The sequence below is a fragment of the Pongo pygmaeus genome, chromosome 4, assembly GCF_028885625.2.
Source record: "Pongo pygmaeus isolate AG05252 chromosome 4, NHGRI_mPonPyg2-v2.0_pri, whole genome shotgun sequence".
Lineage (NCBI taxonomy): Eukaryota > Metazoa > Chordata > Mammalia > Primates > Hominidae > Pongo > Pongo pygmaeus.
The window spans coordinates 83020880-83309237 of NC_072377.2; the positions used below are offsets into that span (position 1 = coordinate 83020880).

The 288358-nt window shown below is 39.1% G+C and overlaps 3 protein-coding genes and 1 pseudogene across 15 annotated transcripts in view; 3 read left to right on the forward strand and 1 right to left on the reverse strand.

Moving 5' to 3' along the window:
• Positions 1-28792: 28792 nt before the first annotated feature.
• HOMER1 (homer scaffold protein 1) lies at positions 28793-178953 on the reverse strand. 3 transcript variants are annotated; one of them, XM_054489741.2, is made up of 9 exons: positions 177582-178953; positions 114594-114750; positions 108729-108860; positions 104768-104860; positions 96631-96770; positions 59883-60039; positions 55524-55634; positions 54821-54901; positions 28793-34674 (listed from the first exon to the last, which is right to left on the reverse strand). In XM_054489741.2, exons 1-9 carry the CDS (start codon positions 177584-177586, stop codon positions 34486-34488), a joined length of 1065 nt encoding a protein of 354 aa, XP_054345716.1. In that variant the 5' UTR covers positions 177587-178953; the 3' UTR covers positions 28793-34485. The 3 variants fall into 3 exon arrangements, with proteins under 3 accessions (XP_054345716.1, XP_063521505.1, XP_063521504.1); XM_063665435.1 differs by having other exon boundaries at positions 32432-34674; positions 178701-178810; XM_063665434.1 differs by lacking the exon at positions 177582-178953 and adding an exon at positions 128793-129084 and having other exon boundaries at positions 32432-34674.
• LOC129037514 (large ribosomal subunit protein eL29-like) lies at positions 175221-175720 on the forward strand. The gene has a single exon (XM_054489742.1). The coding sequence runs from the start codon at positions 175253-175255 to the stop codon at positions 175718-175720; it is 468 nt and encodes a 155-aa protein (XP_054345717.1). The 5' UTR covers positions 175221-175252.
• Positions 178954-194195: 15242 nt separating the features above from the next.
• Positions 194196-194988, forward strand: LOC129037515 (large ribosomal subunit protein eL8-like; annotated as a pseudogene).
• Positions 194989-275175: 80187 nt separating this feature from the next.
• TENT2 (terminal nucleotidyltransferase 2) overlaps positions 275176-288358 on the forward strand; it is a 74071-nt gene continuing 60888 nt past the window's right edge. For 3 of the 11 annotated variants that reach the window (XM_063665437.1, XM_054489743.2, XM_054489746.2), the window contains exons 1-5: positions 275191-275538; positions 275773-275837; positions 282362-282535; positions 282745-282834; positions 285978-286215. In XM_063665437.1, the coding sequence (XP_063521507.1) occupies positions 282399-282535; positions 282745-282834; positions 285978-286215 (465 nt within the window). In that variant the 5' untranslated portion in view covers positions 275191-275538; positions 275773-275837; positions 282362-282398. Of the gene's footprint in view, positions 275539-275772; positions 275838-280212; positions 280346-282361; positions 282536-282744; positions 282835-285977; positions 286216-288358 lie in introns of those variants that run through there. The other 8 variants (XM_063665440.1, XM_054489748.2, XM_054489747.2 and 5 more) reach the window with 7 other exon arrangements.

Sequence of the window (288358 nt, forward strand, 5' to 3'; positions counted from 1 at the left end):
GCAGTGAACTATGATCATGCCACTGCACTCCAGCCTGGGTGACAGACCCTGTCTCTAAAAAAAGAAAGAAGAAAAGAAAAAGAAAATGGAAAAGAAAATGTCCAATTCAGAATTCTGGTGCCTAAGCACCTTTGACCTCAACGATGGGGAAGATTTAAATTCAAGGGATTATAAGAGATGAGGGAGGATATGACTTTTTTTCCCCCAAGTAACTGCCTCAGTTCTCCATAATTACACAGTACATATGAAAATAACCATAGATCTATTCTGGTACTAGTTTTCTAGAAAATGTTTCATTTCTTTTCCCACTGTACATTCAGTAGTTTCTTGCATCACTAGTGCAGTGTCCTGAATAGTTCACGTTCAAGGTTAGCAATTTTTGTTTATTTTATTTTTTGAGATAGAGTCTTGCTCTGTTGCCCAGGTTGGAGTGCAGTGGTACAATCTCGCCTCATTGCAACCTCTGCCTCCTGGGGTCAAGTGATTCTCCTGCCTCAGCTTCCTGAGTAACGGGGATTACAGGACACGCACCACCACACCTGGCTGATTTTTGTGTTTTTAGTAAAGGTGGGGTTTCACCATATAGGACAGGCTGGTCTCGAACTCCTGACCTCGTGATCCACCCGCCTCAGCCTCCCAAAGTGCTGGGATTACAGGCGTGAGCCACTGCACCTGGCCAGGTCAGTAACTTTATTATCCATTTGCTCAACAGGTAATTTAATCATTCAGCAGGATTCATTCATCCCCCACAATATGGCAGGGTACACACATCTACAACACTAGGTGATAGAGACAAGCTGCAAAGGCCAGGCTCTGCCCTCACCGTGCTCAGTAAGGTGGGAAGTTTTGGACACCTGTGTGAGACCCATGCAAGGCACCCACCATGGCTGAATCGCAAGAGGTATCTGCTGCAGCTACAACACAGCAGGGACATCAGGAGAGGACAATGTGGCATAGAAAGCAAAGAGGGATCCACTGGGAAGAGGGTGTGGCCTCAGCCCTGCAGCACCTGGGGAAGTGCTGTCCCTCAGGAACCTAGTAGTCCCCCCAGAGGGTGCCGCTCTTGTATGGGGGTTGACTCTCTTACAACCTGAAGTCTTCTGCCAAACTCTGCAACTGATTTCCGTGAAATCTCTGTGAAGAGCAAAACACGTTACCAGCACAGTAGGTCAACCCCAGGGCGGAGCCCACTGCTCACTTATACAACTGTCATTTCTGCCTCCCCTGGACCAGCGCCGGCAGGACGCGCTCGCTGTGTGCTTTCACTGGGAGAGAACATTGTGACCCGCCGGGGCGTGTCTCTGCCCTAGGAACTCGGCGCTCCTGCCCAGGTATTATAGAGCCGGGCTGAGAGGAAAGGGTTAGGAACACCACTAAGACAGCCCGCCAAACCGCAGTTTGAAAATTCAAGCCGTGTTGGACTGAGTGTTAGTACAGTTTCCAGAAAGGCCTAGTTTACTCCCTGGCGCTGGAAAAATCTGATTCAACGTCAACCCAGAATGTGCTGTGGTGAATGTTCTCTCTATATAAAGTATCTCCTATTTCAACAGCCATCATGGGAAAAAAAAGTCTATGAAAAGTAAAAGGAGCAGCAATGAGTGAGAAGCACCGCTCAGTCTCAGCAAATGTTTCCACCCAAGAAATAATTTTATTCTATTTTTGCAAATGCAAATAAGAATGGAAATTTAACATGGTCACTTCCACCGTGGAGCAGGCTTTTATAACTGCTGCCAAGTTCCGCAATAATCATAAATGCCTCTCATTCACTCACATGCTAAGCTTGACCCTCACGCGTCCTCGCAGCACATCCAAGACTTCGGTGTCTTTCTCTCAGCTAGAAGCCTGTCATTTTCCAGCTTCTGTTTTGCACAAATGCAGCAAGCTAAAGCAGCTTAGGTTTAGGATCTGGGTTTCGACAGTGAAAGATTTTGAGTTGCACTTTTTCAGCCTGTTGTGGAGAGAGCGTGGTGAAGGGGCAACTCCTGGAGAGCAGTGGCTTTTCGTGCTGTGTGCCCTGAGGCCAGTCACTTAGCTTCTCGGGGCCTCAGTTTCCTCCTTCAGGACATGAGGAGGTTGGACAGTAGACTCTCTGAGGTTTCTTCCAAAAACCACAACCTATGATTCTTTGAGCCACTCCAACTGAACTAGGTTAATCCAGTGGGCAATAAAACAAGAACACGCTCTCCAGCCTTCTAGTTTCTGAATATGGCATTGAAGAAGTAAAATGGAATCTACCCCCGAGGAAGCCACACCACTGCAGGGCAGGGTGCAGGAAGAAATAGGTCTCTAGGGGCCTGGCTTGCTAAACCCAGAGGCTGCCTGCCATCGGCAGCTGGCGCTCAGGGGTGCACAGGGGACTGGAGAAAGAGAAGGGCTTCACAAGCCCAAGACCCTGTTCAGTCCCCAGCTAGTTCTCTGCTCAGGGGCTTTACCCAAAACCATAAGATAAACTCTTTTTCTACCAATCCACATAGGCTTCCCAGAGACCAAAAGGCTTTCCACAATGTTTCACATGACTCTTAAACACTGGCTCAGGTTGGGCGCGGTGGCTCACGCCCGTAATCCCAGCACTTTGGGAGTCCGAGGCGGGCAGATCACAAGGTCAGGAGATTGAGACCATCCTGGCTAACATGGTGAAACCCCGTCTCTACTAAAAATACAAAAACACAATTAGCCAGGCGTGGCGGCGGGCGCCTGTAGTGCCAGCTACTCAGGAGGCTGAGGCAGAATGATGTGAACCCGGGAGGCAGAGCTTGCAGTGAGCCGAGATCGCGCCACTGCCCTCCAGCCTGGGCGACAGAGCGAGACTCCGTCTCAAAAAAACAAAACAAAACAAAACAAAAACCACTGACTTGTCAAGCAGAGGTTCATCAATGCTTTTTGGATGACGCGGTTCCACACTTCTCGGCTGCCCATGACACCTTTCTCCTAGCCCCAGATTCAACAGTCAGCAGCTTACAAAAAAGATCCCCCTAGTAACTTTATTGAGACATAAGTTACAAACAAGTTGTACTGACTTAAAGCATACAACTGGATGAGTCTGGACAGTTGTATATACCATGAAACTACCATCACCACCAAGATCACAATACTGCCATTGCCACCAAAAGATTCCTGGGCTCTTCTGCAGTCCTGTCTTCTATCCCCTGCTACAGGCAACCACAGACCTGCTTTTTGTCACTATATAGATCGGTTTGAATCTCTAGAATTTTAAATAAATAGAATCAAACAGTATGTCCTTTTGTGTCTGGCTTCTTCCACTCAGCATAATGAGATCTGTTCATGTTGCTTGTACCAACATGTGTTTCTTTTTATTGCTAAATAGTAACCCATTGTATAGATGTACTATGTTTTATTTATCCATTTACCCCTTGGAGGGTATTTGGGTTGTTTCCAGGGGCTATTAGGAATAAAGACTCATGTGTGAGTCTGAGTGTGGATGTGAATTTTTATTTTTATTTTTATTGAGTAAATAGGAGTAGAATGGCTGGATCATATGGTAGGTGTATGTTTAAAGAAAGTTCACAAAATCCTGAGGCAAACAATAAATGATTGCCAGGCACACCTTTGCCCTCAATGAAAAAAAAGGTTAGAGTTTCTTTGGAGGCATTGATTTTTAACGTTCTCTTTCTCTGAATGTTTTGAATATAACAGGGATGGAAGAAGAGGTTTTAACAAGTTATACATCATTTCCCTCATTTTCAGAGGAGGAAATTAGGGCCTAGTGAGATGAAGGTACCTGCCAAAAATGAAGTTATATACAGGCCTGGCACAGTGGTTCACGCCTATAATCCCAGCACTTTGGGAGGCTGAGGTCACTTGAGCCCAGGAGTTTGAGATCAGCCTGGCCAACATGGTGAAACCCTGTCTCTACAAAAAATACAAAAATGAGCTGGGCATGGTGGCACATACCTTTAGTCCCAGCTACTTGGAAGGCTGAGATGGGAGGATCACCTGATTCCAGGAAGTCGGGGCTGCAGTGAGCTGTGGTCATACCACCACACTCCAGCCTGGGTGATGGGAATGAGACCCTGTCTAAAAAAAAACCAAAAAGGCCGGCACGGTGGCTCATACCTGTAATCCCAGCACTTTGGGAGGCCAAGGTAGGTGGATCCCTTGAGGTCAGGAGTTCAAGACTAGCCTGGTCAACATGGTGAAACCCCGTCTTTACCAAAAGTACAAAAATTAGCTAGGTGTGGTGGCACATGCCTGTTATCCCAGCTACTCAGGTGGCTGCAGCAGGAGGATCACCTGAGCCTGGGAGGCAGATGTTGCAGTGAGCCAAGATCATGCCACTTCACTGCAGCCTGGGCAACAGAGTAAGACCCTGTCTAAAAAACAAAACAAAACAAAACAAAACAAAAAAACAAAACCAACAACAACAACAAAACAATCATGCTTGATTAAAAAATAAAAACAAAAATAACCCCCAAAACAATAACAACAAAGAGTTACAAGCTGTATGGAAGATTGTGGCAGGTCACGTGTGAAGAACACTGCGTGGTAAATGCATGTGTGCGGAGTTCTTCATGGAAGGAAATGTCAAGAAGAGCCCCAAGGCTCTGGGAGCTGGCTCACACTATTAGAGTTGTGCACTGTCACAGCTGAGAGTGGCCTTAGTCATCATTTATATTGGATGACACATCTTCTCAACTTAGAATCTTATGAGGAAAAGTCATTTTTAGCATGAGTTTCTGACAGAACCCCAGCCCTGAGACTCAACAGTCATGGGGACAGATCATCACTTTGCCCCAGGCCAGCACTGCCCACTCAAACAGCTAGGCCTTTGCAGTTCGAGTAGGTGAACACCTCTGCGGAAACACCTCACACCTTTGCCAAATGTGAAACTGCCAGTAGTGAACTTTGAATTCCTTCAAGTAGAATCCAGTGGAAATAGTTGTTCCTTTTTCATTCTCATTTGCAATAAAAATGGAATGAAATCTTTAATTGACCACATCTCTTTCCTAATCTGAAAATAAGCCTCATAAAATTCTAATTAAAAAAATCAATTCAGCCGGGCATGGTGGCTCACGCCTGTAATCCCAGCACTTTGGGAGGCCGAGGCGGGCGGATCACCTGAGGTCCTGGGAGTTTGAGACCAGCTTGACCAACATGAAGAAACCCGTCTCTACTAAAAATACAAAATTAGCCGGGTGTGGTGTCGCATGCCTTAATCCCAGCTACTCAGGAGGCTGAGGCAGAAAAATTGCTTGAACCCGGGAGGTTGGAGGTTGCGATGAGCCGAGATGGCACCACTGCACTCCAGCCTGGGCAACAAGAGTGAAACTCCATCTCAAAAAAAAAAAAAAAATCAATTCATGTTTGTGTGTATTGTCAATAGCATGCGTGATTCCTGGAGGGATATTGATAAGATCACTTTTAGCAATAAAATATCAAATCTTATTTTAGATGGGACGCTGCTTGATGCATAATATTTTAAGTGTTACAATCAGGTAGATAAAAAAAAATGCATATTTTGAGGAAGAAACATGTCACTTGGAAGTATTTGACCATAACCTCAACAGCAAATAAAATTACTTCATTCCTTCAGGAAAAACAACATTGAGAAGAGAATTCATTATATGAAAATAATATATTGGTTAGAATGGAATGACTTAGAGTTGGTTTCTTGGAATGACTATTTTTCTTCACAAAGTGAAAGGAATTGAAATGAAATGCAAAAATTATTTGACCCAAATAATAAAGAGGAAGAAATAACAACTTACAGAGAGATGTTATCTTTATCATGTTTTCAGATTTGTCGGTTTTCTCAAAGGCATCCTAGGCTGTGGTGAAAAAAGCCCCCATCATCATTGCAGTTGCTTTTATAACCTGAAGATTACGCTGAATCCCAAAGGCATTTTTGTATGTTGCTATTTTTTTTTTTTTTTTTTTGAGACGGAGTCTTGCTCTGTTGCCCAGGCTGGAGTGTAGTGGCGTGATCTCAGCTCACTGCAACCTCTGCCTCCCGGGTTCAAGTTATTCTTCTGCCTCAGCCCCCTGGGTAGCTGGGATTACAGGCACCTGCCACTGCACCGGGCTAATTTTTGTATTTTTAATAGAAACCAGGTTTCACCATGTTGGCCAGTCTGGTCTCCAGCTTCTGACCTCAAGTGATCCGCCCACCTTGGCCTCTCAAATTCCTGGGATTACAGGCATGAGCCATGGTGCCCGGCCATACTGCATGTTTTTAAGGAACCCATACATATTCTCACTCTGAAGGTAAACTGTTGGCTCCCAGTCTGCAACAAAAACTATTCCAGTATTCAGTCAAGGTGGAACCAAAATCTTCACATTGAAATCTAAGTTGAAGGGAGTTTTTTACTGAAGAAGGTGTATGGGAAGGCTAAGAAAGTTCTCTTGGTGAGGAATGGGGGTGTCACCCACTTTTTGTCATAATGACCCCCTTTATTTGATCCCAACTCGAATAACCCTGGGGCTCTTTCCAGAGGGCTGAGGAGACAGGAGACCTAAGCACTCTTAGTATGACTGACAGCATTTTAGCATCCGGAATGCCGGGGTCTGGTTTTCCAAAAACCTGTCCCCAAGGCTCTTTTGAGTCCATGTGAATTAATCTCTGGCACAAGAGGAAAATTATATTTGGAATGCAGTTTAATCATTGCATGCAACTTTCTTGCAAATATTTTCTCCATTATGTTTGAAGCAGGCGTCGTAGGAATCAGGTATTCAATGGGAGGTGTGAGCGCTTCATGGACTCTTAGCTCTCTTTTATCAACCCAAAACTTATAGCACAGTCTTGGGATCAAATAACAAACCACGCAAAAGAGGGAAGAGAATGAATTATGGTCAGCAATTCAGAAGACACACTAGAATCTTCCAGTAACTGTCCTAAAAAGTCCAGCAACAGCCTCGTAAGTGAGCAGTCAACTCCTTTTCTCTTATCTTTCTGTCTCTGTTACTCTCATCGCTGAGGATGGCAAAGAAAAGTATGCTTCCTGGAGAAAAAAAGCACACCTGAGTTCAAATCGGATTCCATCCTTCACTAGTTAGAGGGTGTTGGGTGACAACCGATTTCCTGGAGTGTCAGGGTGATTGTCTGTGAAGCAGAGCCACTGCTCACCTCCCCAGGGCTGTAGTAAGGGCCAAGTGACTTTACATGCTGAGTGCGCAACACATGCTGTGTGTTCCATGAAAGTTCTTATTCTCCTTCCCTACAGCTATTTCTCTTTCAAATAGAATGACATCTTTTCAGAAAACAAAACTAGAATTACAGGTTTGAGACATGTTGGTTTGATGAATAAATCATTAGCCAAGGGGAGAATTTGGACCTTTTCTCCTTATTGCGACTCAAGCTAATATTTGGCAGGCATTGGCTAAGGACCTAGGCCACACAATGCCCCGCAATGAAACTCAAAGCCGAGCTTCATCCAACTTTCAGTTCAGGCGGCTTCAGGCCATCTAAGTAGGAGGATTAAAGCAGATTGGTAACTGTATTCCAGCCTGCCTCATGTGGCTTATGATTCATTTAGCAGAGGATCTTTTGGTGTGTTCTTCACTCTCTGAAGGAGGCTGCATCCTGCCGAGGGAACAATCTATGACAGGGCTCTTAGGGAAAATTTGGTCTTGAAAAAATATCTGTCAATAGTTTCGTCTTCATCTTGGAAGAGGCCTTGTATCTTCCTGGCTGGTGATGACAAAAATAGATCCTGGCATCTAAAAAAAAGATGATAGACTAAGACATATGATGAATGAAAGCCCAAAGTTATGAATATAACACAGCACAGAGGAACATGTTTTATTATTTATTTTTGTTGAGTTTGTCATTCTAAAGAACAGAGGGAGGCTCTCAAAAACAAAAAATATATATTTATTTGGGAATACAGCATTGCAATGGGAATATGCATGCCACAGTAAACTGTGTGTGTGTACCCAGGGAGGTAAAAATGAAGACAAAAGATTTTAAAGGAGAGATGAGGGGGATTACATAATGATTTTGAAATTATTATCCTTGGCTACAAAGATCAATAACAAGGGTGAGGCCAATAACAAGGGTGAGGTTGGACAGGCAGTTGCTGTGTGGATGTCTGCACAGAAGTATTTTTCGTGTAAGGCTAAAATGGCCTTTGTGCAAGGCTGTTTTTTTGTAGTCTTTTGTGACAGCTTTTGTTATCAGACATATAAATGAGAAGCTTCTCTTCACAGCCTACCCTCACTCTATTTTTAGGCTTTATTTTTTTCCTTTTTAACACAAGTGACTCCATTTTGATTCTTTCACATTCCCTCTTTTGTTTTTTTTCTTTTTTTTGTATCTTTATTATACTTTATTGTTAGTTCCCACAAGCAAAACATTCCCCCTTTTGATCAAGATTTTTCTCCAAAAGTATCACTAGTCAATCACCCTGTAGTTGGGTTTTGGTGTCCTTTGGTGCTGGGAATAGACTTGTCCCAGGTTGCTGGTCTCATCCCACGATGGAGAAAGTGAATGGCAAGTAGGAGTCATTGTCAAAACTCTTTTAAACACCTTTGCACAAAAGGGAGTTTGGAAGGGACCAGCTCTCAGGCTAAGTCTGCCTGGACTCCATTATGAAGTTCAATTTTATCTGTTGTGTAGTTTTTTGCTGTCATCTCAAAGTGTTGGGTCAGCTGTTATTCCGAGTTTCTATATCCACAAAAATTTAATAAGTAACAAAAGTTGTTGTTGTTGTTGTTGTTGTTTCTGAGATGGAGTCTTGTTCTGTTGCCCAGACTGGAGTGCAGGGGCATGATCTTGGCTCACCACAACCTCCGCCTCCCAGGTTCAAACGATTCTCCTGCCTCAGTCTCCTGAGTAGCTGAGATTACAGGTGCACATGACCATTTAGCAGGGGAATACATGGCTCTTAGAAAAAGTAAAAGCATGTGAAGTTTCCTGGTTATATGAAACAATTCAGACACACGAAGAAAAGGTAGAACCTTTTGGTTGGGTGCAACGGCTCATGCCTGTAACCCCAGTACTTTGGGAGGCCAAGGTGGGAGGATCATTTGAGGCCAGGAGTTTGAGACTAGTCTGGGCAACATAGAGATATCCCATCTCTACAAAAAATAAAAAAGTAAGCTGGGCATGTGGCATTGCCTATAGTCCCACCTACTTGGGAGGCTGAAGTTGGAGGATCATTTGAGCCTGAGAGGTTGAGGCTTCGGTGAACTGCGATTGTGCCACTGCACTCCAACCTGGCAACAGAGCAAGACCCTGTCTCAAAGCAAAAAAAAGAAAAGAAAAGCTAAGAGTACAACATCAAGTTATACTAGAGGAAAACATTGCTTTTCTAGGTCTTAAAGAGAGTCATTTCAGCAGCAGGCAGTAACAGCAGAGTTAGAACTGGAAAAAGTCACAAGAGCTTACTAAAAAGCTGAAAAAGTTAATATCCTAGATGAGCCAAAAGATATGCCTTTTCAAGAGGGGAAAGGAGAGTTGAAGACAATGATACATGCCCTGCAAATCGTGTGCAGTGAGACACCGCCAAAGTTCAACTTCTGAGATATGAATCTGAGAAACTTCTAGCAGAAAACTCTACCTAAAGAAATGAAATTACCACTCTGAATAAAAAAGACAGAATTTCTAACCTAAAACTATGGAAATTAAATGAATCTCAGGACAAAATATGGCAGCAATATAAACTGCAATTTAGAAGATGGTGGTTATAAAGGAGATTTCAGATTTAAACATCAAAACCTCTTGCAATTTTACTAAGAGCAAATCAATATTTCAAGAAAATCGACTAGCCTGGGCAACATGGTGAGACCCCATCACTATAAAAAATTTAACAATTATCTCAGTGTGGTGGTGCATGCCTACGGTTCCAGCTACTAGGGAGGCTGAGGTGGGAGGATCACTTGAGCCTGGGAGGCTGAGGCTGCAGTAAGCTGTGATCAGGCCACTGAACTCCAGCCTGGATGACTGAGTGAGAGCCTTTCTCGAAAAATAAAAAATTAAAAAAGAAAACCTTGTTGTGGCCGGGCGTGGTGGCTCACGCCTGTAATCCCAGCACTTTGGGAGGCCAAGATGGGTGGTTCACGAGGTCAGGAGATCGAGACCATCCTGACTAACACAGTGAAATCCCGTCTCTACGAAAAATACAAAAAAATTAGCTGGGCGTAATGGCAGGCGCCTGTAGTCCCAGCTACTCAGGAGGCTGAGGCAGGAGAATGGCGTGAACCCGGGAGGAGCAGCTTGCAGTGAGCCGAGATCGCGCCACTGCACTCTAGCCTGGGCGACTGAGTGAGACTCTGTCTCAAAAAAAAAAAAAAAAAAAAAAAACCTTGTTGTTCTGGCATAAGAAACCACACTTTAATTTTGCATTTATGTTTTTTTTTTTTTTTTCCCGAGATGGAGTCTCACTCTGTCACCAGGCTGGAGTGCAGTGGCACGATCTCAGCTCACTGCAACCTCCACCTCCTGGGTTCAAGCAATTCTCCTGCCTCAGCCTCCTGAGTAGCTGGGACTACAGGCACACGCCACCATGCCCAGCTAATTTCTGTATTTTTTATAGAGATGGGGTTTCACCATGTTGGCCAGGATGGTCTTGATCTCTTGTCCTCTTGATCTGCCCTCCTCAGCCTCCCAAAATGCTAGGATTACAGGCATGAGCCACCGCGCCCAGCCGCATTAGTGTATTTTTAATATCAAAGATCACTTATAACATAGAAACGCTTTAGAAACACTTACAAATAATTCCCCTCTAATTATAGCCAACTGAATCACACACACAACTCCTTTCATAAAGTTCTTCTCCACAAACCTTTTTCATGACTTACTCATACCATTGACAACATGCTCAGACTTTCTGCTTTGTCCTATACTTCCTCTTAAACAACTAGTGGGGCAAAAATTTACCACATAAAGGCCAGGCACGGTGGGTCACCCCCGTAATCCTAACACTTTGGGAGGCCAAGGTTGGTGGACTGCTTGAAGCCAGGAGTGCAAGATCAACATGGCAAGACCCTGTCTTTCAAAAAATAAATAAATAAATAAATAAAAATAAGTAATTTACCACATAAGATTCTTTCTCATACCAATTTATTCTCTTTTGTTTTTAACCTTACCAAAAATACACCTTACTTTTTCTTCTGTTCTTTTCTTTTTCTTTTTCTTTTTTTTTTGAGATGGGGTCTTGCTCTGTCTCCCAGGCTAGAATGCAGTGGCACGATCTCTGCTCATTGCAACCTCCACCTCCTGGGCTCAAGCGATTCTCTTGCCTCAGCCTCTTGAGTAGCTGGGATTACAGGCACCCACCACCAAGCCTGGCTAAATTTTTGTATTTTTAGTAGAGACGGGGTTTCACCATGTTGGCCAGGCTGGTTTTGAACTCCTGACCTCAAATGATCCACCTGCCTCAGCCTCCCAAAATGCTGGGATTACAGGCATGAGCCACTGTGCCCAGCCATCTTTCTTTTCTTGAGACAGGGTTTTGCTCTGCTGCCTAGGCTGGAGTGCAGTGGCACATTCATAGCTCACTGCAGCCTAAAACTCCTAGGCTCACATGATCCTCCCACCCTCAGCCTCCAGAGTAGCTGGGACTACAGATACACGCCACCATACCCAGCTAAATTTTTTTAGTTTTTTGTGGAGACGAGGTCTTGCTATATTGCACAGGCTGGTCTCAAACTCCTGGCCTCAAGTGATCCTCCTACCTCAGCCTCCCAAAGTGCTGGGATTACAAGTGTAAGTCACTGCATGTGGCACATAACTTACTTTCTCTCTTTCCTACTTACTGGTTTCTTTCTGTCTTATTTCTATTTCCTTCCTAAAGTTATATTTTGAAATAATTTTAAAATAACCTCCAAATTAGACAAATGTATTCTTCTTATTCAATAAAGAACAGATTTTTATGTCTTTCTTATAATTTTTTCTTACAAAAAACACACACTTTGTGTGTATTAATAGACCCAAGTATATTTAGTCTTTGTATAAAATTTAAGAAACAACAAATAAACTTATATTCAGCAATTTGTTTCAGGTTTTTTTTTTTTTTTTTTTTTTTTTTGAGACAGAGTCTCACTCTGTTGCCCAGGCTGGAGTGCAGTGGCGTGATCTTGGCTCACTGCAACCTTCAACTCCTGGGTTCAAGTGATTCTCCTGCCTTAGCCTCCCAACTAGCTGGGATTACAGGCGCCTGTCACTGTACCAGGCTAATTTTTTGTATTTTTACTAGAGATGGGGTTTCGCCATCTTGGCCAGGCTAGTCTTGAACTCCTGACCTTGTGATCCACCTGCCTCAGCCTCCCAAAGTACTGGGATTACAGGCGTGAGCCACCACGCCTGGCCTGTTTCAGTTTTTTAAAAATCTTATTTGGAAATGACCCAGACATTTAATGAGTATCTATTACTTAATTTAACACAAAGATTTCAAATTAAATGAAAAGTTTCTTTATAAATATTTACACCATTTACATTTACACAATTTAATAATTTATCTCGATTACTTATAAAAACTGACATAATAGACAGAGCCTAGAACCCTTTCAAATTATTTTGCTATTAACCATTTTTTTTTTTTTTTTGAGACAGAGTCTGGCTCTATCACCCAGGCTGGAGTGCAGTGGGGCAATCTCGGCTCACTGCAAACTCCGCCTCCCGGGTTCATGCCATTCTCCTGCCTCAGCCTCCTAAGTAGCTGGGACTACAGGCACCCACCACTGCACCTGGCTGATTTTTTGTATTTTTAGTAGAGACAGGGTTTCACTGTGTTAGACAGGATGGTCTCGCTCTCCTGACCTCGTGATCTGCCCGCCTCGGCCTCCCAAAGTGCTGGGATTACAGGTGTGAGCCACCACGCCCGGCCGCTATTAACCATTTTTATAGCCTGTGAATATCAGGTGTTCACCTAAGTCAGAACTTTAAAGATAAACATGTAGGTATTTTGTCCATGACTCATAAATCTGTTTTCATTATGAGCAATATTAAATTAGTTTTACATATCAAAGAGTTACACAACATAATTCTGGTTTATGCTGGGTTTATAGTTACATAACTTCTGTGTCAAACCCAGACATCTTAAAACATCTAGTACAGACAAATATAAAACTGTCTCACAAGGAAACCCTGGGAAAAATGTATGTGGACACTTCTAAAGACATCTGTATTTTTATTTTACCAATAGTTTTAAAACCATCTTATTAACAATTTACTTAAGTCATATGAACTAAAAGGCACTTTAATTACCACATATTTTGTATGAGCACTCAGTTATATAAGCCAATCTGAAAATAATTTCTTTTTTTCTTTTTTTTTTTGAGATGGAGTCTCACTCTTTTGCCCAGGTTAGAGTACAGTGGCGTAATCTTGGCTAACTGCAACCTCCACCTCCCGGGTTCAAGCGATTCTCCCACCTCAGCCTCCCTAGTTAGCTGGGATTATAGGCATGTGCCACCATGCCCAGCTAATTTTTTTTTATTTTTAGTAGAGACGGGGTTTCGCCATGTTGGCTAGGCCAGTCTTGAACTCCTGACCTCAGGTGATCTGCCCGCCTCAGCCTCCCAAAGTGCTGGGATTACAGGCATGAGCCACTGCATTCAGCCCAACCAGAAAAGAATTTCTTAATGATTTCTGGCCAACTACAGCAGATTTGATCATGCAGACACAACATAATACATGTACATATGCACAAACATACCTAAACACACACACATGAAGATATTACAGCTTTCATTTTACAATTTTATTCATGATATAGTAATACAAACTCACCAGTTTATAAAACATACTTGGATTGCCGGGCACGGTGGCTCACGCCTGTAATACCAGCACTTTGGGAGGCCGAGGTGGATCACCTGAAGTTGAGAGTTCAAGACCAGGCTGATCAACATGGAGACACCCTGTCTCTACTGAAAATACAAAATTAGCCAGGTGTGGTGGCGCATGCCTGTAATCCCAGCTACTCAGGAGGCTGAGGCAGCAGAATCGCTTGAACCCGGGAGGCAGAGGTTGCGGTGAGCTGAGATCATGCCATTGCACTCCAGCCTGGGCAACAAGAGCAAAACTCTGTCTCAAAAAAAATAAAAATAAAAAATAAATAAAACATACTTGTATTCAATATATGACAAAATTTCAGACAAAACTGGGACCTATTTATACAACTAGACTGTATTTTCCCTAAAAAAGTAATCTAATGAAGGCTGTGGACCAAAATGTTCGGTAAAGCAGTTTCCATAGCAGTTTGATTTTTAAAAAACTCCTTCACCTTTTTTTTCTTTTTCTTAGTTTCGTATAAGTTTAGTTTTAAATTTTCAATGTTTATATTTTAGATAGGACTGGCCAAATTGTGTAAGAAAAACAAAATCTCTAAGTAGCTTTGTATTATTTTGTTTGGAGACAGAAACTTGCTTGGTTGCCCAGGCTGGAGTGCAGTGGTGTGATCTCAGTTCACTGCAGCCTCTGCTTCCTGGGTTCAAGCAACTTTCATGCCTCAGCCTCCCAAGTAGCTGGGATTACAGGCATGCACCACCACACCCAGCTAATTTCTTTTTTTTTTTTTTTTTTGTATTTTTAGTAGAGATAGGGTTTCACCATATTGGCCAGGCTGGTCTTGAACTCCTGACCTCAAGTGATCTGCCCGCCTCAGCCTTCCAAAATGCTGGGATTATAGGTGTGAGCCACCACGCCTGGCTGGCCTTATATTTTTAGTAATAATCTATCTTTTGCCGTCTGGTGTGTCTGACTAGTCAATGTGGACAGGGAAACATGTTAGAAGGCTTTGCTTTGTTTTTATTTTGACTTTCTCCTTTTGGCCCCTGCATGGCAGACAAAGCAAATTTTTTATGCTGGACAAAGATATCATATGATTGCTCCGAGATCAAGATTTTGATCTATTTGATCTGAGTGTGTAACTTTATAAACATTTATCTGGTTCTTTTTTTTTTTTTTTTTTTTTTTTTGAGATGGAGTCTCGCTCTGTCACCCAGGCTGGAATGCAGTGGCACAATCTCTGCTCACTTTAACCTCCGCCTCTCGATTTCAAGCGATTCTCCAGCCTCAGTCTCCTGAGTAGCTGGGATTACAGGCATGCGCTACCACACCGGGCTAATTTTTGTATTTTTAGTAAAGATGGGGTTTTACCATGTTGGTCAGGCTGGTCTCAAGCTCCTGACCTCATAATTTGCCCACCTCAGCCTCCCAAAGTGTTGGGATTACAGGTGTGAGCCACCACACCTGGCCTTATCTGGTTCTTTTTCTTTTATACTGTCAATCCTTCAATTATCCATTTCATCACAATATGCAATTATTAGTCAGGCAAACCTAAATTTACATTCCCAAAGATTTCTAGATTGTTACTTGCCATGGAGCTATTATAATGTGTAAAGCCAATAATTTGAAAGAGCTTTAAAATCATTTTTTTTTGAGACAGGATCTCAGTCTGTCACCCAGGCTGGAGTACAGTGGCACAATCATAGCTCATTGGAACTTCAAACTCCTGGGCTCAAGTGATCCTCCTGCTTCAGCCTCTCAAGTAGGTAGGACTACAGGCATGCACCACCATGCCCAGCTAGTGTAAAAAAAATTTTTTTTCTTTTTTTCTTTTCTTGGTAGAAATGAGGTCTTGCTGTTTTGCCCAGGCTGGTCTTGAACTCCTGGCTTCATGCCATTCTCTTGTCTCGGCCTTCCAAAGCACTAGGATTACGGGCATGGGCCACCACGCCCAGCCCAAGACCTTTTCTGGAATGCCATAACACCGATAGAAAAATCAGCAGATTCAAAGTAGGCAAAAGAAAAAAAAAAACAGAGCAGACAACTCAGAAGGCTCTATATGCTAACTCTATAGTTGCAAGGTTTTTAAAGAGAGTTTAAAATAATGACCATTTTGGCTCTGAATTTTCCATTATGTACTTTGCCTATCTGTTAAAAAATATGCACAAGAATTGGTCATAATATGTAGCTGGCTTCAGTCCCAGAAAACGTGGCATGCCTTAATGTTTGAGAATCTCATTTTGTTCTTAATATATTGAGAGCAAAGAAGATCCTATAAATTCTATCAGAGAGTGTCAGGACTTTGGACCAATGTTTAGATGGTGGTGGCTGCCCTAGTGGCTTTTAATTAGCCATTCTGTACTAATTAAATGTTTATTTTTGCTCTCAGAACATTTTCAGAAACAAGCAAGGGTCAAATACAGATGCCTGTAACCAAATGAAACCAGGGTGAGAGTGTTCACAAAAATTTTAAGCCAGGTTTGCAGATCAAACAAAATATTAAATTAAAAAGTAAGTTCACCAGAAAAAACATGCCTCAGAGACACAGTGTAAATTCTGTAGAATTCGGACTGCTCAACCCAGAAAGACACTTGTCTTTATACCAAAAAGAACTTGCCAGAAAAAACAAAAGTGTTTTATCATCCCAGGAGGGATCTGAGGTTCTTTTTTTTTTTTTTTTTTTTTCCTGAGACAGAGTCTCATTCTATTACCCAGGCTGGAGTACAGTGGCAGTGATCTCAGTTCACTGCAACCTCCACCTCCCAGGTTCCAGTGATTCTCCTGCCTCAGTGTTCTGAGTAGCTGGAATTACAGGCGCCCACCACCATGCCCAGCTAATTTTTGTATTTTTAGTAGAGACAGTGTTTCACCATGTTGACCAGGCTGGTCTGGAACTCCTGACCTCAGGTGATCCGCCTGACTCGGCCTCCCAGAGTGTTGGGATTACAGGCGTGAGCCACTGTGCTTGGCCAGGTCCTTTTTTTTTTTTTGACAGGGTCTCACTCTGTCACTCAGGTTGGAGCGCTGTGGTGCCACCTTGGCTCACTGCAACCTCTGCCTCCCGGGCTCAAGTAATCCTCCCACCTCAGCCTCCCAAGAAGCTGGGATTACAGGCACATGCCACCATGCCCGGCTGATTTTTGTCTTTTTTGTAGAGATGGGATTTTGCTATGTTGCTCAGGATGGTTTCGAACTCCTGAGCTCAAGGACCCACCTGCCTCCCAAAGTGCTGGGAATACAGGCATAAGCCACCATGCCCAGCCTATAAGGTCTTTTATTAAGGCAGGTTTACAACCAAAGTGATCCTAAAAAAATTTTTAAAGCCTCTACCAAAAAGAGGGAGGCTCAGCCTGAGAGAAGACTCACCAGGGCAGAAGAGGCGAGCCGTGAAAGTGGACAGCTCAAGGGCTCCTGTAAGTGCTGCATACTGGTACCAAGAATTGCCAGCTCTGTCCAAAACTGATCCTACTTCAGGTCCTGCTTCCAGACACTATTGATGTCACCCTAAATAACAAAGAGGCTCTCTCTAAAAAAAAAAAAAAAAAAAAAAAAAAACTATCTATCTATCTTATCTAATCTATCTATCTATCTATCTATCTATCTATCTATCTATCTATCTATCTATCTATCTATTCAGGAATAGGGCATTGCAATGGGAATATGAGTGCCATAGCAAACTATGTGTGTATTCAGGGAGGCAAAAGAAGACATAAGGTTTTAAAGGAAAAATGAGGAGGATTACATAATTGTTTTGAAATGATTATTCTAAACTACAAAGATCAACAACAGCAGTGATTGAGGTTGGACAGGTAGTTGCTGAGCAGATGCCCTCATAGAAATATTTTTTGTGTAAGGTCGTGATGGCCTTTGGGCAAGGCTGTGGGTTTTGCAGCCTTTTGTGATAATCAGGCATGCAAGTGAGAACCCTCTCTTCATAGCCCTCCCTGGATCTATTTGTCAGGGTTTTATTTTCCTATTTTTTATTATTTTTTTTGAGATGCAGTCTCACTCTGTCACCCAGGCTAGAGTGCAGTGGCGTGATCTTGGCTCACTGCAACCTCCGCCTCCCGGGTTCAAGTGATTCCCCTGCCTAAGCCTCCTGAGTGGCTGGGATTACAGGCACCCACCACCACGCCTGGCTAATTTTATATTTTTAGTAGTGGCAGGGTTTCACCATGTTGGCCAGGCTGATCTTGAACTCCTAACATTAAATGATCCACCCATCTCTGCCTCCCTAAGTGCTGGGATTACAGGCGTGAGCCACTGTGCCCAGCCAATTTTTTATTTTTTTTGAGACAGAGTCACAATTTTGCTCCATCACCAAGGCTGGAGTGCGATGGTGTGATCACAGCTCACTGCAGCCTCGACCTCCCAGGATCAAGTGATCCTTCCACCTCAACCTCCCAAGTAGCTGGGACTACAGGTGTGTACTACCACGCCTGGCTAATTCTTCAACTTTTTTGTAGATATGGGGTCTTACTATGTTGCCAAGGCTGGTCTCAAACCCTTGGCCTCAAGAAATCCTTCTACCTCAGCCTCCCAAAGTGCTGAGATTACAGGTGTAAGCCACTGTGCCCTGCCCTTTTTCTAATTTTTAACACAACTGACTCCATTTTGATTCTGATAACCTTCAACAGTGCTTGCTCATGACCGTTCAACAGTCAAAGCAGCAGCTTGTTATGAGCTTTGACACTGGATTTGGAGAAGGAAAAATTTACACTAATGACTTACAATATTAGTAGCCACACTTCTAACCAGAATGGTCATTAGAGATAAGCACAGATAATAGGCTAGAGAGGAAAGTTTCCTATCACTGGACTGGGTTACCTTTAATGCAGCCTTACTCACCTCCATAATGTTACTGCAAGGTAGACTGTAATTCACATAAACAAAGAACACCTCTGTATATTTTGTCAAGGTGCTATGAAGATTTTTTCACTGTATTACCCAATTCTCCTTTTAAGAAAAGATCTCTGTCTCAACTTATTGTGAGAGATTAGGACTAGATACATTTGTCCTTTTTGGTCTACATTCCTTCCAGGCAAAGAGAACTACATAAATCCATCATTCCCTTATCACTCTGGCTCTTTAAATGTCCTATAGCATCAAGCAATCAAATGTTACTTTTGCTATTGTTGATATATAGATGGACTATTGGGAAAAAGCTTCCCTGAATTATTCATCAGAATGAACTTTGTAACTAGTATATGAAGACAGCAGCTATATGTCAATGGTCAACCTTAAAGATGTAGTTTTTTAAAAAACTGTAAAATTATGATTTTTTTTTTTCCTTTTTTTGAGACAGGGTCTTGCTCTGTCACCCAGGCTGGAGTGTAGTGGTGCATTATAGCTGACTGCAGCCTTGACCTCTCAGGTTCAAGTGATCCTCTGGCCTCGGCCACTTGAGTAGCTGGGACCACAGGTGCATGCCTGGCTAATTTTTAGGTTTCTTTTTTGTAGAAATGAGGTTTCACTATGTTGCCCAGGTTTGTCTCGAACTCCTGGCCTCAAGTGATCCTCCTGCCTTGGCCTCCCAAAATGCTAGGATTACAGGTGTGAGTCACCACAGCCAGCTGACTTAGACTTTTTTTTTTCAATTAGCTATTCTGTATCTTTCCAAATGCACCAAAGATTTGAAGTAACTTTTGATGAAAACACAGGTACCATCAGACCAGTATAACAGGACCAAATGACTGATCAAGAAATAGGAGCAGGAACAAATAAATAAGGGCTAAGGGAAAGAAAAAACTAGAATTGTAGAAACTATCTGAGGAACATTATAGCAATTAAGCCCAAAATCTGGTCTTGAGCTTCCTAGCAGCCAGAGTGAAGAGGGAATCATGGATTTATGTAGTCTTCTTTGCCTAGAAGACACACAGGCCAAAGAAGACAAATTTATCTAGTCCTAATCTCTGACAATAATTTGAGAGAGAGATCTTTTCTTAAAAGGGGAATTGGGTAATACAGTGAAAAAAATCCTAATAGGATGTTGACAAAGCATGCAGAAGTGTTCTCTGTGTATGTGAACTATAATTCACCTTGCAGTAACATTATGACAAGTAAGGCTGCACTGCATTAGCACAAATTAGCCCCTGTAGTCAGACTCCTGGCATCCCTGGGCAATGAGAACATTGTCTTAAGTTCCAATGTGAGGCCAGTCATTTCCTAATCAGTAAGAAAAGCCTAAGGCTGGGCATGGTGGCTCACACCTGTAATCCCAGCACTTTGGGAGGCTGAGGCCGGCAGATCACCTGAAGTCAGGAGTTCAAGACCAGCCTGGCCAACGTGGCGAAAACCCGTCTCTACTAAAAAATACAAAAATTAGCCGGGTGTGGTGGTGGGTGCCTGTAATCCCAGCTACTTGGGAGGCTGAAGCAGGAGAATCGCTTGAATTCTAGAGGCAGAAGTTGCAGTGAAGCGAGATTGTGCCACTGTACTCCAGCCTGGGAGACAAAGCAAGACTCCGTCTCAAAAAAAAAAAAAAAAAGAAAAAGAAAAAAGAGCCATGATAGAGTTTGTGTGCAACCATGAACTATCCTTGGGCTGGATGCTACTGATTGTTTGATTATATGGCATCACTTACCAGTTCTTCTTCAGGTCATCTTGGATCTTTCTTTACAGGGTCCTTCCTAAGTCCCTTTCCCTGCATACTCTTTAACTGTCAGAGTTTGCTAGGGCTCCTGTTCTATTCATCCTCTATTTGATTTCATTTGCTCATGGCCTTTCCTGTTCTATTCATCCTCTATTTGATTTCATTTGCTCATGGCCTTACCCACTGCTAGTTTTCTGGTAACCCCCAAACTTATTTCCCCAGCTTATACTCCTCTCCCATGCTTCAGATCCATAAGACTTCTGGAGAAGCATCTCAAGTTCAAAATGTCCAAAGCATCTTTCTTCAACGAAATCCAGAAGCTTCAAAGTCCTCCAGAGTGGTATCACATCCTGCAATGTCTATTGGCGGCGGGGACATCTTCTCAGGTCATAACTAGGCAATACAAAGAATGTAATTTTGTTCTTCTTAATTTTGTTCCAAAATTCATTTTTCTGCCTGGCAGTAGAAACATTGTTTTTGTCAAGTCAATATAAACTCAGCGAGTTTAAGGTTTCTCCTCTGCCACCTTCTCCCTTGGGTTACATCTAAGTGATGTCAGTGTTCAAGCACTTCACGGCTGCGGTGTGGCAGGTTCTGTTTCTTTTTTTTTTTTTTTTTTTTTTTGAGACAGTTTCACTCTTGTCACCCAGGCTGGAGTGCAATGGCACAACCTCGGCTCACTGCAACCTTCCCCTCCCAGGTTCAAGTGATTCTCCTGCCTCAGCCTCCCAAGTAGCTGGGATTACAGGCGCCTGCCACCATGCCCAGCTAATTTTTGTACTTTTAGTAGAGACGGGGTTTCACCATGTTGGCCAGGCTGGTCTCAGACTCCTGACCTTAGGTGATCCACCTGCCTCGGTCTCCCAAAGTGCTGGGATTACAGGCATGAGCCACCGTGCCCGGCCAAGGTTTCTGTTTCTTGATCCACCCAATTTATGCTGGCATTTGCTCAGACAGTGGGCTCCCTCTGGCCCCTTTCTCTGCCAGCATCCACAGAGACGACCATCTTGTCTTTGGTCCCATATCCACCCAGGTGAATGTGTGTCCTCATATTTAACACAGTAGCTCTTTTGTCATACCTGCTGGAGCAGTGGGACACGGAAACATTTCAGATGCTTTCCTATGCCACACTGGGGCCCCAAGAAATGTGTTGGGCCCCTCTTAGCTTAAAAACACCATGTTGTCATTTCTACTCAGTGGCTGCTGCATCACACTGGCCCAGGGGAACTCTTCTGTAGGTCACACCCGGAACTTGAGGCATGGGCGTCCTCTGCTCTTCAATCGCCTATCCTGTCTGAAGATTCACTTTTTTACCCTCCCTGCTCCCATCTAAGGCTGATGTACTAGACAACCGGGGAGAGGAGGTTGTGCTCAGGGCCCCTCCATAGTGATATTTGCCACCCTCTCATTTCCTTCCATTCTCCTTCCTTGCTACGTGGGGAGTGTCATTAAAAAAAAATCTCATTTGAGGTGGGAAATTCCAAAGTAGAGAACTGACCCTTTCATTACTACAGTAATAACCCAAACCTGAGGGCCAAGTGAGAATACATTTGTTGAAAGGAAGAATAAATGCCAGGAAAGCAGCAGAAATCCAAATTTCAAAATACCATCCCATCACATACCTCTTGAACATCTGTCATATTCAGTTCAGCTGTTTTTGCATCGTTTACAGTTTTCTGTGTCTCTTACCTGGATTGCTACAATTAAAAAAAAAAGATCTTCCTGAATATGGTTTTCTATAAGCTTTCTTGTTTTAAGAAACTACTATTAATTTTTATAAAGATGAGGTCTCACAATGTTGCCCAGGCTGGTCTTGAACTCCTGGATTCAAGCAATCTTCCTACCTCAGCCTCCCAAAGTGCTGGGATTACAGGCATGAGCCATTGCACCTGGCCTTCCATAAGCTTTTTTTTTTTTTTTTTTCTTAGACGGAGTCTCACTCTGTCACCCAGGCTAGAGAGCAGTGGTGTGATTTTGGCTCACTGCAATCTCTACTCTACCTCCTGGGTTAAAGTGATTCTCATGTCTCAGCCTCCCGAGTAGCTGGAATTACAGGCAAGTGCCACCATGCCTGGCAAATTTTTGTATTTTTGGTAGACAAGGTTTCATCATGTTGGCCAGGCTGGTCTCAAACTCCTGAACTCAAGTGATTTGTCCACCTTGGCCTCCCAAAGTGCTGGGATTATATGTGTGAGCCGCCACGCCTGGCCCCATAAGCTTTCTTTAGGCCATTCTTGATACTGTAGCCAGAATGTTTTACTGTCTCTAAAATGTGCATCCAGTCACGCTATGTCTCCTCCTCAAAGGTTTCAGTGGCTTTCCACTGCCTTTGGGAAAAGTCAGAACTGCTGAGTACATGAAACAAAGTCCATAGTCTGGACTCTATGACTTGTTCTGATTCCCCAAGCTCAGCCATAGTGTATGTCAGGACTGTGAATTCAAATGTGTGGCTTGCTTTCCTCCATCACTCCAATCTTCAAAGTGAACATCTATTCGTCTTTTACACTTAGTTCCAATGTTACCTCCTCAGTGATATTGGCTAATTCTCTCCTGTGTATATACCTTTCATAACAGCATTGATGTATGATTGCTTCTTGGTTAACATGTATGCTTCCCCCATTAGATTATAAGCTTCTTGAGGATAGGGCTGTGTCTTCCCATCTTTGCATTCCAGTGCCTGGCAGAGTGCCTAATGACATTGTAGGTATTCACAAAATGTTTGACTGAACAGCCAACTGGCAGAGGATGCTATCAGAAGCAAAGCCACCAATCAGGAGACAAAAGGCTCTTGACATAAGAGAGAGAAATGTCTGGATATACTGGGGTTCAAACATTTCCCTATTCCTTTCCTTTTTAATCCTACCTTTTTCTTTCCCACTTTGAAGGCTACAAAGCACAGCCCTTTGGGTTTTAAACTTGGTGATCCCCAAGCATCTCCAGATGGTGACACTGTACAATAGTTGAAAGACCAAGTCACCAAGCAAACGTTAAAATTTACATGTGGTGGCCAGGCGTGGTGGCTCACACCTATAATCCCAGCACTTTGGGAGGCCAAGGCAGGTGGATCACTTGAGGTCAGGAATTCAAGACCAGCCTGGCCAACATGGCAAAACCCCATCTCTACTAAAAATACAAAAATAAGCTGGGTATGGTGGTGCACACTTGTAATCCCAGCTACTTGGGAGGCTGAGGCAGGAGAATCGCTTGAACCTGGGAGACAGAGGTTGCAGTGAGCTGAGATCTTGCCACTGCATTCCAGCCTGGGCAACAGAGTGAGACTCTATCTCAAAAAAATAAAATAAATATTAAAATAAAATAAAATAAAATAAAATTACATGTGGCGTCTTCTCTTTTCTAAGGCAGTAAACACGAACAGTCGTTTAACACATTTATTGTGCAATTACTATGTCCAAAGTATGTTGCTAGATGTTGTTTGAGTATAATTTGAGAAGATTTTCATCAAGGCTAGTAAAACTTATTTTTGAGTTTTAGTTTTCAGGAACATTTGTTCATCCACAGTTCATTCTCCTCAGTGAGAGAAGACATTAGAAGCACTGCAAGACATTTGGTGACTGGGTACTAATTATTCCTGAATATTGCTAACATTTAACAAGTAGCCTCAAGGTGGGGAAGAAGGGGGTAGGATGAAAATGAAAAGAAAAAATATTGAAATGTTTAAATAAATCATATATATCCATAAAATGAAATAATACTCTGAAGGAGTTAGGAGGAATAAGGTTGATCTGTATGTACCAACTTGGACAGATCATCTAATAAGATTAAGTTAAAAAGGCAAATTATAGAATAAAACATACCATATGATAAAATTTATGACTTTTGCCCTCCAGAACTACATGTTTCTATAAGTACATACATATTGTATACAAATGCATATAAAATGCTGAAAGGATAGACATTAAAGAGCTTATAGTAACAGTTTTTAGGGATAGAACTGAGAGGTCAAGGATGACTTTTGCTTTATCTGTATTATTAAAAACAATTACAAAAAGAAAGTATACATGAACCACTTATATAATTAAAATTAAACTTGTTTCTCCTAAAAGAGAAAAGTAGGGTGAAATTCGAATACATAATACTGTTGTGAAATGGAAAACCATTCGATCCTTCTCATTAAGTGATAGGTTGCTGAATATTGAAAATTGATCAACTTTTGTACCTGCCTTCTTAAAAAATACCCACAGGTCATGGTTCAGGCATGATGGAGAAAGGCACAGAGGAGGCAGAGGACCTGTGTTTTATTCCTGGTTCTGCCTCCTGTTTGGCTGATCACTTTATCTTGCTGAACCTCAGACTCCCCATCCCCATGGGGATAACAATAACACTGAGGTCATGAAATTGTATCAAAACTGTTGTGAGATGGAGTAGTTGGCCATGCACCATAGTCTAGGTAGTTCTATGCTTTATACTATTATGTATAACGCTGAGATTTTAATGCACAGATTGTAATTGTAAAATAAAGGCTCTGCTACAGGAGACCAAGATTAATCACTAAGTAGAAAAATATAAACAAAAGTTGTTTAAAAGTTAAACTTTATTAGACAATTTGCAAGTGATTTGCAAATTCTGTGGGTTATTTGGAGCCAATGTTGAGTACTGATTGCTCCTTTTTTCTTCCTGGACCGTCGAACATGCTCAATTTGTTGACCAAGTAGTGTAAGTCATGTCTACTCAAATTCAGACTAATTTTAATTGTAGCTTAAACTAGAAATAAAAATCAAGTATCATACAGTAGTCTAAAACCAAATACAAAGACTATAATTTGAGAGCACTTCTATCAGAGATAATTTGTATGCAGTTAAGTATATGAGTAAATATGAAAAAAAGAGGACCATTTAAGATAACAGAAATATTAACTCTCTAAACTTTCTATAGCAATGCAAACACAAAGTTACGTGGTCCTCGTGATATATTCAGTATCAAAATAATACATGTAAAAAGAAACACACAATACACATAAGCCTCTAAAACTTGACTTTGAAGAGAGGCAAATAAGCCACAGAAAGAAAGTGGTGTTCGTTAACTTCTTCTTGGCTACACCTCCTCATCCCTTAAAAACGACAACATCAAAGCCCCATATATTAACAGAAGGAATGGGATGTCACACTTAAGCAGTAAGTCATTCAATATAAAATTATTTTCTTAAACAAACATTTGAGACTAGGTTTACAGAAGACAGAAGTTATCTTATGTAGACCCTATTTCTGTATTTTGTTTCAGTGACAGAGCATTGAGAAAGCCCTGATTCACACTGAGAAATGGTACCAGTTCTTTCAACAGCTCACCTTGAAATACCAGGAAGCTCTTCAATTTACCAGAGATGGCCTTATTCTGGCATCTGCACAAAAAACAGTTAACCTGGCACTGCTGTTTGCTGGATTTCAGTTTTAAAATGTTAGAAACACCATATTTGAGTTTGTTAGTTTTAACTTCTGGTAAAATATATTTCAAAACCAAATATTAATGAAGGATCTCAATAGAACACAGTTTAAATACCATCACCTCGAGACGCGAAGTTGATTTGTTGATGTTTCTGTGTGAAATCTGGCTTTCTGAAACTCCACTTAAGGCTCCTGTGAGCTCCCACTCCTCTGGCTGTCCACCCATTCCTCTTGGCCATTCCTTTCACAAGCTCTTGTCCTGCATCTGCCCCAAGATGACATTTTCACCCTGCATTCTCTCCATTTCTTATGCTTTCAATTACCATTACATAAAGCAACAACTCCCAAATATTTATCTCCAGCTCATAGTTATCTCTCGAGCTCCATCTAGACCCACAGTTCCACTTGGATATTCGATAGGCATGTAAAATGCAAAACAGAACTCACAAAACTGAGTTTCTGCCCTCTTGAATTCACTCTCTGGGGAAATGAGATTATTCATCTGGTTGTCCACAAGATCTAGAAACATCCTGCATTCCTCTTTTCCTTGCCACCTAAATTAGTCAAGAAGTCCTACTGATTCTACCACCTATAGACTCTCTGAATCCATTCCCACCACTACTGCCATAATGCAGCCTCTCAACAGGGATTGTGATTTACATAGCTGCCTGATTTATAAACCATATTATTTTTTATAATTTTTTTTCTTTTGAGATGAAGTCTCACTGTGCCGCCCAGGCTGGAGTACGGTGGCATGATCTCGGCTCACTGCAACGTCTGCCTCCCATGTTCAAGCGCTCCTCCTCCTTCGGCCTCCCGAGTAGCTGGGATTACAGGGGCCCACGAGTAGCTGGGATTACAGGGGCCCACTACCATGCCCAGCTAATTTTTGTATTTTTCAGTAGAGACAGGGTTTCACCATGTTGGCCAGGCTGGCCTCAACTCCTGACCTCAAGTGATATGCCCACCTCAGCCTCCCAAAGTGCTGCAATTACAGGCGTGAGCCACTGTGCCCGGCCTATTTTTTATAATTTTTAATTTTTGTAGGTACATAATAGCTATATAAAATATATTTCTGATTACATCATTTCTTTGCAAAAAAAAAAAAAAATCCTCAACATTTCTCCATTACCTTCAGCATGAAACGGAAATCTTTAAAATGACTTACAAAGTCCTTCCTGCTCTGGCCTTTGGCTACTTCTCCATCCCCATCTTTTGCCATGTCCTTCCCTAACGTCCTATGCTTCGGGCTGTACTGATCCATTCTAACTTTCTGTATGTCCCAATATTTTCTTCACTCTTCTGAGCCTTTGCACAGCACACTCTCTGCAACTGTCTTTTACCTCTTCAACTAGCCAGCTCCTGCTCCTCCACCAAGCCTCAGGCAGATGTCACCTCCTTTGGGAAAGAGCCAAGCTCTCTTCCCTCTGGACTGCCCTGTGCTAGTGTTCTCCTTTGTCATATAACTTGTGCACTGCAAAGTAACTGTGTTCTGCAATGAACTGCGAGCTTCTCTCTATAGTTTGTATTCCAAAATGGGGCCTGTGACAAAGTAGGTGCTTAATAAATATTTTAGGAAAGAAATGATAAAAGCCATGACTCGGAGGCCGATTAATTACATACAGGTCTATTAACCAGACACTAACCCCAAGACTGATTTCCTAGTGAGCTACCACATTGTTCTACAACTCTTTTAGGTTTACCTCATTCAAACCCAATCCTTTTGCAGTTCCTCAAAAAGTTAAACATAGAATTCTCATATAATCCAGCAATTCTACTCCTAGGTATATATCCACAAGAATGCTAGAAAGCAAGAACTCAGATAAATTGTACACAAATGTTCATAACAGCAACAGTCACAAGAACCAAACAGGGGAATCGACCCAAGTACCCATCAACAGATGAATTAATAAAGTATCATATATCCACACAATGGAAAATTATTCAGCCTTGAAAAGTAATGAAATTCTGATATATGCCACAACATGGATGGATCTTGAAAGTATTATGCTAAGTGAAACAAGCCAGACACAAACAAAACAAATATTATATGATTCCACTTATATGAGGTACCTCGAATAGGCCAATTTATAGAGGGATAAAGTAGAGCAGAGGTTGCCACAGGCTGCAGGGGCAGGTGGGGAGGGTGGAGAGGGTAGAAGGAATAGGGAGCTATTATTAAATGGGTACAGAGTTTCTATTCGGGATGGTGAAAAGTTCTGGAAAGGGATATGTGGTGATGGTTACACAATGTTGTGAATGTGCTTAATGTCATTGAATCATATACTTAAAAACTGTGAAAACGGCAAATTTTGTTATGTACATTTTATTACAGTAAGAAAGGTTAACAACTCAACACTTGAGGCTGGGCACAGTGGCTCACCCCTGTAATCCCAGTACTTTGGGAGGCCGAGGTGGGTGGATCACCTGAGGTCAAGAGTTCAAGACCAGCCTGGCTAACATGGTGAAACCCCATCTCTACTAAAAATACAAAAATTAGCCAGGTGTGATGGCGCACACCTGTAATCCCAGCTACTCAGGAGGCTGGGGCATAAGAATCGCTTGGACTTTGGTGGCAGAGGTTGTAGCGAGCTGAGATCATGCCGCTGCACTCCAGCCTGGGCAACAAGGGCAAAACTCAGTGTCAAAACAAAAAACAAAAAACAAACCCCCCCCCAAAAAAACAAAACAAAACAAAACAAAACAAAAAACCAAAGTGTTTTCTCCCTGATCTTTGTTACCATCTGTCTGAATATCCTAGAGCCATGAGTTATTTCTGCAACTGATCTAATGGTTTCATCAACCTAGAAAGACATAAAGTTCTGGGCCAGGTGTGGTGGCTCACACTTGTAATCCCAGCACTTTGGGAGGTCAAGGCGGGCGGATCACGAGGTCAGGAGATCGAGACCATCCTGGCTAACACAGTGAAACCCCGTCTCTACTAAAAATACAAAAAAATTAGCCAGGCGTGGTGGCAGGTGCCTGTAGTCCCAGCTACTCAGGAGGCTGAGGCAGGAGAATGGTGTGAACCTGGGAGGCGGAGCTTGCAGTGAGCCAAGATCGCGCCACTGCACTCCAGCCTGGGGGACAGAGTGAGACTCCGCCTCAAAAAAAAAAAGACATTAAGTTCTGGCACAACCAGAATTGACCACAAAGTCACCCAGTACTGACAGCAAAACCCATATCCTGTTAAACTACTATATAGTGTCCGGGGATGAGTTTTATAGGTTTACAACTCATTTCATTAAAAACTTAAGAGATGAGCTGCTTTCCCAAGGCCAAATAGTTTGCTACTTAAATTTATAGATTAAAAGTATGCATATAAAGAATTACTTACTTTTGTTGGATTATTGGAAGTTTGTAAGTTTAAAAAAAAATTGAGTCCAAAACATATTGCATAAATGACACCTGCAAAGAAAGTAAAATTTATAACTTCATAAGAAGTACTGTAAACACCAAAGAAGACTGAAGACGTTCAGAAGACCAGATATGAAATATTTAGTTAACAAGTGCCCTAACAGAGATACTCTAGAGAGGCAAGACAGAAAAGCCAAAAAAATTGTACCACAAATATGAGCAAGACCTCCACCTTTTCACCAGTGTGCTGGATAACTAGACCAATAACCATGGGAACAGCAGGCAGAATCATTTGAGCCTCTTCCCTTCCTTATCCCCCTCCCCTCCCACAGGAATACCCCTGGAAAGGCCGCTATCCATAGAAATAAAATATCAATTAGTACAGTGCCTATCACACAGCAGATGTTTAATACATACTTCTTGATGTTCCATTTCAAACTGAAGTCAGAGAAAACATTCACTTCAACTACATCTGCTTTCTAGTCATGCTTCCTGAGATAGTCATTCCTTATAAATTAAGGTAGAATAATCAAGTAAGTCATATCCACAAGTCATATAGATGTGACTGACAATATATCTGTGTCTATAGTAAGGTAGTTACAATACACAGGTAACAAGAAAAATCATGAATGTTGATAAACACAAAAGATTTTTCTGTGCTACAGAAATGACCTTATATTTGCATTTATTAGGCACCCATTATCTTCACTTCGTGTTGTTAGAAGAAAACAGAGTAATACTTCTATCCCTGGGTATATCTGATATGAAAACAACCGGCAAAAGTAGGTCAGGGCCAGGCATGGTGGCCTGTAATCCCAGCACTTTGGGAGGCCGAGGCGAGTGGATCACTTGAGGTCAGGAGTTCAAGAGCAGCCTACGCAACATGGTGAAACCCCGACTCTAATTAAAATACAAAAATTGGCCAGGCGTGGTGGCAGGTGCCTGTAGTCCCAGCTACTCAGGAGGCTGAGGCAGAATTGCTTGAACCTGGGAGGCAGAGGTTGCAGTGAGCCAAGATCGCACCACTGCATTCCAACCTGGGCAATAGAGTGAGTGAGACTCCATCTCAAAAAAAAAAAAAAAAAAAAAGTAGGTCAGAATCCCACAAAATGGTGAGTTCTGAATGTCAGGTGTCTTATATTGGGTTACAAATCCTGACAAGACAAGTGACAGGGTTTTCTGAAAGTCTCTGAAACTCATTAGTGCCATCTCGATCTGTCTGGTTAAAAGCAGCAGCAAGGTAGGAAATAGTCGGTCTGTGTCTCTGGCTATCCTGATATGCCTCAGATAAAAACTGAAGGCAGCATGTTCCTGCTCTTTTTTCTGCATCTGCTTTCACAAAAAATATCCTCTTCCCACCCAGATATAATCTTGGTGTCTTCTGGAATATGTCCTTTAACCTACACCTGATCTTAGCCAAAAGGCCAAGAAGTGGTGTGTCCTTTAACCTAAAGGAGAGGTCCTTACAGAGACGAGAGACTTGACAAGAAGTCGACTAGGAGTTTGTGGCCTTCTGTCTATTCTAGTCCAGATGCAATTTCTCCCTAGTTCATGTTTTTGGTAAAAATCACTTAAAATGTTTTTTTTTTCTGTTTATTGTACTAAGCAGAAACCACTAGGCAGTGTAGTGCTGACTGAGTTTTTGCGTTTTCTGGGATATGATTTTTAGCTATTTTACTAGGTAATATATAAACAAAAAATGCTAAGTACCCACTACTTTAATTCAGTAACTTTGCTTGTATTTGTGTGACATCTATACAGCAGTTTCTCATGAAGAAAAACTATCATAAAATTTCAAGGTAAAATTTAACATGAATATTAGGAAAAAATACATTTTCACAATTTGGAGTAAGGTGAATGACACATCCTTTCCTTTTCTAGTAATTTCTAAATTTAGAAATTGAGAAATGTTCTAACAGTGTCAATCTCAACTACTTCTTACCTGAAAGGTTTCTTAAGATTTTGTATAAATTAATTTACTTCATGCTATACATTTAGGAGGCAAAAATTCAATGAAAATCATTTCATGACTTCAAGCACAGAATTTCAGGATGTCAAAATCATTTGATATCAAATAAATGCAATGGTTAAAACAACAATAAGAATCCACTGCCATCAAACAAACTTTCCCCGACCTGCCTCCCATTCCAGTACTGACAAAATCAGGACCACAAGGAGATAAGTGACTGAAGTGTATATGCTTCAGTTAAATAAAAACATGGGAGACTGTAGCCCACATGTTAAAGAATACATTTAATTTTAACAGGGCAAATAAACTAGTTTTTAAAGGTAGTGGTGGTGGTGGCTTAATTTTGAGTGTTCCTTTTATTTCCACCTGAAAAAAAAAGTGAGCTTTTCCTCTAACTGCTTCCCAACAGTTCAGTGACAGCAGAACATCAAATCTATGATGGTACTGGAGATCTTCTATAGAGACAAGGAGAGATGCAACTTCGTGAGCATGTTTTAGTCTGCAGAAAGAAAGTGGAAAAGAGAAAGAGAGAGAGAGGAGAACAAAAACTAATTTTCCAGGCAGGGGAATACTTATAAAACCTTTTATGTCAAAGTTAGGATTTCACAACATAACACACTAATGCAAAATCCAGTAGCACCTGAAAGATTTAAGTAAATGCTGTCATCATTTAAATGCTTTTAAATATCTGTAAAAGACTGGAGGAAAAAAAGATAAAGTACATTCTCCAGAGAACAAATGTATTTCAAAATAAAAACTGTATTTTTGCTTTTTTTTTTTTTCAATTTTTGTTTTTGTACAAGGTTCAATAGTTATCACATATTAACTTATACACAACGGGATCAACCTCCTCCTCCATGTCGCTTCAAGTCCACATGTTCAGGCTATAGTCCCCAACATTATTTTCTGAGAAATATATTACCACAGTTTGATTTAAATATAGATACAGTATATAATACTTGTCTCTGGGAAAAATCAAATTTCAATATGCAAATGTTTATATAATACAGAAATGGAAGAAACTACAGTAGGCACACAACCTAATTATGACTTGTGGATGATGATTTCTACATACTCTCCTACTGTAAATGAATAGTTAAAAGTCTTAAGAAGATTTTATTTATATGTGCACTTGTGTCCACCTTATCCCATATACTGTACATGTCTATTGACAATCTGGGAATTTAAAGGTGCAGCCCTCAAGAGATTGTTAAATCACTAAAAAAGGAAACAATCAGGCTCTATTGGACAAGAAAAACACTCACAAAATTTCCAATTTTAAATTTCATACCAGTAGGAAAGTATTAAAAATAATTTTCTGTATATACATATGGGTATATGTATATATTGAATTACACATATGTCCCACATTATCAATACAATTCAAATGGAGACATTTTGGTGAGTTTTTTCATTAAATGATCACTATGTCAAAATTTAAAAATATTTTATTACATAATTAAATTCACTTGCCATTTCAATAGCTTACACTGTTTTTTAAATTTTTTTAACTCTTCATAACTAAACTCCCTGATCCCTAGTGTTAAATCCCCTATTTAAATTAAAACTTGGTGCTCTTTGTTACTCAGAAACTGATGGATAAAATCACATTTACTTCAAAATTCCATCAATCAAATACATTTTGTTACCTGATTTATCAGAGAAATATCTCAGCTCTGAGCATGTGTATCTAAATTATTCTCCCTATAATATATAGGTGAGGAAAATGTCCTAAAATAGATGGAGGTAACGTACATGATGTTACAGCACATATAATACATGATGATTGTTATAAATTTTTCAGAGACACCTGAAAACTCACTTTAGAAACTAACTTCAGAAACAAACCATTTATTTTTCACTCTAATGTAAATTAATATGTATGTATTTACGTACATACACATACATAAAAAACAAAATTATCTAGTATTGAGTAGCTGTTTATGAGTGAAAAAATGGTTACAAATTGGTTAATTAGCTTAATTTTGTACTTAACAATTCAATCATTTTGGGGTACAAACAAGAAGTCAGTGCATTTGTAGACTCCATAGAGTCAGATACTCAAGCACACACTTTAAAAAAGAACCCTCCTCAACATCACAGGCATTGTACAGCAAGAATATATGTACTCTGATGCAATTCCTACTTTATAAGCAGACTAGACAGCACTTGGCTTACTTTTAAAATAGCTTCATAAAATAAATATATAAAGAAATGCATATTTGCTAAAAGTCTTTTAAAATTACATCAAAACAACATTAAAACCCTGTTCACTGAGAAGAGCCTATTGAATTTAATTCCTGTTTTGAAATACCTAGTTAACAGTTCAGAATATTGCCTTGTGAGGTTTGAATCAAGATGTGATTGGTGTGTAGAGCCAGATAGAGTACATGACTTCATCTCTATCTGCCACGATCACAATTTAGATAGAGTCCTCTGATCGGCTGTTTGATGTAAATGGACCCCCTTTAAAATAGCTATACACCTTAAAATTATCTATAATAAACAGTTCCCCAATAACCATTATTATTCGTAAATTGAAATGCATTGATCATTCAGAAAAGATTTCTTGCAAAATATATAAATAAATGTAACTGCATATTCTGTAAATATACTTAACATTGCTAGACCAGACCGCCAATGACGGGCTGCTGTATTTCAGTACTGTGTGTCAAATTTATTAGAAATTTAAAAAGAAAAATTTCTGAGGGACTCAGCTGCCTTCGTTAGTTGGCTTTAAAATGTGTAATAAAATGGGAGACAATATCTTCTCATAAATACATGGAATCAATATGGAAAAGTAAGCTATACAACAGACAAGATTAGAGAACACCAGAGTGTACCAGAGTAGTCACCAGAGTGAAATATCTTCCAGCACAAAAAAGGGAAGAACTCTATACACCCAGTTATAGTATATTTCAATTAAAGATACAGCTCTCTCTCACTCCTGGCAAGAATTAATTGGTAATGGCACTGCTTCTCAGCAGTGCAAAAATATCCTGAGAAATTATTCAGATTACAACAAAAGACAGGCTTTCATCACTAAGTTTTTGCACAAAACACAGCTCTAGATATCGTAAATAAATTAATTTAAAAAGCAGATAATCTTCACTGTGTTGAACACAAAAAGGGGATGTGACCTAGACATTGTTAATTCTCCCATTGGCTAATATCAGGAAAAAAGATTGCATTAAGTGTCTATTTATAACTTTCTAGTTAACTATGGCCAATAATATACATGGAGGTAATTTGTAGTTCAAGTTTTTCATCTCTTTTTTCCCCAACTAGCTACAAGCTGGATTCTAAAATTTACAGTGAAATATACAATTCCAATTTTCAAAAGATTCTCCTCCTGGAGGAGTGATATTCAAATTTTTTTTTTTTTTTTTTTTTTTTTTTGTGCAATCTTGATGCAGAGCCTAAACAGTCCTATGAAGAGAGACAGTGTATCTTTTAATTAATTGGCACTGAAATTTCACTTTCCTTAGCTGCATTCTAGTAGCTTGGCCAAGTTATCTCGTAATTCTGTTAGTTCAAATATCTTTCCATCCAGAATTTCTAAGAGTGTCTTCAGGTTACTGCGAAAAGCTTCTTGTTCATTCTGACTTTTCTCCAGACGTTGCTCTAAGTCAGACAGTTGTCCCTCCAGGTCTTTGTTCCGAATTTCTACTTCCTTCAGAAACAAAAGTGTAACATGTATACATGTCAATTCATCACTTAGAAAACAATACAAAACTCTCTGTTATTACCAATATTGTGGTAATCAATGCAGTTTGACCGTCAGGATGAGCTTCAGAATCTTAATTTAGCACAATTTAAGGAGATTTTAGACTTGGCCACCCCAGAGAGCAATACGATTTTAATGACTGGCTTAGTTATCAATCTATCTAACCACTCAACGAAAATCTACTGACTCATTACTTTGTGCCAGGCAACACTCTAGGTACTTCAAATACCAAGACAGGCTTGAAGACCTATTTATGGATCACTTAGATCTCATTTTTATTGCTGTCCACCTATTTCTCCTAACGCATAATTATTAGCAATCACAGGTGAAAGCAGGCAGAGAAAGAGAGAGAAATTAACTTTTTCTGCTTACTGGCAACTCTAGAGAAAGATTTAGACAAGAAAGTAACTCTCTAAAATGTGATTTTAGGATCCTCTGAATATTATTCTTTGCTTTGCCTCAATATCAAATAAATGTATATGTAGAGAGTATCATTCAATTGCTAGAAACTGTAGTGAAGATACATAATAACTGTACATATTAGAGAATTATAAGTTAACAGTTCCAATATATTGCAAACCAAGGGAAAAAAATGACAAAAGGAAATCAAATGTTCATGACAACAAAAAAAACACTAAACGATTTGTTTTTGACAGAATAAACTCTGGCACACTTAAAAATTATTTAGAAGTTATTACTGCTTTTGTTTTTTTGTTGTTGTTTCTTTTTTTTTGAGACGCAGTCTCACTCTGTCCCCCAGGATGGAGTGCAATGGTGCAATCTTGGCTCACTGCAACCTCCGCCTCCCAGGTTCAAGCCATTCTCCTGCCTCAGCCTCCCAAGTAGCTGGGATTACAGGCACACACCACCACACCTGGCTAATTTTTATATTTTTAGTAGAGACGGGGTTTCACCATATTGGCCAGGCCGGTCTTGAACTCTTGACCTCCAGTGATCCACCTGCCTCGGCCTCCAAAAGTGTTAGGCCTGGCCTATTATTGCCTTTAAAATTGTCTCTAAATGTGACAAATATAATAAAGTGAGTCTAAAAAAATAAAATGACATAAATCAAGCTAATGATTTCATTTTGGTTAAAAAATCAGATTGAGAAAAATGGGAGAAAGCCAACTATTACACTTCAAATAAGCAATTCAGATAAGCAATGAATTGAAAGTTATATATCCTTTCTGGAAAGCTCACTTTTACATTTGAGAGAAACTAAGTGACTGACACAAATTACATTAAGATATATAAACTATATGGGACAACGAAAATATCTTGATGTTAGTTACACAACATGATAGCCTCGGAAAATAAGATGTTTCAAAATGTTAATACATCATTTAAATGTTAATCTCTAAAGGGATTCTATCAAGTCTAAAGGACAGTGGAAATTTTAAAAAAATTAGATCACTGAAAGACAATCTGGTAAATGTTAAATGAAAAGAACAGAATATAAAGTAGCTCACTGAAACTGACAAAAATTCATATGCATGAGGACAAACACTAGGAATTAATGTAGAAATAGGAAATAAAAAATAGTTCTGGTGTTGAAATTAAGGACACTTTTTTCCAAAAATTTATTTTTCTCTCAAGTTGGATAAAGAATGAAAAAAAATTAAAAACTAAATTTTTCTCACAATGTAAAAATTAAACTTTCAAGAAAAATAATTGGGGCAGGGCTCACGCCTGTAATCCCAGAACTCTGGGAGGCCGAATCACCTGAGGTCAGGAGGTCGAGACCAGCCTGGCCAACATGGTGAATCCCTTCGTCTCTACTAAAAATATAAAAATTAGCCAGGCGTGGTGGCAGGCGCCTGTAATCTCAGCTACTCGGGAGGCTGAGGCAGGAGAATGGCTTGAACTGGAAGGCAGAGGTTGTGGTGAGCCGAAATTACATCACTGCACTCCAGCCGCCTGGGGTGACAGAGTAAGACTCTGTCTCAAAAAAAAAAAAAAAAAAAAAAAAGGAAATTGGCTCGAATACATTTAAAAAGTAATAACTCTGGGTTATCTTTGTCAGTGGTTTGACAAGGCTCAAGGATGCTACAGATGAGTTGCAAGAGCCTGGGAAAATATAAGAAAGGAATCAAGCAGCTATAATGATTTTTAAAGGAGGAATTTAAGGAATCGAATCTCAAACTATTGACTGTTAGATGTTAGCCAGGTATGTTTCCAATCTCTTCACTTTGGTTAATCTGCAAGGTCAAGATAAGTAAATTGAGAGGAGAATCTGAAACTAATAAAATATTTATAAATTCAGAAGCCAAACACACGGAGGTTTTAACTATGAGGGAGGACACAGATCCTGAGATCAAATGTAAAAATTCCACTCATAACTGCACAGCATGCTCTCTTGCCTGCTTAAACAATAAGCTCAAGGGTAGAATGTTTCCAACTATAAAAATAGACCAAATGTCATTCACTAGCAGACACTCACTTCACCAGGCACCACCCAGTTTGCCCTCTAAAGCCTTCCTAAAAATGAAAGGCTCCCTTGTTTCCTTGCCAATCAATGAAACAGCCAAACATTCTCAATGGAAGCAAGCAAAACACAAAATTCCCTCAGCTAATAAAATTGTGTTATTCTCTCTAGAATGAATCCCCTACTCTAAGCATCTCTCTGTTTGCAGGAGTTTTACTAGTTAGATAACAAAAAGGACCTAATAACACTGCTTGATGGTGCTTGTCTATTTTTAGGCAAAGAGAATATGTTCCTAGAGCAAGACAACTTAGAGCACAGGGGCCAAGATGTAACAGAAGCCATGGTGAGTGGCACTTCTTAGGTGTCTACCTTTTGTCCATATATATATATATATATTTATATTACAGACAGAGAGAATTTTATATGCATATATTCTGACAACAATAACTTCAGCACCTTTTGTCCATATTTTCCAACCAACCTTTCCCTTCTTGCCTTTCTATTTGTTATTTTTTTGTACAGACGGGGTCTCACTATGTTGCCTAGGCTGGTCTCAAACTCCTGGGCTCAAGTGATCGTCCTGCCGCGGCCTCCCAAAGTGCTGGGACTACAGATGTGAGCCACCATGCCCGGCCTTGCCTTTCATTCTCCTTCTAAACTCATTCTTCTGCTCATTATCATTTTGGCTCTGTTATTTCCCTCTTTTCCTTTACCGATGTAAGGCACACACCAGGGGCAACTAGAGAGAGGCATTGTTCAGCCCTGATAAAGCACAGTAGACCAGAATCATCAACTCCCTTCTGAGTGCTTTAAAAGGTGGGAGAGGATTCAAGATGGCTGACTAGAAGCAATTTGTACTTGCCTCCTCTACTAAGAAGAACCGAAATAGTGACTAATCATACTTCAAATGGATCATCCAAGACAGGACACTGGAACTCAACAGAAAAAGTGACAAGAAATACCTAAAGCAAGGAAGAAGGAAGTCGGATTGGCCAGGACTGGTGGGGAGCTGAGATTCCCCAATATGGATAAAGGGTAAGAGAACCTCAGTGGTCCATATTTCCACCATGAATCCTGCAATCCTAGTCATGGGAAAATCTCTTGGCCCTCACAGGCACTGGAAACTAACACTGCTGGGAGACCGTGTGACAGCACTGCTCTCGGGAGAGCGCTAGCGCTGGGTGCCACACAACTCGAGACCTAAGCTGCAGCAAGGCACCATTTTAGAGCCCCACCTCAAATAAACTGCAGTGTCCTAGAGCCCAGCAGTGCTGTAGCTAAGGCTCAAGAGAAACATGGGCTGTTACACCCAGTGCTTAGGTGCAAGTGACTGCAGGCTACTGCACCCAGGCTGAGTGCCATCGAGGCACAGGCTACCACCGTCAGGGCTGAGGCATGAGGGGCGTGCACATTTCCCACACATCAGCCAAGGCTGCTACCAATGAAGGTGGCCTTGTCCTCCTGAGCAGCAGGACAACAATGTGAGCATTCCTGGGGATTGCCCCGCCCCTACCTACCATGGCTGGCACCTGCACATACCATCAGGGGGACTGAAAACTAGCCTAATTGGCCTGGCTTTGATGCCCTCCATGGCACAGCATATAATCGGGGGGTAGGGGGAGTGAAGGGATTGCCCAGCCCAGTCCACCAATGTTGGCACCTAAACACTCCTCCCAGGGGAATAAGGTTGGGCTTACCTTCCTGGCTGCTACCACCACAGCTGGCACCTACCTGCACATGCCACCTGCAGGCCTGGAGAATGGCCTGTCCAGCCCTTTGCAGCCACTGCCAACACCAGCATGCACTGCACGGGACACAGAGGATTGTCCCACCACTGCCATCGCCCATACTACACCAGTTGCCCAGGGGTCGGAGAACCCACCCACCCTTGCACTGCTGCCACTACTGGCCTCCAATACACCAGGAGACCCAAAAATCAGCTTGCCTGGAACTGCTAACACTGGTGCAAGCAAACACAGCCCTGGAGCCTAAGGACAGGCATACTTGGCCCGCTGGTGCCACCATCAGGGTCCAAAGACTGGCCCACCTGGTGTCCCAGTCCCCAGCAAAACTTCACCACAGCCTCCACTAACTGCACCCTAAGCCACTAAGAAAATCACAGGTACTATTGATGCTATTTACAGCCAAAGAAATCATACAGAGACCATGCTACTGAACACATTCAGAATCAAAGCCAAAGTGCCCTGCGCATCCAATAGCATAGATACATCTACAGGAAAGAATCTTCCCCTATGAAAGCAAATTTTAAAAGTTGGCAGAAGTGACTGTTACACCAGATGTGTAGATACCAGTGTAAGAATACATGAAACATGACAACGCAATGAAATGTAACACCCTCCAAGGAAAAGAATAATTCTCCAGCAACACATCCCAATCAAAACGAAATTCATAAAGTCCCCCCAAAAGAATTCAAATTATTGATTCTAAAGAAGCTTAGTGAGATACAAGAGAATTGTAAAAAACACACAAAGAGGCCAGGTGCAGTGGCTCACGCCTGTAATCCCAGAACTTTGGGAGGCTCAGGCAGGCAGATTGCTTGAGGTTAGGAGTTTGAGACCAGCCTGGTCAACATGGTGAAACCCTGTCTCTCCTAAAAATGCAAAAATTTAGCTGGCTATGGTAGTATGCACCTGTAATTCCAGCTACTCTGAAGGCTGAGGCAGGAGAATCACATGAACCTCGGAGGCAGAGATTGCAATAAGCCAAGATCATGCCACTGCGCTCCAGCCTGGGCCACAAAAAAAGACTCCATCTCCAAAAAAAAAAAAAAAAAGTACAAAGAAATCTGAAAAATAATTCAGGCTATGAATGAGAAATTTACCAAAGAGATATACACTATAAAAAAGAATCAAACAAATTCTGGAAATGAAGAATTCATTGAATGAAATAAAAAATACATTCAAAAGATTCAACAATAGGCCAGATCAAACAGAAAGAATAATTTCAGAACTCAAAGACAAGTCTTTTGAAACAATATAGACAAAAATAAAGAAAAAGTAATAAAAAGGAATAAGCAAAGCCTTTGTGACATACGGGACACCATAAAGTGGCCATAAAATATGCAAATTATCAGGGTTCCAGGAGGTAAAGAGAGAGCAAAAGGGTAGAAAACCTATTTAATGAAATACCAGATGAAAACGCCCCAAATCTAGCGAGATATTTAGACATCCAGATACAGGAAGCTCTGAGATCCCCAAACAGATAAAATGAAAGAAGGACTTCTCCATGGCACATTATAGTCAAATTGTCTAAAGTCAAAATTCTAAAAAGAGCAAGAGATAAGCATCTTGTCACCTAAAAAGGACCCCCTTCAGACCAACAGGGCATTTCTCAGCAGAAACCTCACAGGCCAGGAAAGAATGGGGTGATATAGTCAGTGTTGAAAGAAAAAACAAAAAAACAAAACTGCTATCCAAGCATACTACATCCAACGAAATTATCCTTTGTAAATGAAGGAGAAATAAAGTCTTTCCCAGAAAAGCAAAAGCTGAAAGAATTCATCACCACTATACCAGCCCTACAAGAAATGCTCAAGGGAGATCTAAGTCTGGAAATGAAAGGATGACATTTTCCATCCTGAGAACACATGAAAGTATAAAATATTGTTAAAGCAAACACACAAATAAGAAAGAGAAAGGATTCAAATGGTATCACTACACCAAACTACCAAATCACAATGAGGAACAATAGGAGAAAAAGGAAGGAACAAAGAACAAAACAACCAGAAAGCAATTAGCAACGTGACAGGAACAAAACCTCAAATATCAATAGTAACCTAGAATGAAAATGGATTACATTCTCCACTTAAAAGACACAGACTGGCTGAATGGATTACAGTTATGACCAACTGGATGCTGCTTACAAGAAACATACTTTACTTGTAAAAAGGCTTACAGATCAAAAGTAAATGTATGGAAAAAGATATTCCCTGAAAATGGAAACCAAAAGTGCACAGGAGTAGCTATACCTATATCAGATAAAATATACCTTAATCCAAAAACAGTAGAAAACATGAAGTCACTATATAATGATAGAAAGATCAATCCAGCAAGAGGATGTATATGTTCTCAACACTGGCACACCTAAATTCATCAAGTAAATATTACTAGATGGAAAGACAGATAGATTCCAATAAATAATTTGTGTGGTACTTCAACACCCCACTCTCAGCATTAGACAGACCATCTAGACAGAAAATCAACAAAGAATCATTGGATTTAAACTGGACCTTGGACAGACTGTACTTAAGAGACATTTACAGAACATCTTTTTTTTTTTTTTTTTTGAGACAGACTCTAGCTCTGTCGCCTAGGCTAGAGTGCAGTGGTGTGATCTCAGCTCACTGCAACCTCTGCCTCCCGGGTTCAAGCGATTCTCCTGCCTCAGCCTCCCAAGTAGCTGGTACTACAGGTGCCCACCACCATTTCCAGCTAATTTTTGTATTTTTAGTAGAGACGGAGTTTCACCATGTTGGCCAGGCTGGTCTCAAACTCTTGACCTTGTGATCTGCCCACCTTGGCCTCTCAAAGTGCTGGGATTACAGGCATGAGCCACCTCGCCTGGCCTACAGAACATCTTATACAACAATTCTTCTCATTACCACATGGAACATTCTCAAAGACAGATCATATGTTAAGCCACAAAACAAGTCTCAAAAAATTTTTAAAAATCGAAATCGTATTAATTATCTTCTCAGACCACAATGAAATAAAACCAGGAATCAATACCAAGAAAAACTTTGGAAACTATACAAATATATGAAAATTAAACTACATGCTCCTGAGCAACCATTGGGTCAACGAGGAAATTAAGATGAAAATTAAAAAATATTTTGAAACAAATGAATACAGAAATACAACATACCAAAACCCATGTGACACAGCAAAAGCAAAAGCAGTACTAAGAGGCAAGTTTATAGCAATAAATGCCTACATCAAAAAAGTAGAAAGATTTCAAATAGCAATCTAACAATGTGCCTCAAGAAACTAGAAAAGCAAAAAAAAAAAACAAAAAAAACCAAAAAAACAAAACCAAACCCCAAAATAGCAGAAGGAAATAATAAAGATCAGAGGAGAACAAAACAAAGACCAAAAAATAAAACAAAAAAATAAAGGATAAGTGAAACAAAAATTTGGTTCTTTGAAAAGATAAACAAAATTGATAAATCACTAGCTAGACCAAGAAGAGGAAAAACCCAAATAAACAAAATCAGAAATGGAAAAGGAAGCATTACGACTCACACTACAGAAATACAAAAGATTACGAGAGACTATTATGAGGTATACATGAACAAACTGGAAAACCTGGAGGATATGGATGAATTCCTGGAAACTTACAACTTATCAAGATTTGAATCAGAAATAGAAAACCTGAACAGATCAATAATGAGTAGCGAGACTGAATCAGTAGTAAGAAGTCTTCCAACAAAGAAAAGTACGAGACCAGAGGGCTTCACTGCCAAATTCTACAAAACAATAAAGAACTAATACCAATCCTCTTCAAACTATTCCATAAAAATTGAAGAGGAGGGAACTTTTCCTAACTTATTCTATGAGGCCAGCATTACTCTGATACCAAAAACCAGACAAAGACACAACAAAAAAAGAAAACAATAGGCCAATATCCCTGATAAACACAGATGTAAAAATCCTCAACAAAATACCAGCCAACTGAATTCAACACTGTATCAAAAAGATGATACACCATAATCAAATGGGATTTATACCAAGGAAACAAGGATGGTTTAACACAGAGGAATTAATAAAGGATACATCACATCAACAGAATGAAGGAAAAAAATATGATCATCAATAGATGCAGAAAAAACATTTGATAAGATTCAACATCGCTTCATGATAAAAATGCTCAAAAAACTAGGCACAGAAGGAACATGTTTCAAGATAATAAAAACCTAAGTGACAAACCCACAACTAACATCATAGTGAATGAGGAAAAGCTTTTCCCTCAGAGATAGGGTGAGACCCCTATCTCTCACCATATATAAAAATCAATTCAAGATGGATTAAAGACTTAAATGTAAGACCTAAAACTATAAAATTACTAGAAGAAAACATTTAAAAAAACACTTCTGGACATTGGTGTAGGCAGACTTTATGTCTATGACTTCAAAAACACAGACAACTAAAACAGAAATAGACAAATGGGACTATATTAAACTAAAAAGCTTCTAAACAGCAAAGGAAACAATCAACAAAGAGACAACTTGTTGAATGGGAGAAACTACTTGCAAACTATTCATCTGACAAGCGACTAATATCCAGAATATATAAGAAATGCAAACAACTCAACAAAAAACCACAAATAACTCCACTAAAAAATAAGCAAAGGACATAAATAGAGAATTCTCAAAAGAAGACATATTATGGCTAACAGGTATATTAAAAAATGCTCAATATCACTAATCATCAAGGAAATACAAATCAAAACCAAATAAGATATCATCTTATGGCGAGGTGCGATGGCTCATGCCTATGGTCCTAGCACTTTGGGAGACTGAGGCAGGTAGATCACCTAAGGTCAAAAGTTCCAGACCAGCCTGACCAACATGGTGTAAACCCCATCTCTACCAAAAATACAAAAATTAGCTAGGCATGTTGGTGGGCATCTGTAATCCCAGCTACTCAGGAAGCTGAGGCAGGAGAATGGCATGAACCTGGGAAGTGGAGCTTGCAGTCAGCCAAGATCACGCCACTACACTCTAGCCTGGGTGACAGAGCGAGACTCTGTCTCAAAAAAAAAAAAAAAAAAAAAAAGCTATCATCTTACTGCAATTATAATGGCTATTATCATTACTTTCAGATAACATCAGAATTGAATGGATAGAATGACTATCATTAAAAAGACAAAAAAGAACAGATGCTGGTGAGGATATAGCGAAAAGGGCACTCTTTTACATAATGATTCATGTAAATTAGTACAACTGCTAAAAACTATTGGAGATTTTTTTTAAAAAACTAAAAATAAAAAAACTAACATACAATCAGGTAATCCCAATACTGGATATATGTCCAAGGGAAAATAAATCAGTGCATCAAAGGGATACACACACTAGGATGTTTATCACAGCACTATTCACAATACCAAAGACATGGAATCAACCTAAGTGTCAATTAGCAGATAAATGGATACAGAAAATGTGGTATATACACAATGGAATATTATTCAGCCTTAAAAAGGAGGAAAATCATGTCATTTGGTGCAACATGGATAGAACTGGAGGCCATCATGTTAAGTGAAATAAGCCAGGCACAGAAAGACAAATACTGAATCTTCTCACTGATATATGGGACCTGAAGAACTTGATCTCATGAACATAGAGTATAGAATGATGGTTACCAGAAGCTGGGAAAGGTGTGATGGTGGGAGGAGAAAATGAAAAAAGATCGGTGAATGGGTATATATTTACAGTTAGACAGAAGAAATAAGTTCTAATGTTTGATAGCAGACTAGGGTTCCTATAGTTAGCAACAATATATTGTGTATTTCAAAGGAGTTATAAGAGAGGGATTGAAATATTACCAACACACAGATAAGTACTCAAGGAGCTGAATACCTCAAACACCCTGACTTGATCATTACACAGTCTACACATGTAAAAATTATCACATGTATCCCATAAATATGTAAAATATTGTCTATCAATAAAAGGAAACAAAGGCAAAAACAAAGTATAAAATCCTACTGGGCAGGAGGTTATGCTCTCTATTTGTTAAAGAGCCTAAAATACTACAATGATTAAAAGAAAATTAAATAACAATTATGAATACCACCAATGGCACCAGATCAGTTTAATTTCCTTCCTTCCTCCCTCCCTCCTCCCCTCCCTTCCTTCCTTCCTTTCCTTTCTTCCTTCCCTTCCCTCCCTCTCTGAACCTCCCCCTCCCCCTTCCCCCTCTTCCTTCTTTCTCCCTCCCTCCCTCCCTTCCTTCCTTCCTCTTTCCTTTCTTTCTCTCTCTTTCTTTCTTTCACAGGGTCTCCTTCTGTCACCCAGGTGTACACGTTTCTTTCTTTCACAAGGTCTCTTTCTTCACCCAGACGTGCAGTGGTGCAATCATGGCTCCCTGCAGCCTCAACCTTCTGGGCTCACATGATCTTCCTGCCTCAGCCTCTTGAGTAACTAGGACTATAGGTGCATACCACCATGCCCAGCTAATTTTTAAAATATTTTTGTGGAGACAGGGTCCTACTATGTTGCCCAGGCTATTTGGAAACTCCTAGTCTCAAGCAATCCTTCTGCCTCAGCCTCCTAAAGTACTGGGATTACAGTACTAAACCCAGCTTTAATTTTCTATAAATTTAAATCTTGCATCATTTAATCTAAATAAAAGCTGTAGAAAAATTGACATCTGATATACATCTTAAGCTCTTATGAATAAGATGTATTATTGCCCTATAAGACTGTTAACCTTCTATATAATAGGAACTATAAATAAGACAAGTATGAATAATTTAATAGAAAAATGGGTAAAACATACACACATTTTGAAGCAGTTATTCAACAATTACATCTTCTATGTACTAGGCATTGGGGATAAAGTAGTAAATAAAACAAAGATGGTTCTTGTTTTAATAGAACATACACTCTAAAAGGAAGACGCTGGCAATAAAGAGGTAAACAGAATAGATCTTTGGGCAGCCAAGGTAATAGTGACTGTGTACACCGCAATCACAGTCCTCTATCCTCCCCAAACTATATAAACTATACAAAGGTATGCAAATTCCATGACTTCGACATAACTAGAAGATACAGAACAATACAAACATCAAATTGCCTTTAATTAGAAAATATAAGCACCAATTTCCAGCAGAGGTATTTCTCAAGCTCTCACTCTAACTCTTTGCAAAAGGGAAGGCAGAGTTGTGGGGGCAATGCCCAGAAGAGTAGAGAACAAAAGGGCTCAGACTAAACTACGGTAACCCCAAGAAAGAGAAAACCACTACCAGTGTGAATGCCAGAATACTGAAAAAAAAGTTCTAGAAAACCAGAGCAGACTATAAGAAAGGAGCTTAACAGTATAAATGAAACTTGAGGAGGTAGTCTTAGAAAGGCTGAAGACAGTTCCAAAGAGCAGAAGATAAAAGGAAGAGAAAGGAATCTTGTGGGGTAAAGGGAAAAATAAGCAAGAAAGGAAAATTTAAGACCAAAGAAAAACTATTAAAGGACATACAATCTTTCTTCTGATTGTCTATGCAAAAGAGGGTGTTTTTGAACTAACAATTTATAAACCACCCCAAACTGCTATTCTATCCACAAAATGCAAATGTGTAAGCAATCTTCATCTACACAAACTATTACAAAAGGAAATAGAAAATAGAAAATACTAAAAACACTTGAGTAGATGAATCTTCCCAAAACCAACTATGAAGCAGAAGAAAATTCTAACTCAATATTCCACTCTGAACTAAATATTCTCAAATAAGCATTTAAAAACAAGTTTGAATTAAATATTGAAAAACTTAGAATAGAAATAGGTAAAACAAACAAAACTCCAAAGAACAGAAAGGCTGATTGAACTCATGAGAGAAACAGAAGAAAAAGGCAAAATCCATCAGAAATGAAAACCGAGTTATAAGGACCCAAGGAAAACTAGATTTGAATAAAACTATTTTTAATTCAATTATTATTTTAAATAATCCTAGAGAATGAAAGTGAGATAAAGTAGAGAAAATAGAAAGAGGTTGCAAAAGACAAAATCAAATTACATAAATTAGATCTCCTGAAGAAGAAAAACAACACATTAGAACAGAACTAGTATTTAAAACTTTTATGCAAGAAAACTTCCTGGAAATAAAGAAAAACCTGGATATACAAATTAAAAAGGCCCACTGTGTACCTGGGAAAACATCCTTAACAATGAATTTTGTGAAATATTCTAGTATATCATTTAAACTTTATTTAAAAAATAAAGGAAAAATCCTCAGGGCACACAAGCAAAATAAGTCCAAAACTTATAAGGCAAGAGAATCAGACTGGAATCAGATTTCTCAAAAGAAATACAAAACAAGGCAATAACGGAGTGTCATTTTCAAGTAACTCAACGAAAGAAAATTATGAACTAATTAAATTATGAAATTAAATATCCTGCCAAGCTGTCGCCCCAATACTGAATATATAAGAAAAAAAAAGTTTAAATAAGCAAGATCTCAGAAAGTATGTATCCATGAGCTCTTTTGCAACCATCCACAAGAAGATAAGCTTTATCCAACCAAGAGATCACTGTGGAAACTTCAGAAAAAGGACTGATGGTGAGTGCTATGATTTGAATGTGTCCCCTCCAAAATTCAAGTGTTGAAATGTAGTGGCCAATGTGATGCTATTAAGAAGTGCAGCCTTTAAGAGACTATTAGGTCATGAGGGCTCCTCTCCTCATGAATGGGAGTAAGGTTTCCTCTGCAGTGTTGCTGGCTTGCTCTTCCATCTTCCCCGACGTGAGGAGGCCGCATTCATTCCCTCTGGAGGATGCGCAACAAGGCAACATCTTGGAAGGGGAAAGCAGTCCCACAACCAAACCTGCCCGTACCTTGACCTCAGCTTTCCAGCTGCCAGAAGTGTGAGAAGTTTCTGTTCTTTATAAATTACCCAGATTGTAGTTTTCTATTATAGCAGCACAAAAGGACTAAGACAGGAAACATTTAATATATTTAATGTATAAAGACTAAAACAAATGTAGATGACAGTTAAAAAATAATCTGTTTAGTATTCTGACGAGGCAGAAATAATGCAACCGAAAAATAGGAAGAGAAAGGGAAAAATGAGAGCAGAACAAGCACATTATTATTAAGTGTGTTAATAATTCAGAGTCAAAAGGTATCATTAAAAACTAACAAACCAGGCCAGGCGCGGTGGCTCATGCCTGTAATCCTGGCACTTTGGGAGGCCAAGGTGGGAGGACTGCTTGGGCCCAGGAGTTCGAGACCAGCCTAGGCAATAGAGTGAAACCCCATTTCTACAAAAAATTAAAAAATTAGCCAGGCTTGGTGGCACACACATGTAGTCCCAGCTCCTTGGGAGGCTGAGTAGGGAGAAATTCTTGAGCCCAGGAGGTCGAGACTGTAGGAATCTGTGATTGTGCCACTGGCCTCCAGCCTGGATAACAGAGTAAGACTCTGTCTCAAAAACAAAAAACAAACAAACAAACAAAAACCCCCAAAACACAAACCAGATAGTATATGTTTAAATATGAACACAGGTAACTAGGAGCATTTTAAAGGGGTGGAAGTTCAAAGGTAACCACTACAACAAAACTAAGACCATTTTAAATATCAAGAGATATTTAAAAATCAAGAGATAGTTAAAAAGAGCAAAGAACACATCATATAGAAAAATTATTAATATAATGCACACACAGAAATGATAACATAATAATGAGTTGAGACCAAACATAAAAATCATATCAATAAACATGAATGAGTTATCTACTAGAAAATATTTTCAGTTGGGTCACAAAGCACTATCCAAGTATATGAACACAAGACACACAAGGAGCATTCATAAAAACTGATAAAATATTATGTCACCGAAAAAGCAACAGTAAATTACGTAACACAGAAATTATACAAATAAAACCCTGTGACCCCAATGCAATAGAACTAGAAATTAATAACTAAATCAAAAGATTAAAAAAGACCCTTCCACCAGGAAATTAAGGGACTTTTTATACCTTTCATACAGCTGTTGTATGAAAAGGAAATAAAGCCAAAATCACAGAATTTCCAGAAATAATAATGAAAACATTAAATATCAGAATCTATGGGATACACTTAAAGCAATGATCAGAGGAAGATCTACAGCCTGAAACACATATATAAATAAAAGTGAAAGAATTAAAAAAAGGAATTAAATCCCCTTTCAAAATACTAAAAAATAAAAAACCAAACAAAGCACAAGGCAGGAATAAATAAGATAAAAACAGAAATTCACAAGGTAAATTCATAGGTGGCACTTACTAGTTAATCAAAATTTTGTGTGGTTTTTTTTTTTTTTTTTTTTGAGATAGGTCTTGTTCTGTCTCCAGTGCTGAAGTGCCATGGCACAATCACGGCTCACTGCAACCTCAACCTCCTGAGCTCAAACATTCTTCCCACCTCAGCCTCCCATGTAGCTGGGACCACAGGCATGTGCCACCGCATCCGGCTAATTTTTTGTAGAGACAAGGTCTCACCATGTTGTCCAGTCTGGTCTCAAACTGCTGGGCCCAAGCAATCTTTCTGCCATGGTCTCCCAAAGTGCTGGAATTACAGGTGTGAACCACCGCACCTGTCCAAAATCTTTTTTTTTTAATGTATGAAAAAAAAGGCCAGGCACAGTGGCTCATGCCTGTAATCCCAGCACTTTGGGAGGCCGAGGTGGGCAGATCATGAGGTCAGGAGACTGAGACCATCCTGGCTAATACGGTGAAACCCCGTCTCTGCTAAAAAAATGCAAAAAATTAGCCGGGCGTCGTGGCATGCCCCTGTAGTCCCAGCTACTCAGGAGGCTGAGGCAGAATAGCTTGAACCTGGGAGGCGGTGGTTGCAGTGAGCTGAGATCACGCCACTGCATTCCAGCCTGGGCAACAGAGCAAGACTCCGTCTCAAAAAAGAAAAAAAGAAAAAAGAACTTCACAAAGTAGACACATCACTACTAATTTTAGGTAATCAAAAAAGAAAATGAGAAAGAACAAGTATATCAAATAAGAAGTATAAGACTTCCCATTGAATACAGTCATGCACAGCATGACAATGTTTTGATCAACTGTGAACAGCATATGCAACAGTGGTCCCATAAGATTATACGGGAGCTGAAAAACTCCTATCACCCAGCAGCTGCCGTATCGTCACAGCACAATGCAGTACTCATGTGTTTGTGGTGATGCTGATATAAATAAATCTACCGTGCTGTCAGCTGTATAAATGCATAGCACATACAATTATGTATCGTACATAATACTTGATAAAAATAAATGGCCATGTCACTGGTTTATATATTTATTATACTATACTATTAAAGTTATTTTAGAGTGTACTCCTTCTACTTATTTAAAAAAACATTAATTATCTGACAGCCCCAGGCAGGTCCTTCAGGGAGTATTCCAGAAGAAGGCATTGTTATCATAGGAGATGACAGCTCCATGCCTGTTATTGCCCTTGAAGACCTTCTAGTGGGACAAGATGTGGAGGTAGAAGACAGTGATATTGATGATCCCAACCTTGTGTAGGCATCAGCTAACATGTGTGTTCATGTCTTCGTTTTTTAAAATAAGTTTAAAAAGTTTTAAAAACATTTTTTAATAGGAAGAAAGGTTACAGACTAAGGATATAAGGAAAATAGTTTTCTACAGCTGAATACATGTTTATGTTTGCAGCTATTACAAAAAAGTAAAAAGTTAAAAAAATTTTAAATGTTTATGAAGTTAAAATGTTACAGTAAGCTAAGGCTAATTTATTATTGAAGAAATAACATTTTAAAAAATAAATGTAGTATAGTCTAAGTGCAGTGTTGATAAAGTCTATAGCAGTGTATGGTAATATCTTAGGTCTTCAAATTCACTCACCACTCACTCACTAACCCACCCAGAGCAACTTCCAGTCCTACAGGTTCCATTCATGATAAGTGTCCTATTCAAGCGTACAATTTTTATCTTTTCTACTGTATTTTTACTGTACCTTTTCTATCGTTTCTACTGTATTTTTACTCTACCTTTTCTGTGTTTAGATGTGCTTAGATACAAATACATGAATACTTACCACTGTCTTACGAGGGAGGGAGGGAGGGAAAAGAAGGGAGACGGAGAGAGAGAGAGAGAGAGAGAAGAGAGCCATCCAGAATAAAACAAAGCAAATATAGCCAAAATGACATTTGGGGAATGTAAGTAAAGGGTATATAAAAAATTTCTGTATTATTCTTTCAACTTTTCTGTAAGATTGAAATTATTTCAAAATAAAAAGTTTAATTAAAGAACTTATTTATGTAACCAAACACTGCCTGTTCCCAAAAACCTATTGAAATAAAAATAAATAGTTTAAAAACAAAATAGAAGTAAAAAACAAGATCATTTCAGATAGTGATAAGTACTAAAAGGAAAATTAAAAATGGTAATACTACAAAAAATACCTGGGATGGAGTGTGGGGGACTGTAGCATAGTGCTTAAATTGGGAAGTCAGAGAAATTAACATCTGAACTAAGACCTAAACTAAAAATAGAAGCCAGCCATCTGAAGATTTGGGCAAAGAATTCCAGGCAAAGATATTCCACATGCTCTAAGGTGAAAATGCACTTGTGACTTCAAGATACAGGTAATGACCAAATGCATGTGAAAAATTGTTCAATGTTATTCATAATTTAAAAATTAATTAAACAGTTGAGTCACTTCATTTCTTAAGAGATGGCAAAGAACGTGTCCAGGGGGTACCAATATCCAGTGGGTACCCTGCTTTTCCAGATGTCAATTTCCCAGCATAAGAAATTTTAAAACATTGACACCAAGCAATTCTCATTTGAAAGTTTATCTTAAAGAATAATCAGAAAGCAAAGATTTATGAAAAAGGTTGTAATATTATTTATTTATAGCATAACATTGGAAACAACATAAACTGCCATTACTATAGGAATGCTGGAAGAAAACTATGATACCTCTATATGGGAGAATTCTATGCAGCCATTGGGCTTATGACATAAAGTTAGATAAAAATGTATATAAACAAAAAGTGGTATCTATATCCATCTCTTGTAAAGAAAATATTATCTAAACCAACACTGGGACAAGAAAATGCCAGTTACTTTGCCTTAAGATAACAGGATTATGATTTTTTAATATTATGGAATTATGATTTTATACTAACCTTGCTAAGTATATTTTTTGAAATTTTTCTAATTTTTTTACAATGGGCATGTTTTTCATAGTATTTATAATAGAAATATCCAAATATTGCCAAATATCAAAAACTCATAAATTAGAAAAACTGTATCACGGTATCCTTAATTTACCAATAACTATACATTTTCTATCCACATTCATACCTCTAATCCAACTCTAAATACTGCAATTTCAGGATTCTTTTCCAAGGAATTTAATGATCCCAATTTTCTGTACTGAACTTATGAATGGAGGTTCAAGGGTGCTGGGACTTTTGATAAACAGGAGATGTTTCTGTGGGAGGGAGAAGGCTGCAGAAGAGGAAATTTCTTTGAATTGGAAAAAATATGTTATTTTCTGTAGCTTGTTCTTTTAGAATTCATCCTCAGGTTTTCTAAAAGCTTCCCTGTCCTGTTCTAGGTAGGTTGTTTTGATAATATTTTTGATATTCAGTGAAAGGATGGGTAAGAATTATATTCACAATTTCAAGTGCCAGCTATAAAATTCAATTACTGCTCTATCAGTGATGAAATCCATTCATTCACACATTTATTGAGAAAGGGTCTCATTCTGTCACCCAGGCTGGAGTGCAGTGGTATGATCATAGCTCACCGCAACTCCCAACTCAAGCGAGGCTCAAGTGATCCAAGCAGCTGGGACTACAGGTGCACACCACCACTCCCAGCTAATTCTACTGTTTCATTTTTTTGTAGATGCAGCATTTCGCTATGTTACCCAGGTTGGCCTTGAACTCCTGGCCTCAAGAGATCTTCCTGCCTCAATCTCCCAAAGCACTGGGATTATAGGCATAAGCAACTATGCCTGGCTTCAAATACATTTAGAATTATCAACATTAGAAATTTGATATAAATATATCATCTCTTTGTTTCTCTTCATAAGTGAGACAATGTAAATGTGTATATAACTGAAAATATTTTTTAAAAGAATCATTACGGATGACTTGACTGTTTGTTGCTTGAAGAAGTGTGGTAATGCAGAAAGAACAGACTTTGGAATAAAATAAATCTAGGCCTCATTACTTTCTAGCTAAGTGCTTTAATTAAACTTGCTAACACCTTTGAACTGCTGTCTTCTCTTTGAAAATGGGGATACCTCACCTGTTAATGTGAGAATTAGAGCTAATGTAAGTTAAGTGCTTAACATATGCCTGAATCATCGCAAGTACTCAAAAACCAAAACAAATCAAAGACAAAACTCGACTGAATTTACCCCTTTCTTCCAGCCCTGATTCCATGCTTCATATTTAAGTTCTACATCAGGATCTCTCAACCTTGGCATTATTGACATTTTGGGTTGGATAATCCGATGCTTAGCAGCATCTCTGGCTTTGTCTACTAAATATCAGTGGTGCTCCACTAATTGTGAAAATAAAAAATGTTTGCACACATTGCTAAATGTCCCCTGGGCTTCAAAAGTGCCCCAAGTTGATGACCACTAATCTATATAGATGATTAAAATATACAAACAGCATTTAATAGGGCCAACCAAAACAAGTGATCTCATTTTTCCCAGACTACTGAAAGCCAGTGATGGGAAGGGGAGAGGTAAATATTCCATTTTATATAAGGAATCTGTTTATTTCATGAAGGATTATTATGAAGGGGTTTAAAGCCCATGTCTTTGACTACTAAAATAATGTATTTTGACCATTATCTTAGTGGTCAAAGATTTGGATTTTAAAATTTGACTGTCTCCATTTAAATATAGGTTGGACAAGTTAACCTCTCCAAGCTTCAGTTTCTTCATCTGGGTTATTATGACTGTTACATAGATTAAATGCATAATACGGGTAAAGTGCTAAGGCCAGTGTCTGATATGTAGCAAGCACTCAATAAATGTTGGCTGTTCTTATTATAATCTAGGTCCTCTTTCCAATCCTGGGCTTTCAGTCCCTCTTATTATGCCTTATCTCAAATTCCTCACTCTATACATATACTTATTTCTACTCCAAAGTCATCCTAACCCTTCTTTATTGAGGCACCTAACCCTGAGGGTGTAAGAAAACTGCCTGAGCTGGCAAGAGAAGACTTTGGTAATAAATTCTGAGAAATCTTCCCTTACCATGTCTGACTACCACTGACACATGATGTTTTTTGTACACTGGAATCAGGAAGCATGCTATTTATGCAGAAAAAAGTGAGTAAAATTAATTACACTGAAGAACGAAGAGTACTAACTTGTGTTCCATTTGGGCACAACTATTGGTATAATTCATACATTAGTAAATTGTAAAAAAAAAAAAGAATAATGTTCCCAAATTGAATGAAATCAATTTGCAAATTTTTCTTTAAATTCAGGGTTTTCTTTCTTTCTTTTCTTTCTTTCTCTCTCTCTCTTTTTCTTTTTATTAAGACATGATCCCACTCTGTTCCAGGCTGGAGTACAGTGGTGTGATTATGACTCACTGCAGCCTCAACCTCCTCGGCTCAAGTGATCCTCCTCCTCAGCCTCCCAAAGTGCTGAAATTACAAGCATGAGCCACCATGCCCAACCCCAGAGTATTTTTTTTTAAATTAAAAGTAGAAATTTCCAAAAGAATTTACTAAATAATTTACAATTTCTAAATGACCATCTATGATAATTATAAGCTACATAGATGAAGTTATCAAGTAACTTTTTAAAAATCAAAGATTAGGCATGAATCAGAAGTCCTGGAAAAGAAAAGTGACCAAAACCTACAAAATGGAGTCTCAGAAAAAAAGTCAGTGCTATGTGAAAAAATGATGCCTTTCTATGCAGAAGTGAATAACAATTTTTACTACAGCTCACCTGTAGTTTCTGAGTCAGAGAATCCCTCTGTTCTTGTAGTTCTCTGGCGTTATCAATTTCTTGTTTTAACCTTTCTATTTCCTAGAAAAGACAGAGCAATGTCTTAACATTCAAACTATATCAAGGCAAGGGAAGGTCTTGTTTTTCCTTGAAATTATTGTTCTAGTTCTTAGAAAAAGATGATTTTAAAAACATTCCTTCATATTGACTTTTAGAGGGATGAATTCATCTTTATATGTACGTTGTCTAGAACAGAATAATCTTAAGCAACAGCAACAAGTCTAACTTGGTGATTCTGGTACAGCACTGCTTAGAAATAACAATCTGAACATTTTAATGTTGCTTCAAGCTTTGTGGATATAATTCTTTCCTAAGAATTAAAGTTTTGACTGGAACCCAGAGAAAGCAACAGCTTTTAAAATCCATTTAACCCCTAATGATTTTCTGTTGACTGTATAAATGCAACTCTCATCTGGAAGGCAACAGGTGGTATCTCGGTCTGACTGCCTCACCACAGTTCATAATAACAGAAATAAGGATAGGGAAAATATGAGCAAGCTTAATACCACTCAAGAAAAATTTCATCCTAAAAAAAAGGTCACAACCTGACTTTATTCCATAAAATATTTTTAAATTTGACATGGAATCTAATACTTTGTACACACGTTAGCTAGATTACAGATGAGTAAAAAGCAGCAAATACCTCTTCCTTCACTTTCAGTGTCTCTTCCAGTTCTTGTATTGTCTGATTTAATTCTGTCTTATGAGTATGTACTGCATTTGCTTGGCTACTAACACATTCAAGTTCAGTCACCTAAAATTAAATGAGAACACAGATTAACTTAAATTTCAACTTTAAAGAGTTTCTTGTTAAATACATAGCCCCAAATAAGTAAATAGTATATTCTGAATAAATATATAAAAATTAATTTTGAGAAATATTAAGACACTCAAGGTAGAGTGAATAGATTCTTCAAAGATATAAAACTAGGAAAAGGGAAAAATAATTATTTACATGGCTTGGTCACGAAAAGGTTAGGATAACTTAAATTAAGTGATTAATGACAGTAGAGAATCCCTATAATGAAAGTCTTCTTTAAAAATTTCTTCCAAAAACATATTCAAGATCAGATATGACCATCTGTCCTTCATCTGTAGCCTTCAAATTCTATGGGTTCTGAAAACTGGCTTTGCAGAAGTGAGAATTTTTTCAAATACATTTCCAACATGTAAGAGAATCTGGAAGAGAAAATAGGCTTAAAATACAACTTAAATTATTAGATACTGGAATGACTTTACATCAATAGTGTCTCTTACGGGTAAGATAAAATTTTGTTAGACAATAAGAATTTACTGAGGGCCCAAAGAGTAATATAACTTTTAATAAGCACTTGGTATTTTTTGAGAGAACAGAGAGGAGCACTGTCCTTCAAGTTATACCATCTAAAACTAGAATCAGTAATAGACAGAAGTCAACATAAATACACACACACACACACGCATGCACACACCCTATCACAGTTCTTTACATATATCATGTACTCATAAAATTTTGGTTTACTAGAAGATAGTAAATTCTAGACTATTAAGGAAACAGAGTAAATCCCTCTCCCTGGCATTTTACAAATATCAAATTACCCTCTACATTCTGTGATTCTCTCTCTTATATAATTTTCTTCCTTTCTTCTCATATACTACTAGCCTCGTTACAAACCCTTATCACCCAGACCTGAACAAAACCAACAGCCTCCCAGTGGACTTAATTATAACCTTTTCATATTTTTGTCTATTCTGCAAATTGCTAAGATTCATCTTTCATTCCTGTGATTCCACCATTCAAAGACTTTCAGCTCATCTTTTTTACGATATCAGATCTAAACCCTCAGATCCTCTGTATATTGGCCCCAACCTTCTCAACCATCCACACTGCCCAAGATATTCAGTGAGTACTTCCAACTAAAAGCAGGCAAATCTTCTTGTCCTAAGAACAAGTGATATTCATTCCCAACTTGTTGATTTAACTAGGATGTCCTCTCTTGCCTCTGAAAACCATTCGGACCTAACCAAACCCTTAACTCTTAGCTCAGCATGTACTTTCTCCAGAAAGCCATTCCTATCTGCTCAAGTCTTCAAGGCTCTCCTCTGGTTCACAAAACCAAGCATCTGTTCAAAAATCTTGGGAATTACTTCACTTATTTTTTAATGTGTATTTGTTTTGTCTCATTATATAATAAATTCCTTAAGGGGAGTTCCAATTCTGATAATGATGAAATAGTTTTTATTGGAGTAACTTTCCTATAGATAACAATTGCAAATTGTGGGCAAAATGTAAAAGTCAACTGTTTGAAGGACCTGGTGAGTAATCAAATTGGGCAAAAGACTGCAAGAAAGCAGTCACTTTGGGTGATTTCCACATATTTTTGCCTGAAGGTACTCTGCAGTCTGGCTGCATTGCTTGACTGAACTCAAGCAGAAATCCATAGTCATTTCTCTGAGAAGCCTGAGAATTTTAGGACTCTGCAGAACACCTGGAACAACTAGGAGTAGGAAAAGAGCTGGAAGACTTAAAGAACTAAACTGCGATGGTGCTCAACACAGAGATGACAGTTTGAAGTTCTGCTAGTCCCTGCTAAATTAGAGGGCCTTGGTAAATACCTGACGCCGTCAGTGAAACCTTGGAAGGGTTATGTTTTAGAGATAAAGATTTCCTAGGACAACGTGATTTACCCTAGAGTTACAGCAAAATTGAAATACATGAATTCTAACAAAGCATAAGTACACAACTCCACAAATTCAAGATAATCTCCAAATAATTTAACTGCCTGTTGAAACAAAAACTCAACATTATTCAAAAATAACAAAATCTGTGGTCTCTAGAACATCTCATTTGCAATGTCCAATACACAATTAAAAATGACTAGTCATTTTTGTGAAAAAAAACGGTAAAATGTAACTTATAATCAAGACAAAATCTATCTAAATAAAAGTGGAGATAATTGGTTGGCAGTACACTTGGAGTACAAAAACTGCTCAAGGAGGTTATTCAGGCTGAAGGGAAACAATACCTGATAGAAATTCAGATCTACAGGAAAGAAGCACAATGGAAACTGAAAATATGTGAGTAAATAAATATATTATGCTTCTTAAGTTCTTTAATATTCAATTGACTATTTAAAGAGAAAATTTCTTAAGGGCAGAGATTACACAATAAGGAGACATGATAGCTCCTTAATATTTTCTGGCTATGACAATTGTCATAAATTTTTTTTTATTGTGGTAAAAAACATATATCATAAAATTTATCATCTTAGTCATTTTAAGTGTATAGTTCAATAGTGTTAAGTATTTATATTCACATTGCTGTGAAACAGATCTCCAGAACTTTTTTAACTTGCAAAACTGAAAGCCTATACCCATTAAACAACTCTCCTTTCCCCCACCTCTCATAAGTTAATTTTTATACATAGGATAGAATAACGTTTACTCAAGTTTCTAACATTTCTGCTCTGTCTCAACTCCATTTCCTCTTCTTTTTTTTTTTTCCCCCCCCCGAGACAAGGCCTTGCTCTGTTACCTAAGCTGGAGTACACAGTGGCGTGATCTCAGCTCACTTCAGCCTCTGCCTCCTAGGCTCAAGTGATGTTCCCACCTCAGCCTCCTAAGTACCTGGAACTATAGGGACATGCCATCACACCTAGCTAATTTTTGTATTTTTAGTGGAGATGGGGTTTCACCATATTGTCCAGGCTGGTCTTGAACTCCTGGGCTCAAGCAATCCACCCTCCTTAGCCTCCCAAAGTGCTGGGATTATAGGTGTGAGCCAATGTGCCCAGCTTGGAATTCTTTTTAAAAGGAGAAATTAAAGGCATCTGTTGGGTGAAGCACTTCTATGCCTTGAATTTTAAACAAAAATCTTCTTCTTTTTTTTTTGTTTTTTAGAGACAGAGTCTTGTTCTGTCACCCAAGCTAGAGTGCAGTAGAGCCATCATAATTCACTGCAGCCTCCAATTCCTGGGCTCAACCAATCCTTCCCACTCAGCATTCCAAGTAGCTAGGACTACAGGCATGTGTCCCCATGCTTGGTTAATTTAAAAAAAAAAAAAAAAAAAAAGATTTTTTTTTTTTTTAAATGGAGATGGGGTCTTGCCAGGTTGCCTGGGCTAATCTCAAACTCTTGGCCTGAGAGCATTAAAACACTTTACAAGTAATTATCTGGGCTTCTGATATTAATGGTACTGAAATTTCTGATTTTCTTTTTCTGCACCAAATCTCTAATATTACCAAAGTTAATAATTTTCTACTTGTATTTTTCAAACTGTTCCTTCTTTAAAAAGAAAATAATAAAAGCAGCTCATTGACTCACTGCGACAGTGCAATTACATGGCACTTAAGTGTCTCAAAAATTTTCATAGGAATTGTACAGAATACATATTTTTGACTCGGTGCAACTACATGCCAATTAAGTATTCAATTAATCTTCACAGGAATTGTACAGAGTACTTATTATTCCTATTTTACAGATGAGAATACTGAGCTGGAAGAAGGAAATAACTTATCAAAGATCATACAGATAATAACCGGCAGAACTGGAATTCACACTCTGGAATACTCTGGTCTTGTAAACCAGAAATGGAGAATCCCCTCCCCAGGACAACTCAGGAAAAAAGCATTTCCGCTTCACCATCAACACCCAAAGCTCAAATTCTAATTAAACTACTCCTTGAATTTTTTCTCAGCATAAACTTTAACTACCATGTCAGTACTGATCAACTAGCACTAATACATTAGTGCTTTTACGTACTTTGTGCATTACTGCTAGTCCCCATAGATAATATGGGGAATCAACATGGTTTGTTGACTTCAAAAGGCGTATATTCTTCATTCTCATTAAACTATGGAAAATATTTTTCTTAATCAAACAAACGCATATAATACAACCCATATCTATGTTCTGACATCCTAGAACTAGAAGATATCCCTGTGCTGAATCTACATGCAAATTTCTTCTGATCAAGAAAACCTGTTAGCCCTAAATCCCTATAGACATCAGCCCTGAAATTACCCGCTTGTGCAGACGTTCTGCTTCCTCTTGATAGGCAGCAAGTTGCTGTTTCCATTGTTTCACATTGGCAGTGGACTCCAGCAGGGCTGCAGTGAGTTTGGCATTATTTCCTTTGAGGGTAGCCAGTTCAGCCTCCCAATGTTTGCTGATTGCTGAACTAAAATAAAACAAAAAGAAAATTCTATCCATTACACCAACTACTGTTACCTTGAAGGGACAGTAAGACTCAGTTCTATTGTAGGGTTTATAATCTAAGAATGTTTTCTTTTCTTTTCTTTTTTGAGATGGAGTCTCGCTCTGTCGCCCAGGCTGGAGTGTAGTGGCGCAATCTTGGCTTACTGCAGCCTCCGCCTCCTGGGTTCAAGCAATTCTCCTGCCTCAGCCTCCCGAGTAGCTGGGACTACAAGCGCACGCCACCATGCCCAGTTAATATTTCTGTATTTTTTTTAGTACAGACGGGGTTTCGCCATGTTGGCCAGGCTGGTCTTGAACTCCTGACCTCAGGTGATCCACCTGCCTCAGCCTCCCAAAGTACTGGGATTACAGGCGTGAGCCACTGCGACCAGCCCTAAGAGTGTTTTCAAAGACAACCCCAAAATACTAAAAAACACAAATACTTCACCAAAATATTCCTAGTAAAGAAAACCTGGAAAGTGAAGAAATACAAAAAGTACCCAAGTACCAGGTTTAACGTGGAATGTTTCCCACTTTCATTATGACAGATACAGTTATCTACAGAAGAGTTTCCACCCATTCTCTTTTAAGGAATAAACATTATAGCCTGAAAAACATCTATTAAAAAAACCTAACAATGTATTATATTTTTTACGTGTGTCAGACCCTAAAGTACAATGCTATTCCTTAATGAAAACATATGAGGATGCTTAAATGTCATAAGGTTTGGGATATGTAATGTAGTATTTCTTTTGAAATTGTTATTATTTCATCTTATTCGGGAACTTAAAATGTCAAAAATACAAACATTTGTTACAATAAACTGATTTCATAGGAAAGGCTATGCCTAGAAACTGGTTCTAAAGACTTGACTTCTGATATAATTCCAGTGTCATAAATAGAAGAAGACTAAAGCAATCACCTTTTTTCCTCATTTAATATTCTACTTGATAAGTTACTACAGTTAAGTATCTCAACTAAAACAATTTTCTACCACAAGACAATTCTTTTAGTTGGAAAGACTCCTCTTGAAAATTCCTTTCTTAACTTCCCAATAAAGAAAGAATTGCCTCATTAGAAAAAGGTTGTTTCTCTTTCTCATTACTGAAGTTTATTTCTATTAGTAAAATTCTACTAACCTCATCCCATTAACTAACTAGTGAGGCTTATAGCTTTCTTCAATCACCATTTTTTGGGGGTTTGATAAGTCATTTGTATTCTAGGGTAAATTTGATGGATTGATATTTTATAGTAATGTTAGTATATATTTTATTTAAAAAGCATAGTTTTCGTCACCAAGATTTCTAAAGCTTATCACCAGAAATATGACATATCAGCATCACAAACCCCCGATATGATGTACAGAGAACGACACAAGATTGTGTCTGTAGTATTCTTGCAATAAATGCGTAACTTCAGTCAAATAATGAGAAAATATCATATAAACCCAAACTGAGGGACAATCTGTAAAATAACTGTAACTCTTCAAACATGTGAAGAAAATGAAGGAAACAGGAAATAACAGTTAAATGCAAGGTGGGATCTTAGGTAGGTTCCTAGAACAGAAAGGGAACATTGGTGAAAACTGAGGGTTAGTTAGTAGTATTTTATCAATGCTACTGTCCTGGATTTGATCATTGTATTATGGTTATACAAGATGTTAACATTAAGGGAAGCTGGGTGAAGTGTATACGGGCACTCTGTACAGTTTTTGTGATTTTTCTGTAAGTCTAAAATTAGTTTAAAATGAAAAGTTAAAAATATTCCTAAAATTTACTAAGTGAGAAAATATCATCAAGACATGAAAGGATAGAATCAAGCAACAAACTAAGCTATTAATTTAACAATCCATTTCTATCCTGAAAAAGAAAGCTCTTTTCTTATTCTTCCTTTGTGAAATGATTTTTCAGATTCATGTCTTCTGAGCAAAGCATGCATGGATTCACCTGCTCTAACTGAATTATAGATTTTTCTTTAAATCACCTACCAGTTTTTCCCCTACAGAGATGCGTTTTATTTAAATGGAAACTTCAATCTGACAATTGAAATCTTAGTGAACTAATTTAAACACTTGTTATATGTCAATAGCAAACCCCTTTAAAAATTAACTAGAAGAAAAAACGATTATTTACTCCTAAATCCATTTGTCAAAATCACACAATTATAAAGTAAAATGGATTACCACATATTTATAGCAGGAGAAATAATTTTAAAATGAGGGTGTTTTTCTATTCTATTTATCTGGGTTTCATTTTATAGTCACTAGACAGTAAAATCCATCAAGCATTTTATAACCTGCTTACATCACAAGTATTCAGTAATTATCTGTGTAACCTCAGACCCAACACTCAAGCACTTTGGTTCTCAGTTTTTTATATGTCAAATAAACAGATCAGTCAAGATCTGTATTATCCAAATATTAGCATGTGGCTATTTAAATGTAATAGTTCAAAATTAAAGTAAAAAATTCAGCTTTGAATTTGAGACACATTTCATGCACTCAACAGCCACACACGACTGGTGGCTACCACCCTGGACAGCAAAGATACAGAACATTTCATCATGACAAAAAGTTCTGCTGAACAGTACTGTTCAAGAGGATCCCTACATTCTGCCTTTTCTTTCTTTCTTTGAGATGGAGTTTTGCTCTTGTTGGCCAGGCTGGAGCGCAATGGCACAATCTCAGCTCATGCAACCTCCGCCTTCCAGGTTCAAGCGATTCTCCTGCCTCAGCCTCCCAAGTAGCTGGGATTACAGGCACCTGCCACCATGCCCAGCTATTTTTTTTTTTTTTTTTTTTTTTTTTGTATTTTTAGTAGAGATAGGGTTTCACCATGTTGGCCAGGCTGGTCGCTAACTCCTGACCTCAGGTGATCCACCCGCCTTGGCCTTCCAAAGTGCTGGGATTACAGGCGTGAGCCATCGTGCCCGGCCCTGATTGCCTCTTCGATTCCGTGCATGAGGCCGAACTGTGTCCCTCCAAAACTCATATATCGAAATTCTAACTCCCAGGATCTCACAGTATGACTGTATTTGGAGATAGAGTCTTTAAAGAGGTAATTAAGGTTTAATGTGGTCATTAGGGTGGGCCATAATCCAGTATAAATGATGTCCTTACAAGAGGAGGAGATTAGGACACAGACACATGAACATAAAAAGAGATGACAGCCATCTACAAGACGAGGAGAGAGGCCTCAGAAGAAATGACCCTGCAGACGCCTTGATCTCAGACTTCTAGCCTCCAGAACTATGAGAAAATAGATTTCTATAGTTTAAGCCATGCAGTCTACAGCATTTTTTAGGACAACTCAAGCAAACTAATAAACATAATTTTTTAAACCCACACTATGTAGCCTATCAATTTGCCCCATCTTCCTGAATTGAAGTACGTGGATTACATTTCCTGTTCTAATCAAGCTGGCTTTTCTGTGATGAGCTCTTCTTCTCAATCAGATTCTCATTTTTTTCTATGAATTTTTGTCCAATTTTTTCTATATTCAGAATCCGTTTACTAGATTGCATTTTTTCCTTTCATTGATTCAAGTTTTCTCCAACGAGTATTTTCCAGTTATTACACCCATCCTTTCACTTACCAGCAAAACCTGGTGCTTGCCAATCTGTGCATGCTTAGCCAATGCGCTGACTAAATGAAAAGTAAAGGTATTCACTATGAAATAAGTGCAAGGCTAACCTCAGATCAAATCAATTAATGAGTAGTAAATTTTATAACACTAATTTTAATAAAATTTTCAACATTAATAAAACCCACAAATATAAATATTTTAGCTCTGACATCAGGGATGGAATTTCACACTAGTTTTGGGTAGTAGAATCATATGGAGTTTCTTGACTCCCATTTTAAACTTATCAGGCATGCATATACGATAACAGGGATTTCATCTATAAAACACTGTAGACCTGGAACATGGAGAATCTACAACAAACCTGTTTAAGAAAAGGTTGGTATTCCTGAACAAGTTGCCTTGTTTTGGTGTAATTTACAAGTTAATACTGATTGGCAGAAGTACTTTTTATATGAGTAGTCTAGGTAGTTATAACACCACATCAATTATTTTAAAACCCTTGATTGTTGAAGTATATGTTTAAAGTAGGTTAGTAGATTCTTCAAATTCATCCTAGCATTTTCCAGTACTTTCATATTTGGTTGGTATTTAGACCCAAGGAAGCTCAAGTTTAAGATACAACTCTGGTAAAATCTTGAAATATACCATACGTTAATGATAAAATCTAGGTAAGTGTAATCATTTTATTTTCTACCTGTATCAAGAAGATAACTTCACAATTTCATGTTTGGAGTGGTACTTATGAGCAAGATGGCTACCACAAGCATTTCTAAGGCTCTTGGGAGCCAGAGATACAAAAGGGAATTTGTACCCTTTTGCAGGCACTTTACCACAGACTTCTATCAGGTTCTCAGGAGAAAGATTGGAGAGGCAGAGAGAGAGACTAGAGAAAGGATCCTGGATGAGGAGAGAGACTTCCATTTGGGAAATTCACAAAGTCTAGCCAAGACCCTTCTTCTCCACAGGACCAAAATCTTAAACCAATGGGAGAAGGATATCCCTAAATCCTGTCATTCTCCCACTTAACCTGGATTCAGGCAAAGACCTGTTATGGCTGGGGGCAAAGAGAATAAAACACTGTAACTCTGTGAGAGGAACAGAAAATAGTCCTGGATTCAGAGGTCTCTAACCTGTGGGACAGAGGCAGGAAACTCCTACACAAGACTCTCAACTATCACAAGGCTGAACTTACCTGCTACTGGGAGAGGGGCAGGATCACTGAGAAAGCCTCATTTCTGAGATCCTGGGACAAAGGGTCTACCCAAGACTGAGGCTGGACAAAAACAACAGAGAACACCATTCTGTCCTCTATTATAGCAGCCTTCCATTGCAGGAAGGTCAAGACTGTAGAGACAGAACTTCTTTGAGGTGTGCACACACACACAAAAAAAACAAAAGATGAGTGTCGAGCAGTTAGTAGAACCCTCTAGCAACCCTAAGCACAAGGTAATGCTAGAGGTGTTTAAAGGCTATAGCATACTCATAGTAACCATACCAACAACAAAATCAAAATCCATTTCAACCCCCAAATGCACTAACTTTCATATTAACAGCCTAGCAGAAGAGTCATACCCATTTCTAGGAGGAGATAGTGTTCATCATTACTGTCCTCCACACAATGTTTGGCATTCAATGAAAAAAAAAATTACAAGATGTATCAAAAAGCAAGGGAAAAAACACTTTTCACTGTCAAGAGAGAAAGCAATCAACAGAATCATACTCAGAGATTAATCTGATCTTGATCTTGAATAAATCAAAGAAGGAAGTAAGATAGCCATGTTAAAGGTGTTAGTGGAAAGAAGGACATCACGTTCACTCAGATTGTGAATTTTAGCAGAGCAATGAAAACTATGGGAAAGAATTCAATAGAAATGTTAGAAATACAGAACATAACAACAGAGGTGAAGAATGCCTTTGACAGGCTCAGTAAACTTGACATAGCTGCATAAAGTCAGTGAACATGAAAACAGACCAAGAGAAATCAGCCAAACTGAAACACAAAGAGAAAAAAGAAAAAGAGTTTCTAAGATATGAAGGGCCATGTAAACTGTCTAACGAATGTTTAACTAGAATCATAGAAGGAGAAGAGGGAAGGGCAGAGGAAATATCTGAAGACATAAAGGCTGAGTATTTTCAAAAAATAAAAGGCATGAAACCACAGATGCAAAAAGTACAAAAACATATATAATTACAGTAGCTCCTTATTCATTGTTTCTCTTTCTGTGGTTCCAGTTCCACGTTGTCAACTGTAGTCTGAAAATATTACAGTATGATAAAATATTTTGAGAGAGGGAGAGACCACATTCACCTTTTATTACAGTATATTCCTATAATTGTCCTATTTTATTATTAGTTCATGTTGTTAATCTCTTACTGTGCCTACTGTAGAAATTAAACTTTATCACAGGTATGTATCTACAGAAAAAAACATAAACATAAACCCTACATATAGGGTTCAGTACTATCCATGGCTTCAGGCATCCACTGGGAGTATTGCAATATATCCCCTGTGGTTAAGGAGGGACTACTGTATAGTAATACTCCATCATAGACGATGCAATCCAGAAGACAGTGGAGTGACAGTGTTGAAAGAAAACAATTCTCATCCTAGAATTCTACACATAGGAAAAATATCTTTCAAAATGAAGGTGAAATAAAGAGTTTTTCAGGTAAACAAGAGCTCAGATAATTTATTACTAGAAGATGTGTCCTACAAGAAATATTAAAGAAAGTTCTTTAAGTGAGAGTATGATCCCAGAGAGAAATGTAGATCTACACAAAGAGATGAAAATATCTGAAAATTATTAAAATGAAGATAATTATAAAAGGTCCAAAGGTATGATAATTCAAAGGAGAAATAACAGTCTTTTAAATAAATGGTGCTGAAACAATTGGATAACCATATACAAACATAAATAAATCTCAACCCATATCTCATAATCTATACATAAATTAAAAATATAAAACTTCTATAAAATATAAAACTATAAAACTTGAAAAAATTCTTTGTGACCTTGGGTTAGGCAAAAATTTCTTAGATATTATACAATACCAAAAACATGGTCCATTAAAAAAACTGATCACAGGAACTTCATAAACTTAAAAACTTCTCTTTGAACAACACTATTTAAAAATTGAAGAGGCCAAGGGGGTGGCTCATGCCTGTAATCCCAGCATTTTGGGAGGCCAATGCGGGTGGATCACTTGAGGCCAGGAGTTTGAGAACAGACTGGCCAACATGGCAAAACCCCTGTCTCTACTAAAAATACAAAAATTAGCTGGATGTGGTGGTGGACGCCTGTAATCCCAGCTACTCAGAAGGCTGAGGCATGAGAACTGCTTAAACCCAGGAGGCAGAGGTTGTAGTGAGCCGAGATCATGCCACTGCACTCCAGCCTGGTTGATGAAGCAAGATTTTGTCTTGAGAAAAAAAAAAAAAAAAAATTGAAGAGATCCTGGAATGCAAAGATGGTTCAACACACAAAAATCAATGTAATGACCAGGCATGGTGGCTCATGCCTATAATCCCAGCACTTTGGGAGGCCAAGGTGGGCAGATCACTTGAGGCCAGGAGTTTGAGACCAGCCTGGTCAACATGGCAAAACCCCATCTCTACTAAAAATACAAAATTAGCCAGGCATGGTGGTGCATACCTGCAGTCCAGCTACTCCAGAGGCTAAGACAGGAAAACCACTTGAACCAGGGAGGCGGAGGTTGTGGTGAGCCAAGACTGCTCCATTGCACCCCAGCCTAGGTGACAGGGTGAGACGTCTCAAAAAAAAAAGGAGAAAACCTTTGTGACATTGGATCTGCAATGATTTCTTGAATATGACAACAAAAAAGCACAGGTAACAAAAGAAAAAACAGATTAGGTGGACTACATAAAAATGAAAAACTTCCATGTGCCAAAGGACACAATCAACAGAGTGAAAAGGCAATCCATGGAACAGGAGAAAATATTTGCAAATCATCTATCTGATAAGGGATTAATATCTAGAATATATAAATAACTCCTATAACTCAACAATAACAATTTAAAAATGAGCAAAGTACTTGAATAGACATTTTCCCAAAGAAGAGAAACAAACAGGCGCTAAGCACTTGAAAAGATGTTTAACATCATTATCATCAAGGAAATGCAAACCAAAACCACAGTGAGACACCACCTCACATCCACTAGGATGGCACTATCGAAAAACAAAATCAGTGTTGGGTTGGTGAGGATGTGGAGAAAGTGGAACCCTAGTACACTGTTGGTAGGAATGTAAAATGGTGTAGCTGCTGTGGAAAACAGTACGGCTGTTCCTCAAAAATTTAGAATTATACGATCCAGCAATTCTACTTCTAGGTATATGCCCAAAAGCAGTGAAGCAGGGTCTCGAATAATTTTCTTTTTACAATTTTCTTTTTTCTTAGATACCAAAAATAAATTTTTATAATAAAACATAAGTATTATAAATTTGAATCTGAGAACATTCTTGCTTCTTCTATTTTATGAGCTGCTCCTTTAATAATCTGTCTTTCTAGAGCAGTATGAAATACAACTTAGGGCCAGGCACGGTGGCTCGCGCCTGTAATCCCAGCACTTTGGGAGGCTGAGGCAGGTGGACCACCTGAGGCTGGGAGTTTGAGACCAGCCTGACCAACATGGAGAAACCATGTCTCTACTAAAAATACAAAATTAGCTAGGCGTGGTGGCACATGCCTGTAATCCCAGCTACTAGGGAGGCTGAGGCATGAGAATCGCTTGAACCCAGGAGGCAGAGGCTGCAGTGAGCTGACATCACACCACTGCATTCCAGCCTGGGTAACAAGAGTGAAACTCTGTCTCAAAAAAAAAAGAAAAAAAGAAATACAACTTAGGAAGTAAAATGTTTTTGATTTTTGTCAATCTTCCCTGTTCTCTTTGTAGCTTCTTCATATACTCCTTTCATCAAGTGTAATAAATGCTCCTATTAGAATACCCTACACAACTTCAACTTATAATAAATTCCAAATACCCATACCTCTCAATACTTTGCACATTAATTTTGAAAAAAAAAAGTTCCTTTCTTTAATCTTCAAATCTAAGATATCACATTTCTCCTCCATTAGACTTAACATTTAGCAACAATTAATACCTTAGGATTAATTCTGACACCAAAATTTTCAGTTAGCATCTCACATTTCAGGAATACTTCTTTAGAACTGTTGGGGTTCTCTGTTAATTTGGTTTCTTTTTTATAGGTACAGTTTTGGTAGTTTTACCTTAAGAAAGCTGTTCACAAAGAAATCACTAAATTGCTTAGTTGGAGAGACCAGTGATTCAGAAAATATACTGAAACACCATTATGATCTCACGTCTGAACACTGGAATAAGGGCAAACCAATTCTTTATTCTTGTGGCTGTTCAGTAAAGTTTCCCTTCAAAATGGACCAGCTGGTTTCCTGTTGGCTTCAAATCTAGAGAGAGTTTAAAACATTTCAAAAACACAATTTGAAAGGTTCCTTAAACTGGAATTTTACAGTTTTTCCCTTATCTAAAGTCAAAGTTCTGGCCAGGCACAGTGGCTGATGCCTATAATCCTAGCACTTTGGGAGGCAGAGGTGGGCAGATCGTTTGAGCTCACGAGTTCGAGGCCAGCCTGGGCAACATGGTGAAACTCAACTTCTACCAAAAATAGAAAAATTAGCCAGGTGTGGTGGCACATGCTTATAGTCCCAGCTATTTGTGGGACTGAGGCAAGAGGATTGCTTGAACCCAAGAGGTCACGGCTGCAGTGAACCGAGATGGCACCACTGCACTCCAGCCTGGGTGACAAAGGGAGACCCTGACTCAAAAATAAAATAAAAATAAAGTCAAAGTTGTTCTATGAGAAGATATTAAACTTCATTAAATTAGCTACGTAAAATCAAGAAGAAAAAGTACTTCAAAAGGCTCTATTTTCAAAATAAGAGCTTAATGTATGAGCAATATACTTATCTAACCTGCAGAGTGAATGCTACATGTGAATGGTCACTTGCAGAGTCTAAGAAAGCTGCCTCTCTCCCATTCCTCCAGGGCCTAGGACCCATTATTAGAGTCTCTATAATGGTAACGCCTTGCATGTACTTTTTAGGCATGTTAATTATGTAGAACTGAGAAAAATATTCCAATACTCTTTCAAAAAAACAATTTAACAACAGGGTGCAGCTGGGTGCGGTGGCTCATACCTGTAATCCCAGCACTTTGGGAGGCCAAGGCGGGTGGATCACTTGAGGTCAGGAGTTCAAGACCAGCCTGGCCAACATGGTGAAACCCCATCGCTACTAAAAATACAAAAATTAGCTGGGTGTGGTGGCAGACGCCTGTGATCTCAGCTACTTGAGAGGCTGAGGCACAAGAATTGCTTGAACCTGGGAGGTGGAGGTTGCAATGAGTGGAGATCACGCCACAGCACTCCAGCCTGGGTGACAGAGCATGACTCCATCTCAAAAAATTAAATTAAATTAAAATAAATAGGTTGCAGTAGGTTTTTTTCTTAACATTATTCTCTGTATCAGTAGCGGGGTCAATCCGTAACTATGAAAGCACTCCGCAGCACTGCTTGCCTCAGGATCTGCCTGCTGGGTTATCTCCTCACTTCCCATTCCAGAACTGTGAACACAGAAGCAACCAATATTGACTTAAAACTACTTGTGTCCAGCCTACTAAAAAATACTTGGAACATTGCAGAGTGAGATAAGCTCAGGAAAGCAACCTCTTAAAGTTATTTGTGTTTATAAGCTTATTCCTGAGCTGTGCATTTGAGGATCTGCTCTTAACAGTCTACATACTTTGAGAACTTAACAGTGGCATATTCCATTACCCAAGTCTCAGACTGGTTAATGTGTAGTGCACACATGGGACAGATGCAAATAGCCCTGCAAGAAGACTTGAAAACTGAACTGGTATCAGAACTGCAGCTCACAGAAGGCTCATGGAAACTTGCAACTGTTGAACCTAACTAACTATGGTCCCCTAAAACAACAATGTCAACATTCTCCATAGGATATAAACAAGACCCAGTGTCTCATAACATAATAGACAAAATATCTGGAATACAATTCAAAATTAGTTGACACATAAAGAATGAGGAAAATCTGAAGTTGTGTGGACAATGATCGTTCAATGGACGTCAGTGACGAGATGACACAGATGTTGGAATTATCTCACAAAGACATTAAAGCAGTTATGAAAATGCTATAACAACTATGGGCAAATACGATACGAGGGACTGGAAAGGGAGAAAGTTTCAGCCATTAAATAGAAGATATAAGGAGGAATCAAATGGAAAATTCAGAACTAAAGAATATAATAACTGAAATTTAAAAATACACTGAATGGACCCAATAGCAGTATGGTAATGAGAAAGGAAAGGGTCAGTGAACTTAAAGATTAATCAATACAAATTTTCCAGTTTGAACATCAGAGAGAAAAATGGGAGAAAAATTTGATAGAGCCCCAGGAACCTGTGAGAAAATACTAGAAAGTCTAACATTTATGCAATCTGACTTTGAGAAAAATAAGAGAAAGAGTACAGTTCAGGAGGACTACTTAAGGAAATAATCACAGGAAACTAGATTATTGGCAAAGTCAGCAAAAGACAGAAACGCCAATTCAAGAAGCCCAAGAGAAATACAAGTGCAAACATATCCTGTATCACATGTATTAGTCATACATCATAATTCCCCATAGCCTAGTTATATAGATCTCAGGACTCCTTATCTATTAAAGTATATAACCCAAGGAAATTGTATCTTTAAACATTAAAAATATATATATTTAGGGAGTATAAATGCAGATTTCTTACATGCATATATTGCATAGTAGTGAAGTCTGGGCTTTTAGTGTATTCATCACCCAAATACTGAACACTATGCCCAACAGGTAAATTTTCAACCCTCACGCCCCCACCCCCTACCCCCACACCTTCCCTGTATCTTCCTCTTTTTAGCTTCTTCTTTCAGCGCCTGGAACACTAAATAAATATTTGTGCAATGAATGAATACATTTTAACGTAAAAAAAAAAAAAAAACTACTTGTATGCCGCCTTCTGGGCTAGGTGTTTCATATCAGCCTGTTGGCCCCAAGCTATAGTAGGTCATCTTAGAAACTAATGACATCTTCAACAGTTTAGGGTCTGAATTTTTCTTTATAAAAGTTAACCTTTTCAAGGAAAGAAATGAAAGCAGAGTAATCTTGCATTATTTATAAATAATACTTATTGTCAAAAGGACCTAAATGAGTAGCGATTTCAGGTCCTGCTAGGCAAATAGCCTAGTATATGAAGGAAGTTTTCCATTAGATATAACTGAAAGTCTCCATTTGTTGGCAAGTCATTAACTTACTAAACACAGTACTTCTTGGGATCCTCTTATCAGATGTTTGCATTGTTCCGTTCTTTTTTTTAAAAAAAAGGTTATTATTTTGAGATAGGGTCTGGCTTTGTCACCCAGGCTGGAGTGCAGTGATGTGATCACTGCAACCTCTGCCTCCCTCAGGCTCAGGCAATCTATCCACCTCAGCCTCCTGAGTAGCTGGGACTACAGGCATGCAACCGTATCTGGCTAATTTTTGCTTTTGTTTTTGTTTTTTTTGTACAGATGCAGTTTTGCAATGTTGTCCAGGCTGGTCTCTAACTCCTGGACTCAAGCGATCCACCCTCCTCAGCCTCTCAACAGTGCACCTGGCCTGTTATTCGCCTGGCCTGTTATTTTTAGAGACAGGATCTCCCTCTGTTGCCCAGGCTGGAGTGCAGTGGTGTAATCATAGCTCACTGCAACCTTGAACTCCTGGGCTCAAGCAATCCTCCTGCCTCAGCCTCCGGAGTAGCTGGGACAACAGGTACATACCACCACACTTGACTAATTTTACATTTTTTGTAGCGAGGGGGTCTTGTTATGTTGCCCAGGCTGGTCTTGAACTCCTGGACTCAAATGATCCTCCTGCTTCTGCCTCTCAAAGTGCTGGGAATACACACATGAGCCTCTGTGCCTGGCCCTGTTCTATTCTTTATACTCCTGCTGGCACCTGCTTCTAAATGCCGCCTCCTCTGGCCCTTGTTTTTTTCTTAATGTATGCCTTGATAATCCCCCAGGTTTTACTTTCCATCTCAAATTCCTTCTCTGCCTAACAATCCACCACCTTTGCAACATAGACTGGCATGTCTGGATCAACATACAATATAGTTGGCTCTAGGTAAACAGATTGAGATATATGTTGACTGATAAAGTTTTACAGGAAGTTCCTATAGTGAACTAGAAATCACTTGGTCATATTTCTAGGAAACAGTGTTTAGAAGTGAAATAGAATTTAAGTACTAACACTTTTAATAAACATTGGAAGAAAATCTCAGAAATAAAAGTAGAATAGTTTTTTGGGTTTTGGTTTTTTGAGACATGGTCTCACTCTGTCACTCAAGCAGGAGTGCAGTGGTGCAATCATAGCTCACTGCAGGCTCAACCTCCTGGGCTCAAGTGATCTTTCCACCTCAGTCCCCCAAGCAGCTGGGAATATAGACAAGTGCCACCACTCCTGGCTGTTTTTTGTATTTTTTTTTTTTTTATAGAGACGGGTTTTCTCTATGTTGCTTAGGGTGGTCTCAAACTCCTGGGCCCAGGCAATCTACCTGCCTCAGCCTCCCGAAGTGCTGGCATTACTGTGCCTGGCCAAGAATAGTTTTTAAAGAACGATGTATCACTGATGTTACTGATAGCACAAAAAAATGATATTGGGGTGAAAAACATGGACATAAATTGTAGTCATAAAGTGAATCAGAAGAGCTGGACCCTGCATATGATGAAGTTATAAGAACACCTTAAGCCATTTATTTTACATATATTACATGTGTACAAAAGAGGCTGATATTAAAATCTATGTCCACATAAACCTAAAAGAGTTGTCACAGTCATAGTTTAACTGACGATATTTTTTCTTGGTGTATCTTAGATCAGATAAAATACAGAATTTTACTCAGCTCTGGTAAAGAAAGTGAAACACTATTGACATTTCTGAGGAAAATTAATCTGAAACAAACTACTTCAAAATGTATAATGTATGCCTTTATTACTCTATAAATATTTCTGAGTTTTGAAGAATTTTGTTAAACATCTGTATTAAGAATCAATTGCTGTAACAGCTGGTTAAAAGTTCAGGCTCGAATCTGATGACTTGCTTCAAACTATGGCTGTAGTCATTTAATAGTTATGGGCCTTGCGCAAGTTACCTAACCTCATCAGGTCTCAGTTTTCTCATCTATAAAATTAGGGTTAATAACAACTATCTTTATAGGGTGATTTTGAGGAGTAAGTAGCCTATGTAAATGTACTCTTGAAGACAAAAAATGGGACACTCAAATGGTGGTACCTTCTGTATATGCAGTCAATAAAGAATCTTCAAAGAATCTTCTGCAAGCTGCTAAAAAGCCGAAAAGATTTAACATTAAATATTTTAAAGTGGCTCTTTTTGATTAGTGATGTAAAGAACAGAAATAGATATAAATCAAACCCAGTCAATGATTTATATTGTATGCACTCAATGATTTATATTGTCATTGTTAGTACAGATGTATTATTTATAGCAAGTTTAAGCCTTTTATGTAACCTCAGAATAAATTTAGCAAGTTAATGAAGCAATGAGAAAATAAGTAAACAGAAATGATTCTAAGAAGTGGTATGGTTAATTTCTGATTGTGAGAGGGGAGAAGGAAATCTATGTTATGTGTACTCCATGAAAACACTGTACTTTAGTGCATAGTTTCCCATCTGATTTGAGAGAGCACAGCAAAAGTCTAGCTCTACTTTCATTTTTATTTGCTACAATGGAGAGTCCCATAAGGGGCCCCAAGAAATGTCCTGGTTCCTGTAACTGTGCTTCTAGCAGTAAGAGCAACATTTCTATGTGCTGATGGGCAGCTCCCATTGGAGATGGCTCCACACTGTAACATCTGCTAACATCTGTGTACTGCTTGCCTGGCACAGTACCTTCTGTGGTCTTTGCCACATGCCCTAATGTAGCTGTGGCTGAGGAAAGGAAATACAAGGATGAAGAGCCACAGGAGGTCCCAGTTTCACTTTGTATCCTCACTACTGGTTCCTACCCATGATACTCTAAAGCCTCTTAAGAAATGCTCTTTGAAAATTTTAAGCAGCTTATCCCCTTTTAGGAAGGAGATGTGGATACTAACTTCTTGCTCAGGGATATTTGTGAAAGGTTCAAAGTGCCTTACAGGTGTTTTACGTACTTTAACGTAAATCATAGTTTCCCTACATCAGTGAATTTGGAAGGTTGAGAGCCAGATCTAAGGGAAGGGAATAAAAAGCTATTCAGTGGACGTACTGCTAGTTCCTAAGTGAGAAGAAAAACGAATTGACCCAAGGTGATACTGTGAATTATGTATCTACTAGATTCACAAAAGTCAGTATTTTTGTTGATTTCCCTATTTCCCCCCAATGCCCCCCCACTTTTTTTTTTTTTTTTTTTTTTTGAGACGAAGTCTCGCTCTGTTGCCGAGGCTGGAGTGCAGTGGCACAATCTCGGCTCACTGAAAGCTCTGCCTCCCGGGTTCACGCCATTCTCCTGCCTCAGCCTCCTGAGTAGCTGGGACTACAGGGGCCTGCCACCACGTCCGGCTAATTTTTTGTATTTTTAGTAGAGACAGGGTTTCACCGTGTTAGCCAGGATGGTCTCGATCTCCTGACCTCGTGATCTGCCTACCTCGGCCTCCCAAAGTGCTGAGATTATAGGCATGAGCCACCGCACCCAGCCAATTTCCCTTTTTAAAAAACTGACCACTGATTAAAAGCTTTCTTTGGAAATTTATTCAGGAAATGATGTTAGACCATTCCACAGTGGGATGTCTTCAGGAAACCAGTCTTACATACTAAATAAAAAATTATGTTTCTTTCAACTCTTATGAATATACATCTATCTCTTGTCAAAAGTGAGATCAATTAATTTCAATCCCATTCTCTTATTTACAGGGTAATAGCATTATAATCATTATAATCTATTAAAGATAGAAATGAATGTTTTTATCTAGCCTTCTATAATTTGATTTAACTTTGGAGACAAAAATGCCACTATTTCCTTGCAGAGTAGGTCACTTAAGGAAAATTCACCCTAAAAATTGTACAATATGTAGTGTTGTTGGGAAATAATGATTTAAATGATAAAAATCTCTCCTGGTACTGGCAGAATTGAAACGATGCTTATTAACAGATTTTACCAAAGCTAAAATTGTGTGAAAAGATATGGATAATTTTACAGTAAAATCTGTTCCCAAATTTCCATCTTTTAGAAACCAGTAGTAACCAACAATTTCATTAGCCATGATTTGAATCAGAAAACTTTTGCATTCAGTTTAAATTTGTTTTTGAAGAGGAGGCCAGAATCAAAGGATATAACATCGAATTATTTAAATGTTTGTTAATAGCATGTTACTTGTGGCAGAATCATCCCTACCAACTTCATTTATTTAATGCACATATAAGCTATGTAAATAATATGCAAAGGTAAGGGCCCTGATGAAAAGTATTATGCAAATGAATTCTAAGCAAAGGGAGATGATAATAAGTGAATACAGCCCAGAATCAATAATAGCTTAGTCCACTACTGATTGCGCAGCTATTATCAAAAGAGGCTTTTTTTGGTTTTCCTTCTAAAGCCTTCCTGATCAGCCTCGATGGAAGCAAAAGTCTCCCAACTTTACTGGCCAATGTGATGAAGTCTGGCTGTATTCCAACTCCAGATTAGTTCAGCAAGAGTCACCACTTTAGCTACAGAAAAACAACACAACAGAAATCCCTTTCAGCAGGACATTTGCTTTGCTGTTTTTCCAGTACAGTGACAGTCTTGAGCATATTCCTCACAAAAACTCAGCTTCCCTTGATCTAATACCCTCTTTTGTAATCTGAGACTTTGAAAGAATTTTTCTTTGTATGACATTGTCATGTATGATATCTGGACCAGTGACTTGGGTTTCCTTTAACCTAAGTATGAATTAACTAACACAAGCTATTAAATTCAAATGCTGTAATGGATAGGTACTTTGTCTTCCATACCACAGCAATATTAAGACGCCCACCCGTAAGGTTTTTCAAACTGAACTACAATGTCTTTTTTCACATGTGCTATTCCTTTGCTCTGTTACCTTAGGGGCAATTTACAATTGGCTGTATGCAGTTATATATAAGGGTGTTGAGAATGCCACACAGAGATCACTGAAAAATAGGTGACTACTTTTAAACTAGTTTAGAATATGCTGTAATCAAAAGGAAAATTTGGGATCAAATTATTTAATAGTCTGGTAAAGTATGGATTAAACAGATTTAAGTTATTATTCCAAGGGCCTTAAATATCATAGCAAAATTTGCAAAACATATTTCAAAATGCAGAATAGTTACAAATATGGATGGACAAATAAAGTAAAAAGGATGTCTATATTTCTTTTTAAGGATATAGAAATAATAGACATCTATCATTAATACTTGAAAGACTTCACATTGTAGAGATGGATGACTGCATGCTTTGCCTATATTTATATGAAAAGTAAATAATTTTACAATGGTATATAAACATGGATATCTGTGGAACTACTTCAGGCCTTACTATTAACATTTGCTAGACCGCTTTCTATGGATGAATGCAGATTCTACTAAAACTAGACTCTAAGTACTAAAATGTGCTTCTATAGGTTTACTTAGCTTATTAACAGCTTTCAGAAAACCATCCCAAATGACTACATATTCCCAAGCTTGAGAGGGGCTTTTATCATATACATTATGGTCACCCATATTAGTGAACTGCTTATGTAAAAGTTTTATGAGCTTGTGGTAAGTGGTATTTTCCCTATCTTTCAACCAGTTAAATTATATCTCTAACTATTACTTATTTACAGAAAACAAACTAAAGCCTTAGGAGACATTCTATATAGATCTGGAAGCATATCTGCTATGCTGAGTATTCTTCAAGAATAATATTAAAATGACTTGTGGCAACAAACTTCATACACAAGCTAAAAAATGTTAATCTTTTCAGAGTAATCACTCTTTCAAATGCATTTTTGTAAAAGTGAATAAATTCAAGAAGAAAAACACTTATTCTAGATTCCATTTACTAATACTACTTAACATGATATTCACAGAGGATCTTAACAAACAGTGCTAAATGACTTCTGGATTCTAACATGAAAGTACCTCTTCCTTAAAATTTTTAGCAATTGAGAACTATATGACAAATTTCTGTACAATTTGGGCATTTATATATCTTGACTCATGGGTTTCATTTGGGGAAGATGTAAAATGATTAAAGAAGCATTCTTTTTTTTATCTGCATTACGATTTGCATTTCTAATTTATTTAGACATGTGATGCTAGTATTGTGACGGTCATGTACAACGAAATAGGCTATCAGTTTGTGTAACTTCTGAACTTAAGCAATCAATGTATTAAATGTAATAAATCAACATCTATTGTCTTTTATGTATCTGATATTTTGGAGGATACAGATGTTATTGGCTAGTGAACTAGAAATATCTTTATTTCTTCCTATTTCCTTACTCTCAAAGCTAAATAGTGAACAATTCTCTCATTTCTTCCATCCCAGTTTTTACAGATTCTTTCCAGTTGTCAGTACCACGACCTCAGATGAGGGCACTAAAACACCTAACTGCTTCAAGGGCCAAAGCAGATGCCCCTCCCTCTGCTGGGAGCGCTCCTTCCCCACTTTACAGGCCAACTTCTACCCACTGGAAGGATGTATGACTCCACAAGGAGCCTACTTTCATGATCCAGCCATACCACCGCCTGCCCTCTTCCCTCAATTTGATCTCTTCTTTTGTGGCACTTTCCATAACAGTAATTATATAGTTATACAATTATTTCTCTTATTCCCCCACTGAAGTTTAAACACTATAAAAACAGAGACTGTTTACTTGTTCACTAATGTTGGCCTGGCACTCAAATATTTGTTAAAACTGTAAAGGAAGTATAACATCAGAGAATGCTGGAGTAATCATGGAGAGAGCTTGGGGACTGTTCTTAGAGTTTCCAGAGCACCCCATGGATCACTACCTCCACATCATCCATACTGGTTATATATTCTGCTGCCTCATGAAGCTCCTTGAGGGCAATCTTATTCACCTTTCACCTGGCACAAAGACATGCTCCATACATGATTTTGAACTAAGTAGTATTAAAATGGACCTGTGCCAAAGAGTTGCTCATGCTCAGTCTGGACACTAACTGCTTACATGTGTGTGCTCATGGTGATTTTAGATGCATAACTTGCTAGTTAAATGATTTCTAATTCATATGATTATATATGTATATAACATGCCTACAAAATACTCCACAAAGATAACTGTGCTTTCCAGGTACTCCCAGACTCTTGATACGTTTCAGTCACTGGTTTACAACAGAACTACTTTCGAGCTCTTTATTTTCAAATAAAATTTAGAAACTATTTTTGAACTATTAGGGCAATATTTTGCAGAATACCTTTGAAGCTATGTTACAAGTTTCAACTTTCTACTTCCAAGAAATGACTTTTGTTACAAAGTGCCCCCAGATGCTGTAAGGTTGCTATACCCTTACATGCAAATCCGAAAACTTGTAGGACAAGTGTTCCAAATGTTTGGTTATGCTACGCTGGTTTCAGAAACATAAGCTTAACTCTCAGTGGAACTGAAACCTTTAACCAGCTACTTGGTAAACATGCAGACTGGATTCTTAACTATATTACTAAATAAACAGACAAAAGAGCAAAAAAATAATATAACATATAAGGAAAGTTTACTATGGCCTATAATCATGTAAATTATCTTAATCTAAGATTCTCTAATACTTTTGCTTTGTAAATATAAACTACCAGTTACATAATCAAGAATACTATGAGGACACACACACACACAAGCACACACACTAAACCCTGTTAAGATATTTTTCTTTTTTTTTTTGAGAAGGGGCCTTGCTCTTGTCGCCCAGGCTGGAGTGCAATGGCGCAATCTTGGCTCACTGCAACCTCAATCTCCGGGTTCCAGTGATTCTCCTGCCTCAGCCTCCCGAGTAGCTGGGATTACAGGCACCCGCCACCATGCCCGGCTATTTTTTAGTAGAGACGGGGTTTCTCCATGTTGGCCACACTGGTCTCAAACTCCTGACCTCAGGTGATCAACCTGGCTCAGGCTCCCATAGCGCTGAATTACAGGCATGAACCATTGGGCCTGGCCAATATTTTTCAATGTAAATAGTTATAAAAATCAACATAGGCCGGATGCAGTGGCTCACACCTCTAATCCCAGCCCTTTGGGAGGCCGAGGAGGGTGGATCATTTGAGGTCAGGAATTCGAGACCAGCCTGACCAACATGGTGAAACCCTATCTCTAAGAAACATACAAAAATTAGCTAGGCGTGGTGGTGCACGTCTGTAATCCCAGCTACTCAGGAGGCTGAGGTGGGAGAATCACTTGAACATGGGGGACAGAGGTTGCAGTGAGCCAAGATCGTGCCACTGCACTCCAGCCTGGGTGACAGAGGGAGGCTCCATCTCAAAAAAATTTAAAAAAAAAAAAAAAAATCAACATGACCATGCTGACTTAACTGAAACACACAGTTATTTTCTTAAATAAATTAAATGCCTACAGACTCAATACTCATTGAATTTCAACTACACATTTTAAAGATTCATAACTTATTTTTACATCAAATAGTGAATCAATATTGTTAATTATCATCTTTTTGATATTTGGTCTCCATATGGTGACTTAAAATTTCTTCAAGACAGGTTAAGGAAAGACTGAAGTACAGAAGCAAGGGATTGAAGTTCTAATTCTGGTACCTATCTATAGATTTTAGAAAAATTCCCTAACCATATGCTTTGGATTTTTCTTCCTGAAAAAGCAGAAATTGTATCCATTCTACTTCTCATGAGACAATTGTAAAAAAAAAAAAAGAGTAGAGATAAAACTATAAAAAATAAAAATTATGAAAACACAGGATTAAATATAAACCCAAGCAGGCCCTTTAATGAATAGGCTTCTATACACTATACCGTCTAATTTTTGGAAGTACTAAGGATAGTGTTCACTACCTAGCATTTAAAGTTTTATACTGATATTGCTGAATAAATGGACTCTTAAAAGATGATCTCTTTTTTTTTTTTTTTTTTTTTTTTTGGCTAGTCAAGTAAAGCAGTGGGAGTGGAGACAAGATGATCTCTTAAGGAAGAAACATGAAGAACAACAAAGATGATCTTTCTCTCATTTGTTATCACTAACTTTACTGAATTAAAAACAAGTGATAGTCTTCTCTGGCCCTTTTGGGTATAACATTTTAAGTTAGTCTAGAACTTATATCAAGGACTGTAAGGTATGACTCACAGGTGAGATATCAAACACTATTTGAAGCACTAAATGTCTACAATATTTCCAAGTATAGCAGTATGTAAAAGTTATTAAATGCTTACATCTTGCTTTCCCAAAAATGCCATAACTGACTTCGCTATTTTCCATTGATTGATACCATGTCTCAAAGAGAGCCACTAGACAGCACAAGTTGCATTCTGGTTTCTTTTTGCTGGTTATGATTTAATACTGCTAAAATCCATCCCCAAGTATAGAAGATTTAATTCAATCTATAAGTTTGAATCTATAAGCCTAGCTATTAGCATTGTAGTTCAGAAATTTATCCCATTATAATAATCTATTCCAGGATACTATGAAGCTATGCGGTCTCTTGTGCTAATTTTACATTATTGTTGAAAAGTAGTAACTGATGGATCACACATTTTTAATCCATGGTGCCATCTGGAAGGAATTTCAGTAATTTTAATTATGTGTGTACATAATGCAAAAGCATAGGACACTACTTTTTTTCTAATGTTCTATTTAAAGACAGAAATGGCTAATCTGCCTTATGTAATGGGTTCTTTTATATAGCACAAAATATTATCAGTGTTTTAGTGATTATAAAGGCAGTACTAAATCTCACGCTCAGCCATGGAAGGCCGTAAGTGGACATCTTATTCATTTCCTAGACTAAAGGCAGGATCACTTTAAGATAATCAAGATAAGGAGATTCAGAAATCATTACCCACCTGACCACTCCTTTTACTTAATATATGAGGAAACTGTAGCTCAAAGAGATAAAGTCTTTTGTTTAAGACTGCGAACACGACTGGTGGCACAGCTAAAAGAACCTAAGTACAATCCCTTCATTTTTGAGACAGAGATGATGGTAGGAATGTCATATTTTTAGAGACCAACATGACAACAATGACAGAACATTGTATTATTCACATTTTCTCCCAGGAAATTATTTTCTCTTGAATTTTATCAGGTTCAGAACACATTCTATAAACTATTCCCATAATAAAATGGGAACTCATACAAGAAGCCCTTCTAAGTTTTAAATACCAGAAAAGCAATACTGTTAAGGTAATGACTAATCCTGTTGTATTTCTTCCTTATTTCTAAAGTACGTCTTCACCAACTTTAATATTTGCTTTCTATAATAGAAGAACACACATATTGTATTAGTATCATATTTTGGGGAGGAAGTACCCTTTCTCTAAGTATTTTAATCAAAAAATAACTTCTTGGTGTTAGATTCCAGAAGAGGTATGAATAATTAAATCTCAACTAAATAAAGGGGGAAACCAGACATTTTTACTTTAGCTTTTCTTTAATTGTATAAAAGCTCTTGGTTAAAAAAAATGCAACATTTCATGCAAATTATTCTTTATACAAGGATAAGCATCGATAAATCAAGTACAACTGCATTATCTTCCATTTAAAAATGTTACCTAATGTCTACTCATAACTATGGGAAAGCATTTGTAAATTCTAAAATAAACAAAAACTTATGATTATAGAAACTACCCACAAGAGTTATTATTTCTAAACTTTTCTTAGGAACATTTAAAATTTGCCTCACAACATCCCTGTGAGGTAGGGAGGTAAGTGTTCTCATACGACAACAAACCAAATTGATCAAAATATTAGTATCTGGTTACATGTAGAAAACTGGCTATATTTTTAAATCTTAAAAAGAAATGGCATCTATGAGTCAGTTCTACAAAGAAGTCCAGGAAGATCAGGTTGCTAATTTTTCACTATATTTATCAGAAATAACAGCTATTTTGATTTTCAACCAACAGAAATCTTTCTCCATCAAAGGCTTTTAAATCTTCTAAAAATTAGCAGAGCAAGTATAATGGCATTTTGCCAAAGAAACAAAACACGGGATGCCACGCCAAGTCATTCTCTTCTTCCTCTACATGGAGATAGCTTAAATGCTATCTAGGCATACACAGGAATCCAAGCAGTTAAGTGTCTTCTTTAAAGATACTACTTCTTTTGACTCTTCCAAGTTAAAGCTGTGATGATTGGGTCTTTTTAAATTTTCATGTTTCTTCCATGGTAGTTTCTCTCAGTCAGGGACTGTTTGCATCTTGTCAATTAGGAAAAATTGTAGATCCTCTTCTTCCATGAGAAATGGTGACTCCACTAAGTTCCAAAACTAAAGATGATCAGAGAAATCATCCACCAAGGGAAACTGGCTGTCTCCGGAGTAGGAAAAAAAAAAATCTAACTTGGAGAACTGATCTTTTCTGTCTCTCAAAAATATATCCAGTAGATATCAGGATGTAAGAGAATAAAGAGCCCAGCTTTTCCATAAAAAGACAAAATGTTCAAGCAGAAAATTTTTAAAAAGCGGTAACAGGGGAAAGGGAGGAGAAACTATTAGGTGTGTTATGCTTTTTCTTTATTACTTACTGTTCAAGATAATTCTCTCTCTGCAAAAAACCCAGATGTGATAATATGTCTAGTATTAGTTCAAGGCTGAACATCTAGTAGATCACATGGGTTCAAAGATAAAGTACAGCTAAATATCAGCTTCCTTCCTTGCTATGGAACCTAAGACTTTCTGACCATACGTAATAATGACAGAACAGTTTATCTGTTTTAAAAAAGTGAAAAGATATAACTACTAATAGTAGCAGTGTTCTTGGACTCAGGTAACACTCCATGACATGGTTCTTCACACAACAAATTACTAGTATCCATTCTCTGTAACTCTAGAGAAAAAAAAATCTATTATTTCGTAGAGTCAAAGAGACCTTAGATGGTCTCTTTAGCAGTAACTTAGATTGTGAGTAAAGCATACCCTAAAATGATCCAATTAGAAAAAGCAATTAAGCCATAAGATCAAATATGCTTTCTGAAAACACTTTTGCTAATATAAAGTTCCAATAGCCTCATGTTACAGACATCGATGCAGCCATGAAGGGAACCTTTCTCCATTAACTATGTCACATTAAATGTCATGGAGAACCTTAATTGATGAAAATTGAAAAAAAAAAAATCCTTTAGTGTGTCAGGTAAATGAGACTTGAAAGATTTGGATTTATTATCAAAGGGACAGAAAATAGCAAATGCTGGTGAGGATAGAAAGAGGAAAGTTTGCACCCTGTTGGTGGGAAAGGTGTATTAGTACAGCCACTATGAAGAACTGTGGATGTTCCTTAAAAGACTAAAAATAGAACTACCATATGATCCAGCAATCCCACTGCTGGGTACATATCTAAGAGAAAGGAAATCCGTATATCAAAAAGATATCCGCACTCCCATGTTTACTGCAGCACTATTCATAACAGCCAAGACATAGAATCAACCTAAGTGTCCACCAATGAATGGATATCTACCAATAGTACCACACTGTGTATATGTGGTACTATATGTGTTACATATACACAATGGAGTACTATTCTGCCATAAAAATGAATGAGATCCTGTCATTTGCAACAACATGAATGGAACTAGAGAACATTATGTTAAATGAAATAAGCCATGCACAGAAAGATAAATGTTGCATATTCTCATTCATATGTAGAAGCTAAAAAAATTGATGCCATGGAGGTAGAGAATAGAATGGCTACCAGAAGCTGGGAAGGGTAGTGGGGAGTGGGAGATAAAAAGGGGTTGGTTAATGGGAATAAAAATAGTTAGACAGAATAAGTAAGATCTAGAGTTTTGTAGCACAGTAAGGCAACTATATTTAACAATAATTTATTATATTATCTCAAAATGACTAGACTAGAATATATGGGGAATGTTCCTAGCACAAAGAAATGATAAATGTTTGAGGTAACAGATATTCGACTACCCAGATTTGATTGGTATACATTATATGTTTGTATCAAAATATCACATGTACCCCAATAAATATGTACAACTATAATGTATCCATAAAAATAAAAATTAAAAAAAAATTTGGGTTAATTTAGTGACTTAATTCTGCACTTTGTACATACAGCAGCCTTTAAAATGTCCTTTGACATAATTATGGCATTGATATACTGCTTGAAGGTTAATATACAAGTACGCTGAATACTCAAAACTACATGTATCCAGAAAAACAAATCTTCTATAATAAAAACTAGGTAGAACACTGTCTATGTAAAACAAGTATTGACCATATAATTGGTCCTTTAAAATTATCATCAGCCGACATTTATATAATGCAATAAGGAAAAACACAAGCTAAGTCTTTTTCTAGAGTAATAATTACACTAGAAATTAGAGTTATTTGAAATGAATAATTTTTAGAATGTGTATTTTTATTCATATTTAATAAGAACATGTTTTATATTCATCGGAATAATCCTATAATTTATCCAGTTTTTTTTGTATTTGTTTGTTTTTTAGTTGTTTTTGGGGCAGAGTCTCGCTCTGTCACCCAGGCTGGAGTACACTGGCACGATCTTAGCTCACCACAACCTTCGCCTCCCAGGTTCAAGCGATTCTCATGCCTCAGCCACTTGAGTAGCTGGGATCACAGGTGTGCACTACCACACTCAGATAATTTTTGTATTTTTGATAGAGATGGGGTTTTGCCATGTTGGCCATGGAATGTTACAACCTTCCTTCCTTCATTTCCTTCCCTTCCTTCCTTCCTTTCCTTTCCTTCTCTTCCTTCCTTTCCTTCCTTCCTTTTCCTTCCTTCCTTCCCTTCCTTCTTTTCCTTCTTTCCTTACTGTCTTTTTTCTTCCTTTCTTCCTTTCCTTTCCTTCCTTCTTTCCTTTCCTTCCTTCCTTTCCTTCCTTCCCTTCCCCTTTCCTTCCTTCCTTCCTTCAAGGTTTTTTAATATTATTTTCTTTCAATTAAAAAAATTAAAGGAAAAAATCAACTAAACCTCTTTAAAAATCAGACAGCAAATGTACCTCCATTCCCACACTCTATAAGAGCTACCTCACCTATTTTGGAGAGATAAAATGCTAGACAGGAAGGTTTCATATTTTTACATAGGAAATCTGATACACAGTGAAGAGCTCTTAAAAACAGTGATATTTTAGTAAGAATTCTTCCTCTTTAGTCCAGTTCATTTTTCCTTTAAAATAAACCATCAATTAGCTTTTAAGAAATAAACATAAGAAAGCATATTGCTCTATTTGTCAATGAATAAATTCCTAAAGCCATCAAGTTCTGAGGGTATAAGAGGAAATCATTAATCAACAGGAATAAACATTAATAGAAAAAAACAAACACTGAAAAACTAGGAATATAGGGGAACTTCCTCATCCTGATAAAGAGCATCCATGAAAAACATACAGCTAACATCATACTTAATGGTAAAAGACTCAATGCTCTCCTTCTATCAGGAACAAGATTAAGATGTCCACTCTTGTCACTTCTATTCAACACTGTACTACAGGTTCCAGCTAGAGCAATGAGTTTAAAAAAAAGAAAAGATATCCTGATAGGAAAGGAGGAAGTAAACTATCTTTATTTACAGATGATATAATTTTATATATAGAAAATCCTAAGGAACCCACTAAAAAATGATTAAGACTAATAAATGAGTTCGGTAAGTTTGTAGGATACAAGATCACTATACAACAATCAATTATCCTTCTATATACTAACAATGAACAATTCAAAAGTGAAATTAACAAAACAATTTCATTTATAATAGCACCAAAAAGAATAAAATCTGAATAAATTTAACAAAAGAAGAAAATCTATACTCTGAAAACCAAACAACATCATTGAAATTAATTAAAGAAGCTCCAAATAAATGGGAAAACAGCTCACGTTCGTGGATCACAAAAGTTAACATTAAGAGGAACATTTTGGCCATGAGCTCCAAACTGATCTACATATTCAATACAATACAACGCTTATCAGAATCCCAATTGGTTTCACCGAAGAAACACACAAGGAAATTCATATACAATTTCTAGGCACTAAAATTCATAGGGAAATTCTAGGTACTGAGGAGTCAAAACAATCTTGAAAATAATACCGAAGGGATCATACTTCCCAATTTCAAACTTAACTACAAAGATACATTAATTAAGACAGTGTAGGCCAGGCACAGTGGCTCACACCTGTAATTTGGGAAGCCAAGGCTGGAGGATCACTTGAGGTCAGGAGTTCAAGACTGGCCTGGCCAACATGGTGAAATCCCGTCTCTAATAAAAATACAAAAATTAGCTGGGGGTGGTGGCACATGCCTGTAATCCCAGCTACTCAGGAGGCTGAGACATGAGAATCACTTTGAGGCATGAAAATCGCTTGAACCCAGGAGGCGGAGGTTGCAGTGAGCCGAGATAGCCCCACTGCACTCCAGTTTGGGTGACAAAGCAAGACTCTGTCTGAAAAAAAGAAAGTGTAGTACTGGCATAAACACTGAGACCAATGGGACATAATTAAGACTCCAGAAATAAACTCTCATATTTACCATCAGCTGATTTTTGACAAGGGTGCCAAGGTTCAGTGTATAAAAAGCAGTCTTTTCAACAAATGATGCTGGAACAACTGGATAGATGTGGACCTCTATCTCACATCATATATAAAAATGAATGGACCAAAGACCTAAATCTAAGAGCCAAAACTATAAAACTCTCAGAAGAAAACATATGTGTTAATCACTGTAGCCTTAGATTAGGCAGTGATTTCTTAGATATGATACCAAAAGTGTAAGCAAGAAAAAAATGAATTAGACTTATTTAAAAATTTAAAACATTGGCTGGGCGCGGTGGCTAATGCCTGTAATCCCAGCACTTTGGGAGGCCGAGGCAGGCGGATCACGAGGTCAGGAGATGAAGACCATCCTGGCTAACATGGTGAAACCCCGTCTCTACTAAAAATATAAAAAATTAGCTGGGCATGGCGGCGGGCACCTGTAGTCCCAGCTACTCGGGAGGCTGAGGTAGGGGAATGGCGTGAACCCAGGCCGCAGAGCTTGCAGTGAGCCAAGATTGAGCCACTGCACTCCAGCCTGGGGGACAGAGCAAGACTCTGTCTCAAACAAACAAACAAAAAAAAATGAAAACATTTGTGCCGCAAAGCAACAAGAAAAAAAAAAATAGTGAAAACACAACTAATAGAACTGAAGAAAATATTTAAAAATCAATTATCTGGTAGGAGGTTAATAACTAGAAATTACAAAGAACTACAACTCAACAACAAAGAGACAAACAGTCTAATTAAAAATGAGCAAAGGATCTGAACAGCCATTTTTCCAAAGAATACCCACAAGTCACTAATAAGGCACATGGGAACATGCTCAATATCATTAGCCATCAAAGAAATACAAATGAAAACCACAATGAGATACCACTTCACACTTAAACCAGGATGGCTATAATAAAAAAGACAGACAATAACAAGTGCTGATGACACGGAGAAATCAGAAACCTTATATATCTGCTGGTGGGAATGCGAAATGGCACAGCTGCTTTGCAGTTCCTCCAAAGGCTAAACATAGAATTACCACATAACCTAGTGACTCTACTTCTAGGTATATACTCAAGAGAATTGAAAACATATGTCTGCACAAAAACTCATACACAAATGTTTATAATAGCATTATTCGTAATATTGGAACTTTCAAAAAGTGGAAACAACCAAAATGTCTATCAACTGATGGATGGATAAATAAAACATGGTGCCGGGCGCGGTGGTTCATGCCTGTAATCCTAGCACTTTGGGAGGCCGAGGCGGGTGGATCACGAGGTCAAGAGATCGAGACCATCCTGGCCAACATGGTGAAACCCTGTTTCTACTAAAAATACAAAAATTAGCTGAGCATGGTGGCGTGCGCCTGTAGTCCCAGCTACTCGGGAAGCTGAGGCAGGAGAATTGCTTGAACCCGGGAGGCGGAGGTTGCAGTGAGCCGAGATCCAGCCTGGCAACAGAGCAAGACTCTGTCTCAAAAAAATAAAAATAAAAAAATAAAAATAAATAAAACATGGTATATCCATAGAGCAAGAATATCAGACAAGAAAAGGAAATGAAATACCGATATATTCTATAACATGGATCAACCTTAAAAACACATGCTGGCCTGGCGCAGTGGCTCACACCTGTAATCCCAGCACTTTGGGAGGTCGAGGCAGGCGGATCACTTGAGGTCAGGAGTTCGAGACCAGCCTGCCAACATGGTGAAACCCCATCTCTACAAAAAATATTAGCTGGCATAGTGGCGTGCTCCTGTAATCCCAGCTACTTGGGAGGCTGAGGAAGGAGAATTGCTTGAAACCGGGAAACGGAGGTTGCAGTGAGCCGAGATCGCACCACTGCACTCCAGCCTGGGTGACAGAGCAAGATTCAAAACAAACAAACAAACACATGCTAAGTGAAAGGAGCCAGTCACAAAAGACCACATATTATGATTCCATTTATACACAATGTTCAGAATAGGCAAATCTATAAAGACAGAAAGTTGATTAGTGGTTGCGTAGGGTAGGTGGAGGGAGAGTGTGGGTGTGTAGGTAGAATGACCACTAATGAGTACAGGGTTTTTTGGGGGTGGGGAGTAACGAAAATGTTCTAAAATTCACTGTGGTGATGGTTATACAACTCTGTGAATATACTAAAAACCACTGAACTGTATACCTGAGGTAGTTAAGTTATTTAGTATTTGAATTATATCTCAATAAAGCTGAGATATAATAAAACAAGGTCCCCAAAATTAACAATTTTGTCAACAGTGAATACACGGCCAAGCTAAACTCTAAATGGAAAATGGCAGACAGAAAATAAAAGTACAATGTACATTTATTTAAACTGTTCAGTCATATCTACATTTGACACATTCTACAAGGAAGGCAGTCCCTGGAGAATGTCCACTTTCAATATCAGTGATTGTGACCTTATTTCCACATGAAGTATGAATCTTATGTATTATCCCCACGAAGCAAGAACTGGGTCCAATCTTTACAGAGATTCCTTTTAAAGATGTAGACTAGAAACTATATGGGTTACCTAAGTCTCCAACCTCTTTTGGCTTCATTTTAAACAGCTTCAATATGTTTAGGTGAACCCTGCACACTCCATTTTACCAAAGGCCTTACCACTATTTACTGTCACATATATCACAAATGTCACGCATTTTGTGGCTTGCCTGGCCTCTGCCTAGGTTTATACCTTGATCTTGGCCCTATTTTGGTAAGAGGAAAGATGGCCAAATCCAAAGGAAAAAAACATTCTTCCCTACGTCCTAGAGCAAAACCGTCCATATCACCTACTTCCCTTCCAATGAAATCCCCATGTAGCAGGCTAAGAACAGAAATGGAGGCGAAAAAGGAATTTTTAAAAGCCCTCCACAAGAAAAAGATCATAATTAATCTAGGATCAATCTGTTCCATGGCAAATGACCACACCTGTAATTCCAGCTAGTCTTCTTGAAAAGAGAAACTGACAATCACTAGGAATGGACTGGTGAACATTCTTTCCCATTAATTATAACAGTAAGGCAGAGGTAGAGAAGAGGAAGGGTCTAATTGCCATTGGAGGTGGGTTAGTAATGTCTTTATCTCACAGGAAGAATAGTTTTTTTCTTGTAAATAATTTTTACCAAGTGACAGTGCTTGACAAAATGTTTTAGCAAATTCTAACATTTTCCTCAAAATTTTTAGAGAATGAAGGTTAGTTCTTAAAAAAAATCAAGACATGAAAGTGTATCTATTCAGAAAGCTAATAAACACTCTTAGTCACTAAATTATATTTATTTCATCTTATTTTAAAATATATAAATTGCTTCTCAGTTTCCAGAGAATGCAGAACAACGTACATGACCAAACTATTACCGTACTTCTTATAAAATACTATTGTTCACAATTATAGTAAAAAAATTGACATCTCTAAATTGTTGAGTTATGATCTCTCACAAATGTTCCTTGCCTTCAAATTAATCTAGAAAAACTTAATCTAGTTTTTGAGGTTTGATGGTGGAGGAATAATGATATTTAAGTCAATTATTAAGGAGAATCCTACAACTTAAATTTTTCACCTACAATTATATCAATGATAAAGTCACTTCTTTGAAATCAAGTCCCAGCTTTACATACAGTCCACAGTCTTATCCAAACAAAAGTTATCCCCAGAAATTATTTCTATTTTAGTTTATTACTATAATCTAAGATTTGCTTACTACCCATTAAAAAGGGAAACATGTCACAGTGAGGAGAATATAGTACCTGAGAGCTCTTAACAGCCATTCACTTTTTTCCTGTTTTTATCATCTTAAAAGTACAGTAAATCCAAACTATATTTAAGATCAGGGCCGGGCATGGTGGCTCACACCTGTAATCTCCTTTGGGAGGCCGAGGCAGGTGGATAATTTAAGGTCAGGAGTTCGACCTCAGTCACCAGCCCGGCTTACATGGTGAAATCCTGTCTCTACTAAAAATACAAAAATTAGCCGGTCGTGGTGATGTAAGCCTGTAATCCCAGCTACCTGGGAGGCTGAGACAGGAGAATGGCTTGAACCCGGGAGGTAGAGGTCGCAGTGGGCCAAGATCACACCACTGCACTCCAGCCTGGGCAATAGAGTCAGACTCCATCTCAAGAAAAACAAACAAAAAAAAAGATTAAGCACTTCCTTTTGTATTTTAGTTTGCATTTATTCTGTTAAATATAAAAATTTTGTACTTATTTTGGTGTTTTTGTATTTAACTAGCATTTAGTTAAAATGCTATGTAAAATTTCCAGTGAAATTTAGTTTTTGAAATTGCACAAAAATTCCTAGTCATAGTTTTAAAGTAAAGTGTTTCTAAAACTCTGATGATAAATACACATGGAGTAAACCCATACAGATGTCATACATTGTGATAAAACTGTAGTTATACTGATATAAAGCAAGACTAATATGCTAGAAAATAATATTTCTGCATACATCCTTTAATGATTATCTGTTGGAAACACATAATGTGGCAGAAAACAATCTCTTTAACAGAATAGAAGGTACATGCAATATCCCCAAAAATACATAAATTCTAGAAGCACCATGAGAACACATTATCTAAACATCAGAAGAATCTAAATAAACCAGTGTTTAAAAGAGCCCATTTTCTATCAAGGTAATCAAACTGTTATTAAAATTTATCCATACAAAAATAGCTTCACAAACTGCTAATGTATATGTCTTTTCTGAACTCTCGAAAATATGACAACAATTATTTATCTATATTGTACCATATTTGAGGATCAAAAAATTGTAATGAACAAAATGAAAACTTTTAGTTTTCAGTATTACATTGTGACAGCACTGGAATACTATAAAATCAACTATTTCCAAGATAATTTTCGGTGGCTTTAAATCTTTTTTTAAAAATCTATTATTATTTATTTTTTAAAAAAGGTAAATTCTAGAATTCTAGACAGCTGATGCTATGAAGCAAACAAGAATTCCCTGGAAAGAGAACAAAACCTTCCCTCTTACATATATGCCAGCCTATTAGTATATAGCGACTTTACTTGATATATAGTTAATCTAAGATTGGTTTCAAAGGATGTTCAAGTGTATACCTGCTCAATCTCAAAAGACATTATCATTTAGGTTAAAAAAATGTTTTTTGAAAGAAATAGCAATTTAGATAAAATTTAATAACATTTCCCCCCAAAAAATCAGTAAACATTTCATCCTCATGATCTCCCTTTTTTACACATCTCTAAACTTTAAAAAAATTTAGTGTACTTACACTAAAACAGTATTAATTCACTGAAGCTTATTCAATAAAAATGTTTTTGCATAGTTTATGACAAGGATATAATACAGTACTATAGCACTTGACTAAGGAGTATTGAGCAGCTCATACATTTAAAATTTAGTTCAGCTGTATAGCTAAAAATCAAAGAAAGTAGTAAATGATTCAAGGTAATCTATAATGCCACTGAATCAGGTATGATATAAAAAGTTGTAATAGCTTAGTAAATAAGTTTTTCAAAAGTTCAAAAGTAATTTTAGAAAAGTATTTGTGAATTTGCTTCAAGAATAACACAGTGGAGGAGGAGTAGATGAGGGCAGAGATGAAACAAGACTGGCCATTTTTTCATAACTGTTGAAGGCAGGTGACATGTTTATAGGAGTTCATTATAGTATTTTCTCTCGACGTATGCTTGAAAATTTTTATAATAAAAAGTTATAAATATTAAAAATGTTTTAAATCTTGCTTATTTCTCTAAAGCTAAGTAACTTTTTAAGAAAGACTTAAAGAACAAACTAACCACATTACTAAAACTTTCAGTGCTAAATGAAAAGCAGGACCTTCTCTTGACATGTTAATTAACAAATTCATGAGGTTTAGTCATAAAATTTGAATTTTAAGAAAAGAACAAATGGCTTGCTAAGTAGCTATTACTACAGTCAACTCTTAATTAATTTGACTGACTAGATCACTGTTCCCTATATCCCCCCATTTTTTTTTTTAGCACATAGACATTCTAGTGATTTTGCTCCTTATTTAGCAGTAAAATGGAATCAACTAAAACCCCAGAAATACCGGCAAAAATTTTTTTTGCTATTCATTGTTTTCTGCTAAAACACATACTGGAGAAGGAAGACAATATAGTCTAAATAAGCATTAAAAACTTAAGATTTTATAGCACTTTGGGAGGCCAAGGTGGGTGGATCATGAGGTCAGGAGATTGAGACCATCCTGGCTAACAGGGTGAAACCCCGTCCCTACTAAAAATACAAAAAATTAGCCGGGCGTGGTGGCGGGCGCCTGTAGTCCCACCTACTCGCGAGGCTGAGGCAGGAGAATGGCGTGAACCCAGGAGGCAGAGCTTGCAGTGAGCCAAGATTGAGCCACTGCACTCCAGCCTGGGCAACAGAGTGAGACTCTGTCTCTAAATAAATAAGATTTTAATTGTGTTCCTTCGTGATGGGAAAAAATAATACTGTACCCAGTTTAAAAACTTGTGAGTTTTAGATTTCAATAAAATTTATTTCAATATTCTGTTTCTAATCATGAAACACGGATCTTATTTCCATATAGGTCTCCTAGGATAGGAACAGTTACTAACTTCCTGACACAACAATGTGCTTGTGTTAGGTATTTGCCTAATGTACTGTAACTGACAGTGCATACCAGAATCAAAGAGCTGAGTTGTAGACTCACAGTTGTTACTAATGAACTATGTGACTTACGCAACTCACCTAACCTCTGGGATTTAGTCTTCCACATGCCAAAGGCACACACTTTCAAACTTTGACATTTTACAATATAATCAGCACACACACATATATGTACACTACTGAAACAGTTTCTACTCTCAATATGAGTTTTACTCTAATGTTTTCTCTTTGGTTTCATTATATTTCATTTTTCAGAAAGCCACAAATGGCCTATTAAATTGATATCAAACTACCACAGTTTGGAAAATCATGGATTATATCATCTCTGAGGTTTTTTCTAGCTCTGATATTCTGGGATCCTAGCATTAACTTAAAATACTCAATGTTCTATACCTCAGGTGGAAATCTTGTTTTCAGTCAAGTAACTAGTTGAATACTGATTAATACTGATGAATGTAAAATCAAAACAAGTTCAGAGAATGTCTTAAAAAATCCTGTGAAGTATTTTTCAATAAGAACTACAAGATTATGTAATACCTTTCACATAATTAAAAACTTAAATTGACCTGTTAAATTTTATATTCAGAACTCTGTCAAGTATCTCCATGACTCATCTATAAATTCCAGTAGTCAAAGCAGCTATGTACTTCAAGTCAAAGTAACTCTTATTAGACTCTTGAGAACAGAGAAAAATCATAGAGAAGACCAATTCCAGGTAGTAACTCCAAATACTAAGGATTAACAAAATCGTAGACATTTAGAAAATTTTAGGTGCATAAAGTAAAATAACAATAGCTTTTACAAATGTTAAATACAAAATTTCTTATTTCTAAATGCTACAGTATTCAACACAGATGGCTCAATTTAAGTGTTAGCCAAAGAAATCAAGTATATAATTATGTTCAGTGAAGTTTTAAGTCTGTTTATTAAATGGATATGTTAAATATAATTTAATAGGAAGAAAATTTTTCCTTTCCTCAACATAGTAAAATATTTTTTAAAATTGCATACTAATATGATTATTTAATTGTAACTGCATATTTTAAAAGACTATGTAATGTAAACATATTATTCAGATAGAAAGAACTAAAATTTTTCATGTGTTCAGTCATCTTTATCACTATAAACAGAAAATATCGTTATACCACAATAAAACAATAAATCTATAACTCCACAATATATCTACTGTTTTATGTAAAATTATTAGCACTGTTAGCAACAAATTAGAATAGCCTCACAGTCAGTTTTCCTCTGTTCATTCCTAAACAAGGCTTTTTTGTTTTTTATAGACAAGGTCTTACTCTGTCACTCAGGCTGCAACACAGTGGCACAATCATAGCTCACTGTAGCCTTGGATTCCCAGGCTCAAGTGATCCTCCTGCCTCAGCTTCCCAAGTAGCTAAGACTACAGGTGTGTGCACCAACATGCCTGGCCTAAGTTTTTACATTTTTTTAGAGACAGGGGTCTCACTATGTTGCCCAAGCTGATCTTGAACTCCTGTCCTCAAGTGATCCTCCTACCTCAGCTTCCCAAAGTGCTGGGATTACAGGCATGTGCCACTGCACCTGGCCATTCCTTAAAAAACCTTAACTAATTTTTTCTTCTTCCTCAGCCTGACAGTGAGGTCTCTCAATGTTAGCCTCTACTATATTTAATCCTATGCCCTTAATATTCAACAAATTTCAATCGAAATAAAAATTCTCATGAGAAAGAGGGTTGAAGAATATCTCACTTCACTTCAGTTTTGCTTAATATGCCAAAGGATTTTTTAAAAATTGGTCTCCAAAAGAAATGTTCAATGAAGGAAAATTGTTTTCCTAATTTTGACTAAAACTAACCTAGTGAAAAGTTTCCAAAGAAGGATAAAAAATTAACTTTAAAACAGATGACTGATAGGTACTTGTTTTACATTTGCAAGATTGCAATTGCACAGACCTCCTTACATCCTAAATATAACAAGTACGGCCAATAATTAATGTAACTGGTTTGGAACACATTTAGGATAAATAGTATGTTTTCAGAGAAACAGATTCTTTCAAAATTCAAAAGCAAGTGAAGACTTATCTCCTGTTAGTTGGTGTGCAAAGATAAATCTGCCATTAACATTAACAAACCCATGCTAAAAGTTATCCCACTGTTTCCTTCTGTGAAATCATGTGGTGAGATCACCTCAAAGACTATGATAAAGCTTAATTTCAGAGTGGAAAGCCTACTTAAAAAAAAATTCCAATTTATAACCTTCAAGAACATACACAAAAATAGAAACCAGGTAAATAAAGGAGGCCTTTTAGAGGCTATGTTAAAAGACAGGTAGAAGCAACTTACAAGATTTTATTTCACTGAAAAACAATTTGTACTGTAATTAGCCTAGTGCTCCTTTTTCTACATAAAGGAAATGTTCACTGCAGTCCATCTATGCAACTATAAACTATAAATTAATTAAAAAGTTTGTGTATTTCATTTCTGAGGTTAACAGAAGCAGTAAAAAAAAAAAAAAAAAAAAAAAAAAGTCAAAGTCAACCTAGAATTTTCACTCTAAGCTTGTAACTACAAGGGTTCCTGAAACCAAACATTTCCATATTTACACATTTACTTAATCATAATTGCTGAATTGAATCTGTACCTATGTGAAAATGACAATGCATTCTGAGTTGGTTCAGCCCTTGGCTCTGAGTTCTGTGTCACATCAGGTGTTCTTTCATCATCTGTCCCGTTGATACTTTCTGGTGTTAAAGGAGACTGAAGATCCCCGCCTGCGGATTCCTTTAAAAAAAGGGGTGGGGGATAAAAAATAGTTACACTTTTGTTAAAGTACACAATATCATCTTGAGGTTAAAACTGCCTTTGATGTATGCTTACTGATGAACCAAATTTCAACTGAAATTTGAGTCAAAGACTTAAAAAAATAAAACGTGGAAATTTTTATTTTTTATTCATGGCAAGCTATGAGAAAAAGTTTTTTGAAGCTGGGCTACTCACAAGAAAACTCTCTGAAACATACAATTTAGAAATGGAAATATAACACAATTTAGAAACAGTTTCAAATAATTGAAAAATGTTTGGTTTATTTAACTAATTGGTCAGAATAAAAGATATTCAAAGAATTACTATACTTCAGAAGAAAAGATGCACAAAAATGCAAGAAGATGTGATTTTGGTGGAAGAAGTAGATAATGGAAAGGGTACAGGAGAAGAAGTGGATGAGGGGACGGGGAGGGCAAAGGGGTGAATGAAATTTGCAACACGTTTTATCTGCCCTACTTTTCAATCCCTATAGAGCTACTTAGAAAAGCAAGAAGAAATGCCTCTATAACCTATTATCTATAATGATGTTAGTGCATTTCAACTTATCTTGTCTGGTACTCATAATGGAATTACTTTTCTTCACAAAATTTCCTGTCTTATTTCTACTTTTCATTAAGATTTGCCTTTCAAAGTAAATTTATTTAAATAACATTAAAATTTATGTCATTTTAAATAAATTGAATTTAAAATGAAGCTCAAGCTGACACTTATGTCTGCCACCATCAGATTATCTAAATTTGATATTGGAAATCAGAATGAGGAGTAATTTGATAGACCTATTAACTAGTGGAGGTGCTAAAACCAGACTGTTAAAGAGCAGCTTGGTGGACCTCTTATGATGCCTGGGCAATAAAATGTCACAATTGAAATATCTGTCTATATTTGGGGGAAAAAATTAAGTGTCTAAGAGGGGAATGGTTAGGAATGATCATAATTTGTCAACTTAAAAAAATACAAGATTTCCTCTAATAAAAACAAGACAAATATGAGCAATGTAGCATATAATTTTTAAAAATCAGAATGTAAAACAGTAATTGGGTTATGATATTTATATCCTTCACATTTAGAATGTTACACATGAAGTGCTAGAAAACAATATGTAAATATTAACGTGGTGAGACTTTTGTTTTTTGGACTTCTGGTTTTATACTGCTGTATGAATTTCATTTCACATTTAAGTATTTTAACTAATGGTTCCATAATGCTATAAACTATACAAGCTGTTAAAGATCAAAAGGATACTTTCTTAATTCCACATTATCACTTAACCATTTTTCAATTTTCAGTAAAACTTCTAATTTTGACCTTTAATTTCATTTTTATTAAATCTTTCTCCTAAATCAGCTGTTTCCTTTAGCTGACAGTCAATGCATGAATAAAATCTATAGTATAATCTGCCAATATAAAAATGTTTTACAACAAAGTCAAATCCTATTAAGTGAATAATGGGAATAGCAATCACAAAGTGACTACTTCTAGGTCAGTTATGGACCATATTAATTAGTCAGAAAAAATTTACACAGCCAGTAAGATATCATAAAATAATCATCGCTGGTATTAACAAATCAGGCTTATGTCTCTCCAAGACAGGCCAAGCCAAACTAAAATAATGAAAGGTTGAATGTACAACCTGCTAAACAGTTAAATTGGTGAAGATTCAATTCAGTAGAAATGATAACAGAAACAAATTACCAGCCGGGACACAGTGGCTCACGCCTGTAATCCTTGGGAGGCCAAGGCAGGCGGATCACCCGAGGTCAGGAGTTCAAGACCAGCCTGGCTGACATGATGAAACCCAATCTCTACAAAAATACAAACAAAATTAGCTGGGCATGATGGCAGGTGCCTGTAGCCCCAGCTATTCGGGAGGCTGAGGTGGGAGAATCACTTGAACCTGGGAGGTGGAGGTTGCAGTGAGCCAAGATCGCTGCACTCCAGCCTGGGCAACAGAGTGAGACTCCATCTCAAAATAAAACATAAAAATAAAAATAAATTACCTTATTGAACTTAAAGGGTATAACTAAGGTTAGCAATTAAGGATTAACTCAGGGATTTGCTGGAACTGGGTGACAAGGGTGTGCAAAAGTACATTAGGATCAAAAGAGAGAGAGGAAGAGCAGTAGCAGTTTGACTCATGGTTGTTACCATCTTCTGGGATAAACGCTCCTGTCACTTTGAGGGTAATATAAGAGGGAGTAGGGTTTGAGGCATGGAACTTGGGGAGGCTACAAATGTTAATGCTACTAAAGTAGAAAGACTGTTCCCAGGGACAAGTTAAAAAGGGGAGAAAGAAAGGGATAGAGGTTGTAGCAATTCCAACATCTCAAAGCAGCAAGTTTTTCTTCAGAAAACTTGAATATTAGCTATATTTAAGTAAAGGCATAGTTATCCTAGGTCATTATACCTAAAATAAAAAATAAAAAGCCCACCCAAAGCATGGTATTTTTTTTTTAATTTAATTTTTTATTCTGAACCAATCGAGAACTTGGGTTTTTTTAGTCAGTTTTAAAAATATAAAATTAGTATTTACTGATGAGAAACAACAAAAAATTCCAACAGTACATGAGGGCACAAAAGGAAAATGAAACCCTCTTTCCCTCCAACTACCGCAGAGGTAGCCAACAGTATTCTGTAAAACCTTCCAGAAATTTTGCATATGCTAAAAATAGTACTTGAAACATGTTTTTTATTTAACATATTCTAAGCATCTATTTCTTTTTTAATCTAAATTGTATGTAATTTCCTAAACATCCTACTTCAGTTATTCTTTTCTGGGGGGTGTGTGTGTGTGTGTGTATACCCAAAGCTGATAAGAAAAATGAAAAAAAAAGCAAAAAATAAAATGAAATAAAAACAGATCAAATAATCTTTTCTATTGACTTTATATCCTTGCTTTGAGAAAATAAAACCACTTACATCTTATTTTGTTTCTGAGAAACTCTCCCTATAACTCCCACCAAAACAAATAATCTACAGTAAGAAAAAGGACAGTAACACTGAAGAAAAAATTTATTTTTGGAAGAACAAATCTGAGAGAATATCAATGAAATCAAAACTAACAGATGCAACCTATTATAAAAAAGGTACCTGAGCACAGATGTGAGATTCAGGAAATGTTTCTTAAGAATTCTCTCTTCCTACCCATTTGTGAAGTGGGTAACTTAAGTGAAAATTAAAATAAAACCCACAACTGAAATTCTGGCTATGGAAGCCAAAAAATGAGAAATATTGTAGAACACATGGAAAAAAACTGACCTTGACCCTCACTCTAGGACAAGCCTTTAGGGTGGTATCAACGACCTACTGTGTATGCAAGGGTGGGCTGGGCAGGTATGCAGCAGCACTGCCATGACCCACCATACCAAATACCACTACCACTTTCCATTTCATGCCAATAAAACCGGAAATTAAATTCCCATTACAGTTCCCACCTTGTTGGCTTAAGGAAAACAGGGCCCTCTCTTTACCATTTAACAAACATTCATGGAAGACCCAGTCCATTCCAGTGTTTTATACTTAAACAAAGATGAGAACACTACTGTTTTCTCAGCAGAGGGCCTGACAGAAAAACTGGGGAGGAGTTCATAGTCTTGAGATCCCATGGCAGTGAGAACGGAAAGAAAGAAGACAGCAAAAGGATACATAAAGGAAGATGAGGCTGAGCTCTCAAACAAGATCCTCATATCCTCAGTCATACATTTTTCCTATAGTTGGTCACCATCCAGAGCCACCATTTCTGAAATCCATTTTGTGACAACCACAGAAGTTCTTATAATCTGACTTTCTGGATTAATTTCTGCTCTTCCTTCGCTATGTAAAGTATATTGGCTGATTGATGCTTAGGGTTAGTGGGTTAATTGTTACTCTGCTTGAATATTTTGCAACCACCAGCTGCATCAAATGCTTACCAAGAGTCAGCTGTATGTGTCCCAAACCTGTTTATGCCAATTCTATTTATATAATTATAAAACTGAATTAAGTACTATGTAAACTACTGATTTTGAATGCAAAACTAGAGTGGTTATTTTAATGAAAGCCAGGCTAAATACTTTGAAATGACTAAAATGTAAATGGCTAAAAAATTAAAATAAAACTCACAACTGAATTAGGCATATATAATATTCTACAATATAATATAATATCTAACATAGGAATAGCTTCAGCATCTCCTAGAAACTTGTTAGAAATGCAAATCCTTGGGTCCCATCTTAGACCTACTAAATCAGAAACTCTGGGAGTGGAGCTCACCAATCTGAGTTTTAGCAAGTCTTTCAGGGAATTCTGATGCAGAATTCTGACGCATAGTATTTTTCAAATACATATTGTATAAATATACAATTAAGGCATCTGAATTTTTAAAGATAACTGTTAGTGCCAGACACTATGTTAAGGCCTTACATCATCATCCTCCCCATTACAACCACATCAGTTGTTAACATTTATTAGGCATTTACTACTACATGCTAAGTACTTTCTAATCCTCATTTAATTCTCACAATATTCCTATTAAGGACATATTGTTCTCATTCTCATTTTATAGATGAAGAAAAACAGAGACTTACCTAAGCTCAGAAAACTATTAAGGGTTGAGCCCAGTTTCAAATTCAGATTCTAGAACTCCCATTATTAACCATGACCTGACACGGTGTCATTACCATACTTATTGATGATGATCAATGATTCTATAAGTAATGTAATACTCATGTTATAAATGTATAAACACACTTGTGTTAAACAACCAAGTGTATTACATGGCAACAGAAAAGTAATTTATATCTAGGTTTGTCTGACTCAAACTTTTAACCAGTCTCTTACACCTCCCTCAAATAAAAACAAAAGCTGGGACCAATCAAGTTTCTACTACTAGCGATTTTCGTGTTTAACCTATTATCAATTATCCCACTTAACCATTCTTTTGCTAAATTCCAGAGTTACGTTACATTCTTCAGGCAGCATTAATTCAGCAGATTGGGTTAAACCACTGAGAATCAAGTAGGGTAGGCATGGCCAATGGTCATACAATTCAAACTAAAACAGACACATTAGATATTGTCACCCAGGCTGCAGTGCAGTGACATGATTGTAGCTCACTGCAGCCTCAAACCCCTGGGCTCAAGTAGTCCTGCCACCTTAGCCTCCTGAGTAGCTGGGACTACAGGTGCATACCACGCCTGGCTGATAAATGCGTTTTAAAAAACGATTCTCTCTGGCTTCTGTATATTAAATTGACAATTAGGCTTCAAATGTTTTGATAAGATAAATTAAGGTCCATATATTTTGGCTCTCAAATAGTGATGAACTTAAGATATTTCCTTATTCTTTATATTTCACAGTATTTTTCAAATATAAGCATCTTTTATATATTCCTTTAATCAAAGCAGAGGCTTAAAGTCATTCCTTCCACCAAAGAGGAACAAGGTCTTAGCAGCAACTTATAATGGTTCATGACCAATTCAACTAAAATGGAAGTTACGATTAGAGAAACAGGAACTAATTACAATGGCAAAGCTTAATCCATCACAATTTTATTAAAATCCTTTGAGTACTCTTTTACTGAATGTGCTGTCTGTTGGATCTTCTTATAACACTGGAATCACTCACCAGAGGAACTAGAGCTCCCAATATGTATTGCCACTTAATTTAAATGGGGTTTTATGTTTAAAAGTATCACTACACCTTCGCAGCACTTAGAGAAGACAGATTCAAGAGAAGTTTCAAATGATCATCAAAGTTATTCCAGGTCATTTCATGTACAGACGTATAATGGAGCTTTGGCTTCAATTCAGAGTACACCTTTAGTCTGAGGGAATATGTACTTAAAAGATCTCTTCTTTATTCTTTTTTTTTTTTTTTTTGGAGGAGTCAGAACACACACAACATTTATTGTCATCATTTGCCATCTTACATGGGTGCAGTTTGTGGCTTTCCAACTTTATTCTTATTAAAAAAAAAAAAAACAACTCTCTATACCAGTAGTTTTCCAAAGAGAGCTGGGTGATAGAAGTGGAGAGGGAGATAAAGAATAAATAATTTTCTAAACTGTTCCAATCATTTGGTTAGTTATTAAATTCCAAGGCAATTCCTATTTTCTTCAAGAAAGTTCCATGTAAATCTGCTACTACTGACATTATTCCAGAGAAACATTTGTAACATCTGATTCTTCCTTTCCATAAAAGCTACTGAGCACAGTTCAGAAACAATTACTACAGAGGAGAACAGCCAAGAGCTGAATCCTACTCGTAGGATACAATTAAAATAAAAATTAATTTTAGAAAAGCCTACTATTAAAAAGCTGAAAATAGTGGCATTCTATATTAATCATATAGTAAAACCATTGTATTGTAAAAGTACCAAAATGTAACTATTTAATCAACTTTACTTGGAGATATAACTTCCAACTTAAGGAAGATTACGATGGACAAGTAAAAGGTCCTTTGTTAAAAGAAAAAGTAATACTTTTGTAAAACCTATAACCATTGTCTCAGAGCTAAACATAAAGATGTTCCAACCGTCAGATTTAAGTATACTTTAAAAGTATGTAAAACAGGCAGGGGCAGTGGCTAACGCCTGTAATCAGCACTTTGGGAGGCCAAGGCAGGTGGATCACTTGAGGCCAGGGAGACCAGCCTGGCCAACATGATAAAACACCACCTCTAATAAAATGCAAAAATTAGCCAGGTGTGGTGGTGCACGCCTATAATCCCAGCTACTTGGGAGGCTGAGGCATGAGAATCACTTGAACCTGGGAGGCAGAAGTTGCAGCGACCGGAGATTGTGCCACTGCACTCCAGTCTGGGTGACAGAGCATGACTCTAGCTCAAAAAAAATAAATAAATAATAAAAGTATGTAAAACAAACCCTATTGTTTGTGCGTGTGTGCACCCCCATGCATGTATTTTAACTTTATGTATATTATGACATTCTGACATCTTTTAAAAAAATTTTCTGGCTGCAAAGAGACTGCTTCTCCCCTCTAGGGCTAGCTAATTCTTAAGGACAGCAAGAGCCCAGTCCAGACCATGCCTCTGATATGCAAACTAGCCAATCCAGAGCCATACCTCCTCTATCTGATCCATACATCTGATCCAGGAGACAATATTCCTCTAACTTAATCCATCCCAGGGCCAGTTACCAGACAATGAGGGACCACCCCTACAGTTAGAGCCCCCTGAAATTATTCAACCCAGCCAATCCTAAACTATTTCCCCTCCCCTGCTTTACCTTTCCAATGGAAATTCCAATAAAGCTCTACCTCAGCTTTCCCCTCACTCCTGCTTTCTGTCTCTTGACCATCTTAAGACTTTCCCTGTTTCTAGGACCAGCAAGTATAATAAACTTGTTTTCCTGAACTTTTCCTATGACTCCCCTTGTGGTTACATTTGACTATCACATGATCTTTATGTACTTTTGCTAAGTTACAAGCACATTAAATAATTTGAATTGAATTACTAAATTGAAATTTTGATTAAAAATATTCTTGTAGGCATTGGCATATAGAAAAACCTTTTTCCACCAGTACAAATTAAGTAAAGGGTGCATTTCTCTCTCTCTTTTTCTTTTTGAGACAAGGTCTTGCTGTTGCCCAGGCTGGAGCACAGTGGCACAATTATAGCTCACTGCAGCCTCGACCTCCCAGTCAAATGATCCTCCTACCTCAGCTTCCCAAGTAGCTAAGACCACAGGCTTGCACCACCACACTTGGCTAATTTTTTTTTTTTTTTTTTTTTTTTTAATTTGTAGAGATGAGGTCTCCCTATGTTGCTCAGGCTAGTCTTGAACTCCCGGGCTCAAGTAATCCTCCCACCTAAGCCTATCAAAAGTCCTGGGATTACAGGCGTGAGCCACCACACTAAAGGATGCATTTCTGTGTGTACTTTGGAGATTTAATTCTGGCATGAAGGATACTATCTGAAATGAACAAGGTTCATAATTAAGAATAGAAATGATATACCCACCTGTGAAGGTGTACTGGTAAGTTCCATCTTCTCTTGTGATTTTTCCTTTGCTAGTCGAGCAGCTTCTTTAAATTCCTGAAACTTTTCTGCAAACTGAATGTATAAAGACTACATACATTAACCAAATAAAAATAGGTCACAGTGCCCACTTTTACCTTAGTAAAGTTATTCATTTTCTGAATAACTGACTCTACACAAGCAATATAGCCTCCAAACCAATTATAGCTTCTAATATGAAAATGACAGGAAATGAAACCTAATTCCAAACATTTGTCTGTGCACTATGAAGTATTTTGACAAACCTTATTCAAAACATCATGATATATCTAAGTTAGACTTCAGAGTCAGCTAGCTTACCTAAAGGACTCCTGGTTGTTCAGAAATAATTTACTAAGACCAAGGTAGGGGAAAGAATCAGTAAACATAAGCATACTGTGCTATGTTTATCATTGAGAAAACTGAATTTCACAAGCAGCCACTTGTAAACATCACAGTATTTAGAAAATGCTTTTAAATTTTACTAAAATATAAACTCTCATAATACACAATGCATTTTATTTTCAGTAATACAAATAGTAATATTTACTATTTTCACTAACTGACATAACTAAAAATTTATTTCCAAAGATTCTTAAATAGCTCACGTACGGCAGCAGAAAGGAATAATACTCAATGGTCTTTAAGATGGATAACAATTTCAAAACAAAAATTATTGTACATGAAATGCTAATTCTTAGGAACTCATAGGAAACTATAAAACACCCTAGCCACAAAGAATATCTATTTATGTTTTGGAAGTGGAAGCTAGTCTATCACTATTATCAGTGAGAATAAGTTAAGACTACATAATAATTACATTTAAAAACCCCAAATCCCTATGCAACTTAAAATATCTGTTAGAGTTGGTAATTAAAACACGAAATTATAGTTCCTTTCTCAAACCCTCATAAACCAACTCTGATTTCATTTCCATCTTGGGAAGAAAAATTTTGGAAGGAAAGGCCTATGATACTCTAATCTTGGCGAGATGGAGGAGGGTCAAAATTAAAGCCGTCGTTATCACAACTTTTCCTTCTTACCTTAAACCTTGTCACTTCTACCTATAATATGTATCTTAGGAAAGTGAATTTGTGCTACTATACTTCTCTAATTGAACAGAGTATCTCCAAACAGTACAACATCTGAATACAAAGCTACAAGGGTCTCACTCACATTGGTGGAAATGAAATCAAAACAAAACTTCTCTTTATGTAATCTGAAATAGTATACAAGGTTTTTCTTACACTAATTTAACATTCCACAACAGTTAATCTTTAAAAGCCTTCTCAACTTCGTAAAAATCTACACTATTGCTAATTTGCATATCCTTAGTTTTCAGCAAAAGAAAAAAGTGATAGCTTAGATTTCCCGTGATAACAAAATACAACTTAGTAAGCACTCTAACAATCCAAGCATAGCTGGAATTTTGCTCATACCATTCAATCTTAAGAGACCACATATTTTTTTTTCAACGATGGTACTTTCCCTTATTTTGAGATGTCTTTGTCTAGAATTGCCTTCTCCGAACCCTTATAATGTTTTGACTTACTCATGGCTTTTAACTGATAAAACAAGCTAGAATATTTATGTACTTGCTTTGTTTATGTAAAATATTATCAACTCCTTTGAGCCTCCTACAGTCTGCAAAACACCAAAATTAATCTACAATGTAGCCTGAAAAATAAATTATGATTTTGTCATCTCTGTATCAAAACATTCTGAAGAGACTGATCTGAAGCTCTTGGAGCCAAGTTCTGTGAGTATATAAGCTAGAATTGGCTCCAAGAGCTTAAGAGCTGTTTCCCAATATTCAACCCACCCTCAAATACTAGGAGATTTACCACCAGTAAGGCTGGTCAAAAGCATATGCTAACTTTAAAGAAGAAAAAAATTAAATTAAAAAAAAAAAGCCATTCTCAGAGAAAAGTTCAAACAAGGGAAAAGAGTAGAACTGACAGAAGTTAATAAACTATTCCTTTACTACATTAGCTAGCTGCTCAGTAACCTGAAAGATGTAATGAAGAACTTGATTTACAGACAAAATTACTTAGCCCAAAAAGCATTTAAGGCAAGTTTATTTGAGAAAATAATCCATGATTTAGTTCTTGTATTGTCAAGTTAAGAAATTCAGCAAGATATATATATAGATTTTTTTTTTGCTATAGTCTTTAATAGGCAATAATAAAAAAAAAAACACAACACCAAGTTCTAAAAAGGTTCTGAATGATGGCAAAAGTATTAGAATAAACATATAATTTCTCAACAGAACTGTTTATGGAAGGGCAATGTTCAATGGAAACCTGTATCCTAGTTATGCTGAGATACTTTGAATGTAAAACTCTTATCTTTACCACAGTTCAAGAAATACATTTAAAGAATAAGATGTGTACAAGAGAAACCAAAATGATAATATTTGTTTGTTGTTGTTTTTTGAGACACAGTCTTGCTCTGTCACTCAGGCTAGAGTGCAGTGTCGCAATCTTGGCCTCTGCCTCCTGGGTTCAAATGACTCTCATGTCTCAGCCTCCCAAGTACCTGGGATTACAGGTGTGTGCCACCACACCCAGCTAATTTTTTTGTATTTTTAGTAGAAACGGGGTTTTGCCATGTTGACTAGGCTGGTCTCGAACTCCTGGCCTCAAGTGATCTGCTCTCCTTGGCCTCTCAAAGTGCTGAGATTAAAGGCATGAGCCACTGTGCCCGGCCTTAATATTTGTTTTAATCATCCTACAGAAAATGATTTATAATCACCAAGGCAAAAGTTAAAATAGCCTTAAAATTGAGATTTAAACTATAATTCATATCCAAAAGATAACAAAAACACTTGAAAACAGTGTTAAGAAATGTTTATAATTAGAAGAAAATAAAATAGATTCTATATATATTCACAAAAGTGTAAGATTTCTAAAAAGAACCCAGTTTAAGAATTTGAATACAGAATAATTTCTGTAAAGAAAAACAGCTTAAAATTTAATGTAAATATAAACAGTGTATATCTACAAGAGCCTGATTTCTCTGCACTTGAATAATTTCAACTCTCTAGCCTGAGTTTTAGTAACAGATCCTGCGTATACCAAATCACATGTAAAGTATTTAAAATATATGGCTATTCTTTTAACTGAATGCTTCAAACAGAGGTTTTAAGAATAAATCTTTAGGTCTGGCAGGCACAAACTCTGAAAAAAAAAAGTGAGTTTTACTTTTCTCTTTGATCACTTAGTATACTGAGATTGTTTTTTCTTATATATTCTTTTCTGTGTAACATCCACAAGAAGCCAAGGTGCTGCTGGTATAAACATTACATGGCTTTTGCTTATTGACAGGAAAACTGTCTTATTTCCAATATTTAGCCTGGTGATGCTTTGCATTTTACTGGCCTTTCTGGTCACATGGTGAGTATTACCTACAAATTCCTCATGATGTCTATAGTATCTCAGTCTGCACTGAATCAGAGCTTGGAGTATTCCACGTCCAGATAAAGCACAATTTCCCCTAAACACAGTAATTTATATGTACCTGCTGTCTCATCAAAATGCTGAAATCTGTATCACTGTCAGCTTGAGTTTCCACAATTCAAAAGAGCTTGGTATCTGCCTATCTTGTAGACCATCTCCAATTGAGGGTACTAATCTCTGACAAAAATCCATTCTGAAGTGATAATCCCCACCTTTTAATTCCTATCACACAGACAATTAACCACATAAATCCTTCTCAACCAATGGTGACTGTTTTTAATGTGTACATTTTCCAAGTGACAGTAGAATCTAATGATCTCTTGCTTCTTGCTCTGAAGTCACTACTGTTGTTTTGAGAATATTAAATAAATTTCTCCTATATTTTATACTCTCCATTTGGTATTATATATTTAAGATATATGACTTGAAGATGAAGATTTTCATTCAAATTTTATGATTTAACTCACTTTCGAAAGATGATGTTCAGAGGAGAATCCCAATCCATAAACAGTGTTTGCCCGGCTATCAGCCCACTGGCCAAACTTCTGAGATGTTTTAGTAAATGTCATGTTTGGGGTGATGGTACTATTTATTATTGCCTAAAAAATAAAGCAAGTATGAGTAACCAGCAAAAAATCAGCAAACAGGCATTTAAATACAAGACCATTCAGTTACATAAAAGCTTAAGATTATCAATAAGCCACAACATTAAATACATAAAGATAGTTACAGAAATAATTTCTGGCATTATAAGTGATGGTGTGGAAATATGTTAACTAAAATATAAATATGATGACACTCTATCAAAAATTGCAACATTTTACACTCAAATAAGTTTACCTATGATCCAAAAAATGTCAGAGTTTTTAATGTGGTCAGTTTTTTCCTTTTGAATGTTTAGAATCAGTATTTATTAATTTTGGATGATAATCACTAGAAGAAGGTAGGCCTTAATAGTGGTTTATTTAAAAGTAGGGTACCACCCTCCAAAGAATCTTTCAAAAAGTGAAAATATACATAGAAAATATGACACTGATTTTCTTCTTTTTTATTTTTTTTTTTAGACAGAGTCTTGCTTTGTCGCCCAGGCTGGAGTGCAGTGGCGCGATCTCGGCTAACTGCAAGCTCCAACTCCCAGGTTCATGCCATCCTCCTGCCTCAGCCTCCTGAGTAGCTGGGACTACAGGCGCCCACCACCACGCCCAACTAATTTTTTTGTATTTTTTTAGTAGAGACGGGGTTTCACCACGTTAGCCAGGATGGTCTCGATCTCCTGATCTCATGATCCACCCGCCTCGGCCTCCCAAAGTGTGGGATTACAGGCATGAGCCACTGCACTCAGCCAACACTGATTTTCTAAAATCCATAATTGAGTTTCCTTCAAGCTGATTTACCTGAAATACATTATGATACAGAAAAGACTTGCAATCGTTTAGTACTTTTTCCCTTTACTCAAGGAAAAAACAAACCTCTAAATATAGAGGTTCCTTGCTAGACTTGGGAGATTGGTTCCAGGACCCCTGTGTATACCAAAACCCATGCATACTCAAGTCCCATAGTCAGCACTGCAGAACCTGCATATACGAGGTCAACCCTCTAATACTTGTTTTTCACATCCTACAAATACTGTATTTTTCGATCCACGTATAAGTGAACCTGCATACTTCAAACCAGTGTCATGAGTCAACTGTATACTCATTTCTTTTCTCATAAAGTGGTATAGATTCATGATGCTGAGAATTGCTATCATTTGTTTCACACAATTTCTTAGAAAACTAGTATTTTAGCATGTTACTAAATATTAACTTTGGTAACCACCATAATAAATTTCAACTATCATAAAATATTAACTCATTCTCTCTGCTAATACCATAAAAGTGAGGAATCATTTTTTTAGTCTAATGCACTCCAAATTTAAGATTAGAAAGTGATTCCAATAGTAACAGATAGATGTTAACAAATCCATAAGCAGTCATCTGCTGAACTCTTAAATGTGGAATGATACATCAAGCATTTTCTGAACTAAATTTGCTTACCATGTGAGCGTTTTCTGAACAAAACTAAATTTGTTTACCATGTGAACAACAGTATAAAAATAAATATTTAAGAGCTATGCAGGTATTGGAGAAGTCATAAAAATGAATGCATGACACCTGTCCTACTAAAAAAAACAGTAAAACAGAGTGGTCCCTTCCTTTCTCTCAGACCGAAGATGTGTCCACTGTTATTATATGAGAGCCCTTATGCTCAATTAAGTGTTTTTACCTCAGACAAAATTTACATATTCATACTTATACAGTTTCCTTACCCTTCAGTTCAAAAACTGCTTTTCTTAGCATGTCATTTAGGATGTGTAAAATGTGGCTAATAACTGCTCTAACTTGAACGGCATCAAATGAAGTCATCAAATGAAAGACTAAATAGGAAAGAATTTATTAACAAATGGTAAGGAATCATTTGTTTATTCAACTTTAATTGAGTACCTTTTAAATGCCAAACACAGTTCTAAAAATTTGAGACACAACAACAAGAGGGGCAATATAATTGTAAATTAGTCAAGAATAAGAGGAGTCAGTAAACATACAAGTAAATAAATAGCTGACCAATGTAATTTCAGAGAGTAGTAAGTACTGTAAAGACCATGATGTGACAGAGTGAAAGGCAAGAAATCAAGACTGGTAGGTACTGCCTTAGATTTGCTGGTCCTGAGGAGGGCACATCTGAACTGGGATCTCTGTGTTTTCTAACAGACAAGGGCATTTTATATGTGACCCTAATAACTCAGAAGTGACTCGACAACAGGTTTTATAGGCATCTAAGAAAACTGACCAATGTGCTGGTAGTTGGTCACTAAGCCCCCTCATTTTAACTATTTCAAATTAACTTCCGCTTTTACGAGTTTTATTTTCATCTCCATTCTGAACCTTTCCTTGTCTCTGTATTACTTGATCTTTAATGAAGAAAACCTTAAAATGATAGATGATCCCACACTTTTAAAAAGCTTTATTTCTTAGCTTCTTTGAGTAGAATGCATTTAAAAGAAAAATTTTAATTTTGAAAATAAATATGTCTCTCAGCCCCGGAGTTCTAGTCCTTTTAACGAAAAGAGATAGAAATGCAGTGTCATTACTACCTCATGTACGGATCACACAGTGCCCTGATCCTGGCCCTTGACCATGCTGAGGTCTCTGTAGCATAATCAGAAAACCTTAAAGCAAACTTCATATGCACAGCAGAGGCACTAAGTGAGAACAAGTGCACATTTTCTAGGCAGGGCACCTAAGGGGTTTCCAACTCAATCATGAAGAGCAGAAGTGGGGGGTGAGATGGAGAAAACACTTGTTTAGCTGAGTCAAATAAACCACTACTGCTGACTTAAAAAACAACCACTCCTGTAGGAACTGCAGCAGTTAATAGCATCAGTTTAGAAAAGTAATTAGAAAATGGAAAATGTGATAGAAAATATAACTCTGCTACAGAAGATAGATTTTGTTAAAAAATACAAAAAGCTTTTCAAAAGACATTTATGATTCTAATAATTACAATCAGCAATGTATATTCAGAAATGGAAAAATGCAAGAGCAACATTTCATATTGCTTCAGTGGGAAGAACACATGAGGATTATGTGTTAATCACGAAAATTCCTTCCTTTAAAACAACTCAAAGTATTTTAATCTGGTGAAAGTTAAGTTAGCAAATGAAATCTATTTAATCACTTACATATGGTTTCTTTTCTTGGACATGGGACTATTCAGTTGACCTTTTTTTGTATACAACATTTAACCCTCCTTTCTAATAAAGGAGAATTTTTATCTTTTTCTGTTATCTCTGTTAACCCTCCTTTCTAATAAAGGAGGCATGTTATCTGTTGTTTGGGCCCCAAAACAAAACAGATTACAGAGAATTCAAGGTTCAAATAAGGGAAAAGAAAGAAACACTCTAGAGTCTCAGGTTATAATATCTAGTATCTGTCAAACTTCACTAAACCAGTTTCAAAATACGACAAAATTATTCTTCACTAAATAAAGCTTCACAGAAATGAACTATTTCTATTTCTCAAGTCCTTTAAATCTTCCAAGTAAAAATGAAAAAATCAATTATTCAAGTAAATACATATTAGTTACTTATGTACAAGACACAAAGTGCAAACAGCCCTTGGGGTCTTATAATCTAGTTAACCTAGTTAAGGAGATAAGGAATGAGTACACAGAAAAAACAGACAAAAAGTTTAGCATTAAATTATCTTTTATTCCCCACAAAACACTAGGCAATAATCGCCTGATAATAGTATTAACAATAATAGCAGTGAGGGTTTGTATAGTGATTACTATATACACTGTGCTTTTGCCTAAATTTACTTACTCTTCACAACAACCCTATAGTGTAATGATGTAGGTATTTTTATTCATTCCTTTTTACAGATGAGAAAACTGAGGCATACAGAAGATTTTTTTTTCCCCCTTAAGAGACAGGGTCTCGCTCTGGATATAATCATAGCTCACTGCAGCTTTGACCTCCTTAGCTCCAGCCCCAATCTCCTGAGTAGCTAGGACTACAGGCATGCACCAATACACCTGGCTAATTTTTTTTTTTTTGAGATGGGATCTCACTGTGTTACCCAGGCTGGTCCCAAACGATCCTCATGCCTCGGCCTCCCAAAGTGCTAGAATTACAGGCACAAACCTCAGTGCCCAGCCCTGCATGCAGAAGCTAAATACTTTGCTCAAGATCAGATGGTGATACGGTTTGGCTCTGTGTCCCCATCCGAATCTCACCTTGAATTGTAATCCCCATGTGTCAAGGGTGGAACCAGGTGGAGGTAATTGAATCATGGGGGGCAGTTTCCCCCATGCTGTTCTTGTGATCGTGAGTCTCAGGAGATCTGATGGTTTTATATGCATCTGGCATTTCCCCTGCTTGCTCTCATTCTCTCTCCTGCGGCCCTGTGAAGACGTACCTTCTGCCACGATTGTAAGTTTCCTGAGGCTTCCCCAGCCATGTGGAACCGTGAGTCAATTAAACCTCTTTCCTTTATAAATTACCCAGTCTCAGGTATTTCTTCATAGAAGTATGAGAATGGACTAATATAGATGGCAAGCAGGTGGCAGAAACAAAAATTCAAATCAGTCAGTCTGGCTCTACAGTGTGTGCGCTTAACCCATTCATTTAATTGCTAAAATTCCTGGAAGTGGAAAGGCCTCATGGCTTTAAGAAACTGAAGACCTCATCTTTCTATACACTTTAAATCTAGAATCTTAGAGTCTGATTTTCCTTTGGAATTTATTTCTCTAAGTGAGTTCCATGAAGTTCATTGATGATAAAATGATCACCTGTCCAGGCGCGGTGGCTCATGCCTGTAATCCCAGCACTTTGGGAGGCTGAGGCAGGCAGATCACGAGGTCAGGAGTTCAAGACCAGCCTGGCCAACATGGTGAAACCCTGTCTCTACTAAAAATACAAAAATTATCCAGGCATGGTGATGCACACCTGTAATCCCAGCTACTGGGGAGGCTGAGGCAGGAAAATCGCTTGAACCCGGGAGGCAGAGGTTGCAGTGAGCTGAGATCGTACTGCTGTACTCCAGGCTGGGTGACAGAGCAAGACTCCGTCTCAAAAAAAAAAAAAAGGGATCCCCCAACCAACTCTTCTGAAGGGCACACTGTCCTCTAAGCACTGATTTAAGTGCTTTGCAGATATTAACTCATTTAATCCTTACAACTACCAGTACTGAGTTGAGAACAATGAGGCTCAGAGAAATAATCTGCCCGAAGACAAAACACTCAGTAGATGGTGGAGTTGAGATCTGAACCCAGGCAGTCCTTGCTCCTATTACACTAATTGCCTCTCCTAAAAATAAAATAGGTTTTGCCCTTATACTTCTCTTGAGAGAAGAAATGTCAGCTTTAGTATTGACACTGACAAACTTCATAAGATATAGGGACTTTAAACTGCTACTAGTCTATAGCAGTATATTTGAAAAGAATTAGAGCTCCTAGAATTCTAGACCATGTCTATTCTGTCCACCACTATATTCCTAGTACCTGGCATAATGCCTGACACATAACAGATATGCAATGAACATTAAATAAATGGAATGACCTGAAATTTGTAGAATATTTTGGCACGTAACAATGTAATAAAGTGGTTAGTGAAAGTAATTTAGTGGACAAAACATGTTGCTACCTTAATAATCCGTTTTGTTTCTTAAAAGTTTTAAGAACTCAAAAGGAAACATTTTATATTAATGAAGATAAAATCTTCTGAATAAAACTAAAATGTCATACTGAAAAAAGCAAAAACAGCCAAATCATTCAAAGTAAACGTAGCTTACCTTTGAGCCATCTAAACTGATTATCCTATACACATTTCTTGTGCTGTCATAGAAATAAGACACAGTAACTGCATGCTTGCTGGTGGGTACCCAGTTCTTCTTTGTGTTTGGGTCAATCTGGAAGACATGAGCTCGAGTGCTGAAGATAGGTTGTTCCCTGCAGGGCAGAAAAGAAAATGATGGACTGAAAGCAGCCAGTTTTATTTCACTAGACAAGAGAACATGAAAACTGCAAGGATGATTCTGCTTAATCCACAATTTCCACATACCTGAAAGTAAGAGAAACTTTCAAATTTGCATATTCTAAGTATTCAGTCATAAGGTTTCTAAAAACAATTATAGTCAATCCTCATTATTTGAAGAGTCTGTACATGTGAATTCACCTACTCACTATAATTTATCTGTAACCGCCAAATCAATACTGTGACACATTCGTAGTCTTTCACAGATACACACAGGGCAGTGCAAAACCATGCATCACCTGACATGGCACATTTCCATCTGAAGCTGAACAAAGTGACATTGCCTTCTTGTTTCAGCTCGCATACTACATTTACAAGTGTCCTTTTTATGGTCTATTTAGCACCATGTTTTTCACATTTCACACTTTGTTGGTGCTTTTACTGTTTAAAATGGCCCATAAGCATCATGCTGAAGTGTTCCCAGATGCTAGCTGTTCCTAGGTGCAAGAAGGCTGTGATGTGGAGAAAATATGTGTTAGATAAGTTTCACTGAGGCATGAGTTACAGTGCTGTTGGCCATCAGTTCAATGTTAATGCGTTAACAATATATATTAAGCAAGGTGTCTTTAAGTAGAAACACACATAAAACATGGTTATGTACTGATTAGTTGACGAAAATGTCGTGAGCAGAGGCTTGTAGGAACGTGACACAGTATTTTTCCCTAAGAGCAATGGTTCAGTACAGTATTTGCTAACTTAGTGTTGCTGGCACCTTCATGGAAGATGTGAATAATGAGAATAAACTATGCTCTGCTAAAATACAAGTATCTTATATTTGACTCTTACAAGGTTAATATTTTTACCCACTTAAAACCACATTTAAAACCCATTTAAACACATTTTACCCATTTAAAACCCAGAATAATCTGAGAATAGGTAAAGAACTTACTGGAAAACATACATTCACTATAATCGCTACTATACTTAAAAGTCTATGGAAAACAAAGTTGCTGAAACCACAAATATCTCTTACTTAAATCAAGCAGGGCCTTAAAGATATAGATTTTTAAAATTACAAAGAACCAAAACTAATAAAAAATACTTATTTAAAATATCATTACAGAATTCTTCACAGTATGAACAACAAGCATAAGATGATCTATATATAATAGAAGCATTGTAATTCAAAAATTTCCAAGTTCTGAGTAAAAATTATCTTGGAAGCAGCATTTATCAAGCTTGTTTTTTTAAGAGCCCAAATAAAACTCATTTATTTCATTTCACTACACATCTTTCTTTTCTAAAGCAGTTCAAGGTCATAAAGAAAATTTTAATTGGTAATATTTAATATTAAGTAAATTAATTTTAAAATTATGAAGAATTTTAAAATTTCTAAAATTTTAAATTTGAAGAAAGGAAGGGTAAATATGGAGAGGAGAAAAATTAGAAAAACGGCAAGGCAAATCTGAGTCCACGGCAAAATGGCTCTTAAGGTTAATAAGCGGTTGGGTGACTCCTATATCCATTTCAACCCTTAGAGAGTTGGTATGAAAGGGAGGTACCTTCCCTGTAGGTAACCTGGCTCTTTCCTAGTTTTATTTCTGGAAACCTCCTATAAACTTTTCTTATTAAAGAATCTCTCTTAAAAGAAAGTGATATATTTTGTGCCACTCCCTAAAAAATGAAGTGGAGCCATTACTTCTTGTTTAACTGCCATTACATATGGATTCATTTAATAATTATTAACAATCTGGCAAAGCACTGTACCAGGATGATGAACTCTGAATTGGGAATACGTCTTATTCATTCCCTCTTTCCCCATCCTCAACCATTGACTTTCAGTGAGGCTGGTGCTATAAGCTTGGGTTATCTTCCAAAAACCCTGCAACCCCTATTTTTCTTTTTTCATCTTCTAATTAAAGTCTGAGGTGAAAGTATTGTTGGTCAGGCTGAGAGTGGCTAGTTACAAGTCACAGGGACATTTAATCATACACAACTCTATCAAGGCACATAAGGAAGGGAGGTAGGACACTATTCTTTACTAACTCGATTACTTGATTTTTTTGTTGTTTTCATTTGGTAGGAGTTAAATTTCCTAAATTCACCTAAATAACACAAGTTGGTGATTATAAGAATGTGTTCTAATAAACATATTTTCTAAAATAGTAAATTAGTTATTAAGATAATAATGTTGCTTTTGCAAGCTTTCTACAACCAATCAACAAATCCTTACTCAATGGAAACGCAATGTTTTCAGTATGGTAAAGACTTTCTACATCATATTTGAGTCATACATTTAATTAATCCACATAATTTAATTCCTTTCAGAATAAAAATCTTTAAGCTAGCTATCGTATAAGCAAATGCCATTTGAATATCAACTAAGTACACAGCTTTCTTTAATTGTCTTCTGAATAGCTGGTTTTTTTTAAAGAAAATTATAGTTTAAGATTTCTGTGGTCAAAAACCTGTACTTCAAAGTTATATGATAAAGACTAGAGAAATAATTTTCACTACAGATCCAGGGAACAGAATTCCTAGAAGTAATGAGGATGTTACTGCGTCTGACAGGGCATACTAATAAATGATTCAAACTTTTATTGAATATCTATTATATGCCAAGATGTAGGATCCAGATGGTCCCTGCCCTTGAAAAATTCAATTTGGTGAGAAAAGATGGATATGTTAAAAACAAAATGCTCTTCACTACGACAGATTCTCTAAAAATAAGTAACTGACAGCTATGATAGAAAACAGATGCCTAAATGAGTTTGAAACAAACTGTTGCACAGTGGGAGGAGGGCTAAGTACATTGTGTAGCAAGAACCTTAGTACAGTTAAGTTTGAGTGCCTTTGAAGAATGAGGCTAGAATGAAAAAACAGAGAATGAAAAAAGAGAGAAGACAGTTCATGAGGGTGTCTACTGAAAGCTATTGAGAGATTATAAACAGGAAATAGTTTTGCTTTTTTTTTTTTTCTTTCTTTTTTTTTTAACAGGTTCTCACTATATTGCCCAGGCTGGTCTTGAAGTCTTGGCCTCAAGCAATCCTCCCACCTCAGCTTCCCGAGTTGCTAGGATTACAGGAGTAAGCCACCTAGCTCGCTCCAGCTTTGCATTTTAGAAAGATAAAATCTGGGCCACGTGCGGTGGCTCACACCTGTAATCCCAGTGCTTTGGGAGGCCAAGCTGGGCTGATCACTTGAGCTCACAAGTTCGAGACCAGCTTAGGCAACATGAACAAAACCAAAATTAGTCTGGCGTGGTGGTGCAAACCTGTAGTCCCAGCTACTTGGGAGGCTGGGGTGGGAGGCAGAGGTTGCAGTGAGCCAAGATCATGCCACTGCACTCCAATTTGGGTGACAGAGCCAGACCTTCTCATATACATGCACAAAATTTGGCAGCAATAAAAAGGAGGTGGGTTGGAGAGAAACACTGGACACAGGGAGACTAGTCAGAACCTTACTAAAGAATCGCAAATATTAACAAATAAAGAGGATAGGAGTTTAGGGAACAGGATGAAGATGTGATAAGGGATTAAAGGTAAATTTAGGAAGTAGTATCAGTAGATAAGTAATAGATTGGATATAGGGCAGTGGTTCTCAAACTGGGGTGATTTGTTCCTCGGGACATTTCACAATGTCTGGATACATTTTTGGCTGTCACAATGAGGGAAACTGCTATTGCCATCTAGTGGGTAGCATCCAGGGATGCTGCTAAACATCTACAATGCACAAGACAGGTTTCCGCAACAAAAAATTTTCCAGCTCAAAATGTTAATTGTGCCAAGGTTGAGAACTCCTGATGTATAAGACAAAGAAGGAATCTGAGTCTCCTGGGTTTCTAGTTTGGGTAACTGAAAAGAAGACAGCGCCACTAGCAAGGATGGGACACAGAAAGTAAAGTCTAAGATTGGGGAAGTGGAAGGGGAAGATGAAGTCAGTTTTGAAGGAGTTCAGATGCCTACAGGGTTTGGATGTAGAACTCTTGGGCCAGGAACTTAAAAACACTCGTTTGGAGCTCAGAGAAAACCGGGCTGCCATGCAGAGTTTGGGGAATCACCAGATTTTATGATGGGTATGTTTCAATACTAAGCATGTCCATAAATTTCATTTAGAAAAAAGCTGTAGAAGCAGTAGAGAAGCTATATCTAAAATCTTTAAGAGATTTACATATAACTGAACTCTTAAAAAGCTATCTTAAAAATCTAGCTCTTAATCTCTTAAAAAGACCTGTAATACCTTTGAAATTGATTGTTCCAAGTGTCCAGGTATTAAAGTTAATATCTTTTCATAAACTGTATAGCACTCATAAATAAAGGTTAGACACTGCTTTCTTTACAATTCACACAAATACTAACTAGATCAAATATCAGCATTTCCCAAAGTGTGTTTATATTGAACAACAGTCTGAGAAATGAATGGTCCCTGTTTAAACAAGTTTCGCAAACACTGTGTTATATTCTAAAATATTTATAATGTACATTAGCATGTTAAAAGTTCTGATAAGTTCCGCAGTAAATAAACCAATCTAACCCCAAATAATCCAGCATCTGGAGAATTATTTGACCTCAGAACTCTTTCATGTAATATATTTACATCTCCTAGGATTTATATTTATGGCTATGAGAATCAAAAGACAAATTCTGAGGTAAATATCTCACTGAAACTTGGTCTGGATAGTTTACCATCTTTACTGATATGACTAATTATATTTATAATATAAAATTCAAGCCTTATTCAGTAATGACTACAGTATTATTTCTTAAACGGGTACTTGTTAAGAACACTCAAAGTAACTCTTCTAAAATTATTCTTAAAAAATTGCTCTAAAAATCAGTTTTAAAGACAAATAGATCCATGCCGGGCACAGTGGCTCACGCCTGTAATCCCAGCAATTTGGGAGGCCAAGGTGGGTTCATCACTTGACGTCAGGAGTTCGAGACCAGCCTGGGCAACATGGTAAAACCCCATCTCTACTAAAAATACAAAACTTTGCCAGGCATGGTGTCGCATGCCTGTAATCCCAGCTACTCGGGAGGCTGCGGCAGGAGAATCACTTGAACCCAGGAGACGGAGGTTGCAGCGAGCCAAGATCACGCCACTGCACCCCAGCCTGGGCGACAGAGCGAGACTCCATCTCAAAAACAAACAAACAAACAAACAAAAAAAACAGAAAACCACAACTGTTCTGAAATGCTTTAAACTAGCTTAGAGAAGCAAAACTACACACACACACACACACACTTTAATCATAGAGCACCATCTATTCGGTAACTTCTTACATTAATAACCAGAACAGTAAGTAATTCAAACTACTTTACTGACATAAGAAAAGCTTACTGGAGTATTTTTCTGTTGATTCATAAACGAATTCTAGGAAATTGGTGTAACAATAATTCTCAAGTTCTTCATCTTGAGCTACAATTCTGTAAAAGTACTACATACAGTGATGGATGCTAAAACTTACTATGGATGTGGAAAACTGGAAGAATGTTAAGATAACCCTGAGAAAAAAGTAATAAAATCAGAATTTTATTTTAAAAACAAGACTGACTCAAACTCACTAGAGCTGACATAAAGAATTACTACATTTAGCTCTCAGGCATCTGCGTAATAAGAAAGAAACGAGGACCATAAAAAACTAGAGCAAAACAAAAAACTTTTCCAGGAGATACATAAGTTTTGGTCTAAAGCAGACAGTTAACATTCATCACTTGGATGGCTCTGATTTTTAAAAATCAATGATGATGCTGTTTTAAAGTTACCAATGAAGTCTATACTTTCAAAAATATTGTATGATTAACCAGTAAATCTTCATCCCAAGAGAGTGCAAAGGCATAGGTCCAATAAATACAATCAAACTCAAGGAAAGGAAGAGAAACTGTACATTTCCTAGTCTACCTTTAATGCCTAGCTTACAAGTGTCCTTTTCAGATATGTAAGTGCAAATGGCTACTGCAGCAAAGGAGATTATAAAGAAGGTTATGGTTTCAAATAATTTCCTTTCTTTTTAATTTTCCAAAAGAAAGTAGCCTGAAAGTATTCTAAGTATTCTAAGAAGTATTAGAAATAAGGCTGGTAATATTTTCCACTGAGGATTTGACTCTGCTGCAGACCCTGTTCGCTGACTATCTACTAACTGTTCTTCCTTGTTGCTCCCCAACAAACCTCAGATACTCTACCCTCTTCCATATGACTGTGAGCTTCGCTAAGGATAAGCATGGCAATCCCATTCTTGCCAGAAGTTGGGTTAGGAATGGACCTCTGAAACAATTCCAAGAAATAACCAAGAAAAGTTTGCTAGAAACTTCTAGGTACACTCACAGAAAGTACATATGTAAGAAGGAATATTCTCTGAAACAATATGTTTGCATGTGACATCAGGACCTAAAGAAAACCTTACTGCTGTGAGGGGCGCATACCTGAGAACAAAGCCAACATTCTCTGTTGATAATAGCATATGGAAAAACAAAGACTCTGATTCCTTGATGATGTCACTGAACCAACAAATCACCTTATCTCCAGGTTTCTGTATGATAATAAGTTTGCTAATTGTTTCAAAGAGTTGTCATTTAAAAAACTATGCAAACGAAAACTGAGGAAAGAGGTTTACTTACAATAAACTCTGCAATAACATGCCCCCCAATACTATAATTGGTGGCAGTTCAGAACTATACAAGCTACACACTGGTCATTCATTCACTTCATAACACCACCCCACAGTATACACAATTTGATTTTGGGGTCCCCATTTAAAATTGTAGAACCAACAGAGCAATTTATAAGAATAACTGCATTGAGATGGGTGGGAAGAGGAAGAAATGGAAAGGTAAATGTGGAAATGGCAAAAATTCACTACTAGTTGACTTTCTGCAATAAGGATTTAAAATCCAAAGCTTTTAATTAAAAAAAAAGCAATATAAGAGCTTATTAGAGCTATGGAGGCAACCACTAAAAGAAATAAAAATTACATTTTTTAAAAGTAGTTGCCTCTGGGGAGGGGGCTCAATGAAGGAAGTGATAAGACAGGGGCAATTACTTCTCTTTCTTATCATTTAAGTATTGTTTAATTTTTCTTAACCTTGTATAGGTATTAAAATATCTTTCTAAAATGGCACTGTGACGAAATTACACTTACATAACAATTAATGATGGAAAATAATGTTTTAGGGGCCATTTTTGAAGACTGCCAAAGAATCAAAGAATGACAATTTTAATAGGTTGGAACTCAGCTGAGAGGAATAAGGGAAAGTAGGAGAGGAGCAGAAATCCAAACATGCCTAACTGTAGGACTACAGGTGCTGAAGGTACATCCAATTCCCGACAAAAACATCCTTCTTGATTTGAAGTAAACAAGAAAGTAAGACAAAAAACATTCTACCCTCAGCTTGCTTTTGGGTGACTGAAGTGGCAAGAGAAACTGAACAATATTTGTTCAGGCCAAAATGAGCATGACAAGGAAAGTCCAGGACTAGACGGACACTAATTACCATTTAACTTGATAGGTAATGGCTGCAGAATTTAGTTTCAGTGCCACTATGAAGTGGCATAGCATGACTTTGGATGCAGCAGCTCAAGCACTGGAATTTCCTAGAAAGAATTATCCTGTACAACTTAATAATATAAATTGAAACTCTACACAATTATCAGGGAGCTGGTTTAAATCTCACCACCCTCTCTCTTTCTCATACATATATCCTACCCTAAGAAAAATCTCATTAAGATACCTGTTTTGATGCTGCTCAGAGATTATGACTGCATAATCTAACATACTACCAACTGTACGTCCCTATACCATGATATGTGTAATAAGTTGATTGCTTATACATACAATGTTCTTTTTTAAAAACCATATACAAACTTTGAAGAATGCAAAGGTTTTTCTACTAATGGCTACCCAACACATAATTATACTGCAATAACTCCACCTAGTGATGTACCAAAAACATAGCAGGTGCATGTTTTTTAAAACCTGGAAGTTACTCTATAGCAAATACAAAATTGTAAAGTAACCTTGCTATAATAGAGGTATCGAGACTTCTGGAAGGATTTTTTTTTTTAATTGTATGATCTGGCCAGGCACAGTGGCTAACCTCTGTAGTCCTAGTGCTGTGGGAGGCCAAAGCGGGAAGATCGCTTGAGCCCATGAGTTCCAGACCAGGTTGGCCAACAGCAAGACCTCGCCTCTACAAAAAATTTAAAAATTAGCTGGCTGTGGTGGCACATGCCTATAGTCTCAGCTACTCAAGAGGATGAGGCAGGAGGATCATTTGAGCCCAGGAGTTGGAGGCTGCAGCGAGCTATGATTGTACACCACTGCATTCCAGGATGGGTGACAGAGCAAGACCCTGTCTCTTTAAAAAAGAAAAAAAAAAATGTATGATCTGAATTCCTTGATCTTTTAATCTGTTAGGTGAACACTGAAATTAAAGGTTTTAAAAAATAATTGTTTGCATTACAGTTGAGTATCAGAAATATTTTCATGACATTAAGTATTTAATTGGCGTATTTGAAGAAAATATCAAATCTAAAATTTCCATTTGGAAATTAAGATTCTTAAATTATATAAAAATACACTTAAAGAGTAACAGTACTGTTTACATTTCTTTTTCTTTTTTTTTTTTTTTTTTTTTTTTTTTTGAGACAGAGTCTCGCTGTGTCACCCAGGCTGGAGTGCAGTGGTGCAATCTCGGCTCACTGCAAGCTCCACCTGCCGGGTTCACACCATTCTTCTGCCTCAGCCCCCTGAGTAGCTGGGACTACAGGTGCCCGTCACCACACCCTGCTAATTTTTTCTTTTTTTTTTTTTTTGTATTTTTTGTATTTAGTAGAGATGGGGTTTCACCGTGTTAGCCAGGATGGTCTCGATCTCCTGTCCTCGTGATCCACCGGCCTCAGCCTCACAAAGTGCTGGGATTACAGGTGTGAGCTACTGTTTCCATTTCTTATATGTCACCTCTTACTTTAAGAGTAGTTTTTATAATCTATAGGCCATGGTATTAGTTATTAAGAGATTTTAGTACTTACTCTTGGACACTTTAATAAGTAGCTATAAAATATTAAGGAATATGCTGAAATTCAGAGTAAAAAGCAAGCAACCTCATTCAATGTACATTTAAGCAACGTCTTCAATGTTCAAAGAAGCTTGCTTGCTATGTATTAAATAACTGCCAAGTGACTTTGTCCTTACCACCCATTAAAAACCCTATCCATTTCAGGTAAAATTTCAGTGTTTAAAAATATATCAAGTATGCTTGATAGATCACATTTAAAATTACATTTTTAGGCTGGGTGTGGTGGCTCATACCTGTAATCCCAGCACTTTGAGAGGCTGAGACAGACAGATTGCCTGAGTCCAGGAGTTCAAGACCAGCTGGGCAATATGGGGAAACCCCATCTCTACAAAAAATTAGCCGGGCATGGTGGCGCACACCTGTGGTCCCAGCTACTTGACAAGCTAAAGCAGGAGAAATCACCTGAGCCAGGTAAGTCAAGGCTGCAGTGAGCTGAGATCGTGCCACTGCACTCCAGCCTGGCCAACAGAGGAGACCGTGTCTCAAAAAAAAAAAAATAAATAATAATAATAAATAAATTACATTTAGAATTGATATGGTACATTCCATTTTATTTGACTTTAAATATTCTCCTCTTCTCAAATGATTTCCACTAACTGAAGCTAAATTCTGAGAACTGACAGTATATGCCTGGGAAATCTAAAGAAAGTAATCTCTTGTTAATAACTAGAGTTTAATTATTGTTAATATAGGTAGTACTATTTGACCTATTGCCAAATAGGTTAAACTCCTGGCGTTTTTATTAAAAATCTAAGTGATTTCCCAATAGACATCCAGTTCTTAAAAACTTTTTTTTTTTTTTGAGACAGAGTCTCACTCTGTCACCAAGCTGGAGTGCAGTGGCACGATCTCGGCTCACTGCAACCTCTGCCCCCTGGGTTCAAGCAATTCTCCTGCCTCAGCCTCCCAAGTAGCTAGGATTACAGGTGAACACCACCACGCTTGGCTAATTTTTCTATTTTTAGTAGAGATGGGGTTTCACCATGTTGGCCAGGACGGTCTCGATCTCTTGATCTCGTGATCTGCCTGCCTCGGCCTCCCAACGTGCTGGGATTACAGGTGTGAGCCACTGTGACCGGCCTTAAAAACTTTAAAAACAAATGAATTAGGCTGGGCGCAGAGGATTAGGCCTATAATCCTAGCACTTTGGGAGGCTGAGGCAGGTGGATCACTTGAGGTCAAGATCAGCCTGGTCAACATGGTGAAACCACGTCTCTACTAAAAATAAAAAAATTAGCTGGGCATGCTGGCGGGGGCCTGTAATCCCAGCTACTCAGGAGGCTGAGGCAAGAGAATGGCTTGAACCTGGGAGGCTGAGGTTGCAGCGAGCCAAGATTGCACCATTGCATTCCAGCCTGCGCAACAAGAGTGAAACTCCATCTCAAAAAAAAAAAAAAACAAAACTAATGAAATGTTATAAAGGCCGTTTAAGTGCTAATATCACCTGCAATGAACAATCATAATACTCTAAGGTACACTTTTCTTTTATACTTGCTACAAACTAAATGAGTGGATGCTCAGTCCATATAATATCTAAACAAATAAATATTCTAATAAGTAAACTCAGGATTGAAGAGAAAGATCCAGAGATACTTCAGCAAAATGTTAACATTTGTGAAATTTGAAAAGTGGATATGTGTATAGTAGCCCCTGTATTATTGTGAATATTTTAAATGGCTCAAAACAAACAATAAAACGTCACAGCACTTCTCTAGGAGTTCTTATTGACAATGCAAAATTTGAATAATCGGCCACATTTTACTTTATATAATATAGGCTGGTGTTTTTTTTGAGACAGGGTTTTGCCCTGTTGCCCAGGCTGGAGTGCAGTGGTGCGATCACAGCTCACTTCAGCCTTGACCTCTCAGGCTCAAGCGATCCTCCTGCCTCAGCCTCCAGAGTAGCTGGGACTACAGATGCGCGTGCACCACCACATCCAGCTTTTCTTAGTTTCTAGAGATGGGGTTTCACTGTTACCCATGCTGGTCTCAAACTCCTGGGCTCATGCGATCCTCCCACTTTTCGGCCTCCTAAAGTGCTGCGATTAAAGGTATGAGCCACCATGCCCAGCCTAGGTCATTTAACTGCCACATAACAATACGTGGTATGATTAGAATTACACTATCCAATATGGTAGCCACTAGCCACCTGACCACTAAGCATTTGAAATTCAGCCGGTGCAACTGAGAAATTGAATTAATTTAAGCTTTATCTGATACTCAGTTCAGTGTCTGAAAAGCTTTTAAGTATACATGGAACAACCTGGGTATGTGAATCTACTTTTTCCAACAGAAATTTTATGAAATTTAAATTCAGATCGAGTATTTCCAATAAACATTTAACATTCAAATTGAGATGTGCTCTAAATGCAAAATACATAATGGATTTCAAAGACTTAGTATTTTTTTTAAAAATGTATCTCCATGACTTTTACATTAATCGCTTTTAAAAAGATAGCATTTTGGATAAACTGTGTCAAAATATATAAAAATTGATTTTGACTTCCTTTTTAGAACCTTAAAACTAAATTTCAAATAACATATGTTGTTCACATATTTCTAGTGGAGAATGTTGGACTAGAAAATATTTTCTGTAGCTATTTCCTTACCAACAGACATATAAGTAGTTCTCATTTTTGCAGTTACATAACAGCATTACAAACAATGTTCCTGTATGTTTTCTTGTGCATGCACACAAGAGATACACTAGAAGCAGAATTCCTAGTCATAGGGTATTGGCACAGGTCACAGCACCTGTACCAATTTACACTCATTAGTTTTATACTACACTCTCCTAACCTTTGGTAATGTCCACGTAACATCTTTAATTTGTGCCAATTTTGGACATGAAATGGTATTTCACTGTAGTTTCAATTTGCATATGCCTGATCACTAGAGAGCTTAAGCAGCTATTCATGTATTTCTGGGCCATTTGAGCCCAACAAATTACTATACTCATTTCTGAGCTTGTTTAAAACCTTATTTTAGCTCCAATAGTGAAAAAGACAGAATCTAAAATTCAGTACTCAAACCACGTCTCATATATCCAATTCTAACCACATAAAGGTAAATTATGGTCCTTTGGTATAAAATTTAGGTTCCATTTTTCCACACCGAAGTGTTTCTGATACTCTTCTAAATTATTCCATTGTGAAAGGGTGAGCTGGTGGAGGTAACGGAGGAGTAAGTAAATGCATGTTAGTCAAACTTTTAACTTAGAGCTGCTTAAAATGTTTTCCTGGCTCAGCATCAAAAAACAATTTACACAAAACATATTTAATGTTAAACTAGACATCAAAAATAACACAGTTCTGTTGCCAAATAAGTTAAACTCCTGAGTGTTTTTCAAACAGTAAATTCCCACTCTCTTTCTCTATGCATTTTTCTTTCCAACATCCCTCAGACTTGGAAGTGACTCTAACTTTCATTTGATCAAGTTTTGTCTAGTCACAGGTACTAATTACAGCTAAGTCTTTTCTGCATGGTCCTCAAGTCATCTAGCTATAAGCCTACCAATGAATAGCACATCTGTTATTTTATGTATGGTAGTCATACAGTCTCAATTTCCCGAGATTATCCAGGTTTCATATTATTTTATTTTTATCTGTTGAAAAGGGGCTATATTAAGTATAATTAAATGTTACTTATACTTTGCCTTTTTTTTTTTATTTTTAAGAGATGGGGTTATGTTGCCCAGGCCTAACTTGAACTCCTGGGCTCAAGTGATCCTCTCACCTCAGCCTACCGCTGGGACATTGGACACAAGCTACCTCACCCCACATTACTTTCAATTTTTGTCAGCTTTTCACGTAACAAAAACTATAGACAAAACTCTTTTGTCAGATAATGTCTCAATTTTGGGTTTTGCAAAGATAATCCCTGTAGTGATGTGGTGTTTGTGCTTAGATGCATTAGCTCTATTTCATAAAAGTAGTGTTAATACAACCCAGTCACCATGGCACCATAGAAACCCAAATACATTTTCTGACTGTGAAAAGCAATTAACATTTTTCACTGACCAAAAATATGATACAGGAATACAATAATCTAAGTGGGAGGCCTTTTCCCTATTTAGCTTTCCTGAAAGTGAATTTTATTAGAGGTAGAGGGAGACTGACTTCTGAGCTACGTGAGAGAGGGAATCCTATAGATAAACGGGCACCTTAACAAGACAAGCTTACTACAGTGTTTTTCAAACCCTAGGTCACAATCCAGGGAGTCATGATCAATCTACTGGTCAATGAGGGGTATTTTTAAAAGTGAATGAAAATGTAAAATATCAGAAGTGCATCATACCTGGTGAGGACATATACCTTGTTCCAAGAAACTTTCAGCCACATATTTATATATGCTTGTCACAATGTAAGATGCATTTTTTCCCCCCTGCAGATCATGGCCAAAAGGTTTAAAGACCTGGGCATACAAAATGCTTCTATTTAACCTTAATGAAAATTCTGTGAAGCAGATACACAACACCCATCTTAAAGTATGAAAACAGCGCTCCTGAGTGACTTGAAGTCACACAGCTAGCAAATGATATAAGCCTAGTTTTTAATGCAAATGAAAATAGAAATAAACCTAGTGGACATCAAAGAACTAAAATTAAAACCATGAGTTATCTTTTTTTACCTGTCAACATAGAAATTTTTTAATGACTAAATTCAATGTTAGTCATTAAATTCGATATTAGTGATGAGAGCTTAAGGAAACCTGACACTTTCCAAAGCAGCTGGTGGGAGTATAAATTAGTGAAGTCTTTCTGAAAAACACCTTGGCAATGCATATCAAAAGCCACTATATAGCCATGAGAAAACAAAGTTGTAGCATATCCAGTGACATAAAATGTCCTATATAATAAAGAAAATAGTTTATAAATAAGTGGATACTGTATAAAAACATGTCTATAAAGCCTAAGAAAAAAAAATACATGGAGGATACACTTACTTCAGCCCTTGCTCTGCCACTTCTTCTCTCAACACAGACACCAGAATGATCCTTCTAAAAACTCAACCTAGCATTGAAATACTCTAGGAAAAAAAAAGTGGGGTGGGGAGGCAGGATAAAGCAAGCACAACAAAATGCAGATGGCTGTTAAAGTGGGTTGGATGATGAGTCCTTTTCTGTATGTCTGGAACATTCAATAATATGTAATTTTAAAATAATAAAACATAAGGTAGGTCTTTCCTCAAAACTCTCCAATGGCTTCCCACCTCACTCACAGTAAAATACAAAGTCCTTAAAATGGCCTAAAGGAGGCCAGGAGCGGTGGCTCATGCCTATGCTATCCTAGCACTTTGGGAGGCCGAGGCAGGCAGATCACCTGACGTCAGGAGTTCAAGACAGCCTGACCAACATAGTGAAACCCCGTCTCTACTAAAAATACAAAAAATTAGCCGGGCATGGTGGCATGTGCCTATAATCCCAGCTACTCAGGAAGCTGAGGCAGGAGAATCGCTTGAACCTGGGAGGCAGAGGTTGCAGTGAGCCGAGATCACGCCATTTGCATCCCAGCCTGGGGAACAAGAGCAAAACTTCATCTCAAAAAAAAAAGAAAGAAAAAAAATGGCCTAAAGGCCTTGTGCCAGTGTTTCTCAACCCTGGCTGCACATTAGAAATCAGCTTCCATGGCCTGGGTGGGGAGCTCAGCATCAGTGGTTTTCAAGAGCCTCTAAGGTGATTCTCATGTGTAGCCAGGAGAGAGAGCAACTAGAGGACACAATCCCCTCCTCCCTGTCTAACTTCATTTGTCCCTTGCCCTATTTTGTTCCAGCCACAGTGGCCTTCCTGATGTTTCTCAAACATGCCAGGCACTGACCCATCAAGACCTTTGCCTGGAGTGCTCTTTTCCCTCAGGTCTGCCCAGCATGTTCTTTCGTCTCCAGGTCTTGGCTCAAATGTTACCTTCTCAGTAGAGCCATTCTTGGTCACTCTATGTAAAAATTACAGTCCCTTCCAGGACTCCCTCTTCCCTTTATTTCTTTTATTCTCCCCCATGGTACTTATCACCATCTGACACACAATATACTTTCTTATATATTGTCCTTTTCCCCCAAGTAAAGTATAATCTCCTCAAAGGCAAGGATTTTGACTGTTCTAATCATTGCTGCATCCTCAGCATCTCAAATTTCTGGCACATATTAGATATTCAGAAAATAATAATAAATGAATGAATGCTTATACACCAAAATGTTTAGAGTTCTTGATGGTGGAATTACAAGTGGCTTATTTTTTCTTATCTCTTTTTTTTTTTTTTTTTTTTTTTTTTGGTTTTTAAAATCAGAAAAATTTTTCACATTCTCAGAGTTTATTCTAACAAAAGTAAGAGCAGCTTATTAATTTATTTAACATTCAGATGACAAAATATATATATCCATGATATGACTCAAAATGTGAAGTTAGAAATAAATTTATAATTATGCAATATTTTATTTATTACATAAAAAGATTTTCTATGTAGGATTACGCATGATCAATTTGAATAATTCTTCAATTTTAGTAATCATCAGATTCTGAAATAGAACATAAGATGGAAAGATCAAATTATATTTTAGCTTCTTTAAATACTTCAGTGAATACTTTAGTGAACTGCTACACCCTGAAATGCAGCTAATTTACATTCAAAATTAGAAAATAAAGACTTTTGCATTTTTCTAGAACAAAACTTATGCATTAATAGTAATGAAAATATTTTCTCACCACACTGATTTACTCTATATCATCCAGCTTTGTTAATTTGCTGTAACATAGCTCAGAGTAGAAAGAAGATGTAAGTCAGTCCTGCGGTTTCAGAAGTTAGACCTTTTTTTTTTTTTTTTTTTTCAACCTTAACATTTTTTTTTAATTATTATTATTATTATTATTATACTTTAGGTTTTATGGTACATGTGCCCAATGTGCAGGTAAGTTACATATGTATACATGTGCCATGCTGGTGCACTGCACCCACCAACTCGTCATCTAGCATTAGGTATATCTCCCAATGTTATCCCTCCCCCCTCCCCCCAACCCACAACAGTCCCTGAAGTGTGATGTTCCCCTTCCTGTGTCCATGTGTTCTCATTGTTCAATTCCCACCTATGAGTGAGAATATGCGGTGTTTGGTTTTTTGTTCTTGTGATAGTTTACTGAGAATGATGATTTCCAATTTCATCCATGTCCCTACAAAGGACATGAACTCATCATTTCTTATGGCTGCATAGTATTCCATGGTGTATATGTGCCACATTTTCTTAATCCAGTCTATCATTGTTGGACATTTGGGTTGGTTCCAAGTCTTTGCTATTGTGAATAATGCGGCAATAAACATACGTGTGCATGTGTCTTTATAGCAGCATGATTTATAGTCCTTTGGGTATATACCCAGTAATGGGATGGCTGGGTCAAATGGAATTTCTAGTTCTAGATCCCTGAGGAATCGCCACACTGACTTCCACAAGGGTTGAACTAGTTTACAGTCCCACCAACAGTGTAAAAGTGTTCCTATTTCTCCACATCCTCTCCAGCACCTGTTGTTTCCTGACTTTTTAATGATCGCCATTCTAACTGGTGTGAGATGGTATCTCATTGTGGTTTTGATTTGCATTTCTCTGATGGCCAGTGATGGTGAGCATTTTTTCATGTGTCTTTTGGCTGCATAAATGTCTTCTTTTGAGAAGTGTCTGTTCATGTCCTTCGCCCACTTTTTGATGGGGTTGTTTGTTTTTTTCTTGTAAATTTGTTGGAGTTCATTGTAGATTCTGGATATTAGCCCTTTGTCAGATGAGTAGGTTGCGAAAATTTTCTCCCATTTTGTAGGTTGCCTGTTCACTCTGATGGTAGTTTCCTTTGCTGTGCAGAAGCTCTTGAGTTTAATTAGATCCCATTTGTCAATTTTGGCTTTTGTTGCCATTGCTTTTGGTGTTTTAGACATGAAGTCCTTGCCCATGCCTATGTCCTGAATGGTATTGCCTAGGTTTTCTTCTAGGGTTTTTATGGTTTTAGGTCTAACATTTAAGTCTTTAATCCATCTTGAATTGATTTTTGTATAAGGTGTAAGGAAGGGATCCAGTTTCAGCTTTCTACATATGGCTAGCCAGTTTTCCCAGCACCATTTATTAAATAGGGAATCCTTTCCCCATTTCTTGTTTTTCTCAGGTTTGTCAAAGATCAGATGGTTGTAGATATGTGGCATTATTTCTGACGGCTCTGTTCTGTTCCATTGATCTATATCTCTGTTTTGGTACCAGTACCATGCTGTTTTGGTTACTGTAGCCTTGTAGTATAGTTTGAAGTCAGGTAGCGTGATGCCTCCAGCTTTGTTCTTTTGGCTTAGGATTGACTTGGCGATGCGGGCTCTTTTTTGGTTCCATATGAACTTTAAAGTAGTTTTTTCCAATTCTGTGAAGAAAGTCATTGGTAGCTTGATGGGGATGGCATTGAATCTGTAAATTACCTTGGGAAGGATGGCCATTTTCATGATATTGATTCTTCCTACCCATGAGCATGGAATGTTCTTCCATTTGTTTGTATCCTCTTTTATTTCCTTGAGCAGTGGTTTGTAGTTCTCCTTGAAGAGGTCTTTCACATCCCTTGTAAGTTGGATTCCTAGGTATTTTATTCTCTTTGAAGCAATTGTGAATGGGAGTTCACTCATGATTTGGCTCTCTGTTTGTCTCTTATTGCTGTATAAGAATGCTTGTGATTTTTGCACATTGATTTTGTATCCTGAGACTTTGCTGAAGTTGCTTATCAGCTTAAGGAGATTTTGGGCTGAGACAATGGGGTTTTCTAGATATACTATCATGTCATCTGCAAACAGGGACAATTTGACTTCCTCTTTTCCTAATTGAATACCCTTGATTTCCTTCTCCTGCCTAATTGCCCTGGCCAGAACTTCCAACACTATGTTGAATAGAAGTGGCGAGAGAGGGCATCCCTGTCTTGTGCCAGTTTTCAAAGGGAATGCTTCCAGTTTTTGCCCATTCAGTATGATATTGGCTGTGGGTTTGTCATAAATAGCTCTTATTATTTTGAGATACGTCCCATCAATTCCTAATTTATTGAGAGTTTTTAGCATGAAGGGTTGTTGAATTTTGTCAAAGGCCTTTTCTGCATCTATTGAGATAATCATGTGGTTTTTGTCTTTGGTTCTGTTTATATGCTGGATTACATTTATTGATTTGCGTATATTGAACCAGCCTTGCATCCCAGGGATGAAGCCCACTTGATCATGGTGGATAAGCTTTTTGATGTGCTGCTGGATTCTGTTTGCCAGTATTTTATTGAGGATTTTTGCATCAATGTTCATCAAGGATATTGGTCTAAAATTCTCTTTTTTTGTTGTGTCTCTGCCAGGCTTTGGTATCAGGATGATGCTGGCCTCATAAAATGAGTTAGGGAGGATTCCCTCTTTTTCTATTGATTGGAATAGTTTCAGAAGGAATGGTACCAGCTCCTCCTTGTACCTCTGGTAGAATTCGGCTGTGAACCCATCTGGTCCTGGACTTTTTTTGGTTGGTAAGCTATTGATTATTGCCATAATTTCAGCTCCTGTTATTGGTCTATTCAGAGATTGAACTTCTTCTTGGTTTAGTCTTGGGAGGGTGTATGTGTTGAGGAATTTATCCATTTCTTCTAGATTTTCTAGTTTATTTGCATAGAGGTGTTTGTAATATTCTCTAATGGTAGTTTGTATTTCTGTGGGATCGGTGGTGATATCCCCTTTATCATTTTTTATTGCATCTATTTGATTCTTCTCTCTTTTTTTCTTTATTAATCTTGCTAGCGGTCTATCAATTTTGTTGATCCTTTCAAAAAACCAGCTCCTGGATTCATTTATTTTTTGAAGGGTTTTTTGTGTCTCTATTTCCTTCAGTTCTGCTCTGATTTTAGTTATTTCTTGCCTTCTGCTAGCTTTTGAATGTGTTTGCTCTTGCTTTTCTAGTTCTTTCAATTGTGATGTTAGGGTGTCAATTTTGGATCTTTCCTGCTTTCTCTTGTGGGCATTTAGTGCTATAAATTTCCCTCTACACACTGCTTTGAATGCATCCCAGAGATTCTGGTATGTTGTGTCTTGGTTCTCGTTGGTTTCAAAGAACATCTTTATTTCTGCCTTCATTTCGTTATGTACCCAGTAGTCATTCAGGAGCAGGTTGTTCAGTTTCCACGTAGTTGAGCGGTTTTGAGTGAGATTCTTAATCCTGAGTTCTAGCTTGATTGCACTGTGATCTGACAGACAGTTTGCTACAATTTCTGTTCTTTTACATTTATTGAGGAGAGCTTTACTTCCAAGGATATGGTCAATTTTGGAATAGGTGTGGTGTGGTGCTGAAAAAAATGTATATTCTGTTGATTTGGGGTGGAGAGTTCTGTAGATGTCTATTAGGTCTGCTTGGTGCAGAGCTGAGTTCAATTCCTGGGTATCCTTGTTGACTTTCTGTCTCGTTGATCTGTCTAATGTTGACAGTGGGGTGTTAAAGTCTCCCATTATTAATGTGTGGGAGTCTAAGTCTCTTTGTAGGTCACTCAGGACTTGCTTTATGAATCTGGGTGCTCCTGTATTGGGTGCATATATATTTAGGATAGTTAGCTCTTCTTGTTGAATTAATCCCTTTACCATTATGTAATGGCCTTCTTTGTCTCTTTTGATCTTTGTTCGTTTAAAGTCTGTTTTATCAGAGACTAGGATTGCAACCCCTGCCTTTTTTTGTTTTCCATTTGCTTGGTAGATCTTCCTCCATCCTTTTATTTTGAGCCTATGTGTGTCTCTGCACGTGAGATGGGTTTCCTGAATACAGCACACTGATGGGTCTTGAGTCTTTATCCAATTTGCCAGTCTGTGTCTTTTAATTGGAGCATTTAGTCCATTTACATTTAAAGTTAATATTGTTATGTGTGAATTTGATCCTGTCATTATGATGTTAGCTGGATATTTTGCTCGTTAGTTGATGCAGTCTCTTCCTAGTCTCAATGGTCTTTACATTTCGGTATGATTTTGCAGTGGCTGGTACCGGTTGTGCCTTTGCATGTTTAGCGCTTCCTTCAAGAGCTCTTTTAGGGCAGGCCTGGTGGTGACAAAATCTCTCAGCATTTGCTTGTCTGTAAAGTATTTTATTTCTCCTTCACTTATGAAGCTTAGTTTGGCAGGATATGAAATTCTGGGTTGAAAATTCTTTTCTTTAAGAATGTTGAATATTGGCCCCCACTCTCTTCTGGCTTGTAGGGTTTCTGCCGAGAGATCCGCTGTTAGTCTGATGGGCTTCCCTTTGATGGTAACCCGTCCTTTCTCTCTGGCTGCCCTTAACATTTTTTCCTTCATTTCAACTTTGGTGAATCTGACAATTATGTGTCTTGGAGTTGCTCTTCTCGAAGAGTATCTTTGTGGCGTTCTCTGTATTTCCTGAATCTGAATGTTGGCCTGCCTTGCTAGATTGGGGAAGTTCTCCTGGATAATATCCTGCAGAGTGTTTTCCAACTTGTTTCCATTCTCCCCATCACTTTCAGGTACACCAATCAGACGTAGATTTGGTCTTTTCACATAGTCCCACATTTCTTGGAGGCTTTGCTCGTTTCTTTTTATTCTTTTTTCTCTAAACTTCCCTTCTCGCTTCATTTCATTCATTTCATCTTCCAGGGCTGATACCCTTTCTTCCATTTGATCGCATCGGCTCCTGAGGCTTCTGCATTCTTCACGTAGTTCTCGAGCCTTGGTTTTCAGCTCCATCAGCTCCTTTAAGCACTTCTCTGTATTGGTTATTCTAGTTATACATTCTTCTAAATTTTTTTCAAAGTTTTCAACTTCTTTGCCTTTGGATTGAATATCCTCCCGTAGCTCGGAGTAATTTGATCGTCTGAAGCCTTCTTCTCTCAGCTCGTCAAAGTCATTCTCCGTCCAGCTTTGCTCCGTTGCTGGTGAGGAACTGCGTTCCTTTGGAGGAGGAGAGGTACTCTGGTTTTTAGAGTTTCCAGTTTTTCTGCTCTGTTTTTTCCCCATCTTTGTGGTTTTATCTACTTTTGGTCTTTGATGATGGTGATGTACAGATGGGTTTTTGGTGTGGATGTCCTTTCTGTTAGTTTTCCTTCTAACAGACAGAACCCTCAGCTGCAGGTCTGTTGGAGTACCTGGCCGGCCGTGTGAGGTGTCAGTCTGCCCCTGCTGGGGGGTGCCTCCCAGTTAGGCTGCTCGGGGGTCAGGGGTCAGGGACCCACTTGAGGAGGCAGTCAGCCCGTTCTCAGATCTCCAGCTGCGTGCTGGGAGAACCACTGCTCTCCTCACAGCTGTCAGACAGGGACATTTAAGTCTGCAGAGGTTACTGCTGTCTTTTTGTTTGTCTGTGCCCTGCCCCCAGAGGTGGAGCCTACAGAGGCAGGCAGGCCTCCTTGAGCTGTGGTGGGCTCCACCCAGTTCAAGCTTCCCGGCTGCTTTGTTTACCTAAGCGAGCCTGGGCAATGGCGGGCGCCCCTCCCCCAGCCTCGCTGCCGACTTGCTGTTTGATCTCAGACTGCTGTGCTAGCAATCAGCGAGACTCCGTGGGCGTAGGACCCTCTGAGCCAGGTGCGGGCTATACTCTCCTGGGGCACCGTTTCCTAAGCCCGTCGGAAAAGCACAGTATTCGGGTGGGAGTGGCCCGATTTTCCAGGTGCCGTCTGTCACCCCTGGAAGGGGAACTCCCTGACCCCTTGCGCTTCCCGAGTGAGGCAATGCCTCGCCCCTGCTTCGGCTGGCGCACGGTGCGCTCACCCACTGACCTGCGCCCACTGTCTGGCACTCCCTAGTGAGATGAACACGGTACCTCAGATGGAAATGCAGAAATCACCCGTCTTCTGCGCCGCTCGCGCTGGGAGCTGTAGACCGGAGCTGTTCCTATTCGGCCATCTTGGCTCCTCCCCCTCTTATCTCAATTTTCTATGTGAACATATATTTATAAGAAAAATGGTTTTTTTAAGCAAATAATTTTTTAATCCAACGTATTTGCTTGCTTTTAAATACACAGCTAGTGGAATATTGTCTTAAATAAATACATATGTAAACATTCATTGAGCTGCAGATTTGTGCACTTTACTGAATATGACATGGTTTAAATTTTTTAACAAAGTATATGCCAGTTAAAAATACTACAACCCTAGGCCGGGCATGGTGGCTCATGCTTGTATTCCCCAGGAATGGGAGGCTGAGGTAGGAGAATCACTTGAGCCCAGGAGTTTAAGACCAACCTGGACCACGTAGTGAGACTTTGTCTCTACTAAAAATAAAAAAAAAAAAAGTTAGCAGACATGATGGTGCATGCCTATGTCCCAGCTACTCAGGAGACCAAGGCAGGAGGATCACTTGAGCCCATAAGTTTGAGGTTATAATGAGCTATGTTTGTGCCACTATACTCCAGCCTGGGCAACAGAGTAAGAACCTGTCTCTAAAAAAAATGTTTTTAATTAAAAAAAAAAATTACAGCCCCAGTGATATTAGATTCACCTAGCAAACAGATTTGGGGATACTCTTGTCCAGAGAATGTTTCTTACAAAAGAAATCAGCCACAAATTTCCAACTGATCCAAGTTTTGCCATCAACTATGTCTGTTCAGAATTATCTCTGCAGTATAGTTATTCTACACAAGTTATCCTACACAAGTAATCTTTAACTACCAATATAGCTTTAATTGTGAACCAGCAAGCTTGCCCTGAGGGATCCCATAAATATCAACTTTAAGGAAGCCAATCATCTAAAGCTAGATAAAAATTCCCAACTGGTTCTCCAACTACCACAGCATAAAAGATGATGGTTTAACTAAACAAGTACAGATAAATAATAGCCAAATCAAATGATAAATAGAAAAAACAAGCAAATACTAAAGCAAGCTTGCCCAACTCACGGCCTGTGGACCACATGCAGCCCAGACAGCTTTGAATGTGGCCCAACACAAATTTGTAAACTTTCTTAAACATTATCAGACATTTGTGATTCTTTTTTTGTTTTTTTAAGCTCCTCAGTTATCGTTAGTGTTAGTGTATTTTACATGTGGCCCAACACAATTCTTCCTCTTCCAATATGGCCCAGGGAAGCCAAAAGATTGGACACCTTTGTACTAAAGACTGTATTTGGCAGACATTCCACAATAGTCAAATGGATTACATTAATATTAGAATTCCAATTTCAGTTGCCTCATCCAACCATTTAAGAACCAGTTATTTTCAGTTATTTTAAAATTCATGCCCTGGAGTCTGGACAAAGTGGTAATACCTACCCTTAAATCTTTCTTAATCAAAAACAGCCTCTCATTATGTGAAAGAGTTCTAGAATCTCAATCAAGGGCTCTTTTGAGACATTTGAGAAGAACAAGTTAGTCTTATTTCTTAAGAAAAGAGAGAAGAGTGGTAATAATAATTACAAAGGTACTACAAACAACAGCATGAGCACAGCATATCACCCTGCAACAATTTCACATCATGGCAATAATTTTAAAAACTTTATTCCAATACTAAGTATGGCTAGACTATGGTGAAAAATGCAAAGTTTATGTAAATTTCTAAGTTACATTATAACATTAAAAAAATTTGACACTGTCCTACCACCAGTATATCCTAAATGTATTTACTCTTTTCTGTTATTTAGGTACTTTGGCAGAAATAGCAAAGTATTTGTTTTGGAGCCTGTTAACTATTCTAAATTTTCTTTTTTAAAAAAGAAAAAAATAGAGAGGCTCTCAGTCTGTCTCCCAGGCTGGAGTGCAGTAGCATGCTCATAGCTTATAGCTCACTGCAGCCCCAAACACCTAGGCTAAGTGATCCTATCCAGTCAGCCTCCCAAGTAGCTGGGACTAAAGGTGTGCACCATCATGCCCAACCGAATTTTTTTTTTTTTTTTTTTTTTTTGTAGAGACAGGGTCTCACTTTGTTGCTCAGGCTGGTCTAGAACTCCTGGCTTCAAGGGATCATCCTGCCTTGGCCTCCCAAAAAGCTGAGATTACAGGCATGAGCCACTGCTCCTGGCCTTTCTAAACTTTCTAAGACTAAATTCTTTCCCCCTGTATTAGTAATATAGCGAGACAGCAAATTTCTGATTATCTCAATTCCCTAAAAGATACCTTCACTGAATTAAGATTTAAAGTTCTCCCTTGAATTGTTTAACAGATAAAAGAAACTCCCATTGGATCATCAACCCACTCAGTATCTTAATGACAGTGCTAGGCAAAAAAATCATGTTTGCTATTACACCCAAACAAGACTACAACTCAATATACTCCTCACTCATTTGCCAAGAAACTCAGTCAGGTTGTTTTCTACTCTCATAATGATCTCATCTCAGGTTCCTGCTACATCTATTCATCTTTTTCTTTTCAACAATGTGTCTTCAACTATCCTGTTTTACCTTGTTCCTGATTTTACAAAATATTAAAAATTCTCTGCAGAAACTGAATGGTTACAGATCTAGTATAATGAAAACTGAATAGCTTCAACATTGATAGAGTCAAAAAAGTAATAGTGACAGGAAAAAAAGCTGGTGACAGTTTCTCAACTTCTGCAGTTGGAATTATGTGATGTCTCAGCAATTTTCCTTTTATAAATTGAGCACACAAATTACAAATTACTCAACAACTTCCATCATTTGTCCCAAAGGAAGGAAGCCACAGGCTGCATAATTCAAACTCAGAAATTTAAATACGCTACTCCTAAATCTGAAGACAAAGGCCTAAACCTATAAAATGGATATGTGGTACATTCTTTGGCTATAATTAACATTTTAAAGAGCTTAACATGTGGTCAGACACTGTTCTAAGCACTGTGCCTGTGCTACTGAACTCTCAGCCTTTATGAAATGATTACTATCCCCCTTTTGAAGATGAGGAACCTGAAGAATAGAGACAGTATATAACTGCTCAAGATGACACATTATAGAGCCGGCATACTGTCTGCCTCTAGAGCCCGTATCTTTATCTTATACACGTCACTGGATGGGAGAATAATTATTTTATCATCTAAACCTGACAGTTCGTTGCTGTCACCAAACTCATGCCTGATCCATGCGAGGTGTTCAATAAATGCTGAAAAAATTAAATTCTTAGAGTTTTTTTTTGTTTTTTGTTTTTGCCTGCAAGAAACCAAATCCAGGTGAGAAGAACAGCAGGGGAAAAGCAGAAGGTATTTTTGAACCTCATACTTTATCAAAATATTCTATCATGTCATCCTTCTCAGAATACCACATGTGATAAAATCTAGCCAATGTCTAAAGCAAATATGAGATGCTTTGGAATGAATAACCAACTTATAGTCTCTAAGCCTCAACAGGCTAACACTATTATTATTTTGTAATCTGTTATAGAAGTGGGATCATTCTATCAAAATACAGATTATTTTCCCTTGCAGAAGGAAGACTCAAGAACTAGGATAATTGTAATGACTGAAAGTAAGTTTTCAGAGCCTTCCAAACCACACTATCACTCCAATCAAGTACTACAGCACAAACTGTCTTCAAAATACAGATAAAAGGTAAGTGTTATCAGTGCACATATATACACCTCATGAAAACACTCAGGTACCCTTAAAAGTGCTTAACAGCAATCATAATTATGTTGCTTGTACTATCCCACTGTCAATAAAATTCAGTAAAGAGACAATTATGAAGACATATCAATAACTTGTCACTTACTCTGGATGCTAGTACCATGCTCTTCACAGTTCTCTCACCGTTGTTATTGAAATATTATACCTGACAACAGTAATAGCACAAAGCCCCCAAATATTATATAAATAGGAATCCAGTCATCAACATTGCTAAGGAATCTACCATCTGCATTGATGGCATTGCTCATCTCTCCTCCTTTCCACATCTCTTCCAATTGAAATGATGAAAATGAAAGGGTTCTGAGAAAACAATTCTGAGTGGAAAAAACACGAACTCAAGCCATGTTTATTTTTTCCCTCACACCACAACAATGAACACAAACAGAAGACTTCTGTGACTAAACGTGGGGGATTTCTCCCCACCAACCAACAAGCAATCACTTTTGCAGTGGACACCAGCTGGGTGTCCTCTAATTTAATTTCGACACTCTACCTGGAGATAGTATAGTGTCAGATCGCACAGGCTGAGAGCTCAGTCCCCCAAAACTGCCCTCTCTTTAGACAACCATTGCCAGTCTGGGTCTCCAGAAATTCTGACCAACTGGCTTTGAGTTGAGGTTCTACAGCCCTCTCTTTGAGTTCGATTAATTTGCTGGAATAGCTCATAGAACTCAGGAAAACACTTAAGTTTACCGGTTTATTATAAAGGATATTAAAAAGAATATAGATGAAGAAATGTGTAGGGCAAAGTATGGGGGAAAGGGTGTGAAGCTTCCAGGCTCTCTCCAGGCATGCCGTCCTCCAGGAACCTCCACACACGTTTAGCTATCCAGAAGCTCCCCAAACCCTGTTATCTTGGGCCTTTTATAGAGACTTCACTGGATGGCCATGAATGAAGCATCGACAACCATGTCAAAATGTGATTGGACAAAAAAGGTATAATTTAATGCTAATAAACTGATTGAAAAAACCCAACGAGCCCTGTCTCTTCAGATTTTTCTGGCCTTTCTGTGCACATTCCTTCTCTAGAGTATGGGGCAGGACCCTCTCTGAAATGGGGATCTTATGACTCACAATCAGATCAGAGTCCTGCCTTGAGTAAGTAAAAGCAGGACAAAAAACAGGTCGGAGAGAAATTCTGTTTCCTGAGACCTGCTTCTGAGGCCTAAAGCACCCCAACATTATAACATTATAGAGTCTGTAACAAAGACTATGAAAGTTATGAGCCAGGAACTGTGGACAAAAAACAATAGATATATCATAGTATCACAGCAGTCTAGCCTCACCTGTAATTTTTTGTATTTCTAGGACTTCTTCCAAGCTGACGTTAAGAATTAGTTATAATCCAGAAACTATTTATTGGACAATTTGCTTTTACTGGGTAAAACACTTTTTATTATTATAACTTTTAAATTTAAGTGTCTTTAAGCTCATTGTTCAGATTTACCATTTATTTCCTACAAGAGGAAGAGATTTTTTTCTTTCCATGGTAATTTGGCCAGCATGGGCTAAGCTTTTCTCATTCACAAGTTCTATCTTCCTCCACTATCCCTTCTGTTGGCTGGATATGAGGCCACTGGATATGGATTTTTTTTAGATCACAAACTTGAAAGGCAGCAGCATTCTGCTACAAAACAATCTGTTCAAATTGAACAGGGAGGTTCTCAGATTATCCAACATTTAAAGAGTAATCGATACAACTAATCAATTGTCATTTTAAAATGTTCATGTTTGGACAAGAGTCTAGGGAAATTTCTGAAATGTCTAACAGTTTTTGAGAGCCAATACCTGAAATCTGAGAGAAGACAATGACATGGATGCTTCAGTACAACCACCTTTAAATTGTAATAAAAACTAAGAGGAGATAGAAAACAGGTCCATGATAAATTCTAAATCTAAGTTTAGCCAGGAGTTGTAAGTATGCTTCACAAGATTTTTTTTTTTAATCAATCTTTATCCTGGTTTTATTTTCTCCTTCCTTGGTAAGAAATGTCAGTAGAGAGAAGATGATGAAGGCATATCTAAAGGTATGCCACAGACTGAATAACACAATGCTAAAAATGTCTGCATTGGTACAATAAGCTATTATTTTCAGCTGTGCACGGACTATCAATTGTATTCATAATTAATCTTGGGAAGCAGAAATGGCATTTTAACAAGACCATTTTCATAGTTACAACAAGGCATTTAAAGAGTCAGGATTAGAAACCACATATTTTGGTTCCAAAACCAGAGTTCTTTCTATTACTGTTCTGTACTGATTTCAATATGCCTTTGCTGTAGAACTCCAATGCATCTTACATGCATTGAAACACTTATTGTACTCCGTTTCAGAAACTCTTGATAAGAAATAATACCTTTATGCATGGTGTTCAGATTATAGAAGGATAAAGGGACCTGTAACATGCCAAAACTTAAATTGGCCAATGAAAATTTTGCTGGATGGTTCAAAAGCAAGCTTTAGAATTTAGTTAGAAATATAAAATAATAGGCCGGGCGCAGTGACTCACGCCTGTAATCCTAGAACTTTGGGAGGCCGAGGCAGGCAGATTGCCTGAGCTCAGGAGTTCGAGACCAGCCCGGGCAACATGGTGAAACTTCGTCTCTACTAAAATACAAAAAAATAAATAAATAAAATAAAATACTAAAGTGTTTGTCAAACAACCTGGATATTTTAAACTCACACTTTGTGCAGTGACCTTAAGTTGCCTTAAGATGTCATTCAAAATAATTCCAATATGTCAAAAATCAACCATAGGCCAGGCACAAGGGCTCATGCCTGTAATCCCAGCACTCTGGGAGGCTAAGGCAGGCAGATCACCTGAGGTCAGGAGTTCGAGACCAGCCTGACCAACATGGTGAAACCCTATCTCTACTAAAAATACAAAAATTAGCTGGGTATGATGGTGGGTGCCTGTAATCCCAGCTACTTAGGAGGCTGAGGTTGGAGAATCACTTGAACCCAGGAGGCGGAGGTTGCAGTGAGCTGAGATTGTGCCACTGCACTCCAGCCTGGGCAACAGAGCAAGACTCCGTCAAAAAAAAAAAAAAAAGCTGGACTCCATAAAAATAAATTTTAATACGGCCTGTTTTAGAAAGTACTTATTATTAGTTCTTTGAAAATGATGCAACTTTTAAGGTAGGTTTTTCTTCTGAATCATCACACTAAATATTTGTGACACAGGCACGGAGGAAAACTTCACTGGGCGAAACCGTAAACAGAAGAGGGAAGATCAACAAAGACTTCAATAAACTGACAGACTTTTAAATGTAGGACTGCATAAAAAACACTAACATTTGAAAAATTGAATTGGTTGATAGGCCCTTCAAATGTATATAGAAGGCTGAATAATGGCCCCCAAAGAAACCTAGACCAAGAACCTGTGAATGTTGCCTTATTTGGCAAAAGGGATTTTGCAGATGTGATTAAGTTAAGGATCTTGAGATGGGGGAATTACCCTGGATTAGCCGAGTGGGCCCCAAATGTAATCATAACTATCCTCACAAGAGGGATGCAGAGGGACATTTAGCTACAGAAGGTGATATGATGAAGGGAGATACAGATTTGAAGATTCCATGTGCTGGCTCTAAAGATGAAGGGAGAGGCCATGAACCAGGAATGCAGTTCTAGAAGCTAGAAAAGTCAAGGTAACCACTGTCCCCTACAGCCTCCTGAAGGAGTGTGGGCTTCTCACACTTTGATTTCAGCCCAGTTAAACTGCTTTCATACTTCTGACCTCTAGAACCATACGAGAATGAACGTGTGTTGTTTTAAGCCACCAAGTTAGTGCAATTTCTTATAATAGATATAGAAAACTAATACAGTAATAGTGATAAAAACCATCATCCAGTTAAAATCTATCAACTCTCTACCACCTAGAATTATTCTAAATTCTATTATGTTTTTTCATTAAGAATGTTTAATAGTGATAGAATTACCGAAAACCAGCAAAAAATCTTAATAAAAGGAACTTTATATTTATTAAAGCAATTTTAGGCAATATGTTTGCCAACTGGGTATCTTCGACTGCAGTGTAATCTGATGAAAATTAAAGCTCAAGAATAACAAATTACTGTCATGGGACGAGTTATAGCAATTGTTCAAAAGTAATGAGCGTAGTTGAGTAGTAAGTCTATTTTTCTCATTTCACTAAACAGCAAACCAACATGTCATTTAGAAACAGCACTGTTTCAGAAGTAAAAAGAATAAAAAAAAGAAATTCAACAAGAGAATCAGAAACAAAAGGAAAAATTAAAAAAGAATAAAACAACAACAGAAGGAGAAGGAGCACTGTTACAAAAATAAAACACCCGAAAAGTAGGGGAAAAGGTGGAGAAAAACATTTTGTTGAATTCCTATTACATGTAAATACCTTATATATACAGTCTCATTTACATTTCAAACAACTCTAAGATATAAAAGTAGATTTAAAAAATAATAACAAGACTTGTTGGAGGAGGGGGCAGTTTAAATAACTGGTCAAAGGTCACAGCTAGTATTGGTATTTCTGGGATTAAAATCCACGACTAACTCCAAAGCCCATAACTTTTCACTACTTATAGAAACTAAACTTAAATTTCTTCTTTGCTTCTGAATAACTCAATGACCAACTCAAAATCTCATAAATTATAAATCTTTGTTAGTGTCATGCTGGCAAAATACATTCTATTTTCTCACTCCAAGACAGCCATATGCCCATGTAAGTTATTATACCTTTATGTAAATGTTAGAAAGTATTTTATTTCTTTGATTAGGCCAGGCCCTTCTAAAAACTGAGAATTTTAACTTTGCTCATGCAAACAAACTTTTCATAACTGAAAACCCTCAAGTATGAAACATGGCCTCATTATCTTATTCATTCCTTCAATATTTATTGACTGTCTACTCTTACGTCTTGTGTTAGATACAATGGCAAGTAAAGCAGATAGTTCCTAGGCTTGTCAAATTAATGGTCTAGTGGGGAGGGGAGGCAGACTACTAAATAATCAACTTATAATGTGTGATGTGTCATGAAAGAATGATGCAAAGAAACAGGAGTACAAAAAGATACTTTTCAACCATCACAATGCTTTATTTGCACCACATAAAGCAATAGTCTATATAAGGGATTACTAATCATTTATGACACAGATCTATCTAAAACACATTTACATTTCATACTTTCCATCTTCTTAATTGCTTTTTCTTTCATCACTTAGGTATGGGATGATTACTGGGCAGCACTTTCAGAGTCTCCAAATAAACACTCTCATAGCACCAGTTATCTCTCCTCACAATTACAACTTTATTTTTAACTATGATATTTTAAGAGTCTACCCCCAGACATTTATGGAGTACCAGATCTATCCTTCCACCTTAAATAACTAAAACACTAGACAAAATATACGAAACAAGTTTTCAGACACTGCACAATAAATAGTATGGCACCGTGATCTCTGAGAGGCAGGAAACAACCTTGCTCTACAAATATTCTCACTTACTCACTGGAGAGAGCTCCAGACCACAGCACAGGGAAGGGAGCCACAACAGAGCACTGAGTTTAAGACAAAGTTGAAAATTTTGAGAGGTAAGGCAGCTAGAATTTGCAGGACAGAGTATTAAAGAGGAGGGAGCTGAACACAGGTGAGCTGCACAGAAAAAGCACTTGAAATCTATAGAGGATTCCTCTCACGTTTTCAGCTAAGTAGTGATCAGTACATACCTTTGTCAAGACAGTCTAAGTCCAGAGAAGAGCCACTAGGAAGAGCAAGTAGAACAATCCCCAGGACTCACATAAAACCAGGAACAGTTCATGTTCATTCAGCCAGAAGGGAGAGGACATGGGACATTGGGTAAAGTTTCCATAAAGGCATCTCCTCAGTAATGAGCTAAAATTAGCTGTACAGTAAAAGGCTGCTCTGGTCCCACACAACACAGCTTAAAAGTAAGCTTTGAAAAGATCATACTGTTTCCAATCAACTTCACTGAGTCTCAGAACAAAGCTCAAGAATATTTAAAAGAATACAAATCTGGGCATGGTGGCTCACACCTGTAATCCCAGCATTTTGGGAGGCCAAGGCAGGCAGACCACTTGAGCCCAGGAATTCAAGACAAGCCTGGGCAACACGGTGAAACCCCATCTCTCCTAAAAATACACAAAATTAGCTGGGCATGGTGGTGTGTACATGCAGTCCCAGCTACTTGGGAGGCTGAGGTGGGAGGACCACTTGAGTCCAGGAAGTTGAGGCTGCAGTGAGCCATGGTAGCACCACTGCACTCCAGCCTGGGCAACAAGAGTGAAAGCCTGTCTCAAAAAAATAAAAAATAATAGAATACAAAAATAGCACCCAATAAGATAAAATCCTAAATATCTAACATTCAGTGGATAAGTAAAACATAACCCATAATGACCAGGAAATTCAATCAACAGAAACACACCCAGAAATGACATAGATGATAGAACAGGTAGACAAGAACATTAAGATAGTTATTAAAACTACAGTCTACATGTTCAATAAGGTAGACGAAGACATAAGCAGTTACACTTGAACGTATTAAAAAGCCCCAAATCAATTTTCTAGAGATGAAAATATGTCTGGATGAAATAAAAAGCAGATAAGGCATTACAGAAAAGAAAAGAAAACCAGTTAATTTGATAAGATAGAAATTAAAACTATCCAAAATGAAGCACAGAAAAAACCCCTCAAAAAAAAAAATATAGTACTAATGTGATTGATTACTGTGGGATAACTTCAAGCAGCCTAATATGCATGCAACTGAAGTCCTCAAAAGTGGGAAGGATTAAAAATAATTGGGCCAGGTGTGGTAGCTCATACCTGTAATCCCAGAACTTTTGGAAGCTGAGATAGGAGAATCTTGAGGCCAGGAGTTCAAGACCAGTCTGGGCAACATGGCAAGACCTTGTCTCTAAAAAAATATTAAAAAAAAAAAAAAATCTGGGCATGGTGGCTCACACCTGTGGTCCCAGCTACTCAAGAGGCCGAGGTGGAAGAACTGCTTGAGCTCAGGAGGTTGAGGCTGCAGTGAGCCGTGATCACGCCACTGCACTCCAGCTTCAACAACAGGTCAAGACCTGTTTCCAAAATAAATTATTTTAAGAATTTTGCTTGAAAAAATGTCCAAATCTGATACTACTATAAAGCCATAGACCTCGGAAGCTCAACAAACCACAAGCGCAAAAAAAAAATTAAGAAAACTATGCCAAGGGCAAAGGGACATCATAATTAAATTACTTAAAGCCAATGATAAAACCTTAAGCACAGTCTTGGGGTATGGAGCATATTACATACAATTGAAGCTAAGAATGGCAGTTGACTTCTCATTGGAAACAATGCAAACCAGAAGAAGACAGAATATCTATAAAGTATAGAAAGAAAAAAAACTTGTCAACCTAACGATTTTCTACCCAGCAAAAAACATCTTTCATCTTTCAGAATTTACCCAAGTGAATTTAGGGTAATGAAAATGTCTTAAAACTACATAGAGGTGATGGTTACATAACACTGTGAATGTACTAAATGCCACTGAATTGCACTTTTGAATGGTTAATGGTTTATGTTATGTGAATTTTACCTTAAAAAAAAAAACCCTTAAAAACAGGAGAGTGGAATAAAGATTTTCTCAGACACACAAAAGCTGAAAGAATCCATCATTAGTGGACCTGACTATGAGAAAATGTTAAAGAAAAGTTTTAGGAAGAAGAAAACGATTCCATATAGATATCTGGATATACTCAAAGGAATGAAGAGCACCAAAAGTGGTAAATATGTGAGTAAATACATATATATTTTAATTGCAAAAGTCTCTTTAAAAGATAATTGACCGTTTAAGTAAAAAAAAAAAAAAAGTGGCCGGGCGCGGTGGCTCACGCCGGTAATCCCAGCACTTTGGGAGGCCGAGGTGGGTGGATCACCTGAAGTCAGGAGTTCAAGACCAGAATGGCCAACATGGTAAAACCCCGTCTCTACTAAAAATACAAAATTAGCCGGGTGTGGTGGTGGCTGCATGTAATCTCGGGAGGCTGAAGCAGGAGAGTTGCTTGAACCTGGGAGGCAGAGGTTGCAATGAGCCAAGATCATGCCACTGCACTCCAGCCTGGGCGACAGAGCAAGACTCCGTCTCAAAAAAAAAAAAAAAAAAAAGTGGGGTTTATAACATTAGAATTAAATATATAACAATAACAAAGGCAGGGAGATAAAACTATATTATTGTAAGGTTCTTATTATATATGAAGTAGTAAAATGGATCACCTAAAGGTAGACTGTGATAAGTTAAAGATGTATACTATAAACCCTAAAGAATCATTTAAAAAGAAAAGGTATAGTTAGTAAGCTAACAAAAGAGATGAAATAAATCATAAAAGAACACTCAATCTAAAGTAGTGCAATAGAGAAAAGGAGAGGAATAAAGAACAGATGGAACAAACAGAACATACATAAGATGGTAGACTTAAACCCAATCATATCAATAATCATATTAAATGTACATGATCTAAACACCCACAATTAAAAGGCAGAGATTAGCTAGGTGCCATGGCATTTGCCTGTAGTCCCAGCTACCTGGGAGGCTGAGGTGAGCTCAGGAATTTGAAGTCCAGCCTAGGCAACACTGCAAGACCCTGTCTCTTAGAAAATAAAATTAAATTTAAAAAATAAAAAATAAAAGGCAGAAATTGTCAGATTGTATATAAAGCAACAACCTATATGATGCTTATAAGAAAACCATTTTGAAGACCACCTAAAAAATCATTTTAAATATAAAGACACCTATAGGTTAAAAGAGGATGAAAAAAGATATACCTCTCAAACATTAATCATAAGGTCTGCCCCATCCCCAGAATGAAATTTCCATGAAGGCAGGGGCCATGTGCATTTTGTTCACCTTGTGTCTCCAACAACCAGCAAGACTGCATACAATATCTGTTAAGTGAATGAAATTCTTTTAAAATGTATGGGACCTTCTACTCCACATTACTATGATTCCCAGGCTACAATGTCATCATTGCTCAAGGTTATGAAAAACTATTTCCTGAGGCCAAGAACAGCTGTTCTCTTTGCTATTATCTATACCTCACTTCCAAAAGTCTATTCTCTTTTCCCTGCCCAGTCTGCTGGGGGCTGAGAAACCTGATAACCAATCTTGTTAGAACTGTGCCAAAAGTAAAAAAAAAAAAACAAAAAAAAAACCACTAGTACTGAGTGAAGGTGTGTTTTGCTTTCCCTGAGTAAAGTAAATATATTTGGCTATTCCCTGAGAGTACTAAATATTTCTTAGTTATCATGCTTTCTTCTCAACAAAAATATTTTGAGGACCAGCTTCTTGCCATGAACAGGGTGATAGAGGAATAGAAAACAGATTTGTGGGTTTGGGTTTTTAAAGTATGGGGAGGGTAAGTAGAAATTCAGCTATTCCAACTGAGTTCTCCTCCCACCCCAACATTTTTACATATGTTTTTCTTCATTGCATCCTCACCCTAAGCTAAGGAGTAAGGCATGAACTTTAAGGAGTTAAAGGACTGACTCCTGGTGTTTCTGTGTATTTGTTCCATTTTTTTCCACAAAGTTTGGAACACGCTTTCCTTAGTGCAAATGTGATATATGATGTTTAGATTTGTAAGTAACAACACATTTTAACATTTCAACAGGTCCAATGCTAGGTACTTAGTATATGACAGGTCATAACACCCATGGACTTTAAAAAATTACAAACTGTGGTGTTACCAAGGAAAATGAAGAGCTATGAGAAAGAGAGCAAACAAAGGCAATGGAAAAAGAGGGACCTAATTGAAGTTGGTTAGTTTGCTAAAGAGTGGGAATCTGACAGATAATAGTGTTTCAGGTTCAGGCAACAGCATATGTATGGCAAAGTACATTCCCCAAAGATGGCTGCAACAGTATCTCCTGTCCCTCTTTTAGAAAACCTTGTTATTTCCCTATCAAGAGGGAGAGTCTATGTGCTCTCTCCCCTTAAGCCTGAGTGGGCCTTTATGACTGCCTGAACCAAAATAATGAGGCAAAAGTAACACTGTGTACTTCTTGAGTCTACATTGTATTAAGCCATTCAGCTTCTGCCTGCTTCTCTTAGGATACTCACTCTTAGAACCCATCCACCATGCTGTAAGGACAAGCAGCCTGTGGAGAGGAATCAAGAGGAATCAAGACCTCCACCCTAGTTGACTTCCTGGCCAAGAGTGAAGACTATCTTGCCAACCACATGAATGACCCGTTTAAAAGTAAACCCCACAGCCCTCAGTTAAGCCACCCCAGCCAATGCCATGTGGAACAGAGATGAGCTATCTCTCACAAACTCTGCCAAAATTGCAAATTTGTAAGCTAAATGATTGTTTTTTTAAGCCACTAAATTTTGGGATGGTTTGTCATGTTGCAAGAGACAATGAGAATAATGTGCAAAGATCTTGAGGCTGGCAAGAGCTTGGCAGGTCCAGAAACTGAAAAGTACAGTGTAGCTGAACACAGACAAAAAACAAAGCATCAATGCCAGCAGCAACCACAACAGCTAACATTAGGTATTTGTTATGTTATACAGGCATTGTTGTAGGTGATTGATATTCATTATTTAATCATCACAATATTGATATTGATATGTGTTATTTAATCATCACAATCCTATTGGCAAATACTATTAGAACATCAATTTTTGATATGAAAAAATGGAGGGACAGAGCAGTTTAGTGACCTACCCAAGATCACACCCCAACCCCAGTCTAGTACAAGAGCCCAAGCTATTAACAATAATGCCACATTGCCTCTCAAAGGACAGAATGGCATAAAATAAGGTTTAGAAAGCCAGACAAACTCCAGGTTATGCAGATTCCTATAGACTATGGTAGGAAGTTTAGATGTCAGTTTACAAGCAATGGAACACTATTGAGTTTTAAGCAAGGTAGGTAGTATGTAATCCGTTTTATATTTAAAAGATCATTCTCACTGCATACAGAGAATGTATTAGAAGGCAATAACATTTGACAGCAAAGTACCCTTTGAGAATAAAATTAGAAGACCCAAAATGTAATAGTTCATTGAAAGAATACATTTTGGCTGGGCGCAGTGGCTCATGCCTGTAATGCCAGCACTTTGGGAGGCTGAGGCGGGAGGATCACGAGGTCAAGAGATCAAAACCATCCTGGTCAACATGATGAAACCCCGTCTCTACTAAAAATACAAAAATTAGCCAAGCATGGTGGCGCACGCCTGTAGTCCCAGCTACTCAGGAGGCTGAGGCAGGAGAATCGCTTGAACCCGGGAGGCAGAGGTTGTAGTGAGCCGAGATAGCACCACTGCACCCCTGCCTGGTGACAGAGTGAAACTCCATCTCAAAAAAGAAAGAAAGAAAGAGGGAAAGAATACGTTTCATAATGGCTGATCAAGCCAATAACACTGACCTCCACGATCAACTTGAACATACAAAAAGAGAAATGGCAAGACAGACATTGCTATGTGCCTCCCTGTGTAACACAACAGGCAAGAAGCATACCACACCACCCATGACATATGTTTGGGAGGAAAAAAATTAAAACCTTAATCTCAGCATGCCCAGATCTAGCAACAAGTTTACCACAAACAGAACAGAGGAACATTTTAAAGGATACCATGAGTCTGCCAAATAAAGATTGTGAAAAATTCCACAGGACAAACTGGGTAAATAAACAGCAAGAAAAGGAGGGGAAGGAGGCTGTTATAGACTGAAAGAGATCCACAAACATAACAACCAAATATAATGTGTGGACCATGTTTGAAAGCTGATTTGAATAATCCACTAGTAAAAAAGATATTGATGAGGCAACTGGGGAACTGTGATCACTTATTAGATATTAAGGAATTATTAAGTGATTTTTCTGATATGATAATGGTACTGAAGATGTTTTTAAGAGTCCTTATTTCTTAGTAATACACAGTCATATATTTACAGGTAAAATTATATGACACCTGGAATTCACTTTAAAATAATCTAGAGAGGTGCAGGCAGTACAGGCAAAACAATATGAGCCACATGTTAATAATTGTTGAAGCCAGGTGATGAATGTATAGGGGTTGATTATATAATTCTCCTTAGGTTTTTGTACACTTAAAACTTTCTGTACACTTAATACAAAGTTTAAATTTAAAACATTTTTAGAAGTCTGTTTAAGCTCCCAAAATCCAACTAAGGTGAGGCTGTAAAACTCCAGCAGGAATGACAGGCTAATGACTAAGTATAAAACCTCCTCCAGTGTTTTGCTGTCTGCTTTAAGAACATGCAACCTGAAAGCAGACAACTATGTAAGTTAGAACACGGGATTTATGAGAGGTGATTAGGCAGTGCCTTTAGCACTCTCTAGAAGAGAAGGGGTCCTGACGTAGCCAAGTGGTATGTCACGATTGATGCAGGAGATTAATGCAGTACCAGATACCCAATCCACTATCCTTTTCCTCAAGCAAGCTTCTGATTACAATCTGGATTCCACTGTGGCATTTGTTTTCCTATGTGAGAATAATACATTTTTAATGACTTATTAATAAACTGCCATTCTAGTTTATACATCAGTCTCTTTGAGTTTTAGCATGGTAAACCAGTTCTTAAGAGCCCCAAATCAAACATCTTAAATAAGCAATTGGTAAGCTAAAAAGCCCAGACTGGGCAATCTGCTGACCATACCAAAATGCTGTCAGCTTTTCACCATGGACCTTTTTCTTACTGTACATCTTTCACATAGGTAACAGAGCTATTTAATGTTATTTTAAAATGCATTTATAATAAATAGAAAATAAATTTCTAACAATAATAGTTACCATTCATTGAGTAGCTATTAGTACATCAGGCACTAGACCCTTTGTATACATTTTACCTAAATCTTAAAGCTAGATGGGGCACATATTCTCATTTCACAGATAAGAAAAATGATGTTAAGTGACCTATTCAATATCACACAGCCAAGATGAGGATGGAGCCAGAATTCAAACCTAGATCTGATGGTAAGCCAAACAGCCTCTTAAAATGTTGTAGACTAAATAGATTCCTGTGGTTTCACATTGTTACCAAACCCAAAATATAATCTCTATGAGTACATGTTTAATAATTTGAGTACCTAGTGAATGCCAGGCATTCTGTTAAGAGCTGTGGGGAATACACAAAGAAGAAACATACACAGACTCTATTCTCAAAGACAGTTCATCTAAAAAAAAATCTTGTTAATAGAAGATGATTACAATATAAGTGGAAAGTAATAAATGTCATGGGGAGGTAATATAAAGCACTACGAGGATTCAGGAGAGAGAGAGATTTCAAAATACATTCAAGAAACAAACTCATAAAACAGCCAATTTTTAGTTTGACACTGTACCAATGGATTACTGTACTAAGTGGTGGACATTTCTATTTCTAAAGGAAAGAAGAATACACGGCCAAGCAACAGAAGGCTAGGCTCTACCATCAGCTAGCAATGAGACTTTGGGCAAAGTTCTCAGTTGCCTCATTTAAAAATAACACAGGCATCGCACCTGTAATCCCAGTTACTTGGGAGGCTGAGGCAGGAGAATTGCTTGAACCCAGGAGGCGGAGGTTGCAGTGAGCCGAGATTGCGCCACTGTACTCCAGCCTGGGCGACAGAACAAGACTCTATCTCAAAAATAAATAAATAAAAATAAAAATAAACAAACAACACAGGCACCAATTTACAAGAGGCCATTCTGTACTTGAAAACAAAAATAAAACATTAAAAAAATTTAAAGGGCAGAATCTCTAAGGTTCTTTCCTTCATCTACATGAAAAATCTACTTTAAAATGTTAATATACTATTATAGTAATTTTCTCTTCTGTTCAACTTAGACTACAACATTCAAAATTACTAAAAGAGAAAAACAGTCCCTCTGGTGTCAAATCAGTACACTTATTGCATAGATGCTACATTTTTTAGGTGAACTGAAATTTCATTCTGATGCTTAGAATCCTCCAGAGATTCCCAAGATCTATAAAGACTGACTCATAGAGGGGACATATGAAGTTCCCTAGCACAACTTGTAACCTCTAGCAACTTGTAACCTCTAGCAGAAACTGGCTAGGTAAGAGGTCTAGGTTGCATCCCTGTACTCAGCAGCTAAAGGTCAAGGTGATGTCAATCACTGCAAATATAACCTACGAGAAAATGCTATCTTACGAGGGCAGGGATTTTCTATTAAGTCCACTGCTGTCATACTTCCAACATTTAGAAGAGTGCCAGGCACACAGTAATTACTCAGTAGACATTTGTTAAATGAATTTATAGACAAGGCAATCCATGCCCTCATGACACTTATAGTCTAAACTAATGCTACCATAAGAATTTAGAGACATATTTTTAGGTAATATGAGCTTGTTTTATTTTTTAATTAACGTTTCATATCTTAAACCCGTCTGAATAAATTGACAATATCTGACCTTAAAGTTTCCCATAACTGGTAAACAGGTTTAATAAATAAGACCAAATCAGATATTTAAATACTTTTCTGTACTTTAACCAATAAGATGGCTTACCTATACAGAAGAGTTTTCATAAAAACAATATTACTTAACTGTATCTTATAAAATTTATAACAGTAGAATGATTACTCATAATAAATAATATTTAAAACTCAAATTGCTTACTGAGAAGTAATATTTTCATGGCTCCATCACAGCCCCTGAAATCAGCATAATATTTCAAAAGAATCGATGAAGTCAGAACATTAAATAGACAAGCTTGTTGAGCACAGTGGCTCATGTCTGTAATCCCAGCACTTTGGAAAGCCAAGGTGGAGGGATCGCTTGAGGCCAGGAGTTCGATTCCAGCCTGGCCAGTATAGCGAGACCCTATCTCTACCAAAAAAAAAAAAAAACCATAAAAAGATTAGCCAGGCATGGTGACACAAGCCTGTAGAACCAGCTACTTGGAAGGCTGAGGCAGAAGAATCCCTTGAGCCCAGGAGTTGAGGCTGCAGGCTGGGTGACAGAGCAAGACCCTGTCTCTAAAACAGCTAAGTAAATAAATAGATAAACAGATAAGTTTCTTGGAAATATAATACAAGGGAAAAAAAGGAAAAAAAATTTTAAGTGGATTTTGATTGGAAGGGAACAGATATATTCCATAAAATTATTTTTGGCCTTCAGTAGTACCAAAGCTAAAAAAAAAAAAAAAAGCTTTTCATGTTCTTTATTTAGAAGTTAAAGAATTACAGGTCAGGTGCCAGCGGCTCACGCCTGTAATTCCAGCACACTGGGAGGCTGAGGTGGGTGGATCACTTGAGTTCAGGAATTCAAGACCAGCCTGAGCAACATGACAAAACCCCATTTCTACAAAAAATAGCCAGGCACAGTGGGGTGTGCCCGTAGTCCCAGCTACTTGGTGGTGAGGCAAGAGGGGAGGTAGGAGGCAGAAGATTACTAAAGCCCCGGAGGTTGAGGGTGCAGTAAGCCAAGACTGTGCCACTACACTCCAGCCTGGATGACAGAGCGAGACCTTGTCTCAAAAAAAAAAAAGGAGTTAAAAAATACAATTCAGTTGAGTACTAGAAATGTTAACTGAATACTCACCCTTCTTGCTTGGGTTCTCTTTATGTTGAAAATCAGCCTGTGTCACATGTGTTGTTATGAGTTACTGTGATACTGGCAATATACGTTTGGGGAAGAAATGGAAGGTTTTCCTTCCGATCTCATTTTCTTCTTGACTACTGAACACTATCACAGCAGTTCTGGAACTGCTTAGTCAACTGGTTGTTTTCCTTATATATGAAATAAAGTAAAATGTAGCAAATAAACAAAAACCCATAGTAACAATAGCTACGAGTTGTTGAGAAGTTACTATGTGAAACAAACACTTTTAACAAACTTGTTTATTAAGCAAACTTGTTTATTTTAATCCTTTCATCTTCATAATTGTATCCCCATTTTACAGATGAGGAAACTGAGACACACAAAACATAAGTAACTTGCCCAAGATTATGGAGCTAATAAGAGGATCACTAATTTAAATGTAGCCACTACCTGGCTCTAGAGACCTCATTTGATTGCTAAGTTGTTCTGCCTGTACTGTATCATGCTACACTTTACCATAGTTACAGCTTTAGTGGCCTAAATCCCTATCCCAAGGTTAAAAAAGTCCTCTAAAGGATCCAGTCCAACAATATAGAGCTTGATAATGAAGTTATATCTTGGATAAAGTAAAATTTACTTCATGTTGAGGCCTCTTTTAACTACTTCTGTCATTTAACAAATATTGCTTAATTTAGTTAAATGCATTCCATCATCATGAAAGTGCCCATATAAAAAAAAATCCACATTGAGGCTGTAATAGAATTAGTACAGGGGTACAGTTACTTTGGGTGAAACTACTTTGACTGAAAAGTGTACCCTGTCTAGAAAGACTAAAAATATGTATCAAGAATAAGGAAGATAGGATAACTTCTGAAACTGTTTCCAAAATAATAATATACTGAATTCTCAGCAAGAATCAGAACAATGTTTAAGTGCTTATACCAATCAATTAACTTCTGTGACTTTCCTAACTATGAAAGAAGGAAAAAAAAAAACCCCACTGTATTAAAGAATCCCTATACACTTTGGTTCACACGAGCGCAAGTGGTTTGCATGTGGTATGTGTACTGAGCAGTAGCAGGAAATGGGAATATAAATATTAAATGCAGTCGCAGCCCTCAAAAGACCTCTAAGACTCTCCACAGGACTTGGTTTCAGGATGTTTTCCACAGAAAAGACATCAAATGTTTAAAAAATTGGTGATATTTTGGCAAACTTAATACTTATTAGGTTGGTCTTCCAAGATAAGAGATGTTCTTTATAGAAGGAAAAGGGCCGCTAAGGGGGAAAAAAGTGATACGTATATTAAAATAACAGAATAGAACACTACAAAAATGGGATATACCCACTTCTTGCTTCATTTTCAGCAGAATGAAGAAAACGAAAACTTTGTCTTTTTTTTTTTTTTTTTTTTTAAAGACAGAGTCTCACTCTGTTGCCCAGGCTGGAATGCAGTGGCACGATCCTGGCTCAATGCAACCTCTGCCTCCCAGGTTCAAGCAATTCTCGTGCCTCAGTCACCCAAGTAGCTGGAACTACAGGCATGCACCACCACACCTGGCTAATTTTTGTATTATTAGTAGAGACGGAGTTTCGCCATGTTGGCCAGGCTGGTCTTGAACTCCCGACCTCAGGTGATCGCCTGTCTCAGCCTCCCAAAGTGCCGGGATTACAGGACTGAGCCACCGCACCTGGCTTGAAAATGAAAACCCTTCTAACTCTACTGTGCTCTTCAGGTACAATAATAACTAGATTTAGACGGCTTCAAGAACACCAGAATGTGTGGCTTCTAATCTCAGCTGGGACCTTTAAGCTCCTCAGCACTGTCTCCCATTCTTCCCTCTATTCCCAAGGCTCTGACCAATCTTTATATCCCTACACTTAGCAGATGGCCCTGCCTTTTATCATTCACTGGAATGTAAGCTCCATGAAGGCAAGGCTCTTTGTTCACAGATCTCATATACTTAGAACACCGCCTGACACATAACAGGTAATCAATGAATGTTTGTTAAATCAATGAATGAATGGAGGAAACAGAGTCCATCAGCTAAGGAATTCCCTCAGTCTCCTTCTTTAACCTACAAACTATTCATATAATCTTTCCTTTGGTCTATGAGGATGATATTCCTCCTACTGAAGGTTAACTCCTCCACCTGTGCTCCATATTGTATTCTCACCCATCTCTTTCTCAATAATTATCCCTCTCTAATATTTTAAATACACCTTGCCACGGACTCCTTTGCCAGATCCTAAAAGGAATGCTTAATTCCATTCTGTAAACAAAACCAAAAGAATTTCCTGAACCCTAGAGCTTGCTGAGCTGCTATTTCAAAGATGCTTGGTCTTAAAGGAGAAGCAGACACATTTCTAGTGTCTGCTCCTCATCCTTCAACACCTTCACTTCATGGCAATTTGATTTCCACCCTACACTTCTCAAACTTCAAGGTAAGATTGTTAAAGGACCATTACTCATCCAATCTAATTATTTCTTGCCTCATTTCATGTTTCTGCTACATTTGATCCTGGCTACTACTCATTTCTTGAAACTCACTCCCTTTCTTGGCTCTTGTGACACTATTCTCACCTGACAGCTTTCTCAGCTGCCCCTTAAATGACTATTCCCAGAGATGCCTGATCTGCTCTTTTCTATAAATACCCTGCATGAGCTCATCCACATTGACAGCTCCAACCAAAAATTATACATTCTGATTCCCAAAACTCTATCCTCAGCCCAGTTCTCTTTTCCTGAATACCAGACCAATAATATCCAACTATAAAGCATTCCCACGTGGTTGACCACAAATATCTCAAGGTTCCTTCAATTTGTCATCTCACCTTGATACAAACTTGTTTCTCTCCTCTTGGTTCCCTTTATCAACTAATGGCTGACCAAGGCAATCTCTTTTACCTCATAATATCTATCTAGATCACTGTCAACTCCTATAGACATTATTACTTAAATCTCTTGAATTCAAGCCTTGTTCTACTCTGTTTCAATTCAAGCCATTACTCTTGACTAAATTGCTGCAATTAACCTATCTTGCAATTACATTTGAGTGTCTCAGCTGGGTGCGGTGGCGCATGCCTGTAATCCCAACACTTTGGGAGGCCAAGGCGGGTGGAACACTTGTGGTCAGGAGTTCAAGACCAGCCTGACCAACATGGTGAAACTCTATCCCTACTAAAAATAAAAAAATTAGCCGGGCATGGTGGCAGCTGCCTGTAATCCCAGCTACTCGGGAGGCTGAGGTGGAAGAATCGCTTGAACCCAGGAGAAGGAGGTTGCAGTGAGCCGAGATCGTGCCATTGCACTCCAGCCTGGGCAACGAGAGTGAAACTCAGTCTCAAAAAAAAAAAAAATTTTTTTTTTTGAGTGTCTCTAAGACCCTCAAGCATTTCTTTCTCTCTCTCTCTCTCTCTCTCACACACACACCTGCCTTCTCCAAGTCCAAAACTTCCTCCATATTGCAGCCTGAGTAGTTGATCTAAAATGCAAGCATGGTAATAACTACCAACTTAAAATTGTTCTATTGCTCACCATTACTTAACAGCTTCTAAAGTCATGTGCAGGAAGAAGTTACTATTCTCCTCTATCATTTCTATTTTTATATGTTTTATTATATACACATTAAATATCTATATTTATATATTAACACAGAGAATACATGTAACTTTATAAATATACACATACGAAGGAAGATGTTCAAAATCTTTGATATGGGTACTGCATCAAAAATATTTGAAAACCATTAATCTAGAGGAAGAGTACAATCCTCTTAACATGACATAGTCATGATCTGGCCTCTATCCTTCTAGTCACACCTCCCTTAACTACCTTAACTTTCTAATTAGCATACTTCACCTCTGAAGCTTTACCTATGCCACCTCTCTACCTAAAATACCCTAACAACCACTCATACATCTTCCCCTCCCCCAGCTCTTACTTGTTTGTTAAGGCTCAAAACAAACATGACTGGCTATGTGAAGCTTTCTCTGACCTTCCAAGGTGGAGGTGGGCACTTCGTTCTCTGTGCTACCAAACACAGCATACATCTCTATTATAGCACTTAAATCACAGTATTGTAATTTTTTGTTTACATGGCTATCTACTCATCTTTGTACTACCAGTGCCTGGCATGACTCACGACACAAATTAAGTGCTTAATGTTTTTTACACGTGCTCATGAGGCACAGTGTCAGGAGACTGTAGCAACACCTTAGTTACCTGACACAGCTGAGTCAGTGCTCTGTTTTCCTTAGGTTTGGGTTGATGATCAATTTTAAGTTTTTAATTTTAACATGTGCTTACATCATGCATTGAATTTTCAGGTGTTGGTTACAGGGAGAGATTTTTAGAAAGCCAACACTTTATCATCCACCAAATTCCAATCAATTAACTGTCAACAGTGTCAACACATTCTGAAAGATGCCTTATAGAAATTCAAAAGCTAAGGGCTCAGTGATTCTGGTCAAACATGGCAAATTAATTGTACTCATTTATCTTCCTTTTCCAAAATTCCACTAAAATGAAAGTTAAGGGGAGTGGAAAAAAAGGTATAAACCTATAACACCAAAGACTGTAAAAAAGCAGCAGCAGTTCTTAAGTAACTTTAATACAGTTTTCAAAATGTATTAAAGATGGAAAATAGAAGGAATGGTGCCTGGTTTGACAAAACCAAGGAAACTATAATAAAAGTGCCTGCAAAGAGGGAACTAAGTGAACAACCTGCTGGCTAGAATTTAGAGGCAAAGGGACTGCAGAGGAGGTGTGAAGTATGCAACTGAAATGGAGGAATTGACTGAAAGTTTAAATAACAGAGCAATGAAATTCTCACCCCTTCCCACAGTCAATCAACTACCTTTTCCAATAGCAGAAGACAGGAGTGGGGCGTAAAATAGGAGCACCAGGAGAAAGGCTGCAAACAGAACCTTGTCCCCGCAAAAACCTTCCCATTCCTGGATTTCAGACTACAGCAGATGATATGCTTTGTAGGTATATAACAGAAGAATATACTTACCTTGCTCTCAGAATGTCAAGATTAGAACCCTACATTGGAAGATTCTCCTCTAAAGAAAATGAAGTGTCATAGAAAAACTTACAATCTTAGACAATAGACCTCCCCAAACTTGGGGACCAGCCAAAAAAATTTTGGCCAGTTCACCACCTAAATATCTAAGATGAAGTCCACCAGTGACAGGCCTCACTGATTCACAAAAAGCTTTTAATCACCTTTTTAGTATCATACACAGCTGAGGCTCACCAGATATTCCAGAATAGTTTCCAAAATGAAATAAGAAACTAAACGAACAAGAAAGGAACACAAAAGAAAGAAAATTCGGCGAACAGAAAAATTTCAGGCCAGGCACGGTGGTTCATGCCTGTAATTCCAGCTCTTTGGGAGGCAGAGGTGGGTGGATCACTTGAGGCCAGGAGTTCGAGACCAGCCTGGCCAACATGGTGAAACCCCATCTCTACTAAAAAATACAAAAATTAGCCAGTTGTGGTGGCATGCACCTGTAGTCCCAGCTACTTGGGAGGCTGAGGCAGAAGAATTGCTGGAACCCAGGAGGCTGCAGTGAGCCGAGATCATACCACTGCACTCTAGCCTGGGTAACAGAGTGAGACTTTGCCTCAAAAAAAAAAAAAAAAAAGAAAGAAAGAAAGAAAGAAACATGTAGGCTTCAACAACACTGGACAAACTTAAGGATATCCAGACAGAATAAATAACAGAAGTAAGTAAGATGTCTTCTAAAAGCAGAAAACTTCAGAAGTCAAAGCAGTTTCTGGTAGTTTAAAACAATACATTCAGAAATATCAAAAAGCAGAACTCTGACCAAGAAATGGGCATAACTGGTAAGTACTGTTAAAAGTAATCAGGTTTAAAAAGATTAGAGACCAGTTTCAAGTTGTCTTGGGTATTTTCCCTATAAAAAATAGATAGGGCTGGGTGCAGTGGCTCATGCCTGTAATCCCAGCACTTTGGGAGGGTGAGGCAGGTGGATCACCTGAGGTCAGGATTTCGAGACTAGCCTGGCCAACATGGCAAAACCCCATCTCTACTAAAAAAAAAAAAAAAAAAAAAAATACAAAAATTAGCCAGGCATGGTGTACGCATTTGTAATCCCAGCTACTCAGGGGACTGAGGCAGGAGAATCATTTGAACCCAGGAGGCAGAGGTTGCAGTGAGCCAAGATCATGCACTGCAGCCCAGGAAACAGAGTAAGGCTCTGTCTCAAAAAAAAAAAGGCAGCTTAATCAAGTTTTCCCCCCTTAGTTCAAACTTCTAGTTTTTGCAACTTCAAAAGGAAGGGGCAGCAAGCAAGCAAGCATGCTTTAGGAGTCACTGAAGCTTTTGAATGGACAAAAGTCTCTCACGTTTGATTTGTAAGCTTCATTTATCAAATGCAGTCACTCTCAAAGAAGCTCCCTGGACCAGCAGCATCAGCATGCCCTGAGAATCTGTTAGAAGAGGAAATTCATGGACCCCATTCCTAGATCCACTGAATCAAAAACTCTGGCGGGAAAGGAAATCCAGCAATCTGTGTTTCAACAAGGTCTCGAGGTGATTCTGATGCAGGTTCAAAATTGAGAACCACTGATCTAATAAGCATTTCTGCCACTGTCATACTAGACTCTGATGCTCTGGTCTTCCTTCTTCAGTCAAGAGTTAAAGCATTTCCAGGCCAGGTGCAGTGGCTCACCCCTGTAATCCCTGCACTTTGGGAGGCTGAGGAGGGCGGATCACCTGAGGCCTGGAGTTCGAGACCAGCCTGACCAACATGGAGAAACATGTCTCTACTAAAAACACAAAATTAGCCGGGTGTGGTGGCACATGCCTGTAATCCCAGCTACTTGGGAGGCTGAGGCAGGAGAATCACTTGAACCCAGGAAGCAGAGGTTGCAGCGAGCTGAGATCACACCATTGCACTCCAGCCTGGGCAACAAGAGTGAAATTCTGTCTCAAAAAAAAAAAAAAGAGTTAAAGCATTTCCAAACTGACTGTATCCGACCTACATTAGAGTATCACAGTTGCTAGTAGGAACTCAAAAAATGTTTGCTGAATAAGGGATGAGGCTTCAGATGTCTTTCTTTGGCCAGAGGGTTTTAAGAATACACTGGATATGAATGTTTTTAGGCAGGATCTCTTCTCTTCACTTTCCTACAGTCCCCACCACTCCCTACTGTCTTCTACCTCATAGTATCACACATTTTTCTGCTCAGCTAATGGCAGCATAAGAGTTGGAAAGCTCTGGGAAAAATAATTCCAAAAAATAATTTTAAATCTGGATACAATATGGTCCAACCTTCTCTTACAAGTGAGGAAATCAAGTAACTTACAACTACCTCGGGATGATTCAGAAATTGTACAGTACGCTACAATTGGTCCTTCTACTTGCAGGTCTCCACTTTTTTTTTTTTTTTTTGAGACAGAGTCTCACTCTGTCGCCAGGCTGGAGTGCAAAGTGGCACGGTCTCGGCTCATTGCAACCTCCACCTCCCAAGTTCAAGCATTTCTCCTGCCTCAGCCTCCCGAGTAGCTGGGACTACAGGCGCGTACCACCTCGCCCAGCTAATTTTTGTATTTTTAGTAGAGATGGGGTTTCACCATGTTGGCCAGGATGGTCTAGATCTCCTGACCTTGTGATCTGCCCACCTCGGCCTCTCAAAGTGCTGGGATTACAGGCATGAGCCACCGTCCCCAGCCAAGTTGCCACTTTTAAGCCCCAGGAAAAATATTTCAAGATAGCGTCTCAAGCTTTCTTTTTCTGGTCTGAACTCTTTAGAAAACTAGAGCCTGCTTATGTATTATGTAAATAGATGCATAAGTATTCCAGAGGCTCATGTGTCCAATAACTACAAAGGTAGTTAACAAAGCTGACTGATGGAATTTACATTTTAATATCAACTTTGAAAACTCTATACCAAACACATGTAATAACAAATCATTTATGAGAAGTACTTTAATGTATTCAAAATACAGTTGACCCTTAAACATCGGTTTGAACTGCACCAGTATACTTACAATAATGTTTTACAATTGATTTTTTTCAATAAATGTATTAGAAAAATTTTTGGAGATTTGCTGTAATTTGAAAAAACTTACAGGTTAACTGCATAGCTTAGAAGTATTGAAAAAAATAGAAAAAGGCATTATGAGTGCATAAAATATATGTAGATTCTAGTCTATTTTTTCATTTACTACCATAAAATAACACGCAAATCTATTACAAAGAATTAAAATTTATCAAAACATAGGCAAAAACTTACAGACCATACATGGCACATCTAGAAAAATGCAAATACACGTAAAGATGCAGTATTACATCATAGCATAACATTAACTAGTACATACTGTTCTACTGTAATAATTTGTAGCTAACTCCTGTTGCTATTGCAGTGAGCTCAAGTGTTCTGTCTGCTTAAAATGCCACAGTAAACTGTGTATCACAACACTAAAATCACGGTTCTTGCATATTTTTCATCCTTTTTAGGGCAATACCAAAAACTCTGAATAACACCACGAGACCCATATGAAGTGCCACTAGTGATGCTGGAAGTGCTCCCAAGAAGCAAAGCTGAACTGCCTGATACGTGCTGCAGATTGAGGTCTGCAGCTGTGGTTGCCTACCATTTCAAGATAAATAAACCCAGAGTAAGGACCATTGCAAAAAAGAAAATTTGTGAAACCATCTCTGTAGCTATACCAGCAGGTGCAAAAACCTTGCACTTTTTGCAAAATACCTTTTTATCTCATATTGAAAATGCGGCTTCTATGTGGGTGAAGGATTACTATGAAAAAAAACCATAGCTATTTAATATGAATCGAGAAAAAGCAGTTTTATAACTTAAAGCAAAAAGAAGATGAAGGATCTAAAGCTAGAGAATTTAATGCCAGGAAAGGATGGTTTGATAACATTAGAAGAGCTTTGGCTTAAAAAATGTCCAGATAACAGGAAAACAGCTTCTGCCCACTAAAAGGTAGATGAGTTCCCAGATGCCATTAGGAAAATCACTGAGGAGAAAGGATATTTGTCTCAACAGGCTTTTAATGCAGATGCTTCTGCCACCACAGAAGGCAAAACCAATCCCTCCTCTTACTCAGCCTACTCAATGTGAAGACAATGAAGATGAAGACCTTTAAGATGATTCACTTCCATGTAATAAACAATAAATATATTTTCTCTCTTTTTTTTTTTTTTTTTTTTGAGACAGAGTTTCTCTGTCACCCAGGCTGGAGTGTAATGTTATGATCTCAGCTCACTGCAACCTGTCTCCCAGGATCAAGCGATTCTTATGCCTCAACTTCCTGAGGAGCTGGGACTACAGGCGTGCGCTACCATACCCAGGTAATTTTCACACTTTTAGTAGAGATGGGGTTTTGCCACGTTGGCCAGGCTGGTCTCAAACTCCTGGCCTCAAGTGATCCGCCTGCCTCAGCCTCCCAAAGTGCTGGGATTATAGGTGTGAGCCACTTCACCCAGCCATTTGTGTGTGTGTGTGTGTGTGTGTGTGTGTGTGTGTGAGAGAGAGAGAGAGAGACAGACAGACAGACAGACACACAAGGTCTGGCTCTATTACCCAGGCTGCAGTGCAGTGGCAGGATCTCAGCTCACTGCAACCTCTGCCTCCCAGGCTCAAGCCATCCTCCCACCTTGGCCTCCCCAGTAGCTGGGACTACAGATGTGTACCACCAAGCCTGGCTAATGTTTGTATTTTTTGTAAAGACTGGTTTTCACCATGTTGCCCAGGCTAGTCTCGAACTTGTAAGCTCAAGCCATCTGCCTGCCTGGGCCTCCCAAAGTGCTGGGATTACAGGCATGAGCCACCATGCCTGGCTCCTTATGATTTTCTTAATAACACTTTCTTTTCTTTAGCTTACTTTATTGTACGAATACAGCATATAAAACATATAACATACAAAATATGTGTTAATCAACTGTTTATGTTATTGATAAGGCTTCCAGTCAACTGTAGGCTATTAGTAATTAAGCTTTGGGAGAGTCAAAAGTTAAATGTGAGTTGGTGGGGCAATTAGTACCTCTAACCCCCACCATGTTCAAGGGACAATTGTATAATGCATTGTGCAAGACTTACTTACACTAAAATTAAAACGCAGCTTTTTTCAGTACCATCTATAAGGAAAACAAGATACATTTAATGAACTCACCTATAAGCAACTAAGTTTGCAATAAAATTAAGTCATTGTAAACTATTATAAGGAGTTAGAAACCCTTCTCCAAATGAACCTGTATCTATGCAAGCATTCACTGAGGAGCACCTGCTCTAAAGGTAAGAGCCGCAAGGAGCTGGGGGAATCCAGCACATGATCTGCCATGTCAAAGCTATATTACCTCCCATAGTCACAATTTCCCTTTGGGCTGCGTCTCCTTTCCCATAAAAAGTACAGTTTAGTGCTAATACTCTAATAACCGACAAGAGAAATACTCCTTACATTTAAACAAGTTTTGCTAGCACTAGAGTAACTACTTCTTTAGCCAATCTTGAAAAGAATAAGATAAAATTTGAGATAAAGCTAAAATTGATACAAATATATATAAGTATCTAGATGTAAGAACAGTAACTGGTCCTGATAATTTTTTTTTTTTTTTTTTTTTTGGGGACAGTCTCACTCTGTCACCAGGCTGGAGTTCAGTGGCGCGATCTTGGCTCACTGCAACCTCCACCTCCTGGGTTCAAGCAATTCTCCTGCCTCAGCCTCCCAAGTAGCTGGGATTACAAGTGCACACCGCCACGCCCAGCTAATTTTTTTATTTATTTATTTTTATTTATTTATTTTTTCTTTTCTTTTATTATTATTATTATACTTTAGGTTTTATGGTACATGTGCGCAATGTGCAGGTAAGTTACATATGTATACATGTGCCATGCTGGTGCGCTGCACCCACCAACTCGTCATCTAGCATTAGGTATATCTCCCAATGCTATCGCTCCCCCCTCCCCCCACCCCACAACAGTCCCCGAAGTGTGATGTTCCCCTTCCTGTGTCCATGTGTTAATTTTTTTATTTTTAGTAGAGATGGAGTTTCACTATGTTGGCCGGGATGGTCTCGATCTCCTGACCTGGTGATCCGCCCACCTTGGCCTCCCAAAGTGCTGGGATTACAGACTTGAGCCACCGCGCCCAGCCAGTCCTGATAACATTTTACTGTAATCAACATTTTTTTTTAAAACCCTCACCCTTAAAATCCAAGAGAAGTTCTCTTTTTAATACTCTCACCTTTAAAACCCAAGAGAAGTTCGAAAACTTGATATGTTCATTAGAGAGAAACTACAAGATTCAGAAAGACTAAAAAACAAAATTTTACAATCTTACCTCCCAGAAATAAACATGGTAGCACTTTTATGAGTCTCTTTCAAACGTTTTTATGCATATACAGAATTTTATATACTTGAGGTCATACAGAACATCTAATTTCGTATCCTGATTTCTAATTGACCATTGTACCATCTTTGAAAACATTCTTTGGGATAGCTTCTACCACATGAATAGCCTATAATGTAACAACCTAGATTTTACACTGATGACTCAGAATATACAGTTAACCCTTGAACAATTTGTGAGTCAAGGGCACTGACCCACGCTCAGTAAATCTGCATGTAACTTTTTTTTTTTTTTTTTTGTGAGACGGAGTCTCGCTCTGTCGCCCAGGCTGGAGTGCAGTGGCGCAATCTCGGCTCACTGCAAGCTCCGCCTCCCGGGTTCACGCCATTCTCCTGCCTCAGCCTCCCGAGTAGCTGGGACTACAGGGGCCCGCCACCACGCCCGGCTAATTTTTTGTATTTTAAGTTGAGACAGAGTTTCACCGTGTTAGCCAGGACGGTCTCGATCTCCTGACCTCGTGATCTGCCCGCCTCGGCCTCCCAAAGTGCTGCGATTACAGGCGTGAGCCAGCGCGCCCAGCCTGCATGTAACTTTTAACTCCTCAAAAACTTTACTCATAACTTATTGTTGACTGGAAACCTTATTGATAACGTAGTCAATTAACACATTTTGTATATGTATTATATACTGTATTCATACAATTAAGTAAACTAGGGAAAAATAAAACATGTTATTAAGATAAGCAGGCCAGGCATGGTGGCTCACACCTGTAATCCCTACACTTTGGGCGGCTGAGGCAGGCAGATCACTTGAGGTCAGGAGTTCGAGACCAGCCTAGACCAGCCTGGTCAACATGAAATCCCGTCTCTACTAAAAATACAAAAATTAGCCAGGCTTGGCAGCATGCGCCTGTAATCCCAGCTACTCAGGAGGCTGAGGCAAGAGAATCACTTGAACCCAGGAGGCGAGGTTGCAGTGAGCCAAGATCGTGCCACTGCACTCCAGCCTGGGTGACTGAGTGAGACTCTGTCACAAAGAAAAAAAATAAATAAAGAGGCCGGGTGCCATGGCTCACGCCTGTAATCTCAACACTTTGGGAGGCTGAGGCAGGCGGTTCACCCGAGGTCAGGAGTTCAAGACCAGCTTGGCCAACATGGCAAAACCCCGTCTCTACTAAAAATACAAAAATTAGCCGGGTGGGACAGAGCAAGACTCTGCCTCCAAAAAAAAGAAAGAAAGAAAGAAAAAAGAAAATCATAAGTAAGAGAAAATGTATTTACTATCCATTAAGTGGAAGTGGATCATCATAAATATTCTTATCTTCCTCATCTTCACATTGAGCAGGCTGAGGAGGAAGAAGAGGAAGGGTTGGTCTTGCTGTCTCAGGGGTGACAGCGGTGGAAGAAACTCTGCATATAAGTGAACCCACACAGTTCAAACCTGTGTTGTTCAAGGGCATCTGTACTAAAATGTTGCAAAATACAATTAAACAGCAATGTCATCATTAAGGTCTATTTCCACTATACTAACATACGCATAGCAATAAATATCAATTTAACAATAGTAAAATACTAAATGAAAGCAACAATGAAATACACAACTAAAATCTTACAGATTATCACTTGGGTAAGGAAAACAGCAGCCTGCAAGATCTAGAATTTTTTTTTTTTTAAATCAACAGACTCTCGAGAAAGATGAGTTTAAGAGTGACTTGGGAGTAGTCCCACTGAGCTTAATGTATACAGATCCCTGGCAATACTGAGTAAGCAAGAGTAGGAGGAATCCTCAATCTGTAAACATCCTGGGAGCTGGCAGAGTGATTAAGCAAAGCACACAAATTTTAATGTTAAAAGCCATGAGACAGTGATTCATAACAACAGAGTAAGAAAGAAAACAGCACTGTTTTACAAAAGAATAAGCAAAAAAAAAAAAAAAAAAGGCACAGAAAGGTAAAGGGATAGGCTAAGCAACTTAAATATTATAATAGGTTCAAAATATTTGTCCCATATACATTTAGGAATGTACAGACTTATCTTCCAGGAAGACTGACTGATAGAAATTCCTAATATGAGTATTTTGAGGTCTTTGATAGTCATGTCCTAAAGATCATTATTAAGAGCCTAATGAGGGAAGCTAGAAAGTAACTGGGCAGAAAATTCCAGCTCACACAAAGAAAGTCTTGTTCAGAACAACTCTTATAAATACTTAAATAAAACAGAAGAAAGACAATAACTACTTAAGATTGAGATATACATAAATATAAAAGAATCCAAAAATTTACCTAGAAAAATTATCAGAAAAATAATTGGTATATCCAACTATCGGCCTAATTGCTAGAAATCAGGATTTTCTGTATATGAGCACTAATTCCCCCAAATCCTTTCAACTAATATTGCACATGTGTACTGCACTATGAACTTGTGGGTTAGGAAGCACAGTGTATAATACCCAAAGAGATATGTATCAGCTATGTCTCTCAAGAGACTTCTATTAAGACTCCCAACTAGGCTGGGCACAGTAGCTCATGTCCATAATCCCAGCACTTTGAAAGGCCGGGGTGGGTGGATCACTTGAGGTCAGGACCAACATGATGAAACCCCATCTCTACCAAAAATACAAAAATTAGCCAGGTGTGGTGGTGCACCTGTAGTCCCAACTACTCGGGAGGCTAAGGCAGGAGAATCATCTGAGCCTGGGACATGGAGGCTGCAGTGAGCTGAGATGGTGCCACTTCACTCTAGCCTGTGTGACAAAGCAAGACTCTGTCTCAAAAAAGACTCCCCAACTAGACAATGACAAATTAGGAATAAACCATTCTATGGAAGGGGAGGGAATCAAGGACATTCTCCTCTACAGGACTCTGGACTCTGAGGCATGTGACCACATGGATCCAGACATGCCAATAGACATGACATAATAAACATGACTTTCAATGATGTTATAAAGTAACGAAATTGCTTTAGTATCTGTGTTCCCTAAGCACAGTTTTTTGTTTGTATTTAATTTCTACCTAACTCTTGCTTGGTAATTTTACAAAAAGCCCTCAATTCTTACAACTTTTGTGCCTTGAGGACTTGGTGCCAACACTTCTCAAAAGATAACATTGAAACTCTTCTTGTTTTATGGAAGAACATTAAAATAAGATGTTCGTAAAGCCAAGCTAATTTTTTAAAGCTAATATTAATATTAGGTGTTAAGAGATAAAGGTGATTTTTTAAAAGGCAGAGAAAATGCAAAGGTAAGTGTACTATGAAGATAAAACATTGATTAGATTACTGGTTTTGGGGGGTTTTATAAACAATTTTATTTTCTGATATAAGACAGAAAACAATGACTTTTTGCCTTCCTTTAGTAGTCTACCTTAATAGAAAAAAAATAAATAAGGGTAAATAAAATTCAGTTATTAACTAAGTCAAATGTTAGTTCTATATATAAAATTATTTTAGCGATGCAAGAGCCATACTGGCTTCACAATCCATTTTTGGGCGGACAAAACCTCACTAAAAGAATAGTAAAAAAGAAGACGCTATAAAATTAATTCTATTATCTGAAATGTTTAGCAGACAAAAAAAAAATTACATTAATTCTAAATTGTACTTACCAGAGAAGTGAACAAATTTTTTAAAACTTTTATTTTTTTATTTTATTTGTTTATTTATTTATTTTTGAGATGGAGTTTTGCTCAGGTTGCCCAGGCTCAAGTGCAATGGGGCGATCTCAGCTCACTGCAACCTCCACCTCACAGGTTCAAGCAATAAAAACTTTTAAAAACAAGATTTTAAAAAATGCAAGTAGAAGAAAAAGGCAAAGCAAAAAAGATTATATGTGTTGATAATTTCCCTCAAAAATACTGCTTAAAACAAGCAGCATTGATTCTTACCAGTTTCATCTTTTTTTCCTTTCTCAGACATTTCATGAAGGAGCACAGAAATGACAAATGTGTTACACTCAGGAGAGATGGAAAGAGGAGTATCAAAAGGTATGAAATGCTAAAATTAAGAACATAAGTTCATCAATAAAGTTGACTCTTTTAACAGAGAGTCATTATGGATGTCCTAATTTTATAGACTATGGAGAGGTGTGCTGTAAAAATTAAGATTAAAATACACGATTTTGGCCAGGCATGATGGCTCACAGCAAGGCAGACGGATCACTTGAGTCCAGGAGTTCAAGACCAGCCTGAGCAACATGATGAAACCCTATACCTACAAAAAGTACAAAAATTAGCCTGCCATGGTGGTGTGAGCCTATAGTCCCAGCTACACGGCAGGCTAAAGTAGGAGGATTGCTTGAGCCTGAGAGGTCAAGGCTGCAGTAAGCCATGACAGCACCACTGCACTCCAGCATGGGTCACTGCACTATCTCAAAAACAAAACAAAACAAACAAACAAAAACAAAAACAAAATATATATATATGTATGATTTTATTCACATACTGAAGACCATTGAATGATTAGCTTTTAAAAAGTTTTACCTCCTCTTGGCTGGGCGCGGTGGCTCACGCCTGTAATCCCAGCATTTTGGGAGGCCGAGGCGGGCAGATCACGAGGTCAGGAGTTCGAGACCCGCCTGGCCAATATGGTAAAACCCCGTCTCTACTAAAAAATGCAAAAATTAGCCAGGCATGGTGGCGCGCGCCAGTAGTCCCAGCTACCTGGGAGGCTGAGGCAGGAGAAATGCTGGAACCCGGGAGGAGGAGGTTGCAGTGAGCCGAGATCGCGCCACTGCACTCCAGCCTGGGTGACAGAGTGAGGCTCTATCTCAAAAAAACAAAACAAAACTAAACAAAAAAACAGTTTTACCTACTCTTGCAATACTCATTCAGTAAGATAGATGTGAAAATTTTATCTCAATTCTTGTAGATGGTAGATGCGCTAAAATCTACATAAATATTCCTTATCACATGTAGATTCTTTTGAAATGAAGATATTTAACAGACCTGAAACTTTGCAATGCCTCAAAATCACTCAACTTTTCAAAAACAAACAGAAATATTAGCCACGGGTCATAAGGCATTACAAATATGCAACACAAAAAAACTGCACATTTCATTCCACAAGATATGTCCTGAGATATAAATCTATGTAAAATGTTTTATAGTCATTTAAAAACTACATCAGAAAAAAATTATATCAGAAAACATTAAGCACTCAGCACTCATTTTCCCTACTCTTCTGTCCAGTTAGTCATATTAATCCGAAATAACAATCCAGTAACTAAAAATAAATACTTCAACTAAACACTAAAGACTGAAAAAAAAAAAAATCACATGGCAGTAGAGAGGTTAGACCTTTTGGGATATAACCACCTTTTCTTCTGAGATGTTTAATCACTCAAAACTATAAACTATGAATAAGGACAGTTTCTTCTGTCAACCCCTTAACTCCCAAATTCACTATTTTATGACCCATAGTTAGTGACTCCGCTAAGAACATACCATGCTCTTTGCTACATTCTTACCTCTCCACATGAAATGTCCTAATTCTGAAAAAGCCCCGTTCAGCCAAGTACACCTCTCAGTCACCATCCCTCCCCTCCCCACTTCGGAACTTTCCAGGGCCTGCCCAACTGTCCGCTTCCTCTACCCAGCCAAAGTTCATTGTTCTGGCTTGGTGTTTCCACAGGATACAAGACACAAAACCAAATTGTAAACGATTTTTACAATTGCTTTCTTATTCTACTTCCCTGATCATGTTCTTACTCTGCTTAAAACCCTTTAGTAATCTTCACACAGAAGAGAAGTGCTTTTCAAATTACCAGTTGCTAACACAGTGTCATTAAATAAATTGAGTGGGTCACCCATCATCAGTCTACCTTAAAAATAAAATAGAACGGAACAGAATAGAAACTACCAGAGTGTACCATACAAAGCAAAGGTATTATGTAGTGACATTTTATAATTTAAATACAAGCATATTGGGTTGCAATGTAAAGATGCTTATCTTTCCAATGGGTCATAGCCAAAAAAAACCTCTCAACACACTAGACTACAGGATAATCCAATCTTTCATTTGATCTACATGGCTCTCTAACCCAGTCCCTGAATAATAAGGCCCTAGACCTATCTCTTGCTACACTAAAGGGAGCTAGCTCAAGCAAACAAGCTTGTCATGCCAAACTCCTTTGCAGTTCCTCGTTTTAGTGGTGTCAATCGCTGTTCTCTCTGCCTTGAATGCCCTCTTTTTTGTCTAAGAGGCTCACTTGTACTCATCTTTCAGTATTTAACACCTATCACCTCCTCTACAAAGCCTTTTTATCCTTCCCTCAGCAGCTAATGCCCCCGCAACACACACTTTGTGTCTCCATAATGCCCTACATTATAGCTCCTACAAAATTTCATTGCACGTTTTAATTTTAGGCTTGACTGTCTGCCCAACTTCTGAAGTATAAACTCACTAAGGGAAGGAGTACATTGTACTAGCCTTCCTATCAGCAGCACTGAGCTAAGTACACGCACTATAACATAGGTTCAAAGTTGGTAAAATGAACAAATGAAGAATTAAGGACTCGCATCTAACTTGTCTATTGTCAGATATGATAGGGTGGTTATCTTTGCAATAAAACCCATTTACAGTGCTGGATCAAGATTTTCACATTTTTGCTACAACCCCTAGAGAGCAGAACCCTGCAGTTTGAGGCAGAAGGAGGTGTCAGCTTCCCATCTTTCAGCAAAGAGACTCAGTTTGGGCTGCAATGTAGCAGCACTCATTTCCATGCTTCTGGAAGTTATTTGGGGAAAGAGGGTGAGGAAGGACTCCAGAAGCTCCCATAGGCAGGTGAGATAACTCAGAAACAGCATTAACAGATTCCATTAGCAGGGAGAGCCCCATTTTATGCATAAGTAGCTCTTAATAAGGGAAGGGAAGGGAGGGAAAGAATTCTTTACCATTGCTGATGGCGCTAGTTTGCCAAAATGAGCTAAGTAAAAACAAAGGGTTTCATGAAATAACTGGTTGAAGTTACTTGATTTCTGTTGCCTACTCTAATAGTTCTGAAATAGCTACTGACTCACTGCTGTCATTATGAGATACTATTTGGAGGAGGGAGGTGGGGGTCATACCTAACAGGGGCTCCTCACTGAGGCTTCAAAACTTTACAGAGACTTCATTTTACATACATGAATGCCTTAATTTTTAGGGGATCTGATATACCTATTTTACAAACCCATACTTTAGTTGCCTTCATTGCAATTAACAGTTCATGCACCATCCAAGATACTTTGACAGACTTTGCCAACTGTCAAGTTTCAGCTGTTCTTTTCCATTTCCACAAAGTTCATAAACTACTATTAGGGGAGCCATAATTTTTTTCTGCCCAATCACTGATTTTATTAAAAATAATTCCTTTGCTTAGACTGCCCCTAGACTTCCAATAATTATCTACAATTAAGACAAAAATAAATCCTTATTATAACCTAACATTAGTTTAAAAAAAGGTTGTAATATGTGAAACACTTTACCCACAGTATTAAATTTTAGATATCTATTACAGTAAGGTAATTAAGGATTGCCAAGGTAAAGCTTTAAAAGCCATTTAAAGCCCTTTTTCCTTTTGCTTGAAATAGGTCCAGGCAGCTATGCTAATTCCACAAACATTTATTAGGCATAAATACGCATAAAGTGTGGAAACGTCAGCAAATGCCTTTGCTGTATGCTCTTCTCTTCTACTTCCATCTACTCTTCCTCTCTCTACTCAAATCACTATCAATGAGAAAGGGTCATAGCCCCAAATACAGGCTTTCCAAAAAAAAAAAACAGCACCACAAAATGCTCGCTCCTTTTTCTCCTCAGTCCATATATAGGACTTTATTAACTAAAGGGCAGATACATTCATTTACAAACAAATTAATTATGCTAAGTGTCTAAATGCATGTTCTGTGTGGTGCTTACTTTCCCACTTTAAACAATAGCCCCCTTAGTATTAAATTCATCCTGTCTCTTCAGATTCTAGGCGCTTCAGGAGCCGTGCTTTAAGGTGCAGACATGGCCAAGTCCAAGAACCACACCACACACAACCACTCCCGAAAATGGCACAGAAATGGTATCAAGAAACCCCAAGCACAAAGATACGAATCTCTTAAGGGGGTGGACCCTAAGTTCCTGAGGAACATGCGCTTTGCCAAGAAACACAACAAGAAGGGCCTAAAGAAGATGCAGGCTAACAGTGCCAAGGCCATGAGTGCACGTGCCAAGGCTATCAAGGCCCTCCTAAAGCCCAAGGAGGTTAAGCCCAAGATCCCAAAGGGTGTCAGTCGCAAGCTCAATCAACTTGACTACACTGCCCACCCCAAGCTTGGTAAGCATGCTCGTGCCCGCATTGCCAAGGGGCTCAGGGTGTGCTGGCCAAAGGCCAAGGACAAGGATCAAACCAAAGCCCAGGCTGCAGCTCCAGCTTCAGTTCCAGCTCAGGCTCCCAAAGGTGCCCAGGCCCCTACAGAGGCTTCAGAGTAGATATTCTGTCTGCCAACGTGAGGACAGGACTGGTGCGACCCCCAGCAGGCTGCCATCTGCATAGGGCTGGGGTCCTCCTGTGCTATTTGTACAAATAAACCTCAGGCAGGAAAAAAAAAAAATTCATCCTAAGCTTCCCTTGGTAAAATGACAGGCATTCATGCAGCTTAAAGGTTCTGGAAAACTGATTTTCTTCCATGATGCTACTACTCCACAGTCTAGACAAAATGCAGCCAACAACATGAAAAACTGCTGCTTGATTTTTTTTCCTCCAACATGTTTTAAACAGAGCTGCAGATGCTCAAGGGAAGCCATATTTCTAAGGTTTTGAACAGTAGTATTTTTAAGTATTTTTCTCATTTAAAATTGGTGCAATTCATCAAAAACATTTTTCAAATGCCATTATTTTTCAGCGTTAAGTGCTTAAACTGCTTAGAGTGAAAAAGGTCTCCATCAGAAAGATAGACTTCCAGAAACCAACTAGTGATCATTAAAATGAGGAGGAGAATAAAAAGAAAGTAATTCGTTTTTTACAGTTTGGAGAAATCTTTAAGTCATCTCTAAATCCTTCATTTTGCAGATAAGAAATAGAGTCCACAGAGGTCAAGTAATTTGCCTCAGATCACTAAGCTACTAATAGCAGCGCTAGAAATAGAATGAGGTATTTTAATTACTCTTAGCGGTACCCCCAAATCATGCAAGTTATATATATTCTCATCACTTGTCATTCAAGTTTTTAAAACCATTATCACTTTGTCATTAATTTCTGAGGAACGTCTCCTACAACATGTTCTAAATTTTCAAAGTTATGCATATTAAACTTCAAATTCTAACTCCAAAAAGGTACTATTCAAGAACTTTCCTCAGAAAGTTTCAAGCGTGTGTACACCCCTAAACCATCACAATGAATTTCAGAGTCCATTCTTTAAAACATGCCCCTCAACTACACTTTAGATGTGTTTGTTCAACCACACACACACAAAAAGAGAAAATTCTGGAAGTTCTTCTGCCAAAAAGCAATGACAACCTGTCAATGAAATTAGATTGCTCCATTAACATATTATGGGTTTCCAGCTTAAATTAGGAAGTGTCACTAGCATTTCATCAACCCACAGTGTGAAGAGTTAATAAAAGACTGGAAAATACACTCTCAGTTGGCTCTGGGTCAGAAGGAAGGTGTAGATCTGATACTGTTAACACAAACTGAAGGACTGAGCTTAAAAGCGAAAAACAAAAGGAGTGAACAAGTTCCTTAAACAAAAAGCTTTTTCCTACGGAATGCACCCGCACCGTGGTGACCGCATCAGTAAGACTGAATTTCAGATTTTCGTTTTAATGCCCCAGTAAATCAATTCTATACATTTTAGCTTTGAACATTCAAGGACAAAACAGAGGGCACGGTGAGGGCAACAATTTACTCTGGATCACTTTCAAGGACTGTTGTCTAACCACTCATTACAATCGTTCCTTTGTGCAACTGATTATCTAAAAGTACTGAGAGAATGCAGTACTTCTCTTTGAAAGATAGCCGTCAGCAAAAGCTAAGATAATGTGATTTTGATTACAAACTGATGCAGCAGTCTGACCAGTAAAGTGTAGAATGCGTTGTCTTTGTAAATATTACTCACAAATCCATATTCAAGTTACAAACGATATATGTGTTTTTTAATGACGACCTCTGGTACCGCTCTACAAAAATGCAAAAATAACCTAAAAGGTTAGCATGCCTATTTCTTTCAAGTATGACCAGCTTAGCAAGGTGGCAAGTTTGTTTGAAAACACAAAACACAATCACCACCACCGCTCAATAATACACATACATAAACAGATTCGAAGCTGTGTTAAGCACAAAAATCCTTACCCCATTTTGCCCAATGAAAACTTGCTATGAAGTTTCAGCTCTTATGCTACGGAATAACTTCCAAAGGAATTTCTCCGTCTGCTATTTCGCAGTTGCTTTTCCACCCCGACCCCCAGATCCTTGTCTGGAGGTATTTCAAGGATGCTGCCAATTCAATTAGTTCTCTTAGGTAAAATGATTTCTCTCTTGTAAATACCAAAACGTTCAAACAGAGGCGGCATTTGCTTATTCGAGTTAAAAATGCTTTGCGGAGGAGACAGCGATCAATTCTATTCCACAAAATGAGTCTACAAGTAGGGAAATGCAGAATCCGGCTTCACCGAGTCCTATAAAAAATGAGTTCGCTGGTCATTTCACTCATGTCCTCCTCGACACTCAGGGAGAGCCAGGTAATTCGGCCTTTTCGGAGCTAAGGCTGCGGGTTCAAATTTCTCCACCACACCAGGTCCCCGGGGGTGGAGCGAGCAACCAAACGCGACGTGCACGTGAATAAAAATCCCAAAAGCAGTAATGCCACGGCTTCCCTGCGCTCACATTAGGAAAAAAACTACATAGAAAAATCTCCTCGAAGTGCAAACCCGGCAGCTCGCAACCTGCACGGCACTCCACATTGGAATCTGTCTTTTTAAATGTTTCTCCTCCTAAGACTCGGAGCAGAGAAGAGGTGGGGAGGAGGAAGAGAAGGCTAGGCAGGATCGATTCATTCTCCCGAGGAGAATAAACGGAGCCATTTCCAGGCTGGCAGCAGGCTGGGGGCGCAGCGCACGCCGGAGAGCTGGAGGAGGGGGCCCGATCCCACCTCCCTCAGCCCCTTCCCGCCCCCCGCCGCCGAGCACAATGGAGCCCGGCTGGTGCCCGGCCCTTCATTCGCGGCTGCCCCCTCTTCCCTCCTCTCTTCAGAGCACAGCGGGTCTGAAGCTCCCGTCGGCGGAGAATGAATGAATCACAGAGCCAAGCCCCACGCTTCCACTGGCACCCTGCCCCCAGCTCCAGGGCGGGCGAAAGGGGCCGAAAGGTCGACGGGCGCCTGCCCGAGCCAAGGCGGGAGGCTAAGCCCGCGTTGGGGCCAGGAGAGCTGGGCTCGAAGCCGAAGCGCAGCCACCGCTCCAGCGCCCCCACCTCTGCTCCTCGTCTCTCACGCTCCGCGCCGCCGCCACGCGCCGCCTCACATTCCCCGGGTCCCGCCGCCGCCTCTTCACACTTCCATCAGCGCCCGCCTCCGCCGGCCTCCGGCTCCCGCCGGGTACAGCAGCGCCAGCTCCGGCGGCCTGAAGCCTGCCGCTGCCTCCGCCTCGGCCGGCCAGCTGGCAAAGCGGAGGGTGCTGCTTTCCCGGTCAGCGCCGCCGGCGTGAGGCTAGCGCGGCGGCAGAGTGGACTGCGGGGGGCGGGAAGGGGGCGGAGAGAACGGGGGACGAGGGCGGTCCCTCCCTCTGCTCGCGGGAAGGGGCGGGAGGCGGTGGCCGCCGCGGAGCCGCAGCGGGGGGCTGGGGCGCGGACTGGCCCCGGGAGCCCGACGGGCCTTGCGAGCAGCGGGCCGCGGGAGAAAGCAGCAGCCGCGAGGCGGCAGAGAGGCTGGTGGTGGGGGGCCGAACGGCCCTCGTGGGGAGCTGGGCCGGCGGCAGGCCCTCAGTCCGTTCGTCCTTCTTTTCCCCCCTCCCCTAGAGGCCGGCGGCTGGCGGGCCGTGCGCTCTGCTCCTCGTCTGGCTCTTGGCCCCGCTCCCGGCCGCCAAAGCCTCCTCCGCGCCCCACACCAGGTGCTCGCGCTGTGTCTCCATCCTCCCCGCAGGAGGACCTTTAAATAGCAACGTCAGCGCGCTCCTCTCCGCACACACGTCACCCGCCGCTCACGTCACCGAGGTGCGGGGGATGATGTCACGCGGCCGGAAGTACTGCTAAATTAGGGAAGGAGCAGGGGGAGGAGGACTCGGCGAGCTCTTGTGTGCCCACCTGCTCTCACTTCTCGTTAAAGGCCAAAGCACGGGAGACAGCCCGAAAGGAGCTCGAACAAGGAAGCGGCGGGAGGAGATTTCCTTGTAACAAATGTGCCAAACCGGAGTGAATCATTCGTAGCAAAAGTGCAGTGTCAAGCGGGTAATATCCTATCTCCCACTCCCACCGCTATTGCAGCAGCACCCCCGGGCTTCTCTTGTCCTGACTAGCAGGGAAATGTGTGAGGGAGAGCCTGATCACACTACTGGTAGATGTACTTCCAACAGGACTTCGGAAAAATCGCCTAAATTTTCAATTGTAGAGTGCCATTCTGGGCATAGTCGACTTTTAAACTTTTTATTAGTGGTTACCTGAAACACGAAAGAATAAAGAGCAGAGCAATAAGCAAACGAAATAATGTTACAAAGGATAGTCATTTTATTTGCAAAATAGCAGTTTTGACATAGGAAAATGAGTCAATCTTAGTTCACTTAATTATCGTCACATGTATAGCAAATGCCAGTGTGTCCTCTCAGTTTCTCTTCATCAAGAATATGAGTTCCATGACACTTGGCTCCAGCCAGTAGTACAAGGAAGAGAAAAAAATATATGGGTTTCAGTTTGTGGAATTTAAATTAAAATTTAAAAATTAAAAATAAGAAAGACCACCAAATCCTTTCTCATTAACACAAGCATATTTTCGTCTTCTTTAGTTTTGACCACATAATATATAATTAATTACAATTGACCACATAATATACAATTACAATATCTCTTAAGTATGTTGTTTTGCATTTTCTGTATGGCAAGGGTGAGTAGCTGTCTATAGGTTTACTAGCTATGTGTTTGTGTCTGTAAACACCATATTATGAATGCTTTTTACATTGTAAGTTACTACAGAGTTCTTCAATTATTTTAAAATAATTAAAAAATGTTTTAATTAGGTAAATCATATAGTGAACTTTGATTTTATTTTACTTAACTTGATAAGCATGGCCAAGAAATAGCATTGCTGCGTGTTGCCGAAGGCCAATACTGGTTCAAGTGAGTCTACAAATTTAGTGACCCTGTTTTCCAGACCAAAATCTAGACACACCATTTGACATCAGAAAAAAATATTTGAATCTGAAGTGACCTGGAAAATCCAGAACATGGGATTACCAACCTATGAAGTGATTATTAGGAAAGTTATAGATCAATATCAACGCAGTTTAAATAAAAGAAGCTAAAACTCGTTAGAATGTATACCATGTGTGACTTTTAGAAACTGTTTGTAGTGTTAAACTGCTCACATGGTTCCTAATTAAGGAACATTGGTTTTGCAGCTTTCTGTATTTACATTGTCTTGCTCAAGTTAGGAATCTAAGATTAAAGAACACCACCAACAACAAAAAAGACCAATTTGTAACTGATTCAAACACTCTGATCATCTTCACATTATAAAATTATGATCTTGCTTGAAGTTTGAAATATTAAAAGTCTTTTTTTGAGACTGAGTCTCGCTCTGTTGCCCAGGCTGGAGTGCAGTGGCGCGATCTCGGCTCACTGCAACCTCTGCCTCCCAGGTTCAAGCAATTCACGTGCCTCGGCCTCCTAAGTAGTTGGGATTGCAGGCGCGCGCCGCCAGGCCTGGCTAATGTTTGTATTTTTAATAGAGATGGGTTTTCACCGTGTTGGCCAGGCTGGTCTCGAACTCCTGGCCTCAGGTGATCCGCCCGCCTCGGCCTCCCAATGTGCTGGGATTACAGGCATTACCCACAGCGCTCACCCTAGTTTTTTTTTGTTGTTTTGTTTTGTTTTGTTTTTTTGAGGTGGAGTCTCGCTCTGCTGTCTAGGCTGGAGTGCAGTGGCACGATCTTGGCTCACTGCACCCTCCACCTCCCGGGTTCAAGCGATTCTCCTGTTTCAGCCTCCTGAGTAGCTGGGACGACAGGCACTTGCCACCACGCCTGGCTAATTTTTGTATTTTTAGTAGAGACGGGGTTTCACTATGTTGGCCAGGCTGGTCTCAAACTCCTGGCCTCAAGTGATCCGCCCACCTCGGCCTCCCAAAGTGCTGGAATTACAGGTGTGAGACACTGCGCCCGACCGCCTCGTTTTTTTTGTTGTTGTTTTCGTTTGTTTGTTTGTTTTAAGGTTATAACAAAAGGTTAATGAAAGGCAAATCCCTGCTTGCCAATTTGTCTAATGTATATTATTATGATATTAATAGAAACTTGTACCAATTTGTATTTCAGACAAATGGAGCTTCTTATATCTAAAATGTTAAAACAATAAAACTGTCATTCTTCCAATAATGTCATCCCTTGGCCCTTGCAAATTAAAATATAAATTATGTTATTGCACTACTAAAATTTCTCTACAATTTCCTACCTAACTAAATAACATCTCTCCTGCTCTTTCTCTCCATGTTAATTAAAGCTCTCACTTTACCATTTTCAAACACTTTATTCTACCCCTTCATCACAACTTCCTCTCATTTACAGTCTTTTTTCCCCTCATCTTTACCCAACTGTCAAAACAGCTTTTCAGCTGCCTTCCTGCCTTTAGAGTGCTGACCCTTTGTTAGTGTCTACTTTTCACAACCACATCGTCTCTTCTCAGCTGCTCTTTTGTCAACTGAAAATTGAGAGCAGCTTTTTTTCTACATAAATCGAATGGTGCACTGTGATATAATTACTCAAAGTTTATGCAGTTATTTAACTTCAGCCTCTTAATCTAGAAAATTCTACCTATAATTTATTACTTATAGGTATCAATTTCTTGCCAGCTTATATGGGATCAGGATCAGTAAGTACGTGTGTCCATGTAGTCAAAAGAATATGTAAAACTTTGAAACATTTTATGTAATATGGCATGTCTTCTCAGAAAAAATAGCCTTTTCTCCCTGCTTGAAACAATTCCAGTACAGTTTTAAGAGGAGTCAGAGAGGCATTCTATGGCTTTCCATCTGTAAGTAAATAAACATCTTTTCTCCTAAGATGAGCTGATGTAACCCAAATTTTAGTTGTGAATTCCCAACCCTGATTTTTTTGTATGTTTTTTAAAATAGTAAACTTCCTAGAAAGTAATATATTTTCTTTTACCGGAAGAGGAAGAAAGTACTTTAGTAGAGTTTCAGATTTTCACAGTTCCTGTTTCCCACTGTGCTCTGAAAATTTGTAGGGCGGTTTATGAATACCCTCTGATTTTAGAATCTGTGGGCGAAGGCATCTGTTTTAGTTACAGAGTTTATTTCCATGCCCTTAATAGGAGATGGCAATCTTCAATGGGGTGTTCATACATTGGTCATGAGATATGTCTTTTTCAATGAAAAGACATCTAAGAGATAGAAAACCTTTGCAAGAAAGAGAGTAAAAGCCAGATTTTATTTTTAATTGCCTTACATTAGATAATAACAACTTGCTTTTAATTACCAAAATACCACTATCAATTCAAATAAAGTCAGATTGAAAAATAGGTTAAAAGATATCTCTCTATATAAAAGAAATATCATAATTCCTAGTTTATAATACATAGTCATGAAGAAACTAACCAGCAAAGAGTAAACATAATAAGAATGAAAGAGTTGCAGGGAAACAATTTATCCAGTGACTCTCCAAAATCATCCCACTTCCTCCATTATATAGCAGATACCGGGTACCATTGAGTTGTGTATGGCCTGTAATAAGACCATCTTTTATTATCAGTAATGTTCTGAACAGAAGCAAAGTAGTTAAACAGTCTGAAGGGTGGGAACACAGGTGTTTGGCATCTTCAAGGCAAGGCTTGAGGACAATTTATTAGAGAGGTTTGAAAGTGGTAGAGGAAAGAAGCTAAAGAATTAGCCTTAGGAAAACTATGGTAGATAGCCATGGGAAATGATCTCAGAACTACCTCCTGCTCTGATTTTTACTGTAAATTCATTTTCCAAATATGGTCAGAGGGATACAAATGTAATCCTAGATAGTGAAAGAGGATACTAGAAAGTTTTCAGTTAGCTGCTGTTGAGGGCCCAGATAGAACAAAATTAGAGGAAATGGTAGTACAACTGTCTATATAAAATTTTTAAAATATTCAGAAAAGATGGGGATATGGTACCTTTGAAAAAGTTGTCTGGCTTAACCTGGGTTGGTTGGTTGTTTTAAGCAGGAGTAAGAGAAAACAGGCTAGAAAAATACGCAGATCTGCAGAGAACTACAGTAAAGAATGTGGAGTAAAGGTTGTGCTGTACCTGTGCAGTTACTTAGAATGGAATGCTGTGGAAGCTGATTGCCATGGTAACCAATAATCTTTTTCCTGAATGGGGGAACAGAACAACCATGAGGAAAATGTTTTATATGAGCTACCTTATTTTGTGACTGTTACGGTGCCAACTAAAACAAAAACAACCCACAAGGTATTTAGGACAATCATTCTTGTGGAAGGAAATGGCCTTCTTTTCAGAGAGACAAGGCTGAGGCAGAAATTCTGGAGTATTTCAAAGAGAGATGGGGCTTTAAGATGGCAATTGCAAACTCTCTGAAGCAGAACATAATGGATAAATATTATATTTATGGCTAAAGCAGGCAGAAGCAAGACCTAGAACCCGTGTTAAAGTTTCTCCCAAGCATAAGAATCAGAAATAAATGAAGATTCTCAACACTTGAGAGTTTCAGCCAAAATATTTCATGAATTATTTATGAGGCTTTTTTTTTTAAATCTTGGTCTAAATTTTAATTTCTCTAAATATTAAATGGAAATGGTGAATGTATCTGTAATTATTAGTTAGGGTTCTCTAGAGAAATAGAACCAATAGGGTATATATATAGAGAGAGGTAGGCAGGTACGTAGATGATTGATAGACATGCAGATAGATGTGAGATTTATTATGGGACGTGGCTCATGTGATTATGGAGGCCAAGAAATCAATGTCTGAAGCTGGAGAACTAGGGAAGCTGGCGGCATAATTCAGTCTCAGCCTACAGGGCCTGAGAACCAGGGAAACCAGTGTTGTAACTCTCAGCTCAAGGCTGAAGGCCTGAGAACTTGGAGTTCTGATGTCCAAGAACAGGAGAAGACAGATATCCCAGCTCCAGAAGAGAGAGAGAATTTGCCTTTCCTCTGCCTTTTTGTTCTACCCAGGTCCTCAGCAGATTGGACAGTGTCCACCTACATTGGTGAGGGTGGATCTTCTGTACTCAGTCCACAGATCAAATGCCATTCTCTTCTAGAACCACCCTCAGACACACCCAGAAATAATGCTTTACTCGCTACTTGTGTATCCCTTAAGCCAGTCAAGTAGATGCCCAAAATAAACCATCGTATCTTTAGTCAATATTTGTTCTATTATTATTATTATTATTATTTTGAGATGGAGTCTTGCTCTGTCGCTCAGGCTGAAGTACAGTGGCACGATCTCGTCTCACTGCAACCTCCGCCTCCCGGGTTCAAGCAGTTCTCTGCCTCAGCCTCCTGAGTAGCTGGGATTACAGGTGCCCACCACCACGCCTGGCTAATTTTTGTATTTTTAGTAGAGACAAGGTTTCACCATCTTGGCTAGGCTGGTCTTGAACTCCTGACCTCAGGTAATCCACCCACCTGGGCCTCCCAAAGTGCTGTGTGTGTGATTACAGGCGTGAGACGCTGCACCAGCCTATTCTATTATTTTTAATAACAAATCATATATTTTTTTCATATATATCAGCGGTCCTCAACCTTTTTGGCACCAGGGACCGCTTTTGTGGAAGACAATTTTTCCCCTCGGTAGGGTGGGGGGAGATGGTTTCAGGATGAAACCGTTCTGCCTCAGGTCATCAGACATTATTAGACTCTCACAAGAAGCGCACAACCTAGATCCCTTGCATGCGCAGTTCACAATAGGGTTCACGCTGCTATGAGAGAGAACCCTGAGCCTTCATGCTCCTAGGGTTCACGCTGCTAATCGGACAGGAGGTGGGAGGTGGAGCTCAGGCAGTAATGCTCACTCACCCACCACTCACCTCCTGCTGCGCTGCCTTGTTCCTCACAGGCCATGGGTCCATATCAGTCCTTGGCCCAGGGGTTGGGGACCCCTGATATATATGATGGAAATACATGATGAAAATATAGTTTTCCCATTTTGATTAGGTCATCTGCTAAAATCTCTTACACTTAGAATAAAATCCAGACTCCAAGCCTTGACCTAAGAGGTACTGCATGATCTGGCCCCTGCTCACCTCTCTTACCTTGGTTTCCATTTCCCCCTCCATTGCTAGTGTGTGGGTTGGTGCATTGTCAACTGCATGAGCAAAAACTTCAGGTAATGGTGACTTAACCTATAAGGTCATTTTAAAATTTGCTCATTAAAAAGAAGTGTGAAGGTAGGTGGTCTTAACAATTGATTTGGAAAGTCCAAGGTGTCATTAGAGTCTTTCCATCCCTTTACTTTGCTATCTTCATGTGTTGTCTTTTAAACCTGGATTGTTGTCCCTTTCTTTTTTAGAAGATTATTATATTTCCAGGCATCACATTCAAAGAACACCCAAAGCAGGAAGGGAGGGAAGGAGACTTGAGTTATTTTCTCTTGTATGGCTGCTTTTTTTTACCAGGGAGAAAAACTCTGAAGGGACCTCAAGAAAATTCCTTCTCATGTCTTGTTGGCCAGAACTAGAGTACATACTCATCCCTAAATCAGTGATTGACAGTTTGGAACTGGATTTTCATGATTGGCTTAGGCAAATGGTGGTTCATCCCTTGAGTCTGCCTATTGTGACTGAACCAAATTAAAACTCTCAGCGTGGAAGAAAGGCCAGTGGCTGTTGGGCAAGCAAACCACATATTTGCCACACAGCCTGAAGCCACTCATATTCCTGCTCATCTTCCAAGTATGACAAGCTTGCTCCAAATGCAGGGCCTTTGCGTTTTTTTGTTCCTTCTGCCTGGAACACGTATGTCCAATACCTTCACATAGTGTGCTCCTCCTCGTCATTGAGTTCTGTACTCAAATTACATCTCTTGAAAAAGATCTTTATAAAATATCTGTACATCCGTAGCCATTAATCTTCCACTTAATTTGCTTTATTTTCTTCATAGTATATTCAACACTGTCTAAAATAGTATTAGATATTAGTGTACTCATAGAATAGAGCCCCATGAAGAGGAACTTTGCCTGTCTTGTTTACTTTCCCATCTATAATAGCAAGACAATGTCTAGCACATAGTGCGTGTTCAATAAATGATTATTGAATGAATGAATTTGCTAGGACTTTCAGTCATCCTTAGGTAGAAATTACTTACAACAGGGTTCTTTTTTTTTTTTTTTTTTTTGAGACAGAGTCTTGTTCTTTAGCCCAGGCTGGAGTGAAGTGGCGTGATCTCAGTTCACTGCAACCTCCGCTCCCACCGGGGTTCAAGCGATTTGCCTGCCTCAGCCTCCCGAGTAGCTGGGATTACAGGCACCTGCCGCCACGCCTGGCTAATTTTTTGTATTTTTAGTGGAGACGGGCTTTTGCCATGTTGGCCAGGCTGGTCTCGAACTCCTGACCTCAGATGATCCACCCACCTCGGCCTCCCAAAGTGCTAGGATTACAGGCGTGAGCCACCGCACCCAGCCTAGTCAGGGTTCTTAACGAGTTAGCTAGAGCAAACAACAGCATCTGCTCTAACTAGAACACAGGGATTTAGTAGGGTAGTATACGTAGCTCGTAGAATCACTGGGAGGGCTGGGGAATCCTCCTGCTGAAGTCCCTGGAACAAGAACTTGTAGGAAACAGAACACTCAAATTAGGTATTTTGAGTCATGCTTAATAAAAAATACTACTTTTTTTTTTTTTTTTTTTTTTTTCTTTTCCAGAGACGGGATCTTGCTCTGTCATCCAAGTTGGAGTGTGGTGGCATAATCACAGCTCACTGCAGCCTCAGCCTCCCAGGGTCAAGTGATCTTCCTGCCTTAGTCTCCCAAGTAGCTGGGACTACAGGCACGTGCCAATACAGCCAACTAATTTTTGTATTTTTTGTAGAGATGGGGTCTCACTATATTGCCCAGACTGGCTCAAATTCCTGGGCCCAAGCAATCCTTCCGCCTCGGCCTCCCAAAGTGTTAGGATTACAGATGTGAGCCACTATGCCCAGCAAAATGCTACTCTTTACAAAGGTGGGGCACAGTATAGGAAAACCGTAAGAGAGAGGACAGTGCCTGGCATAGCAGCACAGACTATCCCCTGTGCTTGAAAGGACAGGAGGAACGAGCAATGGATGGAACCTGGAGACAGAGATGGCTGTGTGGAAAGCGATGTCTGAAGTAGCTATGTCTTTTGCTTAAAGGTCACAGCCAGCTCACAGAGACCCCACAAAGAGGCAGCCCAGGAAATGAACAACTCAACTTTACTCTCCTTCGCACCCCACCCCCCGTCTCTTGTTGCATTCCTCCTTCTAAAGCTGACATACAGGAAGCTGGGCAGAGGAGCCCAGTGATGCAGTCCATGTTGGTCTGGGGCAAGGAGCAGGAAAAAGAAGGCTCAAAGATGGATCTGGAGAGGGAAACTAAAGATATCCAGCCCAAATGCTATTCTATTCAGCTATTAGATTAGCAATTATTTTAAAGTTTGGCATGTGGGAAAACAAGCACTACCACACAGTTAGTAGGAGTGTAAATTGGTATATCCTTGAAGACATATATAAATTTTGACACAGCAGTTCCACTTTAAGGAATTTATCCTACAGATATGCTTTTTCAAGTGTTCAAAGAAACACATAGATTTTTTTGTATTGCTTTAAAATGAAAAAAGGGAGAGGAGACAACCTGTATGTCTATCAATAGGGGACTGGTACAATCATATAATAAAATACTATGCAGCTATTTAAAAGAATGAGGTAGATCCATAATCCTGACATGGAAAGATGCCTAATACAGAAAAAAATTCTGGATGGATATAATAAACTGAATTGTGGTTAACTTGAGAGAGTGGGAATGTAAATTTGAGATTTAGAGAGGAGAGGAGGATTTTTAAAAAGATTTCTGTAACACCATTTGTATTGTTTGCATTTTTTATCATGAGTATATATTATTGTAATAATACAAAACCAAACCATATTACTTGGAAAATATTAAAAATACACAAATATGTTTAAAATTCAATTGTGGGAGGACAGAATAAGACATTAATATACACTTAATTTTCCTATCTTCCTCTCCTTTATGTCCTTTTTGGTAGAAAATACGGTAAGTTGGCTGGACGCAGTGGCTCACGCCTGTAATCCCAGCACTTTGGGAGGCCAAGGAGGGCAGATCACCTGAGGTCAGGAGTTCAAGACCAGCCTGATCAACATGGAGAAACCCTGTCTCTACTAAAAATACAAAATTAGCTGGGCGTGGTGGCACATGCCTGTAATCCCAGCTACTCGGAAGGCTAAGGCAGGTGAATGGCTTGAACCAGAGAGGTGGAGGTTGCAGTGAGCCAAGATCGTGGCATTGCACTCCAACCTGGGCAACATGAGCAAAACTCCGTCTCAAAAAAAAAGAAAAAAGAAAATACTATAAGTTTACAAAATACATTTATAAAAAGAAAAACTTGAAATAAGGTATTTATTTCACTGGAAGCAGTAATTCTATTGTATTCATCACTGATGAAACCAGATCTGGATATTCTATTTTAGGAGAGATACTGATGAGATGGCAGGATAACTAAGATGGTGTCGACCAACCAAGACAAGGCCATGTGAGCATGGATGAAGAGAGATGTTTAATTTGCTGAACACAAAATCAAGGGGAGATATGATAGTTGACTTCATAGAAGGGCTGTCACAAAGAATAAATAACAGCTATATGAATATGTGCTCCATGAGATAGTAAAGAATCAATTATTTTAAAAAGTATTAAAAGTCAGGTTTCAGCTCAATATGAGAAAAAATGCAAAAACAATTAGATCTATATCAGTAGAATTGGTTGCCCTGAGAATAATTGGCTTAGCTCTTCTTCACTAGATCTGAAGCAGAAACTGGCTGCATGATCAATTGATGGATTGGTATAGAAAAGATGCTTGTATCAGATAATAGGTTAAAAATAATGCCCCCAAAGTTATCTTTTAATCAAAGTTTTATGACAACTCAAGTCTGAGCTCACATCAAAGTTGTCCTTCACTATTAGCTTCTCTACATTGTCTCCTTCAAATGACTCATTCTTTCCACTAGTGTCAGTCATTGTCACTGCACAACTTAGTTTTGACATTGTCTTCCATGCTTGATTCTCACATCTAGCCCACTGAAATGGTCCATTTGCATGTTCTTAAAAAATCAAAGTGAGGCCCGGGCGCAGTGGCTCCTGCCTGTAATCCCAGCACTTTTGGAGGCTGAGGCAGGTGGATCATGAGGTCAGGAGATCGAGACCATCCTGGCTAACATGGCAAAACCCCATTTCTACTAAAAATACAAAAAAAGAAAAATTGGCTGGACGTGGTGGCAGGCGCCTGTAGTCCCAGCTACTCAGGAGACTGAGGCAGGAGAATGGCGTGAACCCGGGAGGCGGAGCTTGCAGTCAGCAGAGATCACACCACTGCACTCCAGCCTGGGCGACAGAGCGAGACTCCATCTCAAAAAAAAAATAATAATAATAATAAAATAAAATCAAAGTGAGTAAAGCAAGTTAAACACCTTAATTCCCCCCATACTCTTCCTCTTAGAATTCTCCCTTTTTCTGTACATGATAGTAAGCAAGGCTAACAGATTTGGCTGATAAAGAAACAAGAAGCCCTTTTACAATTTCGACAATTTAGACAATTTATTACTCACATAGATAGCAGGTAAGAAAAAAAAAAACAGTGAAAGTGCCAGTCTCTTGTCTCACAAGACAACACAGAAACAATTTTTTATGACAAGGCAACATGAATAGTGGGATACCCTGTTGCTGAAGAGTCAATTCTATGAGGCTACTAAGCAGTTTTACAGTTGTATGCTAAGAGGGGAAGGAAGTTTGTATAAAACAAAATTTGGCCAACCTTTGTATTCATTGTGGGTCCTTAGACCATACCTGAGTTTATGCTAATGAAATTACTCAGGACAGGGGTAGGCCATACCAGAAATACCAAGCATGTGATTAGAGGATGAGGGCTTTGAGTAAGATATTATTAGCCCAACCTCTGAGAAGGAGAAAGGAGCTAGGGATTGAGTTCAATTACATGGCCAGTGAATCAATCCTTGATCCCTATTTAAAGAACCACCAATAAAAACTCTGGACACTGAGGCTCAGGGGGACTTCCCTGGTTAGTAGTCATACATTGGTGTGCCAGGAAAGTGTCCTGAGGACACAGAAGCTTCACATTTGGGACCCTCCCAGACATTACCCTATATGTCTTTTTAGTTGTCTGGTCCTGATTTCTGTCCTTTTTTTTTTCTTTTTGAGACAGAGTCTCACTCTGTCACCAGGCTAGAGTGCAGTGGCACGATCTCAGCTCACTGCAACCTCCACCTCCTGGGTTGAAGCGATTCTCCTGCCTCAGCCTCCGAGTAACTGGGTCTACAGTCATGTGCTAATTTTTGTATTTTCAGTAGAGACGGGGTTTCTCCATGTTGGCCAGGATGGTCTCCATCTCCTGACCTCATGATCCGTGCGCTTTGGCCTCCTAAAGTGCTGGGATTACAGGCATGAGCCACTGCACCCAGCCTTGTGTCCTTATAATAGAACTATAATCATAAGTATAGCACTTTCCTCAGTTCTTTGAATCATTCTAGCAAGTTATTTAATGGGAGGGGATGGTGGGAACCCCAGAGTTTGTAGCCAGTTCATCAGAAATGTAAGTAGCCTGGAAACTCCTGATCTTGTGGCTGTTATCTGAAGTGAGGTCAGTCTCATGGGAGACTGTGCCCTTAGCCTGTGAAACGTTACCTAACTCCACATAGTTAGCATGATAATTGCATTGCAGAAGGAAAAACCTCATACCTCCTCAGAACCCAAGAGACAATGAGAAACTGTCTCATGACACCCTCCTGAAAGATAGGAAGGCAAGTGAGAAATGGCCTTGAAGCAACTCCTCCCAAGCCTCCCATGGTCACATGTTCCAGGAGGATCACAAGATATTCTGCCAAAGTTTATGTCAGCTACAGTTAAGGCTTGCATGAAAAAAGGTCTGGAAATATGTTTGCCAAAGTAATGGGCTGGGCACGATGGCTCATGCCTGTAATCCCAGCACTTTGAGAGGCCAAGCAGGAGGACTGCTTGAGTCCAGGAGTTCAAGGCAAACCTGGCCAACATAGAGAGACCCTGTCTCTACAATAAATAAAAAATAAATTAGCCAGATGTGGTGATGAGTACTTATATAGTCCTAGCTACTCAGGAGGCTGAGACAGGAGGATCGCTTGAGCCCAGGAGTTCGAGACTGCAGTGAGCTATGATCATGCCACGGTGCCCCATATTGGGCAACAGAGCAAGATCACGTCTCTAAAAACAAATAAACAAACAAACAAAAAACCAAAGTGATGGCAGTTGTCACTGGGTCATGGAATCTGAAGACTTTGGCTTGCTTTTTGCTACCTTTCTTCATTATACTTTATAGAGTAAATTTAGGGTGTGGTTAAGTATAGACTCTGGGGACATCCTGCCTGGGTTTGAATTTCACCTCTGTCATTTAGTAACTTCATGTTCTTCATACTGATCCACTAACCTGCCGTTTCAATCCAAGGGCTCAGCCAGCTCCAGTCTCTCTTAGGAGTGCATTCACCTCTTTTATTAATACCTTCTTCATCTACAAGAACATCATGTGGAACTATCATTTTCCTTCCTGAAATGAAGATACAATATGTCCATGATAATGCCCTAATTTATCATCTTTGTTTTCCCATTAAATTTTAAATAACCCAGTGAACAACAACAACAAAAAAACATTCTAGCTTGCCATGATTGGTTTCTTGGCAAACCAAGACTTCAAGCAAATTGCTTAGCCTCTTGATGCCTAAGCTTTCTTATTTGTAAAATGGAGAATAAATAATAGTCCTTACCTCATACAGTTGTGAGAATTAAGTGAATGAAAACAAACAAAACCCTTGGAACAGTGCCTAGTACACAAAAAGCACTCAACAAATGTTAACTATTTTTAAGACTTTTATATGTTATTTGATTTGTATACAGTGACTACATGTCACTGTAAACAAATCCAATTAAAACATATAAAAATGTCAAGTTTTCTGTTTATATCTCATTAATTTACATTTTTTATATCTCATTAATTTCATTAATTTACATTTTTCAATTCACAGCTAGACTTATTAGCCACTTTTTTTTTTTGAGACAGAGTTTTGCTCTTATTGCCTAGGCTGGAGCACAGTGGCACAGTCTTGGCTTACTGCAACCTCCACCTCCCAGGTTCAAGCGATTCTCCTGCCTCACCCTCCTGAGTAGCTGGGATTACAGGCACACACCACCACACCCAGCTAATTTTTTTGTATTTTTAGTAGAGACGGGGTTTCATCATGTTGGCCAGGCTGGTCTTGAACTCCTGACCTCAAGTGATCCACCCACCTTGGCTTCCCAAAGTTCAGGGATTACAGGCATGAGCCACCGTGCCTGGCCAAGTAGCCACATTTTTGCTCATCATCATAACATTTCATAGTCGCCATGTAGAGAAATGGGATAAGTTTAAGCTAGAGAAAGCATTTGAAAACTGAGATGAATATCTTAGATGAATATATACATATAATTTTACTTAAAATTCTTTCACCGCCACCTCCAAAATAAACCAAAGTTAACCTTTTGGTCTTATATATATTTAAAGGAAGCACATTAAAATGTTCATTATATTTTATCTCTGGTTAATGAAATTTTGTATACACTTTATACATTTATACATAGTGTAAATTCTTTCAAGTGAGCTTGTATTACTTTTTGGAATCAGAAAAAACTGTTATTTTTAAAGATAAAATTATTTTTATCAGAGTTCTTTTTGAACTGTGCAAAGAAGAAACATAAAATATTTGAGATTCCAGTAACATGACAGATTACTTTTGAAACATTCTGAAATTATATTTTCTATTGGTTTTTAACAAGATTTACAACCTACTCAAAATGCAGTAGAGTGGGCACCACAAAGCAAATTTATTTGAAAGCACCAGAATCAGCACATGAATAGTCATGACATTCAGCAACATGTCCCTGTTGAAAAACAATTTTAGAATCTATAATGTTGGTTGTTGTACTAACAGGGTAAGCTGCATGTAGAATAAAATGAAAAACATCTTAAAAGTAGAGATTAAAGATAATTAGAGATTAAAAAAGAGAAAATATTTTAATGAAACTGCCCTTTGTAATGTTAATAGTAATCACACTCAAATACAAATATGAACTTTGAAAATATCAGTAAATTCTTATATAGGGCTATTAAGAACATGAATTTTGGAATCAGATGGATTTTGAGTTTGAGTCCTCTTGGCCCAGCCAGGTAGCACGGGATGTTTTATTTAAACACATAATCTCTGAGCCTCAGTCTCCCAGATTCTAAGATATGAATAATGATAGTACCTGAAGGATTTGTTGTAATAATTAAATGAAATACTTACTAAGCAAATGCTTAGTAAATGCACTCTTTACATATGAAAAATAGTTGTCAGTTTTGTTTCTTTTACTGATGTGAAAATTAGTTGCATTTTTTCTACTCCTTCTGTTACCTTATAATCAGCTATTTAAGAGGAACTATAAAATGGAAAGGGAACATTAGACTATGTAAGAATTGGGGAAACTGGCTCTCTCTTCCACCGCCCAAGATGCCAAAAGGAAAAAAGGGGAAGAAGGTGGCTCCAGCCCCTGCTGTCATGACGAAGCAGGAGGCCAAGAAAGTGGTGAATCCCCTGTTTGAGAAAAGGCCTAAGAATTTTGGCATTGGACAGGACGTCCAGCCCAAAAGAGACCTGGCCTGCTTTGTGAAATGGCCCCACTGTATCACGTTGCAGTGGCAGAGAGCCATCCTCTATAAGCAGCTGAAAGTGCCTCCTGCGATTAACCAGTTCATTCAGGCTCTGAACCACCAAACAGCTACTCAGCTGCTTAAGCTGGCCCACAAGTACAGGCCAGAGATAAAGCAAGGAGAAGAAGCAGAGGCTGTTGGCCTGACTGAGAAGAAAGCTGCCGGCAAAAGGGGATGTCCCCATTAAGAGACTACCTGGCCTTTAAGCAGGAGTTAAGACTGTCACACCTTGGTGGAGAACAAGAAAGCTCAGCTGCTAGTGATTGCACACAACGTGTGGCACACAACGTCTGGTTGTCTTCCTGCCTGCCCTGTGTTGTAAAATGGGGATCCCTTACTACATTATGAAGGGGGAAGCAAAACTGGGACATCTAGTCCACAGGAAGACCTGGATCATTGTCACCTTCACACAGGTTAACATGGAAGACAAAGGAGCTTTGGCTAAGCTGGTGGAAGCTATCAGGACCAATTACAACATATATGATGAGCTCCGCCATCACTGGGAAGGCAATGTCCTGGGTCCCAAGTCTGTGGCTCACATTGCCAAGCTTGAAAAGGCAAAGGCTAAAGAACTTGCCATCAAACTGGGTTGAATGTACACTGTTGAGTTTTCTGTACATAAAAATAATTAAAGTAATACAAATTTTCCTTTAAAAAAAAAGAATTAGGGAAACTGACTTCAAATTTCTGAAATATATTCTTTTAAAGCATCCAAAACCTGTGTGTTTTTTACACAGGCATACCATACCAACTCTGTGATCTTACGCAGTGTAAAAGGAAAGCAAAACAGAGACCCTAGCATACAAATAGAAAATATTTTCTACTTCATGTTCCATAATCTCTGAATCCTTCTGAACTAAGCTACATTTTGGTCTTTTTCATCTATAAACGGGAGTGCAGATTATCATTGACATGGATTTATCACATAGGTACCAGGATAAACTCGTGGCCTTTTAAGAATGCCTTTTCTTGGCCGGGCGTGGTGGCTCACGCCTCTAATCCCAGCACTTTGGGAGGCTGAGACGGGCGGATCACGAGCTCAGGAGATTGAGACCATCCTGGCTAACACGGTGAAAACCCATCTCAACTAAAAATAAAAAAAAATTAGCCAGGTGTGGTGGCAGGCGCCTGTAGTCCCAGCTACTCAGGAGGTTGAGGCAGGAAAATGGCGAGAACACAGGAGGCGGAGCTTGCAGTGAGCCGAGATCGTGCCACTGCACTCCAACCTGGGCGACAGAGCTAGACTCCGTCTAAAAAAAAAAAAAAAAAAAGTGGCCATTTTTCCTTTATCTTTGGGTCTTCATTCCGGAGGATCCCAGGGCATGTATAAAAAAAAAAAAAGAATGCCTTTTCTTGCACAAAGGCTCACGTCACCCTTCAAAGGCGTTAAGAAATCTCAATCAAAGTTGGCCTTTAAAGCTTGCCCATGAGTTAACTGAGCTCGTACATTAGGGTACCTAACTACAATTTTTAGCTAAACCTCCACAAGGCATTTACCCTTAAGGGAAAAGCCTGTGTTCATAGTTCTTCTGCCTACCCCACTCCTATAGAAGACTTCTCTGGAATGACAGGATATTCCACATTTTAGACCCAGAGAGAAAGCCCACCTCTATCCCTTGCCCAAAACCTACTTTAGAATGAACACTGAGGCTTCCGCTACACGGAGCTTTCCTTTTGGCCATGGCACTCCCTTAACTAACAGCATGTCCCTGTGATCCCTTTATTTAAAAAGGGAATCAACACTCCTGGACATTTAGTGTAAAAGAATGGAAGCTGCTACCTTTCTGCCTACTTGCCCGAACTTCAGAGTTTTCCTATTTTCCTATCATTTCTCCCATTGCTATTGTAGGCATTCGCTACTTAGGAGTCAGCATCATCTACGACCCTGGTATTCTGTCCTCCAGATTGCTTACACAAATTTTAAATATACTTGTCCCAGCAGAGGGATCTTTGAAACCCTGCTCTTTAGGCTTCTCCAAATTAGGATGTGTTTATTGATTCATATACTCTTTCTTCATTTTGAACCAGCTCCCATCCTCATATATATATAAAATTTTTTTTGAGACGAGGTCTGGCTCTATTGCCCAGGCTGGAGCGCAGTGGGACAATCTCGGCTCACTGCAACCTCTGCCTCCCAGGCTTAAGCCATCCTCCCACCTCAGCATCCCCAGTAGCTGAGACTGCAGGCACACACCACCATGTCCGGCCAATTTTTGTATTTTTTGTACAGACAGGTTTTCGCCATGTTGGCCAGGATCGTCTTGAACTTGTGGGCTCAAGCATTCCGCCTGCCTCAGCCTCTCAAAGTGCTGGGATTACAGGTGTGAGCCACTGCACTTTTCTCATATATTTTATTAAAGTGCTGCCAATTCAAGGATAACCCAATCTTTAAAAATTCTTATTTAAGGGAGGCTGAGGCAGGAGGATCGCTTGAACCCAGGAGGCGGAGGTTGCAGTGAGCCATTGCACTCCAGCCTGGGTGACAGGTGAGACTCTGTCTCAAAAAAAAAAAAAAATTCTTATTTAAGAATAGGAAATGTCTCTGCGTATAATGATTTTTGAGAACTCTTATGTCTGTAAATTGTATTTGCTGGTTTCCCCTTTGCCACAATAGTCATTATTTCCCTAAAGAGCTCACAATATTTCTATATGAACTTCCCTTATAAGCTATGGTGCCTTTTCCCCAGTAGATTGTTTTTACATTTTTCAGTGATCATACCATTTAATTACAGATTCAATGAGTTTGTCCAGTATAGTGTGATATTCACTATGTGTATGTTTCCACAGCTATGCTTGCAACTCATCTCTTAGAATTCAGATAGGCAATTCATCAGTCCCCTGGAAAGTTTGCCATAACAGGATACACAACTTTGCTAGCAATTGCACAACTTTACCATTGACATTCTTTAACATCCTAGGTAGATCAAATTCTGTTGATTTATCTCTTTCTGGTGTGTTAACTAGGTCCTGGGCATTTCCCACTATTTATTCATAAGAAAAATACCACCTTATATTTGTATAGTGCTTTATGCTTTTCAGCTATTTTCAGCTTTTCACTGGGTCCAATATCATCAATCTCTGTGAACCAAAAGGTAATTGTTTTTCCTATAAACCTAAAACTGCTCTAAAAAGTGAAATCTAGCTGGGCGCAGTGACTCACGCCCGTAATCTCAACACTTTGGGAGGCTGAGGTGGGTGGATCATCTGAGGTCAGGAGTTTGAGACCAGCCTGGCCAACATGGTGAAACTCTGTCTCTACTGAAAATAAAAAATTAGCCGGGCATGGTGGCAGGCGCCTATAATCCCAGCTACTTGGGAGGCTGAGGCAGGAGAATTGCTTGAACCCAGGAGGTGGAGGTTGCAGTGAGCTGAGATCATGAGATCGCACCACTGCACTGCAGTCTGGATGACAGAGCAAGACTTCATCTCAAAAAAAAAAAAAAAAAAAAGAATATTATATGCCAAGCATTATGCTAATGTATATTTCCTCACTCAACCCATAACAACCCTAATGGGGTAGGTATTCTGTATTCATGCCATCTTTGTAGGGAAGGAAAAGAAAGCTGAGCAGGAATTTGTCATTTGCCTAAAATCCACCTGGATTTGAACCTAAGTCTGCCTAATTCCAAACCTTTGCCCTTAACCTCTATGCCCTTTTGCCATTTAATTAGAACTAAATCAAGCATTTCTAGAACTATGGGTAGCAGGATTAGGATGCAGACTATCTGCATTCTCGTCTGGCTCAGCCACAACCAACTATTTGATCAAGGGCAGGTGAATTAACTGGTGAGAACCTGTTTCTTTATCTGTTAAATGAGATGATAGATTACAAGACTTTAATGTTTTCTATTCTGTGATTCTATTTATGTAAATATTCACTAACCATCATGTGGTTATGAATAGGCACAAAACCAAAGTAAAAGACATTAAATTTAAATTTAAAATAAATTTTAACATAAGGTACATATTTGTTTTATTGTTTTGCTTTACAGCCAAAAGCAAACCAAAACACCAGAGATGCTCATTTAAGCAGTAGGGCCCTAACTTTTGAGTGTGACGGCAGTTATGTCTGTAAATGAATTTTATTCATTGCTGTTCACTTCCTGCAAAAATTGAAACTGAATGTTAACAGAATTTAATCTATTTATTCAGAGTGTATTCAGAGAGATTTAATAAAGAAATTAACACTGTGTCAGATGGGATGGGGCAGATCAACGTCCTATAATTGTGTGGCCTAAATTTGGCTAAGTTAGATTTAGTTTTTCCCAGATAATTTTAGGGTTTCCAGGCTTTTCTTATTCTGTACATAATGATCCAGCCTTTTCTTGTCCCCGTTTATAATGGAAATCTTCTATGCTGGTTATTTTGCCAATCCTGCCCAGTCCTTCCCTTTCCTCTCCACCTGCATCTCTTCTTCCCCCTGCTCTGCCCTGGACTGTGCCTCAGAAGGCTGAAATGTGCTAACTGCGTCTCCTTAAGTCTTTTTGAATTGAAACACACAGGAGATCTGAGAGTGTAAAGTTGGTATGTCTTCCCTGCCCCCACTTTGGCACACCATCTCTCACAGTAGCTTCATCACTCCTGCATCACTCCCCAACCACACTGGCCTTCTTCCCCAGCTCCGGCTTCTATTGGGCCCTGCTAAATACTCTATATTCTTTGTTTCTACAGGCCCAGGGGGAAAATGGTTTTCCCTCTGAAGCTGGTCCCTGAGTATCTCACCGTATTTTGTCTCTTCTTAACCTTGCTTATATATTTTTGAGTAGTCTTTTCATTAAAGTCTCTTCGTTTGAACCATCTAGGATGAATTTTGTTTCTTCCCCAGGACCCCAACTGATTCACTATCACTTACCTAAAACTCATTGAATTGGAATTTAAGCACCTCATCCCAAAGATGACATTGACTTCAATCAATGAGTACATATTGAGCATCTTGATGTGCTTAAGGGTATACCAAGAGCTATGACAGGTACAAGAGTCATTCGAGGCTAGCCCAAGTGCAGTGGTGTCTACAACAAATTGATCACAACCAGTGGCAGATTTCTTTGTTCCTTCTCTACTTCCATTGCTTCACTTGACTAGCCTTAAGAAAAAAAGTCATTTGTGTGATGTTCTTGCCCTTGAGAAGTTTATAATCTAGTTAGGAAGTCCACAATCAACACATTAAACTATTAACATGTAACATAGGACTTTAAATCTTAAATTAGGTAGCTCATAGGACTAGCCAGGTGAAAGCAGATAAAATTATCATAGGAAATGCTCACTTTCCATGCCCAGATAATTTTCTGTATTTTTAGTAGAGACGGGGTTTTACCATGATGGCCAAGCTGGTTTTGAACTCCTGACCTCAACTGCCTCAGCCTCCCAAAGTGCTAGGATTACAGGCATGAGCCACCACGCCGGCCATGTATTTTTTTTTTTTTTTTAAAGGAAAGAAGAACAGAAGTCGAAGGAAACAGAAAAATGAGTCAGAGGAGCCAATTTGGGAGATTTTAAGCTTTTCTTTTCTTTTGTTTTCTTTTTGAGACAAGGTCTCACTCTTTTGCCCAGGCTGGAGTGCCTGCATTTTAAAATTATCTGAATTGGAATTTTTTAATTTATCAGACTTATGAAATATATTATTGTGAACTAGAAAGTATTAGTGAAAGTTGGGCATGGCAGCTCATGCCTACAATCCCAGCCCTTTGGGAAGCCGTGGCAGGAGGATAGCTTGAGGCCAGGAGTTTGAGACCAGCCTGGGCAACATAGCAAGACTCCTGTCTCTACCAAAAAAAAAAAATGTATGAGAGAAATTTCAACCAATTGTGGAATATTTATGCTCGAAATACCCTGAGTCACTGAAATGTGTCCAAAGGTACGTGCTGGATAAATATCATGAGGGCCAATAGGTCATTCTTGTGTACAGAAGGGGAATTTGTTTGTCAAACAAGAAGAGCAGGACATTTGCCATTGATCAATCTGGAACTATCTACCATTCCCATACACTACTTGAGTAAGAAACTGATCAACTGATGACTCTTATTTTCAATGGGAGTATTTTGATAGGCCCAGAGATATGTATTAAAACCCAAGCTTGTTAGTCAGTGTAGCTCCCCATTTTGGGTCAGAGAGAAGGCCCTAGGGATGTGAGAATGGGCAAGGCATATGCTACACTCTGGTGTCTAATATGATTATTGCAACCCAATAAACATGTTACTGTTTTAAAAGCTTGGTTTCAAGAGTACAAATTTGATATAAGTTGGGAATGGAAAGACATCAGAATGTGCAGAAAGGTGTTGAGTTATCTCTGCCTGTGTACCGACAACAGTGGGGCTCTCTGTCATAGGAAGGAAGGCTTTATGTGGTGTGACTTGGGGGTTTGCTCTCAAAACTTGATTAGAATTCAGATAGGTCAGACAGAAGGATTTGAAGGACAGCAACAATATAAGGAAAGGCAGAGAGGTGAGAATGAGCTAGGTATTACACACAGGACAGTGAAGACTTGACAGGCAAGAACAACTTGAGCAATACAAAGTAATATTGGACAGATGGGATAAGGGCAGATCAACTTCCTATAATTCTACTGATGGAAAAAAACAGAGCATCAGAATTTCAAAGTACCAGCAATGTGATTTCTCTGTAAGTAATATAACTCATTTTAAAATATTAATGTAGCCACTCTGTAGGATGATGGTTACTTAGAAATTGCTATCATATTCAAGCAGAGCTTGAAGTGGACTGGATCTCTGCTATGGTTTTAAAATGTGTCCTCTCCAAAACTCATGTTGAAACTTAATCCCCAGTGTGGCAGTGTTGAGAGGCCTTTAAGAGGTGATTGTGTCCTGAGGGCTATGCTCTCATGAATGGATTAATGGGTTATCCAGGGTGTGGGACAGGTGGCTTTATAAGAAGAGGAAAAGAGACCTGAGTTAGCACACTCAAACTCCTCACCATGTGATTCTCTGTGCCTCCTTGGGACTCTGCAGAGAGTCCCTACCAATAAGAAGCCTCTCACCAGATGTGGCCCCTCAACTTTGGACCGCTTAGCCTCCGTAACTGTAAGAAACAAATTCTTTTTCTTTATAGATTACTCAGTTTCAGATATTATCTTATAAACAACAGAAAATGGACTTATACAGTCTCATAAGATTTCAGATCTGGGAACTGATTTTGAGTTCCTGTACATGTTACAGTAGATGGAGGAAGAGAGGAAATTCAGAAGTGCATTCTCAGCTAAACTGAGGGTGTGGATACATTTACTTATGAGACAAAGTAAATTTACAGCTATGGAAACAATACTGTCATTCAAGATTGCTTCCTTTCTCAAAGTGGGAGGCAACAGGACAATTATTTTCTCTTCCTGTATAGGAGCTACTTCCTACCAGGAGTGTGGGAAATGAGAGAAGCATCACCATTTATTATGTGCCCAATCATTATAGGCACTGTTTAAAGGAAGGATCATAGGGATACAGAAATAATAATGGGTGAGGATAGGAATTTCCAAGATCTTAGCAGGAACTGTCCTGTTGGTGCTACATTTCTGTGGACTTTTTTTTTTTTCCCACCTTTACCCTCTGTTCTTCCAATTCTAAACAAGAAAAAGTGATACTGAAACTCACCAACCTTTAACAACTACTGCATAAATGTCTTTTAAATACTTGGTTTTGGAGTAGCAATTACTGGAGCACTTATCTGAAAAATGCCTGCTGAGCCTAATCTCTAGATATCAGAGAATTAAATAAAATGCTTGAAAACTGAATAGTAATTTAGCAACATCAGTTATTGAAGTGATGTAGAAGTGTTTTTTTCACATTAAGGTACCAATATGATACCACAATCCCATCATGACAGTGGACTTGACCCTTTGAGGTAGCAGAACAAAGGACTTTATGTAACTATTTTAGGCAGTAAAAATTTCCAACTCAGCACCATTGTTTTCCTATAAACCTGTCCTGCATACATCACATTGATGTGAGAGTCAGATGAGATAATTGTGTGAAGGTGCTTTGTAAACTGAAGAGCTATATAATGGTCAAGGAATCATTATTCCTATCATTCAGTGAGTCATAAAAGAACGTGTTGGAAGGTCATTTGTAGGACAATATTCTTAAATTCTAGAAAAATGCAGTTATCTTTGAGAACTAAAGATATTGAACAAAATTTTTGGAATATTTATTACACATTTGGTAGGCTGGTAAGATGAACTGCTAACAAGAATGAAATACATTAAACAGTATGAGTTCATTACTTTCCTTTTTAAAGCTTTAAAATACTGTGTTCCACATATATACAGGTATATTTAAAAGGATATTCACGGCAGCATTGTTATGACAAAATAACACAAAGAAACAAATAAAACCAATCTGGAAGCAACTCAAATGTCCATCATTATGGATTTAAGTTATTATATATATATATATGTATGTATATATACATGAATACTATGTGACTAATGAAAAGAATGAAGTAGAATTTGTAAGTACTAACATGGAAAGAGAGCCAAGAGATACAAGATGATAAACATGATGTGCAAAACAATATGTAATGTATGATGAGTATGTTTCTAAGAGCTATATAATGGTCAAGAAATTTAAAAAGTCTATTTAGGGATATGTGCTAGTAATCAGGAAAACATCATTGACGACTATCTGCTATTTCTCTGTTAACAACGGCTCTCCACATCACAAAAGTTTAACTTTCTACAATATTTCTGTAATGTTTTAACTTTTTATAATGAGCTTATGTTACTTTCATGAGCATAAAAAGTCAAGATTACAAACGATGAAAGACCCATGCTTCAAACAAAACCTAAACACATTGAAGAGCAGATATGATTGACTTGCAAAACTCTGGAAAGAAATATTGAAGACTTGAATTGTTAAGGCCAAATAAAGTTTAGTTTGACTTGCTGAGGTTGATGTGGAATTGTAAGATTTGAAAAAATGCCTCCAAATATTGATCCCATTGCTCTGAAGCACCAGGCAATAAGTTCAAAATACTGTTCAGAGTCTCCATGGGGCTGAAACAACTCTTTCTGCTAACATAAGCTGAAACAAAGATGAGTTTTACACCTTTGTAAGATGTTTAGCTTTTGTTCATGACCAACAAATCAAAGGTCCACGTGTTTGTTGATGTACTCTAAGCCCCAGAGAGAAATCAACTAAAACGGCTAGAATGTAGGTTGAACAAGGTCAACTTGGACTTGCACGAAAGGTAGTACTGGTAATGACCAAGGCTAGCTTTGCTATTTCCTGTCAGAAGCAAAGCATGAAGAGTGTGGATTGTCTGCAAAGGGAGATATTAAAAGATTCAGCCATTTCAAAGACAAATGATTGCCTTCCCTTATTTTCCTGTGTTCGTCCATTTCCATACCTGTTAAAAATGCCTGATTGATGACTGAATATATATATATAGAGAGAGAGAGGGAGAAAGAGAGAGGAACTATGAGTTTATTAAAATTGTAATGCTATAGACTGTCTAGCAACATGCAAAACGAATCTGGTGCAGAAACATAAAATAATGAAATTTTATTTTGTTAGGAGGGTGAGATTACAGGTGACTTTAAAAATTCTCTATTATTGGCTGGGTGGCTTACGCCTGAAATCCCAGCACTTTGGGAGGCCAAGGCAGGTGGATCACTTGAGATCAGGAGTTTGAGAACAGCCTGGCCAACATGGTGAAACCCTGTCTCTACTAAAAATACAAAATTTATCACGCCTGTAATCCCAGCACTTTGGGAGGCCGAGGCGGGTGGATCACGAGGTCAGAAGATCGAGACCATCCTGGCTAACGTGGTGAAACCCCGTCTCTACTAAAAATACAAAAAAAAAAAATTAGCTGGGCACGGTGGCGAGCGCCTGTAGTCCCAGCTACTCAGAAGGCTGAGGCAGGAGAATGGCGTGAACCCGGGAGGCGGAGCTTGCAGTGAGCTGAGTTTGCACCACTGCACTCCAGCCTGGGCTACAGAGCGAGACTCCATCTCAAAAAAAAAAAAAAAAAGTGCAAAATTTAGCCAGGCATGGTGGTGTGGGCCTGTAATCCCAGCTACTCGGGAGGCTGAGGCAGGAGAATTGCTTGAACCTGGGCGGCGGAGGCTGCAGTGAGCCGATATAGCACCACTGCACTCCAGCCTGGGCAACAGAGTGAGACTCCATCCCAAAAAATAAAATAAGACCGGGTGCAGTGGCTCATGTCCATAATCCCAGCACTTTGGGAGGCCGAGGCGGGCGGATCACCTGAGGTTGGGAGTTCAAGACCAGCCTGACCAAAATGGAGAAAGCCCATCTCTACTAAAAATACAAAATTAGCCGGGTGTGGTGGCACATGCCTGTAATCCCAGCTACTTGAGAGGCTGAGGCAGGAGAATCGCTTGAACCCGGGAGGTGGAGGTTGCAGTGAGCCAAGATCGCACCATTGCACTCCAGCTTGGACAACAAGCGTGAAACTTGGTCTCAAAATGAATAATAAAAAATAAAAATAAAAATAAATAAAATAAAATTTCCCATTATTATTGTTTTAAAATAGAGCAAGCCACACATTTAAAAACAACACAAACTTTTTTTAAGACAAGCTGACTCCATGAAAATAATAGCTTCCTTTTACATCTCAAAGGTTGTACATGAAGAAAAAAATTATCCAATACTTCATTTGCAAAACCAGTTTGCTTCTAGATTAATTCTTAGAAATCTTTACAATTAGTTGTAAATGTAGCATAAGAAAAAAAATTGTAGGCTAGGTGCAGTGGGTCACACCTGTAATCCCAGCACTTTGGGAGGCCAAGGCTAGTGGATCACTTGAGCTCAGAAGTTCGAGACCAGCCTGGGCAACATGGTGAAACCCTGTCTCTACTAAATATACAAAAAATTAGCCAGGCGTGGTGGCACATGCATGTAGCCCCAGGTACTTGATAGGCTGAGGCTGGAGAATTACTTGAAACTGGGTGGTAGAGATTGCAGTAAGCCGAGATTGTGCCACTGTATGCCAGCCTGGGTGATAGCGCAAGACCCTGTCTCAAAAAAAAAAAAAAAAAAAAGAAAGAAAGAAATAAAGAAAAGGAAAAAAACATTGTTCTTTCGACATCCTTTGACTAATTGCTTCTGTTTGTTCAACAGACTCTGCAATATCCCATTATAGGCAAGCATTCAAAATATAACGAGCCTTTGAGAATTTGGACGTTAGATTCCGTAAGTCCACTACATCCCTAGTGGTGTTATCTTACAGGAATATAGAGTAAATACGGATGGATTAAATAATATCCCCTTCTGGAAAAATAAAGATTAAAATAAAAAAGAAAGCTCATATCCTCTATTAAATATTTACTACAAGTTCCTAAAAGCCCCCTAGGGAATCTGAGGTCCAAGATTCATAATGCTTATATTAAAAACATCGTGAACACCAACATGTTTATAATTTAAATGTATGAAACTGTATTCTCTTCGAATGGCAAAATAAATTATAAATCTTGATCCAAGAAAATTTTAATTGAAAAGAGCTCTTATATTAAACACAGGAAGCCAGTTAGAAGTAGCAGAAGCTTAAGTCTTATTTTAATTCAGGCCATGTAAATATGCTTAGTAGCAGAAATTACATAAATTTGGGATTTAAAAAAATTTATTGTTAATATTGGCTGCTAGGTGAATTACAGCATGTTAGAACCATATTGGTTTTCAACTAATTTTAATCAAAGATTATGCAATATATTACTTTACTTTTATTCTTATAAAAAGCAGTGCTTAAGTGGTGAAATTTAAGCTGTTACATAAATGTATTTGCTTCTATGTGTATAATTGAGCTGCAGCGCTGTGCTCCTTGTTCCACTAAAATCTGATGTGTGTGTATTTGCTCATTTATTTTTATTTTTATTTTTTGAGACGGAGTATTCCTCTGTTGCCCAGGCTGGAATGCAGTGGTGAGATCATGGCTCAATACAACCTCTCCTTTCTGGGATCAAGCAATCCTCCCGCCTCAACCTCCTGAATAGCTGGGACTACAGGTGCATGCCATCATACCTGGCTACTTTTTGTGTTTTTTGTACAGAAGGGGTTTCACAATGTTGCCCAGGCTGGTCTCGAGCTTCTGGGCTCAAGAGATATGCCTGCATCAGCCTCCCAAAGTGCTGGGATTGTAGGCATGAGCCACTGCATCTGCTCCACGTAACTCTTTAAAACTTAGACTCAATAAGATTTAAGAATAAATGGTAAATAAATGTAATTTTAGAATAAATGGTAGAATTTGTTTGTTTGTTTGTTTTGTTTTTTGAGACACAGTCTCGCTCCGTCACCCAGGCTGGAGCGCAGTGGCACGATCTAGGCTCACTGCAAACTCCGCCTCCCAGGTTGAAGGGATTCTCGTGCCTCAGCTCTAGAGTAGCTGGGATTACAGGTGCGCACCACTACGCCTGGGTGATTTTTGTATTTTAGTAGAGACGGGGTTTCACGATATTGGTCAGGCTGGTCTCCAACTCCTGACCTCGTGATCTGCCCGCCTCAGCCGCCCAAAGTGCTGGGATTACAGGCGTGAGCCACTGCGCCCAGCTAAATGATAGTTATAAATGTTAGAAGAATGGATTATAAATATTTCATGTTGTAAAGGCTACAGTTCTTTAGTATGAATACAGCTAAATTATTCCATAGTTTTGCACCCACAGTATTTCAAATAAGAAAAATTTTATGAGTAGCCATCAGTGATCATATACTTCCAGAAATTTCTCTCATGTTAAATCTGCCTGATCAGCTGAATAAAAACACTTCAAATAAAAGAAATCCATTTAGTAACCCCATCACTTTGGGAGGCTGAGGCAGTCAGATCAACTGCGGTCAGGAGTTTGAGAGCAGCCTGGCCAACATGGTGAAACCCCGTCTCTACCAAAAATACAAAATTAGCCGGGCATGGTGGTGGGCACCTGTAATCCCAGCTACTCAGGAGGCTGAGGCAGGAGAATTGCTTGAACCCGGGAGGTGGAGGTTGCAGTGAGCCGAGATCACGCCACTGACACTCCAGCCTGGGCAACAGAGCGAGATGCCATCTCAAAAAAAAAAAAGAAAAAGAAAAAAAGAAATCCATTTAAATATAAGGATTTTTCCTCAAATACAGTTCAATTAAAATTTGTTGACTTTATTACACAAATGCACACATGAATAAAACATAGATCCTATCTTCAGGCTTTCCTGTCAAGCATAGGTCATAAATGAGATACACAAATAATTACAATGCAGTGTGATTAGTACAATTATAGATATGTATATAAGCTGTAGCAGTAGCAGAAGTAATTAACTCTACATTTGAAGGCCTCACATGAGAGGTGATGTGTATACACTGGTTTTGAGGGATGACTGTGAATTTCACATGACGATGAGAGGAAGCAGGAGTGCACCTTCTCATCTTTCTCATTCTTTTTTTTTTTTGAGACAGGGTTTTGGTCTGTCGCCCAGGCTGGAGTGCAGTGGCGTGATCTCGGTTCAACGCAACCTCCACCTCCTGGGTTCAAGCAATTCTCCAGCCTCAGCCTACCAAGTAGCTGGGACCACAGCCACGTGCCACCACACCCGGCTAATTTTGTATTTTCTGTAGAGATGACGTTTTGCCATGTTGCCCAGGCTGGTCTCAAACTCCTGAGCTCAAAGCAGTCCATTAGTCTTGGCCTCCCAAAGTGCTAGGATTATACACACGAGTCACTGTGCCCAGCCTGTTTCTCATTCTTTATTCACAAAATAAAATGTATTGTAATCCCATAATCATTTTAGCAAAGAACTAACAACTTAAAAGTCCTGAAAAAGTGCAAATTGACTTAGTATCAAAGTCAAGTATTATACATAATTTTATTAAATAAAATAGTCGTTAAATTCTACATACTTGCAGTCCCATCAAAAACATTGGCCAAATATTAAAAAGGCACTTCTTAACTTGTAGACGGTGGCGCAGGGAAATAAAGGCACAGACTGGAGCCAGACTGCCTAGGCTTGATCTCAGGCTCTGCTTCTTACTTGCTGTGTAGTCTTGGACAAGTTATTTAACATCATTGTCCTTCAGTTTCCTTATCTGTTAAATGAGAATGACGATAATAGCAGTATGGACTTCATAGGGTTGTTAAGATTAAATGAGTTAATAAAAGTAAAATAGTCAGAACAGTGGTGGCCAGTAAGTGCTACGTAAGTGTTGGATGTAGTTATTATTGTATATTTCTTTTAAATACTCTAAATTACAGGAAAAAGGGTAGTCTCCTAGTTCAATTATAGCTGACATTTGGTTCAAAAAAAATCTGCTGTTCTATCTAAGGAACTGAGTTTTCCTTGAGAAGTGTCCCAGGAAGAAATCTCCAGGGCTGTCTCCTTGGTCTTTGGCCATTGATTGCAAATATGCTAAGTTGAATCCATCTTGCAGGAAGCGTGGTAGATGAGTTGGGTGGGAGGGAACCCACCTCTGCTGGCTGCACAAATGCACAAGTTTTGTTTTATAAAGTCATTTGGTACTGGGGGGCAAATTCTCCTACACAAGATGTAAACTTGAAGTCACTTAAACTGTTGTGTCATTTTTTTCTAGAAAGATGAAAGATAACAAAACCATTCTAAAGTCAGTTAGCAATACACACGCTTATAAACATGAAATACTGCCATAAAGAAACAAAATTCCGTTTTAGAGTTCTGAAGAACGTACCTATCAGGTAACAACAGCAAGATGTCTGGCAGAATTCCCTGGGAGACTCCTTACCTTCATGTCCAGCTGCACAGTCACTATCTGGAGGCATTGATAACAGAGGAGTCAGTGGCACAGTCAGATTCCCTTGGAATGCTCTAGAGTTGCACTAATTTACATGTACACAATTTAATTTATACCACCATTTCCATAAACATGGTGGACCGGTTCTGATTCACCTATAGCCAGCTGTGGATATAGCACACTGGCAGTTTTTCTCCTGCCTCTTGAATCCTATTTTCAGAATGAGACTAATAGCTAAGGTTAATTTAGAACTTACTATGTGATACCCACTGTGCTAAGAACTTTTCATATATTGCCTCATTTAATCATTTAATCTTCTATCCTGTGAGGTAAGTACTATTATTATGCACATGTTACAGAGGAGGAAACTGAGGCACGAACTTGTGCTAAGGCCATACAATTTTTACAGGAGGATCTAGGGTTCATATTCAAGTCTGTCTAACTCCAAAGCCCATACTTTTGCCTTATACTGCAATCTTCTCCAGTTCCTGAAGGAAAGCAATGTTTCTGTTAAGAGGAAGGGACAAGGTGTAAATGGATTTTAAAGTGAACACAATCAATCTTAGGCAAACTTTTTTTAAAAAGCACATTTGTTTTTGGTGCCTGCCCACCTCCATTTCTCCATTTCAGTGTGCCTTTCTCCTACATTGTTACATTTCTTCTGTGGTTTGAGTACAAATTTAATAAAGCCATTGATTCTGTTACAATATTTACCATTTACAAAATAAAAGCTGTGCACAGTGGCTAATCCCAACATTTTGGGAGGCCTAGATGGGCAGATCGCTTGAGCCCAGGAGTTTGAGACCAACCTGGGCGACATGGCAAAACCCCATCTCTATAAAAAATACAAAAAAAAATTAGCTGGGCATGCTGGCACATGCCTGGTGGTCCCAGCCACTTAGGAGGCTGAGGTGGGAAGATCTCCTGAGCCCAGGAAATCGAGGCTGCAGCAAGCCAAAATCATGCCATTGCACTCCAGCCCAGGCAACAGAGTGAGACCCTGTCTCAAGTAAATAAATAAATAATCAAATCTGATTATCTAATCTTTGTCACAGTTTTCTATTCTCTAATTTCTTAAGATATGCCAGCTCCATTTCCTTTCACTGCCCTGTTGCCTGTGACCGACACTGGTGCTGCTTAGCAGAGAGAGGAAGCCATTCTGCTGCCCCATATGGGCCCTAACACCACTCCCTTCTTTGCTCTTTCCCTCCTCAGTGATGACCTTTTTGGTCATTTCCAAATCTCTTGGTCCTTATTACTAAAATGTAGATGTGAATGGATTGTCCATCAGAAATCTGGCCTCTAAGAGCATTCCTCAAGTTGTGGTGACAGTCAACATAGCCATGAATTCATATTTGCACACAGTTTCTTAGGAAAAGAATTCTCAGGCAAAATAACTGCAGTGTGTTCTGGTTTGTAAACCAAACATGTTTGATTGTCATATACCATTAAAACTTAAAAACCTTTAAGTTTTAGTGAGTTGAGTGCTCTTATTTTACAGATAAGGAAATGAAAATCCTGAGAAGCTAAGAAATATCCTAAAGTCACACAATTTATTAATGCTTGTACGGAGTTAGGAACTAGATCTTCTTATATCTCTTCTAGTGAACAAACAATAAGGCCAAAGTCAGTATGATGTGACAAGTGGAGCACTTTGCTAGGAATGAAGACTGCCAGATTTAATGCCCAATTTTTCTACTAAATGTGACATTAGATTAAACATTTACTCTCTCTGGACCAATTTCTTCAACTATAACCTGACGGATTTGATCTAGAAGTGCCCAATAAGATAGTCACTAGCCACACATGTAACTTTGGAGCACTTACAATGAAGCTAGTCAAAATTAACATGTTCTGTAAGTGTAAAATACCCACTGGATTTCAAAGACTTAGTATCACACCAAGAATGTAAAATATCTCACTACAAAACAATTTTTATATTAATTGCACATTGAAATGATAATGTTTGGATATACAGGATTAAATAAAACATATTACTAAAATAATTTTTACCAGTTTCTTTTCTTTTTTAATGTGGCTACTAACAAGTTTAAAATTAACTGGGTGGCTTGTATTATCTTTCTACTGGATATGTTACTGTAGGAGACCTCTCAGGTTTCTTTTAGATCAGAGGTCAGCAAACTTTTTCAGGAAAGGGCTGGAGAGTAAATATTTTTGCTTTTTGTGGGCCGTACGGTCTCTGTTGCAACTGTTCGACTCTGGCCTTGTAGCACCAAAGCAACCACAGAACACATAAACAAATGTGTGTAGCTGTATTTCAATAAAACTCTAGATACCAAAACAAGTGATGGGCCAGATGTGGTCTACAAGCTAACTGTAGTTTGCCATGTACATTCCTTGGGTCTATTCATACTTTCCTCCATTCAACGTTTACTGAAAAGCCATTATCTATTTAAAGACATTTAGAATACAGAGCCAGCCTCTGCCTTGAGCCTAGAGGAGGATCCAGGAACATAAACACACAAGCCAGCAGGATACAACGTGAACAACACTGTGATCAAGAGGATTGGAGAAGGCTTCTTAGGGGAGTAACAGCTGAGTTAGGATTCTGCAGAATGAATATGCAGTTTTCCAGATTCAGGAAAGGTTTTATCTAGGGAAACATAATAACACACATAAGGTGATGTGTGTTTATGGCAGCCAGGGAGTACTGTGGTGGTGATAGTGGGAAGTGAGATGGGAAAGAGGAAAAGGGCCAGATGATGATTAAATGCCTTACTTACCTGCGGCACTGAGAGCATACACACATGCTCTGATAGCACTTCTTAGACGGGAATTCTGAGGGTCAAAGCATGCCATCCTGGGGTTGGCCCATGGCAGCACCAGCCATGAAGAGCAGCCAGCCTGGCAGGTGTGGAGAGGCCCCAGAGAACCACAGAAGCAGCCGCAGAAGTGATGAGTGAGCAATCTCCAGGTAACTAGATCTGTTTTGCATCAGGGGCTGAAAACCAAACCCAATGCTGGCCACCAATATGGCTAAACAGTGTTAGCAGGTACTGTCAGCAGGCCTCAGGTAGAAGCAGACAAGAGGGGCAACAAGTAAAGGAGAGGGAGGAAAGGAGTTGAAAGAATAAGAGAATGAGGTGAAAGCTGAAGTCCCCACAGAGTTAACAAAGTACTGATAGATTACCTGAGGTCAACCTCAGTGGTGCTGGGTGGGAGGCTGCTGGGGGCCTGTAGGCTAAGTTCAGAGACTGTTGGCCTAAACTGTGCACTGGAATCTTTTATGTAATTGGAATTAAAAAAAAATCATAATGTGAAGTATAATGGCATGTATTTAAAATTACAAATATATGTGACGCATATGTGAACGAATGAAAGACAAAACAGAGAAAGAAGGCATACAGGAAGGGAAAAAGGAAGAAGAAAATGAAAACATGATTGATTGCAAAATAAATAAATAAATGAATAAGTACTCATGCCTGGGTCCCACCCCTGGAAATTCTGGTTTAATTGGAATCAGGGCCCAGACATGAGTAATTTTAAAAGATGATTCCAGTGCACAGCCAGGGCTAAGCACCACTGATTTGGTTTAATAGAAGCTGAAGTGATGTCCCATATCTACTTGGCTGGTAAGTAGGTACTCAGTAGAGGTTTTTTCAAGGTGAGAGGAAAAAAAAAAAAAAAGAAGATACACAAAAAAAGGCAGGAAAGCAACAGAAATAGAGAAACTAAACCCATTCTCATATGCTTGAAAACAATTTAAACTACAGTTATAGCTGGTTAGGATTGTTATCTGTTGTATGTGAAATGGACAACATGAAATGCAAGAATTTTCTGCATTAACTTGACATGACTAAGATCAGACAGCTTCACCAGAGTTTTTTGGTCCCAGACAATCTAGAGTACTCTCTTTCTCTGGAATTATCAACTCTTAGGTACTTGTCTTCTGATGCCCAAAATTGCCTGTCAATTCAGAAAGCAGAATGTTGCTAAGTTGATAAATTGAAGCAGCTGCGGACAGCCAGCAAAACCTAAGCTCTGGTTTAGTTTATTTATTTATGTATTATTTATTTATTTATTTTCTGGCAGAAGATCCAACACAAAGATACCTAATAAGAGCATTTAAGTTCAAGAGCAATTAAAAATAGTAAGTCACCTTTTCATACTAGGAGGATTATACATGGACATTTCTCTGCTTTTGAAATCAAGAATAGAAAATACAAAACTATCTCAAAAGACTCAGCCTATCTGATCATCTTATTTTGTACTGCAATCCCAACTTCCTATCTGCCTTTTCTCATTTTTTTCTCTACAACACTTCATCTTTTTGCATACTGCATACTTGTTAGTTATTTTTTTATGTCTTCTCCATCTCCACTAGAATGTAAGCTCCATGAGATCAAGATTCTTATCTGTTGTACTCAGGTATACGCTTAGTGCCTACCACAAGTAGGGACTCAATAAATGTTTGTTGAAAAATTGAACAAATTGTTTTAAAACTCTCATTGGTTGGCCGGGTGCAGTGGCTCATGCCTGTAATCTCAGCACTTTGGGAGGCCGAGGCAGGAGGTCAGGAGACCTGAGGTCAGGAGTTTGAGACCAGCTTGGGCAACATGGTGAAACCCTGTCTTTACTAAAAATACAAAAATTAGCCAGGCGTGGTGGTAGGCGCCTGTAGTCCTAGCTACTTGGGAGGCTGAGGCAGGAGAATAGCTTGAACTCTGGAGGTGGAAACAGTGAGCCGAGATCTCACCACTGCACTCTAGCCTGGGCAACAGAATGAGACTCTATCTTTAAAAATAAATAAATAGGCCGGGCAGGGTAGCTCACGCCTGTAATCCCAGCACTTTGGGAGACCGAGGCGGGTGGATCACCTGAGGTCAGGAGCTGGGGACAAGCTTGACCAACATGGAGAAACCCCGTCTCTATTAAAAATACGAAACTTAGCTGGGCATGGTGGCACATGCCTGTAATCCCAGTTACTCAGGAGGCTGAGACAGGAGAATTGCTTGAACCCGGGAGGTGGAGGTTGCCGTGAGCCGAAATCGGGCCATTGTGCTCCATCCTGGGCAACAAGAGCGAAACTCCATCTCAAAATAAATAAATAAATAAAATGAAATATAAATAAATAGGCCAGGTGCGGTGGCTCACGCCTGTAATCCCAGCACTTTGGGAGGCTGAGGCCGGCAGCTCACAAGGTCAGGAGTTCAAGACCAGCCTCGCCAATATGGTGAAACGCCATCTCTACTGAAAACACAAAAATTAGTCAGGCATGGTGGCAGGCACCTGTAGTCCCAGCTACTTAGGAGGCTGAGGCAGGAGAATCGCTTAAACCCGGGAGGCGGACATTGCAGTGAGCCGAGATCACACCACTACACTCCAGCCTGGGCGAAAGAGCAAGACTTCGTCTCAAATAAATAAATAAATACTTACATAAAATTAAAATAAAAATAAAAACAGAGTGAAAACTACCAACAAGAGTTTATTTATGATAAATTGGTCCAAAGTCCCATAGTCCTGGAGCCAGGACCTTTGTAGACTTTTGATTTGAAGAGATTTATGGCAAACTTAATCTGTGTAGGCCTGAGTAACCCTGGGCTAGTTTAAATAGAGGATTATTGAGGAGAGTATTTGATTATAGTTAAGTCTAATGAGCCAAGTTCTTGATTGTAGAAGGGTGTTAGATTTTCTTGACACTGTCATGCATTGTGACCATTTCCTAATAAAAAATACATGAGCACCATCATTATGAATTTCACATAATGCATTTATGCATTTCAGTAACTTACGGAGTTGTAAGTGAAAGGGTATCTTTTGGTGGGAGCTACTCCTGTAAGAAGCCTTCCCATTTGGGCCTATGGCTGAGTCATTACTTCTCACCTGTTGGCAGCTAACTGAATTTTGGGCGTACTACCAAATGGTAATTTAGTGTTGGGGTACTCATCTGTCGTTGCAAACCAGTGAAATGGTGGCAACAGTGCTGAAACATTGATTTCAATTCTATATCATAGTTAGCTGAGGGAGACAAACAGACTTGGGGGCTGAGGGAAGAGAAGGGAGAAAAAATGGAGAGGTAGAGGGAGAAAAAGATGAACAAAGGAATAAAGACAGACATATCAAGAGACAGTGAAAATAATATGCCATGTTGACTTTTGTGCACAGACATATAGACCTGTGCCTGTGCACACAGTGATCCTAGAAAGGCAGATTCACGCAGAAAGATAGACTTTAATGGAGTTTAGGGTTTGTTATTAAAGGCTTCTAAAGTCATTTCTTTTTTTCCCCAACTACAAGATATAAATGGGAATAACAACATCTGGTACTTGCAAAGTGAGCCAAGACAATTAAATTAAAAGTAGAAGGTTAACCATCCTGCCTTGGAATGTGCTCTTTAGCATTGAAAAACATTTCAAATTTTAGATTTTTCTTAAGGTAAAGTCTTTCAAATTACTTTTCAAGATTACACCTACTTAGAAGATGTAACAATGTGTTCGGATATCATGATGTCCTTGCATGAATCAAGGAAGGTAAGATTTAAATAATGTTTTTAAAGTCATATATGAGACATATAGGAAGCAAGGAGAATAAATTAAGAGAATTTTGAATAATATAGAGAAAATTGAAACTAAAATTGTGCTAAAGTCCCTCCATGCCTGCCCACACCTCCTTTTGAGGAATCTGCCCTGCCCACCTTTGCTGACCAAGTGGCCATGTTTTATGCCACATGACCCTGCCTCTCCACTTCCACCCCGGTTGATGATGTCAAAAGATAGCATCTGGCCTAGGTACTGCCAGTTCAGTGACTTGATTGTGGTGGATAGAATGTAAACTCCATGAGGGCAGACATGTTTATCTGTCATTTTCACTGTCTTTACCCCAGCATCTAGATGAGTCCTTGGCACATAATAGGTGTTCCGTGAATATTTGATAAATGAATGAATGACTGTGGCTTGGCCCAAATAGATGAACTGTGTCAATTAGAGTTCTCCCTTACGGATCTGAAATTTGAGAAAAAGGAAGGACATAGTGAGGCAGAGTAAAAGGACGTCAGGGACTTGAATGATAGCCAAAATTCACAGGCAAGTTACCAGGAAATTGAAAACAGATGGAGCTCAGCGAAAAACACTACAGCACGTACATAGAAAGATGCCACAACATGACAAGAGATGAAAAAGCTGCTCTGTACCAGCCCCATTTCCCATGAGGCTTCCTGTGCTTGGATCACCACAGGATCACTGCAGTGTCTTAAAAATACTCACAGCCGCAGCCCTTCCTTCCCTTGAGTTAGCTTAAGTGATTATCTGTTCCTTTAAATTACAAAAGTCCTGACTTCAGCAATAATGTATTTGATACAGTAATGATGCCCCAAGATAAGGTTATTATAACTACTTATACGAATATCAAAAGAAAGATGCTAAACTGGTATACATAAATGATTAAATCCTGTGAAAATAGAAAAATAAGATGGATAAAATGAAACCAGCCCAGGGGTTAAGAATACTAAAAAATATTTATTCATGCAACAAAGAGAGATTGTTAAGTGTTTGTTAAGTGTTTACTAGGTGCGGGCATTGTGCTGGGGCTGGAGATGGCAACATAAAAAGACATGATCAACCCTCTTTAGGTATCAAAGGTCTAACAGGGACACAGCAAGTACAATGAAGAACCATAGAGAAGATGCAAACAGAGTGGGAAAGGAGCATGTGAAAGGGGACATTTTGAACTGAGATGTGAGGAGTAAGTAGGATTTTGCCAGCAATGAATGAGAAGATTCTGCAGAAAAATTGTACTAGAGATGCTGAGTGGGAGGAGGACAGTCTAGGCGGGAGGAGTAAGTGTGCAAATGCAGAGAGGCAGGAAGAAAACAATCTTGGAATTATGAGTCTGTGAAGGGCAAAAAAGAGCCCGCAGAAAATGAAGCTTGCTGAACAGGTAGGCAGGGCCAAATGGTGAAAAACTTGAGATTTTATTCCGTAGGTGACTGGGAGCCATAATGCATACCAAGCACTGGGAAGGCATGGTTACATTTGCCCATGGGAAATTTCACCCTGATGTGAGGGTGGTTTGATTCGAGCCTAGCAATAGCTGGGGGAAGGGAGTGAGGGGGTGATGTGGTGGTGAATGGCAATGGTTCCTGTAGAATCTACGGCAGCAGAGGTGGGATACAGAGAAGAGCTGGATATGAGAGTTTTGGAGTAAAATCATCGAGACTTAATAATTGATAAAGTCAAGATTGATAGGTTTGTATAGACAAAAAGGAGCAAAGATATGAAAAACCGTCATTAACATTTGGAAATTACTGTTCCTAAAGAAAAGTTACACACTTTCACTTAATCATCACTGTGGGAGAGGAAGAGCTGCTGCTATTATCAAAAGCTCCCACTTTATAGAAAAGAATATGTCTTAGAGAGCTGAATTGGCTTGCCCAAGCTCACTCCTACTTAAGAGGCAGAGCCAGAGTTAAAGTTTAGTTTCTCTAACTTGAAGCCCACTCTTTCTTTTTCTTTTCTTCCTTTCTTTTTCTTTTCTTTCTTTCTTTTTTTTTTTTGAGACAGAGTCTCGCTCTTTTGACCAGGCTGGAGTGTGCAGTGGTATGATCATGGATCACTGCAGCCTGGACCTCCTGGGCTCCAGTGGTCCTCCCACCTCAGCCTCCCAGGTAGCTGGGACTACAGGTACATGCCACCACATTCAGCTAATTTTGTTGTTGCTGTTGAGACAGGGTCTCATTATGTTGCCCAGGCTGGTCTTGAACTCCTGGGCCCAAGCGAGTCTCCTGGCTTGGCCTCCCAAACTGCTGGGATTACAGGCGATAGCCACCATTCCTGGCTGAAGCCCATTCTTTTTCACTCATTTGGGCTGTCTCTAGGAAAATCAGATGAACAGACAAGAGACCACATAAAAAGATTTCTCAGGGTAGCTCTATTATTGAAAAGGAAACAAAAGGCCCGGCACGGTGGCTCACTCCTGTAATCCCAGCACCTTGGGAGGCCGAGGCGGGTGGATCACCTGAGGTCGGGAGTTTGAGACCAGCCTGACCAACGTGGAGAAATCCCGTCTCTACTAAAAATACAAAAATTAGCTGGGCATGGTGGCGCATGCCTGTAATCCCAGCTACTCGGGAGGCTGAGAAGGAGAATCGCTTGAACCTGGGAGGCGGAGGTTGCAGTGAGCCGAGCTCGCACCATTGCACTCCAGCCTGGGCAACAAGAACGAAAACGAAACTCCGTCTCAAAAAAAAAAAAAAAAAAGAAAAGAAAACAACAACAACCATAAAGAAGAAAATAAAAAGGTGAAAACGTCTGTCAAAGTATTTTTATGTCATTAAACTTATTTTGTATTTATTCACTAAGACGCTGAAGGAACTAAAACATTCAGGACTCAGAACTTGATTCTTTTGTATATTAATTTTGTGTTGAAGTTCAGTGTTAGGAGTCTTAATTTTTCTTATTTTCGTCTCTTTGAAGAAAAATGACACTTTATAATTTTGTGAGCAGGGCTATTTGTCTTGTTATGATTTTATACTCTATTTTAAAAACGGCATAGAGTACATTTCATAGTGCCCTTGTAGCCAGTTTCGCGTGATACTGAACCAAGTCTTTATATAGCACTACTCTTCTAAGGAACATGATATTCTTTATCAACTTTCAACTCACTAATCTTTATGATGTCCCTGGCATTTCAACAGACATAAAAAATTTTCATTCCTTCCTTGCAAATAAAGAAACTCAATCTTAAAGTAGTTAAGTCTGTTTCCAAGAGTTTTACAAAGTAGATCAATGCCATTCTCTTTAATCTACTAGAAACCTCAGACTCCAACTGAAAAAAAAAAAGTGTTTTCTTTTTCAGATTCATAGTCATACCCATTTAACCCATTTTGAAAGCCTCCTATGGGTTGAGTACTATGTAAGTTATTTTGTTTAATCCTCAGGAATTCTCTAGTCTTTGATCTACTTATATGATGATTAATGACATTAATTTAGTTGTACGGTAATGCATCAGTAAATTTGTTTTTTCATCTTAGGGGCAGAAGCCCTGAACCTTTTTTTCTTCACTTTTTATTGAAAGTGAGTTGCATTTACAGAAAAAGGAAATGCAAAAATTTTAAGCGTACAGCTAAAAGACACGATTGCTAAGACGAAATGTTAATCCTTATCTGAGAAAAATAATTTTTCATTTACGTGTGTTTTCAAAAATTGTAGTAACTTCACAAAAAGCCTTACTTAATTTTTTACTATTTTTAAAATTATAATGCCTAAAATGTTTTGCTCAGGGATTTGAGAGGCAATAACCACCATTTTAAGCTGGTTTCTCTAGTTGCAAGACCAGAGGGGAAACCACTAGGGGGCGTGCAAAACTGTCATTTCCAAAAGTATTCTGCAATTACTGAATCGGAATTTTAGAGAGGGAAGTGACCTGGAGGTCATCAAATCAGAACTTCATATTTTTTGGACGCAAAAACTGAGATTCCATGAGATTACCTGATTTGCCCAAGATCACACAGCCATCTGTAAATCTATAAGAGACAGTTTAGAGGGCAAGCTTTTTTTGCACCTGTCCAGCTCATATTCTTCCTGGTAGTAGTGAGATTTCAGTTCTTTCTATAATATCACTTGTCGAATATTTACCATCACTTGGTAAACCACTTCACTGAATTTCCCATCCTTCCAGCTTTTGCTTCCTAGGTGGAAAAACCTAGAGACTTGTTTTAAGTGTCTTGGAATATCTTCTTGTGGGGCTGGTGATAATAATAATATTTTGAAGCCAAAACAGTAAGCACAGCATGAGCACTCCCTATTATATCATTATTCAGCAAGGAAATCATCATCATCTTAAATACATGTTCTGTGAATATGGTAGTTTGGAATTGCTTTGAATTTTTATTTTTCATTGATTGATTGATTGATTGATTGATTGAGATGAAGTCTCACTCTGTCAGCCAGGCTGGAGCGATCTCAGCTCATTGCAGCCTCTGCCTCCCTGTTCAAGGGAATTCTCCTGCCTCAGCCTCCTGAATAGTTGGGACTACAGGTGCACACCACCACGCCCTGCTAATTTTTGTATTTTTTTAGTAGAGATGGGGTTTCATCATGTTGGCCATGTTCAAACTCCTGACCTCAGGTGATCCATCTGCCTCGGCCTCCCAAAGTGCTGGGATTACAGGTGTGGGCCACCGTGCCTGGCCTGATTTTTTAATATAACTATTTTTCCCCATGGATATTCTCTCCTCCTTCCCTCCCTCACTCCTTTTCTCCCTCCCTCCCTTCCTTCCTTCCTTCTCCTTCCTTCTTTCCTTCCTTCCTTCCACCACATACAATCATTCCCAATTTCTTTCTTTTCTTTCTCTTTCTTTCTTTCTTTCTTTCCTTCTTTCTCTTTCTCTTCTTTCTTTCTTTGTCTCTCTACTAGCAAGTAAAAATTGTATATATTTATGGTATACTACATGATGATGTATTGATAGATATATACATTATGGAATGACAAAATCAATCTGTTTAACATAGGCATCAGCTCACATACTTACATTTTTGTGGTGAGACACTTAAAATCTACTCTCTTAGCAGTTTTCAAATCCACAATGGATTGTTACTAACTGTAGTCACCATTATGTGCAATAGGTCTCTTATACTTTTTCCTCCTGTCTAACTGAAACTAATCTATTTAGATGATAATTAAACTCTCCACTTCTAGATTTATACTCCAGAGAAACTTGTGCACATGGACACCAAGAAATGTAAATAAAAATGTTTACAGCAGCATTGTCCATGAAGAGACAAAACACTGGAAATAGCCCATTCGTCCTTCAACAGTAGAATGCAGAACTAAATTGTGGTCTACTCATACAATGGAATGTTACAGACTAGCAAAAGTGAATGTTACAGCTTCATATATCAATGGTTGATGAATCTCAGTAATGGTGAACAAAAAAGCAAATCACACAAACCTAAATATGTGTGATTGCATTTATATAAATTGCAAAGCAAGTAAAATTAGATAACATATTTCTTAAGGACACACATGTATCATAAAACAATAAAAGCAAAGAATGACTAAGAAAGTTTCAATGTATGGTTACCTAGGGGTAGGCAGGAAAAGGGACATAATTAGAGGCATAAAGGAAACTTCTGAGGTACTGGTAACATTCTATGCCTTAAGATGGATGATAGGTGCATAGCCATTCTTTTATTATTCTTCTTTATTATTCTTTTTAAAATGGCACATACACATATATACACCCTTATGGTGGTATGATATATTTCACAGTAAGAAAGTTTCAACAAGAAAAAACTAATAATTTCTGAATTAACTTGAAAATTCTATATTGCAGTTGCAAAAAATACATTTTAAATAACTTTTTCATTTAGAATCAAAGCCTGGTTTTAACTTATATCTCAGAACATACTGAGAATTAAACATAGTATAAAATATTCCAATTAGGACCATGTTTTTGAGCAGTATGGGGGCCAGGCATGGTGGCTTATGCCTTAATCCCAGCACTTTGGGAGGCTGAGGTGGGAGGATCTCTTGAAGCCAGGGGCTCAAGATCAGACTAGACAACATAGTAAGACCCTGTCTCTACAAAAAATTTTTAAAAATTAGCTGAGAATGGTGGCCTGCAGCTGTAATCGCAGCTACCCAGGAGGCTGAGGTAAGAGGATCAAGGCTGCAGTGAGTTATGATTGTGCCAATGCATTCTAGCCTGGGCTACAGAGTGACAACCTGTCTCTAAAATAAATAAACAAGTAAAAACTGAAAACAAACAAACAAAAAATACACTTAGTAAAAGTGTATTTCTTAAGGATATACTCAGATTGGGTAGGTTAAATATGGCCAGGTCTGATATTGTTGGATAAAGCTGTATTTATATTGGGCCAAAACATCTGAAAAACTAAACATCCTATTTTCATTGATGTTTCAGGAAATATGCTATCATGTCTAATAAGCCTTACATCGAAAATGAAATAAACTTGGTAATTGTTTGTTTGTTTTAGGCATGATATTATAAAACTGAAGTTGTCAAAAAGAACAGTAGAGCCAGGTGTGGTGGCTCATGCCTGTAATCCAAGCACTTTGGGAGGCTGAGACATGTGGACCACTTGAGGTCAGGAGCTTGAGACCAGCCTGGCCAACATGGTGAAACACCGTCCCTACTAAAAATACAGAAATTAGCCAGACATGGTGGCGCGTGCCTGTAATCCCAGCTACTCGGGAGGCTGAGGCAGGAGAATCGCTTGAACCTGGGAGGCAGCGGTTGCAGTGAGCGGAGGTCGCGCCACTGCAACCTGGGTGTAATGAGTGGAACTCCTTCTCAAAAAATAAAATTTAAAAAAAAGAAACAGAGAATTGCTTCACTCTTCAGCCAAAAGGCCTTGACTTTACTCTTGCAGATTTTAACAAAATGCTAGTGAGGACTAAGCTCTGATTTTTTTTATCTTGCCCAAATTCCTATCTAAGGAGTCCAGGGAGTCATGCCCCACAAACCATAAATTCTCATCAGATGAGTTTTATTTGACCCTGTATATTGTGACTGACTTTTGAATCTGATTCTGGCATAACATTATGAGACAAGGAAAAAAATCAAAATATTTAACCCCAAAATATATTTCCTTGCCATACCTTGAAATTTCCCTGCAAAGTCTCTTGTGGGGAAAATCCACATCCTATAGAGAATCCCCTTTCCCCTTTGTTTTCTTTCCTTCCTTTCCAGATCCAGGAAATAATCAACTAAGAGCCAGGCACCCTTTTAGGTCTGATAAGAAACATTTTACAACCTGCTTTCTCTGAAGTCTGCTATCTGAGAGCTTCCTCCTGCACAATAAAACTTGGTCTCCATAATCCTCTATCTTAATCCGAACATTTCCTTTCTACTGATCCCAGGCCTTCAGATAAACTCAACCAATTGTCAACCAGAAAATGTTTACATTTACCTATAGCCTGGAAGCCCCTCTTTGAGTTGTCCCACCTTTCTGAATCAAACTAATGTAATTAATGTAACCTCCACCTCCCGGGTTCAAGAGATTTTCCTGTCTCAGCCTCCCGAGTAGCTAGGATTACAAGTGTGCACCACTATGCCTGAGTGATTTTTGTATTTTTAGTAGAGACGTGGTTTCACCACGTTGGCCAGGCTGCTCTCAAACTCCTGATCTCAAGTGATCCACCCATCTTGGCCTCCCAAAGTGCTGAGATTACAGCATGAGCCACCACGCCTGGCCAGCAATTCTCTGTTTCAATTCCTAGGGGAATTGGTAGATCCTTAGGAAATGGGACCTGAGAGGATAGGCTCTGGGAATGAGGTAACAGATGAGGGGGCTGGTCTCTCTTTCTTTTGATCTAGATTTTGACTGCAGACATTCTGGTTATTCTACCATGGATTTGGGATTTCATATCAATCTGAAGCTAAATTAAATTCTCCATAGAGTCACCTTATATCTGTCCCCTGTGAGATGCCAGAGTGTAAGCAGTGTTTTATGTACCCCTACAGGGGAGGGGGGCACTTTAAAACCCACATATCAAGGTAAAAGAGCTTGGCATGTGCTCCTGGAATCAGGAGGAATCAGGAACCTGTCATATGTCTGAAAATGGCTAAACAGGAGGAGGCTCGGTGAAGGGACATGTGGTGGCAGGGTGAATAGACTTGGTGTGATGGTTAATTTTCCATGTTAACTTGACTGGGCCACGGAGTTCCCAGATATTTGGTCAGAGATTCTGGGTGTGTCTGTGAGAATGTTTCTGGATAAGTTTAACATTTGAACTGGTACACTAAGTAAAGCAGATTGCCCTCCCTAATGGATGGGTGGACTCCATCCAATCAATAGAAGGCCTGAGTAGAACAAAGAGATGGACCCTCATGTGAGTAAGAGGGAATTCCTCTTATGTAATTGCCTTTGAGCTGGAACATCAATTTTTTTCCTGCTATTTGACATGAACTGAAACTTTCCTGGTTCTTGAGCTTGCTGACTACAGATCTTGGAATTTTTCAAGCTCCATAATTGCATGAGTCAACTCCTAATAATCTCTGTCTCTCTCTCTCTGTCTCCCTCTCTGCATATACATTCTATTTTTTTTCTGGAGAACTCTGAATAATAAAGTTGGAAATAAGGGTCTGTGGGACAAACACACGTTTCCTATGGGATGCATGTGAATTACATCAAAAAGGGCTAGATTCTGGCTGTCTTAAAAGGGACTTCACCAAAATGGTCTTTCTAAAGAGTAGTGGTGGGCCATCTGAAGCTTCAAGCTGAGGTAATGTGGTTGGGGTGAGAAGTGGCAGAGAAAGCAGTTGTCAGCATGAATCATTTTCTATGAAAGGAAACTGGAAGTAAGAGGTCCTCAGAAATGGAAACTCAGAAAGTCTATTGCATCAGTCACAGAACAATGTTCTTGTCTTCTACTCCATCTTCGACATTGACTAGACCATAGAAGAGCTGCAAATAGCAGCTAGAAAATACAGGAGGTGGATCTAGGAAGAAACAATACCCCTACTGTATTAGTCTGTTCTTGCATTGCTATAAAGAAATATCTGAGACTGGGTAATTTTCAAAGAAAAGAGGTTTAATTGGCACACGGTTTCACAGGTTGTACAGGAAGCAATGCAGCATCTGCTTTTGGGGGAGGCCTGAGGCAGCTCTTACTCATGGCAGAAGGCAAAGCGGGAGCAGGTGTCTACATGGCAGGAACAGGAGCAAGTGGGTACTGGGACAGCAATGCCACACATTTTTAAACAACTAGATCTCACTCACTAGAATAGCACCAAGGGAGATTGTGCTAAACCATTTATGAGAACCTGCCCCCATGATCCATCCAATCACCTCCCACCAGGCCCCACCTACAACACTAGGGATTAGTTTGACATGCGATTTGGGTGGGGACATAGATCCAAATCATATCACCCACTTTTCTGCCACTTGCACACATCCACCCTAGCCTTTCCCTTTTTTTTTGGCTTGCAAGTTGATTCAGGCCTGTGGACTGAATGAGGGGGAGTGAGGGCCTAAAAAGAAGTGTTGAATCAAATGAGAATATAATGTTTTGCTATAAGATGGTACCAGGCTTCTTTTTTTATCATTTATTATTTTTTTCTTTTTTTAAAAAACTATTTTTTTTTTAAATTAGAGATGAGTTTTTGCCATGTTGCCCAGGCTGGTCTCGAACTCCTGAGCTCAGGCAATCCACCTGCCTTGGCCTTCCAAAGTGCTGGGATTACAGGTGTGAGCCATCACACCCAGCTGGCACTGGGCTTCTTAATTTTTGCCTGTGACCAGAAGAGCTAGGATCTCTGCCTAGAATTTCATCCAAGGACGGATAAGAATAATTTGACAGAAGGTTTAAAAGAGCAGTAGAGAGAGTTGCTTTCATTTGCCTCTGACTGAGTCCAGCCCATTCAATGAACCAGTTACATGCAGTTAGCCAAAAAAGGAGCCCTGGTTATACTACATTTTTGAAGTGCCGTTGCAAAACTTCCATATAACTGCCATGACTATTGTATTCCTAAAATTATAATGGAGAGCTAAAAGTTCCCTTGAGATCTAAGCCCTGGGGAATTCTCTTTCTTCTTTTTTATCCTTCAATGACTCTGCAATAGGCCAGTGAACTCATTTCCTGAGCCAATTAGATGATTCAAAGTTTCTCATCTTTCCCTAGCAAGCAGACTCAGATTAGAAAAAAAAAAAAAAACTTTATCATCTCCAAAATAGAGTCTTACAATTCTTTTATTTATTCATTTGTTTCTTTTTTAGGCTACTCAAGTGAAGCAGTGGGAGTGGAGAAGGAACAAAGAAATCTGTAATAGGTTGTGATCAATTACTTGTAAACATCACCGTTTACAAGACAGACCTGCAGCCTAAAAAATTCTGTAAGCAGAGGTTGGGTATTGTAGCTTTGTATGTATCATTGTAACAATATATGTATCAAAATGACGTCAAGACTTAATGAACCAACAAGGTATGTGATTAACTCAGGGTGGTGGAAGTCCCTTCAAGAGAAGGCAGATAAAAGAAAAAAAAAAGAGGGCAGAAGATGTGTTGGCAGTAACCTAAATCCCTTTTATCAAGTGAAAGAGACTTCCTCATGAGATGTAAATTCGTTTGTCCTTAAGGAAAGTGAAAGTTATAGGGCTATAGCTTTCAAACACTGCTCCTGTTTCCAGACAACAATACCTTTACCCCTAAGTATTCATAACAACCTCTCAGCTTTAGCAACTCACTGCTTTTTGCCAGTTAGCAAAGTTCTCTGATAAAATGTCGTCAGATCATCAACCCACAAGCTATAAGCCACCTACCCACCCGCTCTGTTCTTCAACACCAATTTTCTTTTAATGTTGGTTTGTTTGGCGGGGAGGGGGAACAGGGAGCTATTTTTATGATTTATAGCATCTGCTTGATCTCCAAGATTTGGTTCGTTTAAATATTGAGTCTGGAATTCTGAAAGCACTTGAAATATTTTGCAAAGAAGTGAATACCTTTTTCTTTAAATTGAATACCTTTTTCTTTAAATTGAAATGAAGTGAAAACCTTTTTCTTTAAATTGAAATGAAGAAGAAACTGAAATGGTTTCTTCTCATTTGCCTGTAAGTGGAGATCATGGAGAATCAGAAAACATCAAAAGGGGTGGAGCAGGGAGAGGGTACCTGTTATGCCAGCTTTGATTTAAACAGAGTATAAAGCCTCCTTAGAGTAATAATCTAGTTTTGGTTTCCAAAGCAGCCTCTGCAATCTCCTAATGAATTGTGGAATTTCAGGACCACCAGTCTCATCTTGAATTTTCCATAGGACACTACTTTTGTATTTCCACACCCTAAATCCTTTTTTTTTTTTTTTTTTTTTGAGACGGAATCTCGCTCTGTCACCCAAGCTAGAGTGCAGTGGCTCGATCTTGGCTCACTGCAACCTCTGCCTCCTGGGTTCAAGCGATTCTCCTGTCTCAGCCTCCTGAGTAACTAGGACTACAGGCCTGCGACACCACACCCAGCTAATTTTTGTATTTTTGGTTGAGACAGGGTTTCACCATGTTGGCCAGGCTGGTCTTGAACTCCTGACCTCTGGTGATCCACCTGTCTCAGCCTCCCAAAGTGTTGGGATTACAGGTGTGAACCACCACGCCCAGCCACACATCCTAAATCTTTGCCCTTTAAAGGAGAGCTTCTTTGCTCTGCCTCCATTCTCCTTTTTCTAGTCACAGGTAAACTTCCCTCTTAACTTCTCACATGCGGATAAAATGCTAATTGTTGCAAGCCGAAAGAGTGAGGGTCATGATCAACTCAGTATACCACTGGAGGCTATATGAGTAAACAGCAAACTGTTCTCATAAATGCAGAATTTTGGCAAACTGACAAACTGTGTCTGCCGCCCAGAACGAATGCTGAGGGCCGTCATGCCCCAAGTGCAGTGTTGCTTGTGATTAGGCACATCTGAAGCCTGTTAGCAATAACGTGAGCCTGTGATCAATTAAGCAGCTGACCAATCTTTACCTCCTCCTCCTTGCTCTTTCTATCCAACAAATACAAAGGGCTCTAAAAGCTTAGGGCTGCTGCCTTTACTCACTAGAAGCAGGGAGCCCTCTTCTTCTTCCCTGGACCCCTTTAGAACAGTTTCTTTTGTCTTAAGTTTTCATTTCTATGTTTGTCCCCCTTCCTTCTGTCCTGTAAGGATGGTCTCAAGTGGTAATAGTAACAGTAGTAACTGTCGTAGTGAGGGTCTCAAGTAGTAGTAGTGGCAGTCTGTCACAGCTAATGTCTTCTGGTTACAAGTCATTTTTATTTCAAAGTGGAAACATGAGAACTTCAGAATTATCAGTCATAATTGAGACCCTCACAAAGAGCTCAGTGGGCATTTTCTTTTGCATATCAGAAGCCAAACGCCTGGTTAGTGTACGTATTATTTTATCTCTTAGGGTCATATACTATATATACTGTAACATCATTATACCTTGCAGTTCTAGCCCAGTGGAGCTGAAAGAAACTTTTATTTTTGCTTGCTTTTGTTTCAGTTTAGACAAGGGGTCAGTAACCTTTTTGGACTAAAAGACAACAATGTAGCTATTGATGAGTTTAAGAGGTAGGCAGAGAGAAAAATGAAAAAGCAGAAAGTGACTTAAGTGAGAGTAAGAGAAAGAAAAGCAAGTAAAGAGGAACAGAAGAACAAGAGAAGGAAAAGAGAAATAGAGATGGGAGAGGAATTTATATAGAAGACTGGCATGTTACTGGTATCACATGCAGGGGTCAGGAAAAACTCACTTTTGCCTTCTGAAGGTTCACGAAAATTAACTGAGAAAAGGCAGATTAAAGGAGAAAAGGCAGCTGGGTGCGGTGGCTCACGCCTGTAATCCCAGCACTTTAGGAGGCTGAGGCAGGTGGATCACTTTAGGTCGGGAGTTTGAGACTGGTCCGACCAACGTGGTGAAATCTTGTCTCTACTAAAAATACAAAAGTTAGCCAGGCGTAGTGGCACTGTAATCTCAGCTTCTCAGGAGGCTGAGGCAGGAGAATCACTTAAACCTGGGAGGCGGAGGTTGCAGTGATCTGAGATCCTGCCACTGCACCCCAGCCTGGGCAACAGAACAAGACTCCACCTCAAAAGAGGCATACAAATTTATTGACATGTGTGGGGGAAAAAATCACAGTGATTATCCCAAATTCCCAGTGGGGTACAGAAGCTTATATGCCTGTTCTTTTTTTTTTTTTCCTTTGAGACAGAGTCCTGCTCTGTCACCCAGGCTGGAGTGCAGTGGCATTCTCTCGGCTCACTGCAACCTCTGCCTCCCGTATTCAAGCGATTCTCCTGCCTCAGCCTCCTGAGTAGCTGGCACTACAGGCATGTGCCACAACGCCCAGCTAATTTTTTGTATTTTTAGTAGAGACAGGGATTCACCTGTTATCCAGGATGGTCTCGATCTCCTGACCTCACGATCCACCCACCTCGGCCTCCCAAAGTTCTGGGATTACAGGTGTGAGCCACCGTACCTGGCCTATGCCTGTTCTTGATAGGGGAAGAAGGAAATGGAAAGTGTAGACAATTTTTTTGAAGGGCAGTAAATGATTATTAGGAAGAATAAATGGCCCCAGGAGACTGAAATTAACTTGTAAATTATTTTCTTTGGAATTTGAAGGAGGCTGAGAGGCAGGCATTAGCTTGTAAAAAAAAAAAAAAAAAAAAAAAATCCAGGTGAGGTGGCTCACGCCTGTAATCCCAGCACTTTGGGAGGCCAAGGTGGGTGGATCACCTAAGGTGAGGAGTTCGAGACCAGCCTGGCCAACATGGTGAAACCCCATCTGTACTAAAAATTCCAAAAATTAGCCGAGCATGGTGGCAGGCACCTGTAATCCCAGCAACTTGGGAGGCTCAGGCAGGAGAATTGCTTGAACCTGGGAGGCAGAGGTTGCAGTGAGCCGAGAGCGTGCCACTGCACTCCTGCCTGGGTGACAGAGCGAGACTCTGTCTCAAAAAAAAGTCCATCCTGGTATGGTTGTATTCCTCAGTCTTCTTTTTCAAAGTAGATAAGACTTTAGAAAGGAGTAAAAGGCAATTGTTTCTTTGGTAAGATGCTTTCTTGGTCAGGTTAGGAAATTTCAGAGTTCCTCCCTGATCTTGGAGTGGGAAAAAAACAAGACAAGGTTAGGAGGACTTTGATTCTGAGCCTTATTTCCAAGGCCTTTTTCTTTTTCTTTTCTTTTCTTTCTCTCTTTCTTTTTCTTTCTTTTTTTTTTTTTTTTTTTTTTTTTTTTTTTTTTTTTTGTTGAGATGAAATCTCTCTTTGTCACCCAGGCTGGATGGAGTGCAGTAGCATGATCTCGGCTCACTGCAACCTCTGCCTCCTGGGTTCAAGTGATTCTACTGTCTCAGCCTCCTGAGTAGCTGGGATTACAGGCAGGCGCTACCTCACCCAGCTAATTTTTGTATTTTTAGTAGAGACGGGGTTTCGCTATGTTGGCCAGGCTGATTTCAAACTCCTGACTTCAGGTGATCTGCCCTCCTCGGCCTCCCAAAGTGCTGGGATTACAGGCGTGAGCTGCCATGCCTGGCCAGGCCTTTTAATTTTTAAAAGCACTCAGCATGCCAAAGTGCCATATTTTGGGGAATTATTTTCTGCTTCCCATTACACACATGCCAGGGATGACCCATTGCCTAATTTTAACTAATAAAATCATATATATCATACAAGATTTTTGCATGTTTCATAATGTGGAAATCACCAGAACATTTTATTTTCCTTGCTGCATTTGATATTTTTGGCCTCAGTCATTTTATTTTTGGAAAGGGAAGAGATACATACTCTTGGTTGTGAATAAAATCACATGAAATGAGTAAATAGTGTGACCCTAAAGGAAAAAACTGAGGCAAAATTAATATAAGTAGAAAGTTTATTTGGCCCAAGTTTGAGGACTGCAACCCAGGAGCATAGATTCAAGTTGCTCTGAATATATGCTCCTATTAGCAGCAGTTACAAATGATTTTTCTTTTTTCTTTTTTTTTTTTTTTGAGACAGAGTTTCGCTGTTGTCTTGTCACCCAGGCTGGAGTGCAGTGGCATGATATCGGCATACTGCAGCCTCCACCTCCCGGATTCAAGCGATGCTTGTGCCTCAGCTTCCCGAGTAGCTGGGATTACAGGTGTGTGCCTGGCTAATTTTGTATTTTTAGTAGAGACAGGGTTTCACTATGTTGCCCAGGCTGGTCTCGAACTCCTGGCCTCAGGTGATCCACCCACCTCAGCTTCCTAAAGTGCTGGGATTACAGGTGTGAGCCACCGCACCTGGCCACAAATGGGTTTTTAAAGGAAAAAGAAGATGCAGTTCCTAAGTTGTTTATCAAGAATTTGTGTTACAATCACAAGCTATTGGTTGGCTATACATTGTTCTTTGTATCACAAATTCCAGGAACATGAAGATAGCGGGTAAGGCAGCTGTCAGAAATAAAATGCTTTGAAATAATTGCCCCTGGCTACTAAAAATACAAAAATTAACCTGGCGTGGTGCTGCATACCTGTAATCCCAGGTACTCGGGAGGCTGAGGCAAGAGAATCGCTTGAACCCAGGAGTGGAGGTTGCAGTGAGCTGAGACTGCGCCACTACACTCCAGCCTGGGGACAGAGCGAGATACCGTCTCAAAAAAAAGTATTGCCCCTGGGAATGGGTGCAGTGAGATGTGACAGAAATCCTATACTCCTGTCTCTCCGGGCCTGATGAATTTTGCATACTTCACATATCTTAGGCTGCTCTGAGCTATTTTTCTCATTTCCTCCTTTTGATCAGAATGGTTCTCTTCTGAAAGCACTAATGATCAACATTTTAGATGTAAGTTTGTCCCATGTTGCTGGGAAGACTCATTCCCAGATAATCTTGTCCCATGTCAGAGGGAATGAGCAGAAGTACTATGGCTTAAGAAGTTCCAAGTCTGAATCAGTTGGCAAAAATTCAGGGATTGAATTGAACAATAGAGGGTCAGAGTAATAGGATCTTAGTTGGGCCGTTTACTTACACTGGAGTTGAGGCATGTTAGCTCATTTCTAAGCATCTAGCTATCATGATTAGTTTTTTTGTTATAAACTTTTGTGGTAGACTTTAGACATCTAGAAATACAAAGCATAATTAATTAAGGCATTTAAAATATGACACAAATAAGGACAGTTATCAACAAAACATCTTGAAATACAAATATGAAAAGTATTCCTATTCCTGAAGATAACCAAATGAATATTGTAACCTATTTCTTGTCCTGGTCTAAAGAACAAAGTATTGGAGATCTCCACGAGGAAGATGTCCACTCAGGCAGGGCTGCCTAATAGTGTCGCTTCTAATGTAGTTGCTGGAACAAGTCCTTTATTTGATAGCATTTTCTTTTCTTCCTTCTTTCCTTCCTTCCTTCCCTCCTTCCTTCCTTCCTTTCTGCCTTTCTGCCTTCCCTTCTTTCTTTCCTTCCTTTCTTTTCCCCTCCCTCCCTCCCTTCTTTCTTTCTCTTTCCTTCCTTCCTTCCCTCCCTCCCTCCTTTCCTTCCTTCCTTTCTTCTTTCTTTCTTTTCTTTCTTTCTCTCTCTCTCTTTCTTTCTTTCGGCATTTTCCATTAAACAAAATCTCCAGGTTGGAGTCCATGATCTTTGATGTTTTTGTCTCCTGCTGGGAGCTTGCTGTTAAAATAATCCTTAATTAATTTAGAATTTTCAGTGAGAAACTTATAAGGCCTTGCAATAATGAAGAATACCACCTTGTTAATGGAAAAACCAAGCTCTGTAAAATATTTTCAAGAGTTTTATTCTGAGCTAACATGAGTGAACATGGCCCAGGAAAACACAACCTCAGGAGTCCTGAGAACTTGCACCAAAGCCTGGATTACCGTTTTGTTTTATGTATTTCAGGGAGGCAAGAGTTATAGGTGAAGACATAAATCAATACATGGAAGGTATACACTGGTTCTGTATGAAAAGGTGGGATATCTAGGCCAGCGCAGTGGCTCACGCCTGTAGTCTCAGCACTTTGGGAGGCTGAGGCAGGAGGATCACGAGGTCAGGAGATGGAGACCATCCTGGCCAACATGGTGAAACCCCATCTCTACTAAAAATGCAAAAATTAGCTGGGCGTGGTGGCTCACGCCTGTAGTCCCAGCTACTCGGGAGGCTGAGGCATGAGAATCGCTTGAACTCGGGAGGCAGAGTTTGCAGTGAGCCAAGATCATGTCACTGCGCTCCATCCTGGCAACAGAGCAAGACTCCGTCTCAAAAAAAAAAAAAAAAAAAAAAAAAAAACAGAGAAGAAAAGGTGGGATGTCTTAAAGCAGGGGCTTACAGGTTAAGGGTGGATTCAGAGATTCTTTAATTTGCGTTGACCAAAAGAGTAGGGCTCTGTCTAAAACTTGAAGTCAGCACAAAGGGATTTTTTTTTTTTTGAGATGGATTTTTGCTCTCTCACCCAGGCTGGAGTGCGATGGCACGATCTTGGCTCACTGCAACCTCTGCCTCGCGGGTTGAAGTGATTCTCCTGCCTCAGCCTCCCAAGTAGCTGGGATTACAGGCATGCACCACCATGCCCTGCTAATTTTGTCTTGTAAGTAGAGATGGGGTTTCACCATGTTGGTCAGGCTGGTCTCGAACTCCTGACCTCAAGTGATCTGCCCACCTCAGCCTCCCAAAGTGCTGGGATTACAGGCGTGAGCCAACACACCCGGCCAGAAAGGCACGTTTTAAGTTAAGCATGCTATGTAGCAAGATCGATGGTTTGCAGACATGACTTAACCCTTTCCTTCCATAGTCTTAGGTCTTGTTTATAACTTGATATCTTATTGCCACAAAGAGTCTGTTTTTTCAGTCTTATAATCTCTATTTTAACATTAATGCTGGTCAATTGTTGTGCCTAAACTCCAAAAGGGAGGGAATATAATGACACGTGCTTGACCTCTCTTCCTGTTTTGACTGGGAGTTCATTTTTTTTTTTTTCTGATGGAGTCTTGCTTTGTCGCCCAGGCTGGAGTGCAGTGGCGTGATCTCGGCTTACTGCAAGCTCCGCCTCCCAGGTTCACGCCATTCTCCTGCCTCAGCCTGCTGAGTAGCTGGGACTACAGGCGCCCGCCACCACGCCCGGCTAATTTTTTTGTATTTTTAGCAGAGACGGGGATGGTCTTGATCTCCTGACCTTGTGATCCGCCTGCCTCGGCCTCCCAAAGTGCTGGGATTGCAGGCATGAGCCACCACGCCTGGCCCTTGGGAGTTCAGTTTTTAAGGTTTCTCTGGGGTCCCCTTGGACAAGAGGGGGTCCATTCAGTTGGTAAGGGACTTTGGATTTTTAGTTTACAACTGTTTTTGTTTTGTTTTGTTTTGTTTTTGAGATGGAGTCTCGCCCTGTCGGAGTGCAGTGGTGCGATCTTGGGTCACTGCAACCTCCGCCTCCCAGGTTCAAGCAATTCTCTGCCTCAGCCTCCCAAGTAGCAGGGATTACAGGTGCCTGCCACCACGCCCAGCTAATTTTTGTATTTTTAGTAGAGACGGGGTTTCACTTTCTTGACCAGGCTGGTCTTGAACGCTTGACCTCGTGATCCACCCGCCTCAGCCTCCCAAAGTGATGAGATTACAGGCGTGAGCCACCATGCCTGGCCCAACTCTTTTTTTTTTTTTTTTTTTTTTAGACAGAGTCTTGCTCTGTCTCCCATGATGGAGTGCAGTGGCACGATTTTGGCTCACTGCAACCTCCTCTTCCTGGGTTCAAGCAATTCTCCTGCCTCAGCCTCCCAAGGAGCTGGGATTACAGTTGCATTCCACCACACCTAAATTTTGTATTTTTAGTAGAGACAGGGTTTCACCATGTTGGCCAGGCTGGTTTCGAACTCCTGACCTCATGATCCACCCGCCTCAGCCTCCCAAAGTGCCGGGATTACAGGCGTAAGCCACCACGTCCGGCCTAGTTTACAACTTTTAAGGAGAGCTGGTTCATAGGCTCCTTTATCCAGGTGCATGGGTAGTCCTATTCCCATTTCAAAGGCAGAAAGCTGATGTTTTCCAAACAGGGTAGAATGTAAGTTAAGCAAATGGAAGATCCTTAGGCCAGGGAAAGTTAAAATTTTCTTTAAGCTTTCAATTGACTTTTCATTATTCCGTGTATTCATTCTACCAGTCTGGAAGATTGAGTGATTTGCACAATGGAAATGCTAATCCATCCAATCTCAATCATCTTTGACCACACAAAATAGTATTTCTGGCTGGCATAGTGGCTAATGCCTGTAATCCCAGCACTTTGGGAGACTGTTGTGGGAGGATTGCTTGACCCCAGGAGTTTGAGAGCAACCTGGGCAACATAGTGAGACCTCATCTCCACCAAAATAATTTTTTTAAATAAAAAACCAAGATAAGATTTCTATAAACTTCTCATAACCACTTACTTAGAATTTTTCACATTCTCTTTCTTTAATTTTCTGTGTTCATGTAGTTTTATCCATCATTCTTTCTTTTGTCCTTTCAACTTAAAACACCCTTTAAAAGCCTCTAGACAAAATTAGTTTTCCCTTAACAAAAACCTCACTCTCATATCTTCTTTATAACCTTCTTTACCAAAAACACATCCTATTTTTCTTACTCACTCTGTATACGGAATGGTTTCTCTTACATCTAGTAGTTTCAATTGCATATATGAACTACAATTTTAACTTTTAGCAACCTGAATTTCTGGTGGAAAACTTAGGAAGTAATTTTGAACTGTTTTATATCAATACTGATAGACAGATGAAAACCATTTTGTAATTTTTAGAAAGATATCTCAACTTATTTTTGTTTATTAACAGGCCTAAATATATTTAGCTTTTCTATACCATATAAAAATAAGATATCAAAGTATATAGATTTAAACTTATATTTAATGATTAATGTTTTAGTATTTTTACTTAGAGATGGCTCAGACATTTCATAAACATCTACTACTTAATTATAACATGACTTTAATATTAATTTACTGAAGCTGGGCACAGTGGCTCATCCTGTAATCCCAGCACTTTGAGAGGCTGAGGTGGGCGGATCACTTGAGGTCGGGAGATCAAGACCAGCCTGGCCAACATGGTGAAACCCCGTCTCTACTAAAAGTACAAAAATTAGCCAGGTGTGGTGGTGCACACCTGTAATGTAATCCCAGCTACTTGGGAGGCTGAGGCAGGAGAATCTCTTGAACCTGGGAGTCAGGGGTTGCAGTGAGCTAAGATCGCTCCACTGCACTCCAGCCTGGGTGACAGAGCAAGACTCCACCTTAAAAAAAAAAAAAAAAGGTTAAGTTACGGAAAAAGATTTTTGAAAAGTTCATTTATAAATTTCTCAAAAACTCACTGCTACACAAATGAGTACACTGATAAACTTTTGTTTCTATTCATTTAACTTACTCACTTTTAACAATTATGCTTGAATTGTTCATTAAACAAAGCTAGCCATCATTTCATGTTATTTCCGTGTTAATCATTTTTACAGCCTGCAAATGTTAGGCAGTTGCCACCTAAGCAAAAACCCTAAAGTTAAATACATGGGTATTTTGCTGATCCGAAGACATAGCTGTTTTCATTAAACCAATAATATTAAAGTGGTCTTCTTTATTAAAGATTTACTCAAGTCATATGAACTGAACATTTTAGTTAGTTTCTATTTTTCTGATAAAGTATTTAAGTGCTTACTTTTTTGTTTTTTTTTGAGACGGAGTCTCGCTCTGTCACCCAGGCTGGAGTGCATTGGCACGATCTCGGCTCACTGCAACCTCCGCCTCCCGGGTTCCAGAGATTCTTCTGCCTCAGCCTCCTGAGTAGCTGGGATTACAGGTGCGCGTCACCATGCCTGGCTAATTTTTTATGTATTTTTAGTAGAGATGAGGTTTCACCATGTTGGCCAAGCTGGTCTCAATCTCCTGACCTCGCGATCCGCCCACCTCGACCTTCCGAAGTGCTGAGATTACAGGCATGAGCCACCATGCCCGGCCAAGTGCTTACTTTTTTTTCTTAGATCCAATTAATTGGAGCTCTTTTGTATATTTTGGTAGTGAAATATCCCATACGCATAATATAAACGTATATACGTACAGATCTTTTTTTTTTTTTTTGAGACTGAGTTTCCCTCTTGTTGCCCAGGCTGGAGTGCAATGGCGCCATCTCGGCTCACCACAACCTCGGCCTCCCGGATTCAAGTGATTCTCCTGCCTCAGCCTCCCGGGTAGCTGGGATTACAGGCATGCGCCACCACGCCCGGCTTATTTTGTATTTTTAGTAGAGACGGGGTTTCTCCATTTTGGTCAGGCTGGTCTCGAACTCCCAACCTCAGGTGATCCTCCCACCTCAGCCTCCCAAAGTGCAGGGATTACAGGTATGAGCCACCGCACCTGGCTGAAAAATCATCTTAAACAAAGGTAAGGCTTATTACATAAACTTTAAGCCAATGTAGTTTAGGTGCAGAGAGGGAGATGTTCTTAAAAATGGACATTTCCTTTATAGATGTAATTATCTTTTATTTATTATTTCTTTTTTTTTCCATAAGCCTTTTGCACTCCTAAATATCTTTTACAAAAAGTTTCAAAATAACTAGCTAAATGTCAGAAAGTTGCATTTTGGAGACTGATTTAGTTCGATGGGTAGTCTTTTCAACTTAATGTTTCTTAATTAAATTACTGACTTTAGGGTGGAGCCCTTTAATGAATAGGGCAAATAAAACATTTGTTGTTTTTAGGGCCTAATATTTAAATATGTAAAAAGCAGGCATAGCTGGAAGGCAGAGCATCTAGATCTCCAGAAATCAAGGATTCCACATTTACTTTGAATCCCTGGTTTCTTCCAAAAGGGAAATGCCACAAGACCAGGCCCTGCAACATTTCCGCAGTGCTCCTCACTACAAAGACATTCCCCTAAGGCTGGTGGGCAACTCAACACTCAGCTCACTATGTGGTCAGCTCATCCTCCATAGGAGCCTTATGCCTTGGTGGTGAGTGTTTCCACAGCTTCCAAGTGTTCAAATAATATCTCTTTTACCTAAACGTGCAAATAAACAAGTAGCTCCCTGCAGTAATTACCATTCACTGCAGCTGCTGTCAGCCACTTCTGCAGGTTTCACCAGTGACTTGGCAGCTATTACACAAAGATCAAGTTCTCCCTCACAGTATAAATAACCCTTGGCATTCCCAAAGCCAAAGAGAACAGAAAACTCAATGCAGAAGAAAGCAAGGCTGTAGACCTGTGAGAAACCTGCGTATGACTTTTGAGACTCCATGAGAGACAGAGGATCCCCCAAAAGGGGAGAGGGTAGCACATTTTTGTGTGTTCCTTGAGTGGTCTCAGGGCTATTAGGTCTCATACATGGTATTGAAGATGGCAAAAGGAAGGAGTAGCAGAAGTGGAAGGAAGTGAAAGAACAAGTCCTGGAGGACCCAATTGAGGGAGATTTTTTTTTTTTTTTTTGAGTCGGAGTCTCGCTCTGTCACCCAGGCTGGAGTGCAATGGTGTGATCTCAGCCCACTGCAACCTCTGCCTCCTGGGTCCAAATGATTCTCCTGCCTCAGCCTCCCGAGTATCTGGGATTACAGGCATGTGCCATCATACCTGGGTAATTTTTGTATTTTTAGTAGAGACAGGGTTTCATCATATTGGTCAGGCTGGTCTTGAACTCCTGACCTCAGGTGATCTGCCCACCTCGGCCTCCCAAAGTGCTAGGATTACAGGTGTGAGCCACTGCGCCCGGCTTGAGGGAGATTTTAAGCTATCTAAAAGGCCAATGAAGTTTTACAGTTTTTTCTCAGCAAAAATCATGCCAACAAAATAGGAAACAGAGGGAACCCACCATTTTTTAAAATAAAGTTTTTAGTATATTAACAACAACAACAAAAAAACCCAGAAACAGAAAACAAAAGAGGAAAAGCAAAAAGACCTTCTTTATTTTTCACAAAGAAAGTTGTAGTCTGAATATCAGTTTTTAATTAAGCTAACTTCTAGCTGTTAGAACTCTTTAAAAAATATTTTCAAATCTTTTCTTATCAAATTTCAACCATGACAAACAATAAGTATGTCTTTCGGGCCAGACGTGGTGGCTCACGCCTGTAATCCCAACACTTTGGGAGGCCAAGGCAGGTGGATCACGAGGTCAGGAGTTTGAGACCAGCCTGGCCAATATGGTGAAACCCTGTCTCTACTAAAAATACAAAAATTAGCCAGGCATGGTGGTGCATGCCTGTAGTCACAGCTACTTGGGAGGCTGAGGCAGGAGAATTGCTTGAACCCGGGAGGAAGAGGTTGCAGTGAGCTGAGAACGCACCACTGCACAGCCAGGGCAACAGAGCAAGACTCCGTCTCAAAAAAAAAAAGTATGTCTTTCATTCAGTTTGTCTAGTTCAGCTTTTCCCAACTGTGGACACAAATGAATTATTTTACGCATTTCAAAGGATCCCCCCCCATTTCAGCCATTGATGCTTATGACCATTCCAGGTTATGTGGGTCAATTTTCTTAGATATTTACAAGAGGATGCCCCATAAGCATTGTACCTAAAACCAGCTAGTGTTTCTAAAGGTAGCTGTCCCTTTAAAGAGTGCTCAGATTTTGAAGCTTGATTTCCCATAATTTAGGAACTTTTCAAAAGTGATCAAGGCCAGAAATATATTTTGGGTCAAAGTGTGGTGCTTATGAGCATAAATTATCCGTATGCATGCTTTGGTTTGGAATCAACAGAAACTGGTCACAAATGAAAATACAAGCCCAAATTATAAGTAACAGAAAGCAGCTGCAGTTTTAAAAGCATGCTATAGAATTCTAGGCCAGAAGTGGTGAAACCACTGGGGCTAGAGTACCCATATGATCTATAACTTGAACTTTTTGTCATGAGGTAGAGGCAGAGAAGGCAGAAGTCCTCTGCATAACTTCTTGCCCAACTGTGAACTGAACCGTCTGCTTTGAGGCCGAAGAACTGTGAGGAACAAGAAGAAGGCAGCTCTCTGCAGAGCTTTTTACCTGAATCTCCTATCCAGGGAGAGAGACTAAAGCCCTCATTCTTAAAGGAAAGAGATGGTTTGCAGAACAGCTCAAAATCTAGACTGCAACTGAAAAGAAAGGAAGGTTCAGATTCAAAAGAAGTCACCCCCAGCATGTGGTAGGACCTCCAAAAATGGAGAATGCAATGGGTTCATGCTGGTACCAAGCGCTTATTTCAGAGGGAAACACCAGGTGATGGTGGGAAGTCACTCTGAATCATGCCAACCTAAAGGAAAAAACTGAGGCAAAATTAATGTAAGTAGAGAGTTGATTTGGGCTGAGTTTGAGGACTGCAACCCAGGAGCATAGATTCAAGGTGCCCTGAATATACGCTTTGCTTAGCAGCAGTTACAAGTGGGTTTTTAAAGGAAAAAAGAAGAGGCAGTTCCTAAGTTGCTTACCAAGAATTTACATTAAAATAACACAAGATATCGATTGTCTGCCACATTGTTCTTTGTATCTCAAATTCCAGGAAAATGAAGATAATGGACGAGGCAGCTAGTCAGGAACAAAATGCTTTTAGCCAATTGCCCGTGGGAGTGGGGGATAACGGAAGTCCCATACTCATTCCCTCTGGGCCTGATAAATTTTGCATACCTCACATAGCTCAGAGTGCTCTGAACTGTTTCCTCTTCTCAACAGTAAATAAGAAATTTAGTCTAATGCTTGTTGTACAGTAAGTGCTCAGTAAAATGTTAGAGTCCCTTCCCTTTGAAATGATAGATACAACTTTTCCAATGGAAGAAAAATGAGCAGGAGAAAAACAACCACCACCAGCATAACAAATGGATAAAATTTATAAATAATTATGTAACCTTTATCTATAGATATGAAACTCTTTCTCTACCATGAAACTGCCATTGCAAAATTATAACAGAATATAATTACAGTGAAAAAAATCTGACCAAACTGACTTCATCTTCCTTCTAACCTCCAAGTTGTCCTTGTCCATTCCTGGGCATAGGCCAAACTGACTTTGGGAGAAACTTAGTTTATAGTTTTAACTTTTTTTTTTTTCTTTTTTCTGAGACAGAGTCTTGCTCTGTCACCCAGGCTGGAGTGCAGTGGTGTGATCTCAGCTCACCACAACCTTCATCTCCTGGGTTCAAGCAATTCTCATGCCTCAGCCTCCCAAGCAGCTGAGACTGCAGGTGTGCATCAGCATGCTTGGCTAATTTTTGTATTTTTAGTAGAGACAGGATTTTCACCATGTTGGCCACACTGGTCTTGAACTCCTGGCCTCAAGTGTCTAGTTTAACTTTGAAACAGAGACAGTAACAGCCCTTTCCCAAAACAAACCCCCTTCCTGCCTGGGGACTAGACTGCCTTTGTGGGACTAACAAAATAGCCACAAGATTAGATATTATGGTTTAGGAGTCATGCAGCTGGAAGCTACAAGATTTTGACCCTCCCCAAATTTCTCATGGAGATAATATCATTATTGTAAAACCTAAGATCAGTGCTCAAGATATTTTGTAGACCCTGCACTTGATAGATCAGCTGGCACCACCCAGATGGATAAATTGGCTCATCTGATCTTGTGGCCACCACCCAGGAACTGACTCAGCACAAGAGGACAGCACTGTCTCCCTATGATTTCATCTTTGACCCAAGCAATCAGCACTCCCAACTCACTGGCCCCTACCCACCAAATCATCCTTAAATACTTCAATCCCTGAATTCTCAGGGAGACTGATTTGAGTGACAATAAAACCCCAGTCTTCAGTACAGCTGGCTCTGTGTGAATTAAACTCTTTCTCTATTGCAATTCCCTGTCTTGATAAATCAGCTCTATCCAGGCAGTAGGCAAGAAAAACCCACCGGGCAGTTACAAATCTGGGGCTTGTCCAGGATCACCCTTGTGGCTACCTGCCTGTGGCTCAGTATCCAACTCTAGCAATGGATCCAGAGGCCAGCCCAAATGGCCACTTAGTTCTGGATTCAGGGCTGACTCTGGTACTGTCTCTACTAATGGGATGCTGCCGACCCAATACACATGGATTTAATTGCAATGGAGAAATAGTACTGGGGAGACTGATTTGAGTAATAATAAAACTCTGGTCTCCTGTACAGCTGGCTCTGCATGAACTACTCTTTCTCTATTGCAGTTGCCCTGTCTTGATAAATCAGCTGTATCTAGGCAGTGGGCAAGGAGAACCTGTTGGGCAGTTACAAATTTGGGGGCTCATCCAGGATTGCCCTTGTTTCTACCCACCCACAGTTTGATAGCCCCCTACTGGTGACTGATCCAGAGGCCAGCCCAAGCAGACATCTAGTTCTCTTTGACTCTGGCACAGTCTGTATTGGCATGGCATTACTGACCCATGGTGCATGGATTTAATTGTGATAGAGAAATAATCCTGGGGAGACATCCCATAACTGTAGCCTCATCACAGTGTGTCTGTCTGTAGCTCCATCATGGGGTGTCTGTAGCCCCATCACAGGGTGTCTGATTAGATGAGTATTCTAGGTGTTGCTAACAGCCCCTTCCTTCTCCTGATTTGTTGGCCTCAATGAAAGGGCTGCTATCTGTAACCCCATCATGGGGTGCCTGTCTATAGCCCCATCATGGGGTGTCTGCTCTAATTGGATGGAGAATAGGGGACTTATCTGGAGGAATACTCTTGGTTTGTGATTTAATCTGGAATCTCTGTCTGGAAGGACTTCTGCTTGACTTTTTTGTTGTGTGTATTTGCATGTGTAGAGGAGATCTCTGAGGAAATTGCTGATGAAAGTCCAGCAGGCTCTTCTAGTTTGTCTGGTCGGTCACATTTGCTGAAACCTGGAGGAATTGTTAGTGGAAGCTCAACAGGCCTGACTCAGGGTGACTGTCCATTCTTCTGGAAGCTGCAGAGAAAAGAAACCTGGAAACCTTATATGCTGACAAAAAGGGACACAATTGGATATGATGGTTATTTTACCAAGGTTTTGAAATGTTGTGCTTTCAAATATAAACAGACTGCTTTAAGGAATCAAAGTTGACTTATAGAGCCAATAAAAGCCCCACAGGAAAGCTGTCCTCATACTTTGTCTACACAGTCTCTGTACAGGGTTCCTGACCTGCGGTAAGTAAAGAATGTCACCTTCTGAAAGTCCAGGGATCCCAAGTTATCTTGGGACCTGGAGAGGAGGAAAATTCACCCAACACATACAGGTATATTTGCAGCCATAGATAAATCTGTGGATGGGCTCCAAGGCTTTAAAAAGTATAATCTGAGATTCCTTATGGAACAAAGTTTCAGCAAAGCCAATTTTTTATTTATTTTATTTTATGACAGATTCTCGCTCTGTCACCAGGCTGGAATACAGTGGCTCAATCTCAGCTCACTGCAACCTCCAACTCCCTGGTTCAAGCGATCCTCCTGCCCCAGCCTCCTGAGTAGCTGGGATTACAGGTGCCTGCAACCATGCCTGGCTAATTTTTGTATTTTTAGTAGAGACGGGGTTTCACCATGTTAGCCAGGATGGTTTCGATCTCCTGACCTCATGATGCACCCACCTCAGCCTCCAAAAGTGCTGGGATTATAGGCATGGACCACCGTGTCAAGCCTCAGCAAAGCCAATTTTAAAAGGAGCCTATATGGTAAATAATTATTCTTGCTGCACTTTATACAAATAATCAGGCCATGCATAATATGACTAAAACTTGTTTTGCTTTAATAAAAATGGGAACTGGAAAGAGAAAAATTACATTTCAGAAAACTATAGTACACCTATTGTTAGTTGTTCTCAAGTTTTTATTATTCTCTGCAATTTGGACTAAATCCTAAATTCTTTGTTGGCTACAAGTCCCCAAACTAATGCTTTCAAATCTTTACTCCTAAAACTAGGATTTGCATTTCTTATCCTAGGACTCATTTACCTTATAGTATGCTACTCACTAAAACTGTAGATGAGAATACTGAAGCCTTTGTCAGGTAAGCCTTGGAACCCCAACCCAGTCCCTATGCTCAGACAGCTGCAAAGCGGTTCCACTCCTCTCACCTTGGGGTCAACTCCTACTTTCACTATGCCCCCTGGAAGAAACCAGTGCAGTTTTTGACCCTTTCCCATCTTCCTAGACACACCTTACGAATAAGGTCTTATAAAACCCAAACAGAGGGATTGAAATCACCATTGCAAAACTATAACTAAGAATATGATTACAGTGAAGGAGATCTGACCTAACCAATTCCATCTTGCTTCTAAACTCCAAGCTGTCCTTGTGCATTCCTGGGCATAGGCCAAACTAACTTTGGGAGAAACTTAGTTTATAGTTTAACTTTGAAATAAAGACAGTAACCGCACTTTTCCAAAATAAACCTCCTTTCTGCCTGGGGACTAGACTGCCTTTGTAGGACTAACAAATTAGCCACAAGATTAGAAATTATGGTTTAGGAGTCATGCAGCTGGAGGCTACAAAATTTTGACCCTACCCAAATTGCTCCTAGAGACAACATCACTTATTGTAAAACCTAAGATCAGTGCTCGAGATATTTTGCAGACTCTGCACTTGATAGATCAGCTGGCACCACCCAGATGGATAAACTGGCTCATCTGATCTTGTGGCCTCCACCAGGAACTGATTCAGCAAAAGAGGACAGCTTCAACTTCCTATGAGTTTATCTCCAACTCAACCAATCAGCACTCCTTACTCACTGTCCCTTACCCACCAAATTATCCTTAAACACTCCAAATTCTCAGCCGGGCGTGGTGGCTCACCCCTGTAATCCCAGCACTTTGAAAGGCCAAGGCAGGCCGATCACGAGGTCAGGAGATCAAGACCATCCTGGCTAACACGGTAAAACCCTGTCCATACCAAAAATACAAAAAATTAGCCAGGCATGGTGGCACGTGCCTGTAATCCCAGCTACTTGGGAGGCTGAGGCAGGAGAATCACTCGAACCCAGGAGGCAGAGGTTGCAGTGAGCCAAGATCATGCCACTGCACTCCAGCCTGGGTGACAGAGCAAGACTCTGTCTCAAAAAACAAAACAACAACAACAAAAAAAACCCCCTCCAAATTCTCAGGGAGACTGATTTGAGTAATAATAAAACTCCCGTCTCCCATATAGCCCGTTCTGCGTGAGTTCCACTCTTTCTTTATTGCAATTCCCCTGTCTGGATAAATCAGCTCTGTCTAGGCAGTGGGCAAGGTGAACCCATTGGATGGTTACAACTACTTCTTTTTCCAGCTCTGTCAGCTAATAACAATATTAACTGATTTGAATTTTTCCTCTTCTGCTTCCTCTAGAAGAGGTGATATTTATTTTGCTTTGATGGGAAAGAGTGAGGTGTTTTGAAAGAACCATTGTATGCCGTGCTAAGGAGAGTGGACTTTACTCTGCAGGCTGAGGAGCCAACAGTGTTTTTCAAGTGGGGGAAGGTGGGAAAGCCTTTTAATTTCAGAATATCCATATGGTGTAGAAGTGGAGAATAATAGAGTGAGGCTCTAGGCTGTAAATCATTTATTTACTCAATAGATATGTACTGAATGTCTACTCTGTGTTAGGCACTAGAAATACCAGGTCTCTGACCTTTTGGGGCTGACTGCATAGGAGTCTGTAGTCTCACACATGCTTCGGTAAATGCTGTGAAGGAAAAGAATAGGTCTTATGACTCTCTGAGGACATGATAGGTGGGCCTGAGAGTAATTAAGAGTAAGTTAGACAGAGAGGAAATAAGGACTCAAGGAAAGACCTCATTCAGGAAGGAGACACTTGAGCATACTTACATGCTGAAGGGAAGGATGAGGTAGAGAAGGAGGAGGAGAGGAGTGAAAGACAGATAGCAAAGAGGTGATCATTCATGAAGCAAGAACCCTCAGAGGGTAGAGGCAATAGGAAATAATTAGCCTTGGGCAGGAAGAAGGTTACCACTTGCTCTGGGGTAGGATGAAAGGAGGGAAAATGGAAGCAGAAGTTTATAGATGAAGAATAAGGTATGGAAGAATTTTCATGTAATGGTCTCATGTTCTCTGTGTAGTAGGAGAATAAGTAGCTGCTGGATATCAGGGAGTTGAAAGAGTAGACGGCTTGAGGAAAGTGGTATATGGGTTGAAGTGGCTCCCGAGGGAGACCAGAGGGAGCCACAGCTGATTGGTCTGGCTCTGTTCCAAAGGCTCTTATGATTCCTCTGAGGGATGCCCCCATAGTGTTTCCTTTCTGCCTTTAATTATTGCATTTTCCAAGGGATGCAGTAATGACAGACAGCAGCGGTGAGGACAAGCATAGGAGAAAGAATTTTCCCATTGCACCTGTGCCTCCTACACAAAAGAAATAATACATTTATGCAGGCCTGCTTTCATCCATCCCTTAAATGAAACCTGATAATGAGATTGGCAAAAATGAAAAATCTGACAATATTGAGTGTGGGTGTCAATGTGGGCAAAAAGGAACTCTTGTAAGTTGCTGGGAAGTGTAAATTGATACAAATACTACAAAGAACAATTTTGCAATATTTTGTAAAGTTTAAATTGCCACAACCTGTATATGAGTACACATAGAACTTAGAAGACTGTTTTGTAAACTACAGATGGAGACCCCAATAGTGGGTCTAGAAATCAATTTAGTGGATGTCAACTAGCAATTTAAATAACATAGATTTGGCCAGGTGTGGTGGCTCATGCCTGTAATCCCAGAAACTTGGAAGGCCGAGGTGGGCGGATCACATGAAGTGAGGAGTGCAAGACCAGCCTGGCGAACATGGCGAAACCCCATCTCTACTAAAAATACAAAAATTAGCTGGGTGTGGTGGCAGGTGCCTGTAATCCCAACAACTTGGGAGGCTGAAGCAAGAGAATCCCTTGAATCCAGGAGGCAGAGGTTGCAGTGAGCCGAGATTGTGCCGCTGCACTCCAGCCTGGGTGACAGAGTGAGACTCCGTCTCAAAATAAAAAATAAAAAATAAAAATAAAATAGATTATGATGCACAGCTGTAATCCCAGCTACTGAGGAGGCTGAGGCAGGAGGATGGCTTGAGCCTAGGAGTTTGAGTCTGCAGTACACTATGATCACCTGTGAATAGCTACTACACTCCAGCCTGAGCAACATAGTAAATAAATAAGTAACAGATTAAAAATATGTAACATCAAAGGCCATTTCTTTGTGGAAAGAATAAGTACTTTCGCTGGGCACAGTGGCTCACGCCTGTAATCCCAGCACTTTGGGAGGTCGATTCGGGTGGATTACCTAAGGTCGGGAGTTCGCGACCAGCCTGACCAACATGGAGAAACCCCGTCTCTATTAAAAATACAAAATTAGCCAGATGTGGTGGTGCACGCCTGTAATCCCAGCTACTTGGAAGGCTGAGGCAGGGAATTGCTTGAACCCGGAAGGCGGAGATTGCAGTGAGCCGAGATCATGCCATTGCATTCCAGCCTGGGCAACAAAAGCAAAAAATAAAAATAATAATAAAAAAATAAGTACTTTTCTCATGAAACTTTGGTTTCATTTAAGTATATATAACTGGTCACAATGAGATATAGGTTGGTCACAATGAGACATTTCTTATGGGCTGGGTCAAAATATCTGAGAAACAGCTCTAGAGAAACTCTTGCACATGTGCACAAGGAAACATGAATGAAGTTATTTGTTGTAGCTTTGATTATAATAGTGATTTATAATTTAGGAAATAATCTCCATCAATAGATGAATTTAAAGTGGTGTATTTATACGACAAAATATTTAACTAAGTCTAAATATATCAGCATACACAGATCTCAAAAACAATATTGAGTGAAAATGCAACTTGCAGAATATGTATGATACCATTTATGAAGTTTCTTAAAAATTCACAAAATAATACTATACATTATTTCACTATACTTACGTGTATGTAAAATAATAATTTTTAAAAGACGGGAAAGATATGTCATACAATTTGATAGTTGTTACCTCTGGAGACTAGGAATAAAATTGGGACTGGGCATAAAAACAAAGAAGATTTTATTTCTAATTTTTTTTTTTTTTTTGAGATGGGGTCTCGCTCTATAGCCCAGGCTGGAGTGCAGTGGCACAATCTCGGTTCACTGCAAGCTCTGCCTCTCGGGTTCACGCCACTCTCCTGTCTCAGCCTCCCGAGTAGCTGGGACTACAGGCACCCGCCACCATGCCCGGCTAATTTTTTGTATTTTTAGTAGATGTGGGGTTTCACCGTGTTAGCCAGGATGGTCTGGATCTCCTGACCTCATGATCTGCCTGCCTCGGCCTCCCAAAGTGCTGGGATTACAGGCATGAGCCACCATGACCAGCCTATTTCTAATTTTTTTAATTGAAAATGTTCCTGAGAAAAATATAAGGTAATAATTTCACTGTCAATTTGGGGCAGTAAGTACACTACTATGTGTTATATTTTTCTTTCTACTCATTGTGGTTTAAAGATATATTTATAAATTCTGGCCAGGTGCGGGGGCTCACGCCTGTAATCTCAGCATTTTGGGAGGCTGAGGCGGGTGGATCGCTTGAGGTCAGGAGTTTGAGACTAGCTTGGCCGATATGGTGAAACCCCGTTTCTACAGAAAATACAAAAAATTAACCAGGTGTGGTAGCAGGCACCTGTAATCCAGCTACTCAGGAGGCTGAGGCAGGAGAATCACTTGAGCCTGGGAGGGGCAGGTTGCAGTGAGCTGAGATCATGCCATTGCACTCCAGCCTGGGCAAAAGAGTGAGACTCTGTCTCAAAAAAAAAAAAATAAATAAATAAAAATAAATAAAAATAAAAATAAATAAAATAAAAGATATAAATTATTTGATATTTCTCTCCTTATAGATGGAGCTTAATTTCCCTCCCCTTGAGTATGGGGTGGACTTGGTACTTGGTGACTTGCTCCTAGCAGATAGAAAATGAAAGAAATGATGGAATGTCACATCCAAGATTAGAGGAGTGGATACACCTACAAGATTAGGAGACTACAGCTTCTGTGTTGGGTTCTCTCTTTCTTTTTCATATTCTCTCATTCTGATTTCTCATTCTGGGGACCAGCTTCCAAGTTGTCTGAGGAGCCTTATGAAGAGGCTCACGTGGTGAGGAACTGAAATTTGCTGAATAAGCTCAGAGGGAGATTCTCCAGCTCCTTCAGATGACTGCAGCCCTGGCCAACAATCTGACTATAATCTCATGAGAGAGTCAGAGATGGAACCATCCAGCTAAGCCACTCTCAGATTCCTGACCCACAGAAATTACGTGAGACTAATGCTTGTTTAAAGCTGCTAAGTTTTAGGATAATTCATTACGTAGCATTAGATAACTAATATTAGTTCTTCTCTGTATTTAAATTTTTTCCCAAAAAAAAAGAGAAAAAGCATCTCTACGTAAACTTATTAGTCAATAAATCTTAAAAATAAAATGAAGTAAAATAATTTAGAAAAGAAGTCTCCTTCAAATATCAACAGTTATCAGCCAGGCACAATGGCTCACACCTGCAATCTTAAAATTTGGGAGGCTAAGGCGGGCGGATCACCTGAGGTTAGGAGTTTGAGAGCAGCCTGGCCAATGTGCCTCATCTGTACTAAAAATACAAAAATTAGCCGGGCCTGGTGGCAGGCGCCTGTAATCCCAGCTACTCGGGAGGCTGAGGCAGGAGAATCCCTTGAACCCTGGAGGCAGAGGTTGCAGTGAGCCGAGATCTCGCCATTGTACTCCAGCCTGGACTACAGAGCAAGACTCCCTCTCAAAAACAAACAACAACAAAAAACCCAGTATCAACAGGTATCAATGTCTGCTTCATGGTTCAGCTAAAAGATTAAATGAATCAATAAATACAAATCAATTAGAACAGTGTTTCAACATAGTAAGCACTTTATTACATGCAGCTGTCATTATTATTGTTGTTTGAATGAAAGGGACCTTAACAATGATCTAATTCGGCCAGGCGCCGTGGCTCATGCCTGTAATCCCAGCACTTTGGGAGGCCGAGGTGGGCAGATCACGAGGTCAGGAGATCGAGACCATCTTGGCTAACACGGTGAAACCCCGTCTATACTAAAAATACCAAAAAGTAGCCGGGCAGGCTAATTAGTAGTGGCGGGTGCCTGCAGTCCCAGCTACTAGGGAGGCTGAGGCAGGAGAACAGCATGAACCCAGGAGGTGGAGCTTGCAGTGAGCTGAGGTCCCGCCACTGCACTCCAGCCTGGGTGACAGGGTGAGACTCGGTCTCAAAAAGAAAAAAAAAAAGATCTAATTCAATTTCCTCATTTTGCAGGTGAGGAAAGTAGAGGTTTAGAGAGGTGACATCTCTTGGTTCAAGGTCTCAAAGTTATTTCCTTCTTGAAATGTTATATCCATGAGAATTTTCTTTTTTTCTCCTTTTACCTCAATTACATGCACTAAGCGTCACAATTTGCAAGGATCTCTGTTGGCTTTCTTCATGTATATTGCCTCGTAAGAATTATTAAGAATTATAGGTATTTTTATTATCTCAATTTTACTTAAAAAAACTCTGAGAGCTTATCACTTGCTCACAGAACTGGTCAATGATAAAGCCGGAGTTCAAGCTCAGGTCTTTTGAAAACAATATTAGTGTCACAAATACTTCTCTTCTCTTCTCTTGTCTTCTTTTCTCTTCTCTTGTTTTTTCTTCCCTTTCTTTCCTTTCTTTCTTTTCTTTCTTTCTTTTTCTTTCTCTCTTTCTCTTTTTCTTTCTTTCTTCTTTTTTTTTTCTTTTTTTGAAACACGGTCTCATGCTGTTACCCATGCTGGAATGCAGTGGCATGGTCATGGCTCTCTGCAGCCTCAAACTCCCAGGCTCTAGCAATCTTCCTGACTCAGCCTCCTGGGTAGCTGGGACTACAGGCACACACCACCACACCTGGCTAATTAAAAAAAAATTTTTTTTTGTAGAGATCAGCTCTCACTGTATTGCCCAGGCTGGTCTTGAACCCTTGGACACAAGTAATCCTCTTGCCTCAGCCTCCCAAAGTGTTGGGATTACAGGTGTGAGCCACTGCATCAGGTCCACAAGTACTGTCTTAACCACTTGGTGTTTTATAGACTGCTTTGTTGATAAAGGTCCTATAGACTTTCCTGCCTATGACCTTATAGAACTCTAGGGCAGGCATTTTCTTTGCATTCTTTACTGGAGATTATTATGGGCTGTTCTCATGTTTTTTCTAAGGATGATCATATCTGGGATCCTCAGTTCATTCTTCCAAAGAAAGAGATCTATTTCCCCATAATGCACTGGTTTATTTCAATAATATTCTTCTACTTGGTTCCCTGTTATATATTCAAAAGAGGAACATTCCAATCAACCACTAAAATTTTGCATGCCATCTAATGAGATTTAGCAGAATATGAAGAGGCTGAGGAAATACTCTTATTCTATTAAAATGAAACAAACTAATCTGAATCAACCATGATGCGTTTGCTTCATTACTTGATTTTCACAACAGTTCTATGAAGCACACTGAGATGTTTTCTCCTCTTACAGAGGAAATAACAGAATTTCAGGGAGTTAAAGTGACTTGCTTAAAGTCACACAAATTAGAAATCGCAGAGTTAAGACTGGAACTTGCATCTTCCTGAGTGTCCTTTTCAAAACATCACAGTATTTCCTCCAGTAATTCATCTGGAGCTGTAGCTTACAAAAAACACCAATTGTGCAAAAAATATATATACAAGAATATTCACTGTAGCATTGTTCATAAAAGTGAAAACTTAAGGACTACCTAAATATTCAACCATAGGAGATTATTTGAATAAATTTAAATAAATTATGACATATCCATGTTATGAAACACTAAGCAGCTATATAAAACAACATATATAGGTATACACACACAGTGACAAGGAAGACTATATTGTTCAATTTAAAAAGCAAGTTGTAGAAGAATATGGAGTATAATTCTATGTTTATGTGTTAAACACAAACTGGGAGGCTATTGTTTTGGACTGAGCTCCTGCACTAGGCCCCAACAGACCAGACCAAACCAGAATGGAGTTGTAACCCATAGTCCCTGGGTTTTTTTTGGTTTTTTTTTTTGAGACACAGTCTTGCTCTGTCACCCAGGCTGGAGTGCAGTGGTGCGATCTTGGCTCACTGCAACCACTGCCTCCCAGGTTCAAGCAATTCTCCTGCCTCAGCCTCCCAAGTAGCTGGGATTACAGGCACCCACCACAACGCCCAGCTAAATCTTTTTTTGTATTTTTAGTAGAGACGGGAGTTTCACCATATTGGCCAGGCTGGTCTCAAACTCCTGACCTCAGGTGATCCACCTTCCTCGGCCTCCCAAAGTGCTGGGATTACAGGTGTGAACCACCGCGCCCAACCGTCCCTGGGTTTTTGAGTACACACGGTGAAAAAGTACCCCCTTGCAACTATTGCACGTTGAGTTCTTGTTTCAAAGAACAAGGAAGAAGCTCAGCCCTGGCAAAACAAAAAAAAAACACTTAGATCCAGAGATACCTGAGTTGGTGATGAACTCTGGCAATCTCTCCTCATTACCATACTAAAAACTCCACCCAGAAAGGAGCTTATTCACCATTACTTAAACGTGCGATGTATGAGGTCTGTAGAAGCATGATTGGCAACTGTATGGTGCTGCCTTTACACTGCTACATACAATGACTCCGCTAACCAGCCTAATATAAGGCCTGTTTTCCACTTTGTGTGGGGAGGGACTGCTTTGGGGAATTATCCCCAGTGTTCTTACTTGTTACAAGTAATAAAATCCCCTTGGAAAGACCTCGTCAGTTGTCGCCATTGGACTGTCACCTGCCAAGTCATGGAACCAATCCAGTGTGGGTAACAGAGTCACTCATGTTAAATGCCACATAATCAAATCGAAACTTAAAAAAAGAAAATGGATCCCAAAACAGACCACGTTTCCTTGAAAATGTGAGATTTCAATCTACCTAAGTTAATATAAGGAAATCCCCTCTGCTGTAAACCTTATGGAAAAAAGTAACCTGATGTTAACCAATCAGCTTTTTTCTATTGTTTTTTACCTTGTTCCCACCTTCCGAAGCCCACTGTTCTGCCATCGCCCAGGGGGAGCTTTCATTCTATTATATAAAAGAGACGCTGACCTGATTTATGAATTACACATAAAAGCCAATTAGCCTCAGCTCGGTGGCTGATGTCTGTAATCCCACCACTGTGGGAGGCTGAGGTGAGCGGATCACCTGAGGTCGGGAGTTCAAGACCAGCCTGACCAACATGGAGAAACCCCGTCTCTACTAAAAATACAAAATTAGCCTGGCGTGGTGGTGCATGCCTGTAATCCCAGCTACTTGGGAGGTTGAGGCAGGAGAATCGCTTGAACCCAGGAGGCGGAGGTTGTGGTGAGTCAAGATCGCACCACTGCACTCCAGCCTGGGCAACAAGAACATAACTCCATCTCAAAAAAAAAAAAAAAAAGCCAATTAGATCTATAATTAAATGCATTGTAATTTTTCTTTTGACATATACAAGGAAAAAAACTTACAAATTAGTATGTCTGTGCATTAAAAAGTCTGGAAAAACCCACAGCAAACTTAACAATGACAATCCTTGGGTAGGATAGTTGAGAGTGGGAGAGAAAAAGGTGTGTAACTCCAACCTACACTGTTTACATTTTTATAACATTATACATTACTTTGTACGTGAATCAAATGTTTTAAGTTGAATTACTAAAAATTTTTTTTGAGTTGGGGTCTCACTCTGTTGCCCAGGCTGGAGTGCAGTGGGGTGATCTTGGCTCACTGCCACCTCTGCCTCCCAGGTTCAAGCGATTCTCCTGCCTCAGCCTCCTGAGTAGCTGGGATTATAGACACAAACCACCAGGCATGGCTAATTTTTGTATTTTTAGTAGAGACGGGGTTTCACCACATTGGCCAGGCTGGTCTCGAACTCCTGACCTTGTGATCTGCCCGCCTCAGCCTCCCAAAGTGCTGGGATTACAGACGTGAGCCACCATGCCTGGTGAATTACTAAAATTTTTTAGAAGTTAGGCCAGGCACAATGGCTTACACCTATAATCCCAACATTTTGGGAGGCTGAAGTGAGAGGATCGCTTGAGCCCAAGAATTTGAGACCAGCCTGGGCAATGAGTGAGTCCCTATCTCAAAAAAAAAAAAAAAAAAAAATTAAAAAGTCATTAGCCAGGCATGGTGGCACCTGCCTGTAGTCCCAGCTACTTGGGAGGTTGATGTGGGAGGATTGCATGATCCCGAGAGGTTGAGGCTGCAATGAGCTATGATCACACCCCTGCATTCCAGCTTGGGTGAGAGAGGGAGACTCTGTCTCTAAAAATAAATTTTTAAAAAGTTTATTGAAACCTTGTTATGTGTGTGCTCCGCACTCTGCCAGGGGTTAGAGAACTCACAAGGAAGTTCTCTTGAGGAACTTGGTATCTGGTTAGAGAGAAAAGCAGAACTTAGAGAATGATATAAGACAACAGCTGGAAAAAATGACCAAAAAGTGTCAGATGCCTTGAATAAGTTATTACATTTTCTGTTGTAATAAAAAATGAAAACATCCTTACATAGATTACATTCTCTGCGGGAGTTTTTTTACAATGCAAATTGTCTCAGGTTCCAAATTTTCTCACACTGGGACCTAGTCCAACTTTGAGTATCAGTAAAAATCATAAATTGCTCAGTATCAGTTGGGCCAATTAAGCTGGAGTAATCTGTCCTCTACTGTATATCATTTATAGTTCTCAAAGACAGAATTTGGCTTGTCTGATGTCACTTGACAACAATAAGAATGGGGCTACTGGAGAGTAATTGGGTGAAGCTGAGGTATGAGGCAGGTGGGACTTACCTCTGGACCAGATTGAAGGCTGGCCACAGCCAGGAAGAAGCGCCTACCAGTGCCATGACAGTTTACCCTTGCCACGGCAACACTCGGAAGTTACCGCCCATTTTCTCACTATTTCTGAACAGCCTGCCCCTTAATTAGCATGTCATTAAAAGTGAGTATGGCCAGGTGCGGTGGATCACCTGAGGTCGGGAGTTCCAGACTAGCCTGGCCAACACGTTGAAACCCCATCTCTACTAAAAATACAAAAATTAGCTGGGTGTGGTGGTGCACACCTGTAGTCCCAGCTACTCGGGAGGCTGAGGCATGAGAATTGCTTGAACCTGGGATGCAGAGGTCGCAGTGAGCTGAGATGGCACCATTGCACTCTAGCCTGGGCAACAGAGCAAGCTCTATCTCAAAAAAAAAAAAGGTGTAAGTATGACTGCAAAAGTGCCCCTGGGCTGCTACTCTAGGCACACTCCCTATGGGGAAAGTGCCCCTGGGCTGCTACTCTAGGCACACTCCCTATGGGGAAACTCTCCTCTGCAAGAGCAGTCACTGAGCTCAGCCTCAGTAAAGATGTTTTCTTCTAATGTCTGCTTGCTCTTGAGTTCCTTCCTGAGTGAAGCCAAGAATCTGCCCTGCATCAAAGCCACCTCAGAAGCACTTGGTATCTTTTTTTTTTTTTTGTATAATGAGGCCTGCCTGAAATTATGTTCACATTACTTTGACTGGATTTTGGGTGCTTGCAAAACTTTTTTATTTTTATTTTTTCGAGATGGGGTCTCACTCTGTTGCCCAGGCTGGAGTGCAGCGGCACTATCAGGGCTCACTGTAGCCTGGACCTCCAGGGCTTATGCGATCTTCTGTCTCAGCCTCCCAAGTAGCTTGGGACTACAGGCATGCACCACCATGGTCAGCTAATTTTTGGTAGAGACAGGGTTTCCCCATGTTGCCCAGGCTGGTCCTGAACTCCTGGACTCAAGCCATCCACCCACCTTGGCCTCCCAAAGTGCTGGGATTGCAGGTGTGAGCCACTGTGCCCAGCCTTGTAAAACTTTTTTTTTTTGAGATGGAGTCTCGCTCTGTTGCCCAGGCTGGAGTGTAGTGGTGCGATCTCGGCTCACTGCAACCTCTGCCTCCCAGGTTCAAACGATCCTCCTGCCTCAGCCTCCCGAGCAGCTGGGACTACAGGCGTGTGCCACCACGCCTCACTAATTTTTTGTATTTTTAGTAGATACAGGGTTTCACCATGTTAGCCAGGATGGTCTCTATCTCCTGACCTCGTGATCTGCCTGCCTCGGCCTCCCAAAGTGCTGGGATTATAGGTGTGAGCCACCGTGCCCGGCCGCCTTGTAAAACTTAAATCACACATTAACTGAAAAATCTCTTAGGATTTGTAATTTCCAATTTTAAAGAATTTTGTTATTATACATAACATACACATTCATTATACTAATAAATGAACACCAAAGGTACCCACCCCCAACTTAAGAACTAGAATATCACCAGTATGTCCCATTCTCTGTTTCTAGACTCTCTCATTCCTCTCCTTTTCTCCCTTTCACCCATGGGTGTCTGCTACTCTGAGTTTTGTATTTATCATTCCCATGCTTTTAAAATAGTTTACCATAAAAGGATGTATCCTAAACAACAACTTTTTTAGTTTTGCATGTATTTTAAGCCTTATATAACTGGGATCATATAGATCTTTTCTCCTACATCTTATTCTTCCCACACTCAACATACAGGTTTATAAAGTTCATCCATGTTGATATATGTAGCTGTAATTTATTTTCACTGCTCTATTGTATTCTCTTTTACAAATAAAGCACAATTTATTCATTGAGTTTCTTGTCAAGGAATATAGGAGTTACCAGCTTTTGGTATTTGAAGTAATGCTGGCATTGACATAATTGTACATCTCCTGGGTGGGAATTTCTTTTCTTTTTTTTTTTTTTTTTTGAGTTGGAGTCTCACTCTGTCACCCAGACTGGAGTGCAGTGGTGCGATCTCACCTCACTGTAGCCTCTGCCTCCTGGGTTCAAGCGATTCTTCTGCCTCAGACTCCTGAGTAGCTGGGATTACAGGTGCCCGCCATGACACCTGGCTAATTTTTGTAGTTTTAGTAGAGACAAGGTTTCTCCATGTTGGCCAGGCTGGTCTCAAACTCCTGACCTCAAGTGATCTGCCCACCTCGGCCTCCCAAAGTGCTGGGATTACAGGCGTGAGCCACAGTGCCTGCCCAATAATGTATAATTTCACCAGAAGTATTTAAGAGCTCTCATTGATCCACATCCTCATCAATACTTTATATTGGCCTATTTTTACATTTCTGCCAGGGATTTTATAAATACATTCTACAGACAGCTGAACATATATTTATATTTTTATTTTCCCTGATGTCATTTTTGGGTTCAACTTTAACCTCAGTTTGAAGGTATCTTTTTGTCATGTCCTTATACACCTACACTTCTTATCTATCATTTTAAATAAATCTACTTTTCAGATGCCGAGTAAAGTGCTGTATGATGTTTAGGTTGATTGATTAATAACATTAATGATTCACCAGCATGGTATCATCTGGGTAGTGCACTGGTACAATTCGTTGTATTCAGCATTCCTTGTATCCCCTTTCCCTCAGTTCTATTTATCCTCCTCCCCAAAACATCAAGTTATTTCCTGGAGGATCAAGCTCATGTGACTTCCATGCTGCATTATCTAAAAGAAACTGGCCGCCAAAGTTTAAATATAATTTTAATATCAAGATTTTTTTTTTGGTATGTGTTTAGAATTTGGAGCCACTCACTGAATTCTGCAATTGCTGAAACTAAAATCTAAAAATTCAACTCAGCAATTATTTCTTTTTTTTTTTTTGAGACAGAGTCTCACTCTGTCGCCCAGGCTGATTATGCAGTGGCGCGATCTCAGCTCAATGCAACCTCCGCCTCCTGTGTTCAAGTGATTCTCCTGCCTCAGCCTCCTGAGTAGCTGGGACAGGTGTGCGACACCACGTCTGGCTAATTTTTGTGTTTTTAGTAGAGACGGGGTTTCACCATGTTTGCCAGGATGATCTTGATCTCTTGACCTCGTGATCCACCCGCCTCGGCCTCCCAAAATGCTAGGATTACAGGCGTGAGCCACCGCACCCGGCCAACTCAGCAATTATTTCTTTTTCTTTTTTCTTTTCTTTTTTTTTTTTTTTTTTTTTTTTTTTTGAGACGGAGTCTTGCTCTGTCGCCCAGGCTGGAATGCAGTGGCAGGAGCTCAGTTCACTGCAAGCTCCGCCTCCTGGATCCACGCCATTCTCCTGCCTCAGCCTCCTGAGTAGCTGGGACTACAGGCGCCCGCCACCACGCCTGGCTAATTTTTTGTATTTTTAGTAGAGACAGGGTTTCACCGTGTTAGCCAGGATGGTCTGGATCTCCTGACCTCGTGATCCACCCACCTCGGCCTCCCAAAGTGTTGGAATTACAAGCATGAGCCACGGCACCCGGTCCAACTCAGCAATTATTTCTTAGAGACCTACTTTATCAGTGTAATGCTGAAGTCCAACTTCAGGTTCTCTCCTTATGATAGCAACCACGTTGTTCAGGTACACATTTCACAGTGAATAAGAGAATAATTCCTACTTGGTGATTGTATGCATATTCACAGTTTCACTGGAAAACAAAGGGTCTGGTAAGTTTTTTTGTAGGGGGGCTGGTGGTGGGAGTTAAGGAGTCATGGGTATTAGTAGTGGTTAAGGCTAAACATAATAATACTCAAGAAAAGATGAACTAGGTCTCTGAATTGAAATTCAACCATTTTTAATAAGTACTATTAAATTCTTATTAACACAGTATTAATAATACTAGGTATTCATGATTAACACTAAATTCTTAATAAGATTAAGAATGTGATCCTCACAACAAAGAGGTAAGTACTATTATTATCTTCATGTAGATGAGGAAAGGGAGATGCAGAGATGTTAAAAGTAACTTGCCCAAGGATCTGGGGCAATGGCTGCAATGATATAGCGAATATAGAGATAAAATACAAAGGCAAATAGACTTTTTGTTTTTGAATGATGTCAAGACTTTGAAGTTCTTTTTCTTTCCTTATTTTATTTTAATCACATTTCTATTTTCTGTAAACCCCATTCTAAAGCCCTATTCTTAGATTTCTGGCAGCTTGGACATCTACCCAGATGATTGGTATTTCAGTCTTTTTTCTTTTCAAAGTACTTACTTGTAGGTGGCAGTGTTAGTTTCAAACTCTGCTTTGCATTTTTCTGGGGAAGATTAGAAAAAGCCATCTGGTTAGCATCAACCTAAAAAATTCTTCTCTGAGTGGAACTTCCTTAAGAAGAAATTGTAAGAGAAGAGAGTGTGGTATAAAGCTAGGCAGAAGACAAATAGAAATATTTAGAAACAGAAGCATTAAATTCTGATACCTGACCATGGAAGGTGGCTCACGCCTGTAATCCCAGCATTTTGGGAGGCTGAGTGGGGTGGAGCACCTGAGATAAGAGGTTGACACCAGCCTGGCCAACAAGGTGAAACCCCGTCTCTACTAAAAATACAAAAATCGCTGGGTGTGGTGGTGCATGCCTGTAATCCTAGCTACTCAGGAGGCTGAGGCAGTAGAATCACTTCAACCTGGGAGGCAGAGGTTGCAGTGAGCCGAGATCGTGCCATCGCACTCCAGCCTGGGCGACAAGAGCGAGACTCCCATCTCAAAAAAAAAAAAAAAAAAAAAGAATTCTGATACGTATGAGAATTACCTTTCTGTACAATTAATTCATTCTTCTTCCAGTGCTTTTCTTTTGTTTTCTTTTCTTTTGAGATGGAGTCTCGCTATGTTGCCCAGGCTGGAGTGCAGTGGCACGATCTCGGCTCACTGCAACCTCCACCTCCTGGGTTCAAGTGATTCTCCTGCTTCAGCCTCCCAAGTAGCTGAGACTACAGGCCCACGTCACCACACCCAGCTAATTTTTGTATTTTTAGTAGAGATGGGGTTTCACCATGTTGGCCAGGATGGTGTCAATCTCTTGACCTCGTGATCCGCCTGCCTCCTAAAGTGCTGGGATTACAGGCGTGAGCCACTGTGCCCAGCCCAGTCCTTTTCTTCACTTTATCTTTTGAGGAAAGGTTTTTTTGAATGAAACCTTGCTCCTTGGTAACATTTTTCTAGCTCTTGAGGTTTAACCTTGTTCACATACAACTTGTTTCGTCTTGAATTTTGGGCTTTCTGCTATTTTGCTGTCTTTTATATTCAGGTTTTCATTACTGCCACCTCCACCTCCCACATGGTGATATTCTTGATGTAGCTATTGGCATAGACCAGAATCTGGCAAATTGGTGGTGTTCGGTCCTAAATATCTGTTGATCGACGGAATGAATGAATGAATGAGTGAAGACCTTCTCAGGAAAAGAAACAAGATAAAAGCGAGTAAATGTGAAACATCCTTACTGATATATTTTGTGTTTATGATATTGATTTTATTCTTTTACATAACCCTAGGATTTATTAACCTTTACATAATCATAAAAAGTCTACAGATTCGTATAATTTCAGGACTCAGCTTAGGAAAATCAAATGCTAACCTAAAAGGGACTATTAGTTCAGTGAGAAGACTTATTTTGGTCAAACTAACTCATTTAATTGCAGTTATTCTTTTTTGTTACCTTTATTAATTGCAGTTATTCTATCTAGTTATTTGGAACCTACCACTAAGAAAGATTTTTTTAGATTCTCACTGCCTAGTAAATTACTCTTCTAATTGCAGAATTTGTCTTGTACTCTGAATTCTTTAGAATACTATCTTAAATTGTATGATTCCTTACAGTTTTCAAAGTAATAAAAGTTAAGAACTGTGATATTATTCTGGGCCACATTGAATCATATGTTCAATAAATATCCCTTGATGACAAAAAAAAAAGAACGAAAAATTGGGATATCAATTTGCATTTATTTTGATTCTTTTTTTTTATTTTTATGGCTACATAGTAGGTGTTTGTATTCATGGTGTAGATAAGATATTTTGATACAGACATACAACGTGTAATAATCATGTCAGAGTAAATGGAGCATCTACGACCTCAAGCATTTATCATTTCTTGTGTTACAAACATTCCAACATACTCTTTTTTTTTTTTTTTTTTTGAGACGGAGTCTTGCTCTGTCGCCAGGCTGGAGTGCAGTGGCGCTATCTCGGCTCACTGCAACCTCGGCCTCCCGGGTTCAAGCGATTTTCCTGCCTCAGCCTCCTGAGTAGCTGGGACTACAGGCATGTGCCACCATGCCCGGCTAATTTTTGTATGTTTAGTAGAGATGGGGTTTCACCATGTTGGCCAGGATGATCTTGATCTCTTGACCTCATGATCTGCCCACTTTGGCCTCCCAATGTGCTGGGATTACAGGCATGAGCCACTATGCCCTGTCCCAACGTACACTTTTAGTTATTTTAAAATGTACAATAAATTTTTGTTGATTGCAGGCTGGGTGCGGTGGCTCACGCCTGTAATCCCAGCACTTTGGGAGGCTGAGGCGGGTGGGTCACCTGAGGTCGGGAGTTCGAGACCAGCCTGAACAACATGGAGAAACCCTGTCTCTACTAAAAATACAAAATTAGCCGGGTGTGGTGGCGCATCCCTGTAATCCCAGCTACTTGGGAGGCTGAGGCAGGAAAATCGCTTGAACCCAGGAGGTGGAGGTTGTGGTGAGCCAAGACCACATCATTGCACTCCAGCCTGGGCAACAAGAGCAAAACTCCGTCTAAAAAAAAGAAAAAAAAATTATTGACTGCAATCACTCTGTTGTGCTATCAAACACTAGTTTTTATTCATTCTGTCTAACTATAGTGTTGTATCCATTAACCATCCCCACTTTCCTGCCCCCACTTCCCTGTCCAGACTCTTTCCTACCCATCATTATCATTCTGCCTCTATCTCCATGAATTGATTTGTTTTAATTTTTAGCTTCCACAAATGAGTGAGAACATATGAAGTTTTTCTTTCTGTTTCTGGCTTATTTCACTTAACATAATGTCCTACAGTTCAATCCATGTTGTTGCAAATGACAGGATCTCTCTTTTTTTTTTTTTTTTTTTGGCTGAATAGCACTCCATTGTGTATATGTACAACATTTTCTTTATCCATTCGTCTGTTGATGAACACTTAGGATGCCTCCAAATCTTGGCTCCTGTGAATAGTGCTACAATAAACATGAGAGTGCAGATATCTCTTCGGTATTCTGATTTCCCTTCTTTGGGGTATATACCTAGGAATGGAACTGCTGGATCATATGGTAGTTCTTTTTTAGTTTTTTTGAGGAACCCTCCAAACTGTTCTTCATAGTGGCTGTACTAATTTACATTCCCATCAGCAGCATATGAGGGTTTCCTTGCCAGCATTTGTTGCTGCCTGTCTTGGATAAAAGCCATTTTAACTGGGGTAAGATGACACCTCATTGTAGTTTTGTCTTTGTCTGATGATCAGTGATGTTGAGCACATTTTCATATACCTGTTTGCTCTTTGTATGCCTATTTTTTGAGAAATGTCTATTGAGATTTTCTGTGTATGTCGTAATCGGATTATTAGATTTTTTTCCTGTAGAGTTGTTTGAGCTCCTTATACATTCTGGCTATTAATCCCTTGTGAGATGAATAGTTTGCAAATATTTTCTCCCATTCTGTGGGCTCCCTCTTCACTTTGTTGATTGTTTCCTTTGCTGTGCAGAAGCTTTCTTAACTTGATTGATCGCATTTGTCCATTTTTGCTTTGGTTGCCTGTGCTTATGGAGTATTACTCAAGAAATCTTTGCCCAGACCAATGTCCTGGAGAGTTTCCCCAATGTTTTCTTATAGTGGTTTCATAAGTTGAGGTCTTAGATTTAAGTCTTTAATCCATTTTCATTTGATATTTTGTACATGGTGAGAGATAGGGGTCTAGTTTTATACTTCTGCATATGAATGTCCAGTTTTCCCAGCACTATTTATTGAAGAGACTGTCCATTCCCCAGTGTATGTTCTTGGCACCTTTGCAGAAAATGAGTTTGCTGTAGATGTGTGGATTTATTTTGGGGTTCTCTATTCTGTTCCATTGGTCAATGTGTCTGTTTTTATGTCAGTACCATGCTGTTTGGTTACTATAGCTCTGTAGTATAATTTGAAGTCAGACAATGTGATTCCTCCAGTTTTGTTCTTTTTGCTCAGGATGACTTTGGCTATTCTGGGTCTCTTGTGGTTCCATATAAATATGAGTATTATTTTTTCTATTTCCATAAAGAATGTCATAGGTATTTTGATAGGGATTGCATTGAATCTGTAGATTGCTTTGGGTAGTATGGACATTTGAACAATATTGATTCTTCCAATCCATGAACATGAAATATTTTTTCCATTTTTTGGTGTGTGTCCTTTTCCATTTCTTGCATCAATGTTTTCTAGCTTTCATTTTAGAGATCTTTCACTTCTTTGGTTAAATTTATTCATAGGTATTTTATTTGTAGCTATCGTAAATGGGATTACTTTCTTGATTTCTTTTTCAGATTGTTTGCTGTTGGCATGTAGAAATGCTACTGATTTATGGCATGTAGAAATGCTACTGATTTTTGCATACTATACTGATTTTCTATCCTGCAACTTTACTGAATTTGCTTATCGGTTCTAATAACTTTTTTGGTTAAGTCTTTAGTTTTTTTCCAAATATAAGACAATATTATCTGCAAACAAGGATGATTTGACTTTTTCCATTCAAATGTGGATGCCCTTTACTTCTTTCTTGTCTGAGTGCTCTAGCTAGGACTTCCTGTACTATGTTGGATAACAGTGGTGAAAATGGGCATCCTTGTTGTACTCCAGGTCTTAGAGGAAAGGCTTTGTTTTTTTTTCCCCTTTCAGAATGATACTAGGTCATATATGGCTTTTATTGTGTTGAGATATGTCCCTTCCTCATCCGTTTTTTTTTTGAAGAATTTCATCATGAAAGAATGTTGAATTTTATAAAAGGATTTTTCAGCACCAATCGAAATGATAATATGGTTTTTGTCCTTCATTCTGTTCATATGATGTATCACAGTGGCTAATTTGCATATGTTGAAACATCCTTGCATCCCTGGGATAAATCCCACTTGGTCATGATAAATGATCTTTTTAATGTGTTTTGGAATTTGGTTTGCTAGCATTTTGTTGAGGATTTTTGCATCAATGTTCATCAGAGATATTGGCGTGTAGTTTGTTTGTTTGTTTGTTTTTTTAATGTGTCTTTGTCTGGTTTTGGTATCAGGGTAATACTGGCCTTATAGAATGAGTGTGGAAGTATTCCCTCTGCTTCTGTTTTTTGGAATAGTTTTAATAGGATTGGTATTAGTTCTTCTTTGAACATTTGGTAATATTCAGCAATGAAGCCATTAGCTCCCGGGGTTTTCTTTGCTGGGAGAATTTTGTTATGCGTTCAATCTCATTATTTGTTATTGGTTTTTTTCAGGTTTTGGATTTCTTCATGGTTCAGCCTTAGTAGGTTGTATGTGCCTAGGAATTTATCCATTTCTTCCAGGTTTTCCAACTTATTGGCATATAGTTGCTTATAGTAGTTTCTAATGATCTTTTGAATTTGTTTTTTTTTCTTTTTTTTTTTTTTTTTTGAGACAGAGTCTTGCTCTGTTGCCCAGGCTGGAGTGCAGTGGTGCAATCTCAGCTTACTGGAACTTCCGCCTCCTGGGTTCAAGGAATTCTTGTGCCTCAGTCTCCCAAGTAGCTGGGATTACAGGCATATACCACTGTGCCCAGCTAATTTTTGTATTTTTTAGTAGAGATGGGGTTTCATCATGTTGGCCAGGCTGATCTCAAACTCCTGGCCTCAAGTGATCATCCTGCCTCAGCCTCCCAAAGTGCTGGGATTACAGACATAAGCCATTGCACCCGGACTGAATTTTATTTATTTACTTTTTTTCTTAATGCATTTCTGTATTTTCCAATTTTTCTCCAAGAAGACTTCATTCTTTTTACAGTCTTAGAAAACAATAAATTCTATTTAACCCCCACCCCACCTAATCAGCCATTAATCACGCCACACAAATAAGTACTCAAATTTATACTTTATTACAGTAATTCCTGACAGCAGTAATTTCAACTTGAAATTTCCAGAGATTCTTTCCAGGTGAATGAACAGAGAACTATGTTCACAGTATAGTCATGTAGAATTTGCAATTGGCTTCTTTGATTGTGTTGTCTACTCTCAGGCAATATCTAAGTTGAAATTACATGCTGACATACTTAAAATGATGTAGTGCATATTAATTTATTTCCTTTTCTATCTTTAATACATCTTTTTTTTACATGTAAAATGAGGAGTGCAGATAGTTGCCAAACTGTATCTTAGCTCTTATACTCTATTATCATTAGCTGAGATTGTTATATAATAAATTCATTAGAGATAGCTTGAATTCCTATGAACACTTTTTTTTTTTTTTTTTTTTTGAGATGGAGTCTTGCCCTGTCACCCAGGCTGGAGTGCAATGGCATGATCTTGGCTCCCTGCAACCTCCACCTCCCAGGTTTAAGTGATTCTCCTGCCTCAGCCTCCCGAGTAGCTGGGATTACAGGCATGTGCCACCACACCTGGCTAGTTTTATATATATATATATATTTTTTTTTTTTTTTGACGGAGCCTTGCTCTGTCGCCTAGGCTGGAGTACAGTGGTGCCATCTCGGCTCACTGCAACCTCTGCCTCCCAGGTTCAAGTGATTCTCCTGCCTCAGCCTCCTGAGTAGCTGGGACTACAGGCGCCTGCCATCACGTCCAGCTAATTTTTTGTATTTTTAGTAGAGATGGGGTTTCACCGTGTTAGCCAGGATGGTCTCGATCTCCTGACGCTGTGATCCGCCTGCCTCGGCCTCCCAAAGTTCTGGGATTACGGGCGTGAGCCACCGTGCGTGGCCTAATTTTTTGTATTTTTAGTAGAGAGGGGGTTTCTCCATGTTGGTCAGGCTGGTCTCGAACTCCTGACCTCAGGTGATCTGCCCACCTTGGCCTCCCAAAGTGCTGGGATTACAGGCATGAGCCACTGTGCCTGGCATTTTTTTTTTTTTTTGAGACGGAGTTTCCCTAGTTTCCCTCTTGCTGCCCAGGCTGGAGTGCAATGGCACGATCTCGGCTCACTGCAACCTCCCGAGGCTGAGGTTGCAGTGAGCCGAGATCGTGCCATTGCACTCCAGCCTGGACAACAATTCAAGCGATTCTCCTGCCTCAGCCTCTTGAGTAGCTGGGATGACAGGCACCCACCACTACGCTTGGCTAATTTTTGTATTTTAGAGACGGGATTTCGCCATGTTGGCCAGGCTGGTGTCGAACTCTGATCTCAGGTGATTCACCCCACTCAGCCTCCCAAAGTGCTGGGATTACAGGCATGGACTACTGACGCTGGCCATTTTCTTTTCAAAGACTGTTTTCAATTGCTCTGAAGGGAGCCAGTATAACTTGGTAGTTAAGCAGTTAAAAATAACAGGCTTGGAAACAAACAAACCTGTTTGTATCCTAGCTGTAGCTTTAAACTATTGTCAGGCCTTGGGCAGTCTACTTTATTGTTCTTATCTTCAACTTTGCCATTTGCAAAACAGGGGAAATAATGGAACTCCTTTTGTAAAATTGGTTGTGAGGAATAATGACATGGGTACATAAAGTGTTTTGCATCCCATTTGGTCGAGCAATGTTTATGGAGTACCAACCATGTGGCAGGCATTGTGCCAAGCTCTGGCTTATCTCAGGACTGTTTTCTTTTTTATCTCAAATTTTCACCTAACTTCTACTCTTCAAGGAAAGGTTCTCCTGAACCCTCTGAGTTAGTTCAGTTAGTTCAGGTTCTCCATGAAGTGAATGCCAAGAAGAGACATGGACATGTGAATGTACCAGTGCGCACTCATGCACAAAGGAAGTAGAGCTCCCAGATCTTGTTGTAAATTCCTTCCAGTGTTCTCAGTGGGTATATTCTTTTACCTTCTCTCTTCTGGGCCAAGAGAGCCCTGTAGGCTGGTGATTGTCAGCATCTCTCTAAACAATCTGCCTACCCACTCCTATCTCCTTTTGAAAAAGCAACATTTTCAGCAGACATAACAGAAGCATGTTGGGTATATGGGAATAGGGATGTAAATTAATAAATCCAGGATGAAGGAACCTAGAATTAGCTGTAGAATGACTGCAAATCACAGAAGAGCTCGCATGCCAAATACAAAATTAAAAATCACAAAAACCACATCAAAAGTCCCCAAGTCCCTCACTACTACCCTTCTTTGCTGATTCTGCCCCAAGGTTTGGGGTTGAGTGTGGGAGGAGGCTACACTCTGCTTGGGGAGAAGGCATGGAGCGCCGGAATCAGGCTATTGCTAGATTCAAAGCTTGTCTTTGGCATTATTTGTGGGACATTGAACAAGTTGCTTGGCTGGAGATTCAGTGTTCTCACCCATAAATTGGAGATAATTATAGTAGCTCTATTAGAGGGCTGTTAATCAGATTATAAAGGGTAATTGATGTAAAGTGCTTAGCAAGGTTCCTGGCATATAGTAAGCTCCCAATAAATCTTTCTACTATCAATTTTTTCAGGGCGTCTGCAATACCCTACCTACTTAAGCCATTTTCAAAATGTGATCCACAGACATTTTCAGGGATCATGATGTCAAAAACTATATAAAAATACTTAGAACTGGCCAGGCACGATAGCTCATGCCTGTAATTTCAGCACTTTGGGAGGCCGAGGTGGGTGGATCTCCTGAGGTCAGGAGATCGAGACCATCCTGGCCAACATGGTGAAACCCCGTCTCTACTAAAAATACAAAAATTAGCTGGGCGTGGTGGCTAATGCCTGTAATCCCAGCTACTTGGGAGGCTGAGGCAGGAGAATCGCTTGAACCAGGAAGTCGGAGGTTGCAGTGAGCCGAGATCGAGCCACTGCACTCCAACCTGGTGACAGAGTGAGACTCTGTCTCAAAAAAGAAAAAAATAACACTAAGAGTTTATTTACTGTTTTTTGTGTTAAAATTGGCTTTGATGGTTCAAAAGCAAACAATTGCAGATCACAATGTGATATCACTCTACAACTACCAAGACTGCTATAAGAAAAAAGACAATTATAAGCATTGATGAGGATGTGGAGAAACTGAAACACTCACAGGCTGCTGATGTTGATGTAAAATAGTGCAGCCACTTTGGCAAACAGTTTGGTAGTTCCTCAAAAAATTAAACATAGTGTTACCCTATGACCTAGCAATTTAACTCCTAGGTATATACCCAAGATAGTTGAAAACATGTTTAAACAGAAACTTATACATGAATGTTTGTATTAGTCTGTTCTCACACTGCTATAAACCTGAGACTGGGTAATTTATGAAGGAAAGAGGTTTAATTGCCTCACAGTTCCACATGGGTGCAGGAGCCTGAGGAAACTTACACTCACGGTGGAAGGTGAAGGGAAAGCAAGAGCCTTCTTCACGTGCTGGCAGAAGAGAGAAGAGTGAGTGGAGGAACTTGCCAAACACTTATAAAACCATAAGATCCAATGAAAACTCACTCACTGTCACAAGAATAGCACGGGAAAAACTGCCCCCATGATCCAATCACCTCCCAGCAGGTTCCTCCCTCAACAACTGGGGATTATAATTCAAGATGAGATTTGTGGGGGAAGGAGGGAAGACTAACCATATCAATGTTCATAGCAGCATTATTTATAATAGCCAAAAAGTAGAAACAACACTAATGTCCATCACCTGATGAATGGATAAACAAAGTGTGCTATACCCATATAATAGAATATTGGGCTGATAATACTTTTCGGTGGGAGGTGGGGGCACTGTCCTATGCATTGTTAGGATGTTTAGCAGAATCCATGGTTTCTACTCATTAGATGTCAGTGGTAACTCTCTCAAGTAGTGATAGCCAAAAATGTCACTGCCAAATGTCCTGAGGACAAAATCACCTCCAGTTGAATACCACTGATACAAATTAATAGTCCTTATATTCTTCACTGCCATTCACTTGCAGTTTTAAAAAACTTCCAGTTTAAGAATGTTCTTAATGAAGCAATGAAAATTGCAAATTGGATTGTCTTGACCCGCGAATACACATTTTTAAAAATATTCTGTATGAAAAAAAGAAGCATTTATAAAGCACTTCTGCTGCATACCAAAGAACTCTCAAACAAGTGCTTTTCTCTAAGCACTTGTGGGAATGAGTTGCAGGCTGAACTCACTGATTTTATCATGAAACACCATTTTAATTAAAAGATCTATTGACTGACAAGCTGGTTATTCACACTTAGGTACCTGGAAAACATTTTCATGAAAATAAATAACATCTATTTGTTGACATTGATATAACTGAACTTTCAAGCAAAAATAACAATTTGGTAAAGGTTGCATCATCACTGTGATCTTGATTGCTTCCAAATACTTACAGATTCTGGCCGGGTGTGGTGGCTCACACCTGTAATCCTACCACTCTGGGAGGCTGAGGCGGGCGGATCACCTGAGGTCAGGAGTTCAAGACCAGGCTGGCCAGCATGGTGAAACCCTATCTCTACTAAAAACACAAAAAAAATTAGCCAGACATGGTGGTGCACACCTGTAGTCCCAGCTACTGAGGCTGAGGCAGGAGAATTGCTTGAACCTGGGAGGTGGAGGTTGCAGTGTGCCGAGATCGTGCCACTACATTCCCCACTGTGCGACAGAGTGAGACTCTGTCTCAAAAAAAAAAAAAAAAAAAAAAAATTAAAGACTCTTCTTCTGATGAGATTGGAAGTGATATTAACAAATGTGATGTGTTTGATAATGTAGGGTAAAATGTGTCAACATTTGGAAGATCTGCATAACTCAGTGAACCAATATTTCTAAATGATGAGTGTAACATGTCACGAATCATGCATGGTTTGAGAGATTTATTCAAAGTGCAACACGCGGTCAGGCACGGTGGCTCGTGTCTGTAATCCCAGCACTTTGGGAGGCTGAGGCCGGCAGATCACCTGAGGCCAGGAGTTTGAGACCAGCCTGGCCAACATGGCGAAAACCTATCTCTACTAAAAATACAAAAATTGGCCAGGCTTGGTCGTGGGCACCTGTAATGGAAGCTGAGGCAGGAGAATTGCTTGAACCCAGGAGGTGGAGGTAGCAGTGAGCCAAGATCGTGCCACTGTACTGCAGCCTGGGTGACACAGTGAGACTGTCTCAAAAAAAAAAAAACCAAACCAAACCAAACCAACACAAAAACCAAAGTGCAACATCGACCAAATGCTTTTTTTCTTTTTAACAGCTTCTTTGAGGTATAATTGAGACATAATAGGTTGTACATGTTTTTACATATAAATACACAAATGAAACTACTGGAATAATCAAAATAATGAACATGGGTATCACTCCTAAAAGTTTCTTTGTATTCCTTTTATCTCTTCCTCCTGCCCTTCTTTGTCCTTCCCCGTCCCCTACACCCTCATCTTCCAGGCTGCCACTCACCTGCCTTTTCTCACTAAGGATTTGTTTGCATTTTTTGGAATTTTATATAAATAGGATCATATATACTTTTTAAAAGATCTTTTTCTTTCACTGATTGTAATTACTTTGAGATTAATCAATGTATCATTGCTTGTACAATAATTTATTTTTATTCTGAGCAGTATTGTACTGTATGGATATACCATGAATTGTTTATCCATTTACTTGGTTTTAATTTTCTTTTTTTTTTTGAGACGGAATTTTGTTCTTGTTTCCCAGGCTGGAGTGGAATGGCGCGATCTCGGCTCACTGCAACCTCTGCTTCCCGGGTTCAAGCGATTCTCCTGCCTCAGCCTCTCGAGTAGCTGTGATTACAGGCATATGCCACCCTGATCGGCTAACTTTGTATTTTTAGTAGAGACGGGGTTTCTCCATGTTGGTCAGGCTGGTCTCGAACTCCTGACCTCAGGTGATCCACCCGCCTTGGCCTCCCAAAGTGCTGGGATCACAGGCATGAGTCACCGTGCCTGGCCTGGTTTTAATTTTTATCTTAAATTTATTTTTAGTTTTGTTTTTAGAGATAGGGTCTCACTCTGCTTGTAGTGGTAGAATCAGAGCTCACTGCAGCTTCAAACTCCTGGGCTCCAGTAATCCTCCCTCTTCAACCTCCCAGAAGGGAGGAGCAAGTTTGTCCAAACCTCAGTCCACAGGCTGCATATGGTCCAAGACAGCTTTGAATGCAGCCCAACACAAATTTGTAAACGTTATTAAAACATTATGATATTTTCTTTCCAATTTTGTTTTTTCTAGCTCATCAGCTATTGTATTTTATGTGTGGCCCAAGACAATTCTTCCAGTGTGGCAGCCAGAAGATTGGATACTCCTGGTATAGGTAGAGATGGGGGTCTCACTATGTTGCCAGGCTGGTCTCCAACTCCTGGCCTCAAGCAATCCTCCCACCTTGGCTTCTCAATGTGCTGAGATTACAGGTGTGACCACTCTCAGCCCATTTGCCTGTTAATGGGTATTTGTGTTACAGGTCTTTTTTTTTTTTTTTTTTTTTTTTTTTTGAGACAGGGTCTTGTTGTGTCACCCAGGTTGGAGTGCAGTGGTGCAATCACAGCTCCCTGCAGCCTCCACCTCCTAAGCTTACACGATTGTCCTTCTTCAGCCTCCCTAGTAGCTGAGATTGCTATTTATTTTTAGTAGAGACAGGGTTTCGCCAAGTTGCCCAGGCTGGTCTCCAACTCCCGGCCTCAAGCAATCCTCCTGCCTTGGCCTCCCAAAGGGTTGGGATTACAGGCAATTACAAATACAGTTGCTATGAACATTTGTGTACAAGTCCTTCTGTGGACATGTGCCTTCATTTCTTTTGAGTAAATACCTAGGGATGGAATGTCTTAATCATATGCAAATAAATATATGCTTACCCTTTTAAGAAACTTCCTAAGTTTTTTTCCAAAGTGGTTGTACCATTTTATATTCCCATTAGTAGTGTATGAGTTTCAGTTGCTCTATGTTCTGACAAATTCTTGGTATGACTAGTCTTTTGGAATTTACCATCAAATAGGTAGGGTATGTTGTTAAGGTCTTAATTTGTATTTTTCTCTTAATCTGTATTTCTTCTAATGACTAATGATGTTGCGTATCTTTTCATGCCTTTATTTGTCATCCATATATGGCTTCTTTGATGAAATGTCTCTCTTGAAATCTTTTGCCCATTTTTTTGGGTTACTATTGAGGTATGAGAGTTCAAAAAATAGACCCTCTGGATATAAATTTTTTTTTTTTTTTTTCGTGGACAGAGTTTTGCCCTGTTGCCCAGGCTAGAGTGCAATGGCATGATCTCGGCTCACTGCAACCTCTGCCTCCCGGGTTCAAGTGATTCTCCTGCTTCAGCCTCTCAAGTAGCTGGGACTACAGGCGCCTGCCACCATGCCAGGCTAATTTTTGTATTTTTAGTAGAGTCGGGGTTTCACCATATTGGCCAGGCTGGTCTTGAACTCCTGACCTTGTGATCCGCCCACCTCGGCCTCCCAAAGTGCTGAGATTACAGGCGTGAGCCACCTTGCCTGGCCTGGATATAAATTATTTACCAGGGCCCAGCATGGTGGCTCACACTTGTAATTCCGGCACTCAGAGAGGCCGAGGCAGGTGGATTGCTTGAGTTAAGGAGTTTGAGACCAGCCTGGGCAACATGGGGAAACTCCATCCTCTATAACAAATACAATAATTAACCAGGCATGGTGGTGCACACCTGTAGTCCCAGCTACTAAGGAAGCTGAAGTGGAGGACCACGTGAGCCTGGGAGGTTGAGGTAGCAGTGAGTTGTGAGCACGCCACTATACTCCAGCTCTTTTGAGACACAGCAAGACCCTGTCTCAAAAAAAAAAAAAAAAAAAAACCACACACACACACACACATTCTTATCAGATATGTGATTTGCAAATAGCTGCTTCAGTTTTTGGCTTGTCTTTCCATTCTCTTTCTGGGGCTGCAGTGAGCTATCATAATGCCATCATACTCCTGGGCTCAAGTGATTCTCTGCCTCAGCCTCTCAAGTAGCTGGGACTACAGGTCCATGCCACCATGCCTGCCTCAAATATTTTTGATGCTGTTGTAAATGGTATTTTAAATTTCAATTTCAGATTGTTTATTGCTAGTGTACTACAAATGCAATTGACATTTGTGTAATGATTTTATGACCTGTAGTCTTGGTCACTTACTTGATCTGATAGTTTTTTTGTAGATTTTGTGCCAGAGTTTTCAATAAATAAAACAAATAAAACCAGTTTTACTTCCTTCTTTGCTAATTTGAATGCCTTTTTTTTTTCCTTGCCTTATTGCACAGGCTAGAATCCCCACTACAATATTGAACAAAAGTTGTCAGAGCAGAAATTCTTGCCTTGTTCCTGATCTTAAGGTGAAAGCATTGTTCTTCACCATTAAGTGTGATGCTTTTTATAGACACTCTCTATCAAGTTGAGGAAGTTTCCTTGTAATCTTAGGAATGGATACTGGATTTTGTCCAATGCATTTGCTGCATGTATTGAGATTATCAAATGGTTTTTCTTTTTTAGTCTGTTAATATGGTAAATTACATTGCTTGATTTACCAATGCTAATTCAACCTTGCATTCCTAGGATAAGCCCCTGTTTGGCTATAATGTATTATCTTTTTTATATATTTTTTATGTATTTATATATTTATATATCTTTTTTATATAATCTACTCTTTTACTGCCTTGTGTCATGTAAACCTGTGTAATTTCCCATTGGGTCCACCTTAGGAAACAGTCTTTAAGGTTTTCTCCGTAAAGCAAGTACCAGTATACTCTTTTATGGTCAATACAATGCTAATTGAACCTTGCATTCCTAGGATAAGCACCTGTTCGGATATAATGTATTATCTTTTTTATATACTGTGAAATAAAAGTGACTAGAATTGTGCATATTATGTTTATGAGAGATATTGGTCCATAGCTTGCTTGTTTAATATCTAGAGTTTGGGTATTAGTGTAATGCTGGCCCCACAGAATGAGCTGGGAAGTATTCCCTCCTCTTCAATTTTCTGGAAGAGTTTATCGAATTGGAATTATGTTCTCCTCATATATACCATGTTAACACCATACAATAGAAAGCCTAAGTAGCTGTAATACTATCAGACAAAATATATATACTTCATAGCAAAGAACATTATCAGGAAAGAGGAGGGTCATTTGTAAAGTGGATAATTTCATAATAATGAAACTTTCATAAAGGATAAATTCATACAAATAAGAGAATAACTATGTTTATGCAACTAATAGCTGAGCTGCAAAGTACATGAAGCAGAAATTGATAGAACTACAATAGAAAAAAACCAGTAATAGTCAGAAATTTCAAACTCTCAATAATTAGTAGAATAAGTAGACAGTAAATCAGAAAGGATATAGATTTGAACACTAATATCAAACAACTTGACACGATTGACATTTATAGAACACTCCATGCAACAACTGCAAAAAACACATTCATTTCAAATGCACAGTGAGTATTTACCAAGACAGACTATACTCTGGGCCACAGAACAAGTGTCAATAAGTTTAAAATTATTAATAGTGTACAAAGTACCTTCTCTGATCACAATGGGATTAAATCAGAAATCAGTAACAGGCAGCTACCCGGAAAACTCCTCCACATTTGCAGACTAACACTTACAAAAAACCCATGGTCAAAAAAAGAAAGCAACAGGGAAATTACAGAGTATTTTGAAATGAAGGAAAATGAAAATACAATATATCAAAATATGTGGAATGTAGCTAAAACAGTATAGAGGGACACTTATCACACCAAATGCCTGTAGAAACAAGAGACATCTAAAATTAGTGGTCATCAGTTTCTGAGTTAAGAAACTAGAGAAACAAAACAAGAAATTTAAAAATTAAAAAATAGCAGAATAAAGGAAAAAATAAACATAAGAGCAGAAATCAATAAAATAGAAAACAGAAAACCAGTAGAAAAAATCCAAGAAAGCAAAAACGGGCTTTGAGATTTGAGATCCGTAGACCGAGAAGCCCCTCGCCAGATCGATCAGAAAAAAAGATGACACACAAATTACCAATTTCAGAACCTGAGGGGTCAGATTTTATAGACATTAAGTGGACAATAAAGGAATACAGCTAACAGATTTGCATTATTAAACAATTTAGACATTTCTACAAATAATTAAAGCTCACTCAAGAGGCGATATCAATAAATACTGGTTGAATTAGTGAATATCAGCTATTACTACGGGCAAGGCGCTAAGTCCAGGCTTTAGAGAGAAACAAAGCATTTTTTTTTTGAGGCACAGTCTCGCTCTGTCGCCCAGGCTGGAGTGCAGTGGCACGATCTCGGCTCACTGCAACCTCCGCCTCCCGGGTTCAAGCGATTCTCCAGCCTCAGCCTCCTGAGTAGCGGGGATTACAGGCGCGCGCCACCAAGCTCGGCTAATTTTTGTATTTTTAGTAAAGATGGGGTTTCACCATGCTGGCCAGGCTGGTCTCGAACTCCTGACCTCGTGATCCGCCCGCCTCAGCCTCCCAAAGTGCTAGGATTACAGGGGTGAGCCACCGCGTCCGGCCAAAGAAAGCATTTTCCTTCCAAAGAAGCTCTCAGGTTACTGGAGGGGCAAAAGAACAGATAAAGTTTAATGTTGCTCCGGGGGAGAAGATTAGGGGAACACTGGTTAAAGAAAGGCTTCTCTGGGGACAAGTCACTCGGCCAACACACGAAGGACCCACAGAAAACGTTTGTTACAGCTAGAACGGCTGCACGTGAGTTCACGCAAAGGGCCCAGAGGTGGCCCTCCGGCGACTGCCTGCTCCACTCCTCTTAGTGCAGTCCTAACCTTTTCCCAACCGGTGCTGGCAGCAGTTAAGAAACTAACTCCTTCCAAATCCGGCTGTCTTGCGCCTGCGCATTCAAGCAAAGCGCTCATAGGCCGGGGGGGGGGGGGGGGGGGGTAGGGGAGGGAGGCGGCCGCCGGAAGTGTGACCTCTCGCTCCCCGCTGCCTATTCTCATCCGGGGTCACGTCGATCTTCCGGGTGTCTTTGACAGGGTTTTCTACGCCGCTTTTTCGGCGACTTTTTGCTCTTCCGCTTTTTGCCACCGCCCCCAACTTTCTACATCCTTGCAGCCCCTACCTTTTCTTGTGTTGCTCCTCCCCTGGCAGCCGTGCGGGGGGTTAGATCTCAGCCGGAGCGGGAGCTGGGCCTAGCTGTCCCACGGGCCACCACTACCTCCTTTGGTTCGGGAGAAAGCTACGACTGAGTACTCCCAGCCGTCCCCGCTCGGGCCTTGGAACTTCTGAACGGGCAGTGCGGGTAGACCCTGCTTAGCCCTTCCCAGAGGACACCTGTGAGTTTAAGGGGTTTCGGAGAGGCCGTGTAGGCCCAGGTTGGGGGGCGGGGCACGGGAAACTTTTCCGAAACGGTAGCGTTTTGTTTTGCGTGGGAGGTTCCAGCAGTATCTCTTGGTTATTCCAAATTTATGGGCGGCATCTGGGCTGCTGTACATTTTGAAGAATCTTAGGACCGCTTACTTTGCTTACTCGTTTTTCTTCCTCGCGTACTGCCTCGTCCACCACTCCAGGACCAAAAGAGGAAGATAGTCTTGGGACCCCTGCATGGTGTTTCAAAGGGTGGTGAAGAACTAAGGTAAGTAGCTGGATTAATTAAAAAATTTAAAAGGCATTTATCTTTTAAGCCTTAATTAAATGGCATGAAATTGCCTCAGCTTTTCACTTTATAGGAAGATGCACAGGTTAAGACTGATGTGTGCGTTTCTTTTCTTGTTCAGCCTTTGTAGAAAGGCTCTTCGTCTCTCGAGGTGAGAACAGGAAAGGCTTATATGTCTCAAAACTTATGGATTCTCTAAATTACTTGTCTTATCTCTTTCAACTCTTTGTTTAAAGTAGCAGATATTTTTCATCAGGGTGAACAGAGAAGAAGCAAAGGGAAACTAAAACACAAGCCAAATAACACATGTGCAGTGTATGATTTTGTGAAGAAAGAGATTGTAACTGACCACTAAATCTGTGTTTTTATATTACAGGTAACATAGTAACTTTTGTAAATACCTTCATATTGTATGGTTCAGTACAACCAGTCTTCTAACACGTACTGATTAACAGCCATAAGGCTATTAATTTATACTGATTAATAGCCAGTAATAGTGATGTTACTTTGTTGGTGTGAATAGCCCTAATTATGTATATTCTGGAAATGTCATGTAACAGGTTCCATGTGAAACAGGCCATTTATGAGTTGTTTAAGAAATGCTCATTTGGAGCCATGTGACTAGATTATTTTTTTGAACACTTGGGTGTAATTTAATTCTTAACCAAAAGGAATATCCTGTTCAAAACCTGGAAGTGGTTTTCACAGTGGGTTGGCAGGATTTAGGAATTGGATTTTTCGTATTGTGGAGAAAAGAAGTGAGTTTGAGATATCAAAGGTATTTGGACAAAATGGACAGTGTCTTGGTTTAGCCAGTACAGCTCTGGTTTTCATACTAGGTATATCCTTTCTGAAGAGTCCTGGTGAAGGAATTACATATAACCTTGAGTGTTCTCTCATTTGCTGGAGGAGAGGTCAAGTTGAGGACACAAATTCCAAGTTGCAAATTCCAGGATCAAATACTTTATCACGAGAAATTACTAGGAATTAATCTTTTTTTTTTTTTTTTTACAAGATGGAATCTTGCGCTTGTCACCTAGGCTGGAGTGCAATGGCACTATCTTGGCTCACTGCAGCCTCTGCCTCCTGGGTTCAAGCGATCTCCTGCCTCAGCCTGCCGTAGCTAGGATTACAGGCACGTGCCACTACGCCCAGCTAATTTTTGTATTTTTAGTGGAGACAGGGTTTCACCATGTTGGCCAGGCTGGTCTCCAACTCCTGACCTCAGGTGATCCATCCGCCTCGGCCTCCCAAAGTGCTGGGATTACAGGCGTGAGCCACTGTGCCCGGCCGAATTAATCTACTCTTTTACTGCCTTGTCTCATGTAAACCTGTGTAATTTCCCATTGGGTCCACCTTAGGAAACCGTCTTTAAGGTTTTCTCCGTAAGGAAAGTACCAGTATACTCTTTTATGGTCAAGTACAGATTGTGGAACTGATAACTTTTAAGGTAAGGAAAATTGGATGTTGCCAATATCTGGATTTTATGTGTCTATCATAAAATTTGTCACATAGGAGATGGTAGAAGACCATAGTTAATGTGGAGTAATGTTTTATATAACTAATCTCTACTTACTGAAGAAACCTTTCATTCAGAGTATGAAGAAAATGATTTAAAATTTTGTGGAGGTCCCCTTATTTCTGTTACAGTAATAGTTTTATTGTATTTTATTTTGCGAAACTCTACAGTCAGTTTAAAAAATGATGTTGTTTATGATAATTGTTTTGATGTCATTTTTATTTTCATCAAAATCAATGTGAAATGTATTAGAAAAAGGCATAGAAATTGATGGGCGTTTCATTTACTTCCTTAACTCTAGATGTCTTTCAGAATACCTATATTGGTGAACATAGAATGAATGCCTCAGAATGATTTTCCCCTACTTGAAGCCTACCTTCTTTAAGATTGAGCCTGACTTGAGGGCCAAAATTCATACTGAGGAGAGGCTGACAGATCCTTTGTTTTGCAGGGGCTCCAGAGCTTGATATATTTCTGGGAATTTGGGATAGGCTAAACTAGATTGCTGCCCTAGACTGAACATCTGGCTGTGGACTCATTCTAAGTTTTTAAGCTGGGGATAATTTGGTCATTAACTTGGTAGAGTAATTCTGAGCCACAAGTCATCTTTAGACTTATTCTTAGTTTGGATTTGGCTGTGTAAGGGATGGAAACAAGGTGAGGCCTGAGCTCTTAATGTCATTTTGCGTCTTCAAATCTTAATATACATGGACCTTACTCAGTTACAGAGGAAAAACAGCATATTTTTTATAGGTATAAACAAAAGTATCTAGGCTTTTTGCTATGAACCGATTTAAATAAACCTGAAAGTACAAGATTTTAATTGTTTTTCTGAATACTTATTTCTTCTATTCACTAGATTTGTAGTGTCTATTCCAACAAAATGAACTATCAAGCAAAATTTGTTACAGTGAATTATATTTAATATCATTTTCTCATAAACCCTATGAAGTAGGATCCTATGTTTTACGGGAAATTAGGTTAGGGAACCAGAGTAAAAAAGGCCAAGAAGGAGTGTGAGCCTGAGCAAAGGGTGAAAAGTGTTCGTTGCCAGTCTTGAATCTGGCAATCCAAGATTTTTCTTTTTTCTTTTTTTTTTGTTTTTGAGACAGGGTCTTGCTCCATTGACCAGGCTGGAGTGCAGTGGCACAGTCTCCTCGGCTCACTCCAACCTCCATCTCTCTGGCTCAAGCGATCCTCCCACCCCAGCCTCCAGAGTAGCTGGGACTTCAGATGCAGACCACCACACCTGGCTCATTTCTGTTGTGTCTTTTTTTTTTTTTTGAGACGAAGTCTTGTTCTTTCGCCCAGGCTGGAGTGCAGTGGTGCGATCTCCGCTCACTGTAACCTCTGCCTGCCGGGTACAAGCGATTCCCCTGCCTCAGCCTCCCAAGTAGCTGGGATTACAGGTGCCCACCACTACGCTAGCTAATTTGGTATTTTTAGTAGAGATGGGAATTTGCCATGTTGGCCAGGCTGGTCTTGAACTCCTGACCTCAGGTGATCTGCCCACCTCGGCCTCCCAGAGTGTTGGGATTATAGGCATGAGCCATTGCGCCTGGCCTAATTTTTTTTTTTTTTTGAGACAGAGTTTTGCTCTTGTTGCCCAGGCTGGAGTGCAATTGCGCGATCTTGGCTCACTGCAACCTCTGCCTTCCAGGTACAAGCGATTCTGCTGTCTCAGCCTCCCAAGTAGCTGGGATTACAGGCATGTGCTACCACACCTGGCTGATTTTTTTTTGTGTTTAGTGGGGATTTCACCATGTTAGTCAGGCTGGTCGTGAACTCCTGACCTTAGGTGATACATCTGCTTCGGCCTCCCAAAGTGCTGGGATTATAGGCATGCAGCCTGATTTTTGTATTTGTTGTAGAGATGGGGTTTTACCGTGTTGCCTAGGCTGGTCTCTAACTCCTGGGCTCAAACAATCTGCCTGCCTCAGCCTCCCAACGGATTACAGGCATGAACAACTGCCCAGCCCAGGATTATTGTATGTATTTTTACTAGGGGATTCCCTGGAATGCTGCTTAGTTCAAGATATTTGTCCATTTCCTCTGAAGAAGCTAGGGTGTACAGGTGAGGAAATATGACAGGATTATTTTCTTTTTTAAAAATCTCTTGTAAAAAAGACATAAGGGTCTGCTAAAGAAAGTTGACAGACTCTTGTTTTCTGGAGGTTAACCTTGTCTGTGGTTCAAATTAGAGTCAGGCATTTGGGATGAGGTCTGATGATGATTCATAGAATTTTGTCCACAATCTGTTATGAACCCTGGACTGGTGAGCCTTGTTATCTGTGGCCAACCTAGGGAATTTTAATCTTATGGAATTGAAAAAACAAGGAACAATGTTTGTGAGGGATTTATTAATTTCTTGCCAGATTTTTCTTTTTCTCCCGTGTTGTCTCTCATAGTTTTTCTGGCCCTTCTAGTCAAAATCCCCAGAGGCAGCTACTTCAATTCTTCTGGCTACCTAGTTTTATTTTTCTCTGTTGTTTAAAAAAAAAAAAAAAAAGAATAAAGCTTCTATAGTTCATTCTTTTGATTTATATTTACTGAAAATGAGAATTTAGCACTTTTTGTACCCTCTGTCATCCTCCATATAAAACTTGTGATATATAAACACAAGTGTATAATGTAGTGTCATATATAAATAAATAATATATAATAAATTTTATATAGTAACTCAGTTTTTAAAAAATCAGTATATTCAATCTTTGTAAGAATCAGGTAACTGATTATATTGCCTTTTTTATATTACCTATTGAGTGTTTTTTTCTTTGGTAATATATTTTTAACTAGCTACTTTTCTGTATTTCTAAAATTATTTCTACTCTGTTAACAGAACTTATCTCTATGGTCAAATACATCAGGTAATCTACCAGTTGATTTTTCTTTTCTTAGATATCTTCTTGAAGCCCTGCATCCTCCCATTCTAATTTGAACTGTTAGCTTCCCATCACTGTCGTCTCGGGTAATTTACTTTGTTTCTGCCCTACATCAGATCTCCCTTTTTCTAGATTCCAGGTTTTCTTTTTCTTTTTTGATAACTTAAATGTCTAAGAATGTTTCTAGTTGCCCTTGCATTGATAGTACGGCTAGGTATAGAATTACAGCCGTAATTCTGAGAGCATTTCCGTCAGAGATTTGAAGTCATGAGTCCATGTCCTGTGCTATTGAGAAGTCCAAAGCCATTTTGATTTCTTGCCCTTTGTTTATAACATTTTCCCCCTTTGAATATTTTATAAACTTCCTTTTTTGTGTGTGATATTCTGAAACTTCAATATAATATACGTTGACATGTAACTTTTTTACTGTGCTTTGTACCCTTTAAATCCTTTCAGTCTGGGGATTGGTGTCTTTCAGTCTTTGGCTTTTTTTTGTTTTATTTGTTAGGTAATGTCCTGTATTTTTTCTGTTCTTCCCGGACCTTCTGTTACAATGTTAGATCACATAGTTTAATACTTTTTTGTTTTCTCTTCTGTTGTCTTGCCTCCTTCCTGCCCCTACCACCTTTTCCTTTTCGTTCTTTCTAATACATTTCCTCAAAGTGATCTTTTAACTTTCTGCTGGGTAGTTCTGCTTTCAATTTTATAATTTCCCAGAGCCTTTTTATTTTATTTTTTTGAGATAGGGTCTTGTCTTGTACCCAGGCTGGAGTGCAGTGGCATGAACATGGTTCACTACAGCCTTGACCTCCTGGACTCAAGCAATCCTCCCACCTCAGCCTCCTGTGTAGCTGGGACCATAGGCACACACTACTGTGCCTGGCTAATTTTTTTAATTTTTTTTTTATAGCGACAGGGTCTCACTTTGTTGCCCAGGTTAGTCTTGAACTCCTGAGCTCAAGTAGTCTTCCCACCGTGGCCTCCCAGAGTGCTGGGATTCTAGGTGTGAGCCACTGCATCTGGCCCCTTTCTTTTTAAATAGCATATTCTTGTTTTATATATGCAATGTCTTTTCATTAATCTGAGATTTTTTTTTTGAGTGTTCATTTGTTCCTGACATCGTTTCTGTTTATTCCCAGGTTTTTTTTTTTCTTCTGGTGATCCATGGATGCCTATTTTAAGTGAGAATATCAGGAGTCTGATTAGAAACTCTAAAAGTGTGTGGGTAGGGCCTGTCAACTAGTAGGCTTCATGTTAAGTTGATTAGTTAGCTACCTTGACATTTTCTTGATGGACTACCAAGAATTATTATGTTCTCTTGTTACTATGTTACATAGTTTCTCTCTCATTTTGTTTTTTCATAAAAGAGTTTTCTAATTGCTTGCTTTGAGAAAGTGGGCTGAGGGGTCCTATTTTTCTTTGTAGACTTTACCTGATGCTCATTTTCAGTTTATTACCTTATCCTATCCTTTGCAAGACTACAGCCTTGATATATTGGTCATTGCAAAGAATAAATATCTACTCTCCTCCCTGGATCAGTGAAGGATTCTGATTGCTTTGTATAATTTTTCCCTATTCCTATGGAACATAGCCCTCTTTTATTGGAGGTCTTTTATATAAATTATGTAGACTTTGAGGTGAATCTCAGAATCTTATAAATTGTTAAGACAATATAAAATCCATTCCTTATTTGATCAGACCTGTAAGATCCAAATTCTAGGAATCAGGATGTCATGTGATGGTTTATACCTTTGTATAAATTAGTTTGAGAATAAATGTAATAATCTGTGGGATTTTATTAATGTCAGGTGATAACTTGGATTTCTAAAAGATTTGTTGATATGAGGGTAAATGTATTAGGGTAAATTCATCAGAAAATTAGAAATGTGCATATATCTTGCTGTTTGAATTATGTTAATCTTAGATTTGGAATTTATTATTAGTTTTCTTTTGTTACCTACAGTGGCACTTAGGAGACCTATTTAACTTTGCAAATAAAATTTGTAACTTGATAACTAATTAAGTTAGTGGATAATAGTTATCAAAGTGTTTAGTATCTTTAAGCTATGATAATTTAATACTGTCTTTTTAAATTATCCTAGGTAGAAGAATACATGTTCACTTCCAGTGAACAAGAGCATGTTCCCGAACTCAATTTTGGGTCGCCCACCCTTCACTCCAAATCATCAACAACATAATAACTTCTTTACCCTGTCACCTACTGTTTATTCACACCAGCAGCTTATAGATGCACAATTCAACTTTCAGAATGCAGAGTGAGTATGGTGATATTTTGGCCCATGTTGTTGGTAAATTTCATTTTCTATTTGACATAAACCCTTTTTGTATGAAACTTTCGAACGCGGAGAATATGTCGTCACATTTTTTTTTCATAGGGATGTATTTAATGTTTTTTCAGAGATTGGTTTTGTTTTTAAAGAAAAAAATATGTATAAATTTCTGTTCTTTTCTTTGATTTTGATAGCTTGTCTAGAGCTGTGTCATTACAGCAGCTGACATATGGAAATGTCAGTCCAATACAGACCTCAGCTTCCCCATTATTTCGAGGAAGGAAGTAAGTACTTCTTAATTATTTTAAAAGAATATTTTTGCATTTCTGAGAACTCTGTAACAGTGTATCTTGAATTAATATTGTATGGACCCTATGCCCTATGTTTTGTTTTCTGGGACCTGTACGATCAAGGAGTTTTAACATTTTTATGCGTTTAAAAATTTTAGGAGTTCTTTTGTTGATTTGTTCCTGCTTTATTGTATGCTTGTTTCTGCCCTACATCAGATCTCCCCTTTTCTATATGCCAGGTTTTCTTTTTCTAGAATAAAGCTGTTTCCTCAGAAAACCACTTTTTAGTTAAGATTTTTTAACTAAATGAGATGGCCTTCTGTATTCATTTGCTAGGGTAGGGTTGCCACAACAACGTACCACACATTGGGTGGCTTACACAACAGAAATTTATTTTCTTACAATTCTGGAGGCTAGATCAAGGTGTTGGCAGGGTTGGTTTCTTCTGAGGCTTCTTTTCTTGCCTTGTAGATGGCTGCTTTGTCACTGTGTCTTAATATGGCCATTTCCCTGTGTTTTCTGTGTCCTCATCTCTTCTAAGGACACCAGTCATATTGGATTAACGTTAATCTTAAAGACCCCACTTTAACTTACGTAACTTTTAAGAGGTGCTATCTCCAAATACAGTCACATTCTGAGCTACTGGGGCTTAGGACTTCAGCATTTGAATTTCTAGGGGGACACAATTATAACATTTTCTTTCTAGTAAACTTTATGTTTTTCTTTTGATTTATCTACATCTTACACAGGTAAGGTTCCATGATAACAGATATTGTAGTGAAAATTTCTGCGTGACATAAAACTTGTAGTCAAGTCAGGAGTCAATTAATTTTAATCTTTGATTAAAAGAAATTCATTTATTAAAAAATAGAACTTGAGACGTAGTTGTTAAAATAACATTCAGCAATATTTGAAAGATACCACTATTACTTAAAAACCTATATAAACATTCTATAACCTTTATGTCCCATTAAAAAAAACACTCAGTGAACAAGGTGCTGTAAAAAAAAATAACAACACTAGCTAGGAATTATTGCTTATTATGTAGTAATCATTATTCTAAGCCTTTACAATTAATGGTTTGATTAAATCACGTAACACTGAGGTAGATGCTATTATCCCTTGCCTGTTGAGGAGAAAGCTGACTCACACAAAGCTTAAGTAACTAGTTACTCAGAAGTGACATAGCTGGGATTTGAAATGTTGTATGTCTCTGAGTCATATGCTTATAAGCACTATAGGTTCTTCAAAATTGTCATTGATAAAAGTTTTATAATAATTCTAATAGTATTGACTTTATTCAGATTTTATTTTTTAGAAATTGCCTTTATAGCCAATTTGTGAATTAAGAGTGAAAATAAGCTCCCTTAGGCTGGGCACAGTGGCTCACACCTGTAATCCCAGCACTTTGGGAGGCCGAGGCAGGCAGATCACGAGGTCAGGAGATCGAGACCATCCTGGCTAACACAGTGAAACCCCATCTCTACTAAAAATACAAAAAATCAGCCAGGTGTGGTGGCACGTACCTGTAATCCCAGCTACTCAGGAGGCTGAGGCAAGAGAATGGCATGAACCCGGGAGGTGGAGCTTGCAGTAAGCCAGGATCCCCCCACTGCACTCCAGCCTGGGCAACAGAGCGAGATGCCATCTCAAAAAAAAAACTCCATTAATTTGTAGTTAAACATATTTTTAAAATTAAAATTGACATTCTCATTAGAAGATATTCAGCATATATAGCTCTAAAATACTTTTATGTTTAAAAGTATTAAATATACTTTTATGCATTTAGCACTGTATACTTTACCTGTGAGTAGGGGTTCCACTTATTTTGCAGATCTGTCAAGGAGAGGGGAATTGACATAATCCCAAAGGAGTGTTAAAAAACCTTCTATGGGCCGGGTGCAGTGTCTCATGCCTGTAATCCCAGCACTTTGGGAGGCCAAGGTGGGCGGGTCATTTGAGGTCAGGAGTTCGAGACCAGCCTGGCCAACATGGTGAAACCCCATCTCGACTAAAAACACAAAAATAAGCTGGGCATGGTGGCGGGCGCCTGTAGTCCCAGCTACTCAGGAGGCTGAGGCAGGAGAATAGCTGGAACCCCAGAGGCAGAGGTTGCGGTGAGCTGAGACCGTGCCACTGCACTCTAGCCTGGCAACAGAGCAAGACTCCGTCTCAAAAAAAAAAACAAACCTTCTATGACCCATAGAATTTTCAGGCTTAAAAGGAATTGGGCCATTTTCTGTGGCATAAAGTATTACCTACATGAACAACTTAATGTATCGATGAAGTAAATGTCTTTTTCCCAACAAATATTTACTCTTTAATGATTTTTCCCTTTTTATTTTGCAAATACTTAAACCTCCAGAAAAATTTAAAGAATAATATAGTGAATATCTGTATGCCTTTTGCCTAGAGTCATGAGTTAAAAGTTTTACATTTGATTTCTTTCTCTTTTTCTTTCTGCCCACCTGCTTTTTTTCCTGAACCATAAAAAAGAAAGTTGTTGACACCATTTTACCTCAAAACGTGTCGGCTTATTCCTCCTACAAAACAAGGCTTTTCTTCTATATAACCAAAATACATTGATTATTCTCAAGAAATTTAATATTAATAAAATACTATTATCTGAGTTGCAGCTCATTTTCGAATTTCTTCATTGTCCAATGTCTTTATAGCTTTATTGAAAAGTGTCTCTTAATTTGGTCTTTCCTGCTGATGAGTCAGAACATAGGTGTATTCAAAGAGCCCTTTTTTATAACTAGCACTCAGCTCACTTAATCGTATCTTCCTTATGTTATAGTTTGGATCTTCTTAGTAATTCTATAAATAGAACTTTTCCTACAAAGTTTTCACTACTGAGATGAAACATTGGGATAGTTCAAATACAGGAGACTAACCTCAATATATACATGTAGTTTTTTCTATCTGCATTATTACTATTTTTTTTAAGGTGTTGAGGCATTTCTTGTGCTGAACATGAATATTTTTAAGATCCATATAAAGCTAATAAAGTGACTTTATTGAAAGAATCATAATATTGTCATTATCTCTTACAATATTTTTATATATTTCATTGCTTTTTATTTGTTATCAAAAAGTTGTATCTTTAATTACTAAGGTATATTGCTTGTTTTCAGGAGATTAAGCGATGAAAAAAACCTTCCTCTTGACGGTAAACGGCAACGTTTCCATTCACCCCACCAAGAGCCAACTGTAGTTAACCAGATAGTGCCTTTATCAGGTGAACGAAGATACTCAATGCCACCATTGTTTCATACACATTATGTACCAGATATAGTCAGATGTGTTCCACCTTTTCGAGAAATTCCATTTTTAGAACCTAGAGAAATCACACTGCCTGAGGCCAAAGATAAGGTAATAATAATGTAGATTTTAGTTTTGCCTTTTGGGAATTTAGTATAAATAATGTATTAATCAAAAATATTTAATATCCTGGATTAAGTAGAACGTGCCTTTTTTGTTGCAATGTTTAAAGTACTATTCAGCCTAATTTTCTGTCTAAACATTACTTTGATTTTTGGTAGCTATTCTTTTATAGAAATGCAGCCACCAGGAAATCAGATTTTCCCTGATTTATGAAAATTTTATTAGAACCCAGACACTTTCTGCGTTTAGAGAACTATCTTGTTACTTGTTTTTACTGAAAAAAAAAAAAAAAGTTTTCATATAGCTATTGTAATACGGTGTTAGAAAACATTTTATTTTGGGATATTTGTGCTTAACATGAGGTTTTTTGAATGTCAAAAATAGAGAATCCAGGAGTCAGTGAGAAAAACAATACATTCAAAGTGATATAATCAAGAAAGATTTATCAAAAACATTTATAAAAAATTTCAAATAAGTGAAATGAAGCTATTTAAATAATAATTCTTGAAAATGGCATTGTCAGCATTGGGGAAACAATGAGTTATTTAACATCTAATACTAGAAACATATCTCTCCCCTCCCCCATATTTAGTGAAACCTAAAAAATCACTTTCTAGGTAATTGAGAGGGGTTAATAATGTAAATATCTGTATTCTCTTGGGTTGTCTGTGGTTTATACTTGCTGTTTTTGCATTTTCAAAGCTGCCACACTCTTGAGAAATAAGACATATGTAGGCTAAGGAGAATGACCCTGAAGAAAATATAGCAACTTTGTTTTACTCGTCTTTGGGTTCCTATCAACCAGCATAGGTCTGAAACATAATAAGTGTACAGAAATGTTGGGTCAGAAAAGCAACATCTGCTTCATTCCTTAGTTGTGCTGCTTTTTTATTCCTCTATTATTCTTTTGTTCTTTAATTTTTTAATTTAGTTATAATTGTACCATAAAATTCACCCTTTTAAAGTGTAGAGTTCAGTTGTTTTTAAATATATTCCCAAAGTTGTGCAACTGTACTATCTGATTCCCAAAGATTTTCATCACCCCCAAAAGAAACCTTGTACCCAATAAGTCACTTCTCCTGCTCCCTGGCAACAACTAATCTATTTTCTGTCTTTATCCCATCCGGACATTTTATATAAATGAAATCATTCAATATGTGGCCTTTCGTGTCTCGCTTTTTTCATTTAGCATGTTTTCAAGGTTCATCCATGTTGTAGCATACACATCAGTACTTCATTCCTATAGCTGAATAATACTCCATTGTATGAATATACCTCACTTTGTTAATACAGTCCTCAGTTGATGAATTTCTGGGTTGTTTCCACTTTTTGTCTGTTATGAATAGTGCAGCTATGAATATCTGTGTACAGATTTTTGCATGGACATATGTTTTCACCTCTCTTGGAATGAAATTGCTTGGTCATATGGTAACTCTGTGTTTAACTTTGTGAGGAACTGCCGCAAGTGTTTTCTAAAGTGGTTGCACCATTTTACATCCTATCAACAGTATATAGATGTTGCACTTTCTTTACATGCTTGCTGAACTTGCAAAACTTGTTACTGCCTGCCTTTTTGCTTATAGCCATTCTAGTGGGTATGAAATGGTATCTCATCGTGATTTGGATTTGCATTTCCCTAATGCCTAGTGATATTGAGCATCTTTTTATTTGCTTATTGGACATTTGTATTTCTTCTTGGGGAAATGTCTATTCATCTAGATCCCTTGCCCATTTTTAAATTGGACTATTTGTCTTTTTACTGTTGGTTTGTAAGAGTTCTTTATGCATTCTACATATTAGACCCTTATCAGATAATGACTTGTGAATTTATGCTCCCATTATGTGGCTTGTCTTTTTACTTTCTTTTTGGTATCCTTTGAAGCACAAAAACCTTTCATTTTGATGCAGTCCAATTTATCTATTTTCCTTTGGTTGGTTGTGCTTTTGGTGTCATATCCAAGAAACCGTTGTTGAAGGTCACAGAGATTAATGCCTATGTGTTAATTTTTAAATTTTATTTTTTTATTTTTTTATTATTATTTTTTCCCTGCCCCGCCTATGTGTTATTCTGAGTTTTATAATTTTAGTTCTTACATTTAGGACTTTGATCCATTTTGAGTTAATTTTTGTA

What these genes read in the sequence shown, in the direction of transcription:
- LOC129037514 (XM_054489742.1), top strand. Translation starts at nt 175,253, where the DNA reads ATGGCCAAGTCCAAGAACCACACCACACACAACCACTCCCGAAAATGG.
- HOMER1 (XM_054489741.2), bottom strand. An exon ending in GCATTGTCATTTTCACATAG is followed by an intron (nt 60,040 to 96,630) that starts GTACAGATTCAA and finishes GTTTTATTTTAG; the next exon opens with TTCAGCAATCAGCAAACATT. An exon ending in CAGAACGTCTGCACAAGCGG is followed by an intron (nt 55,635 to 59,882) that starts GTAATTTCAGGG and finishes ATTTAATTTTAG; the next exon opens with GTGACTGAACTTGAATGTGT.